The following is a 285,285-nucleotide window of genomic DNA, read 5'->3' as shown; positions in this document are numbered from 1 at the left end:
GCTGGAAGGGTTTGAAGCCGATAGTGCATCACATAGGACCAAGAACCTGTTATCAGGATAAATCAGCAGGACAAAGAAAGATATATCTGGGTCTAAGTAAATGTGACTTCTTTTTATATATCATAATTAATTAAGTGATGAAATTATTATGTTAGTGAGTTGATATACGACCAAGTCTGTTGCAGATGCATTGTTCACTTTCTAAACTGCCAAAAGACAAATGGAAATGGGCATCTACAATTAAATGCAATTTTCACTTATCCCATTAAATTGGTAGTAAATCATTTAATTTATTATTATCATCAGTCTGTGACAAAGTGGTTCAGTTTGTGTTCACCACTTGTTCCCTATTCTTATTTCTGATACATTTACTTTCTGTAGCTGGTCATAATGCTTAAATTTAAACATTAGTTTGCAACTTTGCTCCACTTACTATCCCGGGTTTGTTTGTGTTAGCATTATGTTGCAGATTCCATCTATTTATATGTTTAGGTTAAAGCTACTACTTCTGGACTATTGGTTGAACTAGTTTATTTTGTTTCAAAGTATGTTCATGGTATTTGTTTTCCTTTTTACTCACCATTGTTCGTCCCTTGTAGATCTGCAGCAGGTCAGGAGTATGGAAGGGGCCGGCCCAGTATTTCCTGCTTAAATGGCTGGATGATGTCATTGATTACCTTGCTGGGTTCTACCAATTAGAGGGTTTTCTTTTGAGTATTGCTTTGTTTGTTTTTCTTTAAAGTAACTTTTTGAGTTATCTTATATTACATGGTTTATTTTGCAGACCCTTTCATTGTGTAGATGAGTTTGTAAATTAGATTAATAATTTTATTCTTGTTTCTCTGTTTAGACTTTTTTTTTTTTTTTTTCCTGTTTAATTGTGGTTTGGTCCACTCAAGTGCAGGTGTGTTGCCAATTGGCTATAAAAACAGTGAGTTCTTGGAAGCTCGGGATGGTTGTCAGAGTCAAAAGAAACAAATAAAAGTCATCAGCAGAATATGGAACCAGTGGCTGATGCTGTTTGTTTGGTCACCTTGCTGATTCTTGACCACACTACTTCACAAGTCTATTTCTATTAGGGCATCTTTAAAGCATTAATAAATAACATTAAGAAAAGCACAGAATCTTACTTTAAACATGTTCATGCATAAATAGATTGGACACATATGCACACTATTCACACCCTGACCAACAGGCTTTCATAGTGTGTTCAAGATGAACTAATAATCTTCTATTCCACAGACTGTGCTCCAGAGATTAACCAAATACAATGAAAATAAAGACACTATGATAAATTGCCAGTTGGAAACAATCAATACATCTCAAGCAATGCTCTTTGAAGTAATGGGCTTATTCTGCTAATTTATAATCTACTGTATGTCTCTTCTTAGTTCATGAAATAAACCTTGAGCAGAAATTTGAATTCAGTGGTTAATATTGTAATTCTGATAATACATCCATAATGTATTCCTTCATTAATGTTCCTTACAAAGAAAATTAACACTTGAACAAGAAATGTTTGATGAGTTTCCGCCAACTTGCTAAAATCACAGCATCATGTACTGGCCTGGCATGAAACCTACACCAGATTCAAAGTGTTCTGGTGATTTTGTCTAAACTTTGAACTTTTTCCCAGTCAACATCAGAAAATACAGGCAGTTTCCAGGCAGCAAATATAGCTAAGATCCATAGTTTTCTCAGAACTCTGCAACTTTGCTTTGAGTACATTTCAAAACTTGCAGTATTTTAAACTAAACTTTTACTTTAGCAGAGTCTTTTTTTTTTCTAGGCATGTATCTGCACTTCTACTTAAAGAATGTGAGTATTTTTGACACCTCTTCTATTGCTTTATCAAAATTGGGCTTTTTTGGAAAAAATTAAATGATAGAAATTTAATATAGAAAAGATTTCTAAAAAATAATGACAATTAAATAAAAATATGTAACGTAGCAATTGTGTACATATTCACCCCTTCGAGTCAGTATTTAATAAAGAACCTGGGCAAAAGTTGTTGGTAGTTTCTGCTATCTCAAATACTGAAGCTTGTACTGTAACTCCTTCAGTGTAATCACTGTTGACCTGGTGACATCACACATTCTGATTTGATGGGCAATTTATTTTTTAAGGAAGCTGAGATCCTTCAATGTGTGCAGCAAGATGCTGGAGACCTTCTATCACAGTGTTGTTGCCGGTGCCATCTTCTTTGCTGCTGTGTGTTGGGGAAGCAGCATCAGAGCCGGCGACTCTAATAGACTAGACAAAATCATCAGGAAAGCTGGCTCTGTACTGGGACTATGGCTGGAGTCCCTGGAAACTGTGGTGGAGAGGAGGACACTGAAGAAGGTTCTGTCTATTATGGACAATAAACAGCACCCTCTCCACCACATAGTGGACAGACAGCGGAGCACCTTCTCACATAGGCTGCTCCAGCACCGCTGTTGTAGGGACAGATACAGGAAATCCTTCCTGCCACATGCCATCTCACTGTACAATAAAAGCTAAATCACTGTTCTGCACTAATCAGTCCAATTTCGCACAATGCACTGTGGCACACTTGCTGTACATATATTTACATATACATACTGTTTCTGCATTTTTGAATCCTTGCAAGGACTGCTCTAAGCTGGTTTTTATATTGACAGCATGTCATATTTTATTCTTATTTTATCTTGTCTACAATTGCTACTCAGTGCTGGTTGTTGTGTGTCTTGTCTCTATGCTGCAATAACTGCGAAATAATTTTCCTGCTGGGATGAATAAAGTAATTCTATTCTATTCTATTCTATTCTATTACAGCACCTGTATGGCAGCTGGGTGATACGTTTGATATTATTTTGGCACAAAAACATCAGAAATTCAACTAATTTGAGGTGTTCAGAGGTGTTTGGTACTCTTTACATGTGCTGTGACATAACAGACGAGATTCCTTGCATTGTTGATTTGAGCTTGTGTGGGCATATGTGTCACTGGTACAAAAGGTAATGCAAGGGCATCAACCTGTTCCACTGCCACTGACAGAGCTGGTCTGCAGAATTCAGATCTATCAGCCAGAGCAGTGAGTGGAACCAATACCAGTGTGATTAGTCTTGCTGGGGGGTAAATGAAAACCATTATCAAATTTTTTCTGTCCGCCTCATCCTAATGCAAAACACAAAAGCGAAGTGATTTGAATTTCTACAGCAGCACCAGCGATGCTCATTTGGCACTGGACAGCCTCATTCGAAAGCTGGCTTTTTTGCCTGCTGATTTTGTTTTGGTTCTATGATGTTTCTTGAAATGAGCATCATCAAAAACTGTGACGCTTGCAATGGCCTGGTGCTTTGGTTATACTTTTGCTTAAAAATGTGATTAGCAGTTTTCAGTTCCTAAAACAATTGCCAAGAAATAAAAATGTAACTTCTGTGGGACATTTTCTTTCCTACTAGTCTGGTAAACTATACAACACCACGTTGGACTGCTAATGTCCAACTTGTTAGACTTTAACACATTGTTAACCGAAGTTGCTAAATTTCAAAGGTTCTTTTGATCTCTTCAGAATAGATAAAGTAATAAAATAATCTATTCAATTAAAAATATAGTTACATAATCAAAATTTGTCAATGCCAATTAAATTGCTGGTTGTTTATAGATACTCCCTTTGGCTAAAACAATTCTTTTCTTACAAATACTTGAATTCAAAACAAAAGTATTAAGAGTGTGGAGCATAAGTTCAGAAATAAGGAAATATCCTTCATCAACATTCAGCCATTTCTTTGTTGTTGCACTTGAGCTAAGCTGTGTTTCTGTCCTCCAGTTTGAGGATCAAACTCTGCAGCTCTGCTCCAGTATACTAGGAATAAAGAATCCTGACTTTTAATAAGTGTAATCCTCTTAATAGAAAAAATATTGTCACCAATACTGCCTTGACATTAAACTACTGAACCGAGATGTATAGCCTCACCTGCTGACATTAACTCAGACTAAGCATTTCTAGATTTAGCTTATTTATGAATTCAAAAATTTTCATTTGCTAAATGTCATAATTGTTTTAATCAATGTATTTTGTTATATAGAAATGACATTTTTTAAGTTCTTCAGATTGAGGATTTTACATAGATGTTCTTTGTTTTTTGTAGAATTTGACTTGGTCATGAATGACATGATCACAAAAACAAAACTCATTTAGAAAGACCTTCAGTAAGAAAAATTTTATTTGGAAGTGGTGATTCAGTTTTTAATTTGATCAATCTTATTTTAGAAACAACTGAGAATAAAAAACCAATAACAGCATATTTGGTTGCAGAGACAAAAGGTTCCAATACCTTTAATTGCTGTGCAACGATGTCAGTCATTTTCCCCTCTTTCGTTTCTTTTCTCTTATTTTTACCTCATCCTGCTCCACTGTTTTTCCAATTTCATGGCTGGGCATCCTCCCATGTATAATTCATGAGTGACATGCTTGTTTTACACACCACGTACCAACGGCCATGTTGTGGCGCCCTGAGGGGGTCTCAGCTTTGCCAGCCTGTAATCTGCTTACACAGAGAGCAACTGGCTCGCAGCTCTCCTCACCAATTACACTCAATTCAGGCAATGGGCCTCTCCCTGCCACAAGGTTGGTTTGCGATCATCACGTCCTTCAAAAAAGGTGTACACAGAGAATAGCAACACTGCATCCGTATTTATGTCTGACTGGGAGATAATTGGTTGAGTGCGCTGTGTTGGGGGCACCAAGCAGATAAAAGCACCTCACTGAATTTGACAGTTGCTCTGCTCATTGCAAGGTCACAGTCCACGGGTACATCAGCAAAGCACCTGACAATAGAGCTCACTCACCAAGTTAGAGCCTCAAAGTTTGCCCCATAACAGCAATTTACCTAGGTGTGCTTATTATTCATTGTGCACAAAAACACCATGGACCGCGTGCAGCATACAAACACAGACTGGAGAGCTTGTACATACAATACCTGCCCAAACAGTGCAGTCAAATGCGGTAGTGTGTAGCTGATAATAAGCACTGATTGTTTGTGACGGGGCTGTATAAGGCTGATTTCCCAGCTGAGGAATGGGGGCTTTGTATACATCACAGAGCTGTCAGTCTGAGACAGAAAATGGGCCCACAGCTTCACCGCTTTTCAGCAACAGACAAGCGAGAACCACTTCACCGTTTAGCTTTCAGACAGCAGACAGGAACAGCCAGTGATAATGTTGGTACTTTAAATATTTTACAGATGCGGTGCAAGCCCATTTGCATGAAAATGTGCGCTTTGGTGTTATATTTTTTGTAAGTGGGGAAGAAACATGTTGGTTATTAAAGAGTAAGGGCTGTTACTGACTCCAAACAGGTCTAAAGAGTAATTCTATCTTCAAGCCTTCTTTGTCCTGTTCAGGGATGCAGGGACCCAGTGCATTGGCAGTAAGCAATGCACAGGGTCCCTGATGTAGTCATGAGTCACAGTTGAAAACATGGCATTTGAATTTAGTTTTCATTCAACAAACAAGTTTGTTCCTTATAGGAAATGGAACAAATGACACAAAAAATTTTAATTACAATGTTTTAAAAATTATCCGTCGGTTTGGTTTCGTTTAATGAAAAAATTGGCTAGTCAAAAATTTATATCAAAGCTTAATAGTTGCTGAGCATCTTTTTGAATGTTTTCATTGATATTTTGATGAGTTATCTGATTTGTCTTCAATGATGAGTTTCACGTCTGTGAGGGTGGAAGGCCGGTGTGCCATCATGTCAGATTCAAGTTGGGAACTTTGAGTCAGAAGAAAATTTATTAAGATTCCTTTCACCCTAAATATGCCAAGAGAATTATAATAATAGGCTGAACTGTAGGTTAGGTTTTTTCTTTGTGTATTCATTTATATTTTATTAATCTTATTTTTTTTCTGCAGTAGAAAAAAATTAACCACTACACAAGTAAGGTTAAGATAAGAGTTTAAAAAATGTTCCTTAGCGATTTACAGAGAATAAACGTTTTTAAAAAAACTTAGTTTATAAATCACTGAATGAATTAGCACCGCAATACATTAAATATCTGCTATTGTTGTATCAACAATCCAGACCCTTCAGGTCTTCTGGTTATGGTCTCCTCTGCATCCCCAGAACCAGAACCAAACATGGAGAAGCAGCATCCAGCTTCTATGCACCACAAATCTGGAACAAACTTCCAGAAAACTGTAAAACAGCTGAAACATTGAGTTCCTTTAAGTCAAGATAAAAAAAACACCTGTTTAGAGTTGTTTTTGAACCATAATAAATTAAATATTGATGTAAAGCACCTTGAACAACCCTGCTGCTAAATTTGCTACACAAATAAACTTGACTTGACTTACTTTAAAATATTTGTTTATTACCATAAACAACAAATATTACATATGGTTTTATTTAGAGGCCCAACAAAGTTAATAAATCATATTTGCATATGTTGCATTAGAGCCTGGATTGTATCAGTTTCATCTGGGGTTTCCTGAGTCAGACGGCACATGGTCAATAATTTATCGATCCTACTATGCTTTATTCATAAGTCTCACATTGTAGAGAGATCATTAGGGAGATTTTTGAGAGCTATCAATACTGATCAACGACTCCATGTTGAATGTGTGATGACACCAATAGTCTGTTACCTACATCTACAATGATGACCTGGAAGATTTAGTTCAGTGTTGCCTATTTCATAAAAACATTTTTGATTTGAAAGGGTTGCAAAACAAACTCTGTGAATGGGTTGTTTTCTGCTTTAAAACCCAACTTAAACTGACTGCTGCTGTGACTCAGTGTTATCTCATTATGATTGTTAAATTGATCTGTCAGCATATTATTAATTGCTCAGTAAAACTTATAATGAGTTCATCAACGTAATCAACAACAATCAAAAACAATGAAAGAAAGATTATACTTCCATAATTGTTCTAATTAGAATTTTCTGTGTATATATTCTGAACCGACAGAAGCTCAACATCGGAATTTCAGAGTTTTATGTAAAGGTGTATCTACTATCATAATGTAGTCTGTGTTTTGTTCCTGCTCTCTACCTTCTGAGCAAAAGATGTAAAAAAGGACAATTTCTGTTCAACTGAAAGAATATAAGTTGCTTCCAGGAGAAAAAATATATATATTTTCACTTTCACTCAACTTCAGTATCAGTTGCATCGGAAATACTCCTACAAAAAGCTGAGAGTGAAGGTGAAGGTATGCTATCATTGTCACTTCATTATACTTCAGGGAACTTTGGGTCAAGCTCTTCCAGCTATAAAAAAATCTCTCATAATCTAGAAGTATGTTCGTAAATGTCATCCTGGATGTACAATATAGAGGTAAAACATTGACAACCTTCTTGCCCACTTTTTTTTTTTTTTTGCCATGACTGCTTTTCCAGGAATTAAGATGGATTTTTTTTCTTCAAGGGCTTCTAGTTAAATGCACAATTAAATAAAAACAGAACTTTGGGTGGTTTGATGCTCCAGTGTGTTAATACTCTGCTTTTTGCGTTTAGAACACAAAACGAACTTTATTAATTCTTATGATAAAGCTTATCTTGTGTATCAAATATGTGCTTTCATTGACACATCCCCTTACTGCTCCATGTTAAAAAAGTTAAAAGCATTCTTCATTTGTAGGTTGCTGCACTTGTTCCAAAGAGGTGTCAGCATTGGAGAATTGAAAACCTATTCATTAAATGATATTCCCACCAAGCTGTCACAAATGTTGTTAAATTGATGCTTTCAAAACAGCTATGCTGCCTAATTAAAGGGCTGATAAATGGAATATCTGAGATACAAATTTTCTTATAATCCATTTTAAGATATATTGTAATCTGTGTCAGACAATGTTTATAAAAGCTGAGAAGTTCCAACCCTCCTATGCTGTAAGCCCTTAGTGAATTTTTAAACATAAGAATGGAGGTTTAGATGGCCATAAAATTTAGATACACGATTACTGCTGCCAATCAATTACACATTTTAATCAGATTAATCACATCCTGGTGCTGTGATTAATCACAATTAACCCCTTGTCTAACTTTGTAAACTTGAAATATAAACATGTACACAGTGATCAAGATCCTCCAGCCAAACCCTAACCAATTAAAAAGCATGCAATTATCAGATTTTTTTGTTGTTGCAAAAAGCAGGTAGTGTACTCTGCTAGTACTCAACAGCAACTAAAGAAAACCTACTCCATTACACAAATAGGAAACGTGTTCAGAGGACAACTGACAGATAAAATATATTTTCTTTTTCGTGAGTGAGCCACCCCTTTCTGATGCCGCCCTGAACAACTGCCCATGTAGCCCATCTCAAAAACCAGCACTGCATGCACATTTTAAAAATTGTTTTATTGTCTCAACTCAAACATGTCTGCAAATTCTCAGTTTTCAAGTTTTTTTTCTTCAGAAAGCTTTAAAGGAAGTCATTTTGTTTAAAATGTTAATAGAAATGTCCCTTTCCATTAATTTCATATGGAACTTGACATGGAAACAGTCGCTTGTCCTCATCCTGCCAAACGACCGGCGTATCTCATGCATGTGAAATTTTGATCAAGCTAGTGATATATATAAGTTCTAAATGTTCAACTTTTGTTGCTGTCTGCTGCCACAAAAAACTCAACTTTCACTGTCGGTCGTCGCTCCCCAGGTAACGCGCTGCGGTGAACCATTTAACCCTCATAGGGACAAAGGCTATTAGGTCAAATTAATAGTTTGATTAATCTGCGTTATCTAGTATTTATATGTTATATTTTTCAGATTAATCACATGCGTTAACAGGAAACCAGTATTTAGAAATTTCATGTTTTTATGTACAAATCGACACAAGTTGATTTAACATTAACTGATACCATATAGAAAGATATATTGTTATTAGTGAAAGGGAATTGGCAAAATATACTGATTTAGAACAACTGGTCAGCTGATGTAAGACAACTGGGCACACTCAAACCCTTTACAATACATGTAACTAATAAATAGATATAGGAGTCATCTCGACATTTATACAAAGTGTCTGTTCTTGTGTCAATTCAATTATTTATCCATAACTTTATTCATGGACAAATTTGCTTTTATTTGTTAGCATGTGTGGATAACTTGGATTGCTGCCAACATCTGAAGTGAATTTTATGTAAATTTGCTTTTGGGTTGTCCTTTTCATGTATTAAAACCATAAGTATCTAAGAGTTTTTGCAGTGATGTTAGCCTTGCTATTACCTTGCATTTTGGTAGAACTCTATTCATGTGTTAACAGTCCATGTGTCCCCTGGGCAAAGACAAAAGTAACCCTTTGCCTCCATATGCCACTGAAAAATATCTATGATTTGCATGCAAAATTCAAATTAAAAGTCATTGTTTTTTTCTGGCAGTAACAGCAGGTCTCTGAATCAATGCAATGTGCCGAATACCTGACATTTTACCTCTTTTTTTGTTCTTACATTTCCTTCTGGCCAACACTTGCATCAGTTTGTTGCTCTCTGAGCAAACGTTTCAGCTTATTGAATTACCCTTAACTGAAACAGAGATTTTTTTTTTTTCTACATCAAGAGTATGGCTTTATCTCCATTTAAGATGATGATTTTGCACCTAAACGTTAATCATGACTGTGTTTCAGTCCAGTTCATTAGTCTGGTCTGGCTGTAATACAGGCAGATGTCTGGTGGGCAATAATGATTTATCACAAAGCCACTGAGGTTTGAAGAACACAAGGCACAGGACGGTGCAGCAATACATTTTCTTCCAAATTTAACAGATAAAGTATCTAGAAATACTGAAACATTGCACAAATGATAAACCATTGTTAATCAAACCAAATAAAAGTTGTGCAAAAGATGACTTGTGGCTTGACTGTTACTGTCAAGATGGGTCCTAGAGAGCCAAATTGCTGATGACTGCTGATGTGTGGCAATAGACAGATTTAGTTTCTCTAAAAACCACACACTTAATCAGACTTGACTAGAACAAGGAACAGACGTGAACTGATTTAAAGGGAACAGAGAACAAAGGAAATGCAGGAACGTAAATAGATCTTGAGACAGGTGAGTGGCATAACTAAGATGGGGAAACACAGGTGGGTTCAATGGACTTGATTCCTGGGACAATTAGATGATCTGAGGAACTGGAACCAAACGGAAAAACAGGCCTGACAATATTTAGGAAGGTTAACATCAAAGTTACTTATAAAAACAGACCTGTCAGGAAAAACTAATAATGCAAAAAGTATGTACCATAAATGACACATAAAAAAAAAACACAAACCAATACACCCAGGAACCATTAAGGTTAACCTTTTTTGGAGAAATCTTAAATCATTTAAAATATTCTACTCACATTTTTGTGCACCTTATACTAGAGCTTTGTTATTTTAAATACTTAAACAAAGGATTTATTTGGAATATTACTAATAAATGCACAGCTCTTACTTCTCATTTTAATGTACATTCATTTTACCCTAGGTAATTAACAAAATAAATAATAATTGTAGTTTATTTAGTTAGAAGTAAATCAGAGCTAAAAAGTATTTTAAAAATCATACATTTCACAAAATTAAAGGACGTTGTCTCATGTAAGAACTAAATATGAAAGAGGTCTGCAGATAATTGTTTGCTAAAAAAAAACCCATAATTTTTGTAATTGTTGTAAATGCATGATAGCCTCTTATTTCAAGATTCCTTCTGTTCTTCTTGTTGTGATTAGATATTTTTATGACCCCGACAGAGAAATGGGTCTATTGCCAAAGTATTCCATCACTCTTATTATCAAAAAGCTTCTCATTCTGAGTTAAGTGCTCCTCTGTGTGCTCCTTTTATTCCACAACAATAGCCTCTCTAAATTAAATTAGTATTACAAGACATGGCCAGTAGTAATTCATTACTTCTCCATGTCAGTAATTTTGTTGAATGATCTGGACAACATATGGTGCATGTACTGCTTTAATGGTCTAATAAAATCTTGGGAGGTTTCATTATTTTTCATGGATTTTATGCTTACATTAGAAATCATTTGCTAGATGATACTTCAGGAACATCCTAACTTCAACTTATGCCTCTGTTCCCCGGAGGTCGAACATGAAATGCCGTCATGCCGCCTCAGTTATGCTGGCATTTATATTATAGGACAACTACTTTTTACAGAATCATATTGCTCTCACGAACAAAAATACATTTTCGAACACTGTCACGTTACAACATGATAATTATATTGTACAAATGTGATGCTTATGTTGTTCAAACATGATAATATATTGAATTGCATGAAAGTGATGATTATGTTGTATAAATGAAATAATTGTAACAACATGATCTTTATATTGTGCAAAAGTGATACTTATATTGTATAAATGTGAGAATTGTATCCATCCAGAAGGTGGCAGTAAGGTGGCCAACAAAGCTGAAGTTGGCTTCTGATTGCAGCTTCCGATTCTGGACATGGATAAATGCTTTGGCCACCTAATTTTCACTACCTTGAGCATCATTAATCTGTTCTAATTTAAAAACTAACATACTTAGGCACTTCAAAACTTGCCTCCTTACCATCACCATCTGGATGTATAAAATTATTGCTTTTATACAATATAGTTATCATGTTATAACGTGATAATGCTCAAAAATGTATTTTCCTGCATGACAGCAATACACTTTCATACTACGGTATTTTATTTTTTTTCAATATTTTACATCCCAATACATCTATACAGAAATGACATAATTAGTCACTGCCACTAACTTTAATCAAATTGGTTCTATATAGTGCATTTCATCTTTACATTGCACAAGATGTAAAAGCAAAATAAAGTTGTTGTGACTACATTACATTGTGATGACGACCAAACCTGGCACCAATTTTTAATTTGCTGAAATATTTTCTGAGTTACTTCATCAATCTATTTCAATGTAGGAAAATCACAAACAATCAAAAGAAGCCCTTAATCCTTTATGGATTAAAGGCATCTCAGACAGCCCTTTCTCCACAGTCATGGCTTTAACCTGTTCATCCACAGTGAGCCCTGGCCAGATTGATCAACAGCGGATCCTCTTTCTTTTTTTTTCTTCATTTTTCGTACCCACTTCAGGAGTGGTACAAGTCGGGTCAACCCATGTAGTATTGCAATTTGATTGACAGTAGACTCCATTTGTTTATTGGCCCATGATTTAAATGGCTGTACGAGCGAAGGCCGGACATTGCAATCATAAGCAGAGCCAGGAATACATGTGTCGACTTTTGGAGTGCAATGACCATATGTTGCAGCCCTGCGAAAAGCATGTCTGTCGGAAGAACCGGGGGCGATAGAAGAAGCAACAAAAATTGAAGCTGTGGCCACTGTCCTGTTTGAGCTAGTTTAATGCCAGCTGGTGTGAAATACTGGAATTAAATAAGATTAGTTTGGAGTGATGTGCATATTATACTGTGTTTTTTGTTTTTAATAAATGCCTGTATGGAAATTGGTGTACATCTTTTTACTACATTACCTAAATCAAAAAAGTTGCACAAGTTAAAAAAATAAAAATAGGTAAATGCCAAGACATAGATTAAAAGTCATGGGTTGAACACACATAGGTGTTTTACTGGGTCAAGAAGGAGGGATATTAAACTTGACTAAATCCACACTTGACCAGCCTTCAATGGAAGTGAGACTTAAAACACCTCTGTTTTATTTTGGGTTCAGGTTTTGCGTCCCTGTTTAAAAAAATCATGTTTGGAACTACAGTTATTCTCAGCACAATCACAGTGTGCTGACTATCTACCTTTTCTTTACTCCTACCTACACACTCTCTCACACACATATGTAATTCCTTATAAGAAGAGTTCAAAGTTTTATTCCTGTCTTTGCTAACACTTAAAGAAAGACTGTAAGAAAAAAAGAGGGAAAAAAAGACTTTTATGTATTTCTCTGCGATTTACTAAATGGCCTCATTCTTACTCATCACTGTGTATTGAACATGGACAGAGTCCACAAACTGGGCATGGTAGTTAAATGATGACCCCATTTTGAATCAAATAAAGGCTGAACAATTCTAAGAGATATTGCTTTCATCAGTTTAAGGAGAACCCGTAAGGAGCATGAACAAAAACTTTGTGGCCATTGTTCTTTTGTGGTGCTCAGATTGTTTATTGACGAGGTGAGCATGCCTTTTATCACCGTGAGAGGCTTCTGGAGACAAATACAAACTCATGTCCATCTCTGTGTTCTATGGAGGACCAAACCTGACATCACTAAAAATAAAGGCATCTCAGACATCATAAAAATGTCCCAATAAAAAAAGAAAAAAAATCAATACTTTAAATGCCCCAATTACTTAGAAAAGAGAACTTTACTTCATGGTTTATCATTTTTTTGACCTTCATATTTATTGTTTCAGCTTAGTTCCAACAAATTATATATTTAAGTCTATAATATATATTTTACTGCTTTTAAAAAATATATATCTTTGTCCTTTAACTCATAAATGCTATTTTGTCTTTTCACTTATTTTATTTATAAATGTCTTCGTTTTCCTGCATCCATTTATGTTCCGGTGTTCTGTTTACATTTTTCTGTCCCCTATTCGTACTTTACCCTATTCATTCTCTCTCGTTATGTAAATGAGGAAGGGATGGATCTTATAACACCTCCTTCTACTTATGAGTTGGCTAACTTTACCCTACATAGATCAAATCTACATGCTACTGGTGGCCATAGTCACAACAAAGATGGTGAGCTTTGAAAAGTTTATCAGTGAGCTGAAGCTTAGCAACTTTATTTGAAAACAAAGTTTTATCTCCTGACTTTATTTTTCATATGGATACTCTGGCAGAACTTTCAGGTAGACCTTCACCTTTCTAGAGCAGGGGTCCTGAGTGTGGAAAGTGCTGCTGGCACATCATTGCCAAAGTGAAATATATTGTGTGTTGAAATGTGCTGAAAGTCCAGTCAGGGAGGAAGAAATCATTGCTCCAAACGTAGTATAAAAAGACAAATTAGAGTTTGCAAATGCTCTCAGAGCTCATTTTTTGGAGCAATATCCAACAGCCCAAAGAATGTCAAACTGAAACCGTTGGTCATAATGACCATCATTACATTTCAGGGAGAAGGAGAACAACATTGTGTTATGTGTGTTTAAATTTAGACAGAGAAGAACTTTATTAAGTTCACCTATGTAAACGTATGTCAAGTTGATTATGCTCTTTTTCATAGCAAAGTGAAAAAAAGAGCATTATGAGAAAATATTGAGGCAAGTTTGCAAAAAAAATCAAGCAGGAATGCAATGCATAAGCAATGCATCCTAAAAACTTGATTTAGTCACAGTTCTGTTGGGAGGAATGGCCAAATTTCAAGAAAATCATTGTGAGAAGCTTGTGGAAAGATATTAAATGTATTTCCATAACTCTAAATATTTTAGAGTTATTACAAACTCTAAAGAGCTTTTCTAATTATTCACAACTGTAGCCAATAGTAATAATGTTGGTCATCTGTGTTGCATGACTTTGTGTTTTTTGTGTTTTTGAGATGCAAAACACTTTGAAATGCCTTGTTGCTGAAATGTAATAAAATGTGATTGATTGATTGATCTTAATTTACCTGAAATTTGAAAATTAGAAAAAAATGTCCTTTTGTAAAGTGTATGTAAACTTCTGGTTACAACTTTATGTTAATGTTGCTCTTTGAACTTTCATTCTTCAACAGACCATTGAAGAAAAAACAATTAGACTGTCATGATCATACTATACACAGTAGACTTGATGCAAGCACACAGCAAACAACTGTAATAAAACTGACTACCATTTCTTCCACTGCTGAAAGGCTTATTGCTCTTTCCTTTTTGATGGCAGTTCTAGCACCAAATCAGCGATGACTAAGTCTAACAGTTATTTACTGTAGGATATCTGAAATGTCTGAAGCATCATTCATAATCTCGCATTTTATTAAGAAATCCCTGCTTCTGATTTCCTCATTACTATCAGCAGCTATGGATGGGGGCTGTTAGTTATACACTGAGAGAATGCATTAAAAAGATATCTAACATGCACCCACTCATATAATTACAAATTAGCTAGTATTTGCATAAATAAAGTGCTGCATTGATTATTAAAACATACCACCATCCATGACTGTTCTTTATGCATCTCTCATGAAATGTGTTCAATTCGCATTCAGGCATGTGTTAGGCAAGTTAAAATTAATGCCATTCAACTGCTAAAGTCTAATCCCTAATATCATGATTGAAATTCCTCTGGCTTTTATTCGTCTTATCAGAGCTGCTCCATGTTGAGATAATGTGGGTCTGTGCGACTGACGCTGCCGCACCGTTTGTAGCTTCTGATATTCAACGGTTGACATTCAAATGTGGCCCGTTCTACCTGGCTGCAGCTGCTCTGTTATCTGTTTCAGCTAGGCTGAGTGAAAAAGGTGCATAGGTTGGGCGCTGCAGGCGAAGCCGGATCTTCACAGCATAATGAGAGTTTGCCAGGGTGCCGCTGTGCCTGGTCCCTTCACATAGAAGGAGAAAAACACTTTTATTTCTCACGTCAGAGAACGAAGGGCCCGCCTTGGGCTACTATGTCGCTCTTTGAATGTATGCAGATTGCTCAGTAATTAGAATAAAAGGTTTCTTCCTTTCACTGTTTTTCTTTCACCTTAATTGAAATGAGGTTGCTGTTGTTTAGTTCCCATGGGCTGACCATTATGAACAACGCTGAATCATTTAGCAAGAAAAACAGTAAGTTGGAGGACGAAACAACTAAGAAAATATACAAAGCGTGTGTGTGTGTAGGAGTGTTTTTGAAAGCTTTGATTGTTCTTCCATGCTTGAGTGAACAGGATTTAGGGCAGGGAACTCTCCTGCTTGAACATCCAAGACTTCTCTCTCCTTATCTCTGCTCCCCTCTCTCTTGCTGTCCATGTGTCTCTCTGTAGTTTATGCATTTTTGTTTTTTATTTCCCTGTGTGCCTCAGCTAAGGTGAAAACAGTATCCATGTGATTTCCACAGCCCTGCTGGAGACCAGCACCTCATCACAAGTGGGTCTCGGCTGGTTGGGTAAGCGAATCAAATCTTGCATAGCACAACCAAAGCGATTGCAGCTTGAGACTGGAGACCCTGCCTAACATATAAGTCATTGGGGCATATTCAACTGGATGCTTCTGATTTAATTCAGTTTGGATATGGAAAACATGAGGAAAGGCTTGTAAAATGACAGAAAAGGGTATGAAAATAAAGCAACACAATAATCAATACAATACAACTAAGTAGATTTAAAACGAAAAGACAGAAAAAATAAGTTTTGCAAGTTTTAGGCCAGTTAAATTTAAAGCTCTGTATCACATACAACAGAAAAAAGTTATTTTATGAGTACATTCTAAAACACCTGGTCTCTCTCAAAAGCAGTCAGGCCTCTAGAACATTTTATATTTTAACGCAGTAACACCACAGATTTCAGTTCATTATATTCACATTTGATAGGCCAATACAGAGTAGAGCATGTCAAATAAAATAGAAAAGGATACATGTTCAAAAGATTTGACAAATTACATTTTGAAAAGTTTGGTGTGAATTTCTATGCTCAAAGGCCAGAAGACCAAAGTCCTCAGAGACACTTGATGTAAAATTTGCCAAAGGTCAACACATGAATTAAGTGAGACACTGTAGTCTACAGAGAAGAGTGTGAGTTGCTTGACTTCCTATTTTTGGGACATAATGACTTCTGGATCATAAGTTAGTTCTGTTCTGCTTTAAGAAATTATTGACACAAATGTGCAAAAAAAAGAAAAAAAGATTTAACAGTTCAGGACACAAATCTTAGATTTTATATAACAGCAGTCACACCAGACAACCAGTAACCTCTCTGACTCTTTTCTCATTTTTTTAATCTACAGTCCATCCTCTTTCTACTTTTATAAATATGGAATATTACCCTCTACTCAGGAAATGGAGGGATAGTGAAGAAAAAACAATTAGTGGTTCTGATTGGCTTGTGTGAGGTAATGAAATTGCGTGTTTCATTGTAGCGTGTAATAGAAAGCAGTTTGAAGTTAATTGAGGGGAGATAGGACACTAGACCATTGCCTGCTGCAGCATTGTAGTGGGGTGTTGGGCTTCACAGTGAAAAAATATCTTTAAATAATAGTAAGGAAATAAACCTTTATCAAAAGGAAATTACATTACTTTCCCATTGTAAGCAGAAGTTGAATTGTCTTATATTTAATTACTTAATTCCATTTGTTTTGGGGACAAACTTGCGGCTGTAAGACCTATTTAAGCATTCACAAAATGAAATGTTGTGACATTATATTTGCAGACAATTTCTTGCCATTCATGTATGCTTTTTAGCTTCCCTTAAATACAGAATAAATATAAAATTGTAGCGCTTGGATAGCAACAGTGAAAGAAGTTCTAGGATACAGCAATGTGAATCTTTGCAGATTCAAAACAACTTTGCTGTTCTGTGGCTCTCGTTCAACTGGATTTGAAAAGGAGGTATACTGCCATCTTCTGGTGGAAGAAATTAATTACAAAAAACTTTTCTCTTAAGAGTCCTTAAGAATATTGCATGAAGCAAACAAAAAAATAGGGAATCTTATATTAAATCGGCTGAGTGAGTATGTTTTTGTTTTTGTCTTGTCTTTTGTACACAAGTACAACAATAAATTGATATTACGGCTCTATGGTTTTTAAAAACATTGATTTAAAATGAAAACTCCCATGTTTTTCCTAGACTAAAAACAATGTTTTTTGGTAACAAAAAATTGATGCAGAAAAACTTAGACAAAACCCTAATAAAGTGGGAGAATGTGTGGTTGGTGTGAAGTGTTTTTCTTTCCTTTCTCCTCTGTCTTCCCTGACTGTTGACAGAAGACAATTAAACGCAGCCTGCCATCGGGATTGATCGTGTCACCCTGACAGTCAGAGCAGAACCGCAGCACCTGTATTCATTAGACAACCTGTTTAGTAACCACAGAGCACAAGGAGAAGGCAGCCTCTGTTCGCAAAGGGAAGCACCACAGTGCGAGAAACACCAGCTAAATCGAACAGAAACTTCTCCACAAAGCGTGACAGTAGGACAGAATCAAATGGAAGGAAAGCTCGGCCCATACCTCATGTAAACAAAAAAGACACAGAAAAACAGAGAGGTGACATGCGGTAAAGTAAAAAAAAAAAAAAAGCTAAATTGGCTGCATTCATTGGAAATATGATTGACTGAGACAGGTTATTTGTTGCTTTATTGCTTCTTAAACATCTGTTCACTTTGAAAGCTTGGGGGTGAAATGTTAACAAGTTTGAGCCATCCCTGTGAAATGAATAAATGCTCTGCCAAGTCAACTGAAGATGAATAATGAATATTAAAGAGCCGCTGCGTATTGAAACCTAATTAGTCCTTATATACTTATTTTGCATAACCTTGCAGTAAACCTTGAGTGCCTTGCTTCACGTTCCATACAGTGGTGATTCTGAGAAAATAGGCCCCTAGCAAGCACCTCTTTTCTCCTCCTCCTCCAATTTCACAAACACATTCTTCAGATGTGAAACTTGACATCAGCAGAGCATCAAATCCATCACATAAAATAATGCTTTCAACGTAGATAAATATGTATCTAAATAGATCTGTAATCTGTAAACAGAGGCCTTAGTCCTAGTTGGCACAGGTTTGAGTCTGTGGGATAAAATTATAATGGGGAGTGGATAAAGGTATGGATAGATGTCATATAATCTCCATGAGATGCTCCATCCTCTAATCATCTCTAACTTTGACCTTGGTGCTACATCTGAGGAATTCTTCAAGAACTGAAAACATTTTTTTAATGGCACTGAGTGACCTATTTGTAGACTGAACACTACTTTGAGGATTGATTTCTTCTCTGGCCGAGGTGACCTTAAGAGTAGGTTGGGTTAGTCTGAACTCTGACAAAAAGGGTCAAGGAGATTCTCAAGTTGATACTTTCTAAAGCAGCACTAAAAAACGTTTCGAAGGAATGAACGGATCTGTAATAAAATGCCTTTCAAACAATTTGTCACATTTCAAGTACAAACTTCAAAAATACGCCTTGTGATTTAGTCACTCCTATAGTGCTTCTGATGTCCTGTGCGTCCTTTTTTGGTTGCTTGAGAGGTTCACTCAAGTTTTGCATACTACAATTACTGACAGGTGGAAAACTACCAACTGGGACACTAAGAAAAGATAAACTAAAGAAAAACATGTAAAAATAGTTGTAAAAACATAAAGAGACAGATGTATATCTTAAACCTTACATAGAAGGAAAATCTCAGAGAAGTGGAAAGTTATGCTGCCATCCAACAGTTAATGGATTGTTCACTTATTACTGCTGACCTCTTAACTCAAGGGAGCTCAAAATCTCTATAGCCACCACTACTACCACAGTAATTTTGTACAGGAATAAATTCAAAATAGAGAACTGCAACTCCACCTAAACTTTATGAAATACTATATTTTATAATGTTCATCTTTATTATCTCCCTGAAATCTGTCTCTGAAAATTTGTCTTTTCAGTTCTTGCCCTTTTTTATTTGAAACCCATATTAAAAAACACAGTAGCATAGCAAATAATGCTGAGTTTTGTAAACATCTGACAGATCTAGCATGTTCTTTGTCTCCTCTTAGCTATGGTGTACTATTTGTGAACACTATGGTCTACGTAGATATAAGTAGCAAGCAGAGGTTTATTAACTGTCTGTCCTGGATCAGGGCATCTGCTTTAAGTGATCCTTGGAATATTCCACAGCATATTATTTTGTACGTGCTCCTTGTCCCTTGTTGCTTCATCTCCTGCTTCATGTGGACAAGGTTTATTATTTATTGAGCCTATTTGCAGGGGGTGGGGGGAACAGCAACAAGTACAGCTTTATGGATTTATAGGTATGTGGTTAGTCAGTGTTCTCAAAATGTCATATTTCAACATTCATTATGATTACTTGGTAACACTGATAAGGTTACTATGGGGTGTATCACTGCTGTTTTGTTTCTCTGGCTGAGACTGAAAGGTTCCAAATCAGAGACGCTCTTAGATAACATTGAAATTAATATGTCTGCAGTTAACATTCAACTTCATTACCCTTAAACATAGACCCGACTGGGTTTGATTTGGGGATAGGCTTCAGTAGACAGACAGCTCCCGTTTTGGAGCAGTGACTAAATTGAACCCACCCAGATATTAAATAAATATTATTACTTTTCAGGTAGCTCTGCATTGTTGTCAGGTTATCCAGTTAAATTCAATTAAAGGCTAAATTACAACTAAGTGACAATATATTGATTCCTTTTTGCATTTGCACATAATGGGATTTTATAAAGACCCCATAATTATGAAGGGCTTGGAACAATGACAAGTTCTGAAACAGCATGGAGCAAAAATTATTGCAGACATTTTAGGTCAACAGACGTCATTCAGTGCAGCTCTGCAACATTTATTGTACACCATAAATGCGCAGGATGAATAGTTCTTGGTACTATTAGGTCCTTAACAAAGACAACTCTTCGGGAACACTATTTAGGGTGAAGTTTTTTATTTACACATGCTGCTACGGCCTCAAGCATTTGACAATAAATGGCCAAGATAGAACTTCACACACACACAGTGCATCTTTTTTCATTTCACTTCCTTACAATCCCTGTCAGGCTACTTGACTGACATATGTTATCAACATTTACCTCTGCAAACACAACTTACATCATCAGGTCACAATATATTCTTTGCACACGTTGGTGCAGTTTGCTTCTCAGCATATCCTTTGCAAGGAAATAAAAGATAAAATGACAGCTTTAAGGTTATAGTACGTAGCAGAATGGGAACTTCATTATTTTATAACATGTAGAAATATCAGCTGAGAATATCTACAAAAGAATACCACATCTATATTACTTTTATTAAAATAATTTTAAGGACATTTACACATAAACAACAACTCTCAAATTAATTAATTAATTTCATTTAGTAGGTATGTGTTTAACTGGCATTATTTATCCATGTACAGAAAATATTTGCCATACATTTTAGATCAGGATTTTCCATTGATGGTCTTAGACATTAAGCTGTCTTTACTCCAGAGCACCTGATTCAAATAGATGATCTGCGTTAACTGGGTTGTCTTTGCTCTTCAAAGGTCTACTGATGAGCCACTATTTAAATCACCTGTGCTGGGGCATTGAATCCAAAACCTACAGAGCAGGGTGACTGACTCCTTAGGGGTGAGTTATGTAACTATTTTTTTTTTCCCCAAACAAAAACTTAAGCACAGTGTTAAACTCATTTGTTTGTACTTTTCCATATTCTGTTTTCTTCACCCTCTGGTCATTTGAGTCTGGTCATTTTGTTAACCTTGCCATGACTAATGTTGCACTTTTCACAAGTTAATGAAAGAGGTTCTTCAGTCAGTCTACTAGACTTTTATTGGCACTTGCTTTGGTTCAGAGCTTTTTATGACCTGGATGTCCCAAACCTTGCCTCATCTGTCACCATTTACTGAAACTGTTGGTTGGCTGTCATGACCTTTTTTGATCATTCACATGCCAAACCCAGGCTGTTTGTTTCTCCTCCCACTAAGTTACCTGGTTGTAGAGGATAATATATACCTTTTGACTCCCAGCTCTGTCAGAATTGCAGAGCTTCCAACTTTGTACAAGTGGTTGATTGCTTGTTTGTCTCTACAGGAAGGCTCTGTTACTACTACTCTTTAATCCTTTGACTTATTAGTGACAGCTGAAAAGCTGTTGTTGTCGTCGGATCACCCATGCTTGGCAAGCTCCACACAGACTTGTTGATCACTGTAGCTCTAATCTTTTTGGCTCCTTTGGACTGCATGTACAGGTAAGGATCTTTTTTTTTCTTTTTTTTTTTAAAATAAATAAATACTGTCTTTATAAAGTTAATCTTGGACTACTTTTTTTGTTTATTAGAGCTGAAAATGATTTGTCTTTGGTAAAATTACCAGGGTGGAAGGACACCGCAGGTACTCCATCACCTAGAATTGTAAACATTGGAAATAAATGATATTGTCTGGGAGGACAGAGCAGACAAACCATTAGTGTAATGCATCCTTTTTTTAATTATTTTTGTTAAATCTCTAGATTATGTTGGCCGGTGTTTCGACAGCCAACATGGGAATCTGACTTGTGACTGGACAAGCAGCCAAGCAGGTACTAAAGATGACATGCAATATAGAGGCTGATTAATTTAATTGAAAGCAATGGTTGTTTTCTTTCTTTGAGATCAAATAATGCTCAAAATTATATACTAATCTGAAGACTGTTGGCTCATTTTGAAATGGTGCATAATTACACACTTAAAAAAAAAGTTTGTTCAGTTGCAGTACTGCTATCTAGTGTTTGAGCATTTCTCTAGAAATGAGTTTTACATTTTTATCTCCTTATCCAGGAGATGTTACAATGGAAATACTGGCAAGCCACCCACTGACTATCACTGGCAAGGCTTGCTTGGAGTTCTGGCATCTGGCTTCAGGCGTCTCTAGTGGCACTACATTACGTGCTTTGCTCAAAAGTGGCTTGAGGCAAGTGGAAATCTGGACTTCTCCTCCGCTCCCCAGAGATGCATGGAGACAAGTCTCAGTGCCCCTGAACCTCACCGAACCAGGCACTCAGGTGAAAGGCTCTATATTGGCTGTGCTGAATTGCGTTACAGTTGGAATTATGTTTTGGTAACAGATTAATTTGTCTATTAGGTCATATTTGAAGCTGTCCATCCACTGACTGTAGATCAGACTACATTAAAACAGATTGGCATAAGAAGTGGATCATGTAGTAAGTGCTGCTTACCCTCATAAATGTGAAGCTCTGAGCCATGATTTTTACAGTTTCCTGACCATAATCTTACCCTTGCAGGAAACCAGTGTGACTCAAACACTGACCTGTGGACTGGTGACTCCACACGCTGCCTGTGCTCAGTTGGGCAGCTGTTCTGCTTTCTCTCTCATTGCCCTAAGGGCCAAATATGTGGTCCTCAAAGAGATGAACCCAGGAAACTTTCCCCTTCGGGCATGTGCACTATTCACAGCAACACGGATTGTCACACCTTTGATGGTGCATTGTTCCGCTTCACCTCCCCCTGCACATATGTACTGGCCAAAACGTATTCAGCATCTAAAGCTCTGCCAAAATTTGCAGTTGAGGTAGTCAACATACAAACAGGCAATGTGTCGCAGCCTACCATACAGCAAATCAATGTAAACCTGGGGAATATGAGGGTATCCTTGCTAAAGAGTCAGACTCACTGGGTTGTGGTAAGTTTCCTCAAAGTAATTGTTTAAAGTGAACTGTTGTGGCATTTGGTGGGTGTCTACATGTAGACATTTTATCAATTTCTTTAAATGTGATAAAATGATCACTTGTGTGTTTAACAAGTATGGAGTAGAGTAAGTTGAAGATGTAAGTGTATGGCTGTAACTTATGTAATTCACCAACTTCACACTGAACTTACCCAAATTGAATATACTGTGAACCTTCATTGGAAGGCAGGCTAACGCTGTATCATAACATGCTCAGAATATTGCTGACTCTGCATTTAACTGGTCAGAGCTCTATGAAACTTGGCACAACTTCAGATTTGCAGCAATATCCAAAGCTTAAAACTCCTATGTAAAATGTTGCATGATCTTGTTGATTTACAGATGGCATTTATTTTATTCTTCCCCTCAGGTGAATGGCATCTGGCGAGAGCTTCCACTAAACCTGAACAACAATACAATCCATATTGAGAGCAACGCTGCTGCCATAGTAGTGGGAAGCAGTTCTGGAGTATCTGTTTCCTTTGACAATACTGGGGCTCTTCAGCTCAGAATTCCATTACAATATTCTGATAGGGTTTGTGGCTTGTGTGGCAACTTCAATCAGCTCCCAGGAGACGACTTGCTGAAGCCTGATGGCACAAAAGCTGAAAGCGCCACAGCTTTGGCTGAGAGTTGGCAAACTGGGGGAAATGTCTCCTCCTGTGAAGCCATTCAAGTACTGCAACAGTGTAACCCACAGGATGAGGCTCATTATAGCAGTGAGAATTACTGTGGACTCCTTCGTTCTGGCTCTGGGCCCTTTGCATCCTGTCTGCCAGATGTAGGTGCAGAGAGCTATTTCCATGCTTGTTTACTTGGCTTGTGTTCTGCTCGTGGTGATCAAAAAGTACTATGTGAAGCATTGAAAGCCTATGCAGATGTCTGCCAAGAGGCTGGAATTGCCATACCCACATGGAGGAACTCTACTTTCTGCTGTAGGTCACATTGACCATCTTTAACTTTGTAGCTCGTGGCTGGATCTCATGTTATGTTCTCTTTCAGCGCTCGAGTGTGGTGAGAACAGCCATTATAATTCATGTGCTGATGGCTGTCCAGAGGTGTGCTCCGGTCTAGATCAAATGGGTTTATGTGGTAGCTGTGAGGAAAGATGTGAGTGCGACCCTGGGTTCAAGCTCAGTGGGGATAAGTGTGTCCCAGCAGAGCATTGTGGGTGCTGGTATAATGGAAAACACTATGAGGTAACTGTATATAATTTATTTAGTTTCACAGTACTGCATTTTACTTAAACTTTTGCTTTTTCTTGACAGAGAGGGGGAATGACTGTGGAAGCAGACTGTGTGCAACAGTGCCGATGCATTGGCAATGATGCCATGCAATGCACTCCAATGACGTGTGCAAGTGATGAAGTTTGTAAAGAAAAATATGGCATCAAAGGCTGCTTCCCGTTCAAACCTGCCACTTGTAGTGTGTATGGCGATCCACATTATGTTACCTTTGACAAACTGGCTTACAGCTTTCAAGGAGGCTGTGCTTACACTCTCACTACAACATGTGGCAGGCACAGCACAGTTCAGTTCACTGTAATTGGCTTCAACATCCACCCTGCTGGACAAAATTTTACTAGAGCTAAACTTGAAGCTGTGGTTCTTCAGCTTGATGGACTGGATCTCACCTTGAATCAGAGCGGCCAAGTTAATGTAAGCAGCTATAACAATGCAAGCAAAATGACTCACTAGTTGGGTAACTAGAATTCAAAGACTATTTTTGTCTCTGTCACTTTTATACCTTAAATGCTGTTCTGTTCAGGTCCATGGTGTCTCTGTCAGACTTCCTTATTCAACCAATGGGTCATATGGCTCAGTGTGGATCTATGTGAAGAAGGATTACACCATTCTGGAGACTACCTTTGGCTTGAAATTGTGGATAGATGGACACAGCAGGTTATTCTTGCAAGTGGATGAACGTTACAAATATGAACTCTGTGGTCTGTGTGGCACCTACTCTGGATATCAGGAGGATGACTTCATGATGCCGGGAGGCCAAATTGCCTCTGAATCATTTGAATTTGGTGACAGCTGGAGAACTCATACTAATGAAGAGTAAGTTGATGTAAAATGTTATCTGGAGGGCCAGTTGATGCCAGAAAATATCCGTTGTTAAATTTACCTGGGTATTCTTGTAAGTTACTAAATGATATGTCAGGTTTATAGTCCTTGCTGTCATGAACATGTTGGTGGTCATACACAAAGGGACATTAAGGTGCTCTAAAAGTAAAATAAAGTATAACTTCATGTTCTGAGTTACCCAGTTGTTGGGGTAAAATTTAAATACTGCACTAACATAGTTGAAACTAAGCATACAATTTCACTTTCTGTTGGTGAAAAGTAGATGTTAAATTTAAATATGGGAATTTTGATCTTGTGTAATTTACTGGATACAGATGATCACTTGAAATTGTTTTTTAGATGCATGGCCCATCCAAATGATCCTAGAGAATGCGACAATGATGGGACTGTGGCCAATGAGGAATGTTCCATGGTGTTTCATGGGGCCTTTGAGGCCTGCCATGAGTACGTTCACCCAAGCATCTACTTTAGCAATTGCGTATACGACTATTGTGCCACAAGTGGTGATCAGTCCACTTTTTGCGAATCCCTGAAATCTTATGCCACAGCATGCCAAGTTGAAGGAGTGGAACTCTCAAGCTGGCAAATTGGCACAGCATGTGGTGAATATTTGACCCTTTATCCAAACTTTATTATAAAGCACCTTGATGTAAACTGGCTGAAAGATTAATGCTTGTTCCCACCCTTTCTATCCACTAATTTTCAGATTTCTCAACTGTAGTTCCAACAAATCCAGGCACTACATCTCCAAACATCAATTGTAAGACATAAAATGGTACCTCTCGTCAAACTCTTATTTGGCTTGTCAAATGGCTTATTTAATTTTTTTTATTTTGTAGCCTGTCCCCTTGACTGCAGCTTTGACACAAGTATCTGTGGATGGGAGCAGCTCATTCAAGACAGTTTTGACTGGACAAGACATTCTGGATCTACACCATCAAATTTCACAGGACCAAACCAGGACCACACCACAGGAGGTGGGGTGTTTATTTTTTTTTGCTTTGTTTTTTCTCACCACTCATTTTCAATATCAATGACTAATGTGATGCTTCTAGCTGGTTATTACATGTACCTTGAGGGAGATGATGTAACCCATGGAGATTCTGCTCGACTGTTGAGCCAATCATGCCAGCTTGATGGCCCGATCTGCTTTCACTTCTGGTACTACATGCTTGGTTCAGCCACCAGTATGGTTCTGAATGTCTATCAACTCCAAGGTAATAAGGCTACAAAGGTTTGGGGTATAATCGACAACAAAGGATCTGAGTGGCAATTGGGGAAAGCTGACCTGAAAATATCTGGTCCATTCAAGGTAAGGTTCTTTTTTTTTCCCATATACCTCAAAGATGCTAATTCTCTTGTCTTGGAAAGAACTGTGTTAACTTTCTTTCAGTTAATAATTGAGGGAATTCGAGGCTCCACTGCTCAGTCAGACCTGGCTATAGATGACATTGCTATTACTTCTGGGTCATGCTTGGGTGAATACTGCCTATTAAAAATGCATGCACCAATTATACTAAGTAATGTATATGAATTAGGATTTTCTTTTTTACTCCTTAGATGCCTTCCCCAATGTAACTGGAACTGCACTACCTTTCAGAACTACAAAATCACACCAAAGTATGTGCACAAGAAGTTACTTGCCACTTGAAGATTTAATTGCCATATCTAGCAAATGATAAAATGTAAAACTCAGACTTGAGGTTTTAGGAAGTGGAATAGTTGTCTCTTAATACTCATTCCAAAATTTCTCTGTAGTCTGCAATTTTGACTGTAGCTTCCAGAACGGCTTATGCACTTGGCGACAGATGATCACTGACGCATTTGATTGGGAAAGGAACTATGGCTCCACCCCTACTGAGATGACTGGTCCCTCTAGCGACCACACTGGTGGTAATGGTTGTTCTTTAACTCTGATCTCGAACTCCAGTTCTCAAAGGCTGGTCCTGCAACTTTTGGTTGTCTTTCTGCTTCAGCACACCTGGGTCCACTATTGGCTCATCAGTAGTGCTCTATTGAGCTTGACTGCATATTAGTGAGGCAGTTTAGATATTGAATTGGTGTGTAGGACAATGGATGCAGCTAAATGTTGCAGGACACTGATTGCAGTGTGAGAACACTGCTTTACTCTGAGAAATTGTATGAATGATATGTATAAATTTCCTTTTGACTAGATGGCCACTACATCTATATTGAGTCTACGAACGTGACATATGGTGACGCAGCTCGTCTTATCAGCTCCCAGTGTGCAAACACTGGTCCTCAGTGTCTGCAGTTCTGGTACCATATGTATGGATCAGCAGACAGAATGGGCCTCAATATTTACCTTTTTGAGAACAACATAGCTAAGGCAGTCTGGAAGGAGATGAACAACCATGGCAATATGTGGCACTTGGCCCAGGTTGATCTAAACACAACTGCAGTGTTTCAGGTGATGTATCAAAATGTAGAATATCTAGCTGATTCAAAATTATTGTGGACACTTGCCAATCTAACTTCACCATGTAGATTATCTTTGAGGGACAGAGGGGTTCCAATGATCAATCAGATGTGGCCATAGATGATATTACACTGCACCAAGGAAGATGTTCAGGTAAACTTAGTTTTATTTTTTAAAGCACTCTCTCCTCACAAGAAAAAAAAACTAGCCTTTTCTCATTCTACAGATCTGAGTGGCATAGGTACAGTTCTTCTTGCTAAATCTGAATTTAAAACGACATCCAGCCCAAGTGTCAATTCACCCACCATGATGGCTTCAGAACCCACAATAGGAAATGTTACAGCGCCCCCCCGTGTCACTTCTCTTGGCACAACAGCTCTGGAGGCCCCCATGCTGAATGGCACAGCCGAGGTACCAACACTGAATGATGTGCCTCATACAATTAAACTAATTACCATCAATATGGAGAATACAACTAAAACTCCTGATCAAGCCAAACACCCAGGTAGGATGAAGCGTTGATGATGTGTTGTTTTTTTATTTTATTTAAACTACTACCTGGAAAAATGAACTCTCCAAATTGCTAACTTTTCATTTCAGTATGCCATCTTGACTGTGACTTTGAAAAAGATTTTTGCCAATGGAGTCAGATGCTCCCTGATGTGTTTGACTGGGAAAGGCGTAATGGTTCTACCCCTACACTGATCACTGGTCCCCTCTCAGATCACACCACAGGAGGTATTCAACTAATTTTAGCAAAACTGAGCTACATCCTGAATGTTAGTCATGAACACTTAATCAGAATTGACAAAAGAACTAGATTTAGTTTTATTTGGTCATCAAGAATTACCAAATCTACAACTTTGCTTACCTCCCTATCCAGATGGCCACTATCTCCACATTGACGCGAGCATGGCATCACTAGGGGACACTGCTCGTCTTATTGGCACAGAATGTTCAGACACTGGCCCACAATGTCTAACATTCTGGTATCGTATGTCTGGCTCTGACACAATGGGTCTTCATGTATACCTGCTTCAAGACAAACAGGCTACTAACTTATGGAGAAGAAGAAATGACCAAGGAAATGTGTGGCATCTTGCTCAGGTGGACCTGGTGGGAAATGGGACATTTCAGGTGGGGATTCTTATATTTTCCCAAAGATTAAAGTATAGTGTGTAGTTTTAAGTGACAATGGAACATGCTTCTATTCTGTGGTTTTGACTTAGATCATTTTTGAGGGCCGAAATGGCACCACTGAATCTGGTGTAGCTTTGGATGACATAAAACTTCATCGTGGAGGCTGCCAAGGTAATCTTGTAATGTTTAGCTCTTACAGTTCTGTAAAAGCCCTCAAATTAACTCATTGTTGCAGATTTGGTCAACCCAGCAACTGTGGCACCAGAAACCTGGACTACAACAAATGCCCCTGAGGTTCCAGCACCCTCCAATGAGACTGGATTGCATACTCCAACTACACAAAGCAATGCTACTGCTAGACCACAGGTTCCAGCTACAACCAGCTCAGCACCCTCCAATGAGACAAGGCCACAACCTTCACCCACAGGTGGGCCTCATCCCCCAACTGTGCAAGGCAATGCTACTGCTGGGCCCCATGTTCCAGCTACAACCAATGCAGCACCCACCAATGAGACTGGGCCACATCCCCCAACTGCACAAGGCAATGCTACTACTGGGCCCCAGTTTCCAGCTCCAACCAACCAAGGACCCTCCAATGAGACTGAACCCCAGCCTTCACCCACAGGTGGACCACATCCTACAACTGCACAAGGCAATGCTACTGCTGGGCCCCAGGTTCCAGCTCCAACCAACCAAGCACCCTCCAATGAGACTGAACCCCAGCCTTCACCCACAGGTGGACCACATTCTACAACTGCACAAGGCAATGCTACTGCTTGGCCCCAGGTTCCAGCTCCAACCAACCAAGCACCCTCCAATGAGACTGAACCCCAGCCTTTACCCACAGGTGGGCCACATTCTATAACTGCACAAGGCAATGCCACTGTTTGGCCTAAATTTCCAGCTCCAACCAACCCAGCACCTTCCCCAGAGACCGGTTTACAGCCTCCAAATTCAACTACATCACAAACACCTAAAATTCCACCCACAAGTGAACCACAAGTACCAACATTGAGGCCGGACCTTTCCATTAATCCTACAATGAGACCCCAACAAACTGTTCCACAACCAGAAATGCCACATGTTTCAAGTAAATTACTCGCATCTTTCTACGAACAATAACTAATTGTTTATGTTCAGAGTTGGACTGAAAGTTGTCAAATGTGTCTTTCAGCACCCTCTTGTGCAGAAAACAGTCACTACACTACTTGCATTCCTGCATGCAGCCCTACATGCGAAAACCTGACTGGTCCACTACACTGCAGTTCAGAGATTTCTTGTGCATCAGGATGTGTATGTGATGATGGCTTTGTACAAAAAGGGAGTGTTTGTGTGCCTGTCCAAAAATGTGGATGTATTGACAGGAATGGTGAAACTCACCAGGTGAGTAACTTTAAATGTCACTAAATTGGCTTCCATAACAATATGTATACTGCTCTAAGATTGTATGTCATTTTCTAGTTCAATGAAGTATGGTACACCAGTCACTGCAGGCAGAAATGTGAGTGTGAAGAAGATGCCGGTGAGGGAAAGACTGACTGCAAAGACAAAGATGGGTGTGAAGATGATGCTGTGTGCCTTCAACTTGAAACGGGCAAATATTATTGCAAGTCTACAGGTATGGCACGAAAAGTCCTTAACTCTCAAAATGTTGTCAATGCTACTAACTTTTATTTATTTTATTTTTTGTGATGTTTACAGACTTTGGTGAATGCGTCATCCAGGGAGACCCACAGTACAAAACATTTGATAAACTGAAACATAATTTTAGTGGGACCAACTTGTATGTGCTGGTCAGAACCAAAAATTTGCCAAAGAATCTCCCAGAAATCTATATAGAGAGCACAAATGCATGCGCTGACAGCAGTGAGGAAATGGAGAGAAGTGAAATCAGTGGAGATGTTGATGAGGAGCACAAACGAATATTGCAGGAGCTTAAAGTTAAAGTCTACAATCACACCGTAGAACTTAAGCACAAGAGGAAAGTGTTTGTAAGTATCAAAGCCATAATAACTTGACGAGCTTTACAAATTCCTAGTCTACTACTAGGAGAATAATGCTGTATGGATATTTTTGATATTTCTGTTTTCTCAAATTATTTTTATTTTTTTCCTCCTCTTGCAGGTGGATGGACAAAAAATTAAAGCTTCAGGTTCAGCAGCTCCTGGCCTTGAGATCCAAATGCATTCTTCTCGTATCTACCTAAAGACAGATTTTGGTCTGTCTGTGGGGTTCAATGGACACTGTAAAACTGGTAATGAATTCTTAACTCATTGTATGAGCCACATCTCAATTCTGATTACTGACGTAGACATTTTTTGTTCTTTAGATATCATTCTGCCGTTCCTTTATAAAAGGAGAGTGGAAGGCTTGTGTGGAAACTTTGATGGCCGAAAGACGAATGACAAAGTGAAACCAGATGGAACTATTGCCAAGAATACACAAGAGTTTGGCGAAAGCTGGAGAGTGTATATCTAAGACTACATTTTCATGTTTCATCTCTAACATTGTAAAAACATCCTTGGAGGTAGTGTGGTACTTGCCTTTAAATTTTCAAACTGGCTTTGCTCTGAGTGTTCCAGTTTTCTTTGAATCAATGTTTATCTGCAACTTGATCTCGTGGTCATTTGTAAAAGTTTGTGGTTCGTGCTGTTAAAATACTGTGATTTGAATTAGTCATCGAGTATAAATGCAAGAAACATGAATATGTCAATACAACTAAATGTACAGTAATGTATATTTCAGATGCAGTATGCTTATTTCTGACACTTCAGTTTAATAAACTCAGATGAAACGATCATTTGTCTGTTTACTATCTGCTGTTGGCGATCTCTCTCTTTGGAGACTGAACCTGTAGAACTAGAATGACAGCATTCTAGTTGGCTTCCATAACAATATGTATACTGCTCTAAGATTGTATGTCATTTTGACAGCATTCTAGTTCTACAAGCACAAGTACTTGAATGTGCTTCTCTAAGGTGTCTTGTAAACCTTCAGACTTGGACACAGCGAAATGGCTTTGCTCCTGCTTTACTTTTTTCTTGTCTCTGGAGAGCTATATTCTTGTAATGGTGAGTTGAGGAAAAAAACATTCTATTAGCTTCTGAAACCTCCTGAATCAAGATTTCTTGTTACTCTTAAAATTCAAAAAGGAAGCTTGTCAAATCTTTTAAACAGCTGGTGCAGTAATGGCTTGTCATGACTTTAACAGAAAAATATAGTCTTTCAGAACTTTAGATGGAGGTATAGCAAAGACCAGCACAACACTAGCTTTTTTTTTTTTTAGAAAACAGGAAATTACTCATTAAGGTGTAAAAATACTAGAACATCTAAATGGCATTGAGCACAAAACAATCTTACCTGAGCTGGTTAAGTTAACGACTTTGAAAGCCTGCCTTACAAAATACACAACAGCTCCATAGATACACCACATGAGGATGACCTCACCAGCTACTTTGCTGATGCTCATATTGCTTCAATAAACCACCTATGAGGTGTTGAACACCTCAGAGGTTGTGTAGTAAAGGGTTTGGTAACTTTAGTTGAAATTAGTTTCTGAAATTTTTAACATTTCGCTTTTGTCTTTTCTAGCTCAAACAACAGACGGAAATACCAGTCCTTCAGGTAATTGGTGTAATTGACATTTTCCACCACTTTCTTGGCCTTGTGAAATTTGTCCACAAACTTTACTGCCTATTAAAATTTTACTGGTACAATTCTGTACCTAGATATGGGGGTGGGGTGTTTTAAATCTACTTTGCTGTTCTAAGCATCACAACACATCAGGACTGTTTAGTAATTTATTCTGTTTCAGTTTAATTTGACTAACTTGTGCTTTGTCACTTCTTAGCTGAAACATTAGGAAATGCCAATGCAACAGGTAATTGTTACAGCACAACCACATTTATTATCATTCCTTTACCACTGAAATGTAGGCTTAGGCATTTAAAACCTTTCAACTGGTACCTTGCTTAATACCTGCTTTAAATCACTTTTTTTATATAGCTCACTGAATTTCCAGACCAATCCAGCTCCACCTCTTTACATTTAAGTTAACCTGAGGAATAAATTATCTCTTTGAGAAGTTTTACATGGAACTTAAAGACAGGAGACTTTGATTTCTTTACATTTTTATGGCAAACATTAGAACACACAGAAATTCATTGCTGTGTGTGTAAAACCTGTCAATTTTATTTATGACAGGTTATTGATAAAAAAATATTGCACATGAAATGAATGCAATATTCTAATGAACACCACCAAATACAAAAATAAGGAAGCCCAATTAAGTAATGGGCAAAACGTATAGGCTTAGAAATAGCACATATTCAACTGATGGTTTGGATCACGTAACAATCATTATGCTTTCTTTGCATTATTTCTAGATTAGATGTTTCGTCCAAGTTTTATTTCCTTTAAATTTAATTTGACTAACTTATGCTTTGCTATTCACCAGCTGAAACAATTGTTACAAATGCCAATGCAACAGGTAAAACAACCACTGCCTTCATTCCTACAGTGCATCAGTTTTCAGTGGATTCCAACTAACTAGCTAACTGAGCTATTTGATCTTTGAGTTTTTTATTTTTAAACTCATTTGACTTGTGCTTTGCAATTTCCAGCTGAAACAACTGTTGGATTTGCCAATAGAACAGGTAACCACTGCTTTCATTCCTATAGTGCATCAATTTTCAGTGGATTCCAACTGCTAGCTAAGTTATTTGTCTTGGTTTTCTTTCTTTTAAAATTCATTTGACTTGTACTTTGCAATTTCCAGCTGAAACAACTGTTGGATTTGCCAATACAACAGGTAACCACTGCTTTCAGTCCTACAGTGCATCAATTTTCAGTGGATTCCAACTGCTAGCTAAGCTATTTGTCTTAGTTTTCTTTCTTTTAAAATTCATTTGACCTGTAATTTGCCATTTTCCAGCTGAAACAACTGTTACAAATGTCAATGCAACAGGTAATACAAACACAATCACCGTTTTCACTCCTTTAATTTACTGCTTAGCATCCGCTTTTATTGCTCCCATTATGTTTGTAACCCTTATAAACCTGTTTCATTGTCTGCCAGTCAAATTATTTTCCACTTTAAATTGAGTATTTTAAAGGTAAAAAAGTACAAAGGAATCATGTCGAGTTTCATCTGAAAAAGCTGTGCTTTCTCTAGTTGGTCCAGGCTGCTCAGATCCACCAATACTGTGCTGCGCAGGTCAGAATAATGGCTGTCGTAGGGTGACATGTTACTGTGATCAGGCCTGTGTGACTATCGGGGACTGCTGCTCTGACTTCAACTTGACCTGCATGCACTGTAAGTAAGAGTAAACACAATAAAGTAAGAGAAAATACATAATTCCTTACAATGAAGCCTAAACTCAATAGCAGAGACTGATTAAATTAATTAAACACGTGGTTCAAACTGGAGGAAATGAGTCCTTGTAAACATACAAGACTTCAATAAACAAACATATGATAAGCATGATGGACAGTAATCACAGTGGATTAAAATAGCACACTACATTAAAATACATTTTACAATGCAGTTGCCTATACCATTTAAAATACTGTAGTCTCTTATCTTACTTTTCTTGACAGCAGTAGATATTTTATCCCAACAGGAGATTTCCAGGTAACCTTAAAAGCAGCTCAACACCAATTAACCTTTAAGGTTAAGAAAATTAATATAATTGTCAGGTCTAGCACTAAAAGGTGCCATGACTTCATCATTTGAACTAAATGTGCAGAGACAATCCATGTCTTCTAGATACTATGTGATATTGTGTAAGTGGCTTTATGAAATATCAAACACATTTTCTGTCAATTACAAAAACATACTTTGAATGCATTAACATAAAAGTCACACAGTTATAATGTGACATTTTTCTCTACAGTCTTCAATTCAACCAATAGCAGCACTCCTTCTCCACCCCTGACGGAGACCACTGTGTCACAAGCCTCTGAAACTTCTGCTGACTATAAAACATCAACTTCCACATTTACAGGTAAACCAATGCTTTCATTGGTTAACCATTGGTTAACCTGACAACCTGTATGACAATGCAGCCCAAACTCAAAGGCTGAGGAAACAGATAAAATGTTGCTTCATTTCAAAACCTAAGTGAGAATTGATTTCATCGGAGTAGAGCTGACACAATTAATCATGATGAATCGATTACTTAGATAACCATCAACTAATTGAGGAATGAATTAATCATTAACTGGAGCATACAGATAAAAAAGCAACGTTATTTGCTGAAAGAACAACACGCTCAGGGCAGTAATTAAGTTAAAATTGTAAAAAAAAAAAAAAAATCTGCCTTTAGCATTTAAGATATTAAGAATCTTATTACAAAACCTTTATGATATGTTCTACCCAAAACTCAAGAGGCCTATTTTTAGCTTAAAATCTGAAGAATGTACCATTTTTAGCCTATTAATAGTAAGAATAATTGATTATTAAAACAATCGTTAGTTGCAGCCCTATGCTAGAGATGATGATTTAATTATCAGCAATCAAATTGTTCCAGGTGTCAAAGGATTCATATTTTTATGTAAAGCTGCTTTATTTAATAGAGCTGATATTGTTTTGTTTGAATGGCAGTAAAAATGAAATGCAGAAGAGTAGAGTGAGTTTGGATCAGAAAAGTCTAAGTGCAGAGTTTTGCTCATGCTATTACTTTGTTTCAGATTCCCAGTCTTTGATACTTCACCTAAAAGTCTCTCTGTTAACCCGAGGTAGCATTAACAATTCTGTGATTTCTGAGGCTTTGTCTAGCGTAAGTATAAATTCCCTTTTAATTTGCATCACACATTGTCAGAATCACAAAGTTATTTGCTCATAATTAACAAGTTTCTCCTTTCCCGCAGTATTTATCCCGCGTCCTTCTTCAGCCGACCTGTAAAAATTGCTCTCTGACAATCAAGCACATCGTATTCAACTAAACCCCCAGGATTAGAGCTGTACTGTATATGGAAACAAAGTGACGCAGTCATTGAAGTTGACAGAGTGGGTTGTGCAGCCAACGTTCTGGAGTTACAATTTCTGTCTTTTATTGGTACCAATCATTATTTTAAATTTTTTTTTGGCAGATTCTAAGCTTTTTTTTCCTCTGCAAAAACCAAAATATCATTGTTCTGTAAACCCAGATAAACAATTAAACAAATTCTACAATAAACTGTTGAAGGAAAATGGCATTGATTCACAGTTGAGACAAGATTTGTACGTATATGGCAAAAAAAAAATAGGAGAGAAACTAGTTTGTAGTTTGTAGTTGAACTTTCTCCTGTGTTAGATGCTTGTACACACATGAACAGATGGCTGATGTTGTCAAACACAAAGGCATACAGCATTAACATGTGTAGGTGGATCCCCACAATAATCCACTGATGTGCTATAAAAACTACACCCACACAGATTGTACTTGCCTAGAACACAGTGCAATTCAGAGGTTGCGGACTAAGACAAAACCAGGAACAAATCTCCCCTGGTGCATTGTGACTTATTTACAGATTGCAAAAGGGTGATATCTGAGATTTCTAGTGACTTTAAACAAAAACAAAGAATGAGGAAACAGAAAACAATCCTCATAGTTTCAAAAAATTGTCCCCAAACCTGGTGAGCAACCTTGAAGTGCTAAGAAAAGCTGTACATTCACAGTGATGTCTTCATTCACATTACTGTGCAATAACCTCAGGATTGATTGCCAACAAGTTTGCCTAGGATTGTGTGTAGACAAAAGTGAGCATTTGTCTGACTCATCTTGTAGGAAATGTATAAGTATTAAATTATTTTATTTTGGGTGATACATTAACTTGATGCAGTTTATCACATCACTGATCACCTGCCGGATCAATATCATATAGCACTCATCGTTAGAGCCGTTGAATTGCAGCGTGGGGCTGTCCAAGCCCAGATTTTTATTCTGGAGGCATGCTATGTTTCATAAAAGTGTTCTGAAACTCAAACTGAAATGTAGTTCTGCAGACATGAACGCCTCCGATCATATAAGTAGTCCTGACGTGTTTTCACTTGTATTCTGGTGGATGTCATCTTTTAAGTAAGGAAATACGTCTGTTGACTTCAAAATATACAATTATTCTCATGTCCTGCTGCTCTCTTTTTGCTGCTAAAGAATCTGTCAGTAGGGTGTACTCTGGAGAAAGTTTGTGACTACATTACAGCAAAGAGAATTATTCTCTCTTGGCATTTCCCCTGAGAACAAAAGTTATCTCTGCTGGTTGTGGGCATTTGGCCCAAACCCAAAGGTGTTTAGCTTGTTACTGGCTCCATCAGAGTAGGTCTATGTGGCGGAGATGTTAAGTAGGCATTGTGTTTCTTTCAAATTGTCATCCTATTGACAAAAACTAAAAATAAATAGTAAAATGCCCGGTATGTTAATCAGCTGTGAATTTCTCTGAGCCCCGAAACAACTAAGATTTACTCTGTAAACAAGCTGAATTCAAAGACAGTGTGTCTTTTTTAAAGACTCTGAAATAATTGAAGGCAGAGGGTGGTTTCTTCATGACAGCAAGTATATATTGCAAAAAGAATGAAAATTTCAACTTTGTCAGAAATTGGTGGGGGGTTTTTAAAATCTTTTTCTACGCAAGCGACTTTTTTCAGTTTTCTCATGGTGAATCTAACCATATGTTGTAGATATGCAAGCCAGTGTGTATGACTGGGATACACTGAAATGGAGAGGGCTGCTCCAGGTAATGGTAACTAGAAATAATCTTTTGACATTTTATTAGAAATGTCGTTTGAACTACAAATAAAGAAAAAGTTACTATCAACAAAGAGAAGCTTATTATAAAACTTTGTTTAGTTACATTTTTTTTTTTTACTTAATTTCTCTCATATTATAAATATATATGTGCAATTTTTGTAAATATATCTGTGCATCATCATCCATGCTTTTGAGAATGTGTGAATCATGTTACTGATTCGGATCTATCTTCATGCAATGTAAAAGTGATTTTCAATTTAATGACCAGAATTAGGACACCAAGTTCTGTTGAAGTTAACTGGGAGAACAATATTACCTGCTGCAGGATAACGTCTTATTGGTGTTTTTAGCGTTAGTACAAGAAAGTTACTGACCAATAGTATTGCATTAACAGTCTCTAAAACCCGCCCATTTGAAGGTCAGCAGTGTTATATTTTGACCAGCAGATGGCAGCATATCTTTGATTTAGACAGCATGACTATAAGCAAAGGAAGAATAAACAAACTTAAGTTAATTTGTGACATAATTCGCATTTTTATTGAGACATCCAAAATCATAATTGGTTTAGTTTTGTTGACTTACAAAGATAACCTATATTTAATAAAGCACTGATTTTTAATGTTTCATTTATTGTAAGTAAACAATTGAAAACATTGAAAAGAATTTAACATCTATTACAATTTTTACGTTTGCCTTGTTATGCTGAATTCTCTTCATCTGGCTGATACAATTTAATGATCACAAATTGTTCATGTAGAACTGGATTTAAAGCATTTAATGTTAACAGAGAATGAAAAGTGTTAGCATTTGAAGTATTAGGAAATATTTGTGCCAAAAAAGGAGCTGGTTTTCCAGGGGCGTGAGCCTGTACAAACACATGCTGACCCCTGCTCCTCACTGGAGGAGGACGAGGCAAAAATTTAATTATGAAGGGTGAAGTGAAAACAGGCCCACTCAGCCTTAGGGACCGGCAGGAGCGGATAGTTCAAATTAGAGCAGCATTGTCCGCCCAAGTCAACCTTTGACCCCCCCAGGAGATTTAATTGTACAAATCGCACCAAAGTTTTGTGCATCTGAGAGATCTATACCAATACCTGTGTGTCCAGCTGACTGCTAATCTGAAGTATCCTCCTTTTCTCTTCTTTTGGTAACTTTTGCAACTTTTGTGTGTTCTCTCAAGAAATTCTCCCCACAACAGCCCACCACTCAACTGACGTTAATTCTGCAGAGGGAGACCTGGGTTCGCATTTCACCAAAGCTTTGTAAAGTTGGCTCTGATGGGGTCATTTTGAGGTTGAAACAATCTGTAACTGTGCATAAACTGCAGATCAATTACAATATAATGACAAAGGAATGTCCCTCAATTGTGACTACTGCAGAGTCAATGTAGGCCTGAGATGTCATCATGTTTTGGAATAATCAACTGCACCTTGGTTAAAAATAGCACAAAATACAATAAGATCAATGTTTATTGTCAAAATGATATGAAATAATTTTTAAACCTAATTTGGACTATTTATTTTTTTCTTGATTGAATAATGTGTCTTTATGTTACAGTGCATTGCAAAAGCGTACAGACCCCTGCAGCTCCTTCTCATCTAGTGATATTATACTCACAAACAATGGGTATTATGTCAATGTAGTTTATCTGATACACATACAAAAAGTACTGCATAATTGTGAAGTGTAAGAAAAAAAGCTCTTAATGTTTATTTTTTCATATCTGAAAAGTGTAGCATGCACATACTATATATTGAATCCCTTTTATTCTAATACCCCTACATACAATTAGACATTTGACTTCAAAGGTCAGCGTCTTAGGAAAGAGATTACACCTGTGTGTAATTTAAACTAAATAGAAACTCAGGAAGAAAAAAGAAACATAACTTTTGGCTTACATACAAAATGTCATATGTGGTGGAAACTAAAGTGTGTGCATTACCCTGAACAGAACAGCCCGTGGGGGGAAACTAGTCAGAATGAATGGAGTTCTTGATGGTGGTAAATGCAGGGAAATCTTTGAAGAGGCTGCAAAACACTTGAGATCATTACAGAAGTTTAGATTTCAGCAGGACAAGTCTACACATACTACCAGGGCTACGAATAAGAATAACATTTCTCTCTCTGCACACAATAGACTTGCAGTTGTAATTGTAGGGAATGGTGGTTCTGCAAAGTACTGTATTGAATCAATGGCTGAACATTTATATTCGCCACAGTTTTAAGATCTTTGTGTAAAATAAAATGAAGAGCTATGCATCATTTACGTTCCTCTTTACTGTTATGTGCTGATTTGTTTGGTCTATTATGCAAATTGCCAATAAAATAAATAAAAATTGTAGGTTGTTATGCAGTAAAATGCTAAAGTTTAAGAGGGTTCAACACTTTAGGAATGTACTGTACGTATTCAGAAAAAAAGTTATAAAGCAGGTTAACATTTACACTTTTTACATTTTCTTTAAAACACACATACACACCCCCACACACACGCCTGCATTCATGGAGAGAGTTCGTAATTCCTTGATCCTTGCAGTGTGTGCACATTGTGGGCCCCGGTGTTATTGATCCTGATTGGGTCTCACAGGAGGAGATTCCGGCCCGCCATTGACCCACACTTTTGCATGTTTCCATCCTTCTCTCAGATGATCAGAGGCGCGTAAGTCTCCCCTCATGTCTGCCGACTGGCCGTACTTGCGTGAGTTTTCTGATTGTCAGTTGGCGAAAGGAGGGGTGGCGGGAGGAAAAGGGAAAATGAAGTTACTGAGAGTTTCGCAAAATCACTAGCAGGTCTTGCCTGACGTTTTTCTGGCTTGGTGACTGTCAAAACATTCCCCATATGCACCCATACCCCTCCTCCGCTTTTCCTCAGAAAGCCTGTGGCTCACAGGCTGCTCTCCTCTTCAAAGTAAAACTTCTCAGCCATGTGGCCTGCGTTGAATGTTTGTGTTGACGGGCGCCTAGTTCCTATAAACTCTTCATAGGGATCTTTTTTCTCTTCTTCACTACCTATGAAGCACTTAAAAAGTGTCATGGCGAGGAAGGAGTAAAAGAGCATTACAAAAAGTATATAGAAGTAAGCATTGTCGTAAGTCTCCCTGGAAGTGGAGAATGTTGGATTAGTGTGAGAAAGAGGACTCACGGTGCTGTTGGAAAAAGTTCTGTTCATTTCCACATCGTGGACGGCGAGGCTCGTGTCCTCCAGAATTTGCTTGCATCGGCTAAAGAGAGCAAGAAAGTGGGTCTGGTTTGTGCTCTTCATGTTTAAATTTTAAAAAAAAGAATTAACTAGAAGTCAAATAAAACTGAAAAATGTGCAAGGAAATGAATGTGGACAACTGAAAATGGGCAGCAAATGGCACGGGTGAACAGGAGGGAGGCACACACCACTTTAGGAAAAGCATGCTGTGAGCCACCCACTCTTTAAGTGGCTTGATAAGGTGGCATTTCTCAGATAAAGCTCCCCTTTTTCCTGCCCTGTTGCATGGACAATATGGCTGAAGCGCACAGAAAAATATTTTGTTTGGTAAGACAAAAACTAAAACTAGTCAATTTCCTCTCATCAAATATCCTGACTGTAAATATCTTTGCTTTAATATTTTTAACTGAAATATTTATAATTTTTTACCCCATCATCTTTGTACTTCTTCCTTTCACTTTTAATTTGGGGGTTGGAAGCTGCAGAGACGCTTGGATTGTTGTCAGCTCCGGTCAAGTAGTCTACTCATTTCAAAGAGTGTTGGGGTCAGAGGTTAAGTTGTCTCCAGTGTGTAGCTGCTTGACTGACACTTTGTTCCAAAGCAACCCCTTTGGCTTTTTTTTTTTTTACTCCTACAAGTTCAGAGCAGTTGTAAAAGAAAAATAAAATCTTTCTCAGAGTTATAAAAAATATAGTGAAGTTTAATATCACTTTGATCTCATCTTGGTCAACCAGCAAACTGGTCTTAAACAAATGCAGTCAAAGAAGCTGAAATACAAAAAAAAAAAAAACAAACAAACAAAGAACATAACAAACACACAAATATTTAAACACATTTTAAATAAATGTTTTAGGGCTGTATGATAAATGACACCGACAGCTGCACACCTGATTCCTGAAACTCAGAGGGAAAGCGAGAGAAAAAACAGCGGGGAATGATAAAAATGCTCTTGCGATTTGTTTAACCTTCTGGGGACTCTACCCACTGGGTGAGCAGTGTTTTTCATCTCTGTTTGGCGGTTGGAGCCCAAAGCCGTCTGAGCTCTGTGCAGCCATGTCAGTGACTGATGTCCCAGTGTGTCTGAGGGCTGTCGACCTTATATAATTTACAGCCGCTCTGCTTTAGTCATTACGGGGTGTGAAGGAGCCACCGGGGAGCGGGAATTTGTTCGAAAGGAGTGTTTATGAAAGAGGATATATTTATGATTTAGTGCTGGAGAGTGTGAGTGAGACAGAAAATCACAAGACCAAAGTACCTCCAAGACACATAGAACCTTACAAAATATGACGGGAAATCCAACAGGGGTCCCTCTGAGTCTGGCTGTTTTTTTTTTTTCTTCTTTTATTTAGCTTGTCTTTTCTAATTTAATTAAAATGAAACAAATAATAAAATTTTTAAAATTGCATGTGGCTAACCTGAGGCAAATTCGGGCAAAAATAAAACAACTTCTAGACATTTTACCATGAAAACTATAGGTGTATAATATATCATAAAGCCGTTAAATTATTTTTTGGCAATTTTTATTTGCTGTAATGCCAACACTTATTTTTCATATACATATTTTGTTTAATATTTTACGAGTAGATTTTTTTAATAGACAAAAGAACTGTCAATACTTTAAAAAAAATACAATAAAAAGCTATATTAAATGTTCTATGCACTTGTTATGAAGTATCTTGCATGTTTGAGTAAAATAAATAAGTATTTAGGTGCGCATTTGATAAAAATGTAATGTTTGCAGTTTGAAAATATTAAATACTTGACGAAGAATATAAATAAACTTCTATCGCAAAATATCTTTTCTTGGGGTATTAATTGTGCTATGAATTGGTCAGTTCCAGTCAAGTTATGTTTATCTGTAATTTATGTAAACCCATTAATGACAAATACAAAACATTTCTGAACTGAAGGAAGTAAAACAGACAAACAACACATGAAACATGTTTTTACAAAATATGTATCTACATAATATTATTTGACAAATGTTCTTTAAATAATGTACAAAAAATCTCACATTATGGATAAAATATAATATTTTTGGTTCATCTACATTTCTTAAGCTGTACATTTCCACTATTTTTCACATCATTTCATTCATTTTTAAAAAATAAAAAGACCGGTTTAGTGACTTAACAGAATAGCATGAAAAATGCTTTCAAGTCTTTTTCAGTTCTGATATGCCACACAGCTTGTACAATTTAACTGAGAAATTATAAGTAAAATAAAAGTAAAAATAAAAATGCTGCACTTACCCGCCCTGCACAAACGTTCAAACCTTTCAAGCAAAATTGTACAAAAGTGAGAAGAGCACAAATAAAATTACAGTTTTGTTTCTTTGCTATCACTTTTAAGGATGTAATTGTTTTCTAAGTGAATTTTGAGACACATGTCACATTATTTCTGAAAAAAGAATTCATAAAGGTGATTTATTCAAGCCATACTTATTTAAAATGTGATAATTTAATGTATGGTCTAACTTTTACTTCTTGTGCTTTGTGAAATCCTGGTGATTTATCAGGAACATAAACTTTTTAGTCTGCGACAGACTGGCGACCTGTCCAGGGTGTACCCCGCCTCTCGCCCGGAACGTAGCTGGAGATAGGCACCAGCAACCCTCCCGACCCCATTAGGGACGAGGGTGAACAGAAAATGGATGGATGGATGGATAAACTTTTTAGTTCCTTTGTATTATAACGCTTTTATAATATAACTTTTTTTAATGGATGTTTATTGTCAATTGGACAGCACCATCAAAATTAATTTTACAGAAATTTTAGAAATTAACTATATATTTTTTTATATAGTCCCACAAGCAAATGAAAATATTCCAAATATAAAACTTCTGTATTTTGCACGTTGTTTATTATAAATAGAAATAGTGCTATGCTTTACACAAAACGTCTTACAACAACAACAAAAAACAAAAATCACACAGTTGTAAATTTAAAAAAATCATACAAAAGAAAGGGAATAAGGAACCGTATGTAAGACTTAAGCACAGTGGAGCAGTTGTAGAAAAATTCCTTTAAAAACAAAAAACACAATTGAGCAACATTTAATAAATAAGGAGGGCACCTACAAATTGATGAGATCCTGAAAACAACTAAAACATGCAAAGCGACAACAAAAATGAACAGTCAAGATGAATATTGTACTCACTGGTAAAGTCTTTTAATATATTTTTTGGCAAAAGACTGTATGACTACACTGACTTCTATGCATTGCTTGATAAGTTCCCCTGACTGATAAATGCACTCACCCAAAATTTTATAACACCAAAAAAGAGATAGCTAATCAAGGATATAACTGGAGATCCTCGATCCGTGTTCATTTACAGCACATGAGGTATGAATGTATTGCACTTTCTTTGGGTTGCACTGACACCACTTAGCTTCAGTTCATGCTTTCTTGCTGGATTTCCAAACGCAGCCACATGTTTATGTCAAACTACATATGCATGAGCCTCGTCAATATACAGTAAGACTTTGTCATGAAGACATTCTGAGATCAGTATTACAGCTGAGCACGCTATCACCAAGCTGTCTAACCTTCAACCACAAAAGACCACAGAGGCACCTGGGGCTGGAAAAGTCCACATTATATCTCCGCCTTACTGTACGATCCAAATACGAAGTCTTGAACATTCAGTTCATACACAAAGTTCCACTCCCTATTTTTTTCAGAAAAAAATAGAAAAAAAAATGTCTTGGTCCTTTCAGCCTGGCATGGTGGGCATGAGGTTGTGGGGGTGGGGCATTGCCTACAGTCTTTAATTATTACAGTGAAATTTCTTCATTTCCATCACTACACAACCATCCAAAGTGTCTCTGCTTCTTGCTGAAGTCAAACCAAATAAACCCTGTCACCTCCCACGCTGCTGGTCTTGCTGTCCCTAGGGCTGGAGAAGTTGGCAAAGGCAGTGGGTGGCGTCTCTCTCCGGGTAGGAATGCCAGCGTATCCATATGAGCTTCCTGCATAGGCCATGTCGGGGCTTCATATAATGAAAGGCACCTATTAAGGAGAGAAAACAGAAGAAAAAAGCTTTTCAGCAATGTATTTCCATGTAATCAAAAAGTTTAAATGCATTTTACAGCAGGTGAGAATGACACATTTTCTCTGGTAAAAAGGCCAGAAAACAATCCAGAAGATAGTGGGCTTGACCAGGTTTTAGCCTGGATCTCTGGCACTGCTTTACTGATCAATAACAATTCCAAATCTGACCTCCATAGGGACACATGGTTCTAATCCTCGGCTGCCAGGGGCTGTAATCGCCCCCCTGCTAAAGAGCCCTCTCACCATGCCTTCATACATACATACATACCTGTGCTCACATACAGACGCGTACACATTTCACTAGAACAACCCCTCCACCCCTGCCCGAAACATGTGGTTTTCTCCCAGGTCCCTGACTAAATTAATGACATCAAGATGTTGGCACTGACGGGCCGGTCAACATGTGGTGGTGTACCTCACATCAGGCCTCTAACACACACAATCCCCCCTCCCTCCTGTCAAACATACTTTGGGAATGTGGCTTCTTTTATTTGGGCAGCTATCCTTGTTACACAGAGGTCATTACATGGCTAGGTGAGCTGCTCTGTGGATTTGATGGGCAAGCTCATCACACAGGGTCATGAAAGAACAGTTAGTAAAAACGAGTGTACTGAGACAGCGACTGGGCCACCATAATGATGATAATATAAACTGAAGTAACCCGGCCACTAGCGATCCCCAAACCCCAATGTAATTCCAGTGCAGCACATGGAGATTTGAGACGCTCCCTAATCAGAGGAGTCTTTGCAATTAACTGCGAGTTTGAAAATTCTGGCTAAATCAACAGCCAACAGATGGCATTGCAGAATGATGTGTCCTCACAATAACAACCAGTATGAATGAAATTGTTTCTACAATAAAAACAAAGGTGCACTACCTTGCTCTGTCCGTACTGTCCATACTGGTAGCTAGGATGGTGGTCGACAGCGTAGGCTGGGGAGGTGTAAGAAGGTGGGCAGTAAGACTGTGTACTTGGTAGGGTGGGCATGCTGCTCAGGCTTGGAAGGGCCTCCAAGCGCTGAGAGCCATGACAGCTAGCAGAAATGGCTCCGTTAGGCTCAAGGCCTCCTGTGAGAGGGGAGAGGGCAAAGTCACTCTGGGACTGATGCGGCACTCCACTCGGGTTCAGCAAGCCCATCACCTACAACGAGACACAGAGAGACCCAATCATTAGAACGCATCTCAATTTAACTGAAAGTGACATCGTTGAGGTTTTCTAGTATTCACCATGACATACAAACAAAGCTGTTCATTTTAGTTCAGTTTCCAAGAATGTGTTGATATTTCATATCTTGGTAGTTAGACACACGTTGTTTTTTCTTCACTGTTAGCATTAGCAGCTCTCTTCAGACATATTCTCTTTATTCTTTCCTTTTTTTATGATGTAAAGCACTTTGAACTGCTTTGTTGCTGAAATGTGCTATACAAATAAACTTGATTGACTTGATGAATTGATTCTAACACCAGTTGCATCTTTTTCCTCACCAATGTTCTGTCATGAAGTATATAAAAGAACAGTTGCATACAGTACCTTGCACAAATATTCAAACCCATTGAACTTTTCAACATTTTGTCACATTACAACCCCAAACCTCACTGTATTTCATGTGACACATCAGCACAAAACATTTGCTTTCAGTATAAGTCCAGGTTTTCTACAAAGCACTCAGAAATGTTGTGAGCCATGAAGACCAAGGAACCAAGCAGACAGGTCAGGTGTTAGATTGTTCAGAAGTTAGTTTATAAAACATCACAAGCATTGAATATCAATTTAGGACAAAAAAAAAAAAGAGTATCACGCAACTGCAAAACTAGTCAGACATAGCCATCCACCTAAACTGACAGCTTTCGAAAAGCAGAGTACTAATTAGGGTATGCAGAGCTCCCAGGGCAACTATTTGTTATGCACTCTGTAATTCTTCCTTTCATGAAAAGTAGCAAAGAGGACCACATCATTTAAATAAACCCATAAATCCATAAAAAGTCAAGCTTAAACATTGCTATACATCACTAAGATCTGTTCAAGTTAGATGTCACTAAAATTAAACATTTAGCTAAAAAAAAAGCTGAAGTTTGTAACCACGTTTGCACACCAACCCGATTACATCACCACAACATTTATACATGGTGGTGGCAGCATCATGCTGTGGGAATACTTTCTTTCAACTGAACTGATAAAGCTGGACTTTAGCAGCTCCAGAGAAGTTGAGACATGGGGTAAAGGTTCACTTTCCAGCTGGACAATGGCATTAAATTTACAACCTGAGTTATAATGGAAAGAGTTAGATTAAAACATAAACAAATATTAAAATAGGCTAGTCAGTCCAAACCTAAATCTAACTGATAATCTGTAGCAAGACTTGAGAAGTGCTGTTCATTTTGAATGAGCTTCATCTATTTTGAAAATAATGAAATTATATCGACTGTGGGATTGAATAGAAATGCCTGTGACATGTTGCGATTGTTTTTCTCTGAAATATCTTCAAACCATCTGTCATTTTCCTCACTAAAAGTTGTTGTTGTGACTTGATAAAACGGGACTGAATACTTACCGTATGTTGCTGTATATCTTAAAATTTAAAGAAAATAAAAAAAGATCCACTCTAAATTTGTCCCAAAGCTGCCATAAGAATTTAATAAACTGCCTGAGGTGATATCTTGCAACCTGAACTTACAGAAAGCAATTCTCCTTTGTATGCATACTTAAAAATTGCTTGTATCACATTACGTTTTTGCCTCTTTTTTGAAAATGACCATGTCCTCATAAAGGAGACCAAAGGTTACATGAGAAGCAGAAGTAAGGTGTGTTTTTATGTCAAAGTTACCTTTATGTGGAGTCATGCCTCAGCAGATAGCCTGTGTATGTGCATATAGTATGTGCATATGCCCATGTGGGATGTTGTTTTTTTGTTCCGATGTCAAGTCTGCTGGGGTATCAGTGATCCATTGTGAACAGCTGCATAAGGCTTTGCGTGAGAAGCAAAGTTGTGAAAAAGTCCATGTTGGAGAAAACGCAGCAAAGGCCAAAACTAAAATCCAAGTGGCCTTTGCTGGGCAGATGATAACAAATGATGAGAAAACATGATCTTTCCCATCACACTTCCAGTTGATCGGAAAATGTACATGTCCACAGACAAAGGTTAACTTGTTTGGCTTTAATGCATGTACTTTACAAGTAAAAATAAAATATACCCCATAGAACTAAATTTATCTAATATGAAAGAAATATTAGACATACATTTTTGGCCTGCAGATTAATAATCAATAAATAACAAGGCTTCAAACTCATCATTTTCCAAACTTCGATACTTTTATTTTTGGACTAGGCAATGTCAATTGACATCTAAGATGATTTAAGGTACTAATAGTGTCCTGTTGTGTGCATGCATGTGTCCAGAGTTTGAGCAACTGAAACAGCAGCAGTTCCCCGATGGTCTGTCTGTTTTGAGGTTGTTCCGGGGATTAGGTCCCAGGGGGTGCAAATCCTGGCTGCTTGCTACCTTGGTGAGAAAGGATTGCTAAGGTATGCACCAGATCAGAGCTGCGACGCCAGAGATGGAGAAAGCCATCACTCTGTCTGTTTGCTCAGTTTGCAGAACTAACTGCTCAGATGAGAATATCTCCGATCTAAAGCAAACCTTCTCTAAAGCAGGACTGTGCGATGCTGTGACCATATCTGGAGTTAGTGGAATCCGCTCATGTATACAGAATAATAGGCAGCTATTAGAGACAAATCTGGAGTTCAGATAACACAAGAGATGTAATTTCTCCAAGGATTGGGTATATAAAACCTTAAAGCTGAGGCAATCTCAGAAAAACCAAAGTTGTAAACTTTTTCCAAGTGCAAAGAGGTCCTTGACTATCAATGTCAATGAATGTATTTTTCATTTCCTCTCTCTTATTAAGTTAAAATCTGAAAATTAATTAAATCATCATACGAAATAGAGAAAACTGATTTGCAATATACATTCAAACAGCTGCAATAAATACACAAATTAAAACAAATTAGCCAACAAAGTGATTCATTTGCATAAATTACACACTTTGTTACGAGTAGCTAGATTACTTCATTCTAATCAATTAGGACACTGGAACGCTACTTGATTGCATTCCCAGACTGAGAAAAACCTTAAAGGAAAGTGGTGCAATTTGACAGATGAGATTTCCATTCTATGCAAGCTGCCTGGAAAGGTTAATGCTGAAACCATGCACAGAGACTGAGCACCTTTGGCCTTTTTATTGGAGCTGACGTCACTCTTTGACCCTGTAAGTATTTGAACTCCTACCACAACCACTGACAGGAGAAAGCATCCACCTTGCAGACCAGCTCTGCTTCGATAAAATCATTATCAGAAGTTCAGTTTAAAGTTTATTAAGACTGCCAGTTTACACAAGTTTGCATTTGCATTTAGTTTTGTGTCATTTTAACCCTCGGTTTTCATTAAAAACAGGCAATATTTTACCAGTTTATGCGGTAAGACATTAAAGGGAAAAAAAATATAACTGGAACTTACGCATGAAAGAAGTTAATTATACTTTCAGCTTCAAAAGAGGCTTTCAGAGGCATCAATAACAAAAAGCAACAAACCTGCCTCCCATTTTTTTCCCCATTTTTTTTTATCTGTGCATAACAGGATATGGAGATCCTCTCTCATGGGAATTAGTACCCAACATGCAAAGCACAAGGGCTGGCCACCCTTTGTGCCAGCTAAAAGCTCGTTTTCCGCCTGTTAGTCCATCTCTTGGACTCATAGGGTGCCACTGATAGACACTGATGACTGTGTAATCAACCATAATTGTCTTTTCAGTTTTGATTTGTGTCATCGTCTGACATCCATACATCCTTCCCCATGTCTGCTGCCTTACCGCCTCTCCGGTGATGGACGTTTGCCACATTTTAAATTCATCAAACTATTTGTCGAGATAAACAAAAAAATGAACAGCTACAGAGTTCCTCATCCTGACAAGGATTTATCATTGTAGCGACAGTGACACCTCCTGCATAGGTCATGCAGAGAAGTTTGGGTGCTTTATTATTTTTACCATATGGTACACTTCATGAAGCCTTCCGCTTACTGATATGCTAAATATGAGGTGATGTGTGAGAATTACCAGATTGTGGAGAGCTTGCTCCACAGAAACATATGTACGTGAGCAAACTTATATGTACACATTAGTGGAGGATCCATGGACTATTATATCTTCCAGGTAAAAGCTCTGCAATAACCAAAAAGCCACAAATCCCCACATCACATTATCCTTTCACGTCACACAATTAGGTCTGCTGAGACTGTGTTTTCAAAGCATGCAACTAGGATTTCAGAACCAAAGAGGCATGAGTGACATACATATTCAAGTTGAGCACTGTGTCAAAGTCCTCATGCAAATGGTAAAAATGAATTTAAGGCTTTAAATACAAGAAACATTGTTGTCCACCATCATGAACAATATGCACCAGATTCAGTGTATCCTTTAAAACTTTTACTTTGAATGGTTGTAACGTAATCTTGTATTATCCCTTATTGTTGATAATGGTCACAGGTGTTTAACCACCTCTTAATGCCATAGTCAGCGTCAACCTCCCACTCTATGTTGGATTTCCCCTTTATTGCAAACCATAAAGATTCCCGTAGATCTTGTAACTAAAGAATGATCCAGAAGGGGCTTAAGACTTGACAGAGTTGCGGTTGAGGGCATGTTCACAGACTCCAGCTCAGCATGAGACTCCAGCTGGAACATGGCAGACCAGAGGCCCCTGGAGAGGATCGTGAGAGGAGCTAGGAAGGATATTCTAGTGTCCCAACCCTTTGATCAGGATCTAGGATTCAAAGTCTCTACAGGTACAAAGCATTTAAATGCTGCCATCAGGCAAACCATCAGACAATTTGTGATGCAAATTGTTAAAACGCTCAGCTGGTGTTAAGATTGTCCCATATATTCTAGTACTTACTTTCTTTATGTCTTTAAAAAATATTCAATGATTATTTGTTTTAAGTTCACACCAAAACATCCAAGAGAACTACTATATTGTGTTTTGCCAAATAATGATGTGACAAATTATTATTTTAATTCAATTATATTTGACGTCACTGACCTGTGGAGAGATGGCGTTGCTGATGCTGGGATTAACAGTGTTGCCATGTCCTGTCGGGGGCACAAAGCTGTCCGAGTATCCTGAGAAGTTGTGCCTTCCAGAGGAAAGGCAATATCCTGAGCCTCCGTCTTGGGAAGCTGCGGATGAGCTGAGCGCGCTCTGGTGCACGGAGGTGGGCGGCAGAGGCTGAGGCCGATGGACTGTACTTAGCTGTTCAGAGGCTGATGAGAATAAAACAGGAAGTCATTACGCTGCTGGCATGTTACTTATTCATAGACTTGCAACAGTCTAAGCATTAAGACAAATGTGTGTTTAACTAGGCCCACCTTGGGCTATAGAGGTTGGAGGGTAGGGACTGTCTGACAGCTGATAAGGCTGCAGGCCTGGCATGGCTGACGGAGGGAAACCACCTGGTATGAGGTGATTAAAAGCCATTAGCTGATTAGCTCCTGCTTGTTTCCTCCATCGAGCTCTTCTGTTGCTGAACCACACCTGAAAGAAAAATACAATTGAACATGAAAGAAATTTCTTTGTTAGAAAATCGTCACCAACGTGGTAAGTAGATTTTTTTCTTTTTAAGTTTAGTGCCTTGAAAAAATATTCTCCATGAACTTTCAGTCTTACAACAGTAAGTTACTTTGTTGTGATTAATCTGTATTTTATATGACAGAAACAACAAATAACACAGAGTTGGAAAGTGATAGAAAAAGGATACGTGGTTTTCAAAAAAAATCTTAAATGGTTTTACAGACATTTGCGGTCAGCCCCCTATTAATCTGATAAAATCAAGAGCAACCAGCAGCCTTCAGAAGGCATCTAATAATTATTATTATTACAATCCACCAGTGTGTAATTGGATACAAATTGAGCTGATCTGTAAAGAACTTAGTGGTTTGTTAGAGGACATTATTGAACAAACAACAGCCATGTTGTCTGACTGCAGACCCATTCCTGACTGCAGATGGGTCAGGAATTAAATTGTGGAGACGTTTAAACCAGAGTTAGGTAATAAAATAATATTCTAAGCACTGACCATGACATGAAGCATTGTTTAACCAACCATCTAAAATTGTAGTGACGGGTAAGGAAATCCTTAATCAGAGAAGCAACCAAGACCCCCACAGTAACTCTGTGAGAGCTCCATTTGTCAGATGAAAGGATCTGTTGACAGGGGAACTATATTTGTCACGCAGTCTACAAATCTGGCCTAGGTGGAAGAGGGCCACGAAAAACATCTTCTGTGAAAAGGCCTGGTTTGCCATAATGCATATATGGGACACAACACCAATGTGGAAGAAGGTACTCTAGTCGAATGGTGCAAAAGTTAAACATTTTAGCTCAAAACTATCACACGCATCACCCTTCACACACCATCCCCACCATGAAACATGTTGGTAGCAGCATCAGGCTGTGGGGAGACTTTCTTTAAGTAGAAACAGGGAAGCTAGTGAAAGTTTATTGGATTACGCATGAAGTTAAATGTATAAAAATAATAGAAACCGGTAAGAGGCTGCAAAAAGCTTAAGGCTGCAGTGGAGTTTCATTATCCTGAATATACAGCCAGAGCTACAACAGAACGATTAAGATCAAAGCATAAAATAATTGTTAGACTGAGCCAGTCAAAGTTCAGTCCTAAATTAGATAAGAAACTTAAAATCTGCTGTTACATAGACATTCTTACTCCAGACTTTATGAACTTTAGTTACTTTGCAAAGAAGAGCAGCAAAAACGTGTCTCTAGAAGCCCCAAAATGGTAGAACCAAGCCCCCTTGCAGCAAAAGTATTTACTCAAAAGGTTGAATACACATGCATGCCAAACTTTGCCAATTTTTATTAGTAAAAAAATGTTACATAGAAAATCTATCCATTTCCTTCCAGTTCACAATATTGCACTGCTGTATGTTAGTCTATTATTTTTTAAAAATCACGTTTTTGTAGTTGGGACAGTTAGAACTGTAATTGTACTTTATTCCGGGTCACTGAAAATGTATCTGTGCAAGGACTCTCTGTCCCTTTGCAGGGACCTATGCTGATAGCGATCTTAACATCTGTAGAGCGCAGTGAAACCACATCTTTGTGAGCTACTTAACGTCACAGAGTTCATACATTGCCAGAGGGCTGTTATGGCTATTAAAAGCTATATTGAGAAGCTATCTAAATCGAGAATCTATTTGCAGAATTTTACATACATAGCCTCCTTTTGGCAAAATGTTGACAAAAATAGAAACATGTCTTTGTATATAGGCGGCTGTGAGTGTCTCCATGTGGAGCCACAGGGGAGGTCTGGGGTTGTTTTGGGGATGGAACACATGGCTAATGGTTGTAAAGAATGTGTAGCAACATCCCAAAACAACTTAACACCCACATGTCTCGGAGGGAGTGACGGATCACTGTGCTGTCAAGATTTAGACTTGCATGCATGCTCGTTTTTCTAACCTGAACTCGAGCTTCTGTCAGTTTGGCCCTCTGAGCCAGCTCCTCTCGCGTGTAGATGTCTGGGTAGTGTGTACGTTCAAAGGCCCTCTCCAGTTCCTCCAGCTGCTCTGCTGTGAAGGTCGTCCGACTGCGGCGCTGCTTCCTCTTTAACGGCAGGCCTGGCTCAGAGTCCACGTCTGAAGCCTCATCTGAGTGGCTCGCTGGAATAGAAAAAAAAAATGTTTTCAAGCAATTTATAATATCAACAACATGCACACACAGGCTGGGCCGTTGCAGTTTAATAAAACACTTATTTCCATGCTGCTGGTATTGTGGCCCTTAAAGTTTTTGTGATCCTGAACTGCTCAACTCAAAAGATATATTGTCTAATGAAGAATATCTGTCAGTTTGCAATATATAACCATATATTGCTGATTTAGCAACACAGAGTTATGACTAACCTTATGAATTCGAAACTTTCTTTTTATTCAACAGCAAGAGTTTGTTTTAGAAATTTTAAAAACAATGACAAATTTAAGGCTGATGTAGCATAGCATCAACAAAGCTAGTTAGTTTTTCACTGAGTTTAAAAAACTAATTTATTTTCCTTATTGACTGTCCCTTTATCAGTTGAAATAATCACATTTGGAATTTTTTTTTTCCCTGTTAAATTAATTTAGAGAAGTAGTGTTGCTTAAATGTTAAAATTTTTTGTGTTTGATTTGCTTAAATAACGTATTTGGGAGTATATCTTATTGTGATATAAATAAATGCTGTATTCATATGTAAAATGAAATCATTTCAAGCCTGGTAGACTGGTTAAAAATCATAACTATGAGGAATATACAAAATCTCTTTCTTTCAATTTGTGATACAGATTGCTCACTTGATATAAAATAATTCATCCTTCAGAACTGATGTTTCATAGATTTTGGTTTTCGAGTTTGACTGTGACTATTTCTACTGATGTAAATTTAATAGTTTCACACAGCATACCAGCTGCTCCACAGCACAGAGCCACTCTAGATTGTGTTCTCCTGATTTCTTAAACTCCTCAGTAGTTCCCGGGGGATCAAAAGCAAAAGCCTGCTTGAACATGGATTAAAGAGGACAAGATCCCTCTGGGGCATCAGTCGCCTGGGACACTGTGTCTCTTCTAGTCTTAGCCATGCTGTGCTTTAGGCTGATATTCGGCAGCACAGGAAAGGCAGCCCATTGCAGGTGCTTCTTAATCTGCTCGTTCAGAACAAGAGAAACTGACTGAGCTAACAGGGGGAGGTGCAGAAGAAGAGGAACAGTGAACTTTGGATACAATATCAGAAATTGATATTTCTGAATTTGTGCGGAGGTTCACATTTATTAAAAAAAAACTATAAAGCCCTAAAAAATTTGCATGATTGCCTTTTTGTTGACTATCACCAGCAATCTTATCCTTCATTTTTTACATTCCAATCATTTTCGCCATCAAAAACATGCAACTGCTGAATCTGGATTGCTAGTTGTCACTCAGTGGATCCTGAGCTGAAATCCACTCCTTAATCAACCCCAATGAGAAAATCAGCATGAGGGATCCCTCCACATTTTTGATCCAATAAACTGAAGAAATAAAATGCTCAAAAGCAAAAAGACAGGTGCATGCATAGGGAAGGCTGCAAGGGAAAGGCTGGTCTGTCTCAGACTCTTTCTTATTCCTCTAGATTTATAGGCTTTAATTAAAAAAGTGCCAAGTCAGACATTAAAGAGGGGGCTGGGAAAGGAGGACAGTGATCTCCCCTTGGCTCTGGAGCCTCTGCAAGGAAGGCAGGAAGTCTTTGCACTGGTTGCCAGTGTGTGTCTGACCAGGCATTACACACAGATTTGGCCTCTGGAAATGCTGTTACTCAAAGGCCTGCTGGCAAAAAAAGAAAAACGAAAAAAGAAAGAGCGATCCTGACTCTGAGACAAGCTCATTATTAGATCTAAGCCAGATTGAGGCGCTAAGGTAACACACAGACTCAAGCAAGCTGCTTTATGTAGCCAATTTTTGTCATTTAGAAAACATACTTCCATGCTGTTTAGTGAAGGAAAGCTTGGAAAACTTTGAAGGCAGCAGTTATCCATTTGCTCTCTCTGTTTACTATAGGGTTACCCTCAAAGCCCTATTTATTTTTACCATTTCCTCTTTTTCCCTTCCTGTTTTTATTTGTAACTCTAGAGGCAACACTCCGTCTTTGACTCTTCTGTAGTGGCAAATGACAGTGATGCTTTTGTCATCCTCTGCTTGCTCTTTTGTCTTTTTCTGTCTTCTTCTTCACCCACTTTTTCCCTTTATTTTGGGGGAGTGATGTGGCCAGGCCTTTGTATCCCAGTGGGGAAAAGCCTGTGGCAGGGCTCTATTGGACCGATTACCACGCTCCATCTGTAGGAGCCATCAGGGACGCCCGGGCCCTCATTCAGGGGCCTGTCACCTGCACAGCAGGGGACCTGGGGGGGTTGAAGGGTAAGTTGGGGGCTGGAGTAGGGGAATGAGGAATAGGAGGAGAAAAAAGGGGGCACAAAAGGGTCCAGAGAAGGGCTATTGGGGCTGTGGAGGGGCACAGCAGGGGAGCACCCCTATATTCCCTCCTTCCACGGCCCGAGGGGCACAAAGCTGGGGGATGGGAAGTCAAAGGGGTTGACATGGAGAGGAGAAGGAAAGCTGAAAGCACCTGAAGAAGATGCTGGGGTTGAGGGAGGAGGGTGCACAGCTATGGCGAATGAGGGGGAGGCAGTGATTGTTAAAAAAAAAAAAAATAGGACCTGTCTTTTTCACCTCAGCCATTCACATCACTCGTCTCTTCCTGGATTCACCCGTTGCTATACATCCGCATCTAAGGCACTGTCAAACACTGTTCTAAGTCTGTCTTGGAATGATTTAAGCCAAGGTGATGCTGGAGCAGACTTGTTCCCACACATTCCACACAACAATGACAGGAGATAATACTGGGCATATAAAGGGAAAGTATCGGCGTTGTTACTTAAATTCCTAAACCAAATTCTATGCAACAGATAAAGCAACAAGGGGCCTGTCCCTGTCTGTAGCAAGAGGGAATGTTTAAGTTCCCACACAGCATAAGTACTTTTGGACAGTCAGCTTTCTCTGACACAGCAGCTAATACTTGGAATACAGTAACCCAAAGAATAGGAATATTTCATTTTACATTGATTGGTAATTCATCTCCATACATGGTTTAACTCGTATCTCATTTAGAATGTTATTTGTCGGAATGCTGCAACTTAAACTCTGGATTAACACAAGACTTAATTTTAAGCTGAACTATTTTTATCTTTATATGATGCCACTAATTAATGTAAAAGAAGTAACATTTATTTCCACAGCAACCCAGATAACACATAGTTATTTCTTTTATATCACCTTATTACCCAAGGACAGTTGATACATTTCTGACCATATTTTAGGTATTCATTAATGGCGCATAGCTTTCGTCAGCTCGGTCAGTGCAAAGTTGAAGATTTTGGATAGTCTTTCAAAGGCAGAAAGTTTGAGAGCAACTTCAGGTTCTGGCAATGACCTCTTCATGTCAGGGGAAAGTATTTGCTTTTATCACTCATGCCCTCCTGTTCAGGTCTTGTGGAAAAGGTTGTCTGTTAGTATCAGTGAGGGGTTCTTTTCCATATATGATACTTATATATAAAACTTTACTGAAAATCTAATAGTAGTGGAGAGTGTTAACTATTTCAACAGCAAACTAAAAATCAACTTACTTAGAGAAATTTAGTTGAAATTTAGTTATTTAGAATATATTGATATTTCATTATTTTATATGGATTTTTCACATTTTAAATTTGCACCACATTTTGTCCAATTCTTTTTGATTATATTGCATTTACAATTATTTCTATTTTTCTGATTGTTTTGTTCCTACATTTACATTTGATAGTTCCGAATTTTTCTTATTAGATTTTCATCATGTTTCTTCACTACATGATAATGTTTCCTCAATATAACAAATAACAAATTACATTTGTTCATTTTTTGATATTTTGTTTGTTTATTTAGTTTGACCATTTCTAGTGGGTTACACCTGTCTGTACGAAAAGTAGTACAAATAAAGTTTGAGTGAGTGGTTGATTGACATTTGTGATTAAGTGAATGTGTATCTAATAAATAATAAGATTACTTATTTATTACTTCTAATAAGTAATAAATAAATAAAATAAATAAATATCTTTCTTTTGAAATAAACAAAGTAAGAAAGACAAAGTTTGACTATGACAACTTATAAAAAAGTAAATTCCTCCAAGTGTAGACCTGCTAAGAAATTTAATAAGACATGAACACTAATTAATGTTAATTAACCAACAAAAAAGGAAATATATTTAGAAAGTAGAACTGAGTTTAACAAGTGACTGCAAAATGCTCCTTTGACTGTGAATTAAATCGAAAAGGTTTCTTGACTGAAAAAAAACAGATAAAAATGATGTGACTCTGGTGAACTTCCAGTTTTATTAGCTTCACCAGTAGGAGGAGTGCTTCTAAGATGCAAATAAAAAATCCCCCCCCACAAAAAAAAAAAAAAAACCCAGAAAGGATTCCTGCCGTTAGGATAAAGGCTGACCTTGTTTACTGCTCAGGCTCATCTTGGCAGACATCCACCCTTCTCCCACCCTCTCTTATGCTTTAGGAGACACTAACATAAGTAGACATGCAAAGCTACGTGCAGCAACATCTTTGCTCATGTGTGCAGAGAAATTCCCATCTGTGGTTCAAAAATGTAAATAAAAGAAATGGAAAGTGTGATAAAGCATAAGAAATGAAGAATCACATATGGAGAGAGAAACCAAAACATATGGGGCAGTTTATGGCCTTGTCTTAGTAGGGGCTGGCTGGCCCATCCTCCTGGGGCTTTTAATAGAGAAGGTAATTGAGCTGGTGACATGTGTTCGCAACGCAAAACAAAGGGCATAAGAGACAAATGAACTCGCTATTTGCCCAGGGAAGTAGATCTGGCCCTTTCAGGACAGGGAGTGTGGTGCGAGTGGGCCACTGAATAAAATAGCTGCGTGCCGCGTAGAGCCAAAGCGAGCAGATGCACTGGGTGAGGTGTGGGGGGTGAGGAGGGGGAAAGAATGGTAAACTGACAGCTTATGGACTCAGCTGGGGTTAACAGTTTAAGAGAAAAAATGGGAGTGAGTAGGCTGCTCACTTGACTTGCTAAAGAGCCCCTAGGAACCTGCAGCTGCCTGGGAGAGGGGGTGGGGGGTGTTATAGAAATAAAAGGAGAGTGAGATGATGATGTGATGGACACAAAACAAAATTAAGCGAAAGAGCACAGGAGGTTGGCACTTAACGGACAAAGAAGGAGTTGGCGATATGAAGCTGAAGGATGTATCTCTGTCTAACACCACAGCAGTGACAAGAAGCCACGAATGGCACTGAGTGGCTATTATTTGCGCCCAGTGTGTGATGGTTATTATCCCGTTCCACTGCGGTGCAGTTAGGTGACATTTTCACGGTGGCATTTCCACCCTCCGAGTGGAGACAAAGCGACTTGCGAAGCCCACACTGGGTTGCAAGCTAAAAAGGCTCGTCCATTGCACGTTCCAGTTCAACGGAGACTAACTAGCAAAGACAACAACCAAACCAAGCAGCTTGTTTCAAGAAAATAAGCTTTTGTTTAAAAAAATTCTAGGTGTTTTAAGGTATTTAAAAGGGCAGCACAAGAACATTGCTTTAAATCCTTACACAAGTTTTTGAGCTCAGATCTTTTCTAAACATTATCCTAACCTCCAGTTCCTGGGGCCTGATAGTTGTAACAGTCAAGTGACCCTAAGTTGGCCCCTGACCTTTTCACACAACTACACAGTACTGCAGTGAAAGCAGCCTCGCGCTGGCTCTTCAGACTAACTTCAAGAACATTCAGAGAAAAAAAAAACATACTTTCACTTTAAACCCCATAAACTCAGAGTATCTGTTTTTTTCTTGTTCTTTTTTTTTAAATTATTTTCAAGTGGTGCAAACGCAGAGCTCTAACACACCAAACGTAGGGAAAAAATGCCATCAATCAATCAGAAACAGGGTTCTGCTGGCATGTCAATAATGTGCAATGTTCAAGACGAAAGAGCTCCACAAAACCTGAGCCTAAACAAAGTTAAGTGATTGACAACACTGTCTGGCTTTACTCAATTAACCATCCCATTGTGCCCCTCTTTGCAAAGTCCCCATGCCCCCGACCCTTTTCTCCTCACACCCCTTTATCCTCCCCATCACAGAGTTTTGCTTGGCTAATACTTGAAGGAAATAGAGAGCTCTTTTTTCTGTTGGGGCTTCTCTTCTTGACCTTCTATTGCTTGCTACTTCTCCTTTCAGTCACTTCGCAGTGTCTCTGGGGTTATTTGGGGAGAATGCGAGGAGTACATCAGCACCAAGGGGCCGGCTTGGGGCAGGACCCCAGCCCATTACTTCAAAGTTGGCCCGCATTCATTAATTGTCCTTTGAATTAATATTGGGGGGATCACAATGTGGGCGCTAACAGAGAAAGAGGCTTTAATGAAGCATAGAGTCTGTATTCAGTTGCAGATCAGCCAGTGTGGATTTTTTCTTTCTTTCTGAAGAAAGAGAGTCTTGAGAATCATGCCAACGCAGAAGAAGAAAGTTCTGACTGCTTATATTTAAGAAGGCCATCTCTTCGTCGTCAGTGCTTTCAATATTTGTTCCCTTTCACATTTTGTAACCTGACATAACCTTGAATATAACGTAGCATATAATTATGAAGTGGAAAAAAGTTATGGTTTTTCAGTTTTCAACAAATAAAAATAAAAAAGTAGAGAATGCGTAGAGAATTCAGCTTCTTTACTCTGAAAGTCCTGTTTAAAATTCAATGTAATCATTTGAACTAATCATCATATAGAGTCCACTTGTGTTGTAAAAGAAAAAAACATTACCATGAAGGTCAAGCAACAAACCATAAAATTTCAGGAGGAGCTGTAGAGATCCAAAGCTAGGGTGGGGAAGATTTGTAGACAAGACAACTAACTACAAGTGAAATTTTAATTTTTGGTTACAGAGCGGACATAGTCAGAGTTGAGGAAAACTAGCAAAGCACATGACAAAAAATATACCATCCCCATGGTGACACCCATGGTAGTGGCAGCTTTATGCTGTGGATTGCTCTTCATCAACGGGGCAGGGAAGCTGGTCAGAGATGATAAGAAGACTGATGAAGCTAAACACACAAAAGGCCTTCAGAAAAATCTTCAATAAGCTGATAAAGACTCAAGACCAGAAAAGATGTTTGCCTTCAAGCATGATAACAACACTAAACCTGCAACCCTTAAAGAATATTTTTTTGCCATATACTATGGGTATTTTGCAAAGAAAATTTGCCAAAATAAATGTCTAGATGATAGGAAAATCCCCTAAAACATGTCATAATCGGTTATAATTACAGAAACAAGTGGTTTTACAAATTGATAATGCAAGTGAGCTGAATTTTCTCCGTTTTTGTGCTAATACCCATCTGACTGGATTTCTGAACCGCAGTTTGCTTTTCCCCAGAAGTCCAGCACAATAAACAAGCAATATAAACACTATTAATACAGGAAAATGGACAATAAAGCCCTCATATAAATTTCTGCACTATCCAGCCCTCAGAGGAAAAAGGAAATGTGGCTGTAGCAGACATTCCTCTGGCTGAGTTTGGGCCTTCAGTCACATAAACTAAAAAAAAAAATTCAGCATATACCTTGATGATTACAGCTAAAGGATATTGCCACGGTACTTTAAAGACAACTTTGTGCTTTTTTAAGGCGTTTCATCTGGCGTTTTTTACAGTGTTTAAGCCACAAACCTTTGAAGGTGGTATAGAAGTGGAAATCTTTTGTTTTCATACTTCTTCTCTCCTGGTTTTTGAACTAAAAACTTACACATACAATAGCTCCAAAACTAGACATACGCTACAGTGCGGATATTAACTCTCCAGTCCTTCTCACTTTCAAATAATACCCCTCATCCTAAACCCATGCCAAGATCCCAGGGAGCCTATATAGACCCAGTTTATTTACACAAACAAAGTCCCACTCAGCTCCTGTGACAAAAGCAGCTAAATCTTTCATGTTTTGTCAGCACTTGATTCCTCCTGTCCCTCTGGCTATTTGCCTGCCCCGGCACAATGGAGACAGGAGAATGGCAGCAGATTGTTGGAATGCACCTCAATGAGACCAATTATTACATGTTGACTGCGTTCACCATGGCACATTTGAAAGAACTGGGCTCATTCACTCTGGCTCTGCAGGACTCCCTTTTAAAGAAAAGTTATCCCTTTGACTGTTTGTATTTCTGAGCTTTCTTTTTATTCCCCCTCCTTCTTCTTTCTGTCTTTCACCCTCCCTCCCGTCCGTCCTGTCATAAAAGATCCTGCAAGAGTGGCTGTCTTTCATGACTTTGGTTACTATAATTAGTTAAATGAGGCTAAAGGCTAATGTGCTAACACTAATAAATAGAGGATACCATCAATTAAATCAAGAACACTAGCAGGAGGAGCAGTGATTTTGACACTGATTCATAATTAGAGAATAAAACAAAAATGAATACATTCTTCATTAAACGGATGAACAGAAAATAAGTCCTTAAATTCTGAGAAGGAATATCTGTTCATTCATTATGCAAACATTAAAACCAAAATAATTGTTCACATTACTGCAACAACAATGTTCCTGCAATTTGCTAAACTTTCTGATGCCACAGTGTACTTTATCCCACAAACCTTAGCTCTCCTTTTCCCAGACAAATAAATCTAAATGAGTCAGCTTTGATCTTAGCACTTAATGGAAGGCCAACAATAGTAGTAGAGGAGAAAGGGGCAGAGAGCAACAGGCCTCTCCCCACCACAACAATGGCCTCTGCAAACACCTACTTAATCAATATTTGGCCAGAAGACCCTCTCTGGGTCCCCAATCACCCTTTTCACATTCTAATGAAGTGCTATAAAAGAGAAAATACAACTACTGCTTTCCACAAAGAGACACAACAATAAAATAGGGATGATCTGGATTAAAGAAAGTGCTTGCATTTAGGATGTTACTGAGTAATTTTATTTTTTCTAAAAAAAAAAAATGTTTAAAAAGATTAAATACACAAAAAATACACAACTAAACTTTTTCTCTGACATTAAGCTCAATGCTCATAGACTAAAACTAGACATTCTAACTTTGATTACTCTATTTTCCTTCAGAATAATCAATTGGAGTTTTTACCAAGTCAGTGGATTTGTCCCGCCACGGCTACGGGCTATAGAAGGGGTGGGAAGTGTCTCCCGTACTAAATGTGGGCGCCCAGGGCCAAAAGGAAAAAGGGGCGGACTTCAGTCTGAGATGAAAGTGCAGAGAAATAAAGGGTTTGGATTTAATCTAGTGAGGAGAACAGTTTCCCTGTGCTCGCTTGTTGGAGGCGTCAAGGGTACTGCGCAAAACAAAACACACACACAAAATAAAAATTATAAAATAAAATAAAGAGAATTAAAAAAATTTTTAAAAAAAGTAGGCTACGTAAAAACGATTAAGTCAGTAAATATGTTTGTGGTCTATTCTGCGTATTCCCCCTATATAGATATGGTCAAACTAAATTTTCTTTGATTACTTTAAACAAATCTACAGTAATGTATTTAAAGTGGAAATATGTGCAACGTCGTCTCAAGCCCAGGTTAATTAATAATTAACTATATTGCATGTTTTATGTCTGGGTTTCCTTTTTAACAAACCTGCTGAGTCTCCAACAGGTTATAAATCAACAGGTGTTTGTCTAAAGGCCTGGCTTCTTCAAAAAAAAAAAAAAAAAAAAGCAAACTGTTTGACAGAAGGCTCAAAAGTGGCATTTCTTTGTGCAATCATGGTGCACTGGCTCCCTGAATAATTCATCGCTCATTGCGAGTTCATAATGTCTCCTCTCACCCCCTATTTGTCAGCGTATCTTCTTTCCCCTCTCTCTTTTCTCTCCTCATTATTTAAAAAAAAAAAAAAACTGGCCTTTTTATTTTTTTATTTTTTTTTTTATTTTTTTTTTTGAACGACGCTGCGCTGCTTGCCGGAGTTTGGCTTTTGTGCGCGTCAAACTGAGGTGTGAGACTCAATGGACACTCTGCGCTTTGTTCAATGAAGTTCATCCTTAAGTGTCCGATTAAGTGAAAAAAAAAAACTTTCTCAGGCTTAGAAGCTAAACAAATGTTTGATTTTTTTTTTTTTTTAAAGCTCGTCTGTATAGTTTTTTTTGTTTGTTTTTTTTTTTTTTTTTTTTTTTTTAGGGCAGTGTATGCGTAAACTGCTTCAAACTTTAAACGTTACACTTTTAAATAGAAGTCTAAAAACTCTAAATAAGAAACAATATATTATTATTATTATTATTATTATTATTATTATTATTATTATTGTTGTTGTTGTTGTTGTTGTTGTTGAAACCAGATTTTCACATTCTTCTGTTTTGCTTTCAGTGGTTTGGATGATTACAGTGTAAAACGTCGGACTTACATCTGTCTCCCAGGATGCCATCGATGCTGTGTTTTGTCCGGGGCTCGCTCTCCTCCAGCGTCCTCTTCACCATCTCATCGTCCTCCTCCTCGTCCTCACCAACTCCGCCAAATTTGGAACGCATGACGCGGCTGATGGCGCTCACTGAGAAACAGAGACGAAATGAATACTGCCCAAAATACCCACAATAAATTCAAACAAAATGTCAGCGTTTTGTGTTGTTGCTGTTTTGTTTTTTTTTTGTTTTTTGGGGGGGCGGGGGGGGGTTGTTAGTTAGTTTGTTTGTTTTTTCCTAAATGTATTTTGTGGCTAATAAATTATTAGGTCTATACCTGAGGGGACATTGTTCCTGTCGCAGATTCCATCTTTCAGTAGTTTGTCCCTGATTTCCCAGCTGAACATGCCGGGATTTTCTCTCTTGTACTCCTCGATCTTCTTGTCCACTTCTGGGCAGGCACTTTGCTTTGTGGAGACAACCAGGATAAGTCATGTTAATTAAATAAAGTGTCAGCCTACGGCTTGGAAGAAAACACACAAGTCACAAAATACAAGAAATTTACAGCAACAGTTTATAAATATCCACAGAACTTGACACACCATTAATATGCGTATGATCGTTAAAAATATAAAAGGACAGCAGATCACGTTTACCTTGTTGTGTTCTAAGCAAATTACATAATGCTGATATAAGATTGAAATATAAACTTTTTAGCTTGACCTCTCGGTAGATCTATATTTTTCTTTTGCTTTGAGAGAAAAAAAAAGTTTTAAACAGACTTTGTTGTTACATATTTTGACAACACCAAAGGTAAATCTGTTTTATATAACGCATGTTTGGGGGGGGGGGATATTAAAAAGAGGACATGAGAAAAACGAATTGCTAAACTTCTTTTTTGACCTTCATGAAAAAGCTGCAGCGACTGCGCTTAACTCCTGCTGGTAGTTTCTGAACATCTCAGAAAGTTGAGAAAGCTCAGGAGCATGGAAACTAAATTCTTATATGAACACGTTCTTTCTATTGGATACATAAAAATAAAATAAAAAAATAGCTGTACGATCATCTGCGCCATACCTTTGGTTTGCTGCCTCCGATTGCTCCCGGCCTGATCGAGCCAGTCTCCTGGTACCGGCACAGAATTTTGGAGACGCAACCGTGGGACACCCTCAGCTGCCGGGAGATGACGCACGGCCGGACTCCGTGGTGGGCCATCTCTACGATTTTGTGGCGAATGTGGTTGGGGAGAGGTCTGCCGTTTATGAAGACTCCTCCGAGCTGGTTGACCCGACCCTGTCCTAACGGAGTGGAAACTGGACAGGGAGCGCTTTTATTGAGCCGGGTATACTGTCTGTTTCCAAATAACGCATAATTTATCATCCAACATTTCTGGAGGTAATTTCAAAGTTATCTATGTTAATATTTTAAAACAGGCAAGACTGCATACTTAAAATGTAAAATAAATAAATAAATAAATAAATAAATAAATAAATAAATAAATTGACAATTTCTACTTAGAAAAATTGTTCTTAATTTCTGCCTTACTAAGAAAAGTCTACATGCATCACAGAATTTTGGAAACAGAGACACTCGAAATGAAATTATTTGTAAATTGCGTAATAAATGTGAGTTATATTTTGAAATCTTTGCTTTTTCTCGAAAATGTGCCGCTGTTCATTTTTGAATTTTTTGGTTTACTTTTTTTTTTTAATCTAACATAGTAATTTTATAAGAGTAAATATTTCAACAAAGCGAGTTTAATAAAATTTGCAAAAGTTTTTGCTCCAAGTTTTTTTTTTTTTTTTGTCATGTCCACCCGCAACTGGTGGTGGCTTCTTACCTTCCAAAGAGTATCCTCCACGCGGGTAGTTCTGGTGAGGAGTCGGTCTCATCATTCTCGGTAAACCTCCTGCCAGCGCCGTCATGTTCCCTCCGATCTGGATAAGCTGTCTGCGATGCGCCTTTTTTCTTTTTTTTTTAAATCCAGCAATTACCTTTTGTCAGTTTTGTTTCATTTACCCTTTGCCGTCGTCTGGATTCCTGAGTAACAGGTTGCCACAGTTGGGGAAGAAAAGTGAACCCGGGCCTCAAAGATGTTGCCTAATGTTATCCCAATCGGGAGAGTTTGGAATCGACACTCCGGGTTTCGGACGGTTCCTCGGAGGATAAGAAAGATGCTCTGAGAGGATGGATGATGGTCAAAGATTTTTATCTGTGGACGCTATCCCCTCTGACTCCCAGAGGGAGCTGGGCGCAATGATTGGTTCAGGACCCGGACATTAGGAAGTAGGAGGAGCTCTGTGATTGGACAGAAGAGGCTGAAGTTGTGGTTGAGTTGACCTCATGAGGTCAGCTTGTCACGGGAGTCTTTGCTTTAAAGTTTTCACAAACAGTAAATGTTTCCAATAAAGCAAACACGTTTATATCGGTGAGCTTCCAGCCACTGATGATATATTAAGGTGGAGTATCCCGCATGCCTCCAACCCCATGCCTTGACACTTAACTCAGGTGGTGAGTGAAACATTCAGCTGACAAATGGGACACTCCATTCCAAAGCAGAAACATCATTAGTTCTGAACTCTGATATGCAAACATATGCGCATTAGTCTCTTTCTACACATGTTAAACGGCTACCAATCCTGCAGTAAACATTAGGTGTATGCTTGTTAAGGAACAAGAAAAATATAATCCCACAAGTACTTGAGAGGATAAAAATACATCTACTTTACTCATTTTAATATATATATATATATATAGATTTCCACAAATGTTTTACCAGTATGCTGACACAAAACATGCAACATGATATTTTTGAGTTTTAAACAAAAAAATATAGTTTTCAAAAACATCTCATATATGCTGATTATTAATAGAACTGCATGTATACTTACGTCTAAATATTATGTTTCATTTTCTAAATACATGAAAAAGACATTAAAATGACAAATCTTCCAGAATACTACACATAAAATAGCCAGTAGACCAACTTGTAATACGTTTACACCGAAATGTATAAAACTTTGTAAATTAATTAATTAACTTATTTATGTATTTATTTGTTTATTTACACATTTTTGTGAAAAATAACTGAATACACAAAACCAGATATTATACATCGATATTATTGTAATATACGGTGTGCTGTGATATCTGTATAATTAAAGTCGAGAAATATGACAGATTGTTTTTAGAACGGAAGAATGGAAAAAGTTCTGAACAAAACACATCATTATGCATCAAACTTCTGACGATAGATAGATAGATAGATAGATAGATAGATAGATAGATAGATAGATAGATAGATAGATAGATAGATAGATAGATAGATAGATAGATAGATAGATAGATAGATAGATAGATAGATAGATAGATAGATATCGTCTCTCTCTTTCATCTCTTTCATTTAAATCAACATACAAATGTAAATATACATTTTCAACTAAATAACTATTTAATTGCAGTGGAGTTAATTCACCTGTTATGAATTAACCCTCTGCAAAATTAGATTCATCGGTTGAGGGTTTTAAACCACTGTTCGCAGTGACCTTTTCTCAAATACCTACAATATGAGCATGTTCATAACAACACTGAAAAGCAACATTGAGCTCCGAAAACAACGATAATCATCTGTATTCGTTGTCCAAAGGAAACCACCTGATGAGCGCAAACTAAAGCTTCCACAATGGAGGCGATTGCAGAACGACAAGGTGCGGACACCGCTGAGTTTAAGCGTGGAAAAGAGGATCCGCTCTCCTCCACGAGTTCCACCTCAGTCCACGTCAGAAAAGCACCGCGTGGTCTCTCGCAGCGGTCGCGCTGATTTAACAAAGGGCGCTGCAGCAAAGCCGCGGTTGGCCCACACGGCCGTGGAACACATCCGTGTAAAATGTCGCACTGCTGACACACTGGACCACATGAGGGATCACTTGACTTTTCTGAAGCTCGTAGAGATGTGATAATTGCAATAATTAGGCGTGTTTTATAGACCGACGCATTTAGTTTTTTTTTCGTCCTTTTGTCCCTCAAGGAAAAGCTTTGTCCCATTTTTGCATTTCCTTACTCCGCATCCCATGAATGGTTTGATCATTACATGTCCAGAATAAACAGGCAAAACTTATATACCTCACAATATTCAACAGGACACGTTTGTTACAATCAGAATTTCTCCTTCAAACAGGCCAACAAACACGTCAAGGGAGTGATTTTATGAAGATGTAAATTAAAATAAGTAAACATCACGCTCTTTTTGTGGCAGAGAGGTTTTAAATTGGTATTTTAATCCATATTCTCTCTCATTGCACTTTTAACTCTCAAGACACTGGGCAGTAAAAAAATAATGGCGTGGACACAAAAAAAGACGTGGAAACATTATACCTCTATAAAAGCAAGAATGGGGGCCATAGAGAGTTATCATAGTAAAGTTTGACTATCATGAAAAGGATATCGGATCTACCGTGCCAAATCAATTAGAGGGGGGAGCTGGGTCAGAAATGTGCAGGGCCGGTGGACAAGCTATGTCAGAAAAAAGCCCAAAAAATGCTTCTGAAGAGAAATAGCATGTTGCAGTGTGTACAAGTAACAACTCAAGGATCCAGAGGCCATGTATTTGTATTATGTATTTCTAAATCAGTCAAATCAATAACGCACAGTATTTCTCCATGTCTCCATTAAATGAAATGTTAGCCTATTTTCTCTCACTCATTGGAAAAGTTTGTATCTGTTGGCTATACTCCTAACTTTTTCTCATCAGATTTACAAGACGGGATAACATCAGAAACTAAAAAAAACAAAGCATTTTTGAAAAAGCCAACTTTTATTTGAATGTATTTATTTAATACAGACTTTGAGAGAAATCCTTTATTAACATCAGTGACACAAAGTGTCACTGGCTGTTATTAGTTTTACATTACCACATTTTGGCAGAAGGATAGCTGGTCTTCTCCTGCTCTGTATGTTTCAGCAGACAGAGCGATTTGATCTTTCCTCTTTGCATTGTGCAAAGACAATGTTCTGGGTTGCATCTTATGATCTGTTATCTTAGGTCATCCCAAAGGTTTGGGGTCTGGGAACTGAGATGGTCATGGAAAAATTGATTTTGTGTCATTTGAACCATTACCATGTTGATTTGGCCATATGTTTTGGATCCTGCAGAACCAAATTGCAAGCACTCTAACAAGGTCCTGTTTTATGCTCTCTTCTCTTCAGCTCACCATACAGATTTTATTTTTTAAATTGATCGTTGATTATTGGGTTGACATTGTGTCTGGTGAACAGTTTCTTTGTTGTTATGGCCATGTGTTTCTGATCATTAATGCATCGAATCACTGGATTATGACCAATTAAATTTTTTTAGGGGAGTACGCCAACATTTTATGAAGACGTTGCCTGATATTTCATGATGCTATGAAATAAGAAATGTCTTCCCAAGAGCTCTGTAAAGAGATCCAGCTCACAACATTATCCTCATCTGGTCAAAGCAAAAACATTATAGTTAAGGTCTGAAAATAGTTTAACCAACTCCACATGTTTACATTTGTGAAAGTAGGATAGACAAAGCTTATATCGGGTATTTCTCAAATAACCATTTGGTATATATAGGTAGCATCTCATGGCTAATGTGGAGAGTTGATGATGCCAAGTTGTCACTATTTGTTGATGTCCCCTTACATTAAGCTTTAGAGTTGTTTTTACCTCGCTATCATTCTGCTGACTGGTTGCGAGACAAGTGTGGGTCCTGATCTAGCTGGTGCTAAAATACGTTTACCTCTGAAAGCAGTAACTTTCATTTGTATTATACATTTGTTTCATTGAGAGATAGCTCTCAGTTTGTGAAAATGGCAGCTGGTTGTAAAACATCATGCGCTTAACCTTTATTGGCCACTGCTGTGTAAGGAGGCTCTTAATAGTGCATCATTACTGAAGTTTTTATTCTGAAATAATGAATATCGGTTCAGGATTTGGATAATGGACAATTACTGCAAGCTTTTGTATGTTTTGTCTTTTTTTTCTTTGCTTAGATTATTTTTCTTTATATGTCTGATATGTCAAATCTCATGTGTCATTAAAACTAAAGCATAAACATTGGAAAAAATATCAGATTGTGAAGAGTTCAAGGAATCCAGTTACTGTAATACCTATATTCTTTTCTTGAATGGGACAGAACTGATAATTTTTTGTAAGATTTAAATATTTGTCAATCAAGGAACAAATTGTAGTATGATATGCTAGAATTAGGAACCACACATTTTAAATTTAAAGGTTATGCTAATTTAGCCTAAGATTTTACAGCTTGCAAAATAAAAGGTTTGTGATACATTTATATTTCCAAAAATAAATACATTTTGCTGAAGATCGTATTTACATGACTAAGTAATGATGATCAAAATGGAGTTCAGGAATGACATAAATTAAAAAAGGACAGCTAATTTAATTTTATCCACATACATGTTTTAAAGTATAGCTGCTCAGAAACAGCCTAAATGTACTCCACTTTGTAAGAGAGTATAATGGCAGAAAAATATAAATTAGCTGAAGGATCAAGTCATCAGTGAAGATAATCATCTCAGGTAGGTCACAGGTTTGAAATAGGGAAATCCGTTCTCATACTAATGTTCCACTTACAAGGCACTATCAAAAGAATTGCTGTTTTTTTTTTTCCTTTTCATGTGTTTGATCTTATCAAATATAACTGGCCCCAAAACCTATCAGTGGGAGTTCAGACTGAGTGGCGTTATCATGACAAAGGCTTGAGAAGGCGAACCCAGGTGAGGCAGAAGAACCAAAAGAAGATAATCAGAGCATTTGTTAAAGCAACAGCCAAAGGGCATGCAGGCATAAATTAGCAATCCAGTAAACGCCGACTGAAAACCGTCGAGCTAATAGTTCATGGTCTCATGACGAACATGCAGTCACACCTCCTGTGAGATTCTTATCTAACTGGAATTACTCCATGCCTTTTTCTTCTGTATATTTCAGTCACATTACTGGATGCTGTGATAACAGAGAAGTGGGTTTTCTGCCTCTTCACACAAATAAGCAAACTTGGTGCATTTGTATTTGTTGAGCCAAGACAAATTTAGTGTCTTGTAAGGATTATTGTTTGCCTTCTGATAAAGTGTAAGGCAACGGAACACCGTGCTTTTCAGATACAAGCAGAACTATCAGAAAGATCTACAGAAATCTGGAGAATGCTGTATCAATTTGGACTTAAAAGAGAAATGACAAAATTCGCAGAAAATAATGTAGCATGTGTAAAATAAAAAGTTACATTAACTGCTGGATATCTGTGTCGCAGAGCTCAAAAGAAACTTATATTTTCACCTGTTTCTGTAAAGCTGCTCTCATGAGGTTAGCATTAAGGGCAACAGATTTGACAATAGAGAGCTGACTATGTCAGGTCATGCAAAACCTATTAATGTTTTAATAGAGATTAAAATATTTAAACTAAGTACACAATTGACATTAAACATGTCCTTATGACCGCCATATCTTGTGTCTTACCAATTTTGTTCGAACATCATTAATTCCTTTTCCCTGAAAAAATCAACAGCTCCTAATTTCTGGTCAGTTTTAGATAAAGCATAAAATCCCCCAATCCCTCACACTGGAAACACAGAATTAATTACTTTACATGCACATATAAATTCGGCCACAAGAGGGCACTTTTCTTTCTATCAGTGTTTTTATTGTTTTATTGCAGCTTTTATCATCTTATTTTTTATTTATTTCAAATGTTGTACTAATAACTTTTTTATTCTATCAATCTGAATTTGTAAAGTTGAAAAGTGTAACAAATACTCAGAGCATGCATCCACTAATTCAACATAACATTATTAAAATGTAATCTAATCTAAACCTAGAAAGAAAAAAAATCTAACCTGGAAGTAATTCAGTAAATTACTTGCATGTACGCAGTGTAATTTGGTTAAAATGGAATCTGGTCTGTGCTGGGAATTAATTTCTAGAATTATATTTCAAACTCTCTGCATTGCAAGATGCTCTTTCTCATGGTTGTCAAAAAATTATTTGTTTTTAAAGCTTATGGAAATGGAAGACACCATTTTTTCCATTACATACTCTGTGTATTTAGGAAGGAGGGGGCTTTTGCAATGCTATGCAGAAAAATGCACTCCTGAACTTTATCTCCATTTTGTTGGCATTTTATCCCAACACACCCCCATGAAGTTTTAAATAATGTTCTTAATTATCATGTGTATGTATGGTGTGCATATAAAGTCTGCCTCATAATCTCAAACATCTAAAGAAACTTCATTCCAACCAGTTGCCTTGAGAAATCCCCTAATTAGTAAATCAAGTCCACTTATGCATAATTTAAATTTGGTATAAACACAGTTGTTCTGTGAAGGTCTCAAAGGTTTGTTAGAGAACATCAACAAATAAAGGACATAATGAAGACTAAGGAAAACACCAGTAAGGTCAGGGAAAAAGTTGAGACCATAATAGCTTAGTTAACAGCTTTGACAAACATTATACAGACGGTTTGTTTCAAGCGGGGTTTTAAAGGATTATAATGTTCTGACATGACTTGCACAAGTATTCATATACTTCTGACATGTGAACAGTCTTTGCTGTGAGCTATCCATTGTAGCTCTGGATGTATGCTTAAGGGTTGAGTCCTACTTTAAGGTGAACCTCTGTTCCTGTCTTAATAGGTTTTCTTACAGGACTGCCCTGTATTTAGCAACGACACTGACACACTATAATAATCTCCACCTCATGATGCTGTCATCAATGTGGTTCTCCTTCAACTTCAGGTTTTAGTCTCACATGACCAGCATCTTGAATGATTTTTTTTACAGTACACGACATGCCATTATATAGGTAGATTGTAAAGTGGAGTCTATCAATACTCTCCTTGTCTGTCCTGTCAGTTTAGGTGGACGGGCATGTCTTGGTTTGCATTTACACCATACTCCTTACGTTTCCATTCAATTTAATGATGTAATTTGTTCATTTATGCTTTCTAAGAGGGGCTTCACAAAACAGCTATTTATGTAGACGTCGAATTATACACAAGTGAATTGTATTTGCTATAGTTCTTCAGGCAGTTGGTTTAGCTGGATTTTACTTAGGGTTATCAGGATAATGTAATAAGAAATGGATGTGTTGGCATAAAATGCCAACAAAATGGAGATAAAGTTCAGGAGTGTCACGTATATCATTGTACTTTCTCTTCACAATAATGTGCTACTGTGATTTGGAACATACATTCTTTCAAGTTTGTTGTTGCAACATGAGAAGCGTGAATGCTTTTGACAGACATTGCAGTTGCTGTTGAAGGTGTCACCGCCGTTGCCCTGCTAGGCGCTGTCCGATGACTGTGGTGCTGAAACTCAAAGCGACAATCTGACAGCGCTTCTTGCTGTTAGAGCAGGTGCCCAATTTTAATTACACGGTTTAATGGGGCGCATCGGTCACATGATGCTCGTTGTGACACCAACCAGATGACAACGGATCAGAAAATCAATCTGAACATCTCTTTTGTGTAGCTCTTTATTCTCTCTCTCTTTTTTTTTTTTTTTTTTTTGTCTATTCCGGTAGTTGTTTCACGGTTAGATTTAGCATCCCTGTTCTCTGGTTTTGCTCCAGCGGGAGCTCCACACAAGTCTGTGAACCGGATGGAGCTGAACTGAAACCAGGTCAAACTCACACTTAGAGAAAAACAAGAAAAAGAAAATAAAAATGCACATGGGAGGAAAAAAAAAAACGTTTTTAACTCATTTGATGCCGAGTACATGTTAATTATTAACATAAATAACCGGTGTGGTCAAATGAAGCTGTGCAATATGGGGGAAAATGGCGGACAATGTCCACGGACAAAGCGGCTCTGCTTTTGCTCAGTCTAACGAAGAAGAATACGAGTGCAAAATCTGCTACAACCACTACGACTTGGACCGCCGCATGCCCAAAGAGTTGAGCTGCTCCCACACCTTCTGTCAGCAGTGCCTCGAAACTCTGCACTCACGAGAGGGTCGAGGATGGAGGATCGGCTGTCCCGTGTGTCGCCATCGGACTCCGGTTCGGGAATATCAGGTTCAAAATCTCCCGAACAACAGGGCGCTGTTCGAGGCTCTTCCGCTTAGAGTGCATCAACGTCAGAGCTTATCAAACACGGAAGAACAACAGACAAGTCCGTCCGGATCTTTTGCCACCGAGGAACGCTGTGACACCTGCAAGAACGTAGCCTTTACCACGGGCTGTGTCTGCGCCATCTTCTCCTTCCTCTCCATGGTGGTGCTTTTATTTCTGGGCCTCATTTTCGTGCACAACTTCAGCCATATAGCGTCGCCTGTCGGCCCAGTTTGTCTGTTCGTCGCCAGCGTCCTGGCTCTGCTCTCTATAATATTCACTTGGTTGATGTGCATGCTGAAGTATGGAGCAGAAACAGAAGCGAGCACGCTTAGTTCCCTCACCTCTAATGTAATGTGATCCTCAGAGTTTGAACTGGACTTTTGAAATGGGATATTTAGAGGTGTGAAATTCAAAGCCTTGACGCGCCTCCATAGTGAATTTTGAGAACAATTCGAATTGTCAATAAATGACTGTGTGCTTTATGAAAATGGACTAATTGTGTCGGGAATTGTTGTTGCTCATTTGTTTGATTTTCCTTTATTGTGGTGAGGAGCAAACATAGCTAATTCATACCTTATTTTCAAACCTCCTTTTGCCCTTTAAGTCCTTCTTATTTTCAGTATCTTCAAACAGTCCATTTCATGCCAGCACAGCTTTTTTTGTCAGGGTTTCACTGTCTCAGAGGGCAGAATAGTGCTAAAAAAAAATAAATAAAAGAAAATCACTACATGGAAAAAACAATACGTACTTCATAGAAAGGCCAAACCTAGACTGAAATAACCAATAGTGATCACAGATTCCTTTGAGTCTACTGAGACACGTTTTCTAAGAAAAGTTAAAAACGTCAATCTCTTGTTGCATTCTCAAGTGTAGACGGCAGTTCCTGCCCAAGGCGACGATTATGTCAGAAGAACTGATACTGTCAATGGCAAATAGTATCATTTGGCTCTGGATCAATTTGCTCTTTATCTATCTTTACATACCTATTGCAGTGCAGTTTCATTCTACTTATACTGTAGAGTATTGTATCCACTTACTTTTTTATTGTAGTTATGTATTTCATGAACTTTAGAGATAAAAAAAAAAACTCTTCAAAGTTCCAACACTGGTCAAAGTATTTTATTTGATCGAGTTCTTACTGTACTCTCTTGCTGAAAACTGTGACATTTTGTTCCAGCCATTTAACATAGTTCGTATAAAACGTCATTGTCAAGGCAGCCCAAAACGTTGCACTGTTGGGTGTAATGTCAGGAACTAAACATTCTTCAAAAGAGCGCTCCATTTTGTACCTAAATAAAGTTGTGTAATAAGTCATCAAAGCTGCCAAACAGTGAAAGATCAGCAGAGCACTTGAAATAAGAAAAAATAGTCAAACTAAAAAGGTAAAAAGCAAAGAGGTGAAATGACTGGAACCGTCTTTATTTATTTAGATAAGATTTATATAAAAGCACATCTTATTAAAAAAACGTCTTGCAAAAACGACAATCCACGCTTCTAATAGCTTAAAACACTGATTAATTAGAAAAGTTTAGATTGAGCTGAAATCTGCAAAATAAAAAACGTACATACTAAAAACCTCAAATGATTTCAAAAATCAACATTGAGATCTTATGTGAGAATATCCATAAGTTGCATAACAACCTGTTTGTGTTTTATTAATCAAATTGATGTATTATTTGCTAAGGTGCAGTTATTTCAATCACCTCAAACCTATTTATCTCATAACTACCTCTGTGTGATCACAGTGACTCCCTATGGTGGAGCAGGTCAGCAGGGGACCCCAGATCAATAAACCTGAGGGGACATGAATCATTCAAAGAAAAAGAAATAACTATGAGGTAGGGGGCCTAAATACATAGTTTTGTAATGTGACAAAACATTAGAAGTGCAGATGCCCTCCTGGAGGGTTCTAAATCATCTCATAACTTTTTTAAGGTTATTCATTGGCAGTTAATTATTAATTTAGTGTTTTTTCACATAATTTTACATCTTCTAAAAATGTGGGCAAAAATAACAATGCAAACTGACTGGGCTCAAAGACTTATGATAAAGCTGATGTCTCCATTGTGCTGATTCCGAGTCACACAGTAGGCATTTATATCCACCCAGTGTTGTTCTAAGTGGAGACAGTGGTCTCCGTAGTTAAAATCCATCCCTTTTAGGTCCCTCAAAAGAATTCCTTCTTTTGGTCAGTGAGTAATGCCGCTTAAATGCCACCATGACAAAAGGTTGAGAGAGGAAAGGAAATAAAAGAAAGAAAGGAGGGGTGGCAAACTTCTACTTGGAGCAATATAGGCAACACTGTGTCTGGGGCAAAGGGGCTCATGTCATGGGGACTGTAGGGCTTAAAGTTAAAGATTACTTTGAAATCTGCATCCCCTACCATCAAACTCTCCTGGTATCTCCCCACCCTTCCTCCTCCCTGCAGCCATCACTTCAGCTCCCAAAAATAAAAAGCTGTCTCCACAGAAAAGGGGATGAGTGGAGAGTAGATCCTCTTTGATGACAGAGAAGGATTCTTTTGTTCCCTAATCCCCACAGAACCCCCCTGGCACCCCTTTTTCCCTCTCTCTGTAAGTCCAATTGGACATTAAGTGGCTTCAGTCAGGGGTTCAAAACATATTTGTTTACCTTTTCTACAATACACGACAAGAAGGGGCGGAATGAATCACAAACTTTATACTTTCAATGGTTTAAATCATTTATTAAGCAGAACAATTAAAAAAATAAACGTGTGAAATAGCTCAGGGTGAGTCCCAGGGTACCAACCATTATTTTCTGTGCACAAATGTCAAGAATCGAACAGAGACAGTTGTGGGATACACATCTTCCTGCAACTTGCCTTAAGTGTGTGCAAAGTGTGTCGATGTGTCATTATCAGATTGGACACACATATTTCACAGGGGAGATGAAAGTCTTCCATATACTTGTAACATCTGCCCTCTGTTGGTGTGCGACCCATCAGAACCTCAAAGACATCGCCCGAGGAAAGCGATTATCAACTCTCTGTACGCGCTTTGACTCGTCATGTGATCACATGCTTGTGTATGCGGGGGTGTTCGAGTGTGTGTGCCTATGTGGTGTGTATTTTGCGGATGAGGGGACGTGGGGTAGAATGAGTGTGCAGTTGTTAAAATGTCCCTGAAAAGACATATGGTCTAAAAAGCATGCAAAACCTCCAGAGTCAAGTGACGTGATCTCAATGTTTAAGGTTAAAAGTGTCAAACGAAGCTTATCTTGCAACTTCACCTTAATCTCGTCGCCCTAAATATGTCAAAGAATATGTTCTGTCTGTATTATGTATGGACACGGACATTTTCCTATGCCATATTGAAACAAATGACATGATAAATCGCAGGAAGTATAAAATCTGTCTCCCTCTTGTGTGTGTGAAAAAATGTTTGCATAAAAAAAGGGGACTGGAAAATTAACAAACTGTTAAAATGACTACAAGTGAATTTCTAAATTCTTCCAAACAATTAATTTTCAGAAAAAAAACTTACCTCAAGCTATAGTTTAATGACAAATCATTATTAAAAGCACACCCACTGATTTTGTTGTGTTTTACTTTTTATAAAAGATTGTATGTCTACTAACTGCAACTTATGCATATTTGAAAAAAATATATGCATAATTTGTATATATGTTTTTTCTTCTAAAAAAGTGCTTTAAGTCAGCAACTAATGTACTTAAGATAGGGCTGAACTGGGACCAATAAATGGGCCAGACATTTTTGCCCATGGTGGCCCACCACTATTTTTTTATATAATATATGAAGGCACATTACTAACAAGAGGATATATGTGCGTGTTGTGTTGTTTCAATAATTAAAATAAACTGCAGTCGCCTACAAGGGAGAGCACAGCCATTGTAAATAAAAAACTAAACTGATACTGTTTCACTGCTGAGTTTCAAATTGGGAGAGATGGTCAGCTTCACATGTCCCATCTTGAAGTGAAAGTGGATGTGAAAGAAACACCACTAGACATCTATTTTCAGTGCTTTATGAAATATACTATTTATAGAAATACACAATCATGCCCGTAGTAAGACCATAGATACATGTAGCTCTTTATCAAAGTGACACCTTAAAATATAAAAAACTGTTTTATTTCTTTGGTAACCAAAGATAGATAAATCCTCTATTTTGGTGATAGTGATATTATTATGGTAATAACAAGTAAGTATAGTAGAAATACTACATATAATGTCTGACTTTTTTCTTTATCTTTCTCACTATATAAAATAGCCTCAGTGTTAACATTATATGGACATTTTTTATACACACATATTGATAGAATATCAAAATACGGATTAGCCTACCTGGTGAAAAACAGTTTGGAAATCTAAAGAACCGGGTCTTGTTCACGAACTAATCCAAATGATCCGAATTCTTGAAAAGAACGGAACATGCTTTACGGAACTGCCAAGTAGTGACCGTGAGTAACCTCTGTTACGTTGCCGCTGCCCCAAGCACGCGCCACCTCCAAAACACCAATCATTATCGGAGAAACAGTGTGACGTCAAACTAAAGCTTCCGGGCTGCTAGCGGTACCCCGGTAATTCATAGATTTTGCTTCTTTAACACAATTTTTTTGTCATGCTTGCTGTTGTTATTTATTGTCGAAAAATCCAATGTTTATAGTTTATGCGAATATTTTTTTTTATCGGAGCTTCTTTCCACGAGGATACATATAACGAAGACGGTCCCGGAGCGGCTCGGGCATAGCGGTTGAGAAAAGAGGTGAGAATGTGTTTCACTCCAAGCGCGCTGCAGACGTTGGGGACGATTGTTAGCCCCTGGTTGCTCAAGAGCTCAATGCCTCGCCTCGTTTATGAGATGATAATTGTAGCTCGTGTTTTACATCTTAGATAAATATATGTGAGTAAGCTGGTTTCAGTTCGCCAGCAGCGGGCACTGCAGCCGCTCCGGCGTATATAGCAAGGCAGCTAATGAGTAGCTTACCTCGCGAGGAGACCGAGTGTCCGCTAACTGCTAATCTTAGTGAATTATAGCTAACCTTATGGACATTTTAAGAGACATATGCTGGCTAAAAGTAAAAAAAAAAAAGTGCATTGTAAAATACAGTGCCGCTTGTATGTATGAATGTATGTATAAAAGATAGTACGTTTAAAAGGTAATGACAGTCATAAACAGTGCCTATATTGCATTGCAGATAATAGATGTTAATTAGCAAGTAAAAGAGTGAAAGGCTGTGATCATGTACTAGGAAAGTCAATAAACAAAAATAAAAATGTACGAACTTAAAATATAACCATTCGCTTATAGGCCTTTCGTTTTGATGCGCTCACCCGTACTGTTAAGAGTGCTGCATGAACTGTAAAGGTGCACTTGTCATATTGAACGCCGTATTATATAAAAAAAATCTCAACTATATTGGTGAAATGACATGCAGGTGTGCACCGAAACACTGATATTTGATAGAAAGGTTTCTGTACCCTAGCTGATTGTATCGAGTAGTTGTGTGAGGTGGGCTCTTTTAACAAATTCATTTGCTACAAATTGCTGTAACAACCATCATCTTATCAAACGTCCATGATAGGGCTGGAAAATCTGTAATTGACATTTGCACTACTGTATTATTTAGAAATCCTGTACTCGTTAAAGATCCACTGATAAGGCTTGTCCTGGCTGATGTTGCATCATAAATTATAGTAAACTGTAGCATCTGACCTCCTGATTCAGATTTTTTATTTTTACCTAAGTGCTGTAACAACTGAAAGGGAAGAGGAAGCATCTTCTGCAGTTGTCTTTGTTTTGTTTATTTCTGATAGATGTAAAAGCATTGAATTTGGAAGTGTACTTGCTGGTTATCTCTATACATAGCTGAACTCTCCAGATCACTGTCAGATGAATTGGAACATCTATATTTTTCTGTGTAAACCAGAACATCATTTTTGGAGCATGCCCTAATTTACAGAATGTCCTGTTTTACATCATAAAAAGTAAAACAGCGGAGAAGTGAAATAAATCCGTTGAATTACTAATGAAATGTTTTCTGTCATGCCATAGCCTGAAGCATCAAGAAAAGAATCAAAGAAAGCAGAGTTGGACAAAAGTGTCCTCCCAATTTCACTATACTGTATTGCACATAAGCGCTCCTTATATGCAATATTTTGTAGACTTTTATGCTTAAACATAATATTGTTCTTTGACACCAAAATGCTAAAGCTCAGGAAGAATTGCATGATCATTGTGATGATGGAAAAGTTGGAGAACAATGAGGAAATTTTTGATCACAATTAATATCATCATTGCAAAACTCATTGTTAATAGTGGATTTTTATATTTTCACAATGCACTCATAAGTTACATTTATTTATTTAGATATGTGCAATCTCCCTGTATGTCATTGAATGTGTGCAGCACATTTGTTTTTCATTCAAAAAAACTTTATTCCTATGTTCTTGGGTGTGACTCTGGGTCACATCAAGTAGAATTCCTAAAAGGAACTGTTGTGTCTAAAGCAGAATACCTGGTGAGTCACAGTAACCGTCCTTCTCTGCCTTTATCTGAGAAAGAATGTTCTCTCTTTGTTGATGTAAAGCTAACATGGAAAAGGGTGTGTCTCCTTCCCCACCAACATCCTCAAGGTCAAATATACAACGTGCCACACATGTATTGCCAAGTCGAACCAGCTGTGTCTAAGATTTTACTGCCAGGGCTGCGGATGCACCTTCACCCTCTTTGACTTTCCAAATCACAGTTGAGTTGTGTCAGTTGGCGGTGTAGCTTGAGATGCTGCAAAACAAGTGAAACACGTTTATCTTGAATACCTTTGTTTACTTGTTAAAAGGGGAAAAAAAGAGAAAGATGTACAACACTCTGAAGTTTTATACATTCTTTAAGAAACAGAACCAACTCTGTGGAAAGAAATGATGTTTTATAAATGTAAAACATTATGTAAAAAAGTTTTAAAATGCTAAAGATGAATTAATGGGGCACAGAGTTATACTACAGACATGTGCTTTGTTAAAGCAAAGAGTTTTGCATCTGCAGTATAACTCTGCATTGGCTGTAAGGTCAGCAAGGTGAGCTCACTGCAGAGCGGATCACAGGTGTGTGGTAACCAGTTTGGTTCTATCGTACTAAAGGAATTTCAGCTACAGATGATCATAGCGGCCCACATCTTCAGCCTGAAGTATTTCTTCATAGCACTGTGACGCTAGCGGACCGTCTGTCCTCCTGACCCTGGTTCCTCTCCCTGTAAGCTGCAGCATGAGTCACAGCACCCTCTTCTACCACAATCAGGCCTCCCTAAGCATACACTTCAGATAGCTGAGCTGTGTCCGAGGGGATCCACAGAGTTTTGCTGTGTAGCCAAAGAACTTAGTGCAGTGTATGTTTCAGTGAATTATTCAAGACACTCGGAGAGCCTATTGTAAAGGGAGTCACTGCTAGTTCCAAGTACCGTCTTCTGGATTATTTGCTTTTTGTCTGTTTAACCTACAGAGTTTTTTCCACAGAGTGTGAAAGCAGGAACTGACTCAAAGATCGGAATTGTTTCTATTTCACATTGTAGTTCCATTTTATTGCCTTTTTCATCTGTAAAACAAAGACAATAAATAAATTAAGTTCACCACTTTAAATGACAGAAAGCTGTTTCTTATTTGACCAATTAATTTGTCCATTAAAATAGCTCAAACTTGATTTTGGGAGTTGCAGCTTCATACTTCTGCTGTAAGATGTTTCACTGTAAGCATTGCCAGACATTGGAGTGAAATAAAAAGTGCTGACTGAGCAGCAGCCTAAGAATAGGCAGACTTGGTTTTCATTCAAGCAGGGATTTACTTACCAGGATGCAGTTACTCATATTTACTGCAATCCAATCTATAAAAAATGTGCTAGATTGATTTTTATTTTATAGAACACCTCTAAAATTTCATGTGTACCCTTTGCTTTGCAGGGTGTCTTGCTGCATGAAGTACCCACCAGCTGGACTGGTAGCACTTCAGAATACTTTGTACAGACCAGCTCAGTTTGTCATTGGCCAGAAGGGATCGACTTGTTTCCAGGACCGACTTCATTACAAAAATGAAGTTGAAGGAGGATATAAACCCCCTGCTCCTGCAGGTTTTCCGCTCTGTCGTCTGGGTCTATTCTGTCATAACCTTCCTACCCTGGTACTTCTTTTCCGGGGCCGGAACCAATTTGGAGCGAGCGCGTCGGATTAAGGCCTGCTCTATCAGCGGACACCCAGCGGGACCCTACAGGGCCATCAATAGCCGAGAAAAGCTGATGGCATTGGTGCAGCCAGGAGTGGACACACTGGACAAAATGTTCGAGTTTGCAGCGAGGAGGTTTCCAAACAGGGACTGCCTGGGTACCAGGGAGGTGCTGAGTGAGGAGGATGAACTCCAGCCAAATGGAAAAGTCTTTAAAAAGGTGAGAGACTTACCTGCTGTTTTAAATATGGCTAGTGAGGGAAGTTTTTGTAATGTATGATAATTTGTCAACAGAGAAATTTTCAGAATTTATCTTTCTAAACCTTTCACAACAAAAACAAAACAACAGTTTTTCTTTTTACAGTGAAAAAATCCTCTGGAAGCAGTGAGTATGGGGTTGTAAACGTAAATGTAGGAGCACACGTCATTGGAGTTTGGCACCAATCATAGAATGGCTGCAGTTTCAAAACATCATAAAAGAAGAAATATTAGCTTCAGCTACGAACGAGCGGATTTTTAAAAGACTTTAAAGTCAGTAGAGATCTAAAGTCTTGAGATACTTTGGGTGACATAACAACAAACAGAGGTTTTGGTCTGCAGCACAACCATGATACACGTGCATCTGACAAGCACCTGCAGTTAGTAATGACCCAACAAGACAAAGTCACCATTTGATTTTTATAAGCTGCTAAATACATGCAGTTAGTCACATTGTTGATTTGCTACATTTTACATTGATTACATTTTGATTCAAACTTCTAGACAAAAGTTTGTCCCAAGCTCTATTTAACATTTCAAAACTGTTCCTGCATGTGTTGACATCCAGGCTTCAGGCTTCTGATCTGATACATTTTTACTTTTACCCATTTTATTACATTTACCTGCTTAGATAATATTATATCGTAATGAATGCAATCTAAACCAAGCGAACTCACACATAATCCATACAGTTAATTAATAAAACGTATATATGTTGCATGGAAATGTTTTAGTCTCCATAATTAGAGTTGAATAAAAGCTTTAATAGAAACTGATTGTGGAGTTGCAGTGAAATTGAAATAGGTCCTATTCTTCTTTATTTTGACTTTAATAGCACATTCCACATTCAGTGGATGTTGCTGAATATTGAAAAAAAACGTTTTAAACAAAAAAAATTCAGAGCTTCGCTTAATTTATATTAGTTGTGCTGGAGATGTCATGTTAAGTATGATTAAATGCCAAACCTGGGTGTCAAGAAAATGAAAACGCCAAAAATATACCAATAACAGAAATATATATATTTCTTTATTACAGAAAATTTGTCCTATGTTTAAATTAAATAATAGAATGATTATTGACACATTGTCATAAGTGGCTGCCTAAATGTTAGCTTTTGTATGTTAGAATGTGAGTAAATCAAAAACAGCCAAAGCACAAGTTCCGATGTTGAAGCATCTTAGTTGACAGCTAAATGATAAGAAATGCCCTGCAGATGGCGCTAACTTACAGCATATAAGCGTTGAGGTCTGATTTGGATCAGCATGCATCTGTCTCAAATGCTACTGCTTATATTTAAACACATTATCTTTTTGGAGTTGATTTTCTTTTTGGTTTGTTTCTGGTGTTAAAATAATTAAATAATACATCTTTATACATTTAAACATCAGCTGTCGAAGTGATTGTTTTCATTCATTGTGCAATCTGCTCTAATAATTTCTATAAAGCTTCAAACAGATGGTATGAACGTTCTGCAGGCAGTTCTCAGTTTGTGTGTCCTGTGTAATCCTGGTTGCCGAATGTAATCTTCATGTTTTCTGCAGGTGATTCTGGGGAACTACAACTGGCTCACGTATGAGGAAGCCTACAATGCAGCAAAGTGCTTTGGTAGTGGTCTGGCAGCTCTTAATCAGAAGCCTCACCATAACATCGCTATTTTCTGTGAGACCAGAGCGGAGTGGGTCATAGCAGCGCAGGCCTGCTTCATGTACAATTTCCCACGTAAGTGACTCATAGGCAGACTATGATATCTAGTGAGCAGACAATAAAAATAACCAGACTGAATGTAAATGACTTTCACAGTCGTGACACTGTATGCCACACTCGGGCCCAAAGCCATAGCTCATGGGCTGAATGAGACAGAGGTCACTCACATCATCACAAGCAAGGACTTACTTCAGAGCCGCCTTAAGGTACCTTTTTTTCCTTTGTTAAGTAAATGTCATTAAGCAATGTAAACATATAAATTTGCATAATTTAGTGTTTGATTCTAAATTGAGCTTTTCTTCCCAGGCCATTTTGTGCGATGTGCCGCGGCTCCAGTATATCATCGTTGTGGACATTAAACCCACAAGCTGGTCAGACATGCCCAGAGGCATCACAGTCTACAACATGGAGGGTGTGAAGGAGCTGGGATCCAAGCCCGTTCACAGTGAGTGTCTAGTGCTGATTGAAATGTTTTTAGTTTATCCAGGACATTGAAGCACACAGATGCAGGCTTAATGCAAAGCCAGCTCACTGATATGTAATTAGAATGATGTGCCGGTGCATAAAAGAGTCATCAAATCACTTCTTACCAAACACCGCCCTGATGACAGTGTATGATTATTATAGGATAATAATCATAACGGTGCTCTGGCATCACTTCAGCTATATTTGAGAGAAAAATAATATGTATTTAGATGATTGAGGTAGTTTAAAATTATGAGAACAAATTGGAACAAAATCAAAGAGCTGTCCAAACATGAATCAGCTTAGTTTCAGCGTTTAGGTTTTATTTTGCTGTGTAACTTTTGCCTATGATGTCACAGTGTAGCTAAACATGGGGCAGATTTGATATTCTCATAGATAACCTTGAGTAAAAATGCAATATCACAGTATTTACAAATGTTTTTACAAATTTTGATAATGCCTTCAAAAGTATGTGAAGAACAATATTAGGTTTTGACTCTTTCCAACTGTATTCAACCCTGAGGATACTTTATATTTGTTTTAGGTAATACTGTATGTTGGTTCATGTTTGCTTTCTCTTTTATAAATGCCTATCCCTGTCGTCTTTCAAGCTGTTGCAATCACTAAGGAGAATGCAGTCTTCACTTTAAAAAATTGTATTTAAGTTTTATTGGAAGTGCTATCTGTTCTTGATTATGTATTTGAAAAGAGAGAACTTCTCTTTTTTTACTTGCAGCAGAACTGGGGTGGTGGCTATTTTGAATTGGATACATTTTTACCAACTTGCTTGAAGGTCTTAGAAAATTACTAAGTGTTAAATTGAACTGATTTTCCATCTGCAACAATGTACTTTTATGAATGTACATTTGATAAGATGACATTTGGTTTCTATTCGTTACTTGTATGAGTCATAAATATCATATTATGCTGTAGCATAATTCCAGGAAACCTCAAAACTATTTTATTTCGAAGATATTGCAAATAAAAACAACTGCATAATATTCTTTAGATTGTTTTAATTTGAAAGAATTTTAATTTGCCTTATATTTCCTCTCCAACCATCCCTTTCTGCTCTGCGCTTGTAGTGGACCGTAGACAGCCGGAGTCCTCGGACATCGCTGTCATCATGTACACCAGTGGTTCCACTGGCATCCCCAAGGGTGTGATGATCTCCCATGGCAACCTCATCGCCGGCATCGCAGGCATGGCCGAGCGGATCCCTAACCTCAAGTATGCGGTTCTCAGTTTGACCGCCTTGTCTTTGACACTTCCCCTCTGATTTTTCTAGCAGTTAATTTCTTCAGAATTTCTTTCTCTTCATAACTATGCCTTTCCAAGCATTTTTAGAGATGCTTATTTTTGTGATGCTCTCTTCTCCTGTACATGTGGATAGATGACAATGCTTGTTTTTGTTATCTTGGCAGTGAGACTGACACCTACATTGGCTACCTACCACTGGCCCACGTTTTAGAGCTCAGCGCAGAGCTGGTTTGCATCTCCCACGGATGTCGCATCGGATATTCCTCTCCTCAGACTCTTGCCGATCAGGTCAGTGTGCAAATGGACAAACAGATCATCCAGCCAGTCTGTCTCTTAACACTATAATATGAGAACATGACTGCGCACATCCTAAAACCCCTTAGGATTCTTATAATTTGAAGCGCAGTGAGCTCTGAGGTTGTGATAGGTGACAGACTGCGATCTGTACGATAACAGTTCACCAAAGTTGTTTCATTTTCATAGTCCTCCAAGATCAAGAAGGGCAGTAAAGGGGATACCAGCATGCTAAAGCCGACTCTCATGGCATCTGTGCCCGTAAGACCCGTTAATCTGTCATAAAGATTATCGAAACAGACAAAATACTGTGTGTTCAGTCACATCTGAGCTGTCGTCTGATCTCTTCGCCTGCAGGAGATCATGGATCGAATTTACAAAAATGTCATGACCAAAGTGGACGAGATGAGTAAGTTTCAGAAGACGCTCTTTGTGTTGGCTTATAACTACAAGATTGAGCAGATCTCCAAGGGCTACAGTACGCCTCTCTGTGACAGGTAATCCACATCACACCCACTTGTAGACACACAAAGCTGCTCACTGACTTGACATTTGATTCCCCTTTCACACTCGAGCATTCATTAATCTCTAGATCTTTCTGTCTAATCACAACTTAAAGGAACTTCTTCCTCCACTAATCCTTAGTAAACCAAAACTGTAGCTAGAGATATTAAAACGTATTGGGTTATGAAGTATTTTACAAATTCAAAAATACCACTTTTGGTTTATCACATAAAGTTCTAATAAAATAAATAGAATTTTGTTTTAGTGATGTGACAAAATGTTCATCATCACCTCGCTGACCTCTTTTTTTTCCTCCTGCCCTGTAGAATAGTTTTCAACAGAGTACGGTCTCTGTTGGGAGGAAACACTCGAGTGCTACTCTCTGGTGGAGCTCCACTCTCTGCGGCAACGCAGCGCTTCATGAATGTCTGCATGTGCTGCCCGGTGGGACAAGGCTACGGCCTGACAGAGACATGTGGCGCTGGCACCATCAGTGAGAGTAAGGATGTCGGAAAATAGCGAATGAGGGTTTTCTCAATATACTTATGAATTTTAGATTAAATTGAATTTGTTTTTGTTTTTTGTTTTTTCCAGTGTGGGATTACAGTACAGGACGGGTTGGCGCTCCACTGGTTTGCTCAGAGATCACTCTGAAGGACTGGGAAGAGGGTAAGGAAACTCGTAGCAAAGCAACAAGTCCAGAGGTCATGTTGGAAAAAACGTCAGTGACAAGATTGGTGGTTGTTTAGGTGGCTATCACAGCACTGACAAGCCCAACCCAAGGGGGGAAATTTTGATTGGAGGTCCAAATGTAACAATGGGTTACTACAAAAGTGAAGGCAGGAACCATGAAGACTTCTTCGTGGATGCGAAGGGCCAGAGATGGTTCTGTACGGGAGACATCGGAGAATTCCATCCTGATGGATGCCTGAAGATTATCGGTAAAGACGCAAACTGCTCTGTTTGTTCACACAATGAAAAAAGCTAAGCCTCTCATCATCTCTTTGTGTTTTTTTTTTCTGCAGACCGTAAGAAAGACTTGGTGAAACTCCAGGCAGGCGAATATGTCTCTCTCGGAAAAGTAGAAGCGGTTTTGAAGAACTGCCCACTCATAGACAATATCTGTGCCTACGCTAACAGGTATCATCCTGCACCTGTTTCCTCTTAGGCATTGTCCCCTGCTCTGTCAGAACATTAAAAAAATGTTCTATGATGTTTTTTTGTTGTTTTCAGTGAAGAGTCATATGTGATCAGCTTTGTGGTTCCCAACCACAAACACCTCATGGCATTGGCGGAGCAGGTTCAAATAAAGGGCACGTGGGAAGAGCTCTGCAACAATCCCAAGATGGAGAAGGAGGTTCTCCGCATCATTACTGAGGCGGCCGTCTCAGGTAGTTAGGAAAAGGCTTAAAACTATGGAATTTATTATGGGAAGAAAGAAAAATGTGGGGAAAGCAATTATTTCTGAATTTTATACCGTTTCCTGTCAGCATTGATTTTATGATTGATCATATTTATATTATATTGTGTACAGCACAGTGGGTAATTAAAATGCTCTATAAATAAATTTGTGATGATATTGTGTAATAAAAATCTAAATTTTTCTTACTAATCCACCAGTGTATCTGTAAACACAGAGTTACAGAAACAGATTGAGACCTTTGTAAATATCAGTCTGGAGAACTATGAAATTTCAACTTGGAAAATGTGTAGAACCCATAATTAACAGCTAATGATAACTTTTAAATATGTTTTGATAGCTTTGAACTTCTGGCCATTAATGTATTTGTCAGGCTGATCTGTGATTCTGCTCTCTTCCAATTAGGAAAACTGGAGAAGTTCGAGATTCCCAAAAAAATCCGCCTGAGTTCCGAGCCATGGACACCGGAGACCGGCTTGGTCACCGACGCATTCAAATTGAAACGCAAGGAGCTCAAAACACACTACCAAGAGGACATTGAGAGGATGTATGGTGGGAAATAAAAGAGTAGATACACCCCAAATGACCGCCTCATGAGGATTTACATGGATGACACTCACATAAATACAGACACACGGACTTGTTCGCCTCCTCTTCAGCTTCTCTGTCACCATCTTTGATCAAACGAGGCAGAAAAGTCTGGAGTCAGGTTTGCATTTTTAGGTCGAGAGCAAGAGGCCGATCCCACCAGCCAGACCCGCTGCAACGCACCAACAATTCCACTTTCCACCGATCAAAAACCCATCGAGTTGCCATGGCGACCACATGAAGTCAGACCTTTGCATGACTCAAAGTATAAAGAATGTCATGCTGGACGTTTGTACATCCGTGTCTGTCTCGCTTCTCTTCTCCCCACCACGTGTTCTGGTACATTCCACCTCTACGGCTCGGTTTGCTAACATGCGGCGCAGATATCCGGCAGGGACGTGCGATCCCTCTTAAGACTCTGAGGAACATTCAGGTTGGGATATTTGCAGGGATCATTATTGTCTTCAATATTGTTTTTTGTTTTTTTTTTCTTTTGTGTGTTTTACAATGTTTCTTCTATGTTTGGTTTGTCTGCATTGGAATCCATGTGTGCGGTGAATAACTGTTGCGAAGCCATGAGAGATTTTACATTAGGACATTGGAAAATACGTTTTCTTGTTACTTGTATTATTCAGATGGGTTTACTGTTTTTATATGCTTAAGTTGTATTTTCTACCTGTTCATTCTCATTGTGTGTTTTCATTCCATTCTTAAGGTCATTTTTTCCTTTTTTTTTTTTTTGTCAGGAGTCCCAAAGTTTTCTCATTTGAGTGCATGTTTACTCACTTGTCTCTTTTATCCCTGCTCCCAAATATTGCAGCATCAATGGGGAAAGGTGTCCTTTGAAACAATGCATGGGTTGGGATTTGCTCCAAAATGACCTGCCTCATCTGCCCTGAATTCCTCCAGTCATAATTAATGCACCATATGGATATACTCCAAGGGAACTTAGCTTAGTAGAATGGTTTGAAGTAGATTTAGTCTTTTTTTTTGGGGCTCAGTTGTATGTTAATCTTAGTAACCATAGGTCTTACTGTTACTTCTCTCAGTTTTTAAATAGAATAATGAAATACAAAAATGAATGTGCAATATTTATACTCAATGTTAAAGTATGTAAGAAGGAAGGAAATGCACAGCTGGCAGCTTTTTTTTTTTTTTTTTTTTTTTTGTGGTGTATTCGACACTAAGCTTTATTTAGGGTGAAGGCTTTGTAGAGGATGGTAGAGAGACACTGATAGGGGAGTTTAGATGTAGCCTGTGCTGAAAATATTCATTAAAACTGCATGATGGAAGATGCACGACTGTACCAAAAAAAATAAATAAATCGCACTCCATTCAGGCCACTGAAGAAGAAATGCTTTATGAACACACTCCATGTTAGAGTAAATAGGAAAAGCTCAAACTGAGATTTCTGTATATTTAGACTGGTTTGTGTGTATAATAACTGTATGTGTAATGTACATAAAAGGATTCTGTAACCTGCCATTTATTTGAATCCATGTAATAAATAGCTCCAACAGTAGGCTGTCAGATAGACGGTGATGTTTAATTAATTACATATTACAAGTGACTTTCTTCCTTCAGTATTATGTGTTTATAGACTGAAGATGAGAATGTTTGCTTAGTGCTGTAATGTAAGGACACTTTTTCTGAATGCAATCTCTTGCTTTCTGGTACTTAAAGCCTCCTGCATTGATAAAGGTACAGTCAGGTAGTCTAGCTCCACCTCTTTTAGCTCGAAAAGGTTTAGATCGTAAGAACCTCGCCCGTGTCTTCCCTTTTTTTGTTTTTATATGAACATAAAATGCTCCTTCCTCTGCTCTCTGATGTTTCAGTGAAGAGTCCCTTACTCTGCTGTTTGCTGATTTTTTTTCTTTTTGCCCGGCTAGAGGTGGCTTGTTGCCTTCTGACAAAAAACAAAACAAAAACAAACATGAGGTATCTTCAGGGGTTCTTTAGAATGTGAAGCGTTCCATGCTTATTGTTGATATCGCACACACTCCGTATACCTGCCCTCACCGGCGAGGCGGAGGCAGCAGATGGTGCAGAGACAAAATCTAATGTTTATTTTTCACTTGCTTTGTAAAAAGGCTCAAGAGGGGCTCTGATATCTAAACTGCATTAAATACTACCAATAACTGTACAGTCTGTAAAGCCTCCTGTAAATGTATTTAATGATTTCTGTTATTGACCGGTTTTGAGGGTCTCCGTTTCCTCTTTGTTTTTGTGTGATGAAGCTGAGCTACTGCAAGTGTATCCTTTCTTATTTATTTGTGATTTGGCCTTGGCAATACTGTAATGGAAATAAAGAAGTTTGTATTGTTGATCCTTCTGTTCTTGGCGTGTTGAGTGTCTGAGAGACAAGCAACTTGATTGGAATCACCCTGAAACTATAGTTTCTATGGTAACGAAGGCCAGTGTGCCTGTCTGAGTGAATGTGGTTGGTGAAAGGCAGCGCGGCGCCCCGACGCACACAGAACACACAGTTCCTGGAGTCAAAAATGTAGCGTTTGTAAACATAAGATTTCTTTTTCTGTTTTCAGTGTTTGATGACAGATCTGTGCTCCTACCTCATTTGTTGAAGGAAGAAGATTGTTGTTGTTGCAAGAAAGCAAACTCTCACTTATCTATCCCATAATTACATCATTAAATCGATTAGCAAAGAAACTTACATGTTTCTGTTTCTTCGGACCAGACTAGATAATTAATAAACAAATTACAGATTTGTCTCAAAATTTTTTTTTTACTTATTTGAGTAATTCACTTCACAAAAGTACCCATGTTACAAAGATTCATTACACATAAAGTCATATTTAAAAAGCTTATTTCTATTAATCATGGCCTTAATTATCACAATTATCAAAATCTGATCATTTGGTGTCCCTCCCCTCTTTCTCCATACAATATTCCATGGATTCTCTATGAGGGTTGGGTCTGCCCAGCTTCTGGTCGATTTTGCACAATAACACCAGCTTTTGATATCTCTGGCAATGTGTGCCAAGTCCTGCTGGAAAACTGAAACAACGTCTTCACCAAGGTTGTGAGCAGAGGGAAGCATGACGTGCAATTAAAACATTCCAGTGGATGACTGCACTGACTTTGGACTTGAGAAACCCAGCGGACCAACAGGTAAGACTCCTCTGATGTTGTCATGTTGTCTCTGGATCAGGAATGCAACAGCCGTAGTTCATGTCTTAGCTACGTCTGTGTGATGTGGCTCTTGAAACACTGACTCCAGTAATAAATTTGAATCTCTCTGCCCCCCACACTCTTGAAACAGCCTTTCTTCTTTTCTCTTAAGTTTGTAGTTATTTCCATTGCCTGTGCACTATTTTCTAGTAAAATGTTTTCCTTAGCCTCCACTTTTCATTAACTTGTTTGGATAGCGCACTCTGTGAACAACCAGATTCTCCACCTTTTTTGCTAACCCACAATGTTGGAGTGTCAGTGACACCTACAGCAATAAATAACGTATTTTATTGAGGTAAGCTTCCTGCTATTTTTTATTTTATTTTTCAATTGAGGTGGTATGTTTTGGCTCCATTTTTCATTTGAAATAAAAGGCGGTCTAGAAGACCACACAGTCAGGCAATCCTTCCCACTCTGTTCTGCCATTTCATCCCTCCATCCATTTCCTCTGGGACGAGTGAGTGAGTCATAGGCATAATGCTCCCTTCATTAGTCCACTGATACTGATGCACACATGTACAGAGAAGAAATGGCTCTGCCACAACAACAACAACAACACAGAAAATCAGGAAGGATGTCTTCCAGATTGTTTGAATAAAGATTGTTGTTTCTATTTTTGTATTGTTTCTGTCTTCCTTTTTTTTCCGCTGGCATGCTGTTCCGTCTTTTTTTTCCCTCCTCCTGCTGCTGCTTCGCTTGGCTCCCTCTTCCTGTCTACTTATGACTCAGAAGTGCGGAAAAAAAAATAAATAAATAAAACTTTTATCTTTATGTTCTGCTCACACACACTCCTGGGTTAGCCGGAGACATATTGGCGTTTACCCAGGGATGAGCAGGGCTGACGCTGGACTGCTTCATAACTCTGGAGAGGTGGTGGGTGGTGCCCGGAGAAGAAGTGAGAATAATTGCATTTCAGGCTGAAAAATGGCGGTAATGCAAGGATGGAGCTGAGATGTGGAAAGAAATAAAGAAGATGTTTGAGGAAGTATATATAGTTTGTAACCTTTCAAACATAACGCCTCATTATTTCCCAGTGGATCTGTAAAAAATCTGCTTGCATTCAAGGTTTTTAATTTGTTTTATTTTGTTTTATGCCACATGTGTGCTTTTACATCTCCTTCTGTTTTATCTTTTGTTTTATGTCTTATATTTTGTAAAGCACTTTGTGATTTCTGTCCTAGAACAGGTTCTATATAAACAAAGTTTACTTACTATGTGAACTGTATAGGACTACATTTCCCACTATTTGGACATGCACAACATCAGCATTCATTGTGTTTTGAGGGTGTTTTCTCTAACCCTTCAGGCCACTTATAATGTGTTAGGACTTCAAAGCTGCAGCTGAACAAGACTTCTAGAAATAAATATTTTCTAGGAAGAAACAAGCGCCATCTTTGAGCACAGAGCACTGCAACATCTAAAAAACAAATCAAGAAAATCAGCACAACTGTGTAGCACGGTGGTAGTAATTAAACTAAGACTAAAATCTTTCACAAATGGAGGTCCATACAAGGTCACAAACCCAGATGAATGGTATTATTTTTACAAAAATATGAGGAACGAATAGAGACATATTGAACATGGTAACTTTAAGAAGTTAAAACGTAACTCTAGACATTAGTGAATAATTTATTGCAGGAAGAAAAGTACATAGAGTATGACTCAGACTCAGGATCTACTTCTCAAGAAGAAAGCTTTGATGTAAAAAACAGATAAAATGTAAAATAGAAGCCATGAAAATAACCAAGTGAGCACCTGTGCCCCCTGTATAATGGCGCCCTGGGCAGTGAGCCATGCTGTCACTACTACCAATAAAAAAAAAAAGATGCGAATGACTCTACTTTCACTTTTATAGAAATACGTTTTGCATGTTTTTACTCATATTTTTCACACACAAAATATTGATGCAATATTTTCATGCTGTCACATTCTTTTCATGCAATACGCTCTTGTTCATTAAAACTGGTGGTCGTTGTTTTACCAGCTCATCCTTTGCTTTGATTGTGAAGTCACTTGCAGTTGACAGTTGAAATACTTCCGGTACTATATACCTGGATCATTTTCCACATTGAACTAGCTGGAGAAAACATTTGTATCCTGTTTCTTTCTTCATGTTTATTTCTCCCTCGTTTTTTGATGGTTTATAATGAGGTAATAATACATCGTTAAAATGAGATGTGTAAAACTCAGTTAAAGAGACTTTTATATGTGTTGCTGTTGATACATTGATTATTTTTTTCTATACTTGAGGCATTTCAGAGCTAAAGGAAGAAAGTCACTTCACGCATTTTGAATTACCTACAGTGACTTTGATGCTCTTTTTCGGTTGACAGTGTTTTTGACTTTCAGCTCTCCTGCTGATTCTGTTTTTTTGGTGTCTGTGTCGGTAATGTGTCAGTACGACCTTTGGCTGCACCATGCCAGGCACTGGGCTCTGCTTCACTCAGCATGGATTTATCATGATGCAAAGGCCAAATTAGAGATGGTAAAAAGTGTGAGGGCTGGTAATGAGCTGAGAGTTCTGGGGAGGGTAGGCTGGGAGGCTGAGGGTGGCAAGGCACAGAGAGATAGGCAACTGATATGTCGGGGCGATGACTCACCGATGCTGGGTATTTATAGCATCAGTCAGGAGGAGAGGAGGGAGGAAGGGAAGGGAAGGAAGGGAGGGTAGGAACAGGGATGGAGAAGCGAGGGGTCACTATGTTTTTTGGAGGCAGCTTCACAACAAAGAGCAGTTTAAAGAGAAACCAAAGAGATAAAAATGACAGAAAAGAAAGAGGTGGGAGAGGCAAAACAGAATAGAAGACGAAGGTGTGTGTGTGTGTGTGGGGGGGGGGGGGGGGGGGGGTAAGGGAAAGGAGTGGCGTAAGGGTTGGTGACCGCGACTGATGGAGAGATGAGAGGATTAACTGTGATGAAAAAGTGGGTAGGAGGGGGGGGGGGGGGGGGGGACAAAAATAGAAAGCCTTTTCAAAATTCACACATTAACTCAAACCATGTTTTGGCTCAGTGCGGTGACAACATCCTGTCAATGTGCTGCAGCAAGAACAGGATGTTGCCTTTAGCTGAATAACAATAATAATAATAATAATAAAACTGTTTCTGGTATATTAGCATCCACACATATTGACTCATTCACGTTTAAAAGAAAGAGAAAAAAAAGCCCACACCTCTGTGCAGCCTCTTATTGAGCACATATATACACAGTCTGCATAGGAGGACAGGAAAAGGTGGCACTCTTTAATGAGCCTAAAACTCATTGCTGTTGCCTAGACACTGCGCACTTCCAGAAATGTTCAGCCAATTAGTGAGGCAAAAACAGACATCTTCCAAATATTTATGCTGTAAACAGGTGCTTTATTAGTGTGCGCGAGGTTATTAAATCAGACTAAACTTTCCTGTATTCCTCGGTCTTAGCAACAGAGGGTTTCAGTTTCTGGTTCTTTAAGATTTCTTTATGTTTCTTTCTCGGCTCTCTTCATTGACTTCATCAATAAACACATTCTGCCCTGGTTTCCAGTGACGTCAGCCAGTGCGTCAAGCTGCATCCTTTTACCAGAGAGACTGATCAAATCAGTTCACATGTGCTCACACACACATGCATGAGAACAAAGCATGACTTAAACGGACGTGGGACGACTCAAAGGATTCACAGCCATCGTCAAGGAGGGAAATAATATAAAACAAAAAAGCAAATAAAAAAAACCAAAGCTCTTGAAACGCTTGGTGAATGGACTAGACTTTTATCATCAGTATCTTATCTGGCTCGTCTGCTGCATTTCATCCACTTATCCCTGGTTGCACAAATATGAACAAATATGAATTAGCTGAGCAAACACACACCCATACACGCCCCCACATGCACACACACACACACACACACTCACACAACAAACAAACATGTATTCCCATAAAAATAACTCAGTTATGCAAGATGCAAAACCAATGGTGAGTCTGGGGTTAGGAACTAATGCTTTATTAGCCTAATGGCTTTCAAACTCATTCTGGCATGTCCTCCTACAGATGGAGGGAAATTTAATTACAATATTTATTTAGAGCCGTTTATCAAACAAATAGACTAAAAAGGATTTTCATTCATTAAAAGGAGCTTGTGTTTGATCAATTCATTACTTTTGCCATTTTTTCTCTATTTTTTTCCATGGACCTGTTGCAGTGATAATAACCGAGTTGTGACTGATCATTTGCTGAGCTTTTACTCCATATTTTGCATTTATTCATAGTTTCTCCTACGATTACGAGTTCAGAGTTTTGCATTACCAGAAATTGCCTCTGTAAATTGTCATTCAACTCAAATGACAATGACTAACCAAAGTGACAGGAGTAAAAAAGCCAACTAGTTATGCAATAGTTTTATCATAAAAAAGATTTAAGAAGTAACGGGGAATGAAGATGATGGGCTTTAGCTTTGTGCTGAAACAACAGGGCTAAGATTGAAAAAGAAAGAGGAAACAAAGCATAAAAAGGGAGGTGTTCCATGACTCACTAAAAATTCCCTGGCAGCTTCAGTGCAAAGCTGCAAAATGATAGTCTGCTTTAGGGTTACCGATGTGAGCACCCATTTTGTTGGGATTTTATGTGGATCACTATCACCAACTAGTCATAGTTGGTGATAGTTGCGTAGTCCAGTTGGTTTCCTCTACAGTAGAGGAAGCCAAAATCTTTTCAAAGATGATTTTCAAAATCTTTTACAAATAGTCTGAAATGTGCCCGAGTAGCATTTATATGTACTCAGGCAGCCCATGTAAAAATTTTGAATAACCACATTCAAAGCGGCTACAGCTGCAAGTTTGTTGGTTTACCAGCTTTGCACAGCAGGAAACTGAAAGGTTTCAGCAGGAAGATGAAAAGCAGGAAACTGCTGAAACCTTCTTTGCAGAGCAGCTCCCGCTCAGTCAAATTCAATGGAGTGCATCTCTCACAATCAAGTCTTTCCGCATATTTTCAATTGGATTTGGTTGTAGACTTTGACTGGACCATTTTAAAACATGAACATGCTTTGATCTAAAGACACTCAATTGTAAATCTGGCTGTAATTTTGGGTTGTACTTCAGTTCGGTCTCAAATTATTTGCTGCTAACAGTTTTATTTTTTTCCCCAATATTGGTCATCTTCTCATCAACTCTTACCAGCCTTCCTTTCCCTTCTAATCAGATTACAGTCTTCCATATGTTTATGGTGTCTACTACACGGCTTATGGTAAACCTTTCCTTCAGTAGCAGTTGTTTTTTACCCTCCAACGTTACAATGGGACTCTTGGCTGCTTCTTTGATTAATGCCCTCCTTGGGCAGCATGTCAGTTTATGTGGACATTTTTACTTTGTAGATACAATATTTAAGAGGTATGAATACTTTGGCTAGAAAAAAGCTTCTCTAGTTGGTAAATAAGAGTGAGGTAATAGCAAAAACTGTAGTTCATTCGCAGTTTTAAAGATTTTACATGTAAAGGATTTGACAGCTAATGGCAGGAAACTGCATTTTGGAAAAATGCGACTATTTTTTCAAACTTTTCTTGACAGAAGAAGTTTAATTTTTGCAGTGCAATCCAATTAAAACAAAGATTTTAGGGACAAGTTTTATTCAAAATCGCAGGATATATCTCGCCAAAAATAACTCGGTGAAAAGCCTACAAGATGTGTTGGGCGAATAGGTATTGTGGGCAAAACAGAAGAACGCAACCGTCTACCCCCACAACCATTTTACATACACACATATAGTGTGTGTATGTAAACACACACTACACACATCCTGTATAGAGTGTATGCCAAAAAGCTGGAGCGTGACTTGGCACAAAGAAAAAGAGGATTGCAGTAATAACTGCAGGGTAAAAATTCCTGCGCACCATTTATGTTTTCAAATCACTTTTAGTTGAGATCAAGTTGCCAAGAAACTAGACAGGATTCCTGGTACTACAAAACACTGGCCAGGAAATGTCTGGCACAGTAATCCTGTGAAATCAGTCACAGTTCTTCAGTGACGCTGATTGAACAAACAAGATTTAACTCGTTAGTTTTTAGAGCTCCTGGATCTATGAAGGGAAATAATTTTTGTCAAACAGAGAAGCAGGATAAATTTACTTTTGAATATCAGTAAAAGAAAAATAATGATTTGATTATCTTAAACAAAAGACAAGCTGATTACTCTTAATAAAAAGTAATGGAAGCTCAGTAGTAGCAGACTAATCTAATTATTAGACTTTGAATCCATTAGGCAGAACTTCAGCAGCATTATTGCATGGACGATGTCAAGTTTTGTAGTTCCTTCAGTCTACTCCTTTGTGCTAATGGCTCAGCCAACACATTGTGGCTCTAATCACTTCCGTCTTTACACCTGAACCACTTTCTTCGTGAAGACAAGGACCATGCATTTGCTGCTGTAATTGGCACATTCAAAGGGAGGGGCTGGGTGGTAAAGAAAAAAAAAAAAAGCAATGAACACAAGCCTTAGGGGAAAGGGACTGGATTTATAAAAAGTGAAGACTCTAATGAAGGAGACAAGGACACCAACCTGGGGGAAGGAGATGAAGCTGGAGGTAGCTGATAAGCTTTGAGGCAGCGTCACCATGGAGACATTGGCTGCAAGGAAGCCTTGACAACGGGTGTGCCAAGCTTCATGCTCTCGTGGGTCGAAGAAGAGGTGAGATTGTTGGTGGGTGGCCTTTCTTCCCCCCCTCCCTGTCGCATGGTGATTTATTCTTTTTAGCCTTTTGTATTTACATGACTTTATGAAATGTTATTGTATTTGCAGCCACATAAGTCAAGATGAAATGCTGGGACGAAATGCTGCAGTGTTTTCAACTCCTCAACTTCTGTATGACTCACTGGTCCTTGAGATGATTTTGAAGCTTCAAAGCCACACAGAGGAACAAATAGCACAGTTTCATGAGTGTGTTTGGATTGGATAAGCATCTGGTTTGACGCATGTCTTTTGTGTTTATCCTCTTCCCCCCTAGAAAAGATTGGCATGTAAGCAAATAGAGCGGCATACTTGATATGCTGCAGATACACAGTGATCTGAGATATTATTTGATTTACTGATGAATGGTTTAAGCATAGCAAGGATTATTGAAATGTGATGTCAGAAGAGAGAAAATTAAATATTTTAAAATTGATATAAGCAATATAATTTAGCAAATAAAATGAAGAAAATACCTTTTAATTTTTTCTATAAAATGTAATTGAAAATTTGTTGTAGGCTGATCACACATTTTAAAGGAAGGGGGTATCGTGCCCCACTTTTTTAAATTTATACCTGAGATTGCATTTTTATATAATATGTCTTCTTTGTAAAGCTTTTTATAAATGGAGTGGCGGTTGCAGCATGTATTTGTTGCTCTTTGATTAATTTAGTTACAGCAAAAAGAAAAGAGCATGAAAGAGAGAGCCTCAAAGTGAGGTGATGAAAGTCACAAAATCATTAAGACAGTGAGTGAACACCTTATTTAATTAGCCTAATTTTCCTTCTACTTTGCTGCAATGTTCATTGATAAAGAGGGAGAAAGAGCTACAGACAAAAAGGATTCATTAGTACCAATTACCGAAAATCTTTTTTTAGTGAGGGAAGTGGTCTGCAACGATGCCCACAGACAGCTCATCTCAGGCCCCAGAGAGGCATCAAAGATTCATTTAGTGGATGTTGCACCACCAGGAGCCCACAGAGATACGATTTCAGAAAAATCTTATCTGTTACTCAGAATCCTTGACGATCCTAGGAGGGTTAAATAACAAGCATAGCATAGGAAATAAACATACAGATCTGAATGATTCCTATAGAGCCTCAGCAGATGTTTAACAGCTTGCCACCTCTCACGACTGATCCAAATCCAAGACGATGGCAGAAGTATATCTAAAGAAAAAAAACACATCTACCAAAAAGAAAAAATGTTGTACTACTACATGGGAAATTATGTTCAGTTGGACAAAAACTATATAAATAAAAAAATCTCTGTTGTGTGTATTTATACTGTGTAAACTGTTGGCTGTAAATGGACAACAACCCAGCAACTGACAGGCTTCAGCAAATGGAATATTCCACTCCATTATTGTTGTCACTGCTACCAATGTGTGGGAAACATCCATCACAGTCACTCCAAGACATTTTCATTAGACTCCGTCATGATCTGTAAATGAGCTGTAAGCTATTTGCATTTTACTGTGTGTGGGAAGGACAGACCTTCTTGTTCAGTAATACTGATGGGAGACAACGACCATAATCACTTTCTTAATGAAACCAAGAGAACGTCATGATAATGATCAGTTTGAAGTGACTGTAATTGTGGAGTGCTCCTCAGCATGAAGGCGATTTTTGAATAGAGTTGTATAAAAGCCAAGGGATTAATAAAATGGAATTATCCTATAAAGCTTAAATGAAATACCACACCTCTAATTGTCTGTCTTTCTCTACCAATTAACTCGACTACCCTCTCACACACACATTCACAGCTGAGTTGAACAACGGTACAGAGCATCAGGAAAATGGATTATTGTGCTTGTGAATGTCAGGAAGCTTTCTATAGCTCTTCAGCCCAAGGGGGCAGACAGGTAAAGGCACGTTCAATTAAAAAAAAAAGAAAGCTCCTCCACGTCACCCTGGTCAAAATGTCACGCTTTGTAATTGCTCCCGAGATGGAAGTAGAAATATTAAACGAGCACTTTTCGTTTTGACTTCTCTAGGTATGAAGAGAAACAGGGAAAGGATGGTGAAACTAGGCAGAGGCATGGCTGAAATGGAGGAGCACTTATGTGTATATACAATGTATATACAGTGTTAGAGGATAGTAATATTGGGAATCAATTTGGAGGCTCTAATGGAGATTTGAGAACTGGAGTGACTTCAAGCTATTCTTCTGGGCTTCTGGAGGCAATAATAGTGTGCTCTATTTGGATTTTCCAAATTCCTAGTTAGAAATACATCCCTAATATCCCGTGATTTGGGGTTCGCAACTTGGATGGTTGGAAGTCCTTTGCCCAGTAAGTGAAAGATTAGGGAATCCATCACAGCTAAGTTAAGAATTGTCTGGTTAAACGTCCAAAAAGAGTATAATTTGATCATTCTTGGTGCAAACTATCAAGACAATAACTAATTTTTCTCCATTTTGTGATTACCAGGCGCATTGTGCCATTTTATAAGTGTTGGTGGTTCATATGAATGCTGTGTATATCAAACATAGCTTAAATTTTTTTTTACGCTTTTTCTATGTCTCAGCTCCTGGTTTTGTAAACGTATTGCATTAGAAATAGTCATCAGTAGCACAGTTGTTAGCAATCCCGCTGGCTTCCTAGTCATGTGTGACGTCATTCACAGATCGAAGCTCCGACTTCCGAGGAAACTTGAACACAACATAAGAAGTCAAACATTGGGCAAAACCAGCTACGTTTACAAAAATAATTATTTTCTGAATCTATTTAATGACTAAGAATTGAAACACAGTGTGTTTGCTTTAGTAGCATTAAACCAAACTTCATTTATTCTTTTCATTTTAAAAAAATCAATTTGTACCAACCAGTGTTGTGGACTATACGGCTACACAAGGTTAGGATGATGAAGCAACGTTTTGGTGATCATCACAGCTGTTCCATGGAAGATATTGAAAGAAGAAGGTGTTGATTACAGATTTTGATCTCTCCATAAACTGTGTCACCGCCCATCCCTGACCTCTAATTGGCAGCCGGCGCGCTGTGGGCCCTTTATCTCGTCGACCTGCGGAATGCTGGGGTTTTGGCCCCCAGCCGACAGGAGGGTGTTTATCACCATCAGCGCAGGGAGGAGGGGATGAAGGGCTGCCGAACTGCGACAGCAGCTCCGCGGCGCGTTGAGCCCTGTGAGTCATCGCTGGAGAAGTTAACTCTTGAAATGCCATGATGCACGCCAGCGACAGAGAAGACTAAATTAAATTTAATCATAATCGCAAAAATGGGGGGGGGGGGGGGGGGGGTGTACAAAAAATCATAATGGAAGAGTATCAAAATAAAAAAAGCATCAATGAATACACATTACAGTGGCACCTGTAAGATTAAAGACTATGATTAAAGTAAAAATTTAATTACCCTATAGTCCATTTTTTGACGGTGAGTGAAACCTGTATTTGATTGTCATTTCAATTTCCACGAAGTTGGAATATTAACACAAACATCGAGAAGAAGCAGAAGTCCTCCTGATCATTAAATATCTCTCCAGCGTAGCATCTATAGAAAGGTGCAACGCAGCAAACAACACACGGGGTCTATTTTAGTACAGCAGACTCGTTAGTCTGCCATATCATATACCTGAATCATTTATAAGGACTTTTTAGGATCAGCTTTTGCGTGTGTTGTTTGATGACGCGTTGGTCAGGTGGTGCCTCATATAACAGGAGGAGCTGTCCAAGTGCTGAAAACAGAAGCGAATCAGCACCGTTCCTGAGGAGATGCCATACACCCTCACTGCTGTCTGAGCTTTATTACCAAAGGTAATAAAATCCTTTTCATGTTTTAACCGTTATTAGTTTATATAAATATGCTTCCCGAACGTATTATTCATGATAGTTTCGTTTTTGGGTGTTTTCAAGTGAGACTTATCGATTTACTGGAACGCTTCGTCTTAGTATTGAAAACACGTTGTTGTTTATAGGCTATGAAATACGATACGTTTTATATTAGGGTTTTATAGGGCGCTAACAGGTGTAAACGTAATGTTGAGGTTGCCCGTAACAACGCAGGGAGTGACTCATCCAGTGATGTACATGTAACGCACTCAGCATCACATCAGCGTAACTCCCTGATTTGATCAACCTTGGATCAAAACACACTGGCTTACGCACTTTCGCCATAGAATGCGCTGAATTATCTCTTAAAACACATCCACCCCCAAGGATCTGGTTCCTAATCCTGTTCTGGTTTCATTTTACAGGTAATACATTTGCCTATAATGCTGCATTTCCACCACAAGTTGCCAGCGGGGGGAGCCGTGGTCCTGCTCGCCTTCCTTCTCCAAGGATGCGCCGTGCAAGCTGCGTCTCTTCCCCGTCACTACAGGCTCCGGGGCGGGGAGAGCGAGGGGCAACCGGCTGCATTTTCGCCCAGCTCCGACTTGATCAAAGCCCTGGAGTACATCGAAAACCTGAAGCAGCGAAACGGCGGCCGACCCGAGCCCGCGGATTACGATGAGGTGGAAAAATTCAAGATTTTGCTTCAACTCGCCTCGCAACAGGATGAGGTTCCCGGGGACCGCCAGTCGAACCCCGGCATCCAGGGCCCGGACATAACCGCTGGACAGCTGATGAAGGCGATGCTCAAGACTCTCCAGGATCAGGCCGGTAAAGATCCCAGGAGCGACCGCCGAACGCACAGGCACCGCACCAAAGACACTGAAGCACCTGAAAGTGCACCAGCAGACTATGGCAATTTCCCCAGACCCCACAAGAAGTATCCACTGATGTTTGAAGATGAAGAGAACACAGACGCAGCCAAGCGCGCAACAGAAGATCTGGACGAGCAGTATACCCCTCAGAGCTTGGCCAATCTGAGATCCATCTTCGATGAACTGGAGAGAATGGCCGCAGTCCCCAGCCAAAAGAGAGGTGTGTTCGGGGACGACGACGAAGAAGGGCAGGATGGGCTTACTCGGGAAATGGCTGGAGGAGAGGAGTGGGTCCCCGTAGAGGAGAGGGAGGAGACCGAGGAGATGGTGAACAGGAGCCACGAAGAGATGGACAGGGCGCTCAATGAACAGGAGGAAGCAGAGCGCGAGGAGATGCAACGCCGTGCCAACCAAAACCAAGAGGATGCTGACGATGACACTAAACTCGTAGATTACTACCTGTTGAAGGTCCTGGAGATGAGTGATCAGACGCAGAAGAGGGATCAGACCGGAGATCAGAGGAAGAGGCTGATCCGCCCCTCCATCGTGGATTCCCGGACAGTGAAAGAGCTGCTGGAGCTTTCCCTCAAACTCCACGTTCCCCCTCAAGACCTCATCGACATGCTGCTCACGGAGGAGCTCAGGAAGCTCCACCGCGACCCCCAAACCTTAACTCGCTACACGGCCGGCCAGACCCCCAAAATAAGGTACTTCAGCCGCAGGCTGCCGCTGAAAAGCAAGCCTGCTCCCGAAGACATGGACAGAGAGGACTTTCTGGACATCATCGGGGTGGAGACCATCAGCAACGAATACCCCGTTGTGCAGAGACCCATAAAAACTCCCTCCTCCACAGACAGAATCTCAGCAGCGACGAGCGCTGGCGCAGTCCCGGTTAAAATCCCGTCACCCTCCGGACGCCGAGAGAACCTGTTCCTGTCGGAACTCAACAAGATGCCCCTGAAGCGTCAGGTCGACGTCAACGATGAAGACGACGACGACGGCGACGTAGAGGACGAGGTGACCACCTATCTTGCGGCCAAAATCCTTACAGAGTACCCCAACACCATCACCAAGCGGGACACCCAGGCGCAGCTGAAGGGACAGTTCCCCTACGAGCTGTACGAGCGCGCCATGAAGGACTACATGGAGCAAGCAGACACTGAGGCACGGCCAGTGGCCAAGAGGGAAACCGAGGAGCAAACGGAGAAGGCGAACCCCAAAGAGGTACAGGGAAAGGAGGAGGTGGCGGCCAAGACCTCTGCTCCGCAAACAGCAAAGGAAGAGGAAGAGGTGGAGCGCCGTGAGATAAAAGCGGCCGGGATGTAATCTGATCCCCTCCCCGCCCCCCCTGCAAGATGCATTATTATGAATATGTAGTATTTCTACTGTCTCAGAAATAACGTTTGGTGGACGTGATCTAGTTTACACATTTCTATTATATGAACTATAGCTGGTATTAATAATCACTAATGACAATTATATATATAAATATAGTAACTTTAGAAGTAAAATATGATTTTATCAATGACTGTCCCTACTTGCTGCAAGAACATCCTAGAAATATTCTAATACACCACAGGAAATTAAAGGTGCAACCAGTGAGGTGGAGACCTCACCTGGAAGTTGTGAGCTCTCAGTAAGCCTGATGATCAACTGCAATCAAATCAGATAAAAAAGGTTTGTGATGTTAAGTTTACATTTACTGGTGTTTGCAACAGCCCTATAGTTTAACCAACAGAGTAAAAGGTAAAAAAAGGATTATTTTCATCTATGTAGAACTATTTATTAACATATGTGAATATAAATGTAAATTATTAGGTACAAATCTGAATGGGCCTTTAAAAAAAAGTCAAGCTTTACTTGAGAATAATTATTGTTTGTCAGGGCTGAGGGCGAGTGTTGTGACTCTTGACATATTCAGGGTTAGTGGATTTCATGTTATGGAGTAATTATTTCTAAGTCTAAATATCAGACCGTCGCCTGCCTTCTAACCCTTTCATACTGCAAAGCTCTGTGTTGTTGGCCTAACAGTGGTTGTGCTACGTATGCTCATTTTTAAACCATTTTGTACATGTTCAACTACGTGTGATCAATCACAGATGAATAAAGCATCAGATGTATTATTTTTCTTCTTGCTGAGTTCTGTTGCCTTATTGAGAAACAGACACAAATCACAGTCTAAACAGTTTTGAAAGACTCATAAGACTTAAAAACTTTTTGTATCAAAATATACATTTTAATCAAAAATGTGCATTGTAAAAACTCACACTAACAGGTGCTCAATATATCAGCCAAAAATCTCAAACGTTGTAAGGTTTATAGATGACAAAATGTAAAAAATATTTCATAATTCGGCATAATGAAAATTTTTGAGTGAAACATCTGAGTAGTACACTTGAAAAAACATTTTAATAGAGTGAAAGTCAAAATAGCACACTAGAAAAAAAACACTTTTTTAAGAGTGAAAATGTCAATATATTAAAGGTATGATTTTAATATGAACAAATCACAATTCTAATTCTAGAAAAAAAAGAACTAAAGCCTTAGCGTCTATTGGAATATAATTCAAATTCAGTATAAATGAGTTCAAAAAACAATCCTGCGCATTCCAAAGTTTAAAAGAAAAAAGATTAAATTAAGCTAATTTTTAGAAACTTCATGACCCATTTACAGTACATCCAGGTTGTGGAGTCCTCCACGAAGTTCACAGCCTCCTTTCCCAACAGTTAAAACGCAGGTTTGCTCATATACTCCTCCATGGTCTGAGAAAAAGGCACATCAGAGGTAAGAAAAGAATATCAACTTAAAAAAAAAAAAAAGAAGAAAAAAAAAAAGAAACATGCCAAATTATACACTTAATTCTTAATATTCACAGGCACACACCTACGCATCACCTGCAATTCAGTGCCAACACACAGCAGGTCAACTAACACAAGCACAGCATCTAACCTGTCTGTCCATATTCAAGGTCATCCAAACAGCTCCACCTCATACCACTCACTGTGGTCATCCTGAAGCGATAATGGTCAAAATGAATAAAGGGAGGCTAAACTGAACATCATCCAACTCTAGATTAAAAATGTTAGTCAGCCCTAGTCAGAAGCACAGGACAACACACCCAGTTGTACCACACAACCACGAGCACAGAGGAAGGGGTGGGAGCAGAAAGCACCAGGCAAACACTAAAGTTCACTCCAAATTCCAGCAGAATCTGCTTCTCACTCGCAGTGACGCTGGCTGAGGAAGAGGCAGATATGCACGCTGGAAAAGGAGGGGCAGGACAAACAGCAGCACAAGCACAAATCTATAAAACAGGAGGGGCCACTAACATTGAAACGTCTTTAAGCTATGAGGAAAACAAAGACACAATAGGGACTGAGCTGCACCTATTCCTTGAACTCACTACCGGAAACTAACCGCACTACATTCACTCAGTAAACTTGCACTCTCATTTCAGAGCATAAAGTAGCATTTAAAAGAAGTGTTGTTGTAGAGAGAAATCTTCAAACACCCAGTTTTGTAGATTTGGATTACCCCACAACCACAACTTTAGAAAAAAATCAAATAAATAAAGACACACACACAAGCACACAATAGATGTCTTAATCTAAAAATATGTCACTATTGCTTTTAAAATCACAGAGGCAGGCAACAAAAGTTACATGCTCACACATCATTTGAATAAAAAATGTCATGCGTGTGTGCGCATTCATGAGTGCTCATGCATCTTACCTCTTGTAACATGTCTGAGGATTCAATGGCTCGATTCACAATCTGTTTAGAGGTTTCCTGGATCTCTCCTCCCATTAAAAACTCATCCAGGATAAAATAAGCTTTCTCAAAGTTGAAGATTATGTCCAACTCACACACCTGAGAGAGGATATGATGCCAGTTATTGAGGTTATCAGATATGCATAGAACACATTATTTATTACTTTTCATACTATATCACAGTAAAACATAAAAAAGTAAGCGCAGTGTCTGCCACATTATCTATTGACAGTTCCATTAAAGATGTTTAAACAGCTTTTAGATAAACTCATCTTTTATTGAAACTTACTTTCATGTAGAATTCTGAAAATTCCAATATTTAACTTAAATACATTTAAAGATTAGATGGGGGGGAATCTACATTATCAAACAATTGTTTTTAATAGCACAATTATTGGCTCCCCTTTTTTTAACTTAAAATAATTGAAGTGAAATAATGTTCTAATGTTTTTATAGGTTGGTCAGACTGTGTAGAAAATTGTAGTTAGTAATCCATTACTTTTTAGTTTTCAAATGTATAAACGTGATGTGATACACATTTAGCCACTTGTCACTACTTTGTCATGGACCGTGCAGTGAGGGGGATGGTAACAAATCTGGAGGTGAGCTGAAAGGCAAGAAAGAACCCAGAACACCCAGATTGTTCTCTCAGCTTGATTAAACTTTATGAAATGATCTATTGGCAAAAGTGGTTGTCCAAAGTAGTGACGACAGGGATGCCAATAATTGTGGCTGGAACTGTATAAGCAGCTTAAAGAAAACTTAAAAGAAATATATAGGGACATACGTTGCCAAAGTATTTGTCCAGCAGCTCTACATAGCGGTGAATAATCTCCAGGGCTAAAAGCTCATTCTCCTCATGCTCCACGCCCAAACAGAAATACAAGCTTGCATACCTACGAAGAGAACAAAGGCATTTGTTAGGTGGTGATGGACAAACACATATTACACAACAAAGCTTCACTATCAGAGAGAAACACTAATGATCCGCCCACTAAAACCCCTCCACTAATTTGTGCTGCTTGAGCAGACATGCGAAAGAGAGTGGCTCACCTCTTATAAACAATCTTCATGTCTTTCCACTGAATGAAGTTGCAGGTGCGCGGTTGCCTTGCTAAGACCATGGTTGTCATCTCCCTTATAATCTTCTTCTTCTCACGCTCTGATATAGCCGTGTACCACTTCTGCAGACGCAGACGCCCTTGCCGACTGAAGAGCAGCAGGAAACGCATCTAACAACCCAGACAGAGTCAGCAGGGAAAGAAAATGTTATATCTGAACCACCAAAAGTGAAACCTAATAAAGCCACCATAAGTTATTCATTCACTGTAATCAGTAGACAAGAGGAATGCTTTGACATGTTTAATTTATTTTTAAAAACTCCCAAAATTACACATAATAGCCGTACCAATTTTCTTTATGCAGTGGACACATTTCAGGTGACCTGCACTGTATTAACAGGAGAGTTTCCTCAGCATAAATGAGAACATTTGACAAACTTGCTCTTAAATCTTCTAAAAAGCCATTAAAACAATGAAAAATAAATGTACACTTAAAAAAAGAAATCTTTAGTTTTAACTATGCTTTATTCCAAATAGAAGGTCAATTAGTTAAACCCTCAAATTATACTTCACCTCACGCCTTGAATATGTATAAAAACATGAGACATGTATGTGACTGTGTATATGCATATGTAATTTTATTTTTTCTTTGCTAAATTATTTTCTTTTTCCTCCCAACTTTTTGACTAAGCTCTGGATTTACCCGTCCTAATAAATTTGTATATTTGACTAAATAACATCTAGCAACTGTGAGACCATCTTGTTACATAGAGAAATTTGCTTAACTTTGTTTTTTTTTACTTGCAAGCCATGCTTTAACATCTGAAACGGCACATATTTATACATTTGGTAAATGTATGTTTTCAATACAGAACTCTAAACCTATTTGTGTTTTAATAAAGCCTCTGAACAGGCCCCAGACAGAAGCAAACCAAGTCAAGCTCCTGCACTGGGTCCCAAGTATGTATTGAGGCTTTTCTGGCTCTAAATTGAAACATGTTTTCTGAACACGACTCCCAGACAAAATGAGTCGTCAGACAAATAACCTTGGCAATTTATTAATAGCAACTTACATAAGGGATGTTGCAACTAGGCGTCATAACTGATGACTTTGACTGTAATGATTTCTTGAGAAAAATATTTAGAGTCAACACATAATTTTAACAAATTTGTCGTTTTCAGTTTCATGAATGTTTCAGTAAAAGTGACAGTTGTGTACAGAAGCCCGCTGGCTGCAGTCAGCGGGGGTTAGAGCTGAGTTTTCTGTGGGCTCCTTGTAACGCCAGCTGTCAATTCACATCACCGTCTGAGTAATAATTTTAATGATGAATAATTTAATGATTTAAGAATAAAGAAACCATGAAACTATGACAAAATGTCAGCCTGATTTATGAATATAAAGTTTTCATTTGCACTTTGTTTTTCTGTCATGCAATAAAAGTTTAGAGAGAAAAAAATTTAAATGAGCTGATAGATTAATTTAATAAATCATTAGTGGAAGCTTTAATATAATAAATAATATGAAGTCAATATTTTGAGAGTCAATCAAAACACAGAGATTAATTGAATTGTTTACTTCATGGTAAACAAAGAAATTTAGGGTTGGTAATCCACAATATGCAAACAAATAACCAAGCTTGGAGAATTCAGAACAGATATTACTGATGCCCTTGTGGCTTGAATGGAGATGGGGTCCAAATCAGTCATAGAGCACCTAAAAAAAAAAAAAAACGTAACCTTTTCCTGAATACCCTTTCCACCCCACAAAGCTACACATGCAGACAATAGAAAAAAAAGAACAATGAATTCAAAAAGAGGACATACAAGTATTTCCAGTATTTGAAACTCGTCAGGAAATGAAATTAATAGAACAGAAGGATTATTAGCAGCATTTTTTTTCTTAATGTACAACCACACAGCTTAACATTAAGCAGAAAAACTACAAGTTTCGTGAATGTCCCTGTTCACAGCAGGCAAATCAATATGTAAAGCATTAAACTGCCATTAAGGGCAGGACACCTACAGGAAAGTGACGAAACCTGTTTTAAGGAATCCACCGGTATAGGAGCAAACCAACACCTTACTTTTTACCGTTTTCAAAATTGGACTGAAACTCGTACATTTGCCTCAATATAAGCAAATAGCGTACATTTTTTTGGAAGCCTGACAAAACAAACCCGCTGCGGTGTTCAAGGAAGTGACTAGGCAGCGCTCCAGTGTTAGCCACCTGTTGTCAGGTGAGACAGGTGAATAGCCCAGTTGGCTGAGGCCACTTTACAGCTACAGCCATGCGCACAAACTAGCTTTTAAAGTACTTACCATTTTTGACGCTGGGCCAAGAGATACGTACACTATCAAAAGACAAGAAAATATGCACTTTAACCCTCACAAAGGGTCAGACGGCCAGGCTGAAAACATATCTACTCTCCGCGAAGTGCAGCCAGTGAGAAAACTCCTGTTTAACTCCGCCCTGCTGGCCTCCGGAGGAACGGCGCGTCATCACAACTTACAAGCATCTGGATTGGTCACTGTAAGCCCAGTGTTACACGGATCAGCGCACCCAGGAGCGCGCTGCGTGAAATGTAAATGAATGAACTGGTAAAAGTTTAACAAATGACTGTCAGCTGGTCCGTTTCGATGTTATTGCAACTAATGATCGGTAGGGAACAGCATATTGCTCTTGCATCTGTTCCACGTGATACCAATCTGTGCCAGTGGTTGAGAAAGAAACAGGGTAACTGGTTGGTCCATTGCTCTGGGAATTGTTGTCCACTTCACATCATGTCTATTTACCGAAACGCCATCTGGTTTTTGAATGGGATCCAACAATATACGAGGTTAGTAGCTGCAATATCACTGTGATGCTGATCTGAGATCTGGATATAAAAAAAGATGCTTTTTCACTAAAGGACTGGGTGTTGGTTCAAACTATAACGTTTTGGGTATTTAGATGTGTTTTGTGTCATAGCTTGTTCTGTATTTGTAGTTGTTGCCTGACACAGTCAAATCAAAGGTCTGATCACTGTGTGGCACAAATCACAACACAAACTGGTCTTTATGTTCAATCACAATAGATCTATTGACAGCTGGTGTGTCTTGAGGATGACACATCTCTATTGGAGCTAAAACAGTGTAGGTTGTCAATCTTGGAGAAGGTTGTTTATGAACAAATGCAGCCATATCTTGATTCCCACTTTCAAAAGTTACAATCTGGCTTTAAACTCCAACCACAGAAATACAGAAAGAGTATTTAAAAGTTTTTAAATTAGTTGTTATTAGCTGTAGGGTTTATTAATGCTGATGTTATAGTGATTTTAGATCTGACTTCTGTTTTTGAAACACTTTATTTTACCATTCTTCTATCCTGTCTGAAGTTGAGTTTGGATATTAATGGCACTGAGCTTTAGTAGGTTTCCTGTATGTTGCAAATTTCTTCTGTTTTTTCTTTTTTCTGTCACACGTACATATTTCAGATCATTAAATACATTTTAGATCAAGACCAAGAAATTGCCACGTAAATACAAAATGTAGCTTATAAAAAATGAATGATTTCATTAATCTGGGACAGAAAAAGCTATCGGGCTGCACAGTGGCGCAGTTGGTAGCACTGTTGCCTTGCAGCAAGAAGGTCCTGGGTTCGATTCCCGGCCGGGGTCTTTCTGCATGGAGTTTGCATGTTCTCCCTGTGCATGCGTGGGTACTCCGGCTTCCTCCCACAGTCCAAAAACATGACTGTCAGGTCAATTGGTTTCTCTAAATTCTCCCTAGGTGTGAGTGTGTGTGTGCATGGTTGTTTGTCCTGTATGTCTCTGTGTTGCCCTGCGACAGACTGGCGACCTGTCCAGGGTGTACCCCGCCTCTCGCCTGGAACGTAGCTGGAGATGGGCACCAGCAACCCTCCCGACCCCATTAGGGACAAGGGTGAACAGAAAATGGATGGATGGAATGGAGAAAAAGCTATCAAAAGCAATCTGGCTATGTGAAAATGAAACAGTACCCCATGTTTAACAGTAAATAATTCATCCAGGGTCATGAACTTAAAAAAGTATAATAATATACCTCTTTTGAGTTTCTTTTTTATTTAAGACTGAATTATTTTAATATTTTCTTTGCTTATTTCATGTAGATTTATATACTCCTGCTGGATTTCTTTATAATTTGTCAGTAAAACAATTCTGTGCAGCCGAGCTTCTTTTCAGTTGTGCTGAGTGCTCTACCGCTGAATACATGATTGAATCTTTCACCTTTATCTTATTGTAATCAATATTCCTCTCACACAATAGCTGATTAGTATGTTTATTATTATTATTTTTTTTTCAGGAAGGGATACGCAGCCGCTTCTAAAGACTTTGAGACGAAGGATCTTGAAGTTTCTGTAGTGGGGCGATCTTTCTTGATCACTGGAGCCAACAGTGGTATTGGCAAAGCAACAGCCATGGCTATAGCCAAGAAAGGTATCAGCTAAAGAGTTGCACTCTGTGTCACAATATAATAATAATAATAGTCATAGAGTTTATTTATAATAATCTTTATATTTTTAGATGTCAAAGGGCAGAGACAAAAACAAAACAAGCAACTACAATGGGTAAAAGTAATTAAATAAATTAATAACTAAAAGAGATTAAAACCAATATCTAAGAAAGTGAACCAAAGATTTGCTAAAAAGAGATGTCTTGATGCCTTTTTAAAACAGTCAGTGGACTGTGGTGCCCTCAGACTGTCAGGGCGTGTCATAGATGTGGAGTGGCAGCAGAGAAGGCAGCAGAGTTCTACGAGTTCAGTTCTCAGTTTCGAAACTGAGAACTGAAATGGTTCTCAGTTTGGTTTTGGGTATGTGGAGAAGGTTTGAGTGGTGGGAGGGAGTTGTGTTTTGTAGCTTAAGCAGTTCTTTGATCAAGGTGGGGGCATTTCCACAGATGTATTGGTGTGTGAGAAGGGAAATCTTGAATTCAGTCCTGGTAGAAATGGGAAACCAGTGGAGAAAGTGGAATATGGAAGTCATATGGTCATGTTTGTGCACTCTCATCAGGATCTTAGCTGTAAAATTGTATTTTGTTGTATATTGTTGCCCAGGAGGAACAGTCCACCTGGTGTGCAGGAACAAAGACAAAGCAGAAGAAGCCAAGTCAGAGATTGTTTCTGAGTCTGGGAACGCGGTGAGTGACTAAAATCTGAACATCTCTTACATCAACTTGCCAACATTAAAGATGAATTCTACATCTAGGCGGGAAAAAACTCACTCTGGTTGTTGTAGGAGGTGTACGTCCATGTAGTTGACATGTCCCAGACATGCAAAGTGTGGGAGTTTGCTGAGGCCTTCAAGAAAGAGCATCCATCGCTGAATGTCTTGGTAGGGATCAATAATCATCCTTATTCTTGACCACATACAGAACAATGGCAAATATTTTCTTGTTTTTCAATTTAAAAATGTTGCTTTGTGTATTTGATGTTATTGTTTTTAAATAATGTGGTAGATAAACAATGCAGGCTGTATGATTCACAAGAGAGAGCTGAACGCAGAGGGCCTGGAGATGAACTTTGCCACCAACACCATGGGTGAGAGCTGATTCTAACAGTCAGAGTGTGTCTTCCTACAGCACTTCAGTGTTCCAACTAACTTTATTCTCATTACTTTAGGGGTGTATATTCTCACTCAGTCTCTCATACCACTATTGCAGAAGAGCCGGGACCCACGAGTGGTACGACTTCATGCATAAATATTCACAAACAGAGGCTTCATTTGGATCATGTGGACTGCATAATGCCACTTTTGTCTGTGCTTTAGTGGCTGTTGTCTAACCACACTGCTGTTGCTGTTCACTCTCTCGGCGGTTAGATCACTGTGTCCTCAGGGGGCATGCTGGTCCAGAATCTCAGAGTTGATGATTTGCAATCAGAGAAGGACCATTTTGATGGCGTCATGGTCTATGCACAAAACAAGGTAAGACAAGGAAATCATTTATATATAAGAAAGAGGGTATTCATAGCTGTTGAACTTTTTCACATTTTGTTACATTACAGTTAATGGCCTCTATTTTATTGGGATTTTATGTGATAAGCGAACATTGAGTATCACAAAATTGTGACTTTAAGAAGGAGTGGAAAAAGATTACTTTTGTTGTTTGGGCTGTGTCCATGAATATATTCCTGGACTTGGGGCTTTTCAAACACATTAAAATGTTCTGTGATCTGTACAAGTGCACTGTTGCTGTGAAAGTATGTTTCAGGTTGTTGTTTCGAGTCCTCAGGCTCAAGTCCTGCTTTCATCCATCGTCTTTTCAACTCTGACTAGCTCCCCTGTACCTGGTGACTTCATGCATCAGGATGATGCATGAAGTCCAATGCTCTCTTGGCTTTCTGCTACACATTTCACATGTCAGTCAAAAGATGTAATTTAGATTTTTTTTTCTGACCAGGGCAGCTTCCTCCAAATGATTATTTTATCCCTTACAGATCCATGGCATGGCAAACTGTGACTTTGTAAGACTTTATCAAATAAATAGGAAAAAAAGGTTTCTTTTTTTTCACTTTTCCATTAGAACCTCTTGGCTGCTTAAGTGAGTTAAGTCCTCCTTGCCTACACTGTAAGTTTAGGTGGATAGCTATTAATTTGTAGATTTGCAGTTTAGCTGAACTCCTTTGATTTGCCAATGATTTTTATTATGGACATGTCTGGTGTGTTCTTAAGGCGTCATGGTGGAAGCTTTTGTCGACTAATGTTCCTCTTGAGAGAAAAACACTAAAAGTTATACTGAGAATATGTTAGGCACATGTGGACCATGTAAGTGACAGTAGTTGGTTGCAGATTTTATTTAAGGGTATCAAAAGAAATAGGGGCTAGATATTGATGCACAACACACTTTTTAGATTACTATTTGTAAGAATAAGTAAAATAAATGATGCATTTTCTTTCCACCTCACAATTACGCAGAATTTTGTGTTTTATCACATAAAAATCCAACAAATACTGAAGTCTGCTAGAAAAATGTGAACAACCTTTAGATGTTTAATACTTTTTCATGGCGGTTGTATTTTGCTAAGCAGAAAGCTATAAAGTCTAAGGTTATACTAGAGAAATTTGAAGGAACGTGACAATGTGCTGTTTCTTTTTAGAGACAGCAGGTGGTGCTAACAGAACACTGGGCCAAAGCCAACCCTGTCATTCACTTTTCCGTCATGCATCCGGGCTGGGTTGACACACCAGGTACAGTCTCAATAGGGTGAACAAATATCTGAAAAGGAGCTGTTTTTGATGGATCATACACATTTAACAAAGTGTATGATCCATCAAGTGACGTCGTCAAAAGCAGGATATGTGTAGAAATGTTTTTTTCTTCTTTTGTTTCCAGCTGTTTCTACAGCAATGCCTCAGTTTCATCAGATGATGGGGGACAGGCTGCGCAGTGTGGACCAAGGAGCTGACACGGTTGTGTGGTTAGCTCTGTCCAGAGCTGCTGCTAGAAAAAGCAGTGGCCAGTTTTTCCAAGGTGAGATCAACAAAGTAAGGTAGCCTTTGTCAAGTTAGAAAAATGGTCAGTTTTTACTTCAACCCTCTTTGATGAGCTCAGATGTCATTCACTATCGAGTCCTCTGACTGGCTGTTTTTGTTTCAGATCGTAAGTCCGTTCCCACGCACCTGCCCCTGGCTTGGACTCATAGTTCTGCTGAAGAGATTCACAGTTTCATAACTCAGCTGGAGACTCTGGCCAGAGCTGTTCAGTCACAACATGATCTTAAAGGACATACGGACACTTCCGTACCTCAGTTTGTCTGACTTATGTTATGAAATGTGTTGGTGACTCAGAAAGTAAAATTGTCACTGATTGAAAGAACATTACATTTATGTTTCAAATGTTGCAGTGTTGTTGTTTTCCCATGACTTGAAATAATTTCCTAATACAGTTTCTGTTGACAAAATATAGGATAGCAGCCTACCAACTAGCAACTTGTTTTAGGAAACTGAAGACACCCCTCAGGGTACTGGTTGAACTTTTTGATAAAAAATTCAAGTTTAATCCGAGCCTTTTACACAATGATCCATTCAAATAGTCTATACGTTACATCAAGCATGACTCTGCTTGACTTTATGACAATGTTAATATTTTCTGAACTGAGAAAATCTACAAGAGCAAAATACAACAAAATCATGTTAATACTTTCACATTCAATTCTCAATTTCCCTAAGAACCAGACAAAAACCTAAAAGTTATCTGCCAGTTTCCCCTTGAAAAACTTCCCTTTGTACACATGTGCTGTTGGTGCCCCCGGCTCGATGCTGATAATAGGAAGCATATTTTATATAGTTTGAGCGGGACTGCGCTTCATTTCTCTCTTCAAAATTTAGAACATTTACTGCCTTTTGATTGGTTGGGACGGTGGCAGGAGAAAGAGCGGCGTAGCGCTGGGTTCCATTCATCCAGAAACTGTTTATATTGGAAACTTTTCAGGTAAATATGTTTAGTTTTGTAGCAACAGAATTGCTGTTTAAATATAGATACTACAAGTGGTGATAACTGGGACCTATTTCATATATTTCAAGGTGGAATAAAAACACTTAAGAGACTGGGTGTTACAGCATTAGAGGCTACTTCTTCTATGTCAATAAGATAACTGATCAGAAAACGGTTAATTTAAAGAGGAAAATCAAAGACACTGAATACTACAGCCATCAGATGAAGGTAAAAAGGAGTAGGCTGCTTAATTTTACTCAAATTAATATGGCAACTGCTTACTGAATTAAATATTTCCACACCTCAGTTGCTCATTTTAAAGTCACTTCTGTTAACAAATGCATAAACGGAAAAGATAATTATAAAATATGTCCATAATACCAAAATTATTTCTAAGTTCAAGAGTAAAACAGCATTTTAAGTCTGAATAGAGCCTAATATAGAAGATGAGCAAAGCAATTCCATAACAAAGAATCCTAATTTTTATTTTGTACCAATCCACTTCTGCTGTTTTAATAATTTTATTAGCTTTATACAGTACTGAAACACAAAAAAATAATAATAATGTGGTGCATTCACATTTTCCCAAGGGATTCTTTGCAAGTTATGAACTCTACCAGGGTAAAACAGTGAAAATCTTGAAGCTGGATCCATCCATGTAAAAACTCACTGGGAATAGGAAGACCGAGCCCGATTTCAAAAGTCATCTAGAACATCTGATGGATTTTCTTTTTTTGTCTATTCCAAGTTTTTACGTCCCATGTTCAAGGGCTTATTGTGTTTTTTTTGTTTTGTTTTTGTTTTTTTGCACGAGTTGATGAATCAGGGTTCCAGTCGATGTCTGTAAAAGAAACTTACAGTCCATACGCAACAACAGTCCACAGAAAACATTCCAATCTTTACTCCCCAGCATTCATCTCCTACGCCACGTAGGTGTACACTTTGCGATCCTCTGGCGTCCGTGCCAAGTATTCTCTTTCTATCAGTCCTTCGATGCGCTTTTTGATTACCACAGGACTGGGAAGAAACCGTGCTCGGAGCTGCTGGGTCACCTGAAGACGCAAAGAGGCAAAAATGTTTGGCTTAAGATTAAAGACTGCTCATTAAAATTGTGTTTTTAATGACATTGTGGAGATACTGAATAGCAAAAGTCATTGATAAAATAGAAGCAGGAGTTTTATTAGATTAGCCAGGCTACTCTCTGACTGTTTTGAGCTACAGTAAGACGAGGACTCCTCTCTCTTTGTCCTCATAATGTACTGATGAAGGTCAAATAATGAGTGCTCTACCTTCAAACAACCCTACTTCACAAGAATTATTATATAGCATTACAAATGGAACAATACTGGTGGCTTTCAAGTCAAAAGGGGGAAAAAAATCTGTGTGGCCCTCACCTCTGCTACCAGAACATTGTGCTGCATCTTCTTCCTCGACTTCATGATGCGGACGATGGCTGCCTCGATCTCATGCTTCCTGTCATCATCGACTTTCTGTCGTGTCTCCTTTCTTTCAGGATCCGATTCTCCTTGTTTAGCAGCAACTAGTAAGGTAGGTGCAAGGTAGATAGAAGATTAACAGAAGAAAGTGGGAAAAAAAAAGGTAACTCAAAAAGAAATGAAGAATGCCAACCCCATTTATAATTTGTTGAATAGATCTTGTGTAAAAAATCAATTAACTTTTGGAGTATTTATGTTACTAAAAAAACTGAAGATGTTTATATTCCGAACTAAAAGGGTAAGGAAGGCTATAAAAGTAGATTACAGGGGGAAACAAAATGGCATAAATAAGGTAATTGTGCAAATTGTCTGAGTAAAGAACCAGTTTACAAAACAAAGGAAAAAAAACTGATGAAAGGTTTAGCCATGCAGCCATTTAACCCACCTGTCTGGATTTTGACTCTGTGCAGCTTGGAGGTAAACTGATCATTGACTGTAAACACATGGCCATTTTCGATCTCTTTTGACTTTGGCTCTTTTGTTAGAACTCTTTGTGTAGGTTTTCCACAGGCTAAAGACTGCAACGCCCGCACCAGCTCTCTCTCTGGGATGTCTGTCTCCTGCTGGATGTCCTACAGAGGAGGACAAAGGTGACGATTAATAATTAAGAAAAAGCGTGTGGACTGAAGCTTTGCCCTATTCAGCAACACGTACATTTCTACAAGATTGTAAACACTCATTCATATCAAAATTGTTAATATTTAACAGATCCAAACATAGAAATAGGCTTTTGTATATGTAGCAGGAAGTTAATCAATCATTAAAGTTCAAGACTTGAAAGCAGGGAGAGAGGCAGATTTTGGAAACCTTTACAAAGGCAAATTGTGAAGGATAACCAGGTGAGTTACTGTATTACCAGATTACTGCAACTCTTTTGAAATGTTCATATACAAGCAGTGATCAGGACACAAAAGTAGACACAGAAAGAAAAAACAGTGATTCAGTGAAACGGCACTAAAAATATTTTCATGCTCACACTAGTAAATGCTGGCCTCTGTTGGATAAAATTGAAGAGCAACTATTGTTCACATTCATAATAAGGTCAAACTTTCTTTGACAGAAAATGAAAGAAAACAATGGACTGTAATTTATTGTGTAAAGCACAAAGATAAGCCAGGCAGCACATCTTGACCCCGACTCGTGCCTGTAAAATGAAGATCTTCTCTATCTGAGAAGGGGGTCATAATGTTATGACCACCTGTTTTAATTAGCGTCTAAAAACAGGAAAGAGGGAGCACAGCACTCTCACCTCAAAAGTGCACTTTTCCCTGTTGTTGAAGAGCATGAGGATGGTCATCTGGAAGGTGGAGACCTGCAAGATGTGCTTTCGGGTGTTAGAACCTGTCACCTGTGCTCCACCGACACCAACCTCCGAACCATCCTCCTGCAGAGGAAATGGGAAAAGATGACAATTGAAATAAAAACATGAATTTAAATCCAGTATCCATGACTCTACCCTTAAAATTGTTTAGCATTTAAATAGCTGGACCAAAGCTGGTACCTTTTTGATAGTTCCATAAAAGGTTGCATTTAGGTCTGCTCCACCCATGTGATGTTGTAGTGTGAGCTGCCTTCCACTGTGCTTAGCAAGGTAAAACCTGTTAGATACAAACAGGCAACATTCTCATTAGATGCTATGCAAACGAACATTTAGCAGTAATATCTTTCTCACCTTGCTGAATATCTTACCTTCTGAAGACTTCATATGCATCTCTAGGAGCAGGAGGGATGGTGCACTTGGGTGTTGCAGACTGTGTAGGCCAGTAACCCGTGGTAAGGACCCTCACTGTTAGGTCTACACCACTTAAAGAAGCCTGAAATTGATGCATAAAACTTCTCAAATCCGTAACAATGATCTTTAGATGTATTTATTTTATCTAGGATTCATGTTTTAATTTTTTTATGTAATAAAATGAGAACCACATAGCCTGGTGACCCTGCAAGAATTGCCCATATTGGTTTTGAATAAAAATACATACTTTAAATGTGGGCATTGTGTTTTTAATATCTTACCGATATGCTCTGAATGTATTGCCTGAACTCATCCATAGTAGTGTTTGAGATACTCATGTCTCTGAACATTCCTTCCAGTTTAGAGGTGAACTGACAGCCACATTCTGTCTGCAAGGGAGAGACGGGGAGAACATTGAGCTACAACAGCAAACAAACATGTAGAGTAAATAGAATAAAAAAAGTGGAGGTGGATTTGATATAGAGCATCAACATGATCCTAAAAGATAAAGATACAAATGCACATTAGCATATTAGAAATGATCAAAAAGTTCATTTTGATAAATCAGTTCAAAAAGGTTTAAAACATACGCAGTAATCATAAAACAGAGCAATACGTTTTAAGAGTCCTTTGTTTTAATTCCAATGATTATGGCTTAGAGCTAATAAAAAAGAACATTCTGTTTCTCTGGTTATCAAAATATTCCCAGCCATTAAAAATATGGATTTTTTAACACAGAAATGTCATGTTGAATAACTGATGGATAATATTGGCTTATTAAATAAAAAAACATAAAGATGGCTAACTAAACTCAATGCTAACTCAATCACAAATATGACAAATGTTTATTACCAGCTGACGTTTAGGAAAACCTTCCTCTTGAGTGTGTTTGTCATTTTTAATATACGAGCATCATTAATGAGAATTTCTTTGAGTTGTTGGCCATAGTTATCAAAATTACAAAACAAAAACAATGAAATAGCTGAAATGTATCACCTAGAGTTTATATTTCTGAATGGAATTATTAAAATAAATCAGGTTTACTGAATAGGACCTGTACACCTCACAAATCATTCACCTTCAGCTTAGAGATCATGTTCTTCTCGGAATCATCCGAGACACTCTTGTTGCTGAGAAGTCGACGGCCCAGATGCTGCTTGTAGTATCTTTCGAAAACGTCCTTCTCCTGCATAAACCTGAACAACACCATGGCCTTGTCGAGAATAGACTCCACCTCCTGTTCTGTCAGCTGATTAAAATATAGATCAAACAAAATGTAAATACTGGCATACCTCAGAAAAAAACCCCAGTGTTTTTATTATAAAGTCACATACCCCTTTTACTCCCTTCTTGAGCTTATCGTCTATGAACAGTGACAGGTACTCTGGTGAACGTGAGTTGAGGTTAAGAAAATACTCAAAGTCTCCAGCGATAGTTTGCTTAAAGAGTCTGTCATTATTGAAAGACTCGAGGAGGAAATGATCAAATCGTGTTTTCAAGTCTAGCAGACCCTGTGGAGAAAGCGATAAACACAAAATGACATCTCTAATACAGCATGTACCTCTTATAATGTTGAGGTGAAGTCTTTAAATTCTAAGTAGTTTTGTGACAGAGTTCTGTCAGTGTACCTGAATGTAATCAACAGGGTTCTTGCCCTCTCCCTCTTCTGACACCAGAGCTTTGCCCTGTTCCCTCAGGTATGAGCTCATACACTCGCACATTGTTTTCAGGCCATTTGGTACTCGACTGAATAGCTTGTACATGCAAGCCAGATCTGAGAGTGAAACATGAAGCAAAAAATATAAATAATAATAATAAGACAAAGGATATCGAGAATTCAATCAAAACAAAACCTGTTATTAAACATATTTACCTTCCGTTTTTCCATTCTTGAGCATATGCACCAAGCCAGAATTCTCCATCTCCACAATAGTTTTCATATGTTTTGAAATAAGCTCCCTTTCCACTACCTTAACGATTGGCTCTTCAGTTGACTTGTCTAAGCAGTGCATAACTCGCTCAATCTCTTCATTGATCCTAGCCTCGACCTTCTTTATGTAGACGCTGGCACTGTTTTCTGCCAGGAACTTTTGGCTCTCCATCTGAAAAGATTAAAAATTAATGGGGCTGTTTTACTGCAGATACGGCAAACGAGTGCACAAAGGCATCAAGAGCAATCTCACCTGGAAGAATTCAGCTGACATGTCTAAGAAGGGGCATTCGAAGTCCTCCTCGTATACAGATCTACCGTCCAGGCCGAGAATCATCAGCATCTGGCAGGCGTTTCTGATGGCACCCCTGCAGTTGATGGCGGAAAGGAAACAAACAAAAACCTTGAGTTACATCAGACTTTCTGACTCATTCAAGATATCTGGCTATGTGTCCGGTGAAGGAGCACAGGAGCTTACCTGTCTACAACTTCCCCCTTTCTTTCCCGCGCAATCATGTCCAGCAACGTCTGTCGTAGGTGGTCCCGAATGCAGCCGTAGCGTACCACCTGGTCCCTGAATATGATTAGGCCGAGGTTGTATACATTCTCCACGTTGTTTTGCTGAACATAAACCCTATCCTAAAAGAGAGTTAGAAAAAAAGAGACACAATGACTTTGCTCAATTTTAGCTTGTATTATAGCACATATTTCCCACTGTATTCTTTTAAAAATAAATTATTGGAGTGCAGTGAAAGCTAGCGTTGTCATCTCAGAATATGACAATTGATAAAAGAAAACAGAGTCCTTGTCAGTCAGTAGCTCATAGATTCCAGTGTATCAGGCTCTATTCATCTACTGCCTTTTTTTCTTCTAACTTTGAGGCAGGTTTAATAAGGTCCAAACAGACCACATGACCTTTAATGTTTAGTCCCAAAACATTCAGCTCATTTATTTTGCTTCTGGGAAGTCTGATTATTTTATTATGCAAGCTTCAGAGTTGTTTTCTTCCCCTTAATCTAATATGTGAGGGATCTCAGAGAATGGGTAGGATTTTGTAGTGATGTATTTTTTTAATGCTCTTATATATTAGTTAACACTTTGTGTGTGTATGCGAGATGCAAGAAAGTTCTGGTGTTTTAGTCAGCTGCAGCACTTACTTTTTCATAATCTTTGCACAAAAACAAACAAAACAAATGCAAAGAAAATTTCGTTAATAATTCTATGTGGATATGACCTAAAATACAAACATACTGCTGCGCTTACATGAATGTGTAACATTTTCTGTAGTTCAGGGTTTATTTTATCAGCTGTATATATGAATGTTCCAAATCTTCAATAGCTTAAAGGAGCAATTAATTATTATTATTTCCTTGAATTTACCTTTGAGAGACTGTTAAGTAAATAGTGCTATGATCTCTAATCTTGAAACCTATTATGTTTCAGAATTGGCTAGACTCCAGTTACAGTTTGCCATATTGTGATGTGTAATGAAGAGACCAGAGGAACTCTCTGTCAGTACAACTGAAATGAGTCATTATAATTTTCCTGTTTAAATTTCTGAAGAGCGGATGTCTTTTTGGTTTTGAAGAAACTGAAAACTGCAGCAGGGAAAAATGTTGGAGGAACTTTATTAAGCATTAAGCATACCTAATGCATTGTGTTCTTCGTTGTCATCTAGTTGAAAATTTACTTTACTTCCTTGACTGCCAACTTTAAGTGTTAATCACTTGTTAAAATGAAACAACAGCATGATACAAACTGTCACATGCAGCTTCACTGCAACTGCCAACAATGTTTTAGCCAGTACAATTAGGTCAACATTAGACTCAAAATGGATTCCTTAACAGTATTTCTGATAAATGCTTTGTTTAGTCTAGAGAATAACAGAACATTATTCACTCTTCTATAACTTTTTTCTTCTGGACAAAGAATATTTTTCCAGTAGATTTTCCCTTCAAAGAAACCAAAGGAAGTTAACAGTTTAAACTATCAATTTGAATTGACCTGCACAATGTATCAAATCGCAATCATCGTAATATCCACGTGAACAACATTGCAAACACAAGAGACTGCTTCAATACAATATTTGGTAGAAAACTATATTTCATGTGTCATGCATCTACTGTCTGCACATTGATTTTTTATTAGAATCGATTATAAATGTCTATATCCGATGTATATTTTTTAGTATATGAGACAGTTATACCACCATGAGGACAGTGTTTATAGGTGAAGTGGAAAAAATGGGACTAATCATAATCAACTGGTTTTTGAAATTTTTACCAAGGTTTAAGTGATGCTTGTGACGTTCATGAGAATCTGCTTTTAATCAGATTCTTGGCACTATAGAAATTCCACATGATCTTAGGTCATAAACTGCAGATTACAATCATATCACTAATATTTAAGCTCCATTTCGATTTCATGTGAAAATTAGGCTATTTTGCAATCTGAGAAGGAAAATCATGTATACATAATATTTAAGTTCAAGTTTTAGTAAGACATACATTTGGTGATTTAGTAAATACAACAAAGACAAACAAGTAGTTTCAATCTCTCTTTTGACATCAACAGAGAAATAAATGCAAAAGTGAGTTGATTTTACAAAACAGACCAAAGACCCATGGTCTAAATCAGGGGTCCCCAAAGCCGGTCCTCAAGGGCCGGCATCCTGCCTGTTTTAGTTCTCTGTGGTAGCAACAACCTTTTCAGCATGTCAGTGTTCTTCTTAGTCCTCTAACGAGCCATCATTTGATCCAGGTGCGTTAAACCAGGGAGAGAACCAAAACATGGAGGATGCCGGCCCTAGACTTTGGGGACCCCTTGCTAAATAAAGAAAGCAAACATTTACTCAGATTAATGAACTTCTAATATGGGAAAAATGTCTTATCTGCCAATGGAACAAGTACATTGCCATCAATAATAAGGAATTATTTACTTAAAACAAGTCTCTATATCTTATTGAAAAGTTACTTAAGTGGGTTTTGTCTTATTTCAAGTATATTAATATATTTGCCCAAGAAACTTGATCAAAAATACATGGTAAGATTTTGTGTTTTTACATTGCAACAACCTTATGATCCATGGGCTTAGTTGTCAGGCTACAGACAATAAATACCAAACTTTATGATTTTAATGAGTGTTTTTTTTTTCACTGATAATCTCTTACATCAGGGGTGTCAAACTCCAGTCCTCAAGGGCCGCTGTCCTGCAGTTTTTAGATGTGCCACAGGTACAAAACACTGGAATGAAATGGCTTAATTACCTCCTTCTTGTGTAGATCAGTTCTCCAGAGCCTTAATGACCTAATTATTCTATTCAGGTGTGGTGCAGCAGAGGCACATCTAAAAGTTGCAGGGCAGCTGCCCTCGAGGCCTGGAGTTTGACACCTGTGTCTTACATAAAAGTTTTTTAAGGATACCAAAGACTGATCACAACGACTCTGGTCTTAAACAATCCTCTAAATAAGTTGATTAAGGTGTACCGTTTCTTTGAAGATGATGTAATCTTTTATAGACTTGATTTATGTTTATCTTAAGGCAGGTTTGGAATTATGAGCACAAAATTATCTTTGATATCAAGTTAAACAACAGTCGGCCCACTGCCAGTCAAAAACCAGAAAAGCGTGAAGCAAAACGACCCCAGCAGAGCACTGTGATCTCCATACTGACTGGGCTATTGTTTTAGCCTACACTTGTGCTAATCTCAAGGGATCAATCACTCGAGCACAACCACACACACACACACATTTTGTTCTCGCTGTTGGCAAAGGTAATGTAAATAGTTCTGCCAGTTTTCCGATTAAACGAACATGCAAACAAAGCTTCATTGTTTTAGTCCACAAATAATTTAAGAACAGAGTTCCTACCATGTACATAAGGATGTCTCTGATCATAACCATGGCAGTTTGATGGTCATTCCAAGCCTGGTTCAGTGTTTGCAGAAAGTTATTGTTTAAGGAGTTTAGAACATCTTCCCGTACCTAAAAATAACACAAACAACCAAATCAAGTCACGTCAAGCCAATTTATCTACAGTGGGACCAGTACAGATTACATTTTTATGATGACTTTGTTGAAGAGAAAAGTAGTATCTTACTTTGTTGATGAGGTGCTCTGTGACCACTTCCCTTAGGCCTGTATAGAGCTTCTCTCCATGCTTGTGGAGCACCATGGTGTAGGCATTCCTGTAAAGCTCCTCAAAGCTCAGCCCGCTGTTGTTCTTCCTCTGAATCTCCTGAATGGCATTTTTCAGAAGGTCCCAGATGTTATTTACGTATTTCTCATCCATCGTCATCTGTGGGACACAAAAAAAAGAAAAGTTGTGGTTTGGAAACAAGTATCTCGGGATCTTGTTCACGAATGGGGGAAGAAGGGAGCGGGAGATCGACAGGCGGATTGGCGCAGCGTCTGCCGTCAAGCGGGCGCTGTACCGGTCTGTCGTGGTGAAGAGAGAGCTGAACCAAAAAGTGAAGCTCTCGATTTACCGGTTGATCTACGTTCCCACCCTCATCTATGGTCATGAGCTTTGGGTCATGACCGAAAGAACGAGATCGCGGATACAAGCGGCTGAAATGGGTTTTCTCCGTAGGGTGGCTGGGCTCTCCCTTAGAGATAGGGTGAGAAGCTCAGTAATCCGGGAGGGACTCAGAGTAGAGCCGCTGCTCCTTCACATCGAGAGGAGCCAGTTGAGGTGGCTCGGGCATCTGGTCAGGATGCCTCCTGGACGCCTCCCTGGTGAGGTGTTCCGGGCACATCCCACCGGGAGGAGGCCCCGGGGAAGACCCAGGACAAGCTGGAGGGACTATGTCTCTCGGCTGGCCTGGGAACGCCTCGGGATTCCCCTGGAAGAGCTAGGAGAAGTGGCCGGGGAGAGGGAAGTCTGGGCCTCCCTTCTGAAGCTGCTACCCCCGCGACCCGACCCCGGATAAGCGGAAGAAGATGGATGGATGGATGAATGGATGGTTTGGAAACATCAACTGATCTATATCGGTAAATCGTACGAGCTTAGCAATATGAGAGTTTATTCTTTCAATACAATTTCAAAAGATTAAACAATTTTCAAATATGTTGAGTATGAGTACACTTCAACTGTAACTGTTGTCTCCTGTTTTTCGTCTCCTTTTTTCATCTATTTAAAGGTGCATTTCTGTGCAAAGCAAGAAATCCTTTCATGTTAGAAGCATATCAACTATTGTTGCAGTACTTTCCCCATTTCAGCTTGGAAAGCTTGGACCAATGATTACAGGTTTATGCCAGCAACAAATGAGTCAACAGCAGAAAAATGTATTTGTGCAAAAAATAAATGAATAAATTCTAAGAAAATAGTGCCACATGCAAGGTTGATCACTATTTAATCACTGTTATTGACTAAATAAATTGGTAAGGCCGTGTACATTTGAACAAAACCAACACAACTATTGGGTTAAAGCAATATAAACAATATGGGACATACAGGAGATCCGGGCAGTGGAGTGCACAAAAAAAATTTGAAACAAGTATTTCCATGAGTAACGCTGACGTCATCTCTCATAGCATAGTTTTAACTCAGTGATGCTGTTTTGTCCCTAATGTCATTAAATGAGTCATCTTGGAGTGAACAAAAGACTTAAACTGATTTTTGCAAGGGACACATTGGTCACTTCATGAAGAAAGAGTCACAACATTTCTACTTAAAATCAAAGGCTTAATGACTGTTGTGGTTCAGCTTGTCATGCACAAATCTTTGTGGGGGCCCCAATATAAAAAGTATAAGTATGCCCCATTGATTTAAACTTAGCTATAACACCTTATTCTTCACGTTACACTACAAAACAAAGCCCTATAATGTAGATCAAAACTGATATCTTATGCTGAGTTGTTTTGTTTCGTAATGACAAAAATTCATACAAACAAACTGATTTGGTACATAGAGACTAGCTTAATTAACCCGCCTGGTGCAGCAGTAGAACAGACCCCACTATTGCTTCAGTGTCAGAAGCAATAGTCCTCAACACCATCCTGGGTTCGACTCCTGACCTCAGGAGCTTGTCTTCCCCCTTTTTCCTTTTGCCCATTCCCTGTCTGATTATTGTCAAGGCCACTGGCACTACAAAAAAATCTTTACAACACTTAAACAACAACAACAACAACAAAAAGGATACAGGAAATAACTTACACCTTGATTTTTAAGGAATAATAAAATAAAGTTTCTGCAAACTGTTTTTCTCCTTGTTTGTAGGGAGACTACTTAAAAGAGTTCTGTTCTATCTAAAAGAGTACTATTATATCCTCAAAAATGAAGCATAACTTTTGGTTGAAATTAGGTCACATACAATAAACAAACACGTATTCTAATCACTGAAAAGGGTGGATCACTCAGAGATTACCTGTTGAACATGTTGAAATATCGAGAAACAATTTATGTGATTTTAGATCCCAACTTTTTATTTATTTTAAAGGTTTCAATGGAAACTGGAGGACATAAATGACCCCAGAAATACAACCTTTCAAACGAAATCCCGGTGTCAATTTTTAGGCTCCTTACAGGGACCATGCATCATTGAAAATTTGTTTTAATTCTCGTTCAGATTAAATCGTTTATTTTGACATACACTCGTTTTTATCTCCGCAGTCCTAATTTTTATCTCCACCTCAGAACTTAGGTTAGACATGCATATTCATGTTACATTCTCAATAAAGAGCCACTAGGTTTCAAATGAATTCACTCACATGAGCAAAATCCTTATGCACACAGTCCTAGCAGCGTGAGCGGTTATTATAACGTAATGATACTGGTTGACAGACTGACAGAAACTTGGCAAACGTCATGCCAGCTAACAGGCCTGCTACTAACGAGCTTATATTTGAAGTTTCCTCACACATGCTAGCATTAGCTCGTGACAAATAAACGGTAATATTTTCAAACCGATAACGAAAATAATCGGCCTGAACCAAAAATAATTAAAAGCCTCTGTGCCTCAGACGATTTGTTCAGGCAGTTGTAGTTTCCCCCTGACAATGACGTCTATTTTTTCGTTTGAGATGCTAGTTAGCTGACAGCTACAAACACAGGGATCTTTCATTTCCAACGCCCTAGTTTTAAAATCAGTGTCTGTCTAATAATACTCACAGGAAAGGCTCGTATCCTCATCTTGGTGTCCTTCTTGGTGCCGCCTTTGAGGTTGGACATGATTACTTAGAGCGACTTTCGTTACTAAGTTGACTTAAAGACTACATGAAAGGCAGCTGCTAGTCTGCTTTCTGCACCCGGACAGAAAAAAAGGACGCTTAATGGCCTCCCTTATGGAAATGCGGCCAGTATCTGCGTTCGTTACACTGTTGTCAGTCGCTTTCCTCAGAATGTTTCGGCTAATGTTTTAGCTTGTATGCAGTGATGGCGGCCGAAGTGAATAGTCTTCTCCACTGCGCAATCCGAAAATCTCGCGAGAGTTGTAGAGTCACAACAACGACAGGTGCGTGCCACAGGTTGACTTTAATAGTTTGAACGACTCCCGTGCCCGCTTGGTTTTTGAGGTTTATTGTTGTAAGTATTAAACGTTTTCCTGGTTTACAGTAAAAACTCAATTTATTCAGAAGTAGCATGACCAGAAAAATGCTCCATTTTGTCGTTGGAACATAATGTTTTATGCTGCTGGATGTAAACCATTATTTTTATTTGGCTATAAGCTACAAGTAGCTAATTAACATCAAGATTTTTTTTAGTCTTTATAAAATGATTCACATCTATCAAAATGAATCAGACTAAATTAACCGAGTACATGTTATCTGTCATTATTTAAATGATAGATAATACTTTCAGACCAACAGTTATCCAAAACTCTTGGAAACAATAAAAATATAATCACATTTTTTAGCCTATCTGCCATTGTTTTTCAGTTCTTCTGCTGCACTCTAGTGTCCAGTAGTTCCAGCCTCATGTCTGTGTTTTTATCTACTAACAAGCAGAACATCACTTTTTCACAGATCTGCTTGGCTGAAATCTTCTGCTCACTGCCAGCTGATACTGCTGCCTTTCATTCTACCCATATGTGGAGGTGACCCTGTGAGAGACCAATGAATAATAAAATTAAAACATGCTGTATATCTAAAGCTTTTAGTAACGTGATGTTAGCAAATGTGTTTGCTAACCTTTCAATGTTAGCAAACATATTTGTATAAAAAGACAATTTAAACTCTAGTTTTTAGGTAAATTACACAACTAGCCAAATAGGGATCTTTTGTCATGACAAAAAGACGTCTGTATATGAAATTTAGTGGTACAGTTTATGCCACAGTGATATCTTCACCATTTTGAACTTATGTTGTGACTATAAACAGAACTCTTGCTCACCCATTCGAGTGCCAAAAGAATCATAATATCAAGTTGCTTGCTTATTTGTGTTGTGTTGAACAGCACCTAACACACTACAGGTTCCTCCCATTCCACGGAGTAGTGTGTAAAATGTTTGTCGGCCGATAGCAGCCCTCTCTGCAAATCATAGATAAACTCCACATGCTGCTGTTGACATTCAGACAGCCTACAGAACAGATAAGCATTGTGGCTGAAGAAATGAAAACCCAGCTAAGTTTGCTTAACATAGTCAGAAATCAAATGCAAGAGATTTTTTTTCAGCACAAAGAGCAATACTCAATACATAAAAAATGTGTTTGTAAAAAAATAGTGTATTTATTTTTCATCCCATGTCATATCTTAGATCTCCAGCAGGTGGTGTGTGCTGTACTGAGAGGTCAATACAATTATATCTAATGCAGTCAAGCTTCTCTGCAAGTGCAAGCACATGACACGTTTTCCATCAGCAGGGTAAGCCCAAAAGATAAAAGTATAAAGTTGCACATCTGAAAGCAGAGACACATTGATTTTTCCTCTTTTTTTCAGGTGATTAGAGAGGCAGAATTTAAGACGTTGCTTCTGATTTCAGCTTCTTTCCTTGCTGCTACCTGCTTTGCAAACACGACACCAACAGGTCAGGACAAATGCATCAGTCTTCAGAATCCTGCGCTCATCATTTTAGCCGATATGCTGTTGACCTGGTGCCAGCACTGCAAAACAGGACAAGTAATTTAATTTGCCATCACCGCCAACCCTGAAGAGAGGAATGTAGGCTAGCAGAATCCCAATTGGGAGGTATGTAAGAAAATTTGCTAGCAACTGAGAAAGAGGTTAGGTGGATCTGCATGTTGTGTCACATCCAGGTGTCTCACCTTTAAAGATGTAGATTTGCCCTTTAGGTTTACGAGAATAAATTGGAAAATAAAATCCATTCCTAAAGTATTGTTACCCCTTGAACCTTTTCTTAATTTTTTTAACTACAACCTGCATCGTGCCATATATAATTTTATGGAATAGACCAAAACAAGGTTGTGCATTAGTGAGAAAGCTGCATAGGTTGTCATATGTTTAATAGAAGTCAAAATCTGAAAGGAGGACATACATTTGTATTCCGCCGTTTATCAATGGTTCTTTCCAAATTTTTTGCTGAGTATGTGGTGCTTAGTCTTTGTTATTGAGCTCTGACAAACTTCTGAAACCTCTGCCAACACACTGTTTTCATAGTAATTTTAAATTACACGCAGGTATCCTTGCTTTGCTTATTAGGTGAGTTGTAAAGCCAATTAGCTTTCTTGTTTTCAGAGTATCAGAGTAAACGAGCAAAAATTAATTTAAAAAATCATTTTCTTTCCATTTTAAAATCGCGCACTACTCTGTATTGTTCTACAACGTCAAAGGAAATTGAAAACACATTAAAGTTTTTTTGGATTTGACAATTGATGAAAAATGTTTAGTTGAATCACTATTTCTGCAAGACACTGTAACATCCATCCACCCATTTTTAATACACGCAGGCTATAAAAAAGCTGCTGGTGCCTTTCTCCAGAAGTCATTGGGGGTCATAAAACAATACCGGTAAAGTTTGAAAAATAATGCACAAAGCTCTTACCCTTCTGCAAAAATTTTCTTCTGCGTGTGCTAAAACACTTACACATATCGTATTATAAGCATGCACAATTAAGTGTGACTGGGCCTTGAAAGAACCAGTTCCCTGTATAAGAGCTGCCAAAAAAACAATAGACATTGCTACTTTTTTTTTTTTTTTTTTTACTAATGACACGTATGTTCATCAGTCTCAGGAAGTGTGTGACCACATATTTTAACTGTTTGTTTCAAAAGGCTTTGTGGCAATTTGAAAATAACTTATCTAAAAAAGAGGCTTTAACATTGTGCAACTGTGTCACCATTTTGCCACACAGACGCTAAGTGAAGATGTGGAACGAGGAGGTCTGATAAACCATCTGACCTCTAAATAAACACAAATGTTTTGGTATTTTGCAACACATTAGCAACATTCCCAGTCCTAGCCATCATCACCCGTAGTGAGCAAATGGAACAATGTCCTCTTCCAGCCATGTGAGGTGAAATGACTTGATTTTAATTGGAGTTATGACTTGTTACCATACTGAGTTCATATCTTAAATTATCCTAATGGGTCACAGTTTAGTATTGGTCATAAAATCTAAATATAATTCTCAAGAGACTAAGTTGTTCAACAGCACTGCGGTTAGTGCTGCACTTGGCCTGAAAGTACAGCGCATACAGACGAGAGGTTCTGCTATTGTGCTATTTTTGTAGTTTTTTGGTAAATAGTTCAATAATTTAGTTTAAGCTGTGTGAATTGATCTTGTAGCAAGCCAGTGTTTCAAAGAGAAGGGGTTTATTTTACCAACTGTTTGCACAGTCTGTAATGATACAGCTCATAACCAGAGTTCCATTTAACAACCTCCACAGCGACACTATAATCATAGGCTACATTTGTTTATCTTTTCCTCTTTTTTTTCCATCACTCCACTCTTGCCATTCTTTGCATTCATGCCTATCTTTCTCTCTCCTCTCCCTCTCTCTGCCTCCCTACTGCCCTCTTCCTCTTGTGTTTATCTTAATTTCAGCTAGACCAATCCCGTGCTGTGCAGGACCCGCTACTGGAGAAAGTGTTTGTTGACTTTATGGCACAGACTTGCACAGCTCTGTAGGGGAGCAGACTGTTATTTATGGCTCAAGGCCTCATGTGATTGGCTGAGGAGGGATATAATTATGTGGGGAAATTTTAAGAATCACAATGGCTTCCACGTTGAAATGACTGGTTGCTAGGTTACTAAGTGAGGAAGATGTTTTTAAGTGATTTTCAAATACTGTTTTAGTTACTTACTATCAGCCCATTTCAACAAAACGTCTTAGTGTCGAATAACCTCATTAGCAGTTTATGGCATTGTGAGATTGTTCTTCATGCGTTCTCATTTTATTTTAAAGTGTGACTTTAAGCACTAAAAATGACCGATGCTAAGAAGCTAGCAGAGACATTTTTTTAGAAACTAATTTGGTCCCATAGAGTCGAACAGTGCTGTCAGGTCACAGCAGGAAGGTTCTTGATTCAACTGAGGAATTTTGTACCCATTCCTTGGCTCATGGTGTAGGATTTCTTTCCAAAATATACAGTATTTTTCATTATGTGTATCAGCCAGTCAGGTGTAAATCTTAAAGATGAATTAATGGAAAAGCACAACATAATCATGAAAAACAAAATCTAAATTCCAATCTGAACAGTGATGCAAGTAGATGACTTGTGTGTAGAAGTATGCATATCTTCCTGTCTAACAACAGTCTCTGGATTTTGCATTTGCTTCTGCTTCCGTATTATGCATGTTGGTTGTACAGGGACCTCTGACAGACTAATGGGATTCATTTGAAACACTCTTCTGCTTTGGGTGTTTTATACAAATGAAGCAAAATTACAAACATGCATTTTTCAGCCTGCTACGCATTGTGAGGTACTTCACCACACCAGTGTGGCTAATCCTGTTTTGTATTCCATACCATGACTCATGTGATCACTGTCTTCAATAATACATGTGTGGCCATATCACGAGAAAAAAAAAACTCCACAATCTGAGGGGAATTGAGGCTCAAAGAGTAATCCTCATCTAATCCTTTTATTTTGAATACATAGAATGCCACAGTTAATGGAGTGATGTGTCTATTATTTTCATAACTGCACTGACTAGCAGTAATGCCTTGCCCTTTTTGTACTACCATGTGTTGTCAGACATACATCAACAAACAGATTGTGCTCATCTGTTGTTTGTTTCTAAAGGAAATGCTTGGTGTGTCAGAGTCATTAACTATGATTCCTCCTTTCCTACGCATTGGCAGTGCAGACGTTTATAATAAGTAGATAATTGAAACATTTTAAGCGCAAATAAAAGTACTAGGTTTTGCATCAGTGGGTTATATGAGGTGGAGTTACAGCTCTACTCTCACCCTCTCTACATCTCTTTGTCACATGAACTTCAGCCAGATGACCTCTATGCCTGCAGCGTCTAGTTACAGAGAAGGTTGGTGTTATTAAAGATTATATGACAGTGTCAGGGCCTGGCTAAGTGGAGGGTGGAAGCATAGACTCTTAGATAGGTTGCCTCTTCTCACCTAATTACCGGTGTGATTTTATTACAGGTTGCTCTGATTCTGGCTTGGGACCCATTTGCAAATCTGCCTACATATCTGGTGACAGTTGGGGAAAGATAAGGCACTCGTAAATTAAGGTGAAATAAACTTGTTGAATTTTACTTGGTTTCAATTTGCTTCAGTTTATAACTTTTAGATAAAGGCAGTTGTAGAAATTGCACATTCTCAAACAATTGTATCTCTTCACATTAAGATAAGAATGTAGTGGTACCTCTTGTGGACCAAAGTTTCCAAAGAGATTTTAAAAGGGAAGGGTCTCTCTCTCTCTCTCTCTCTGTCTGTGTTTGATGGCAGCTTGCAATGCTGGGGAGGCTAAATTAGGCCCAATTTTACTGACTTCCAACCCTGAAGTCACAGCAGCCTTTCAGAGAGTGGGCGAGACTGCTGCTGCCAGGGGCTCTGCGGTAAGTTAAAGGAATATATGTTTAAAACTAAGAAAGGTTTTGTAATTTACAGTTGATTTGTCATTGTGTATATAGTTCAAACTACAAACATTAAATACATAGTACTGTTATCAAAGGAGCAAATCTTTTTATATATTTTACCATGTTGACCTTTTAGGTTTAAAAATGTTATTTTTTAATTGGAAGCTGATCTAATTAAATGTTCATATTTCAAAAGTCAAAAAGTGTTTTTGTAGTTTTTTGCTTCATGAAAACTTTAATTATTAGTTACAATTTGCACATTGTTATTGTAAAATAAAATTATTTTATCAAGCAATATCTTTTTCTTTCAAATTAAAGTATTATGTACCGTCTTACAATTTATTTATTTATTTTAAAATATATTGTAGCAAAAGAAAAATAAATCGGACAGTACTTTTCCTGTTTTAGGTTAGTTAGCATTACCAAAAGTATTTATATTTACTGAAGGAATAATAGGAGCTAAGTCTTTATATATTTTAGAGATTTTTTTTTCATTTTAGAACTATATCTGTAGAATTGATTAATTACTTTTTTAATATTATTTGTGTCAAACATTTTTTGTATCCCTCCACAAGCTTTTCAGCACAGTTTTCTGGAGTTTTGGCCCATTCCTTCACTCAGAACTGGTGTAACTGAGTCAGCTTTACTGTATTGTTCCCTAGCTCCTTTTGTGCTATCTACTAATATTCCATGAGACTAAGCTCTGGGCTTTGAGATGACTATTCAAAAAAATGTACTTTGTCATCTTTAAGCCACTTCGCAACTAACTAATTCAGTGCTGTGCTTTGTCTCATTGTCTGTTTGGAAGATCAATTTGTGCCCAAGCTGTAACTTCCTGGCTAATGTTTTAAAATGTAGCTTCAATCTTTCCACATAATGCTTTTTTATGATGCCATATATTTTGTGCAGGGCACAAGTCCTTCCTGTACTATCACACCCTCTCAAAATGATGCAAACACCCCTAAAATTAATAGATGATGTCCTCAGGCCTGCCAGCTTTCACCTTTTCCTCCAAATAATCTCCTGATAGCCATTATTACCAAACACTTAAATTTTTGTATTAGCAGACCACTGAAAATGTCTCCAATGGTTTTAATACTTAGAATGATTGAAAAATGATCTTGGAAGGCTACTAGGAATTGTATAAATGGTTATACTAGACTTGTTGAAAGTCCAAAATTCCACTCCCGTTCAATTCCAGTTCTGTTTGTTTTAAGACAGCAGATTCAATTTACTTTTTATTTGTTTGACATTTAGAATAGATATTAGGCAGTACTTTTGTGTATCATTTTTGCAAAGAAGCAGCCCAGTTTATTTAAAGACGGCTTAATGTAAAAGTAATTATTTTTCTTTTGTTCCTTATCTAGAAGAGTATTTTGCTGATGAACTGCTAGCTTCCCACCTCCTACTCTCTCACTTATTTTTCCCACTTTGCTGTGCTGTCCTGTGTGATTGACCGTGTCTCTTTCTCTGCGCTGGCAGTTGGAGACAGGTGCTGAGTGCTGCTGAGTGTTGCTGCGTGTGTGGGCCCCAGAGGCCTGGTTCAACATTCCAGTGAAGGTTTGATAGACGTAGTCCTTCTGGGAGGAAAAGGAGTGGAGGAAATGCAGCACTGGTCTACGCAGACGAAGAACCGAAGGGGTAAGTGAAGCCCAGTAGAGTGCGTGTGTGTATGTGGATGTTTGTGTGTGTGACTCAGCGACACCCTACAAGCCCTCCGTGTCCTAATGTATCATTTAGCTTTACAGCTTATCTCTCAAGCTGCAAACTGACCTAATGTCACATACTCTTCCTCTTTTAATGTGCTCTTAGAAACATTTCTAAGCATGCATAGACAGACTTCTTTTTATTAGTCACAGACCTCAAAATAAATGAGTGTAGCTGTAAAAATGTACTCTTAAATTATTAAAAATATTAACTTTTTTGTTGACACGGTGATGAAGTTGTTTGTGAAATCCACTGGTATAAGTTAATGCAGCATAAATGTGTGGAAGAATAGGACATAACTCATAACCTGGTGACTATAGAAGTCGCATGATTGTACTTTGCACACTTTAATCGAAAGCTGTACTTGCTTGTAGCAGGTGCTTCTGTTAGATCTTCAGAGTACGCATGTTAAATGCGAAGAGTGCATGCACAGTTGTGCAAATGGAGGGAAAGAGGAAGTTATAAAAAAAAAGGGGATCCTGAGAGAGGCGGGCAAAAATAACAAGGTGACCATATTTGGCATGAGTTCATAATGCAAGCAGAAGATGCAAATGAGATAAAGGAGCTGTTGTCATGGAGACTTGATGTTCCGCAGTGATGGCTTGCAGTAAACCTGACCACATTTGCGGTATGGCCGTTGCCAAGCAGACGGTACTATTATGAGAATGTGAGAGAGTTAGAGTGAGAGAAGTAGAGGAAGGAAGGAATGAAGATGTCAGTTCGTCCCACAATGCACTGCACCAGCATGACCTGCATTGAAGCGACTTGGTCTGTCCCAGTGGCACGTCAGCGATAGACAGACACGCAGGTAAAACTTCTGTCTATAAATCTATCTCAAGGATTTATATCTGTATACTGACTCGGTGTGCAACTATTTCTAAGAGTATTTATTGTTTTGTGTTTGTTGTTGTGCTATAGTTACTTTCTACAAGACTTACAATACGAATCTAACGTCAACTAATTTAGCTATTTCTCAAATTCTTTCCACCACTGTAAGTAGAATTTGTGTGTAAGGAGCGTATAATGGTTATATATTTTATCTGCTGACTGCATTCAAACAGAAAATGAGATAAAGTTCCAATGAAATCCTACGCAAAGGTGTTTCCATTTAGTTTTATTTTATCTCCAAGATAAGCTCAAAGCTCAAACAGTATCTGCTCTTAAATACTTTGGTGTTAGATGGGGACAAAGCAGACTGCTATTTCCTTAGTTGGTATTTCAGATCTGACAGTTTGAACTGCACCTGCATTTTGACACCACTGTGTCAAAATGGAAAAAAAAAAAACTTTAGAGAAAACCACAAAGTATGCAACAGGCACATGCTACCGCAATTCTACAAGAAGAAGCGCATTTGTTTAACTTTTAACCTGTTATAAACAAAGAGAGAGCACTTTTGCTTTGGTCTCTGGGAAATATATTTTGCTGTCATTTTGCAGCCTGTAAACGGGACCGTTTTAAATTCAACCCTAAGCTGTTTTCATTTGATTCTAAATCATTGTGCTCTTCCAGTTGTTGTGATGGTCTGTAATGTGATTGTAATGTGTACTTGGAGACCTTATGATGGATGAGCCTTCAGAGTTTGGCTCACAGAAGCTCTGGGATGTCTCCTCGGGCCAGTGAGAGTTCACATCTGCCAACCAAAGTCATTTACAGAGGACTGACAAATAGCTCAGCCGTGAGATGATATGAAAGCACATAAGATGGAAAGTTGTGTTCATTATGGATGAGGTAAAATATGAGAGGACATGTGGAGGTAAAACTTGATGTGAGGACTTTTTTATTTGACCGAGACAAATGAGTCACACATGAAAACCTGTTGCTGCCAAGATTAAATTATGACTTAAATGGACCATCAAAATTTGTAAAGCTTCTTTATGAAATTTGCTCAAGAATCCTCTCTTAGTTTTACTTTTTGATAACTATAAGCCTGAAATGATATTTTTAAAAGATACAAATCCTAAATCAAATATTTGGACTCAGCAAAGCAGAGACAATTTCACCTTGGAGCTGACGTTGGTGGAGTTAATTTTCGCGATTTGCTAAATCTAACAACAATTTTGTGTTTAGGGGCTGAGTAGTTGGCTATTTCACTTTTCTTACTGGCGGAATTCCCCTTTTAGTTTACCACTTACTCACTTCTTCCTGTTTTCGGTTGGTTATCATCGCTTGTGTGTGAACAGTTTTCTCAGACTCATTGTGTTTATTCATGCTGCTCTCACTGAACTCCACAGAGAGGAGCAGTTACAACACCCTTCTGTCTATAAGACAAGACATATGGAAAAAAAGATTAAACCATTTGGTTAATGTCATTTGGAGAAATATGTAGAAATTAGCAAAGTTAAGACATTTTTTGTAGATTTGACTCAAACTTTTGCAGAACGAAACCTGAAAATGTTGCGCGTCCGACTAAATGTGCAAATGTTTCGTGAATGCAAAATGTGTTTCAGTTGTCAGATCTATGTTTAGATCGGTAGGGAAATAAAACTGTGTATAAAGCAGACATAGAGGCTGGATGGCTTTTTAAGACAAAGCTTTTGTCCATGTTTGGATTTAAGCTATTGTGATATGAGCTACCAATGGCAGTATGATGCATAGTTCATAAATATATGAATAAGATAGCTAGGTGGATGAGTGAAAGAAAGATGCAGAGGGCAGAACAGAGAGAGGCAGTAGCACACTGTCAGCTGCAGCAGAAAAGGGGAAATTCCACGTCAGTGTTTGAGTTTCACAGGGACTTCAGATCTTTAGAGCTAATGCTAGTATGTGTAAGAAAATCAGTCACTGTTTCAAATTATGGGTCAAGAAAAACTTGCCTTCCTTCCAAAGCTAATGTTCCGATAATTTAAAACAGCATTCCAACTGGATGGCTCCATAATAGGAAGTAGTTCTTTCCAGAGGCACATAAAATTCACTCGCTTGTTATATTTTGCATAACAAAGTGTTTTGTGCTTTCTCACTGCATCAACATAATTCACTATTGGGTATAGTGAACTATAAGACATTGACCCCTGCTGCTGACTTAACTACAAATTAGCACCAAGGATTTAAGAGACGATGTGTAAATTCGCAATGACTTATCACCATGTGTGGAGAGATGCAACATTGGATCTAGTTTGCTCAGACTAGTTAAAGAAGGACAAACTCAAACATTTGAGTTTCTTTACAAGACATACTAGGAAATACCGGGGCTGTCCAGTTGTATGTTACTCACATCTAAATTAATATACATATAACATTATACCATTTTCTAGGAAAAAAGAGTGAGAATTACCATAGAGTTTGGGTGTACAAAATGTAATGTCTTCAAAGGAAATGCCTTCACCTTTCAGTCAGAACTGAGGAAGCACTTCAAACAAAAGGTGCTTGTTCAGAACCTATTAAAAGGTTATCCTCTCAAGACCGGATGTCCACAGACATCTTTTTGTTAAATTACTTTTAAAGGCTAGCTAATACTCGTCTTTACATAACATATGAAGTGTTTTTTTTATCTGACAGACCCGCTGCGAATCAGTCTAAATAAATATGTTGGCTTGTCTATATATTCAACTCCCTGAAAACCGTTAAAGCACATTTGGATATCAGTAGACATCTTTGAGTAAACACGCTTTCACCTTTCAACAATGTTTCCATGTTGAGATGGAAGACAACATAATCTTTTCCACATTGATTGAAAATCCTTTCTGAAGGTTATAAACAGTTAATATCCAGCTTGTGTCTGATAACTCTATTGGCTTCTTGATTTTTGGGTAGTAGTTGTTCCCTGAGGCCTTGAGGCCTAAAGGCACAAACTACCAGTTTAAGACCACATTTCCTATCTCCAAACTGTCACAGCTACTTGACAGCGAAGGCTGATTTGTGGACCTCAAAACCAGATGTTTGATACATTGGACCTTGAGGAGTGCATTCATTCAGCTTTTAGATGTGTCTGTCCTTTAACTTTCCAGAATTAAGCAATTAGATTGTTAGAAGGACTCCGTAGAACACAATGTCATTGAAGAGATTAAAAGCTGGAATTAGTTCAGCCCTTTGATTCAGGTGGGTTGTACCAGAGACATCGAAAAGTTGCTGGACACCCATCCTCAAAGACCAGAGATTGGGGTCCATGGTTTAAATCTTTAGAGATTGATAATGTTCAGGGGAAATGGAGGTAACAGGTGGTGCAACACCAGAGATCATTTTGTGTGAAATATGTAGGAAGAATATATTTCACACAAAATGTGAAATATTTCACATTTTTCAGAAAATTCTGAAATATCCCCTAAAATATTTCGGAGTTCTACGGAGTCCATGACCAAACCAGGTCCTCAAATACCCTTACCTGTTTAAAGGCTCTTAAAACGGTGTTTCCATAAAAGCATTTTGATGTTATTGACGTTGGAGTTACTTTAAGACAGAACAAGTCTGTTTTGGTCTTGGACCATCAATGGTTTGATTAGTTGGTTTAAATCTGAACCTTCATATCTTGGAATGTTTTCACCGTCTAAAAAGGTCTGAAAAGAAACACAAAACAATAAAAGTTGTTTTCATCTCAGCAATATCAGCTGAGATACGAAGCTGTTAGCTCCAGCTTTCTGCCCAAACTGTTCTAAATTTTTACTAAATGAAGATACTATGAGAAATATATACTGAAAGTAAGATGTTAACTGCGTAATATCTGCTTTTTCTGGAACATCACTTTCTCAAATGCTGAAATATCCCCTAAAATATTTCGGCTGCATGTTTTCTCAGCTAGCTCATTTTTAGGACCAACATAGAATTTCCTTTCTTTGTTAAAGAAAATATTTAGTAAAGCAGTTTTAGTATTTCAAACAAAACTATATAAAAGTTATTTTCCTCTGATCACAATCAAGGAAAATGAGATTTCACAAGAGTATGAATGAAAAGAGTATCAGTAACAAAGCTCTGCTCGCAGCTTAAAATCTGGAAGGATCCCTTTTGATGCCAGGGCCTCTATCTCCTAAGCTACCGGATATTGCAGCATCATAGCTGAATTCAATTTTTAGAGGCTCCCCCCGACACAACAGCTCTTCCCCGAATGCAAAGGTTGATGCACAGAAGCCTTGTGTCAACAGCCAGGAGACTTTTTAGCTATATATGTTTTCCCACTTTTACTTTGTTCTTTATTAAGTTTCTGAAATGCAACAAACTTCCTCTACTTACTTTTTCTCCTCGATGTTACCTTAAATATACCACTAGTAGCATATCTAGAATATTACTACAGTGCAAGTTGGGTATGACTGGTGTACCGTGTGATGCTGTCGCAATGTGAGACTGAGCTGAGGGTTGCATGCCACAGCAGAAAAGCAGCTCGAAGGAGAAAGAGGGGAGCGGGACAGAAGCCAGACCTATTCTGTCACACACTCCCTGTAAATCTTTCCATACTTGTTTCCTCCACACCCCTTATTCTTTTCATTCCACCCAGCTTCCATTTTCTACCCAACTTTCACATACTTTACTGATAGTCTAACCTCATGGTCGTGATGTATTGCTTTTGGATACCCCCATCTCATTGTCCGCGATCTTTTTTTTTTTTTTTAATGTTTATCATATTTCTTTATTTAAATTATTCTCTCATTCTTTTTTTCTTGCCCGTTTCCTCTCTCCTTCCCCAGTTTCACTGGAAAGGCAAGGGCAATGCTGCTGTAAGTGAGCCAGTACTTCCTGGTGTTGTTTTAAGGAGGGTGGGGGCGTGGCTGGCTTTGAGCGTAGATTAGACAGAGGGAGAGGGATCTGCAGGATCTGTATGCTCAGTGCAGTTAGAACTCCCTCCTCCTTCTCCCTTCTTTTCCTCCTCCTCCTCCACAGCTGTTGCTACTGCCGCCCAGCGAGCAGCACTTCCCTGCAGCAGACAGACGATCCAGAGGCTGGGGGATCAGTAAAGACACAACCCAACCCGTCTCAGCACAGCTCGGCACAGCCCAGCTCAGACGCTCGAAGAGAGCCTGGGGAGGGGATACACTGCAACACATTCACACACACAAGCACGCACACGCCGGCGCGCGCGTGCAATCAGACACACACTCCTCCTCTCTCGCTCTCGTTTTCTCTCTCTCCTTCTCTCACTCTGGTGCTCGATTCTGCACTGCTCCTTCACTCATTCGCTGCTGATTCACTCACTCCCTCGCTTGCCTCTCCTCTGCCAGTCGCTCTGCCTTGCTGCGTTCTGCCTGCCTTTCCCCTGCCCGCCTGCCTGCCTGAGAATGGTCCAGCCGGTGCCTAAGGGTCTGCTGTCGCGGCCTGTCTGAATGCGCGCATAAACACACAGAGCCAGTCGACACACGGAAGCTCACGCACACAGAACTGGAGAGCAATGTGAGAGGTAAGAGCTGGGTTCACCACCCTCCACGCTGTCTTGTTGGTTTATCGAGATCTTTCCTCGTGTGCGAGCTTCAGGCTCCACTTTGCAAAGTAAGTCTCCATGCAGTGGAGCGCATAGGTAGAGAGATAGAGATTCATTGCCGTTACAGTCTTCTGCTGCGAGTGGACTTCCATTTGTTGTAGCTTGTTTTATAGAAATGAGCACACACTCACTGAAAGACACATTCTTGGCTCAAATCAAACAGTCACACAACAACTTCTTCCTGAGGGTAGCGCTGCTTTGCGAGAAAATATGCTGGTGTATGTGTGTGTGTGAGAGACTTTGGAGGGCCGTGGTTTTTCCAGGAAGCAGTGGAGAGGATCAATAGATCGCCCACTCAGCTTCCATTCCCTCCATCTGACTCAACGTTGGACATGTTGGAATCCTGCAGGGCATGGTAAACATTGAGAATGGTAACGATCTCCAAAGCATTGCCCCCCGCCATCCCTTTCTTGCTGCGTCAGCCCAAAGGTGGAAAGCATGCCTTCATATCTTTGTGTGTCTTTAACATGCATGCTGTGTGAGCCAAACTCCCGCCCCAGCATATGTAAATTACGTGTGACATGGGAGGCTACTGCTACCTTTTTTGGTGAGAGCTATATTTCAGTACAGTAGAATGTTGCCAAGCATTTTTGGTCGCGAGAGAAGAGTGTGTTAGAGGGTGACTGTCTGTTGGCGTGTGTGTGTGTGTTGGCGGGTTGGTCTGTCTGAGTGTTTTCATGCGTCTGACAGCAGGCAAGTAACGAATAGGGAGGAAGAAAGTTTAAGAGGCAACGAGGGACAAATAGGAAGTCCAAGTACATGGAGATAATTTAGTTGATGTTTCAACGGGAGAGAATGTAAGTGAATTTACACATTTTTAATTCTTTGAAGTATTGTTTGAGGTTCTTGTGTTGTGCTTTTCTTTCTTTAAAATGCTGGGTTTGTTTTAGCTCATCTTGTCAGTTTAAAAGCAGCAAAAGTGCTAATATTTGTGGGGAAATGGTTTGTTTCATATCAGTTACAGTTATTTTAGGTATTTGATCCATTCGCTTTGCATGTCCTCTTTCAGATTCCAAGAACACTCTGACCAATAGAAAATCATTAATTCTCGTATGTTAAAAAAAATAAGTAATGCAGGAGATGTTTACAGTTTACACAGAATTGAACTCTGGCCTCCATTCCTTTTCTCCCTTCTCGTTGTCTGATCTTCTCACTATCTCTGCCCTCCTCCTGTTTGCCCTGCTGGGTTTCTTCTTGGTGGTGTGTCTGTGGTTGGGGAAAGGGAGAGGAATGTTGTTGTTGTGACTGAGCTGGATTCATGGTTGCTAAAATAGTAGCAGTGCAATTTGAATTTGTGTAGACATGCGGACTAAAGTGTAATATACTTTAAAGAGGAGACTGTGGAAAAGCCCTTCCTGCAGGTAGACTTCTCCGAGTTGTTGCCTTGCTGTGATGTCAGAGCAACATGCTGCTGTTGTCAGTGTAAATATGCATATAAACTCTGGTGCAGACTGTTGTCCAATGATGTATGTCACCTATGATTTAATCTGCCCTACAGACAAGATTATGTGCATGGGTGAGTCTGCGCCGACAGGTTAAACCTGTATTACATGAGAAATCCTAGACATGTTCCTATGATGTTATGACAACATTTTAACCCCATCTGAGTGACACTTTCCCACAGCTTTTGTTGGGTAAGTCACTCTCCACTTTGCACAATCCTGGCTAAGCTAATAATAATAATTGACTGGAACAGCTGTCAGAGGCGGGACACAGCTCTGTATTACTCCTATAATTATGTCTTTAATCTTACATGATACTAATCTAATTCTTTGCTTATCAACAGTTAATAATTTTGGGAGAGATAGACAGATCAAATATTTGAGAGCTTCCTTTCACCCTCATTTACATCGCAAGTGTTTTTCAGGGAAGTCAGTACTTAGCACTGTAATGTTGCTTAAACTGTGTTTGCTTCAGACTGTTACAAATATCTTCTAACATAGGTCAATAAATGCATATTTAAAACATGCAATTAGCCCATCTCAAAATTATCCCTCTCAGTAAAAGTATAGCAAATCTGCCCATTAAAGAAAATTGACTTTCTGGTTAAGTTTGAGTGTATTTCAAGTACACTGAACTCAGATGAACTTGATGTGCTTGGCACGCTGTTATTTCCAGACATGTATGGATGCATGTATGCAAATAAATACAGCAGCAATCAGAAAGCTGCTGTCTAAAAGATTATGTAGCTCAACTTGGTTTTAGTGTTATTCTGATCTTTATATGATGGTACTTAATTCAGGTATATTCAACAGCAAAGAAAAGTCCCTTGAGATGACATTGGTGTGAATTTCTCTTCTGTAAATACTCCAAATTGACTAAATTGAATTAAATTAACTCAGAAGTGGAGCACTCCTTGAAGAAGCTACTACTCTTCATCTCTCACTGATTTTTACTGCGTAAACTTATGAGACTTAATATATCTAATTGTGTCAGTTATCAGTCCTGCAGCACATGTCAGCAGTCATTATTTCGTACTTGTGAAAGAAGAACAAAGAATATACCAGATGTACAGTAATGAGAAATAAACCTACTTTAACATTTTTAAAATGTACTTCTATTTATTGTGTACATTTATATTTATTTCATTTATCACCACAAATACTAACAAAAATGTAAGTCTTCCAAAATAGCATACTTTAAGCATACCAATACTCTAACATACACAAAATTTAGAGATTAGTTTGATTACTAATACACAAGATTAATATACCCAAGACTCTGAGAAATGAATATATTTAGGACCATGATTTTTACTGCGGGCAGTGCATCAGCATAAATCAAAATAAAATGTTATATGTCTGTTTGTACTCGTAAAAATATATTTTAAATAGAGGAATGCTATGTTTTTTTTTTTCTTTTTTGACTTGTGAAGAATACAATTATCTTACAAAATACATCAGAATGAGTCAAACTACACACTTGATAAACTTTGATAACCAAGAATATATTTACAGTTGTGACTTTATCTGGAAGCTCACCCCTGTTGTCTCCTTTCTAAAAGTGCCCCTCAAAGATTTCCATTTTTAAGTGCTACAAAACCATCTTCCTTTATCCTCTCCCTGCTCCATATAAACAGTTAAATAACCCTCAAACACAGCACTTTGAGCAGAGCATGACTGACCGGGATAGAGACAGGATTCATTCTCACAGTGGCAGTTTTTCAACATCTTCTACTTTGTTTTTTAGGCAAGGCAGATAGGCAATTATGATAACAGTGTTTAAAAATATAACCTTTTTTATAGTGTTGCAAAATATTGCCACTCTGTCATGGGGATGGCAAACCACAGCACAGACAACATAAAAACTGTCTTGGCAAGCTGTTGGTCCATTACCATTTAGGTTTAGAGCGATATATAGCCTCCATTAAAATCTACCGACCCATCTAGCACACGTCTGCAGAATCTCTTAGAGACAGTTGTTGATATCTGTTTTTGTAGGTCACAGTTATTCATACACATTGTTTATATTTCCAGGAACTACAGTACAGACCAAACGTTTGGACACACCTTTTAATTCAACGAGTTTCCTTTATTTTCATGACTATTAACATTGTAGATTCACACTGAAGGCATCAAAACTATGAATAACACATGTGGAAATATGCACTAAACAAAAAAGTGTAAAACAACTGAAAATACCCCTTATATTCTAGTTTCTTCAAAGTAGCAACCTTTTGCTGTGATTACTGCTTTGTACACACTCTACATTTTCTTGATGAGCTTCAAGAGGTAGTCACCTGAAAGGGTTTTCACTTCATAGGTGAGCCCTGTCAGGTTAATAAGTGGGATTTCTTGCCTTATAAATAGTCATGAAAATAAAGAAAACCCATTGAATTAGAAAGGTGTGTCCAAACTTTTGGTCTGTACTGTACATAAACGGAATTTACTTTTGCTCATTTCTAGGCACACGCCTGTACGAGGTTCTAATGGTAACCTCGAGTTTAATGGTGTCACACTATTTGCACAAAAATATTAAAGTTGCTCAACAACTATTCACCAACAATTTGCTTTTATCTAAAACAGAAAAAGAGCAATTATTTCTAATGCTGCTAAAAGAATTCTTATTACAGCTTTTAAAAAATGTCTACAGCCTGTGTTCACTATTTAGATTTTAATACACGGATTTGTAAACCCTCCTCTAAATGTAGTGGTAGTTTTAAAATTCTTTAAACAGGAACTGTTATCCCTGTTTGCTTTGCTTTTTAAATTTAAATTATTAGAACAGTATGGTAGAAAATTCTAGCTTTTTTAAAATCTTAATTATACTTTTTAACGTTAATGTATCTTGATACTAGTACCAGCTCATGCCTACTCAGTGTAGTGTGTATTAATGTTGTTAATCTTAATAAATGCCCTAAATATTGAAGCAAAAAAATAAAGAATCCACTCATTAGCTCAGCTACTTATTGTGCCATGAGGCCATACATGGTTCCAATCACCCATGTACACAAAGATACAGTGTTGTACACACCACATCTGAAGAATACTCTCTGTTAGGACAGACTGAGGTTTGTGTTTTGTTGCTAAGGTTTGCATTTCTGTATGTTGTCAGTGTGTCTATGTGTGTGTGAGACTAGTTTTGTCTATGTATGCTAAACAAGAGATTTCATTGTCCCCAGCGGTTTGCGCTAAGAGAATCAATAGGCATTGTTTGTTTGGCATTCCTAGCCGGGGCTGCACTTTCAGAGTCAAATTATATATAATTGAAGGACAAAAACTTAGTAGACATAATAGTTAAGAAGACCTAATAACTTGATAGTGATGACGATAACACAAGGAGCATGAGAATGAATGTCAATATCGAAATAAAAACAACAGGATGTCCTGTGGTTTTACTCACAACAGCATTGCCGTACATATGAACCATGTATTATTAATTAAAAAAATAAAAATAGATATGAATAATCTGCTTGGTTTCATTTCAGGAAAAGTGTTTTTTTTCTCGATAGTCATGACTGGTTTGCATTGGGCTCCCAGGAACAAATGTTCGACTATAAATGAGCTGATATATGCACCAAAGTGTATGTGTGAATATAAAGGTCAGCGAGGATGCTTTTTTTCCGAGCACATGGTGCAGTGTGAGCACAAAGGCCAGCGGTGTTGCATTTCCCACTGCGTTGTGTTCTGTGATGACCTGCATCAGCAAACTGTCACCCTGACTCCACCTCTGTCAGAATGCTGAAACTACTCCATTTTACTGAAGAGCAGCAAACCGGAAGACGCCAATGCCTATCTTCTTTGCTGTCGAGGTAAAAAAAAATAAAAAATCAGACTGGATTTAAAGCTTTAGTTTGTTAGTAAATTAAATCAAGCACATAGTGCACATGATCACTAACATACATTCATTTATTCTATATTATTTAATGTCTGAACGAAGAATAAAGTGGCGGCTCTTTGCCCTCTTGTCTGTTATTTTCCATTAACAAGATTATTGAAAATTTCATTTAACTTAAAGAGGAAATTTGAACCATTTCTATGAAACTTACATTTTTCATGACCTAAGCTGTCAAACTAAGTTAATGTGCTGCTACATTTAAAATGTGAGCCCTTATTAATTTTGGGGGAAGTTTAATCTGGCAACCGCACCCTCTTTTTTTCTTTAAAATAACAGCAACACTTCAACATCCCCTTCATACTTTTGCAATACTTTAAGAGCTTTATCTTCTTAATCAGTTGAGACACGTCTCTGTTGCAAAACAGTCTTTTGTGCTGGAGAAAACCTCAGTGAATAATCACCAATCAAATCTCAAGCAGGCTTTTTGCTCAGTTTGTGCTTTCTGTGAAAGCTGAGTGCTGTTGTTGTTGAGCCGATATGTTGTGCAGCCCATTATGAAGAGAAAGCAAAAGATGTGCAGACTTGTTTCTGATACTGCGTATGCCGTTAAGGCATTTGCTGGTGTCACATGACATTAGCTGCTGCTGATGTGCTGATATCGAAGATATACTTCTTCTTTTCGCCGCCATGCAATATTTGAACCACGTGTTCGAAAGGCCGATGGGAAAGCACGCGGACTTTCTTGTTTGCTGTCTCGCGCCATCATGTTCCACCTTTGTGACTGACCTTGCACCAGCCTGCAAGACCTTGGAGCCTAAGGGAGGGCTGCTGAGGATGCTGGAGGAGAGTTTAGACCCGACAGTCACATTAATATATGGATGGAGCTTTGGCTCCTGTATGAATTCATCCTGAAACATAATGTGAATTTGATGGTTCAAGCCAATAACTTTTTTTTTTTTAAAATATGGAATCACAGGAGACAGTTAAAGTGGAATTATATAGAAGACAGGAAAGGCCACTGAGATGAAGAAATCAATAGGGCAAGAATGCCTACGTCTGGACATGATGGATCATAAGGAGAGCTCATTATCCTGCTAGCACATTACCTTATACTGCATTGTCACAGATATCCACTTGCCTGACTCAAACAGAAACCATGGAAACTGATTAAGACAGATTTCAGGGGGCAGCCGTTTTTCAAGCGTCGAGTCATTACACTCTCTCGTTTTCTTAAAGACGGCCGCTCATGCCTTTCACTTGAGAAATCTTTATATAGAATCCTCCATTCCAGCTCATTAATGGTGTCCAGCTGTGGCTATTGTTCAGAAAAAAGCTGCAGTGTGTTTTATGGAGTGTTTGCACAACGCAGTGCAACAGCATTAGTCTCATCAACACTATATGATGTTAAGCAGGTCCTGTAGACATGGCTGATCTTTAACAGAGGTGAGGATGATATGATGAAAAACTAGGAGAGTTCATGGGAACTGAAATTCACGCAAACAAAATGATGGTATGCTGTGTGTTATATGTGTGATACCAGGCACCAGTTATTCTCTGAAAAACAAATAGTTGATAAAATATTAAAATAATTCATTTAAAGAATTGTTAAAATTACTAGAATCTCCTGTCTTCTGCCCTGTATGGTAGCTGTGTTGTTTATGGGATGAACTTGTTTATGCACCTGGACAATTGAAGAAGTTGCAGTATTTGTTTACAATTATGGTTCCGCTCCAAAGGTCATTTCTAGCAGTAATACTTCCTCAAGGTCATCCAAAGTAAAAAGGTATAATTTCTCTTCTGCTTCTCTCGGTCTGATAACATATTTTCTCTGTTGCTGGATCATCATGGCTCGGGCTGAGCCTCTGCACCGCTCTGATATAGCATGTTGTGATGTAGTTAACTTAGCAGGGGTCAGTTGTGTTAGTGAAGGTGCATATACTTTTCTGGGAAATGCGATTTCTCTGTGCAGAGGGCGTGGTGACTCAGGCTGCTGGTGTGATAAGAGCAATATGGGCCCCTGGGAGCCCAATCATGTAAATGGCGAGCAAATTGGTGCACTAAAAAAATAAGCACTGCCTGGAAAAGAGAACCATAGTTGAGAAAATAAGCCTTCATCTTTTTTCAACTTTTAAAAAGTATCCTGCTGTAATAAGCATAATATGGAGACCAATGCAGGGACGTGATGTTGGCCCTGTAAGAATAATGTGTTGTGTGGCAGCGTGACTGATCACCTGTTTATGAGAGAACCAGCAGTTTTATAAATAATAAACAAAATGATAATTTTCGATCTGCGTCTGTGTTTTTCTCCAGCAGCAGTCAGGTCAGCCTCCTGTCTGCTCCTCCCCCTCTTGCTCTCACCTGGCCCTTAGCCCAGAATGTTGCTGCAACTCCGCTCGTTCTCATTGGTCCCCACTCTCACAAGACTTTACAAGAAAGGAAATGACTAAACTCTTCTCCCTCATGCCCTGCCTCGACTTCCCTCCCTGCTTTCACTCTTCCCTTTCTTTTTCTTTCCTATACCGCTGTAATGACTGACCGACCTTTGCTTGATGAGACTGTAGGCTACACTGGATCCGATCTGACCTGATTTTACCGTGTCGATCAGAAGAGGCGGAAGTTGTGAATAGCTGCTTTTTGCCATTTTGTTTTTTGTTGTTGTTGTTCTGTGTGCATTTTTAGTGCACAGGCTATGGTGAATGTTGTTTTTGTTTTTAGCTGACATTGCTGCATTTCTGACATTTTTATGTTTTAGTAGTGTTGCGTAGTGTTGCAGCAGCATGATTTTAAAAGGTGCAGCCGATTAGAAACTCCTCTGAAAGCTACAAGAGAGATGAAACATTTATATTTATTTAACATACATTATTAGACTAATCTGTCTGTCTCTTTTCCCCTCTCTCCTCAGAGGAAGTGCCTTCCCTGATGTCTGCTGCAGCTTTGACCTGCTTCTACAGCTGAAGCTCCATCCCCCCTCTCCCCTCGCTCGCTCGCTTGCTGCCACAGTTTTAAGAGTAAAGGGACGACCACACCCCCGTTGCTCCACCATCAGCACCCACTCCAATATCAGCCCTACTCACCAGACGACCCTCGCTGCTCACCACCAGCTGATCAGCCTTACCACAGCACCACCAGGCCCCACAAACAGCATTTCACCCACCTTGCCTTTCACCATCGCCTTCAGCCCCTTAAGGCCTCTGTTCAGTCCTCAGTGTCCTTAACCTTCCTGAAGCAGACTATACAGACTGTCACCTTTGTTGCCTGCTTCACTGCATCCAACCAGAGGGCTCTCTCTTGGATGTTGCATAAGAGAGTAAGCAATAAACACAAACAGTGAGGAGGAACAAGTTGGTAGGCTAAGACGTCTCTTGGATATCGGACCTTTTGCCAGATGCTGTTTGCATCGGGAAAATGACTCATTAACGTCCACAGCAAACACTGTCCTGCAGCATTTCACCAAGGCGTACTTTTCTGAATGTTTCATTTCAGCTTATCACAAGCAGCAACCATACCAAGGAAGACATTTAAAACAAAGCAGGACAATTGTGGATTAAAACACTAGAAGTACTTTATCCGCACTTGAACGTATCTTTGCTAGGAACACCTTTTGCCTGTGTTTTGCCATGGCCATGAACATAGCACACATCCGTGACACAAAGTGGCTCACACTGGAAGTATGCCGAGAATTTCAGAGGGGCACGTGCTCGCGCTCTGACCAGGAGTGCAAGTTTGCCCATCCGGCGAAGAGCTGCCAGGTGGACAACGGACGGGTGATTGCTTGCTTCGACTCCCTCAAGGTAAGAAAAACATAAGCCATGTCTCAGCCAGTGAGACAGATTACAGATTAGTGGCTGAAAAGCTGTTGAGGAACTATGTAGAGCTAAAAACTGGAAATAGCATGAGTAGCATCAGGTCACTTCCTGTCCTCTTTTTTTTGCCCTACCCCTTTCTGGTCATGTGAGCCAACTGTAATAAAGAGGACAAGGAAGGTAAATCTTTTTGAGGAATTAAACTGTTTTTTTTAAAGCAATAATGGTAATAGAACTTTCCAGAACAAGCTACAATGTTTTTGACATCTGTAGATGGGCTATCTGATTACACTACATCAACACAGTGGCTTGAATTTGTATAAATGTAACATCCCACTGGAAATAAAAACATTGCCACAATTTTGCTAAAAGGAAAATAAACCCTAACAGGCTGCCATGTAATTCTGTATGGCTGCCCTTAGTATTTCACATCTCGGTATCTAAAAGGACTGAAGCGATAGCAACATTCAAACCACTTCCTGTGTAAAGAACGAAGGGCGGCCACAGGGGGTTGGTGCGAGTATCTCATTCTGCATGTTCATGTTTTTGAGCACAGTTGGAGGCAGTTTTGGAAAACTGTATGCATTCATTTCCCAAGTGGTAGCAAAATGAAAGTAAACACTTTTTTTTCCTTAGTCCTTCTGTCACAAGCAGTCTATCAGACGGAGCTGAAGATCTCAATTGAGAGATTATTTTAAACCCAAAGCCTAGAGAACAAGATAATGGTTTATATGTTTGTGCTTTACTCAACTTTTTTTTTGATTATCTCTAAAGAGACTTTAGATCAAGTTAGGATTAATATGAGACTGAGTTGTTTAGAACTGTTTATATCAAGATTTTGATAGTCAGAAGGCAGAAGCAGAATTGTGCTCAAATTTATTCACAATTCGCCTCTCAGTATGATTGGTTTAATTCTTTTTCAGTGAATCTTTTGAAAATGTGTAGTGCTGGTAATCTGTCACACCACTGTTAACTGCCTGCATCAATTTGCAACCTTCCTCATGGGTCAAGTAAAGAAAAGCATGATTCTACAAAAGAAAGTGCTTATTTCCGTCTCCTACATGGCTGTTGTGTTACCAGAAACACACAGTGTAGGTAAAACTGTAGCAGCACCAATCAATCAGCCAATTTTCTCTTATGAGTAGTTCTGAGCCAATCTTAAAATGAATCAAAACATAGAACTTTTGCCATTTTTAGTCTATAAACACATCAATCAATCACATCTATGTTAACAAACTTTTTATTCATAGTTGGTCATTAAATTATTGATACCGGTATACCACGGTTTAAAACAATGTTTTAATTCAACCAGCATGTTTATTCTGACTGGAAGTAAGAGTGCTAGAGCAAGAGTGCAGACTTGAAGCTGAAATTCCTTCATTTTCTTTTGGATTGAAAACAAAACAATCACCTTTTAGGTAACTTAGAACATTTTTCTAAAATGTGATATAGTTCTTGAGGTGTAAAAAGGTCGAACCTCATAGAAAATTGGAACCCAGTCCTGAGTAGGAAAAAGCCTGTTCAATGCATCGCTAAGTAAAAGGTTGTTACTGGCAAAAGAGATCAATAGATGTTAACTAGGACAAAGACAATCTGAAATTAATCTAGTGAAATATAATTCGTACAAAAACCTGACAGTTAATTTCTGAATATTTTGAGGTCACATTTTAAGGTCACATATTCTCGTCTATTTTGAAGTACAGATCATAATTGGAAATAAGCAGCTATTATGTACCTGATTGAACATTCCAGAATGGACTAATGTATTTGTTTAAACTAGTTTTCAGTGGGACTTGTCTTGCTCTTTTTTTTAACCATTTGTCCCATTTTTTTCCTGAAAAAACCAGAGCAGGTCTATAAAAAAAACACTGTAGAAAAAAGCTGATTGAGCAAAAAGGATTTTAAAAAAACAATCCATAAAAGAACAATAACAAATATGAAATGAAGCCTGTTGATTATTCAAACTTCTAAAACAAAAATATACAGTCACATCTGCATTGCACCGCATCGGGTTTTCTGTCACACGGACCCACGAACACTTTCACTGACAGAGTGAGTTGTCCTACTTTAATTTACTGTTGAAATAGGACAAACTCTCCAATGAGCGCTGTTACAACAGGCCATATTGCTCTCCTTTACTTGTCTCGCACTCACATCAGTGCATCCTCTTGGACGTGTGCACAAGCTCCTGGCCCATGAGAGCGGATCGACCTTCTTCTTGAGAAGTATATAATTAGAACAGGTCTCACATGATCACCAGTGCATTGCTGAGCAGGTCACACCCAAACCGAGTCATTTCCCCAACATCCACTCTCTATCTCTTTTTAGCCTGCACATGCACGCAGGCAGGCACAGAGATAACGCACACGTTCGGCACACGCCGTCGTTCCCTTACACAGGCATAAGAAAAAGTTGTCATTTTTCATGGCAACATGCTTGTGGCGTCCATGTCATTGCATGTGGATCATGTAGCGTCCTCCGTCAAACATACCACAGCATTTGAACATGCAGATATACATGCGTGTGTCTGTGTGTGTGTTCTTCTGGCCTTACACTTGGCCTTAACCCCAGAGCACAGCCCTCTCTCTGCTTGTCTCTCTGGTTGGTGCGGCACGGACAGCTCAGCTATGTTGAAACTGGGTAAATATTTAGAGAGGGATAATGGCAGCCTGGACTCCTGGATTTTAATTTGGCTTTGTAACTTTGTTAGTTGATGATTAACCGACTGATCAGATTGGGTGGGCAGAATATGCTGATTTGGGATCTGTGTAAACAACATGCTCATAGTTAAAACAGGAAGAAGCCATATGCCTTATCCTGTATAGATAGAGAGCTTCAAGTAGATGCTTTATGTTATTGCTGTGAAGGAAGCCTAGTTTTTTTTTTGTAATCAAATCTGCAGAATCATGGAAGTGAATGGATGCCTCATCAATTTAATTAAGTTAAAATTAAATTGAGTATGCCATTAGTCATCTCGATCTCAGCTATAATTGAACTTGTTGTTGCTTGTTTTCATACTTGACGGGCTTCTTCTTGATATCCCCACTCAGTTTGATTTTTTTTTTTCCTCATGTCGTCACACCCATCTAGAGCACGGCTCACATTATCCCTCGCAAACATCTGGTTACCTCAACAGCCTCAAACACATACATATTTGCACACAAAAACCTGTGTGGCAAGTGTTTAGCAGTGTGGAGTGACAATAAGTCTGATATTAGCTCATTAGCATTAGCAGCTCGTTTTGTTTGTACGTCCTTTTTGCAGTCACAAAAAGGAGAGGTTATAATCCACCATGGACAACGGTTTGAATACGCTTTGATGCATGATAGACTTTGTTCCCTGTCTAACTGACACGCCCACGGTGGTCACTTCTTAGTTTTGAGAAAGAGAGCATGCATATGCTATGTTTGTGTTGCAGCTGCAGTCTGTGCACTTCTGCATTGTTCTAAGTCAAAATTCTATTTTAATCATTTCATCTGCAGTCCAAGCAAAAAGCAACTGGATGGATTATACATTTTTCTTCCTGGGGCATTTTCTGCTAAGAAAATTCTGGCGCTCACACTGACTTTTAAAACGTTTCATTAAATAAATTTGGAATTAACATAAAAGAACCATCTGAAAGACGTGTACCCGTGAATTTGAGTGAATTTGCCTGTTGCTGTTGGGCACCTGAGTAAAAGAAATAATAAAGATGTAGGTAACATGTTTTATTTTTTTTAAATAGATTTTAAAAATCCATTCTTTTGTTTGTTTTTTGTGAAAAAGCCAAGCTAATGCAAACTACAGCAACACAGTTAAGATGTTTAAAAAGTCCTAAGTAAGTATGCAATTTATTGAATTAAAATGGTGAAAATGTAAGCAATGCACTTTGTTGCTATCCTGCTATCCTCATTTATAAATGGTGGCAAGATAAAGTTAGGTTTACATCGAATCTTGTCATATTCGATACGACATCATAGCAGCAAAGTTGTACGAATCAGTAAAATGGAAAGATAAGTCAAAGCCGATTGATACAGCAAGAAAAAGTAATGATAAAGGAAACCGCTCATAACACAAAGAAAAAAACATTGTATGTATTTAGATTTTCACCAGATTTGCTGTGACGCCTTCTTAAACATTAGAAAGTCTATTTGTAGTCAAATGAATGCCACACATCTTCATTCTTACACAGCCTTTCAGACAGGAGCGTCATAGTAGCGACTGTTTAATGCATCGACAAGGTTACCACGGTTGATGTGATGTTTTCCAGACACATGTTGGGGAAATATGATCTGTTACTGGTTCTAACAAATCTCGCTACAGTCCCCCTCTCTCCCTATAAAATCAACGCTATGTGTGCACTGTGTGTGAAAAGCAGAGGGTTATGAGTTTGAGGGGGTATTGTGTGTTTGACACTGCTGTCAGACACTGTTTACTGCGTTGACAGCCAAACTGTACACGACCATGTGCAGGGTGCAGTTTTTATGCCGGAACAGCTGTGTTCCTTATTGATTTCATAGTTGGTTCGGATGGTAAAAGGGTTCAAATATTGAATAGACTCAATTTTTTTTGTATTTCCTGAGGGAAACATTTAGAATAAAAACTACCTGGGAGACGTGTTCTCAGGAGGAAGCCTTTGTCATACAATCAGCAAGTTGTATTGAGTTGAATGGTGTTAAACTTTAGTCTGAAGGCTGATGTAAGCCTGCAACTCAGACTGTGCTTTCTGGATGCATTAGCTGTTAACACAGGGAATCTTCAGCTTAATTAATGGAACAACTGAGAGTGCATTCACAATTAATGATTTTGCTTTTTCATTTAATTTGATTTAAGCCATCCAGAAGATCCGGCTTTTACATGAAGGAAATGGCTCTTATTGCTGTGCTTTTTGTCTCACTCCCTTCCTTCCTCTCCTACTGAAGAAAATTATCAAGTTAGATAAAAGTGTCATAATTTTTTTAGTAAGTTAGCTCTTATAAGTCTTCTTGTTCTCATATTTACTGAAATACACTAACATCTTCTCAGTTTCAAGCGGGGTTGAATTTCTGTTTGCTGCCTCCACACACACACACACAGACTAAACCACACAGTTCTATTCTTTGCGGTGCTGGTTTTATGGCGTGTGTACATCCTTGTCACATCAGCATGGCTTTGCATCTTGTCTGTGAGCTTATGTGACGGAAGATCAGCGACAACAGTCTTTTCTTTTCAGTGTCAGCCGTCGCTGTCTCTCTGTCACACTGGGCCCATTATAACGCCACTGATACAATAATCACTTTACTACAAACCCTGCTTCTGGCTCTTTAGCTCAACGAGAAGACACACCAGACAATCTCAGAAAGCCCTCCGGACCGTTGAGGTTTATCTTTGACGATTAGAGAATAATAACCAGATCAGTGCATAAATGTCAGCATAAAATAATATAGGGGATAAAATATGTCCCTGATTTTATACATTTATAACACTTTTAGGTTTGTTTTGCACCAGCATATTTATTTCTAGAAATCTCTCTTCAAAAGGCAGATATCCATGAGAATCTTTTTTGATGAGTTGTCGTTCTCTTTGTTTAAGCTTGAGAAATTTGTCTTCTTTTGAACCCCGTAAGCCGTCCACATTTGCTCCATGATAGAGTGTCGAAAGTCACGCCTGCTTAGCCTGTTTGATCAACCCTAACTCCTTTTTTGCCACATTTACACATAAAACCAAAGCCGGCTGAAGGTTTTACGAGGTTTTATGAGGTCCTGCTGAATTTTGTTTGAGAGTCCACTTCTGGCCACCGCAGCACAACCAAGCTCCCGTTTATATTGTCTCTGCATATATTTCTTTCCTTTTTTATCTTTTATATTACTGTATTTCTGGACTCTGGATTTAAACCCTCTCGAGTGAGGAAGGCAAAGTCTAGTTTATTGTTACGTTCTTATACAACCATAGTAAGTATTTTATAGCATGCTATAACATACTAATTTGTTGATGGTTTTAAATGTTTTACCACCTCAGACACAAGCAGCAGTAACAGTTACCATATATGCATAATTTCCAAGCTATGAAGGTGGTTTTCTTTGTATGTATACAACTAGTGCATTCGTCATTTTGTCCTCTGTGTATTCAAACATTCTTGGGAACCCCGTCCTGCAGGGGGCACAAAGCAGTTTGAAAGTTTGCTTATACCTCTGGCTAGCACTCCATAAATATTTACACACTAGTCTTTTCATCAATCTGTCTCTTTTGAGCCATGCTTAAACATTGCTTAGATATTAGGCAGTGCCATCTTTTTTATGCCTTTTCCACAAAATTATGCTTGGGGTTGTATGTACACGTGCATTTGTAGTTTAAAACATGGTTACATTCATCAATTAAGCTTCCTGAGAACAATTGTTTTCATATTTTGCATTGAACGTTGGATTTAAATTATAATTAAATTTTCTAGTGACGCTTTGTGGCACACAGTAAGGTATGCTTTTTATGTAACTCTAAATTTAATAGTTGAGAACCATTGCTCTTTGTGGTCTATAATCCTGAAACACAAATTGCTATGAATGTATTAAGCCTTTAAAGCTTAAAGTAGTTTTTTTGTAATAAAACAAAGCAAAAAATAATTCAACTTCAAACATTTTGTGGTATTTTTATTTAAAACATTACATTTTCACTAATTTTCCACCAACCAAAAGAAAGCTGACATTAAAAAAAATCTGATTTAACGTACAAGCCATTAGCGTTTGTTAGAGCTGAATTTACAAGCATCGACTGTGTAATTGTGAGCACTAAATGTACTATTTTACTTGAAATGAGATGAGATAAGATTTCAACAACAAAAAAAAAATAAATAAATGAAAACTTCAAGCCAGGATGAGAAAAAATCCACATTTTATGCTTTTTCCTTGAGTGGATTTAAACGTGCACTTTAACAGTATCACATCTTCAACTGACCCAGCAAATTACTTGCCAATATCTATTTAATCAACATTTACTTAACTGTAAAGACACTTAATTATATGCATTAATTGGTCATCTGTTCATCATCGGCTTTTAACCAGGAATGTTTTCTCAGATGCAGGGAAGTGAAGGTCAGACACTAAAATTTATCTATAAACTAAATGTGCAGAGTTTGTCGGTAAAGCGAAAATTGCTAAATTACTAAGCATGCATTTATTAACCTTGTAATTTCTGGGGGGTTTTTATGTGCTTCTTTTTTAGAGCTGACTACAACTTTCTCCCGCTTTCTGAACAGTTCTTTCGTTACATCTTACCCAACATGTGAACAGATATCCTACTAGTCAGCTCTGCTATTTTCTTCCCATTAGACAAGCGAGACATGAGCTCGGGGGCACAGCTATTCACGTTAGCCGCAACTCTCTTAACACCTTTGTGGCGAGCCTCTCCCTCTTACCAGCTGTTAGGGCCATCAGTCACAATTTTCTCCACGCCCTCTCTGTTGTGAAACATAGATATTAAAAACAACAAAGATACACCAGTCAACATAATGATAGCTCAGCTGATAATGTCTGAGAAGTCTATTGTCCAACAACATCGGCAAAACTTAAACCGGGCCATTTATTATCCAGAGCGTCATCTTAATGTACAATCTTCATAAAATGACTAATTTTTATGATGTAGAGCAAGAACTTTGATAAGTGAAACATGACTGAATCAATCCTCAGGCTTTTTATTGTTGCCAGTCAACATGTCCATTTTGAGTTGAAACAGTACTCAAAATGGACATTTAACAATTAGATTTAACATCTAATATGTGATTTGTTTTGTGTGACCCTCATTAAATCCAGCCGTGTTTATTTCTCACTGAAGATGTCAGTTTCTATAACACAGAATGGATATTAAAGGTTAATTCATTTTAGTCATTCAGCTGATGTTACCTAACCCTTCCTCCAGACTCTGACTATTTAATTATTTGAATCTGAAAAGCTCCCGACTCTCTGTTCCAGGAGTCATTAAAACATTAATCCTTCAGTTGTTGCCTGTATCCTGTGAATCTGATTGTTTTCCCTGTTGATAATAGAGATTTTAATACCACAATGTTTCCTTCCACCAAACTTTCAAGTAAAAATGTCTGGATACAGCACTCTGGACACGGCCAACTTCCTTAGCGGTGACCTTCTGTATCTTACTGACCTTCTGGGTTCAATGTCTGCTGGACAACCATCAAGTCAGTATTTTCCCTATGATTGTGTAGGACATAACATACAAAAACCTTTACAATACATGAGCTTCACATTTTGAACCTCATTTCTAAATAAGTGATATTCTCAGTGATATTTATTAACATGAATATGTACTTAAATAAAGCCACTATATATATATCTTTAGTGGAATTCAGTTTATTTTGTTTTGCCATCTTTTCTTTACATTTACATAATGTAGAGTCCGGTCTACAGAGTTTAGTTTCTGTGAAAAAATCACGGTGAATCATTGCAAAATCATCATAAATTTCAAAGGAATTTTATTATGAAGGAATATGACACTAAAGCACGGGAAAGAATTTGGAGGCATCCTCCTTGTTTCGCTGCCAAACCCAACGGAGATAAGCGCACACAGAAACAGGATTAGACCAGTTGACAGTGGGATTAGAGTTGTGGATAGGATTAAAGTCTGTGAGATGAGATTAGCATAATGCATACCAGATTAAATCTGTTATTGCTGCAAACTAAATTAGTCATGAGTCTTGGTGTCACGGAGGTACGAGGAGAAAGGAGCCTTTTGTTGACAATGGCGGAGGGGGGAAGAGGGGCCACCCTGGAAGCAAGAAGAGGAAGAGTTTTAAGCTGGAATGCTGTCATATGCTGCTCCCATTTTGCTTTAGTCCATTCAGATACAAGTCTGTCCTGAAGAAGAATATAGCTCTGTCATTTCAGCGACAACAGAGTCATCGTTGACTCTTGGCCACTGCCAGAACTGTATAGGATTTCTGCACAGTGACTCTTCCATTTAACTCCCACTGGGAAGCGGAGCTCAGAGACGATTAAATGGACCTTCCTGGACTCGCTTCTCATACTCGCATATTAAGCATTGGAGTTTTTTGGGGGGTTTTATGAAACGCTGCTTGCTCAGATCAATACCTGCGTTATTGCACTGGATTTGCACATGGTGAAAAGTAAGAAACTAACCTTGTTAGCATTCAGAGGAGGAAAAGTGGCACAGAAATCAACAGTGTGTAGAGAGGAGGACGTGTAAAAGGAGTCACATGAAAGTGTTTTGGTGTAGAAAGAGGTAACACATGGGGAGGAGAAGGGGGAGCATATCAGCAGAAAAACAGAGAGGTCTAAGTTTGGACCCAGGGCTCCAGTGTACATGACATCTGACCTGGAGCATTTCTGAGAACCAACACACTTTCAAGTGCGAATAACTCATTGCTCTGCATATCTATGTGGTTACTGCTGTAACACATTTGCATTTGTCCTCGATTTGCAGTTTGCATCACATAATAATTCACCTAGGTTTTTTTTTTTTTTTCTTTTACTATGTATACTAAACACTTTAAAATGTGTTTGGTTAACCTTACTGCAGTATGTGTGGTCCTTTTTCAGATAAGTACACCATCCTTTTAACTCTGGTGTTGTATAAGTGATAGCGACAATGCGCCACCGTGGACATATTTGAACTATTATCATAGATTAACACGCCCTCGCATCTCCATAATGCCACAAGCCCCAGCACATGCAGTGACATCAACTCCCTGACCACAGAACGCCAACATGGATCAGTGTGTGTGCGTCGCAACCCAACAGGGAAGTAATCACAAGGGTACAGATGTGTGCTCGCTGTCCAATAAAGAATTACAGAGTTTTGCACAGAAATTTAAAATGTTCTAAACTTTATTTAATTTGATAAGAAAGATGACTTTTTAGAAATGTTCTGCTCATTCAACCAGTTCTAGGTTACATGGGGATCTGCACAAACAGCATGCAGATTGATTTGATATATTTATATTCATACGTGCACGGGAGACAAAGAGACCAACCGCTGGGCCGGTTCCTTTGAGTCTCCGCCACTCTCCGGCAGGACAAAACTTCTTTCAACGTGTGTGTGTGAAGAGTAGGGCTTTCATCTTTGTGTATGTTTGGACAGAAGACGGTGGAACGCAGGCCGCAGAACAGTGTAGCTTTACATCCCAGCAGCAGCCGAATACCATCATAACACAACATTGATGCAGCGAAGATGAGATACATGAGGTAGATTCACTTAATGACCTTGGCAGCTGTTTGTGTAAAGGTTTTTGAACGATTTATTTTGAAGTAGATGGTTTTGAAAGTATAAAAGCTTACATAAATAAGTCAAAAACCATTTCACTTTCTGCATAAATATAAAATATTAATGGATTAGACAAAGCTGGAATTAAGACAAAAAAATTGGTAGCTGAAATATTAGATAATATTTCCATCATTCAGTGTCTAATTTGTTTTCTTCATCGAATGGAAAAGTAAATTTATTTCCAAAATTGCAATAAATTTTACATTAGACCATTCCTGCTGTTTAGAGACTTTCTTAAGTTTCTAAACTTAGCAAAGTTTAGAAACTCTAAACTGAGTTTAATCTCTAAACAGTCTTTGGAAACCTTTTTACATCGTCTAAAAAGGTTTATAACCCTTTCATCGGCTCCAAATCTTTGAGAGTTTAGAGCCTCTAAACTGCAGGAAAAACAATTGGGAAAGCAATAAACTGACCGAATATTTCTCGCTCCCATCTGCTGCTGCACACTACCAGTCAACTGGCTGAAAGAAAATTGGTAGTTGCAGAGGTAAAGGAAATATGAGCTCTCTGTATTTGCAATACTCTTAAAAAAAGAACAATAAAAAGGGATAATATACTACATGTTTACTTGAGTTTGCATCAAAGTAGCAATACATGAATACTGTTATAACTACAATATCTCAGAGAGTTAGCAATAAAACAGTTTTCTATTTTAACCGAGAGCAATAAGATTATGTTAAACAGTTTTGGTTTAATGTTTTGTGTAAACATGACCATACTGTTAAACTTGTACCACAAGATGGTCATAGCAACCCACAACTAGTTTAGATTTGCCTCAAAACTAACCAGTAATTCTTGACATTAGACATTTTGCTGGATTAATTTGCTGTGTACAATGTGGGTGAAGAACATGGATTTCAACAGTGTAAATCTGAAAATAGGGATTTCACAATAATGACCATAACCTGTTGATACTCCGAACACTCAGAGGCTTATACCAGGGAAATGGAAATCTGAAAAATGCCTTCCATATATAGGAGCTCCATTCAGATTATTCATCATCATTTAAACACTAATTATAGATTTCAAGTCAGCACTTAAGGTTTATTGCATTTATCTTATATGGCATTTTATTCGAGCATGTATATTTTATAAATTTCGCTGCATGCTTCATCTCCTCCTAAAAAGAATGGGATTCAGCCACACCCTGCATTCTTTACACATTGCTTCACTGTTTGTTTAATTCCCACATACTTACAAAACCAGGGTGTGTGTCTGTGGGTGAGAGACAGCGAGTTAGAAGGGAGCACGATCAGGGCGGGACGTGTTTTTACAACTTATCATCAAACAGTCAGCCCAGTAGCCGGTGGGATTATTGTTCCCAGTTTGGCCTGTGTGGATATCGGCTGGTCTGATCTCAACAGGAGAAGCTCAGACTTCCACAGATAACACAAAAACATGACCTGGAGTGAACCCGAAGAAGAAAGAGGTCTTCCATGATCTTAGGAAAATGTTAGCTACTCGTGCATGTTTGCTTTATTTTTTTTTGACTAACAGATGAATATTTATATTTTCTCTGCTCACAACCTGAATTCACTCCTGGGAATCAGCTCACAATGCTTGTGAATCATTCGGAAAGCACGTCATTGTAAGCATAAACATTGAGTATGGATCATATTATTCACTCTTTACATCCCCATTATTGCCACCAATTTCCTCAAAGCACCCCCAGGCTTTAAGTCTGGCTGCGCTACACATTTCAAACATTTCATTTGCATGATTACATTTAAATTGCATCAGCATCACAAGATAATATTCTCTTTTCGGTTTTGCATCTCATAGTGGATTCAGTCGGTGCATAGAAATATTGAAGATGACACCTCTATCATTTGTTTTCATTGAGAGTGACCTTTTTAATTACTGGCGTGGACATGGAACAAATTGGGCTGGTGTACAGACACACAGATGCATTTGAACTAATTATGGCTGCAAGGCGAGTAGTGATTTCTTCTCTGACTGTCTCTGTCTGCCAGTGATCAGGCAGGCTGCTCCGTTGCTGTGGACACCATCTGTAGCTACTCCTCAAGGCCGCTGATGTCACCATAACACACACAAACACGGCAGCGTCTTCCTTTCGTCTCAGTCCGCATCACTTTCCTGCGCTTGACAGTCCCCTCTTTTTTAATCACTCGTTCTTCTGCAACTTCTAAGATTTCCCTGACGCAGCCTCACGCCAGCTCACAGGGTTGCCGTGACTCCCGCTTTCTCTCATTCTCGTCACAGTCAGACTGGCATTTCCTATTCTGGGCCCAGACTTACTTATTCAAAATGGCTACCCGTTCTGGTAGCAGGCATTTTCTTTGAACATCTCGACTAGATCAGGTCTGGTTACTTAGGTTTTTTTTGTTGTTTTACTCATTCACATACGCTGCTCTAGTTGCCAACCCTGGCAGTCAGCAGTCGAGGTCATGTGGGGTGAGAGCAACATGATCTTTTATGTCTTTCCAGCCCCCACCGCATCAACCCCCTCCACACACACCACACTGAAATCACACCCACACTTTCCACCCATCTCTGCCTATCATTTTTATGCTTTGGACTACCTGCTTTCAACTCTTTTTTTTTCCCTCCTTTTTCATGCTCATGCACAGATCTTCTGCCACAGACCTGCACATCTCAGCATGTAGCTTGTTATAAAATTACATTTACTCGAGCACCGAAAGGACTGTTATGGAATAATAAAAATATTTCATATTACTCTTAAAAAAAAAAGCTGGGTATTTCAAATTAAATTAGGCGTTTTCTTGTTTCATGAAAATACAAGAGCATATCACTGGTCTTTGTTCAATATATAAATACAAATAAATGCATGCTCATGTTTAGATTCATACAATGCCTTGTCAAATTATTAATGCAACTTAAACAATTGAATATTTTGTCATGTTAAAACCACAAACTTCAATATTTTTATTGGTATGATAGACCTAATGAAAGTGGATTAGTTAGTGGAAACTAATCCACTAACTAGTGGATTAGTTTCTATCCACTAATGAAAGTGGATAGAAATTGACTTTCAAAAAACAGTTATGCATTGCATATGAAGCAATGCATAACTATATATATATATATGTGTGTGTGTGTGTGTGTGTATTTCATATGTAGCCAGTGCACCCACTGACTTCTGAAGCTACATAATTATAATGTCTCAGTGTGAATACAGTTGTCCTGAAGTTTTATTAATGAAAACTAGTGAACAAAATGAAGATTGAAGAAAACAGTAGGCAGATAAATAGTTGTGCTTAAGGGGTTTAAAGCAGGGTTATGTTACAAAACAATATCCTAAGATTCGGATGTCTTTCATAAACAATGTTCATTCCAGGATCAGAAAATTAGAAAAGTATGCCATAGCTGGAAAACCACCAAGATAAGGTTGCCTAAGCAAACTGTCTGAGCAGGTGGGCGTTATTCAGAGAGGCAGTGAAGCGGAGAAACTCCTGAGATCCACCACTCAGAATCTGTTGACAGGACAAGAATTGGTCATGCACTCTACAAATCAACCCTTCATGGAAGAGTGGTGAGACGAGAGCCACTGTTGAAAGAAAACTATAAGGTGTTCTGTTCGTCCATGTATGGACACCACAAACACGTAAAACACTGTGTAAAGGTAAACACCGCACGAGGGTGAAACGTGGTGGTGGCATTATCATGCCGTGGCGATGCTTTTCTCAAACAGGGACAGCAAAGGTGGTCAGATTTTATAGGGAAGGTGAATTAAGGTAAATTCAGGGCAACCCTGAAAAAAAATCTGTTGAAGACTGAAAAACACTTGAGACCTGGACCTTCCAGCAGAATACCAGTCCTTAGGGTATAACCACAGCTACAGTAGATCAAAGCATATTCATGTGTTAACAAGTCCAGGGTTAATTGTGAAAAAGATTTCAAAACTGGTTTTCGCAAGTGCTCCCCAATCCAATCCAACAAAGCTGAAACTGTTTTGCAAGAAAAAATTTGAATACATTTCTCTCTGTAGGTGTGGAGGCAAACACAAAAAGACTTGCAGCTATGTATGTAGAAAAAGGTGGTTCTTCAAAGTACTGACACAGGAGGGTAAACAAACCATGCTACAATATTTTTACTTGTGAATATTTTAAAGTATTTCCTTTTCACAGTTCTGCATTACTCTGTGTTTATCTACCACACACAGAACATTTGTCTATAGTACATCAAAGTATGTGGCTGTGACATGACAACATTTTAAATAGTTTGAACAGTGCGGATACTTTTGCACAAAAACTTTATGTCCGTATTTATCAGTACTTTTTTTCATTTTCTTACATTTCTTTCATTTTCTTTCGTTCTTGCAACATGGGAAGTTACCTATGAGTTAAATTGTTGGCTGTACATTTCCCTACAGCTAGTTTTAGTTCTACAGGCACATTTTTTATTTAGTGCAGGAGGAGGGCAGGCTGTCTAAATATTAAAGCATCAAGCACATTTTTTTCTTTTTATGTGGTCTGCTTTCTACATTAGTCTGACATTTTTGGCACTTATTTAGAGCTCCAGAATGTAAACAGTTTTTGAACCAGATTTTGCGCTAGAATGGTACGTGACAGGTGCCATCATTTTCCACTTCCTCGAAGATTTTATCAGGAAACAGCCCACATCAAGCTGTAATTTATAATCCAAATAGTGCAGACGATCACAGGGACTGTATATAGAGGTCCATAAATCCAAGTCCATGAATTCTTAATTGGTGTCAGCCTGCCATTAGCTGCACATGCCGCAATATCCTTAAAAGGAAATCCAGGAAGAGCCAGAGACGGCAGCTTTAAGCAAACAGAAAAAAGTAAAACACCTTAAAAACACCTTAACCGTTTTACGGCCACCCTGTTTTGCTTCAACAGTGATTCTTGTTTATCCTCCCGCCTCCACACCTGTCTGGTGCTCCAGTGTCAGTGAAAGTAAAAGAAGACTGAAGAGTGGGATATAGTCACATCAACGTGTAGAGATAAATCCCAGCTCTGTCAGCAAGAGATAGGTGCCACTGTTAGATAAGCCCTGCCACTGGCCTGAAAGTAAACACACGCCTTTAATACATTTTGGACTTGGTTGTGAGTGTGTGTTTTCGTGCATATCGGACACTGGTCATACGAGCATTACTTCCAAAAGAATGAGCTCTTGAGTGCACAAAAACATAAATATGTATGCATCCTTGGGACTTCTGGTTGGGCAATTCTAGAAACTGAAAGTATAGAATGATATTTGCTACAGAAAGCAGAATGTGATCCCTGTCCTAAATAATTAGCCAGAAGCTTTGATGCGTTGACCTCTGCATGACTCCTGGGATAATATAGACGGGTCATATGAGCACATGAGTATTTTTGGTGTCACTTAGACATGTTGTGTGCCTAAACTAGATGTCTGGAGAAAAACAGCACTGTATATCAGTCATGACCCCTTGAGGCTGTTGCACACATGCTCACATGTCCCAGCTGAGACCGACAGAAATAGCAAGCTGTTAGCAATTAGTGACAGACTGAGCCCAACTTGAATGCAACCGTCTGTCACTGACCAGATGTAATTTGTTTGAAATTGTGTAATGTCTTTTTCTTTTCTTTTTTTTTTTACTAATGATAAATGCAGCAGAACTAGAAATATATTGGTTTCGTCATGTTTGCATAAAATATGGGGTGTTGTGGGTTCAGAAAGATCTGCTGATAGTTACAGCAGATACATGTTTATTATATTTATTATTATCATTTTGGATAAAACGTCTGCTGTGCTTAAATACATCCAAATACAGCTGTGACTCATTAGCAAATTTATTTTTTCCCCATATTTTTATTTCGTATCTTTGTCACTTCCTTAGGAACTTTGCACTTGTTGTCGATGCAGTTCATTCGACCATACCTGCATCACTCATGAGTAATACTGAATGTTGACACTTCTGTTTTTGTTTTTTTCGTCTCAGGGCCGTTGTTCCAGGGAGAACTGCAAGTACCTGCATCCTCCTCCCCATCTAAAGACCCAGCTGGAGATCAATGGCAGGAACAATCTGATTCAGCAGAAGAATATGGCCATGCTGGCCCAGCAGATGCAGCTTGCCAATGCTATGATGCCCGGCACCCAGCTACCCCCTATGGTAAGAGGATAACATGAGTATGAAATACAAAAAAGCGACTACACAATAATGCTGTAGTGGAAGTAAAAGAAAATGCAATTGTCATTATTTTTTACAAATGAAATTCCAAAAAGATGGCATTTGTATTCAGCAACACTGCGACACAACATTGTTGGCTTCTGAAGCCAAAAACAGAAGCCAATGAAGATAACACTGAATTTTATTTAGGGGTATCAGTTTTAAGGATGCTAAAAACAACAAATGAATGTTGAACTTTTCATATTTAATGGGTTTTTTAAAAACATTTTTACAAAATGCTAAAACCATGGATCATTTACTTCCATTTATTGTTGGCTAGTTTGTCTTGGTCTTTCACATCAAATCTCAAACATTGTCAATTAAACAATGACGTGGGAAGCTGAAGTTTGTGTTTTTAAGGTATAAACCTCTTTCATAAGGCATTCCACGTAACTTCATCTCTCTTCAGCTTTTTTTGTCACGAGTTTATATGTTTTCTCAGACAGAAGGCTTGTGAATGCAAACATTTTATCCATTCTCACAATCAGAGTTTTTTATATTTTGTTTTGTTCCTGTTCCAGCCCATGTTTTCAGTGACACCAGGCCTGGCAACCAACGCCAGCGCAGCAGCAGCTGCTGCCGCTGCAGCCTTTAATCCCTACCTGAGCCCTGTGTCTCCGAGCCTGATGCCTCCGGAGATCCTGCCCAGCACCCCCGTGCTTATGGCCTCCAGCCCCACCGTCAGCCAAGTTCCCAATGCTGCTGCTGCTGCAGCCCAGAAACTGCTGAGAACAGACAGGCTTGAGGTAACAGACAAAACAATAGGTGCAACCTATTTATTTCTCAGCATTTTTGTTTTCAAGGGAAAATGCTTTTTTTCAAAGGCAATCTACTGAATCCCAGTTAGACGTTAACTTTAATCATGTCTTACTAACTCAGACTTTATGTAATGGGTAAATGTGAACATCACAGGTTTAATAGAAGATAAAAACACAAAAAATCTGACTTTTTCTACACGAAGGCCCAAGTGACAGGAGAAGTTGTCCTTCATGTCTCTGCTGCTGCTGTCTTCAGGTTTTTCATAACAGAAATCACTGGAAGGAATTCTGATTTGTGTGGAAATTGCTTTTGATTGTGCAGAAAGCACCAACAGTTTCTAGGCTACCAGTAACTGCATAACATCAGCAAAGAACTGACTACAAATAAAAAACACAGAAAATACTCTATAATCTGTTATTACGACGGTTTAAAAATCTTCACTATTGCACTTGCAGATTTAACAAATGTATACCTCTCAATCTTGTTCATATATTAGTCAGAAGAAGAAGCATGCACAGCGACATTTCAATTTAATTCAGGTTAGGTGCTAAAAGAAGGTTTTAGCTCTTATTTTAAAGAAAGTGCTGCCCTCTACTGTATCAAAGGTAAACTTATGAAGCTTCTGGAGATTAAACTGTGAATATGGTATTTGTTCATACTGGAAAAATGTTTACCTTTAGTAACAAACTGCATTAAACCACAAAGCATGCTGCTTATACAAGGTCTCCTCCCCACTTGTTTAACTTTTTTAAAGACAACATTTACTTAAAACCTCCTTTGTATGCCTAAAATCTTACTTAACCTCTGCTTTAAGCAAGTGTAACCATCAGTAATATAACAAAGCAAAACAACATTAAAAATTGGTAGATTTTAAATGTAATAAACTTGCCCAAAAATGCAGTTTTAAGACCAAAAACCTTTAAAAATATAATACAACAAATGTAAGTAATTTTCTTTAGCTGAACACTACTACATACCACTAAGTGTTCCAACTACTAAATGGGTTCACAATAATATTTAACATTTTTATTAACAAATAAAATTATTTATTTACACATTTAACCAAATAGAAATATTTTAAATAAATATTTTATACCATGTACGGTATAATTCTCAAACTGATTATTAGAATCCATTATTAAGGAGAAAAAGGTGTGTCTATCCTGCGCAATACACAATTTAAAAGTACTATTTATTACAGATTTTTTTATAGCTACAAATCAATATCAAAGCAACAGTAAATACATGTAATAATTTACATCATTATAACTTTAATAATCAATATGCTAGATACTTTTAGTTGCAGTAGGTGTTGTTGATTCAAAGAGAAGCATTTAGATCATGTCGTACATATTTGTTTTGATTTTGATGTGGATACTATTTAATTATTCTCCTTCTGACTCATTTAGGTGTGTCGGGAGTACCAGAGGGGAAACTGTGCTCGGGGGGAGGGCGAGTGCCGCTTCGCTCACCCTGCAGACAGCACCATGATCGACACCAATGACAACACCGTCACTGTGTGCATGGACTACATCAAGGGTCGGTGCACCAGGGAAAAGTGCAAGTACTTTCACCCCCCGGCCCACCTGCAGGCCAAAATTAAGGCCACCCAGCATCAGGTGAACCAGGCCACGGCTGCCGCGGCCATGGTGAGCGTTCTCTTTTAGTAAGGCTGCACTCATTCAAATCCAGACAAGACAGTGAGAGAAGTTTTATATTTCCAACAAGTCTAGCTGTGTTACGATACAGTACCTGCAAAGTTAATCACCTTCATGTTTGAACGTGTCTCGCCTTCCTAATTGGTTGTTGTGTAACATTTTCAGTTCTGCTTTTGCCAGGTCAAATATTAAAAGGTCTGCATGTTGGTGTGGGTAAAATCTGCTCTGTGCTGGATGACATGAAGAAGGATAAGACAACAGTGTACTGTCCTGTCAAGCGTTTTTTTTTTTCTTCCTCATTTGTCAAACCGTTTGTTTCGTTCCTTGTTCATCTCATCTCAGACCATGAGCAGAGAGTCCAGTTCCTTTTCTGTCTGTCTCTCTCTGCCTGGCCTTCTTTATGACTCCATTGTTTCTGTTGTTCCTACCTACAACTTCTCTTCCTCTTGATATTATTTGAAACGACTCATTGTGCCTTCTGTCTTTTCCTGCTGTAACGGTTCGGTGAATAGTAGCGCAGCCACACGTCCTGTTTATCTCTACATGATTTTAGTGGTACAGCAATACAGAGAACATGGGGGTGAATCAGTATAATGTCAACTTGATCATGACGTGCACAGTGAAACGGAGAAATGTGAATTACACCTCTGTACATTTTGCTGTTTATTTGCTGAGGCTCTTTTCAAATGATGGTTGAATAATTTTCTGTTTTCATTTATTCCTGTGTGAAAATAACCACTGTAGTCCGGTAGTTATCATCTCTCTGATGATGATTTAACTGTTGAGTAGTAGAACTAATGTCCACACTGTGCATGCCTTAGCCCTGTTATCCCCTTTGTATATTGCATTCCAATGATTTGTTTTTTTATTTTTGTTTTTTCTCACCTATACCCAAACTGCACTGCTGCCCCCATGATGCACCTCTGCTTGCTGGTTTATGTTAATGCGCTTGAACCCCATTGGCCCATTGCCATCATGTGCTCGCTGCCTGCTAATTAAGACTCAGTCGGCTGTCAAATCACTGAAGCGACCCCTCGACGCAACCTTTGACCTGGTACTATGACCTTTCACCTTTTAGCTTGGCATGCATGTGGCTTTGTTGTGCAGCAGTGTTCTAACCAAAGATACTTAGCTTTTTGTTGTTTTTTTTTTTTGTTTTACAATGTTCGTCTCAGTGCAATGTGTGTTCTTCTTCTTGTTACTCTATAACTGCTGCTTGTGATACAATGACTGTGGCCCATTAGAGCTCAAACGGTTTGTGTCAAATTTGCAAAAACACAAATTCACTGTTGCAGATTGTGATAAAGAGTCACAGTCATTTCATCGCCTGCAGCCCATCTAACAAAAGTTAGCGAGGGCGAGGGAAGTAGAGCTTCTATTAAAGTGGCATGGCTTCAGTCTTGTGTCTAAATGTTAGTGTCAATCAAATGTGTGCATGTCTGTGTTGCTAGTGCATGGGTAATGGATCTGGGTGGGGGTTAGGCTAACCAAACAGGAGTGATCCCATATTAACAGGTTAGTTGTAACAAATGATAGTTCACTCAAATCTTGATCTTGACACTAAACATCAGAAGTCAAGAATGGCCTAATGCCAAGACGTGTAGAGTGTTACGCCTTGCAATTATTTATTTTTTTCTTGGCTTTAAACCATTTTTGATAGATTTTTTTTTTCTGAGAGTGAACCATCACTTAAACATGGCTTACACAGTTTATCATGGAGCTAGCAGTGCAGCTTCCCTTTCTCTGTGCTTACTACCTGTTCCACCTCGTTAGCAGCCTCATTGTTTTAATGGTTAATGCTTGCTTTATCAGTCAGCCTTATGTGTGTAAAGATAATAATAAATCCTTTTTTATTAATATATAAATGCCTGTCAGCTCATAACTCCAGTAGGCATCATGCTCCTGCTTGTGTAGTATTTGTGTCAGACTGCTGCTTGCTTGCTACTGATGATATGATATTGTAATTGTTGTACACACAAAGACGTTGTGGCTCTGTTTCTCTGATGTTCTCTAACGTTTTTTTCTTGTTTTCTTCCCTGTCTTTGCCTCTTTCTAACATACCTTCTCTAAATTCCACACACCTCTCTTTCTGTCTATCTCTGCCTCTTTTTTTTATTTTCCTTTTCACTGTCCTCCCTCCATGTGGATGGGCAGGGCATCACCCCTAGTGTCATGGCTCCCCTCCCAAAGCGGGCGGCTCTGGAGAAGGCCAACGGGGCCACAGCCATGTTTAACACTGGCATGCTTCAGTACCAACAAGCCCTGGCCAGCATGCAGTTTCAGCAGCAAGCTGCTTTCCTCCCATCAGGTATGGCTCCCGAAGCAATCAGCCAGTGGATGGTGGATCAGTCTAACCTGGCTTCTTTGCTTGGCTGGGGTTTGGCAGGGTGATAGATTGCAACACAGCTCAGTTTGGTCATAAACAGTTCAGCTATTTCATCAGACAGGAGGAATTTACAGAACTGAGTAAACAACAACTTCCACTTTGAACCAACATAGATTCATGCATTGTAAAAGTTTTTGTAGCACTTGAATTTTTTTCACATTTTGTCACCTTAGAACGATATACCTCAGCAATATGTACGGTATATATATATATATATATATATTTGCGTATGGGGTGTAATGATTAATTAAGTGGGACAAAAAACTAATGCAAGGCTTTCAGCACATTATATAAATAAAAATTTGATTAAGGTTTGATGAAATCTTCAAATTTGGTGGTAAAATAGAAATCTAAAGGTTGCAGGACAGTGGCTGTCAAGCACTGGAGTTGGAGAACCTTTCCCTAAACGCACCATCTCTGTCACGAAAGATGGCTGTAACATGCTGAGGGGAATACAAATGCAAGCTAAGCCTTGCAATATATATATTGTTGTAATGTGACAGAATGTCTTAAAGATCAATAGAAATTTAAATTTGTGCAAGTCACTGCATGTGTCTTGTATTGTAGTTCAAGAGGAAGGGCCTAAACACATGTTCTATGTTTTGTATGGCACTTCATGGCCCCTATGAATTAAGATGGGATTTTAATCTCTTTCTTCTGACTAATTACTTTAATTAAACTGTGAATATCTATCTGTAGAATTTAGTGTAACAATTTTAACTAAATACAAAATTAACTACCATAAAAGATATCAAACTGTGTAATAGTCCATGGGATGGGGTCAAACCATGATTCTGGGACTTTGCTTTGGGCTCAATGCTGGAATGTGTATTTGATGTTCAATGATTATAATGATTCTCCTCCTGTTATGCTTAGCAAATTACAAACTCTTACACTACCCTGCAGACAAAAGTCTCAGTCACCTCTGCACCTTCTCCAGTCACTGATGTCTGTGTTTGAGAAATATTAACTTTTTCTCCCACGTTATCTCTCCCTTCCCTCTAACGAATCTTGTGATGGGCTGTTTTGATTTCTCTTCCCTACCCAATCCACTTCCTGTTGCACTGCATGATGGGCAGGCTCAATATTGTGCATGACACCTGCAGCCAGCATTGGTAGGTTCCAGCTTTTCCTTCTTCAGTTGTTTTTTTTTCCTTTTCTGTAACCTGGTGTCTTTGAGTCACTGGTCATCAAAATCAAATTGTCCAATAAAAATTATTTGTTAGAATTAGAGCTCAATGTTGATTTTGGTGACCCGAGAGTCGCTGTTTTAGCTGAGTAAAGACGCGAGTTCAGACCTGAAACATAAGTCCACAGAATGAAAAACGAATGGTGTGAAACAGAATTTTGTTTATCAGCTGAATTCAGTAGTGGTTAAACTGACCTATGCTTTGTTACACAGTTCCCCTGTGTGCTCATAAACTGCTTGAACAGTCGACTTCCTGCTTGTTAAGAACCTTTTTTGGCCGTTCTAACTTGATTGACCCACTTTTTATACCTAAAGAATACTAAGGGAGTTCAATTATAACTGGCCCCTTCATCTCCTCTGCTGTAGTTACTATATTATTAAGCATCATGCAACAATAAATTTTAAGTGAACTTTTAAAGTTATGTGGGCCAAGAAAATCAAGCACAATTGAAACACTTCAATTGTAACAATATACTCAAATATGCATTCAAGTCTTGGCAGAGAGAAGTCAGGGGAACTAGTTAAATCGAATCCCACTTGGGCCCAGCCCTACTACCCTTTACCCCCGCTCACATTTTCCTTCTTTTTATTTGCCTGGTTTGTATGTGGCTCCTCTGCTCCTCTGTGTATTTATGCTTACATGATTTTCCCTCCAAAAAAAAAAAGTTCCCATGATGCACGGTGGTACTCCAGCCACTGTGTCTGCAGCCACCACATCTGCCACAAGCGTTCCCTTCGCAACTGCCTCCACCAATCAGGTTTGCACCTCTACCACTATCTATCTATCTATCTATCTATCTATCTATCTATCTATCTATCTATCTATCTATCTATCTATCTATCTATCTATCTATCTGTGCACATTGATAGAGTTGGAATGCTTGTGTCTTTTAATCGGTGGGTTGGGTAGAAAGCAGTACTCCCTCTTGTTGGCCTACACTTGTCCAACATGCCATATTTAATGTCTTAACACATTATGACAAAGCGTTTCTTTTGGCTATATTAGTTAACTATAAGCATAATATTTTTTTTTTCCTTAAAGTATCTGATGTGTATTTACTCTGTGTCCTCATTGTAACCTTGATTTTTGTCCTTTCCACCTTTGAGGACTCTTCCTTATCAAAGTTGACTACCAACGAATACATGCAATTGGTATGTATGAGGTAGTTCTCTTTTTTTTCATCTGTTTAATTTTTGTTTTTCTACATTTTTGAGAGCCTTTTTGCACAGCTTGTGCAACAGTCACTGTCTGTGCCCCTCTGGTGCTTGGCTTACTTTTGTTTTTTGTTATTTTTTTTGCAGCCGCTTCCAGCACATAAAGCAAAGCTGTACCATTATCTTTGTGTTTAAACGCTGGACTATCTATCCCTTTTTTTTTTTTTAGTTAAAAAGCAGTATTGCAAAGTTGCAACATTCTGATTGAAGTTTTGCTAAAGGTGATTTATACTGAATAAAAGTTTTTGGCAAAAGAATTAAGAATCAGTCGACATGCCATGCATTATTACATGTTTTCCGCATCTGATTGAGGTGTGGAGGTCAACAACATGGAGGACTTAGATTTGCATGGGGAAAGCCACCTAACTGAGAGCTTCCCATCCAACCCTCCCTCATCTCACACTTCCTTTAAGTCACCCTCTTACCCTCCTGCTAGTGTGTCTTGATTGAACTATTTGTCCTTGGTATGACAAACTTGCATCAATTGTGCCCCCGAATGTAGCAATAAGCTTGTCCTGTCTTCTTAACTTTGTCTCCTTTCAGCAGCGAGCTCATCTTATAGAGAGAGGATGTGGTTACATTGCACTGATCTGTTTGTTTACAGGCCAATGCTCACTTTGTGTGTTTTCGATTTGACATGCTTCATATGATCTCTGTTTTCTGTCACCAGATTCCAATAATATCTGCAGATCATCTGAGTAGTCACAAGTACTTGACTCAAATGTAGTTCCTCTTAAGAACAGTGAGTTTCTATTTCAGTGCTTCTATTCTGTCTGTTCATTAAAGGGCTTTAGGCTTTGTTGTGTGACTCGCTTTAGCTCTGGTTTCAACTCCATGGCTGTAGAGTATTGGTTAATATAGTGTTTTACAGTAGCATTCATACTCTTTAGGATGTTCCACTTTAGTTATTGATGTTCCACCATTACAACCTCAAACTCCAGTGCATTTTATTTGGATTTTATGTGAATAGACTATCACAAAAGTCATGTTTGTGAACTGGAATTATGATGATTTACTCTGATAACTTTAAACAAAATCATGTGCACAAATTGCCTTCACACTACATCTAATCACTAAATAGAGTCCACAGGTATCAGTATAAATGGTGAGGGAGGAAGTTGTGGAGTTTCAAAACTTTGAACTACACTGTTCAGTCTACATTCAAAAAAAGAAGAGTACGGCCTAAACTAACGAGAACATTCAGTAGGATAGAAGTCAATGCTAACTGTGTGAGAGTCTTCATGGAAAAGTGGCAAGAAGAAAGACATCCTGGATGAAGCCAAGTTGGAGACACGGTGTAATAAAGGATTTAGTCAAATGCATTTTTTTAATCAAAATTAAACTTTTTGATCTAAACTACTTACAGCTTTAATTAGAACAAAATGAGATTCTGTCAAATGCTGACTAGGTGGAGCTGATTACCAATACTTGTCACCTTTTTTTGTTATTTGTAAGATAAACATTGAAAACCATGACTTGTTTTCCTTCCACTTTGCAATTAAGCAACACTGTGGGGCTTTTTGTTTTTAGCACATACAATTTCAGTAAAATACACTGACGTTTTTGGTTGTAGGGTGACAAAATACTAAAAAGTTCAAGTGACATAAAAACCTTTGCAGGACATTTTATTTACTCTATTCCCTAAACGTTCTTAAGTGACATCCATCCTCTCTTACAGATCAAATGAATGTGTGCTGGCACCGTCCAAGCCAAAAGAGTTAAGCCTTTATGTACATAACCTTCAGAATGTCAAGCAATGGGACAAGGAGGGTCAGCCATCTCTTAGCCTGTCCACAATGAGGGACTCGTCACATGCGTCAAGGGTACAACACACGATCTGTGCCATCTTCCCACATATCAATATCCAGAAGAATTCGCCGTCAGAATCGACGTCCAGCCGAGAAGAAGAGGATGAGTTGATGGAAACAATCGCGTAACACCTCTGTGTCTAACTGAATCATACCACTCAGTTTGCTCTACTTGTTATCATAACTGCATGCACAGAAGATTAAGGGCGTTGTTGCCACGTGACAACATCTAGTGCTGGTACGTTAACAGACCAAGAGTTTTCCTTCCTCTTTATTGTTTCTTTTTTCAGCTTTATTTTTAATCAATAGCCATATTTTATAGTTTACAAGTGGAATGCAAATATGCACCTTGAATTTAATTGAAATCTGAAAGGCACAATGATATTATCAATTTTTATTTTTTTTCTTCTCTCTGCCAAATGCATTGGGCATGTACAGTATTGTGTTTTACGGCTACTAGTGAAACTAGATGTTGAAATGAGGGTCTTGGACATATGAATGTTCTGGGTAAACCAACATACCTGTGTACCTTGAAAGCACAGCCAGGCTAGCTTTTTCTCACCTTGTCATGTGCCATCAAGGCCATACAGCTAAAACCAGAGTGTTATCTCAGCAGTGTTATTTGTTTACCGAAGGTAAAACTTTTGTATGGCTCTTTTTGTATTGTTTTCTTTTAGAATCTCCATTCTGAGTGTTTTTTATTATTATTATTATTATTATTATTTTAATCTTCTTTTTTTTTAGATTTCATTAGGTTTGAAAGTGGGGTTTAATTTTTTGTTTTGTTTTTTATCAAAAATGGAGAGTGTTTTTCTAAAAATCCGTCATGCCTCCTTTAATGAACCAGTTTTATTTGTCAGGATAATTTGTTAATCAAGTCCGTCGACTCTAAAGCCGGGGGAAGTAGAGAGAGTAGCTTTAATTAGTGTTCTGTTACTTTATTCCCTTCCTTTTTAAACAGAAGCAGCTCTAAAAACGTGTCTCCAAGAAGCACTTTTGAGCCACTTTTAAAAACAACAGGCCCAAAGGTCTTGTAGGTCATTACAAGCCATTCGTGCACTTCAGTTTCTTGGTTCACTCTGTTTCAGCTTCTCGTTTTTACTGTAGAGTGCTACTTGCATTTCAAGTAAAATATGAAGCTTTTGTTGATCTCACTATGAAACCAAAGCACAGATTTGCTCTTAAGTCTTACTCACATCTAGGTCGAGGATTAAACAGATAAGGAAATATGTTAATTATCTTTCCTCCATGTGCGTGTCGTACGATTATTTCCCTCTTAGGTCTTCACAGAAGCGTGTGCTGTGTTTTTACCAATGTTATGTACCTAACAAAGCCTTAGATCACAATTTATGGGTCTGCACCCAATCAAATGTCCTTTCAATCACCATGCAGGTAAAAAAAAAAAACACCATCGAGTTTTATACTTCACACAAGCCGCTTTTTATCCTTTTTTGTTGTTGTTGTTTGTCTCTCTTTCTGAAACAATTACTCTCCTAAATTTCATTGAATTTATGTGTTATGTACTACTTAAGAATTTGAATCTATTTGAGGCATGTAGTTTTAGACTTTTTCTTTTTTTTTGCCTTACTATATTATTACTTGACAACATTCATATAGCCGTTGTAGATGTTAAGATAGTATGACATTCATAACTTTTTCAAACCATATAGAGGATAATGTGTTTAAATACTCACTTCATTCATATAGCTGGATGTCTTTCTCATTTGTTGTTGTATTTGTCAGTTAATTTTATTGATGAGAAACGTTTTGATACAAGGAATGAGATGATTGTCGGACAAGTTCCGATTTTCCTTGTAACATGTCAATGTCATGTTAGAAAATACTATATTGTATTGAGAAAAAAAAAGTGGATTGTCCATGTTTGAGAGAGGAAAAAATTATTTTCTACTGTATCCATTTCAAAGAGATATGTAGTTTTGTTTGAATATTAAGTTTGCCCTGAATGTCAGGCCAAAACGAGCAGTGAGATTGATGTTGATGTTTGTTGAGATTTGGAGTGAGGAAAGCCGAGACTTTGGCCCCCCCGCTGGGGAAGAGTCAGACATGCTGCAGATAATGAGTTCTAACCTAAGGGACGAAGGTTAACTTTTTGCACTTCTGTATATAGTAAAATGAACAGAGAAAAAAAAAAAAAAAACATGTATCATAATGAGATATTATTTTGAATAAAAAGAAAAATGATCTATAATTATAAGGAATTTTGTTAGATTAATTTAAAATTCTTAAATCAGAAGACCAGCTAAAATTCGCTTGCAAAGAAGGGCACTAGTTTCTTGGCCAATGCATTCAGAGAAAGCTATGCGCTTATTTTATAGGTGGCTCGTAATGCCAGGGAATGTTGCAGGGGAGTGGATTTCCCCGTGTCATGCTAACTCTATGCCTCTGATATGATGACATATCCATTAAGGTCCATATACTCATTTACCGGACAAGCAGTGTCCCATGGTACAGTAGATAACTGAATCTATAAAAAGTAAAGAATATCTTCTATTATAGTTTGATTTGATTGCATGTAAACAAAAGAAGCTGTGTAGATATATAAGGACAGACGGCACTTTGAGATCCACAAAACCTAAAAAAAAATAATAATTAGTTCTTTTGTTTCTGAAATCATACATACCGTAGATAACATCTACAGTGTGGAGAGATAATACTTTTAAAAACAAGTCATCCTACTCAAGTATTTCCAAGCAAACAAGTTATTTAAAAAAAAATAACATATTAGCACTTGTCCACCTCAGATATGTTCAGATAGAGAATTACAGTCCCCACTAACTCACAAGCAGTTGTTCTTGCTTTTCTTAGCTGTGCACTCAGCAGGCGAAGGCTCATCATACCAAATGCATATTTGGCAAATTCCTCTTTTCAATGAATGTAAAAGTCAGTGTCAATATGTTTCTAACTTGAGGCTGCTTTGTATAGTCGCTACACAACCAAAGCACCATTTTCTCAAAAAAAAATAATACAAGACTTTTCAAGTCTTCTGGCTGCAACCAATGTCTTTCTTCTTCCCTGCTGGGTGTACATGTTCGCTTTTGACTGCTTTTTACTTGTAAGCGCAGACACCAGTTGTGTATTTGCTAACAGCTGTCACATGATGATGTACTATTCTGTCTCCAGATTTGTTTATGCTCATTTTATTGTTGCCATATTTGACTCTTGCTGTATGGATGAAAACAACAACAAAAAAATCTGAATAAAACTATTTGATTTGCTCATGCAACTTTGTCTCTTTGTGTTTTTGATCTTGGAGGTTAATTTAGGTCATGCTACATAGAGGTGGAGGCTTTAAGATTCAGGGTGAAAAAAATATGTATATATATTTGAAATTTGTAGGTCACTTTTGTGGTAGTACTGTACATTGTGCTAAGAAAAACTCAAATTAGCATTTTTTTCCCTCATAGTCTGATTATTAAATTAGATTAAACCTTTCTTGTTTTACGTCAGTTAGGATTATCAAAGCTATTTGGATTTGATAATTCACAGAATAATAAAGAGTGAATTTAACATGCATATTATTTAATAACTTATTTTAAATCACGCTTACACAAGTATTACTGTATATTACCACACAGTAACCATTTAAGAAAGCCAACGTGATGGTGTCATGGCTTTGCAAGCTTCTGATTGTAACATTGGTTAAACGGAGGCTGACCTGATGACCTCAGTCATAAGTCACTCAAAATAAAGTAAAATTGGATGGGTACAATTTCCAGATGCATGAAGGACTTGCCTTCATCTGTTGAAAAATTATAGGCAAATAAGTAGGGACGTATCGGCATCATGGAGACGTCAAGCCATGACGTTGTTCAGGAAAGAGAAGGGTAATGTGTCTCAAAGATAAAAATGTTTTTGGTGTAAAGTTAGCGTGAAAGTGTTGCGCTAATTTTAGTAATTCTAACTGGCTGAGAGCAGAAAAGTTTAGAGAAAAATTATTTTCTAGATATATCAGCTGGATTTGAAGACATTTAATGATAAATAATTTTAAATGATACCAATAAGTATTGTTTCTGGACTGAAAAGCACTGTGTCAATTCTGGAGTAGATTGTGTCCATATTATAGGTGTTATTTTGATTTCATAGTCTTTGTTTTGTTTGCTTTCGGATTTATTAGTCCCAATATTTTCACGCAGAATCCTAGTCTTGCATTGTCTCGTTCTTATGTTGTTCCTTTTCATTTTCCTGTACATTTTGACATTTTAAAACCTAGTGAAAGATTTTTCTGAACTGGTTTAGATAAAATAGGATAAAAAGGAAGTAGAAGAGTGTTAAGCTTGGTGTTTTGACACTGGTTAAGATTACTTTTTACTTACAGCCCTCATGACCTTAACAGCATTAAAAGAGCTTCATTTACAGCTTTCAATTTGTTATTTTGGCAAAGTTTTCATTTTCATCTTCCTGTAGAAAACTACAGAAAACTCAACAAACATGTTGTGGTGCTTTGATGAGAATAACATTTTGGCCTAAATGTGTGGCAGAAAACTGGCACTGTGCATCACCTTCACACATTTGCGCAGCACATTTTAATTTTCACCTACATGTTTCTTCTAACTAGTGAACTAGACTCGCCAACTTGAATCTGATAAAGAACATATAAAGGGAGCTGATAATTAGGGTGATGGCAGGGTGACCTTTCAACCCAATAACGATTTTTTCATCGATAATTGAGTAAAGTTTGGCATGCCACTTTTTGATTAAAGTAGAAATAAAACCAGACTGGTGTTTTCGTTGTTTAGTTATCTTGTAGAGGTGGCTGCCTCTTCTCGTCTCAGAAACTAAAATTTTTAGAATACAAAAACATTTTCTACCGGCGGCGTGAATGAAGAATTTTGAGCTGAGTCCTCGTAACGCGGAACCAGACATTGGAAATTGATTATTGACAAAATGGCAGGCCTCATTAGTTCACACGGCCAAATGCGCGCAGCTACAGCTGAGGGGCTTCCGTGGTGGGCTCTGCCCAGCCCAGTCTGTCATCAGACCCGCTGCTGCGACTGAGGGAGCGGAGGAAGGGAGGGGGATGCCCGGGTGACGGCTCCTTTAAGAAAACAGAACTGAGCCTCGGCTTTTTTTTCTTTTTTTTTTTGACGCGCTGAGGATGTGGGCAGGAAACGCCATGCAAGAACAGAGACGCGATCACGCTTTTTCCCCGCACCGTTGCACAACAGAGCGCGATCAAAATGCGCTTTAATTCCCCACGCTGATGTCCAGGGGCGGTCGCTCTCCTCGGATCTGCTCCCCAGCGGCCCTCACCGCGCTGCCGCAGCCTCGGAGGATTCGCCGGCGTGCGATTTTGACGGCCACCCGAGCGACTAGGGGAGCAGCCTTCGCAGCCTTCGCAGCCTGCTCGATTTGAAAACATCGGGATAGACAGAGGGAGCGAGAGGAGCCTTCGTCTAGGAAAAGGGAGGTGTATTGCTTTTCCTCTTCTCTGCCCCCACCGCCGCCGACACCCCTCCTTTAACCATGAGGGAGTACAAAGTGGTCGTTTTGGGCTCGGGCGGAGTCGGTAAATCGGCGCTGACGGTCCAATTCGTGACAGGCTCCTTCATCGAGAAGTACGACCCCACAATAGAGGATTTCTACAGGAAGGAGATCGAGGTGGACTCGTCCCCGTCGGTGCTGGAGATCCTGGACACGGCCGGGACCGAGCAGTTCGCCTCCATGCGGGATCTGTACATCAAGAACGGCCAGGGCTTCATCCTGGTCTACAGCCTGGTGAACCAGCAGAGCTTCCAGGACATCAAGCCCATGAGGGACCAGATCATCCGGGTGAAGAGGTACGAGAGGGTGCCCATGATCCTGGTGGGGAACAAGGTGGACCTGGAGGGGGAGCGGGAGGTGTCTTCCGGGGAAGGCAAGGCGCTGGCCCAGGACTGGAGCTGCCCCTTCATGGAGACCTCAGCCAAAAATAAAATCTCGGTGGACGAGCTGTTCGCAGAAATAGTGAGACAGATGAACTATTCCAGCGTTCCCAGCGGAGGCGACCGGTGCTGCTCGTGTGTCCTGCTCTGAAGGAGCCAGAGGGACGTGCAGAAACCTGGGGCTGAGTTCAGAGCTTCAAGAAGTTGACCTGCAGGCTTTCTTCTTTCTTTTTTTCTAAAAGTTTCCTCACTCCTCACACTGTTGTCTTATTGTTGCACAAGAACAAAAATCGACAACAGTCTATTATGTATCATAGTCTGGAAAGTGTTTACATGACAAAGTACTTGAATGTTTTGGGAATTTTTTTTGTTTTTCTTTTCTAGCTTTGTATTTGACACTTCTCTGGAAAATGTGCCTCGGTGGGAATGTCTAATTGTGAAACCTAAGAGTCATGTGTTTTCCTGCCTGTTTTTTTTTTTTATTCTCTCCTTTTTTTTTCAACGCTGTACTGTTATTTCGTCCTGGCCCGGGTTCTTCTGTCTTGGAGATTAGCGGTGTTGGTGATGATGGGTTTGCTTATGCCAGATCTCCCTCGTAGAGAAGCAGAGATTGCTCGCCTTTTATTGCATTTTTTTGTTTGTTTCATTTTATTTTGCTTAAGAGAGCTCGGAAAGCATTTAAAAATTACCACTCAAGCCTTGCACAGCTCGCTCCAACACGAACTGTCAAGTTAAACACAAGAGGCGCAGACCCACCGCCCACTCAGATACCACATCTGAAGTCGAGTCAAGCCAATACATTCTTGTTTTTTTTCCCTCCTCCTTTAGCTCATCCGCAGGTTTGGTAATTTGTTAATTTCTTATCTGAAACTTGCACCCAGCTGACTGTGTTCCTCCTCGGTGTGCACAAACAAGGATCTTGGTGCATTGCTGTCGCTGCATGGGGAAACACTGCGACCCCATGTCAAGTGCCTTCCCTGCTTTAAAAAAACAAAACAAAAAAAAAACTCCTGTGACTGTGCCAACTGATGAGCCCTTACTTCCTCTGCAGTGCGTCCTAATGGCAATCAGAACTTTTTTTTTTCTTTTTAAAACAGGTTTCCAACCTGCGCTCTGGTTTTCATATGGTGTCAAAGTGAAATAATAATAATAATAATAATAATGAAAAAAAGCTATTTTGCAGCCTGGATGCTGAGCTTGTAAGCAGACATCAAATTCAGGCTGTTTCCAGAGGTACTAGTCCATAAAGAACAAGCGGGATAACCTGCTGGGATCTCGGTTCAGTGAATGGCAAGCCATGTTTGTATCTATGATGTAGATTTTTTTTTTCTTAACTAAAAAGTGACATTTTTGACTTACTGTAATTGTATTTCTGCTTTTTGGACGATATTTTCTGGCCATCCACCTGTCGGTTTGAGAGACTTGGAATACAGAACACATTTTACGTAACCGTGTGTGGTGTGTGCGTGTCTCGCCTCATTTAACTGTGTGGGTGCTGTGAAGCATCGTTCCTCGAGGGGCTGCGGTTCTCCAACTTTCGGATGTGTCTCGGCTCCAGCACACCTGAATGGCACGGCTGAGTTACCTCCTCACGCAGGTAATGGGTCCCGCTAATGATCTAATTATGTGGTGCAGGTCAGTTGAGGCAGAGACTCATCTGAATGTTGCAGGACTCCTGCCCTCGAGGACTGCAGTATGAACTACTGACACTCCTGTCATCCTGTGTTGCAGGTCTTCGGTCACACACTCCATCTGCATACGATGCTCTGTATCAATTCAGCTCCTTTAGCAGATTTGTGCTGTGATTTCTGGTGTTTATATAATATTACTTTTCTAAATACTTTTTAAAAAAACAAAACAAAGCAAATTCCCCATATGAGGTGAATGAGGCAAACTTTTGAACCCTTCAAACATTTTGTGCTCCATATTTAAAAATAAAAAAATCAAACAAAGCAGGTCACAGTAGTTATTACCTTTAACAATAAGTCAGTTTATATGTCAAAATGTAGATGAATTTGATCTGTATTTTTCAATTCATCCTAAAAAGGGGAGAACATCCTGCTATCCTCTATATAGACAATGATGAAAAAAAAAAACAGCAGGTTTTCTAGCACAGCAGTTTGAATTATTACTTCTGCTTCGACTGAAACTTCTTCGGTTGGTTTTTCCTGATATATGAAGTATTTTAAAGTATTGAACTTGAATATGTCCATTATAGTTTCTAGTTTTTACTTAGCCTTTATTCTGGAAATGCAATTTACACTTTCTGTTTAGAGATGATGCAGTCACACAGCACAAAACTGGAAACTGGCAGATCTTCTCTTGATCAGCACTGATGTAAAAATCTGTTTATTTGTTATTACAATTAGTCGTACCGTTTGCAGCTTATAAAATCATCAACCAATTGAAGCATTTATTATTTTATTAGAACTAGGTGAGGAACATAATGCTCTGATCTCATCTTATTGTTCCTTTATTTGCTGTTGGATTTCAAACTACTATGCTGATCAAAGCAGCTGCGGCACATTTTTAACATTTTAATTGTAGTAATTCAAAGAAAAATCAACATCGGCCAGGTTAAACCCAATCGATGCAGGATGCTGTTTGGCCACTTATTTATTGCAGAATATAGTTTAAAACTTGCACACTGGTATGGCAATATTTACTTGAAGCATTTTTTTTTTTTTTACAGATTGTTCATATTAACTTCTTGACACAAATGTTTGAAATAATACTTTTAAAGAACCGTCTATATTTTGTCCCAGTTCAGTCTGTTGTGCAGGCTTTAAGAAAGCGAAAATTAAGATTCATGGTCACAGCTGAACTATTTATTCACTTTATTTGCATTGAGTAGATGAACAGGCTTTCAGCCACTGGTTAGATTCAGGTCAGGATCACATCCAGCATGTTTAAAAAACATCTTTGTCCACTTGTTTGGTTAGTGCCTTTGATTCCCTGTCAGAGCTGCTTCCCCTTCTCCCCACCATATGTTTTCTTGGCTGGGAAGCGGGGAACAGAGAGGGCTTTTTATGCCCTGAGCCAAGTTCAGCCAGCCGTTCATGCTGCTGAGCGGCGCTCCAACCAGTCGTCCCTCAGCTAGGGCAGTTAGTTGCTGCTAAAAGTGTCCCTCCAGCTGCAGGGCTGCCCATGCTTTGTGGAAACACATTTCATGGCCGTGATTCTACAAAGTCTAGAGACATCCTGTTGGGGACTGTCTGTACCAGGATTGTTCATCTATAAACTGAAAATTCAGTCCATGTTGCAGAACAGTTGAAGTTTAATCAAGATTGAATGTAGAGTGACTGTACAGGAAATGTAATTTTTGAGTTTTGCTGCATATATTTAATAGCATTTAGATCTTGACTTTTGACTGAACCATTCTAAAAGACGAGTGTGCTTCAGCTTGTACCATTTAACCGTAGCCTTGGCTGTATATTTGTGTTTGTCCCCGTAGACGCTGAGCCTCTTCTTGGGTCTGAAGTTTTCTGTGGCCTCTAACAGGATATTTCAGGGATTGGCTAACATTTAGCTCCATCCATTGTCCTGCTAAACCTCGCCAGTGTCATTATTCCTGCTAAAGAAAGCATCTTACAGTAGCTCATCATGCTACCACCTCCACTGTCACAATGGGAATTGTGCATTCAGAATGACCATTTGACCAGTGCGCTTTCCTCCTTGTATCTTCAGAGACCACTACTTGACTTGTGTCAAACTTTAAACTTTTTTTCCAACAATGTCTTTCTTCTTGCCACTCTTCCACAAACGATCCTGTTGTCCTGTCAACAGATACTTGCATCTGAAGTGGGGATTCTCACTATGTTACCAATTAGGTGACATCTTAACGCAGTCTGTGGATCTTGATAATATTTAGGGAGGGACATGTTAAAAATATCAGGTTTATATAGATTTTCCTTCATTCAAAAAACTTGTTTAAGTTAAAGAGGTAATGGAAAATATTTAATTGTTTTCTTTCACCCTTTTAAATCAGTCGCATTCCTCCTGTGAAACTCTGACAGAAACTTAATACTAAAGAAAGAATTTTCTACTGGCTATAGACTACCTCACGTTAACCACCAGCAGTGATAAAAAAAAATTATTCTTAGGCATTACCAGTGAAAGTGGTGGAGTTAGCTTCCCATTTTAGTTATAAAAATGATCTAAAGAAGTTCTGCATGTGTTTTATACATCGTGGTGGCATTACGTAGTAACTATCTTGAGTTGTCAATTTGCTATTTTTCTTATTATTACTGTTTAGATTTATGCAGTCTCACAAAAAACATGGGTTACTGCCTGACACAATGTATTTCTCAACAGTAAAAACAACTTGTGACACTTGCCTTAGTTGGAAACAGGCTTGCTAAATTGCACAACAAGCACAAGTCCTAGTTTTCTTACTCATGGAAGAAAAACTCTTGCATCAGGTTTGAATCTTTATCTTTTTAAAACATACATAATTTGAAAGGCATTCGTCTACAATAGGAGCTGGAGATATGCCTGAAATCTAACACAATTTTTTGCTTACAGTAGAATATGACGTAAAACATTAGGGCTAAAAGCACATTTCCATTCAGTTTATTCTCTACAGCTTTTACGTTTTTAACATATAGAGTCGTCCTGCCTGCAATCTGTGCTGTATCAGTGTTTCACTGCCTGCAAACCCATCAGCCACAGCTTGCTAATATGTTTTGCTTTGAAGCACACAGAGGAAAGGAAGGGTGGATGTTAGGGCACTTCCTGTGTAAATGCACCTCAGATCTTCAAAATGTTGAAACAGATAAACGGTTCCTCTTTATCATGCACTGTCACAGCCTGTCCTCCCTTGGATGAACGCGACACAGGATGTGATCTCACTGTTGTTCTGACAATGTGTCCTGTAGTCGTCTTCAGTTTAAGAACAAATATTTGACTGAGACGGAAGCAAAATGGAAGGACATGGAGATATGAAAAGATTTCACACATTTGGGTGAAGTGCCCACAGAGAGTCCATGTGATCAGAATTGAGCAGAGACGACAACAGGATCATGTGGTGGTAATTTACAGTAAGTCTGGTTAACCATGAGCCATTTGCACAGAGAGATGATGAAACTCAGTGAGATGATGTAAACCGTCTCTAAACCACTTCCAAAAATTACTGCCAAACCACAAAATCACATGGACTCGTATCAGCAGGAGAGAACAAAGTCTTCCTTCATTTCATCTCCTCACCATAGGATTTCTCTGATTTGTTATTAATAATACTGACAAACACAGAAAATATTAGGATTTGTCCATAAATGAAAAAAGTTTAACACGTTGCTATATGTTGAAAATGTGTTGCAATAAATACAATTAAAACACAAACTGTTCATTTTACTGTCCATAGATGTCAGCAGCAGACAGAAGTAGAAATATGTATTTAGCAAAAATAATAGACAGCGAAAAAATATATCTCTCCTGCTTGAAATGCAACAATCTTCCTACATTTATCAAGGAACTCTGAACAACTCAAACAAAAATAGTTTCTTCTTGTAGCCATTTCATCCATCCATCTATCTATGTTTGTGCAACTTTCCAAGACAGTTTGTGAAATATGTTTTCTTTGTGTGCAACTTGCTTTATTGGTTTGCAACGTTTTGGCAGGAAAATAACTTAACTTGTCAAAAATCTAGACCACTATTATATAAAACTAGTGGCCTAGTTGTAGAAACTGGGCCACTAGTATATAAAACTAGTGGCCTATTTTATATAAACTAGGAAGTGACCCAGTTTATAAAAACTAGACCACTTCCTTGTATGCATTGTATATATAGTGAGGAGAACTGGTGTGGCAGACATACATACAAGAACAGCTCAAGATGAAGATTTCTGTGGCCGCATTAACTTTCTTTTTCTTGTCTTTGCATGCGGCTGAAACCACAGCTCAGCCAGGAGAGGTCAGTGACAGAGATGATGGCATTGTTCAGTCACCTGGAGGCCAAGACTGTTGCGTAGCCGAAAGCCAGAAAAACTGCTGTCAACTTTTTGTCAGCTTAAGAGAACTAGAAACCAAACTTAGAGACACGCAGTGAGAGATGGAGGTCCTGAAGTCACAAGTTCAAGGTAAGAACTGCAAATTTGGAGTTTCAACTTTTGTAAATTTTATCACAATGGAGATTAAATAAACTTTATAATGAACACTTATTTTCATATTTCTTCTTAAGGCAACAAGGTAGCATTTGGCGCATCCATAAGTACAGGTGGCAATATAGGACCTTTTAATACCGGCACCATACTGGTCTACAAAAAGGTCTACTTCAACACAGGATCATTCAACCGGGGAACAGGTAAACTTATCATAGCAATACGTTTTACTGTGCTTATAAATTAAATTAATGTGTACAAATACTGTTGAGTGTTGACATAAAGTTTTGAACTTGAAGAGGTTAACATATTATTGTGTGTCACGTAGAATAGTATGATTATGTTAAGGAGGACCTAAATGTAGATCAGGCTTAAGATACAACGTTTACAGAAGGCAAAATACATTTGAGTAGAAGAAAACCTTGTAAGAAAAAATAAATCTTTAAAAGCTGGAAAAAGAGCAAAAAAAGTGTACCAGATAAAAGATCAACAATTACTATGCTACTTTAAAAGAGGAAACAAAGAAATCTGAAAATTCTATAGAGAAAAACAATTTCTGACAGAGACCTCTGTTATTTCTTCAATTTTTTAAAAAACTGCAAAGAGAAAAAAAAAAAGTGTACCAGACAAAAGATCAACAATTTCTATGCTACATTAAAGCTGATCACATTTACAACACAAGGTTTTTTAAAATCAAATTTAAAGTAATAATTTTGAGACATTTTTTACTTTGAACTTTTAGAATAATATATGATATTATGTCATCATTAAGTCACAAAATGTAAATTTGTCTTTCACTGCATATATGTTGACATAAATGACATACACCTCCAATTGAAAAATGCATTAACGAGGTCTCTCTAGATGGGTAATGGTTTGATAAAAGAGTAAAAAAAGAAAGCTTTTCAGTTTCAATTAGATCATTTCATGATTTCCACTTAAATACTTACAGTTTTTTTTTTATGGAGTTTTTAAGTCCAAAGATCACAAAAGATCACCATAAACATCATTTTGATTGTCCACAGGCATTTTTACAGCTCCTGTCAAAGGAGCCTATTACTTCAGCTTCTCTGGACATAATTTATCATCTAAACCAATGAGCCTACAACTGATGAAGAATGGACAGCAGATGGTCACTGTCGTCAACCATGTTGCTGGAAACCGTTATGAGACAGCAACCAATGGGATGACTCTGCAGCTTGAAGTTGGAGACCAAGTTTACATGAGACTGTATGAAAACACCTGGATTTTTGACAATTCAAATGATCATAGTACCTTTATTGGTCATTTATTATTTCCTTTGTAAGGGTTGTGAACAATTAACATCTTTTATTAAAACTAAAAGGACAAAAGTGAATTACAGTTTGTTTTCAGTAATGCTTAGTAAAAATACTTCTTGTTAGAGGCATATTTTTGAACAAAATTAGAATCGGTTTATGTTGTGTCTTAAATGTGAGACACTATGATTTATGCATTTTCAGCAAATTCAAAATCATATTTGACCTATTAAATTATTGGTAATATTTTTTTCATTTAAAAAAATCTGATTTAAAGAATGTTTTTTTTTAAAATCCTTTTGTTGTAAGCTCCTCTTGTGCTTTTATTCCATTTTTTATTATGAGCAGGTGAAAATCGTGTTTTCTGTTTTCAAGAAATAAAAAAAAAATCAATAAAGCCTTAACCTGCAAAATGATTCAACAGGTTGTCAAAATATGTCAATCATATTTCTATACACTTCCACTTGACTTTTTTTCTATATCTCTCCTGTACTGATAAATTTCTCCCATGTGAATCCTAAGTTTCTCCAGTGTAAGTTAATGCGTGAGACATTAGCTCGACCAACAATCAACAAGTAGCTCAAAGGTACATCTCATGAACCATCATCTGACAATTATATAGTGTATGTATCCAGAGCACAACACAATGTTGCATTTTGGACAATGGAAGGACAAGGATGTGGATGTGGACTTATGACAAAATGATCATTTTTACCAGTGGCGGCTGGCCAGTAGGGGGCGCTTGGGCGCCGCCCCCTTTAAATTGTTTAGATAATAAATGATTTCTATTCTGAACTGCAAAATACTTAGAAATGTATTTATTCATACTGTGTGTCCAATAGACATGTTAGAATTTATTAAAATAGTAAATACATAATTCTAATTGCTCACATTGTGCACACTTCGTATGTGCAGGGCGCCGTCCTAATGAGAGTGTATGTAGGCGCATCAACTTTTGGCAAGCAGGTGATCTGAGGCTGACTTTTAATTGGTTGTTTAAGGTTTTCCACAGGGCGCAGCGCTCTGCGTCCCGGACACACCCATTTTGTTGTGTCATTACTGGTAGAGCGTCAGTACTGGCTAATTTTTTTTAAAACATTGTGTGATTGGACAATCCCCGATTCGACTCATTAGCGCAGCTGCAGTTCGTTAGGTCGATTCACGGTTACGTTTGCATTAAGCAATGCATTTTACTGCTTTCCGTGTTTGCTATTTCAAAGTTCTGGCACGGAGGCAATGTGGACAACAACTGGGGTAAGAGACTTAAAACATCTTTCAGAAAAATGCAAACGGCACGAAAACAGCCGCAGCCACCAAGACAATGCAATGAAGCTAAGTTTTTGGGGGAAACTTAGCATAGCTGAAAGGTGCTTTTCAACTCTGAAAAGAATCAAGACTTTTCTGAGAAACTCAATGACTCAGGACAGGCTGAATGCATTGGCCATGTTGTCAATGGAGAAAAGACTAGTCACAGAGATGACTGACTTTAACAAGAATGTAATTGAGAAATTTGCAGGGCAGAAGGAAAGGAGGGCAAAATTCATGTTCAAATAGTGCTATTTTTTAAGATTTGTTTTGTTTGTTTTTCATTTGTTTGTTTGTGTGCGCCCCCCTCAGTTTTTTTAGCACCAGCCGCTACTGATTTTTACTCCAAATGATCAAAGAAATCAATAGCAGTATCGTATGATGATAGTTCAAATGACTTGTGCAGCTAAGAGTCAACAAGGGCTTGTAGAGATGAGACAAATTTTGATTCTTAATTTTTTTAATTCTTTCTTTTTTCTTAATTCTTTTTTTTCTTGATAAACTGTAGTACATGACCCTAAAATTGACAACTGAAGCAATTTCAATTTCTTACTCGTGTCCAGCTTAAACAAGCTGAATATTATTTTTCTTTTTCGTCCAGTGTTTGTTAACATTATCATTCAAAAAATGTAATATATATCAAGCAATTTGTAATACATTCTGTGAAATAAGTTAAGACCTATAAACTCTGAAATTACAAAGTGATAAAACTGATTCCTTTTATGATAAAGGGGGGAAAAACAGATACTGAAGTAGAGATTAAAACGAGTATTATTGGGGTTTCCCAAACGGGAGACAAACCAATTCTGTCATCTTATGGTTGTGAGAAATTACCAAGAGTAAAATCAGGTGTGTTATTTATTCTCCTTATTATTTCCCTTTTTTTCTTTACTTGTGTTATTCACTTAATAAATCAATCAAATTTTATTTTTATAGCATAATATACTAATAATAATTCAAATAAAACATTCATATTGGTAAAACTGACAGAGGTGTTTTGTGTTTCAGAATCATTTGTCACCCATGCTGTGCAAATATGTTTTATTGAGTTTTTCATGTTTTGAAGACTTTTTTAACAGCTTTTGAGGCAATTGAGAAAATGATGTTTTCACATCCTTGTTTAAAACTGAATAAAAGTTTAGAGGAGCGTCACCACAAATGGATTTTCAAAGAATGAAACAGGTTTTTGCAATGAAAACAATTTGTGTTTTATTAGATTTTAATTGGTCAAATATGAATATGACTGTAAAAAAATTTTTATTACATACATCAGATCACCTCACATTTAAGACATAGCACACACAGCATCTATTTTTATCCTGATATCTGTCCCCATCAGTAAGTGTTACCACTAAATATTATCAGTGAAATAAAATTTATGTCATGTGTATGTTAGCTTTATTCTTTTGCAGGAACTTTACAGAGGGAATAATAAATAACCAATAAAGGTACTATGATCATTTGAATTGTCAAAAATCCAGGTGTTTTCATACAGTCTCATGTAAACTTGGTCTCCAACTTCAAGCTGCAGAGTCATCCCATTGGTTGCTGTCTCATGACGGTTTCCAGCAACATGGTTGACGACAGTGACCATCTGCTGTCCATTCTTCATCAGTTGCAGGCCCATTGCTTTAGATGATAAATTATGTCCAGAGAAGCTGAAGTAATAGGCTCCTTTGACAGGAGCCGTAAAAATACCTGTGGACAATAAAAGTAATGTTTATGGTGATCTTTGGTGATCTTTTGAACACATATGCAGTAAGACGTTTGAGCAACCTCAAAAAAACTACTTTTAAGTTAACTTCATAATGTAATGATGATGTAATATTGGATACTATTTTAAAAGATTTAGCTAAAAATGCCTTTAAATGACTTGCTGGAATTCGTTCTTTGTTCATTTGTTTTATAATCTTTTTGTATTGTAAATGCAATCATAATCCTTAAGGATTATGAAAGTACATGTAATTTACCACATACCACACACAGATTCTATTTTGTTAGTGTGCTATACTAACATTTCAGTATGCATTGCTAAAATTGTTAATAATTTTAGTATAGCATACTTTCTTAACCTCTTCATACTAGTTTTTCCCTGACCTTTTGTTTTCTAATTTCTTTTTTTCCCTACTACTTTTTTCCCCCCTAAATCTCAAATGTATTTTATAGTTTTTATTTTAGGTCCTCCCTAACATGATCACACTAATTTACATGAAAAGCAATAATTTATTTTACCTCTGTAAGTACAGCAAAATACTCTCAGTATTTGTAAACACTAATTTAAACAATAAGCGTAATCAAATATATCACTGTGATAGGATTACCTGTTCCCCGGTTGAATGATCCTGTGTTGAAGTAGACCTTTTTGTAGATCACAGTGGTGTGGGTATTAAAAGGTCCAATATTTTCACTATTTTCACCTGCACTTATAGATGCACCAAATGCTACCTTGTTGCCTTAGGAAACATGAAAATAAGTGTTCATTATAATGTTTATTTAATGTCTATCTAGTAAAAATTCTGAAAGAGGAAACTCCAAATCTGCTGCTCTTACCTTGAACTTGTGACTTCAGGACCTCCATCTCTGTCTGAGTGTCTCTAAGTTTGGTTTCTAGCTCTCTTAAAATGACATAAAGTTGCTCATTGGTTTTCTGGCCTTCGGCTGCGCCACAGTCTTGGCCACCAGGTTTCTGAATGATGCCGTCATCTGTGTCACCGACCTCTCCTGTTGGCTGAGCTGTGGTCTCAGACACACATGCATAGAAGAAAAAGCAAGTTAATACAACCACAGAAATCTTCATCTTGAACTGTTCCTGCTTGTAGTTGGCTCTGCTGTATATTCTCCTGACTATATATACAGTTCAAACAAGGATCTTAGTTAAACTTTTCTAACTCTTGAGAACTTCACAGAATTTCTGTTTTTATTGATTTACTGTGGTGTAAAAAAATTGCTTGACCCCTTCCTGATTTTTTCTTCTTTTTTTTGCCATGCTTGCCACACTTCAGTGTTTCAGCTGTCCAAAAGCACTTTAAATATTAGACAAAGACAACACAAGCAATATGGAGATAATTTTCTACGGAAAAATTGCATTTTGGATTATTTTATAGTAAAGAACAGTTTGAGAGGTATATTTTGTGTGTACAAAACACACACAAAACATATGGAAAATTTGTGAAATACGTTTTACTTTATGCTTTACCTTTATTGGATTTGCAATGTTCTGGCAGGAAATTAACTCCATCTTACTTGTGCTGTCTTTGGCTAATATTAAATTGGTTTGGTTTTCTGAAACACTGAAGTGTAACAAACATACAAACATACAAAAACAAAATCAGGAAGGGAGCAAACAATTTTTAACACCACTGCAAATCATTAAATACAAAACTTTTCTGAAGTTTCCAAGAAGTTTAACTAACAAACCTTTGATCTGGTAATTATAAAAACCTGGTAACTAATTTGTTCTGTACATGAGACAAACTATGCAGGAGAGACGGGCATGACAGTCTACCGGTGAATTTCTCCGTTAGTGGGCTGGTGGCCTGTGGAGAAGCTGTCGTTTGCTGCAAAATAAAGACTCCTTTGTTTTGCAGCACCATGGTACCTCACACTACTACACCATATCAAATATACAGAAACCCATTTTGAGCACTCTGATGAATAAAAAACCCATGAGACTTACCTTATGAGATAGTGTCTCTTAAGTATCTCTTAAGTCATAACAGATACAAGTTTTTTAGTTTTTTTTTTTTTATCAGTGGCAGAAACAAAACAAGTGCATTTTTATTCGCATTAAGGAACAGTGTTGTAATGAACGTTTTTATAATCATTTCTTAAAAAGTCAAAGACACCTTCCTTTTTTCTTTAACGTACATTATATTACATCACAACTCATCTTGGACATAAGTTGTTCTTACCACTAAGCATTCAATCACATCATTTTAACAATCAAATAATCATAAACCCTACATACCTTTTAAGGCAATACTACTACTCCTTATACTATACTACAAAGGTGCTGCACTAGTTATGGTTGCTGACTCATTATGACTTCCAATAAAAACAGTTGTAAACACTTATCATTTTCACTCCATTTATTAGTTGTAGGGACAATTATTTCCACTATCTAAGCTGCAAATGAGTTTGCTGTTTAGTAATCCACACAGAAACCTTCTTGTGGATTACAAAGGTTTCTGACCCCTTTGACTTGGGAACTGCTTAGACAGCAACTTCAACCAAATTTCTTTTGCTGAAACAGTCAAACTCATGAATGTTCTGATGGGAAAAGATAGACTATGAAAATTTGGAGACGTGTCAGAGGGAAAAAGAAACATAGCCTTCAATATTTCATGCTTTTGATTTGTGGATGCTCTGAAGCAAAACAGTTGACAGCCATATAAGATAATGTGTGTAATACAATATAATAGATATTTCCATTTTGTGAGAAACTCAGACTGACAGTCTACACTGAAGGGTTTTTTTTCCTTGCATTTCTGCCTGCAGACAAGTGTGGATGAATCACTCTGGTCTTGGAGGGAGCAGTGAAGAAAAGACCTCACATTTCAGGGACCAGAATAGAACGAACGCTCTGCCTCCGCACTGATCGCTGAGTAGGAGGACACAGACAGACACTGAGGTGTTCTCAGCTCCCCCTACATTCATTAACACCTCATCTACATTTTCAGTCTCTGGACTTGTACACCTAGACCTGTCAATGACTGATGGCTACAGCTGAAAAGGTTTTCATCTCAGAGCTTATATGAATAAACCAACAGTTATCATTTGTGGAGAAGGTATAAGAGCCTTGAAGACTTTAGCCTTTTCTTTTCATTTTGGACTTTAGCTCTCTTCTTTGTCCACAAGAGGGCAGACTTGTGCAGCTAAGAGTCAACAAGGGTTTGTAGAGATGAGAAAAATTTTGATTCTTGACCTATTTTGTTCATAAACTGTAATACATGACCCTAAAATTGAAAACTGAAGCAATTTCAATTTCTTACTCGTGTCCAGTTTAAACAAACTGAATATTATTTTTATTTTCCGTCCTGTGTTTGTTAACATTATCATTCAAAAAATGAAATATATATCAAGCAATTTGTAATACATTCTGTGAAATATGTCAAGACCTATAAACTCTGAACTTGCAAAGTGATAAAACTGATTCCTTTTATGATAAAAGGGGAAAAAAAACCTGTAGATAAATGAGTATTATTAGGGTTTCCCAATCGGAAGACAAACCAATTCTGTCATCTTATGGATGTGAGAAATTACCCAGAGTAAAACCAGTTGAGTTGCACACCTTAATTAATCGAACACACAAAGTTTTTTAACTTGACAATTACAAAACACACCACTAGCTACACCTTAAAACTAACACAGTCAATCCTACATCAGCATTACCAGGAATAAGATGGATAGAGTTTCTGGTTTAGCTACACATTTTTGGTAAACTGCATGATTGCTGACACTTTCATGTGCAGGACTCATAAAGAAATGATTGTTTGCTCTGTAAGTTTAAAAACCAATGTATCCACAACTACTTGAACGGGTGGTTCATTTATTTATTTATTTTTCACTTTTGCCAGAAGAGGCTGTCTTTTATCCATGACGGTAAGAATAAACAGACATTAGACTCTCCAGAACGGAGACGCTTAATAATAACGCCAAATAAGCAGCAAAAAAAAAAAAAAAAAAATGCCACATAATATAATCCTACAATAAACGTTAAAAGAACTAGCTGTGTACATAGTTGAGAAGATTCAACAGTGACCCATGTAAAGATGGTGTTAACATCTGCAAGCCAAAGCCTTGTTGCAGTAGTAGAGTGTGAAGAGGAAATAAAGTCTCAAATTATGGGAACAACATACTGACCTGGATTCTATCGTTGCTTCTTGAGCTGAAAACAAAACACCACCTAATATCACGGGAAGAAACTTGTGATAAAAATGGGTTATGTAGAGATGAAGTTGAAAAGTTGGCCTGTCCCGTTATTCCTGTCTGTGATCACAACAGATAAATGGAAAAAGTGTTAAAATGTTGTCACCTTGTGACATTAATTCTGTGAAGTGCAGAGAGTATAACCCATAACCCTAATCCTAGCCCTAAAAGATTTTATCATGGAGAGCACCGATCAGAGATGCAGCCAAGAGGCCCATGGTGACTCTGGGGAGACTCTGCAGAGATCCACAGCTCAGGTGAGGGAGTCTGTCCACAGGAAAACTATTGGTTGTGCACTGCACAAATGTAGTCTTCATAGAAACTTGGCAAGAGGAAAGCTTTTCCACCAAAATGCAAAGTGCTATGTATGGTGGAGAACTAAAACTGCACATCACCATTCCCTGTCCCAAATATGGTGGTGGCAGCATCATGCTCTGAGGGTGCTTCTCTTCAGAAGGGATAGGGAAGATGGTCAGAGTTGATGGGAAGGGGAATGAGCCAAATACAGGAAAATCTTGGAAGAAAACCTGCTGGACTCTGAAAGAGACTTGAGACTGTGGCAGAGGTTCACCTTCCAGCAGGACAATGACCCAAAACATAAAGCCAGGGCTACACTGCAATGGTTTAAAATAAAACATATTCATGGGTTTGAAAGTTCAGACCTGAACTCAATCAAAAATCTGTGGAAAGATCTTAAATCTGCTCTTCACAAATACTCTCCATTTAATCTGACTGAGCTTCAGCTGTTTGGCAAAGAAGAATGTTGTGAGGATTTGGTTTTTCTGTGTGTTTATTTAGGTTTGTGTGTTCAGTTCAGTGTCTTTGTCATCCCTTTCTACCTCCTGATATCCCCCAGCTGTGTCTCGTTTCCCCTGATTATCCTCTGTGTATTTGAATCCATCTGTGTCTCTTGTCGGGTTTTCGTCGTTACTGTTGTGAAACATCGTTGTTTCTATTTCTATATGTTTCTGTTTCTATTTTCCAGTTGCTACCAGTTCTGAGCTCGTAGCCTTCTGCTCACCTGTGCTGTCTGGATTTTGTGCATTATTTGTCATTAAATTATCATTTCCTGTATTACCTGGGTCCACTGCGTCCACAATCCACATTCCACAACTGCAAATCATGACAAATGGACAAAAGATTCAGTAGATATGCAAACATGGTAGAGATGCACTCTAAGAGACATACAGCTGGAATTGCAGCAAACTGTTGGTTTCACAAAGTATTCACTCCAGGGGTCTAAATAGTTTGCACACTGCACTTTTCAGTGTTTTATTTGTAAAAAAAAAAATAAAAAAAACAGTCATGTATAATATTTTTTCCACTTCGTAAGTGTTTACCATTTTGTGTTGGTCTTTCACATTAAATTCAAATTACCTATGTTTATGTGTGTGGTTGTAATGTGACAAAATATGGAAAAGTTCAAGAGGAAGACATATTTTTGTATCTAATTTAAGAAGAGTGATATTTGAATTAAAACAATATTTTGTGTAAATCTAAGAGAAGAACTAGTGTACAGAGATAAGTTGAGAAGGTTCAAAAATAACAGGATGTTGTTACGGAACAGATGGAAGCCAGAGTCTTGTTGCATTAGAAGAATGTGAAGATGAAATAAAGTCTCAAGTTATGGAAATAACCCGCCTAACTGATTGCCATAACTGATATTTGAGCACCATGTAGACATATCCCTACCTGAACTTTAAGAGATGAAATATGCTGCAGCAGGTTTGCTAGACCAAGATTATTGACAGGACAGCAGGTCTTGTCCAGAGCAGCTGAAGAAATAGACATACTGTATGTGTTTTTGTGTTTTCTTTTAGATTTTAATTGGTCAAATATGAATATGATTGTAAAAAAATGTTTTATTACATACATCAGATCACCTCACATTTAAGACATAGCACACACAGCATCTATTTTTATCCTGATATCTGTCCCCATCAATAAGGGCTATCACTAAATATTATCACTGAAATAAAATCTATTTCATGTGTATGTTAGCTTTATTCTTTTGCAGGAACTTTACAGAGGGAATAATAAATGGCCAATAAAGGTACTATGATCATTTGAATTGTCAATAATCCAGGTGTTTTCACGCAGTCTCATGTAAACCTGGTTTCCAACTTCTAACTGCAGAGTCATCCCATTGGTTGCTGTCTCATTATGATTTCCAGCAGCATGGTTGTAAACAGAGACTATCTGCTCTCCATTCTTCATTACCATGCCCTGTCCCAAATATGGTGGTGGCAGCATCATGCTCTGAGGGTGCTTCTCTTCAGAAGGGATAGGGAAGATGGTCAGAGTTGATGGGAAGGGGAATGGGCCAAATAAAGAAAAATCTTGGAAGAAAACCTGCTGGACTCTGAAAGAGACTTGAGACTGTGGCAGAGGTTCACCTTCCAGCAGGACAATGACCCAAAACATAAAGCCAGGGCTACACTGCAATGGTTTAAAACAAAACATATTCATGGGTTTGAAAGTTCAGACCTCAACCCAATCAAAAAACTGTGGAAAGATCTTAAATCTACTCTTCACAAATACTCTCCATTTAATCTGACTGAGCTTCAGCTGTTTGGCAAAGAAGAATGTTGTGAGGATTTGGTTTTTCTGTGTGTTTATTTAGGTTTGTGTGTTCAGTTCAGTGTCTTTGTCATCCCTTTCTACCTCTTGATTTCCCCCAGCTGTGTCTCGTTTCCCCTGATTATCCTCTGTGTATTTGAATCCATCTGTGTCTCTTGTCGGGTTTTCGTCGTTACTGTTGTGAAACATCGTTGTTTCTATTTCTATATGTTTCTGTTTCTATTTTCCAGTTGCTACCAGTTCTGAGCTCGTAGCCTTCTGCTCACCTGTGCTGTCTGGATTTTGTGCATTATTTGTCATTAAATTATCATTTCCTGTATTACCTGGGTCCACTGCGTCCACAATCCACATTCCACAACTGCAAATCATGACAAATGGACAAAAGATTCAGTAGATATGCAAACATGGTAGAGATGCACTCTAAGAGACATACAGCTGGAATTGCAGCAAACCGTTGGTTTCACAAAGTATTCACTCCAGGGGTCTAAATAGTTTTGCACACTGCACTTTTCAGTGTTTTATTTGTAAAATAATAATTAAAAAAAAATTTCCAGTCCTGTATAATATTCTTTCCACTTCGTTAGTGTTTACCATTTTGTTTTGGTCTTTCACATTAAATTCCAATTACCTATGTTTATGTGTGTGGTTGTAATGTGACACAATATGGAAAAGTTCAAGAGGAAGACATATGTTTGTAATCCACTGTATCTAATTTAAAAAGAGAGATATTTGAATTAAAACAATATTTTGTGTAAATCTAAGAGAAGAACTAGTGTACAGAGATAAGTTGAGAAGGTTCAAAAATAACAGGATGTTGTTACGGAACAGATGGAAGCCAGAGTCTTGTTGCATTAGAAGAATGTGAAGATGAAATAAAGTCTCAAGTTATGGAAATAACCCGCCTAACTGATTGCCATAACTGACATTTGAGCACCATGTAGACATATCCCTACCTGAACTTTAAGAGATGAAATATGCTGCAGCAGGTTTGCTAGACCAAGATTATTGACAGGACAGCAGGTCTTGTCCAGAGCAGCTGAAGAAATAGACATACTGTATGTGTTTTTGTGTTTTCTTTTAGATTTTAATTGGTCAAATATGAATATGATTGTAAAAAAATGTTTTATTACATACATCAGATCACCTCACATTTAAGACATAGCACACACAGCATCTATTTTTATCCTGATATCTGTCCCCATCAATAAGGGCTATCACTAAATATTATCACTGAAATAAAATCTATTTCATGTGTATGTTAGCTTTATTCTTTTGCAGGAACTTTACAGAGGGAATAATAAATGACCAATAAAGGTACTTTGACTATTGTCATTGTCATAAATCCATGTGCCTTCCATCAGTCTCACGTAAACCTGGTCTCCAACTACAAGCTGCAGAGTCATCCCATTGGTTGCTGTCTCATGACGATCTATAGCATCAACATGGTTGAAGCCAGTGATTATCCGCTCTCCATTCTTCATCAGTTGCAGGCCCATTTGTTTAGTTGATTATGTCCAGAGAAGCTGAAGTAATAGGCTCCTTTGACAGGAGCCGTAAAAATACCTGTGGACAATAAACGTAATGTTTATGGTGATCTTTGGTGATCTTTTGAACACATATGCAGTAAGACGTTTGAGCAACCTCAAAAACAAAAAATTTAATTTAACTTCATAATGTAATGATGATGTAATATTGGATACTATTTTAAAAGATTTAGCTAAAAATGCCTTTAAATGACTTGCTGGAATTCGTTCTTTGTTCATTTGTACATTTGTTTTATTATCTTTTTGTATTGTGAATGCAATCGTAATCCTTAATCTGTTTAAGGATTATGAAAGTACATGTTATTTACCACATACCACACACAGATTCTATTTTGTCAGTGTGCTATACTAACATTTTAGTATGCATTGCTAAAATTGTTAATAATTTTAGTATAGCATACTTTCTTAACCTCTTCACAGATTTTCCCTGACCATTTGTTTTCCTTTTTTTTCCACCCCCCACTTAAATGTATTTTATAGTTTTTTATTTTAGGTCCTCCCTAACATGATCACACTAATTTACATGAAAAGCAATAATTTATTTTACCTCTGTAAGTCCAGCAAAATTCTTCAAACTCTCAGTATTTGTAAACACTAATTTAAACAATAAGCGTAATCAAATATATCACTGTGATAGGTTTACCTGTTGTTGGGTTGTATGACCCTGTGTTGAAGAAGGCCTTTTTGTAGATCAGTATGGTGTGGGTATTATAAGGTCCAATATTTCCACCTGCACTTATAGATGCACCAAATGCTACCTTGTTGACTTAGGAAACATGAAAATAAGTGTTCATTATAATGTTTATTTAATGTCTATCTAGTAAAATTTCTGAAAGAGGAAACTCCAAATCTGCTGCTCTTACCTTGAACTTGTGACTTCAGGACCTCGATCTCTGTCTGAGTGTCGCTAAGTTTGGCTTCAACCGCTCTTAAAATGACATAAAGTTGCTCAGTGGTTTTCTGGGCTTCAGCTGCGCCACAGTCTGTGTCACCAGATGACTGAATGGTGCCACCATCTTTATCTCCTGTCGGCTGAGCTGAGATTTCAGCCACACATGCATAGAAGAAAAAGAAAGTTAAGGCAGCCACAGAAATCTTCATCTTGAACTGCTCCTGCTTGCAGGTGTTTCTGCTGCATGTATTTATACAATTCAAACAAGGGAGTGACCCATGTCTTTTTTTTTTTTTTTTTTTTTTTTTTACATTCTTAACAAAATCTTTATTCACAACAAGAAACAATCTAAAAAACAAAAAAACCCACCAATATGTAGACCAACACAGAGAAACAGTCATGTCTCCTAATGACTACAATAACTTCTACATAAAATATCAAATAAAAAAAATTGTGCAAGGAAGGTTCAAGCAGATGGAGTTCCTGTTTAAAAATAAACTATAATGGCTTAGATTTGCCATTGCCTTAGAAAATGTAAAAATAATATTAATATTATACTCAAGTGTTTTACTCTCAGATACATACCCATATTAAACAATTTGAAGAGAGAGTCTTTGTTCATGGACTTTATGGTTAGGAATGTATGAAGAGATTCCCATAAGATGTTTAAAGATTGACAAAAATAGATGCTTGTTGTTTTAGGTTCATATAGCAATCATCACAATCAGTTTTAAATCTGTGTCTTATAAACTCATTTGAATAAAAGATATAATGTAGTGGTGTGAAATTAATTTCTTTATATTTTGGAGGGAGAGAAAATCCCAGATATTTTTTCATTTTATTTGATTTTTCTTTTCATAAATCTCCATAAATTTCCTTCCTGACCAAACCAGATTGTTTTAGCTAAATCTTTAAAAAGTTATTGCTACAATTTTTGTGTAGTAAATCTAATCCATTAGATTTACTGTAATTTAGCTCTTGATTTAGTTTTATAAATGTTATTTTCAAGATGAACAAATGCACTTGCTGTCCTTTTTTGTTATCTTGTTACTGTCACGTTTTGCACAATTTAGATTATATTTCTTAACTAAATGTATTCATATTCATACAAATTGCCATTATCATCCAGTAAATGCGTGACAGTCAGGAAGGTGAGAGCAAACCAAACCTCATGATTACTTTCGAGAATAGACTGGAGACATATAATTTTAAAAACCTCATTATTTTATAATCTATTGCTTTTATTAACAGTTTTTTTTTCTGTCCTGATATAGAGATGTTAATTTCTAGAGATAAAGTTAAACTTTATTGAGTTCCTCAAAAACTGTTGGAGGTATTGATAAGAATGCGGTAAACAAGCTTTGACAAGTTCCCCACTGAGGAGAGAGTGGAGTAAAACCACTGGATTTAAAAACATGGACTGCATTCATTCTGTATAGACAAAAGATTATAATAATAAATATTTCTCACAGACTACTACACAATCCACGGCATTGAAAAGTGTTGCTATTTTCGTCTGTAGTCCATCCATCCATTAATTTTCTAACACCCTTGTCCCTAATGGGGTCAGGAGGGCTACTGCTGCCAATCTCCAGCGAACGTTTCGGGCGAAAGGCAGGGAACACCCTGGACAGGTTGCCGGTCTGTCGTCTGCAGTAATTGGGTCAAGCGCCAGCGCAGTCTTGTGATGTCATGAGGGTAAGTCAAAATGTAAATGCAGTGTTGGAGGAAGAAGCTATGGAGTGATGAAGAAGAAGACGGTGGTTCTGATGAAGGACTGCAACCCCATTTTTTGAGCCATGCAGTTCAGAAAGCAATAATGAATTCAACTTTTCTGGGGAGGAAGGGTCGGACAATGAAGTGTTGGAGCTGGATAATCATCACCTCCAAATGAATGAATGGAGGTGTGGTTGCTATAGCATAAACAGATCTATGTTCAAATAAGGACAGGTCTGAGCCTAAAACTATTTTTATCTATGAGATGTTTTACAGAACTTAAATAAACAAGATATTGTTTAAGTCACAGGGTTACACTTCCAAAGTCAAAAAAATCTTAGAGATATTTCTGTTTCAGAGAAAGTCAGCTATCAAGTGTAATTATACTCAACATTGAAGGATATTTTATTTATTTTTTTCTTGCATTTCTGCCTGCAGACAAGTGTGGATGAATCACTCTGGTCTTGGAGGGAGTAGTGAAGAAAAGACCTCACATTTCAGGAAGCAGAATAGAATAAACGCTCTGCCTCCGCACTGATCGCTGAGTAGGAGGACACAGACAGTATCTGAGGTTCTCTCAAATTCCCCTAAATTCATCAATGCTTCATCTCCATTTCCACAGCCTGAACTTCAAAATGTAGACCTGTGAATGACTGACAGTTGCAGCAAGGCTTTATCACTGAGTACCTAAACTTTAATATTTATAATTGTTTGTGAGGATGTATTTGTATTTGAGCGTTTCATTTATGATTGTTTGGTTTAGAATAATTCAGATTTACGTTGCTCGATATTCAGATATTGAAACTTTGTTTATTTTGTTTGGGAAGCTTGCTTTTCCTCCTCTGCCCACACGAGGGCAGGCATGTGCATCCGAGGCTCAGTAAAGATTAAAGTTCTCGTCTGCATATCTGTTCCAGGAGCTTTTTCCTGGAGCCAGTATCACCCCGCTGCCTTTCCACTGCATTTACAGGAGCAAAACAAAATAACCGGGGTACAATGGCCCAATTTGGGAAGTAGTGTGTTTCCATTATCAGGAACTTTTGGATGGAGATTTAATGAGGGAGAGGTATAATTTCAACATTTGAATTCAGTCATTCACAAGAAGAAACGGTAGGATAAATGAAGGTTTAAGAGGGGGGAAAAAAGATTTCTGGTATCAGAAATGCCCCTTTTGCTTGTTAACTGTCTCAGATTTTGGCTTTATCTGTTTATGTATTTCCTCATGTTTTCTCACTAATGAAAAACATCATTTAAATGCATTTCGTTTAAACCGAGCATTTACTAAAATTGAGGAAAAACTCACCAGGCAACAATAGAGGGTAAAAAAATATTTTGGGCAATGTTTTTTTTGGTGTTTTTTTTCTTCAAAGCAGAAATGGAGGTACTCTGAATAGCCTGTTGTGCTGTTATTTTTGAAAATCTGGTTTTAAGGTCTACCACAACACATTTAAAACGTTTTTTAAGAATTCATGCAGAAAATGAGAGGAGAGGCTCACACACAGGTCCTGTAAGTGTAAATTATACAATGACAGTTAAAAAGCAGCATTTTTTTTTATTTATTGAAATATTGTAATTCTCATACCGTTACCATCATAGTTTAAGAAATGATTCCTTTGATGGTTTATCTGACTACATTTGAGAATAAAAGAATCAGACAAATCTGTACATTACCAGAAAACACAAAATGTTAATCCATTTGTTCTGTTATTATGTTTTTGCTAGAAAGTGAAGCTCTTTGCATCCATTATTGTGTGCGTTTGATTTCCAGCCAGCTTGACTTTCTTCCTGCAGAAGTCACCCTGTGTGGGTGAATCCCTCTAGTCTTAGAGGGAAGGGGGAGAGAAAAGACCTCTCATATCCAGGCACTGAAATAGACCAGAAGCTCTGATTCAGTCTCTCACACAGCACAATGAGTGGGAGGGAACAGTGGATACAGCGGTGCTCGCTGCTCCCACACATTTTCCAGCATCTTATTTTTCTTAGCACGTGTGTTCAAATGCTCAGACCTGAACGACATGTACCAGTTTCACTGGCTTGTGTATATGTGTGCAATTCTGGAAAGCTTTAGATTTATTTCTTTGATTATAATTTGTAATATAATGCTTATAACATTTTGTGTCTTTTATATGTAGCTGTGGAACCGATTGTTTTCCAATAAATGGCATATTCTCTGTCTGCCCACAAGAGGGCAGCCAGATACAACAAATAAATAGTTGGTATCCTGTTCTACAGTGTTGGGAAAAAAAAGATAATTCACCTTTTTTAACTGGAGTATTAATGTGAAATAACATGTTATTTTCTTTACCGAGTTCTAAAGGTATGTCTTACCTTTGTTTTTGTTTTGTTTTTTTGCTTTGGTCTGCTTTTTCGGTAAATAACGACTCTGGAATCTACTGTGATTTTTTTGTACAAGAAATAATAGAAAAAAATTGAATCTATAAAATATTTTGCTATGTCCAAATTACATAAGACACATAAATCAAAGGCAGTGCTCTTTCTTTTCTCATGACTGGAGTTTTACTGGAGAGTATGCATGAATTGTTTAATCTTTTATATTATTTAAATTTATCATTTCTGCACCTATGAATGCATTGCATTGAATAATGGATCATAAAGAATGTGGACAAAGGTAGAGTAGAAATGACAAGACAGAAGGTCAGGCAAAGGAACCCCACTGGGCCCTGAGTTGGAAACACAAAGACCCAGACACTGACTTTCTGTGCTGGCTGGCAGTGACTAGAGAGGCCTGGCTGCTATGAGGCAAACCTGGGTAGCAGAACAGATTTTAGGTTGTGGAAGAGAAACTGAATGGCAGATTCTGCATGTGGGAGTCAATAAAGACTGGCGGAGAGATTACTTTGGAGCTACCAGCCCAGGACTGAACACTGAGGCTGGAAGAATGTCAGCAGACTAGACTTGGCTAAGCACAAAGACAGAAAACTGTTACAAAATCACCCACTGTATCAGAGAAGACCTTTAAAATATCTGATGAAATCCAACTGAACTATTGCTTTTGGCCATTTAAATATGCTACAGTGACATTTGCCTGCCCATTTTGATACAAAATACAAGCACCCTAACTATGCACAGTCTCAGTCAATGAAGTGGATATTGTTGAAAAGTTCGTTCACTAAGTGAAATATTTTGTATAGACGAATTACACACAGACTGATGTTTTCAAGTCTATATTTTTGTTATTTATGATTATATTTTCCCACTTGTAGCTGGTGAAAACGCAGCATTTAGAGCAGATGAGTGGAGTCAGCGCCTCTAAGTTTGAAGCCATGATACTCAGCTAGAATAAGGTTGGGGGTAAGTCTCTGTCTCAAGCAGATCAGTTCAAGAATCTCGGTGCCTTGATTCATGAGTGAGAGCAGGATAAAACAAAAGAAATAGATTCTTGACACAAATGGCTAAAATAAGTTTTCTCTGTAATGTTGCTTAATTCAGCTTTAGATTTAGGGTTAGGAGCTCCATCACCACATATGAGTTCATATCTCGTCTCATCTTAAAGATGAGACGAGGTCCGGTTGGGAGGTTTGGATATTGGCGCAGGTTCATTGCTGCTTCACTTTCTCTGCAGGTCCGGTTGGGAGGAGCCCCCAGCACAAGAACAAACAAGAAGAACTATAAATCTCTTCTGCCCTGGGAACTCCTTGGGAAAGGCTGTCGCTTGGGAGAGGGATATCTATGTTTCCCTCATGGACCTGTTGCCCTCACATCCTGATCTTGGATAAGCAGACAAAAGCAGACACATAAAAGTTTAAATCGATCAATCACTCTTCTTGAATGGTCTTAAATCCTCTAAAAAAAAAGTTCTTAAATGTGTGTATTCACAGCCGACCTGAATACCTTTAACTGAGTTTCTGTCATCACTTAATGAATCACTCAGGGGAGAGCGTGTGGTTGTATCAAGTTTTGACCTATTATAACACCTGTATTATAAAGATATATCTAACAAGTAAACATAAATCTCCGTGTTGCTTTGATCACCTTCCATTGCAAATGTGCAACGTTGTCAAGCTGGACCTGGAATAAGATCAAACAAAAGTCTTTGTCTTATAAATGGTCATCTAAAAATAAAGTCGGCGTTACAGGTATGGCATGCAGAGCCGTCCCTGGCCTCCTCTCTGTTATATCCTTTCATAATGTTTGTGGGTCAAGTTTATTTGTGTGCTTATGGTGTGTGTGTGTGCGTGTTTGGCTTGCTTTGCTCGGAGAACATGTGAATGATGTGGTGATGCGTGCAAAATGTGTCAGGATAATACTCTAAATCGCTTCATTAGTCCTTGTGTATTATAGGAACACTGCAACATAACAAAGCCTGTGCTGTCTTACATGGCCGGCACAGGTTTGTACTCGCACACAGACGTATGAAGGGCAACATATATAGAAAGGGATTTGCTATCTAAAGCAGGGGTCCCCATCAGTCTATCCGAAAAATGTATCTCAAGGCAGCGTGTGGTGAGACCTCAATGTAGAGGCTGAGAGAGAGGGGCCAGGAGAGGATCGCTGCCCTAGTTCCATCCTGGAGAGGCAGGGGGCAGGAGCCAGGTCGCACACCTCAAACCCCACCAGCTGGTTTTCAGAAAGTGTTGGAGCGCACGCACACCTCAGGGGCAGCTGAAGCAGGAGCAGAGTGTTGACGACCATCCTCGGGACCAAACCAGTTTGCTTCCAGGAACTACTCTTCCTCATGACTGCACGGTCTACAGGTAGGGTTCCCTGTTGGAGAACTATGAACAGATGCTTCATGCCCCTTGTGAACAGTATGATTTTACACTAACTCCCCAAATTATCATAATATGATTGAGGAGTTTCAAGGTGTACTGAACAAGATTTGATTAAATCCCATCAACATGAGTTTTCTTCCTGTGATTAGAATAACTCAAAGCCTGTTTGAATATTCTCTCTGTTTGTTTGTGTTATTTATGAGTCACTGGTTGTTGAAATTAAACTTTGATTCTGCTCAGCATCCTGTTAAATGCCTAATGCTTTCATCGCTTCTTGACAAGATTCTATCTAGCTCAGTGAAATCCCCTAGTTCTCCCGGATAATAAATCTGCTGTTTAATGCATGCATTTAATGCTTTCCCCTAACTTCAACAGGTTTCCATAGCATTAAAGAAATGAAAGTGAGTATAAGCCCTTTAGAACTTATGTTTTAAAAGAGCTGATTATTAAAGCAAATAGGAAATTTTCATAATCCGCTACACTATTTGGTAAAATATGCTGATTCCAAACAGTTGCATTGCTTTGAAAAAGCTTAGATTTTGGATTTTTTGTGTAAAATCTTCAAGCTGAATAAAAGGATAAGCCATAAATCTTGATCGTAACCTCAAAAAGGCTGAAACATCACCCAATATAAGATATTTAATCCTTTTTCTACAAAGAAATACAAACCAATCAGATGTAGAATAATGACTACCCATCTCATAACGTGTTGGTTGAACTGTGCTGTGGTGTCTGGGACCAATATGTTAGCAGCAGGTGCTCCAGGTTATAAAGGTGAGGCCTTATGTCTATCATTTGTTTGTCCGATGCCCCTCAAAGATTCTTTACTATCTAGGTTGGAAGTCAAGTCAAGACCTCAAACCCATTGTTCTCCAAAAATCGCTGAACTATTTCTGCTTCTAGCAACGTTATCCGACTAAAAGAGGTTGGATAACTGTGCACTTAACAGCACACACCTTACTGACAGAATTAAAAACCAAGATCGTTGGGATTGGAAACTTTGAGATTCTAAACATTTTTCAGATATAGCAGCCTTTTATTGTTGTCACTGGGCAGGTTAGGTCAGACCAAGCCAGGGAATCGCTGTGTCCTGAGTATTATACCGTGCCATGACTATCATCACTTCAAACGTCAAGTTGGGCACTGAGTAGGTAAGACATGGGAAAATACAGATACATCTGTCCAACAATCCTGCACAGGCACAGAAAACCTCTAAGGATTGGTTAACCAAACATGCTTGTTTTGATCACTGGGAGAAAATCAAAAATTAACACAGACTTACTGTGTTTTTCATTAGTTATCAAGTTACAATGAGTGAGTGCAACAAGTGGTTTAAACCTACACTGCTACAATGTCATAAAAATATTTGACATTTTCAACTTTTTTGTATAGGAAAGGCCAAAGGAACTGTGTTTCACTCACAACAACATATTGTCCTGTTATTCCTTAATCACAACCAAACCAAAATGCAGAACAAACGTGGAAAAATGAATAGATTTAGAGGCAGAAATTACATTAAGTGAAAAAGCCTGATTTAAGCATTTTGACGTGCAGAGAGCTACTCTCGAGAATTCAGTTATTTTAGCATATTGTTAAGGCACAAGGACAAAAACGATCATCTTAGAGATGCAGTTGGTACTTAAAAGAAATGTGAGTTTGACAGAATCTCATGTTGACATTTTTTATAGTGGAATAAATTAGAAATCCCGCTGCATGTCTCCAGAAATTCTCCACTTGTGCAGAGTATTTTCAAAGCTTTAAGAAACTATTCATCTCCCCGGTGTTACTTAATGTCCCACCAAGAAGCCACTTGCAAGCAGGAGATGCACGTGACTTACACATGGCAGGATACATCTGTAGGGATCGACACTGAGAAGATGTCGACTTTTGTCAGTGTCATCACAGTGGAATCTGAGAGACAGACGCCGTTGACAGAAGCGACGGTTGTGACGCTGCGGTTGACAGATGGTTGCTCTTGCCTTTTCTGTCAAACGCTCATAAAGCATTCTGCCAGCATATCTGACTCTGAGTCAACATTCTGCACCAGCGCTTCATGGAGCGAGATCCATAGAGCTCCATAAATCTGGTAATTATGCCTTAACACAGTTACTTTTGGGACAGATGAAACCACCGAGGCTCCCTCCTTTGTGCTCTGTATGCGAAATGCATCCCAATGATTCGCATTCATGGCTTGATGTGAAGTTTTAATAAAAGAGATGATGGACTTGTGCTGTGGGGATGAGTAGATGGGGAAAAAAGAATGCAATGTGAAAAAAAAAATATGAGAAAAAGTTGAACAGACAAAAGAATATTGAAAATGATCTTGTGTAGATGTGACGCAAGGATGACTTTGTGGAGTTCTTGGAAGGATTTTTCCTTTTTATACAATTCCGGCGTGACTAGAAATCTCTAATTCTGCTCTGGGAAGCGTTTATGTGGCATTGACCAAAGAAAATCACTGCAATCATAAACAAAATCGTTACCAGGACGAACCACAGGCGGTGCGACGCGGACAGATGCTGTACCTGTTGGAAATCCTCAGTTAATTTCTGCGCAGAAATCCATCAGTCTCTTTTTGTGCAGCATCATGACAGCTCATTTCAACTTCTGCACACTCACCTCATGGCTGTTTCTAGCATTGCTCCAGGAGGTTCTCTGAGAAACGCGCATCGCCTTGAGGTAGCAGTGTTTACTGAGGCTTCAGGATTCAAGCCAGAATGTATGAGCTTTCGACTGGCACACTTTCAAACTGGATCAGCAGAAGAAAATAGAAACCTTGGAGGTGCTCGTGACATTAGAAGTACGTTTGCAGCTTTGTCTATGCCACAGTTACGCCTCCAGAGCGCTGAGGAATTACACCATCAGGCCAAAGCAGGCATTGCTGAAGGCAAAAATAGCTATCTGAAGATGAAGCAGCAGCAAGGTAAAGCTGATGCAACTTCTCTCCATTTATTCTCAGAGGGTTGTAGGATTTTAAAGGAGGCGTACGCATTGCAATTTTACACATCACATTGAGTTTACACATCCCTGGGACGCAAACAGTTGTGAGAGCAGTTTGCTCAGAGCCCTGGAGGGAGTTCTCCACAGTCTGCAAACTTCCCCTTGATGCCTTTGGAGTTCTTTGTGCTCTGGCTTTGAGACCTAATATCTTCATGATGATTTTGACTACATGAAATGTTTGTGCAAATAACCTACAGCAAACTGGAAGAAACAGAACCATCAAGTTTGATTTGGGTTCGAACTGTCAGAGTCAGTGTGACGGAGTTCTCCTCGAAGAGAACTAAGACCATGACGTTTCTGACACTTTTGTTTTGGCTCTTTCTGAGGTAAGGATGTAATACAGAATCACTACCAGGAATGATTATGTGTGTTCATAAACATGTATTCATCTGATTATTTGTTTCAAAGGGGCGTGAACATTATAATTTCATTTCTGAGGCGCAAACGTGACTATTACCTCACACATACGGAGACAAGAGTCAAACTAGGATAGAGCAGTGGTTCACAACCCTGGTCCTCTAGAACAGTGGTTCTCAAACTTTTTTCAGTGATGTACCCCCTTAAGAATATATTTTTAGTCAAGTACCCCCTGACACGGGCAAAACATTTTTGGAATTAAAAAGAGGTACAGTGCTGTAAAATCACTGTCTGATTTATTAAAGCCAAACAACTTATATCAGTGAACCTGACAAATACATCCATATTGCAAACATTGCATGGTTAAACAAAAAAGAAAAACAGAAGACGGTGACCACCAGGAAGGTATAAAACCAGTCAAACCGTTTTATTTTAAAGGATATTGAAACTAAGTACTGAATATAAATTTCAGTGCATGAACACACATTTATATTTTATCAAACTTTTTACAAAATAATTTTTCCCAAGACTTATTATGAGGAACCTACTGATTTTTTAAAGATATTTTGAAAAGCTTCACGTACCCCCTGCAGTACCTCCACGTAACCCCAGGGGTACGCGTACCCCCATTTGAGAACCACTGCTCTAGAACATGAGACAGAGAGAAACAGTGGCATGGAGCAAACATAATGAATGAGCAGTGAGTAATGAGTCTGTAAGCTAGATATAAAGAGGAAAGAGTGAAGGAACTAAGCAGGGAAACTGACTGCAGCTGGGAACGAAGCGAGGGAGGCTTGATGCGGTAAATGACTGGCAGCAGAAATAAATGGCAAAGTGACTTACGGCAAAAACAAAGATGAAACTAGAAGGGAGAGAACATAAACAACAACAGAGATACATCCAACACTTAAAAAGAGAAACTAAACTAGAAGAAGGAATAAATCATACTGGAGGAAATAATGAAAATAAGAAAATAAACAACTTAATATGGACTATATGACTATATGCTCAAATATTATGTTATCAATCAAATCAATTCCGTTTTTATCTGTTTACTGGCAAATTATATCAATCAGCCCTTATAAGTTTCTTGAGAATTATTGTGGAAATTCACGCAAAATCAACAAATCCCCTCACTTTTTTATACTAATGGGATTTTATTGAAGTTATTTATCAAAAATTATCAGAAACTTTCTTACTCGCACTAAACAGCTGCCTCAGCCTTAACTGATGTCAGATTATAGTCCATGATCTATACAGCGAGTAATAAAAAGTCACACTTACCGACACTTAATATACCGTAAATAAATTACCGTATATTTACGGTAATTTGGCAATACCATAAATATTGCCAAATTAGTACCACAAACATTAGGTTTTTATTGCAAAAAAATCACAGGAAGTATCACAAAATCCTGGAGGGACTGAAAAGATGCTCAATTCATTGAGATTATAACAGTTCGTGAAAAAGTTTTATCAATACATGCTGGCACAACAGGCCCTTTACGAGCATTCATGATCTTGGCCCAAAACAAAAATGTGTTTGACACCCCTGATCTATAACTAAAACATGTTGCTGCGACAACGACATAACTGACACAGCACACATCCACAGTGTTCATTTTACATTTATCTCAGATTATGAGACTTTGGTTTACTTCAGAAAGCGGGGAATGTCTTGGATCCAATAAAGCATGGAATTTATTTTTAAAAACCTGCAAATGTAATTCAGCACAACGTATAGTTTTTACAAGTGTCGACTCCATCTGACACCATCACAGTGATCTAAATAAAGCTGCGTCAGCCTCGAGGTGTGTGGATGTTCAATGAACCAGGAAATCTGGCATTGTCACATTATTGCTACATGGGGGAAAGTAAGGTGCCGCTGTGCTCGGTGGTTTTTGTACTTTACTGCACTATACCACTCTAACTTTAATTAATTTTTTAGAAGGTTGCATTTTGAAGGTCAAAGAGTGGACCTGCATATTTGTTTTATGATTGAAGCTGCATTGTGTTGGTTGGGGGGCGTTAAATGTGCAGCATACAGAATCATGCAAGAGGTAATTAAGCAGCTTAATCTACCTTGACACCATGTCTAAGGTGGATATCTTAAAGCAACAGAGTGCGAGCACACACGCACACACACACATACACACATCTTTCCCATTCACATGTAGCTCTCTCTCTCTCTCTTTCTCTCTGTGTGTGGCGCCATAGTGTAAAACGCTGCAGCTCTTCCAGGCGAACAGTCAGAGGCAGTTGCCTATAACACACATTCACACAGACCCGTCCTCATTCAGCGACCGGCTCACTTTCTCACCACACGCTGCTCCTCGCCTCCTCACAGCATCTGCCTCCTTCTGGAGCGAGGTACCATGCATCCTCCTCTCCGTGCCTCCTCCGTTGCGCTTGTCCTTTGCATTTCCAGGGTCCCTCCACCACGCAGGGCTCTCATGCTGCAAAACCAGGGAGCATGAAAAACGCAGCTCTGTGACTTCCTGCAGGAATTTGGAGGCAGGTCAACGCTTCTTTTCGTTGTTGTTGCTTGTGAGGGAAATGCTGCATGTGTTTGGATACATGTCTGCACTGGACTCCTGCACACTGTGAACACAGACTGATCCCTCTCAAAAGTTGTGAGCGAGTCGGAAGACATCCAGACATCCGTGCATCTTTCTATTTGACCGCCGGCAACTCGCTGTGTAAGAACACCAGCATCAGTTAGGATTTGTTTTCGCGCCTGCCGCTGTTTACCAGGAGACATTTTTGCATGCACGGTTTTAAATCGGCAAACCTCCGCCGCTCTCTGAAAGCATGGGTTTATTCTTAAGATGTGTGTCGGGGTGTGAGTATCCATAATTACCTCGCATGCTCGTCAACAGTGTCAGTACGTCCTGTCTGGTGGTGCAGTGTTACTCTCTTCACTTGAAGAGCTGGACTAAAGGTTTAGCTGCAGCTTAAGGGTAAAAAGAGACTGACACATTTCTGCATCTCAGACGAGCACAAAGGAAGTAGTTGAAGAAGAAACTAAATTTGGTTTGAAAAGTTGTAAAAATGGTAAAAAAAAAAAAAAAAAAAAAAAAGATGTGCGGAATGTGGCAGCACAAAGACAAAAAACTGGTCAATTTCAACTTCTTTTACATTTGAAAAAAAACCATTATGGCAGAAGAAGGCAAATAGACGAAACATTGTTTTTTAAAAGTTCCTCCTATAACTATAAGTTCATGTTCTAACTGACCGCCTTCTAATCACCCCGTCCTTCTCTTTTCATCTTCATCCTTTCTTCAATTTCCAGGTGCAGAGAGACTGGCCCCGGGAATCCCCGTTGCAGCTTCTCCACACTCTGACGCTGACGTTTAGCGTCCGTGTCAAGACTGCATCCCTGACATGTCCAGCTGTGAGAAGCTGCATGAGACGGCGATTCTTCCCTTAAAACAAACTGAACAACCTCATCGTTGCCTCTTGCCGTTTCCATATGAGATTCGGCAGAATTAGGCAGGACTGGCCCGGACCACTCACTTTCAACTTCACATAGTCTGAATTCCGGGCTTCCGCAGACAGACTAGAAGACTCTCAAGGACGTTAAGGACACGAATAGGGTCTCATTCGTCTTGGAGCAGCTTGTGGCTTTTTGCCAGCAGCCATGCAGGTGTCCTTTGCGTGTACGGACCACGGGCTGAAGGCCCCTCGCAACGGCGAGCACAGCAAGCAGAACGCCACCAGCCCCAACACGACCAGCCATGCCCGAGCCCGCTTCCGCACCGTGGCCCTGATCGCCCGCAGCCTGGGCTCCTTCACCCACCGCTACCACCACAACCTGAAGGAGTCCACTGCCAAGTTGACCGGCATGAAATACCGGTATGTAAAATGGTGACGGCGGAGACGTTGTTGTTTGCGTGAAGAACAACAACAAAAAAAAAAAACTTACACAGAAGCAGCAGGTGGTGAAAAGAAAAGCGCACAATGAGGAGGTAATGGTAAGAAGGGAAGAAAAACGAAGATGAGTTGAGCGACAGGTGATGAGTGGGATGATTGATTGGGACATTTTTCCAAGCTGCATATTTATCTTTTCAGACTGAAGCGTGTAAATTAAAAAGGTTTGGTCTTTGAGGAGAAACTCGAGAGCGTTCCAGTACAGCCACAAAGTTTAGTACATTAATTTTTGGTATTTTATGAGCGTTACCGGGAAGCGGAAGACAAATGTCACATTATTTTTCTGAATGTGTTAAAACAAATCTGAAAGATTTCCCTTGCATCTCTTGGGATTATTCAGATGGGATGGTGACTGAACAGCAACTTTCAAGTCTTGTCACAGATCCTTGGTTGGATTTAAACTGCTGACTGGAGCATTTTAACACATAAATAAGCTGTCATTTCTTCAACTGTAGCTCTGGCTGCACGTTTAGCATCCTTGTCATGCAAAAGCAGCCTGTAACAAATTTTCTCTCCGGATTGCCATGTTTTTATCTCCATGCCGGTTGACAGCTTCCCTGTCCCCGCTTATGAAAAGCATTCCCGCAGCATGATCTTACCACCACCATGCTTTCTGTGGAAGTAGTGTTGTTTGATGTCTATGTCTTAATAGCTAAATTAGGTGAACTCTTGATTTTATTTTACAGATGTAAGAGTCGGAGTACAAATGCATGCCATTATGTGAATATTTTGAGAAATAGTAGGAAGACATCTTTTCCTCCCACTCCATGGAGAATTTACTGACAAACATTGACCCAAATACAGAAGTTACGATAAAAAAGCAAAAAAAAAAAAAACCCAAAACAAATCATTCGCTTAAAATCGAAAAGCAAACAGACTTTTAAAACAACAACACAGTATGCCAGAGAGGAACATAGTTTGGAAGCACAAACTATGTGCTTCCAAACTATGGAAGCACATAGTTTGTGCTTCCATGTCGACGTTGGGTTTGCTCTTTCAGGTCTTAGTTTAATACTCTGACTGTGCTTCATGCAGCTCCATTAATGACTTGCCACCATCGCACAGCACATTCTGGAAAGTGTGACAGTAAAGCTGCGTGGTGCGGGTGGCGGAGCTCACCGTGTGTGCGTTTGTGTGGGAGTTGCAACAAAGCTGGGCCAAGTAAACAATGCTCTCTTATCTCCACAAGTGGGCTCTTAACCCAGACCGTGGGAGCAAAGCGGGAGTTTTCACCTCACCAGAGAGAGTGACATCACCGTTTACTGAGGCCAGATCGAGAGAGAGGAGAAAGGATGAAGGTAGAAACTAGGAATGGAACAGAATGAAAGAGTTCACACGAAAGATGCAGATTTGATGCACAGTGGCTAAACTGTGATAAGTGCCTGTCACACGTTCTTATCTCATCTCCATGACAACCATAAAATGGCCAATTTCTTGGGTTCTCGACAAAAGTCTGTTGATTTTTGTCGTTCTAAGCGGTTCAGCATCTGTTTTTGAATTGGATCTTACCTGACAGGGAATCTCGTTCTTTTTTTCTCCCCTAGAAGTGAAGCCAAGTTCAGTACCGAACCTGTGTTGTACAAATTCTTTGAAGTTCTCTCGTGGTTTTAACAAATCTCACAGAGATTTCTTTCTCCCGAAAACGAGAGTTGTGGGCGTATACCCTTCCTGGCACATTAGGTTCAAGCACATCAGTGCATGGATGTGCGTTTGATGCGTGTGGCATTGAGCTTTCACACTGGGAACATCTGAAGGCGTAGCAAGTCGAAGCAGAAAAGTGGAGTGCACAGCAAGCAGGCCTAAACTAATAATACCACCACCCCCGGCATTCTCGCTGTCATGGTGATCCAAATATAGGATCCTTCTAATTGCAGTGTTCCCTCGTTGCTACTTTTCAAGATTTTTTATGTTTTTAACTTTGTCTCCAATAAAGAAAACATAAAAGCATGTTTACAGCCTAACATATATAATTAGCACAGGTACAGTACCCTGTCATGCTGCTGCCATAAACCTAAATTCTGGCTGCATCTAGGTCTTGGTTTATGGGGTGCATGCTCTACCAATGCAACATTTTTGTATCATTATGTTATTAAAGGGTAGACTCATTGCTAGCCTGCCAGTTGGTGTCTTCACCACAACACAATCTGACACCCATTCCCAGTACAAGTTTTTTGTGATCTCTAACATTTTCTCTTCTCCATCCACCTTCCCATAAGCTCTGACCAGCTTCTCTGACTTGCTCAGCAAAAACTTCCTCACAGCTTGATGCTGCCATCACCATGTTTTCCCGTCCCTCTTCCATAGGTAGCAGACTGATTGAGTGCGTGACAAATAGTCACCTGAGCTCCTCCAGAATTACCTTGAGCCTCTTTGTAGCTTTTCTGAGTAATGATGTCCATTAGTTTAGGAGGAACCCATGTCTTGGTAGATTTGGAGATGTTTTGTGGACTTTCCATTTTCATAAGGGGAATTCAATACTGGTATATGAAATTATAACATCTTGGAATATTGTTTTATAAATTAGCTTTAAACTTGTCCAGAACATTCTCCTGACTTAACTGCTGTATTCGCTGATCGTTTTTTAATGCTCTCTAATAAACTTCTGAGACTTTCACAGAAAGCCGCACAGAGATTAAACTACCCACAGTTCAACTCTGTTAAATAATTAGGTGACTTCTGAATTTTTCTATCAAATTGTATGAGCACAAAGATTCTGAATTCATAGCATGCTAGTTTTCAGATTTATTTCTAAAAAGAATCAGAACCATGGCTCATTTTTTCTTTTCCTTTTAGGTATTTCTTTATGTTAGTCAGTTGCATAAGATCATAACAAAGTACGTTCAAATTTGTGATTGTGATACAGAGAACTAGAAAGTTTTAAGAGCTGTTAGTACCTTTGCAAGGCACTGGGGGAAAAAATGTTTTGTTAATAGTAGAGAGGCCCTGGTTGCCTCAATTAAGCCTTTTGACAGTGTTGCGAGCCTGAGGATGAAGCTGCTTGGATGGTTTAAAGTTGCACAGCAGAATGACGCAGAAATCCTTTCTGTTGAGGCTTATCGGCAACCAGCAGAGAGTGAGTTTGCACGTATACATCTGTGTAAGCAGAGTTTTTTTTTTTTCTCTGCGCTAGTCAGAAAATGGGTTTGGTGCTGTACATTCAAAGCTTTTGGCAATAAAAGCCCACAAGTAAGTCGAATGAAACTTTAAAACTGAACTCTAGTGATTGCTGTCCTGCTTGTTAGACAGAATCAGCCTGAGAGCGAAAATCACTCTTGCATTCACGGAATGCGTCTCGTGCGCTTATCGTTTTAATTAGTTTCAATATTTTCCTCCTCGGAGTCCCCTCTATTTAATAAAGCAATGAACTACCACAGGCCTTGCAGGGAAATTATTAGTGAAACTGGATTCTGCTAAACAGTCTAATTTCTCCCTAGTCCCAAGTTTTTAAGTGGGATCTCATCAGAGTGGAACTGAAAATAACCAGCGATTTGCATTTTTCTGCTATTGTACAGACAGTTTTGTAGGGGAGGTTTGTCAAGGACATTTCCAGCACATTCTACCATAGATTATTTTTACATTTTAAGCAGCGAGTCAGCAAGAAATCTGCTGTGTTCTTTGGATGGCAGCTCATTTATTTAAATCATGTGAACCCCTGGGATTGCACAGCATGCATATTGTACCAGCATTTCTGACCACAAAAAAAACCTCCCAGACATTCTTCTCTTCTTTGCTGGCCGCTTTTGCGTATTCTCCTTGTGTTTTCGTTATGAAGCAAAGCTGGAGAGATTATTGGTGTGTATACATGCGCGCAAATGTGCACGACTTCATGCATGTGTGCCCTCATGTAACCAATCGTGATGCTTTCAGGGCCAGATTGTTTTTAGCGGTGTTTCCCCCTTCGTCTCCGTCAACCCTTAATACAATAAATGAATTTTATTTTTCAGCACCATTAACTTCTGTGCTTCTCTCAGCTGTTATGTGAATTACTAATAATATGAGCAAGGCTGTTGCGCAACAGGAGCCCTCCAGCATGGAGTTGCCTCTCTGCCTAAAGACCAAAGAGGCCCCCAAGGATAAGCAGTGAGCAGTCCTCCTACTTAAAACTCCAGGAAGTTGCATGAGCCAACCACATTTTAATTAAAGGTCATAAGCAAAATTGCTTTCTGCAGGCATAATGTTTGTTCTAAGCTCATGCAGAAGGCTTTCTCTTTTTTCCACCTTTTTCTTCTTAATCGGGCTCCAAACAGACTGTAAACACAGAGATAATTGGGGGGCGATAAAACAGAAAGAAAGCCTTTCTGCATGCGTGTAATCCTCGCTGAATGCCGTATCTGTAAAAAAAGGACCACAATGCACGCCGGCTGACTTGAACAGATTGACTGTTCTGATAGAGTGAGACTCTGGAATAAATCGAAGCCTTTGTCTAAGTTCTTAGCAGAAAAAAAGGAAAAAGGTCACAGAAAGACAAGGTGGGTCTGATTAAAAAAAAAAAATGCATAAATTTTTCCTAGTCTATCCTGGCTTTCAAAATTATTCTGACAAAGCTACTTCAGACAAGGTAATAAGAAAAAAAAAGGTTCATTTAAGCAGGTGATTCCAATTATGTGTTTCCTCCTGGCAAAGTCACAGAAAGCTCCACAAGTCAGTTGACCTTGTTTGGTGCATTTCGTTACCATGTGGAGATTTTTCTTACCTTCTCATCATCCTCAATTTCTCCAAACTATCAAGATTAAATTTGGGACCTCATTCAGTCTTCTTCAGTCAATTTCTGTGATAAATGAGACTTTTTTTTGTTGCTCTCAGTTTTAAGGCGCATGTTTTGTCAAGTAATTCATACTTAACTAGCTGGAATGGTTCTTATCTTTCCCATTTTGAAGAGTAGCTTGAAGAAATAGGTGCTTTGTTGTTGTTTTATTTTCAGTATGAAACTATGCCACTGCAATAGAATTAGATTTTTTAAAGGTCCATTACATCAAATCCAGATCACTTTAAGGACAGTTCTAAACTGTGAAATAATGAGCAAAGAGAAACGTATAAAAATAACACACAAAATATAACATTTTATGAAAAGCATAAAAGCAACATTAAACAATGAAAATACAGTAGATAAAACAATTAAAATACTCTAATGCTGGGTCAAAGGTCAATGAAAGTCTGAGCTTCCTTCACGTGTTCAATACATCCAGGATTAGTTGGTCTGGTGGAGGGTGGAGCAGGATTATTCAAAGATTTAAAAACCAAAGAATATTTAAATCAACTCGTAAACAGGCAGCCAATGCAGCGATGCTAAAATAGAAGTGATTAGAAGTATTTTTCTTGCTTTAGTTAAAAGATGAGCAGCTGTGTTTTTTCAAGAATAATAAACCATAGACAACCATAGGGATCCTAAATCTTCGAGGATGCCATGCCAAGATCGACTCTTGCATGTTTATTTTTTCCCTTTTAGTTTTCCCCTTTACAATTTTTGTCTGTCCGCAGACATAAGAAGTCCAGAACACTCAAAGGATAAACATTAAAGAGTTATTTAGGGTGAGACTCACCTCAACTTCTATCAGTTCACAATTATTTCATAGAAACTGTTGGGGTCGCCATTAAATGAATAAAGAGTTTCGACCTTCATCTTTCAGTCATTTTGTGAATATAATTGATGACTGGATTGTTTCTTGTCCCTTTGTTATGCCAAATGACCAAAATCAAAGAAATGAAATGAAAATTCAATATGCAATGTTTCTTTGGGATTAAATTACAGAAAAGACCAGAAGTCTGTTTAAAATAGCAGTGTGCAAACATACATCTGCTTGTGTAAGACCATCCCTGCTGCATTAAATTTGAGACGACAATGTTGACTTTGACCCTGTGGAGAAACTAAACAAAAACCCATGTCCAAGCTCTTCATTACAAACACTCTCAGACTCACACACAAACCCAGTATACAGACATTTTCATTGTGCAGCGCGCTGTGGGGAACTTGCTGTCATTTCCTATCTCTTATTCTGTGTGAGAGAGAATTCTTTATCTTTAGAGGGTGTCTGCAGGGTCTTGAGTCTTGGACCTAGAATTGTGCAACCTTTTCAAATGACTTTGTTTCTGTATTCCTCCCTTCATCATTCATTCTGCTTTATTTCCCTCAGCTACGTCTTTCATGCTTCTCATTAAAACCATATATGCTTAGGATTATCATAAAAATCAAGACATTTCCCTTAATGTGCTTTATTTAGTATGCACACAAACCATCCAACCACGCTTCCTTTCGATTTTATTACACTCACAGCATATCTCGCCTATCTCTCTACACTGAACTCTTTTGATAACAACATTATGGTTGCCACCAAGAGAGCCGTGGGAACTGAGGAGGTAGGTGTTGTCTAATCCCTTCGCCTAACAAGGTTGGTTTGTGTGGGTTTGCTTAGTCTACGTTAATCCCCTGCGAGGAAGAAGTTTCATCCATTTATTCAAGACCTCGGCAGGAATGTTTGCCAACAATATTGGTTTAAAATCCAATTAGAAGAAATCATCCAGTGCAACTTGTGAGCAATAAAAGTACTTTCTAGGAAACAAAACACATTCTTCCACACCAAGAGGCCCTTCCTCCGATGGCTTAGCCTCAATATTAAGCATAATGTATCAGATCCACTAAGAATAGAAGTGCATCCAGCGCAGCAGCTCGCAGGATGCTCATAAGTGGTGACACGTTTGTGTGAGTGGGCGTCATCAAATGACTCATTTGTCATTTTACTTTAAGGCGTCTTTCTGGCACCATCCAAGCGTGAGAGGCCAAGCAACCTTGAGTGGCTTGCAAAACTGTTGATGTGTGTGATTGTGCAAACAAAATCTCAGGTTCTTGGTGTGTTTACGTTCCAAGATCATGCCTGAGGCACGGCAGCACTTCTTTTTCTCCCATCTCCAACATGCAGAAGCTTTTCTTTATGTACTTCTCCTTCCTGTGCTGAAAATGATTTTTCGTTACTGATTTTATCTTCCAATGCCTTCAGCCATTAGCTTTTTTAACTGTGTGCCAGTATTGTAAGAACTATTGAACTTTCTGGTTGACAAACAAATGTGGATGCTGCTGCTTCCTGTTTCCCCAGAAAACACACTGGAACACAATAATATTAACATTTGAAACGCTTGTCTGGTTTTGAAACTGACCACAAAGATGGCTTATTTAGCTTATAGGAATAGTTTGGGATTTTCGAAGTGAGATTTATTTGAAAAGAGCACTGGTAATATCTACCATTTACCATTTAAAGTATCTCCTATATCAAAACTGTCCTAGTATTTAATCTAGGTTGTGATTCAATATCTAAATTTAAAATCTGCTGACTGATATTTTTCTTACTTATACACTCAACATTGCTTTAGTCTTTGTGGTATAAGATGAAAAAAATTTACCTGGCTTTGTTACAGTTGGACAACATAAGAGTGATTTTAAAAAGGCTGCTGCTGCTAACTCTTGCTTTATCAGAGTGTGGATGTTAGCTTATAAAAAAACAAACCAAGATTTTCTGATAATTAACTAGTCACTAGTGAGGGCATTACTCTCTTTGAAACAAAGACTGTGAAAATGACAACTCAATGAAATATTACTTTTAAGATTTTAGACAAATGAAGCCAAGAATTGTGACAATTTTTCAACCTTTACTAACAACTTTTATCAACGATTATTAGATTAAATCTTGAACTATTCCTTTAACCAACAAAGTCTAAACACAAAGCTGCTATACAGCACAGCTTTCCAGACAAAGTCAGCCTTGTTAAAAAAAAAGAAAAAAAACTACTACGTCTTTTCTTTTATTTGTGGGAAGGAGTGCTTCCAGTAATTCTGCAAACATAAAAACGGAATCAATGCAGACCCAAGACGAATGTGTAAACAGTCTGCATCTGTCTCTACAATTAAACAGATGCGTTACCATGGGCCATTTGCATTAAATGCTGCAATGAACATTCCTCGACAAAAGTCAGCCTGATCCTTAGCGAACTCCAACCATACCCATGCAGACTGGATGAAACACATCAGTCCCACCCTTCCCCCTACTCTTTCATGGATTAGAGCTCTCTCTCATTCTATAATACATCAGAGAGGATGAGGCTACAATTTCCAGACTTCTCTGCCGATTTACAGACAAGAGCACATCCGCACTGTGAGATCTGTCTCGTAGTGCCCTAATTACACATTTGGTGTTTGCATGTAAATCCTCTCATTTTTATAGTTTTGCCTCTCCTACCTTTCAGAGCTCATTCGAACTTAGCTTTCTGCATCTTAACTTTGAGCAGCTAATTGAACTGGCTGAGGGCAGTGTGTGTAAGACGGCAGAGGCTTTGAATCACTCCCCCTTCAATTCGACAGGCACAGTTTTCGGGCACAAGAAAATGACTGCTGTCGGTGTTTTACAGCCTTTGCTGTAATGAGTTAGTGCCTGCAAAGCAGAGCAGACGACAGAGTGCCGACGCTATAATTGGAAGCTTTATTCACTTAATTTTGTTTTTTTCAAAACCAAATGTCTTGCCGATGATAGCTCTGAGTGTGGTCGTCTGCCCTTGGAATGTAATAGTTTCCACAGATGGATGACAGAGGCTGCCCCTGTAGCGTTGTGGAGCCCCCTGTTGCAGTTTCCTTCGTCTAGAGTCCCCATCCATCACACTGCGGGAAGACACCTGTGGTGGCCACAGGGAGAACAATTGGCTCCTGCAGTCGTTTTCTGTGTTTCGCAATTAAAAGCTTGCACCACATTAGCTCCTCTCTCAGTGGACTTAATGGGCCACAGATTTTAAAACCAGAAATTAAACGTGAAACTGAATAAAAGGCAGCACGGAAAGGAGTCTGGTGCCTCAGCTGGCAATGGGATGTAATGGGACGAGTCAGCTGCAGCTAAATTAACTGTAATCAGGCAGGCAGATGTTTGATGTTTGTTCATGGGTTTACAGATGCGAAGGAAGAACGAAGCCGGGGAAGAAAAGAAACTGACATGATGCAACATGAATGCTCAGGAATGAACGTCTGCACCTTATTGGTAAACACAATAACAGCAAAGAGCCTCAGGACCGGTGTGCTTCCTGTTGTGGGAAGATGTCAGATACTCAGAGGATAAGACGCAATCATGTGAGGAAGGTCGGAGCAGAAGAAAAGGGCAACATCTGTCAAAAAGCGGCACACCGAAAACCTTGCTGCCATAAAGCAAGTGGTATCACTGTCTCCGGCTGCGCACAGTTCCTTCAGAAAGTATTCCTACCTCTTTTCACAACCACAAGTGGAAGCTGAAGTAAATGTTAGGTGCTTTTCCATTATTTTCAGCAAAAAACTGAAAGCTCTGCTTTTCATTTGTATTCAACCATCATGAGTGAACACTTTACAGAACCACCTTGCTGCTGCAAATACTTCTAAATTCTTTTGAGGCATAGCTGTACCTGCTTTGCATGTCTAGAGAGTGAAATTTCATCTAGTCCCTGTTTACAAAATAGATCAATCTTGGTCAGATTGGGAAGAACGAATATGCGAATATCAGTTTTTAATTCCTTCCACTTAATCACAATTCTATGTAGGTCTTGACTTTGACTAGGCCAATCTCCCACAATCGGAAGCTTTGATCTGAACCGTTCCATTATTCCCGTGGCTGCATGTTTTGGGTTGCCATGCTGTTTGAAGGTGAACATTCGCTCTTGTCTAAAGATGTTTTTATGTTGTGAATGGTTCCATGTTGTAGACAGCCTATTGGGAAAGGTTGAGGTTTACCTTCATGTGTGGTTGAAACAAAGAAAAGGAGGTCTTGATACATATGTCACACTTTTCCCATTTTTTTAGTAATATTTATAATGTTGCTTTGTGTTGGTCTAACACATTAAAACTTTTACTAAGGGACTACCTGAGAAAATATCAAAGTGTGGGTGTTTCTCTTTATCTCAAAGAGGCATTCTTTTCTGCGTCTTTCAAACAAAGTGTTAAAAAAAATCATAGTATATTAAGGGGCAGCCTAGTAATTACAGTCACAATTTAATGATGGCATATAGAGATTATAGCTTGTAGTTTTGTCTAAATGAACGTCTGATTTATTTCACAGGAACCTGGGGAAATCTGGTTTACGTGTCTCCTGTCTGGGTCTTGGTGAGTACATTTCATTAAAATTAGCAAATATCTAATGACTTCAAAAACAACCAGGTGTTACCCAGTTTTAATTATGTGTCTGAGTGATTGATTAGGAGGCCAGCAGGTCGGAATCAGACCGCCTTTAAATCAATCATATTATCTCACCCCATTCTAAACCTCATTCATTTTTAATTTTTATGGAAAGCCATGAGAGACAAAAGAGCCATTTAGAGAACATTAACTGTTTCCTTGTTAATATTTAATCAACGGAGGGGTTTTCAGTAAACAAAGTTCTCTATCACACATATCCGATCCAGACCTTCAGGAAAAGTCTCTCTTTCGTCCTCATTCATTCAGTAGAACGCTTGTGGGATATTGTGTTTCACTGCTGTGGGCGTGTGCGTGCATGTGTTTGTGTCACTGTTCTTCAAGGGGTTGTAGCCTTCAAGTAAAAATATTTTTACAAGGCACAGAAATGATAGAATGTTGCCCTGGCTCACCAACCAAAGAGGAAACATTTTAAATGAAACAGTTAATCATTCCTATCGACTTTTTTTTCTTAAAGATTTATCCCAGCACACTGAGCAACAGCTGAATATTGAGAAAAGACCTCCAGCAGCAAAAAGAAAACAGATTGCTTTCTATCATGCTGCAGAGCCCTTGAGCAAAACATTTTATTTTACCAGCCTTCTGAAAAAGACCATTAAGAAAAGCAGTTGAGCATAAGGTTCTAAAAATATATCTATTTAAAACATACATGTAAATTTTTTTATTTGACATTTTATCTGTTTTTAAATTGTTTTTATTGTTTTATACTTGTGCATATGTATTAATTGTTTTTATCTTGTAACCAGGTTGCTATGTATTGCAAATTTTTTGCTCAGGTCCCTCTTGAAAATGAGATCTAGATCTCAACAGGGTTTACCTGATTAAATAAAGGAATATGAATATGAAATCTGTTCAGTTCATTTTAAGCAACTCTTAGAAGCGGTAATTTTCCTGAGCATTTGCTCAGTTGGTGGTCTAAGTTGGCGCCAAATTAGATTAGTGAAAAAAAACTACAAACAGAGGAGATAATTAGAATAATATGAAGAACATTTCTTGGTGTGGGTCTCCTGCTGGCCTTTTAATTTTGCATGATTTGCAATAAGCAGAGTCAGTCGAAGAAGGTGTGACTTTGCATGAGAGAAAGTTATGCGTCTGTTGGTCTATCGGTCTATCAGTCTGTCTGTCTCTGCTGCATCTTTTGCAAGGATGACAACAACATCAGACATAAAAGCAAAATGAAAAACATAAAAAAGGTTCAAATACAACTAATAAGTGTGTAAATAAATAAATCCAGCATTAAATATTAGAGTGTCTCAATCAAACAGTTTTTTGTAGTCGTTTTGGCTCATTTCTGACACCGACACAATTCCTTGTGCATTTTTAAAAACAATTAGTACAAACTGCAAAACCTGGTGAAAAGGCTACAAAAGTGAGTCACTACCTCAGAATGGTTCATTTCTCAAAAGTCAGTATTTATGTCGATGAAAGTATCATTAGGGTAATCAAAATGAAAGTCCTGACTCCATGATAGTCAAAGTTCTTTGTTTTGTTTCCGTGATTACAGTTGATTCTGGAAGTGTTTTCCAATCCAATACAATCTACAGTTACATTTTTTCTCAGTTAGACTTAGACTTAGAGTCTAACAGTTGCGATGTTCATAAGCAAAGTTCAAAGTATTTGCCATATTTATTTTAGATGTTTGTGTGCAATGAATAAATGTGAATTGATCAAGCAATAAAATCAGGACCTTCAGTATTATAGGAAATGACTACTCAGCTTTCATAAGTTTAGTTCATTTTCATTGACACAACGAGAGCAAATGATAATGTTCTAAGAGAATAGTATTGATACAAGTGATGTATCCAAAAGGAACGAGAAACTGCTACTATGATGTGTACAAATCCCCTGAGGCCCAGTCTTTACAGTAAGATGAATGTTAAATGAAATTTCCACTATTACCATTTGAAAACCCTGTTTCAGCTGGTCAGTCTTGTAAATTAAGCAGATTGTGTTTTTGCCATTGCCAGCTGGGAGAACTCAGACTGCGCCTACACCAATCTGCTGCATTGCTGCACAGTTGGTTAATGATTTAACACCAAATTTTCCATTATTTTTTATTAGTGAGACATGGTTATGGGCTTTGTCTCATGTGTTCAGGCAGCAAAACATTGAAAAGAGAAGATGAATTCGCCAAAAGCCCTCATTTTGTTACATTAATGTGCAAATACCCTGGAAACAGTTTTTCATTTTGGTCATATGGCTCTCCGCCCAGGGAGTCCTTTTATTGGGGACGATATGAGAAAAAGAAAAACACCAATTGCACATTGTACAAATTGTTGCTGCCTTTTTGCAAGTGACAGATTAATGACACTGATGAAGGCATCTGGTTTACAGCTACCAACTCAATGCTAATTAAATTGTTTGTTTTTTGGGGGGGGGAGGGGTTATACTGTTTTGGACTCTTGGTTGCACTTAATTTTTATGTTGAATCCTTGGACTGTGTAGTTTAACACTAAGCAAAGACTTTTAAAAAAACTATTTGAGATTCATAAAACAGTTTTTTATCCTATATTCCTTTGCAAAAACAAAAAAGAAGCCTTTTGGAATGGTTAGACTGGGAGGGGCAAAAATTTTTTACTTATTATTATTAATTAGCTATTTTTGGATGCGGTTTGAATATATGCACATATTTATTTTATTTAATCAGACTTCATTTTTTTATATTGATGTTTCCTTCTGCTCCTAAAGGTATTTGTGTCTGTTGGACGCTGATGGAACTGACAAGCAAATACGTACTTATAATGTGTCAAGTCATTCTGCACATCATATTGCTGCTGCTGAATCCCTGTAATGTTTTTATGCGAGATGAAATAAATAAACAAATATTCCTTTCAATGTCCAAAAACACATGTTTCTCTTTAATAAACGTTTAGCTGACATTTGGCAGTAATGGCTTTAGGACAGTAGGCATTTTGTCATGAGACTGTGCCAAAAATGTTAAAATTATAAACAACTGATCATAAATAGAGAGTCCTGCATATGTGTTTTGTTTTAGATTTGACTTTTGGTATTTCCTTCAACAGGAACATGGGTAACATTTGGAGGTCAGATCTCTGATGAGGTAAGGCTTCATGTCACTTCCATTACCGCTGCAGCTCAAGAGCAAATGCCGGTTTTCATTCTTTTAAACCCAACTGGGTCAAGTAAATGGTGTGCGGTTCACAACCTGTGGTAGCAATTTGTTGCAGCTGCATATAAAACAGTGTGGGTGTGTGTAGACCGCTGTTATTGTCTTGCTATCAGTTCAATAATATCACAGCGAACGGTGAGGTGTCCAGCAAGGCCAACTGGGCATGCTTCATTTTTCACTGTCAGAAGAAAACTTTTAATGGTCTGACCCGACCTTGCAGTAAAAGGGATAAAAAGGCTACTGAATTGAGGACAACTCATCACTGATGGATGACCATTGGGAGGAAGTAATTAATTGCAAATACAAAAATTGGGGAAAGCATATTAAAATCAGTTTTCCTGTCTGATCCTGTTCTTTCCTACTGGTAAAATGAAGGCACAAGAATTAGGTCAGAACTGTCTGAGGAAGCATCCTGTGTTGTAAACAACTTTAACCCACAAACAGCCAGTGGTGGTTTGTGTCTCAGAAGTGAACAGATTTGCACTTCCTCTGTTTCTTTTGGGAATTCCCTTCCCTTTTTGAGATGAAATGTGAGTCACTATTTTGCTTGAGTTCAGGTCACCATTGTGAGTGTCATTAAAAAAAAACCCAATGCCTGTCACCTGTCTCTCAGGTAGCAGAGCAGCTGATGACCATTGCCTATGAGAGTGGGGTCAACCTGTTCGATACGGCCGAAGTCTACTCTGGGGGAAAGTGAGTTTTGTCTCCCGTTTGCAATCTTCCCAACACTTTCCTTGTTTTTTCTGTTGTTATTCTTCACAAGGCGTTGATTAAAAAAGTAATCCTAATTTATTTAATTAATTATAACAATTTTGATTAAATTTTTTTATTCATTCGGGTGCTCAGAACTCCATTTTGTTTGATTTTCGCTAAATCTAATCATTCTTATTTGCTTTTCTGCTTACGTTTTTTTCAGCTATTTTTTTCTTTAAGGCAATTAGATAAATCAGATATTGTTCACATATATCTATGTTCTCTCTTTCTTTTCTCCTATGTCCATTATTTCCATGTGTGAGGATTAATCTGGGAGCAGCTATAGCTTATTCATCACCACCACCTCGATTTTATGTCCCCAGCTCAATCTTACCTCCTATCTAGACATCATCTTGTTGAATGATGAGGGACAAGTAGCCGATAAAAATTAATTTCAAGGTTGCTGCTGGAATTCATGCATATTGTCCAAGAGTCATTTATCTGTTCTCTTGTTCTACCTGTGATTTTTAATCGGGTTGTAGATGAGCAACCGATAACTTTCATGTTCATGCAGGGGCGATGTGTGCAATCTAATCTAATCTTATCAGTCCTTGGTTGTGTTGCTTTTGGTTTTGTATCTTATCATGTTTTTAATTCCATCTTTTCCCACAGAGCAGAGATTATCTTGGGAAATATCATCAAGAAGAAGTGCTGGAGGTAAAGTAGTGACACCAGGCAAACGGCAACAACTCTAACCATATGAAAATGTCTCTTATTTTCTCTTCAGAATAAAATATCCCGGTTTAGTGCAATACTGTGCAAAGCTGCTGAAACATTGACATTATAAAGCATGTCCACTTTGTCAGGATGCTTAGGGAGAAAAATTAGTCTCTCGTTAAAATGCAATGATCTTAATGGCCTACATTAATAAAAGTTGTACTTACCAGTCCCTGATGAACATGCAAAAAAATCCCTCAACACCATTAAAACCGCACAGAAACAGCTTAAGAAAGAGTAAGGCCGAAGCAATGAGACGTCCTCTAGACTCCCCACATCCCAGGCACATTTACCATCACCAGGATGTGCCTGAACAAGCGCAACACGTCTGCAAACCCACACAACCCAAAGGATTTGCTGTTCATCTATTAAGTCACACAGGCTTTGGACATCAAGGCAATGGACACATTTCAGTCAAGTTTTACAACACACAGTGTTAACGCTACAAAGAGGCATAGTTTAAGACTAATTAAAATTTATATCTGAACAAGTTTTGGTTTAAAAAAAACTGACCGTGTTGTTGTCCAAGCTTAACCAGTGAGTGTATGGGAGTATAAACTGATGACAACAGTGGCTGTCAGAGGACTTGATGAGACCTCACTGCTTACAAATGGAGGTCAAAGACTCTGACACCATCTGTGCTGCAATTCACCACCGTCTCCTCTCCCTACCCGCTATTGTTGACTTTGTGGATGGTTCATCACAACCTAATTTCTCTTGGTGTAAAAATAAAACAATCTTAAATTTATTAATACTAGACTCATGATCTAGTGTAGTTAAAATGGATAACATTTATAAAAAGGAAATGTAATAATTATTTAAATTTTCTATGGCACAACTTTTTATTTTGAGGTGGGAATAATAGTTCCCCCAATCTTTGGAAGCTTGGTCGTCCCTGATTACATATCAGTCATAAAATCAGACCCCTCCTCCTCACAGAACCAGATTATATTTTGAGGTAGAATATCTGGAAAAATGTGTATATGTATAAGATATATAATCTCTTAAAAAATGGTCAACATCACTTAATCTATTTCTGCTTTTGCTTTCAAGTATCTAAATGGTGTGGTGAAATAATGGAAGGTGCATATTTCATGATAATAGTATGTCACCTAAAATTTATTATATGTAGGTAATAAGCACTTAATCAAGAGTCTCATTTCCACAGCATTTGCATGTTAAATTTAGCAGGCTCTGCATAGCAATGTGTTCACTAATTACTAAAAACTTGAGGTTTTGTAGCATTACACACTTGTACATGGTTTACCAATATTATAGCCTGTATTTCACCCAGACTCTGAATGTGTATAAATTATTGATCAATTCAAGCATGGAAGGTATGTGGGAGTTTGATTGTTAGCATTCAGAGACTTCCCAATGCGTCGCCTCGAAATTGATGTGAAAGAGGCGCACAGTCTGCCACTTCTCTCAGCAGGGTGTAAGATCACTGAACAACACTCCTGTCATTCATAAATTTGATTGCTTCACTTGCTTGGGTGTACACACAGTAGCATAATACCAGACTCACCTTAACGCTAAAACAAAATCATCTCTTTAATATTTTAAACAGCCTTTTTCCCCTTTGATGTGTCTGCTTCCTTTAGGAGATCCAGCCTTGTGATCACCACAAAGCTCTACTGGGGAGGAAAGTAAGTGCATTTCTGTGGGCATGCAAATTGTTTTTACATATATCTATATGTGTATGTCAATTTTCCAGCTCAGATGCTCAGACTATATGACTAATGGCCGGCTAGACGTGAAACTTTTGCCTCCAGCTCTAGGCCTCATGGCATTGAATCAGACATTCAGGGGAAATCCACAGGTGCACACACAGGGCATTACGCTGGAAAAAACGACAGCAAGCCCCCATCTTGCTTCTGTTTCCATGTTGTATTTAACATCTATATCCCTCAGGGCACACGTCATATTTGCTCCTGCTGTCATGCTGAAATATTGTGAGTTCAGTCCACATTAGTCACATTCCCCCTCCCTCCAATAAGCCTTCAGGTTTTCACCAAGGCAATCGGGTATCCACCAGTGCTTTCACATTCTTCTTTTGGTTTTCTTTAAATATAGTTTAAGTCACTACAGAGGGTAAAAAGATTGTGAAATTTTTATATAAAATCACTCTCTCAGGCAAGTGTCAATGTATTTAAAATCTCTTTCCATCCTAGATGCATTCAGAGAACAACTATTTAACTCACTAGAGTCTTGGCGAGCATCTCTGCTTCACATTATATTTGCATATGTGATGCATGCCTCCCACATGCTTGCACAAATGTAAGATTACTTGACAATATGATGTAAAGAAAGAAATTTCAAAGTTTGCACTTTAACCAAGCTAGAAGCAAGAGGCCAATGCAGAAATGTTGAAATAATTGAAATTGAGCAAAGTGTAAGATCAGTTTAGCACCATTTTGTAACAAATGTGATCTTGAGGCACTTATTAAGACAAACATGCCAATTTCAGTTCAGTAAAAGCTCCATCAATGGCTCTATCTTGGGTAGAAACACAGCATGAGCCAGGAGTACTTTCTACTAGCAAGAAAAACATAGATAATAGGAGCAATAGCTCTTTCAGCAATGCTATCAGGGAATAGCATTGCTGTCCCCTGATAGGGAATGGCATGCCTTCTACAAGTACAGTCATGATTAACACATCAGTATAAATGAGTAAACAAAAGTTAAATGACTGACAATCTTTTGCAACAAATATTTCCATACAAACTACTCTTGCAATACTGCCTCAAGAAATACAGAGCTATATGTCAGATAAGATTTAGCAGCCACACAGTCAGGTATCCCCCGTGGGAGTGTGTGAGAAATACAGCCAAAGGTAAAGTGGAAATCAGACCTGTCACAAAGCGAGACACAAGAGGGAAGTTAGACGTGATAACTTATTTGTTCTGAGTTTCTTCACTTTCCTCAAATAACTAACTTTTCTGTATCACACAGAATGTAAAACTTACAAGGCTGAAAGGTCACATTGAAGGGGATTATTCTGTCCAAAAGAAGTCACTGTTTCCAGAATTTCTGTTTTTCAAAATTAAACACCTTCCTATGCCTTTGGATCTGCTGAATGTAGGTAAAAGAAAAAGCATCTGACATGATTTGTTTGTTGGTTGATTGGGGGTTATAATACTAAACAGCAGAGGCATGGAGTAGATGATGAAAAAAATGTATGAAATATATTTAATAAAAACAGTGAATGAAAACTTACAAAATCCACAAAGAACCTGGGCAGAACGCAAACCATAAATCCAAGGAACCACCAACTTGACAATATTAGGAAATAGCGAGGAGTGACTGAGAATGAGGTGCTTAAGTCTTGGGAGGTTGAATGCTGAACAAAAGACCTGGGCTGATGAGCTAACATGTTGTAGATGTGAGGGGAGAGCGCAGAAGGCAGGCTGAGGAAAGAGAGGAGAAGAGGAAGTGACACAAGGGGTTGAGGTGCCAGTGTGCCTACACTGAGGACTAGGAAAAGAATCTAACAAAATAATTAGACATGAAAAACATAATAAAACTAGAGCAACTAAGGACTAGTCAAAGAAACAAACATAACTGCAACCATTAAGAAGGAACTGAAGTAAAAACTAAAAACAAGGTAGAACTAACACAAATAATAAAACCCAAAACAAATTCAAACAACCCGAGATCCTGACAGCATCCTCCCTGGCTTAAGTGAATTTTATTTTTATTATTTTGTTTTCAGATATGTCTTCAGCAAGTAAAAGATTTAGCAGATGGTGGTAAAACAATTGTTTAACAGACATCAACAGAAATAACGTTAAAAATAGATAGATGCCGTAGAATTAAAAGATATCAGTATATCTACATTGCTTACAGCAAAATTTAAAAGCGACTTGCTTTCTCTCATCAATGGCAGCTCCTCCAGGATGGCTTTGAGCCTCCTAGTGGTTCCTTTAATTATTGCTCTCTTTCCAGTTTAGGTTGTTGGCCATGTCTGGGTAGGTTTCTTCTTTTAGGTGATCGGTAGTGCTTCAGATGTTGAAGATTTTAGTGGCTGGAAGGGGACATATAATGAAGAATCTTGTCTGGCATGATTAATTGTCTGCTTATGTTTTTCTAGCTGAGGTGTTCATGTCTGTTTCTCAGCTTGTAATTTTTTCATCTTGTTTCAGAGCTGAGACAGAGAGAGGCCTCAACCGAAAACACATCATTGAAGGTAATCTGCCAAAATCCTCCTCTCTGTTTTGTCCTTTACGTTGCACCATCCCTCCCACTCCTAGGTCACTCTTGCAGAACCTCCTTCTTTTATCTTGCTTTTTCCTCCCTCCTTGTTCCCGTCTGTGTCTCTTCTCATGTCTTCAGTGTTGACGCAGCAGAATTTGGAAGCAGAATTGGCCAGCGGTGCATCAGACTTTGTCGGATGTTTTGTCTCGCATTACTCTAACAGGTTTCTTTCTTATACATTCACATTCGGAGTGCTGGAGCCAACAGCAGTGCCCGCTCTTCTATTCTCCTCTGACAGGCTCTTTTTCCAAATTGTTACTTTACTCAAGTTTATGGCGCAAAACTTCCTCAGCCCCCACTTCTGAAACAACTGGCCTCTCCAAAGCGCAATGCACCTCTTACAGTGACTCAGCCCTCTCCCACATTATTAGCATTCACTGCAGCCACTGCAGCGATTCCCACCAAACAAAAGGCGAATGCACCCAGGAAAGGCGGAATGAGAGGGGACAAGGTTTCAGAAGCAGAAGGTTGAGGAGAGCAAGAGATTCAAGGGAAGCAAAGTGAAGGTATCATCATCAATTACTTAAGCCCAGTTTTATTGTACGGTAAATGACAGATTTGTGAGAGTAACTGGTGTGACACGTGTCATCACAGACTAATGTACCGGCTGAGAGCAGCATTTGTTGATACTCTCTTCTGCAGAAAAAAAGAAAAGCCCTTCAAGGTCACTTGTTCAGGTGCTGTAGTTCACTAATCCAAAACAATAGGTTCTCCTGGTTTGACCTTGAGGTGAACAAACCTCTAACAGGCTGAAAATGTGTTGAACATTTTTATAAATTCCCTGACAGCTTGAGCAGTGACTAAACAACTTTTATTGAGCTTCCATTTTAAATGCATCATTTGCTGCAGTTGCCGGCAGAGTTGCTTTGTTGTTCACCGTGTTTTCTCTGCTTCCAAAAATAGATTCCCTTCACGGCCCTTTAAACTCCAGCTAATCCAGCTGACAGCACCGCGCGATGACGGTGCAAACCCAGATTAAAATCCATGTTAAAAAGTGGTTCTCAGATTGTGTGGGAGCAGATGACAGGGAAAGGTATAAGGAGTTCTATCAGCACTGGGACGTGGTGTATCTCTCAGCTGGGATTAGTGGGTGATGAAGAAGCCTAAGGCACTAATCTGCCACACACACACTCTCTTACTTTTCCATGTCTCTATTACGCTGCCGTCCTCCTTTGTTGCAGTCTCCTGTGTACGCTTTTCATTTCTCATCTGGTTTTAAGTTGAGCAGGCGCTGATAGTGACCTTTCTTGTGTTTCCATGTCTTCTTTGAGCTTGATATGTTTGGGTCACCCCCCCCTCCCCACACACACACACATCTAACATTGTTTATGTAAGAGGAGTGAGGATTTTACAGGTACAAGTTTTTTTTTTTCATTTCTTCTTGTCAGAATGCGAGCTCAGTTTCAGAGGGATTATCTTTAAGACTTGTGGTGTGTTTAAAGAATGCTTACTTTCAATCAAAGATTGCTTTTGAATGCTTAAATAGGATTTTAATTTTTTTTTTTTTTATGCGTCAACCTGTTCTGGGTCTTTTACTGCTAGTTTAGAAAATTCACCATAATAAAGCAAAAATGTTACTGTCTTAACTTTCAATCACATATTTAACATATTTGGAAAACAATTAGCCACTATTAACTTCTTAGATGATATCTTGAAATTCTGCTTTAATACTTTCACAAAATGATGTTTTCTCAGGATACCATTCATTTTGTAACATGTACCAATCCCTCTGTGAAATATATATTTTATTTTCCTTGTTTCTCTCGCTTTGTCATCAACAATCCGGCCCCGTTTTGTTGCGTTTGGCAAGCAGAACAAACTTTTTAGGTATCCAAGAATTAAATTTGCTTGCAAATGAACTGGGATCAAAAGATATGGCAGAGCTGAAATATTTTAAATTAGCTGGCATTTTCTGACATCAAGTTTCCTGGGATAATGAGGACTCGATGTTAATGTTTTTTCACCAAGCTAGTGCTTTTTGAAATGTCTCTTTGTTGTTGTTACTTTAATGAGGACATTATCATGGATTGAGCTTGCATAAAGCTGCAGAAAGCTCACAATTTTGGTACAATTGTACAAGAAACGCTTGGAAAATTGGATTGGGTCCTGCTTCGATTGACGAACATGAATATGCAAAAAGCGAGCTGCTGCTGAATGCTTTGTACTTCACTTTGCTCTGTCCAACCCATAAATCATTCTAACATGTTTAATCATTTTTCTCACCTCAGGTTTAAAGGGTTCCCTCCAGAGGATGCAGCTCGAATATGTGGATGTGGTCTTTGCCAACCGGACGGACAGCAACACTCCTATGGAGGGTAAGTGATTTTTGATCAGACCTCTGGAGGCTGTTGGAGGGTTGGGAGCATAGCATGAGGCATTCTGTTATATGAGAAGGTGAGAAATACTATTGAGGCCACTGCCTTCGCTGAACTGATGGCTTATATCTGTTTAGTCAAGTAGAAGTGAATTCCTCTGACCCGCTCTGACATAAGTTAATATGATAATCTTGCCTCATTTCTCGTCCTCTTGTCCTCTATTTTCGTCTCTCAGTCTCCCTCTATTTCTCTTGCGTCTCTGTGGGACTGCTATCTTCCACAGGGTCCCTGAGCTACTCCCGCTCCCAGCCCTCCCTGCTCGTCAGAAGCAGGATTATCTGCCTCCTTCGGGAGCGGCTGGTATATTTTTGGGTTGGTCTCTCTTTCTACCAGCCCCGCTGTGCACTTGTACTTGATTTCTACTTTTCAAAGCTCCAGTGATGTCTTTCCTTTGCATCCACCATATGTTATTATTAATTTCTTATAGACGTTTCCAGAGTTTTCCTCAATTACTTCTCTTCTGAAGAGATTCTTTTTTGTCTCTTCACACAAAACCTTCTCCAGAGGTGGTATCTGCCTAAAGGCATGGTGTCTTTTTGATCTCCTAAAAATATGTTGCTCCTCATTTCCTTCCCCTTTGTCGCCTCCCTTGACAACCAGCTGACTGTGGGAGGCCAGTCTGTCATACTCATTGTTCCAGAGGCCTGGCTGTCATTATTAGCTGTGATAACTGGCAGGTAAACCCCACAGCCTCCCCCGTCAAATCAGATTTGGCCCTTCAAATAGTTTCACTCCTTTGATGTAATAAAATTTCATTGTCAATCTGACTGATTTATTGATCAATTATCATATTTTAGTGAACATAACTTGAGCTCTCTAACTCCTGACTACTGTTTCAGAAAGTTCTTAATAGTAATAAAAAGCATTTACTTTATTTCAACCAAAGTGTTTATGCTTTTACTTTTGATTTTATTAGCTTTTTTTAATATTTATTTTTAAATCAAGTAATTTAAAAAAACAATCAGCGATGGTTAAAAATAAGGTATTGTGAAATATTCATGTTGTTCCTTATGTTCAGATGTATGCCTGTTGGGAATTGGGACACTTTTAAGTTTGTTATGCTCTTTACAAGAAATAAGATTTGCCACAGTTTCTGATTACTGTTGTATAATTACAGTAATAAAGAAATAGAACATCTAAAATAAAGTCCTGCAAACATTCACATAAATTATTGAATAGAAAATCATTTTGACTTGATTTTGGCTTGTAGCCACTGTAAGATTAATGCCATGCATCAGTTCTGTAATGTGCCCCAAATACTTTCCACTGGTTGTTGTTTCCTCTTGGGACCTCTGCAGCATGGTGAACTTGTTATTCACATCTTGTTTTACACGCAGGAATCAATATAAACTAACTTAACAACATCAATTATTGAAGGAGGCATGGTAGCATTTTAAAGGGACATCCAGTGGTAACTAACAGGTGCTTATGCATGCATGCATGTGTTTGTTTGTTTTGCTTTGTTTTTTTTACCCTAACTACATACGACCTTGTGTGAGACAACTTGTGTCCCCTTGGGGACGAAAAGTGATGTCATGGCAGCAGAGTCTGTCTTTATTATCATCACTGCGTCCCTTATCCCATGGCCTTATTCTTCTTTGACTCTTACCAGTCCTCTGATATTCCTGACTGTTTTTTTCTTTCTTTACTTAACACCATTTCTCACAAGACTCTTGTTTATTTTCTTCTACTTTTTGTTGCGCCTGTCAGTTGGAAAGTTGGCACTGCAAAGATGGTTTCCCCCAATGTGAAATTTCATCTGACATGTCAAAAATTGTGTCATTTATAAGAATTGTCAAACAGCACACACACTGAGATTTCTGCCTACTGGAGCAGAACGCATGTCAATTATTGTACTATCAGGCTACACCAAGGCCTGATAACCAAACAGCTCAAGGCTCTGAATTGTATTGCAAACCAGTCATCCTGCATCTGATTTTAAATAAAGAACATCACAAAAGCTGCTGAAAGGCATACAAGTTTCATTAATAAAATCATTTTATGACGATCCCAGCATCTTGACACCCTTCTCAGTAGAATAGCTTCAACACCTGCCTTCGTTGTCATCAAATCCTTCCCTCCCAGAGCCGTAAACCTTGAATGCGTTTTTCCAAGGCGTTGAAAATCTCCCCTGATGTGATATATTGATGAGCAGCACGCTCTCTGTGTGCATGCAGGAAGAATATAAATAAAGCTTTAAAAGGCAGAAACGTCTCCAGAACAAATCTGACAAAAACACACTGACATCCACGGAGACACCTGTCCAGACATGTACAGTTATTAGTGTGTGTTGAGGGTTTTCTCACACTTATTGCTTCACGGTTCAGAGGGGGCACTGTCATACCTGCTGGCTGGAGCTCACCAAATGTTCCAGACTTTGTGGCTCACTGCTGCTGGGAAAGAGCTCAAGGACATGCAGAAACGGGCTAAAAGCCAAGCAACTTTCTATTACCAATGCATACCAATAAAGGAGATTTGGATGAGCAAGCAGAAGGAGTTTATTGCCTTAAAGAAGAGTTTTTTTTTCTGTCATGTTGCAAGCGTTTCTTTATTAATCCAAATAACCTTTATTTTTCCATTTTTTTACTCAGCTTAGGAAAACTCTGGCAAGATGTGCTGGAAATCTCAACTAAACTTTAAATCTTAAAAACAAACATGTTAACATTGTATGTCTTTGCTCTCTGAAGTCGGATTTTCGTGTTCCAAAAAACTAAGAGCACCTAATTTTTAAGAGTAAAAACCTTCACTGGTATGATGGATTTCCTTCTCGATAAATTTAACACATGGTATTGTCAGCTGACACATTAGCTGACAATACCATTACCCACATAATTTAAAGACCATATTTGTGATGTTATTCACAGCTCTACAAGAGCAAAGTTAAAAGTGGCCACATTAAGCTGTGACTTTACTCCTCTGGCTCTGATATACCTGCAAACCGTCAGTCCATTGCAGACCACACAGTAACACATTACCAACAGAATTGAGGTGCAGTTTAGTTCCAGTTTTCGGTTGATATTGGTATGTGAGGAGCAAGACAAGGATAATAAGTAACAGGTCCCCTTTCAGATAGAATCTTTATAAACCACATTTGCCAGTTTCTTGCTTCACGTTCTTTTCTTTCTGTCCTCGCATCCCTCAACATCCTGTCTTCCATCCCTCCACTTTGGAGCAGATCCTCTACCCTCCCACCTGCTTCTCCCACACACATAGACTTGCTCTCTGTCTCTCACTGAGGCACAATTTGGTTTAAAGAAAGTTCCGGTAATTAAATAAAATCATTAGTTGTCTTTTTTCACTCTTCTGTGGATTTAAATCTCTTCCTAATTCTCACCCTATCAACTTCACACTCTTGCAGCAGCATTTTCATTGTGCAAATGGAATAGAGGTTTCATTAACTGGCATGCAAATGCAATATTAGGCAAACTGAATTTAGTAATAAATAATTTGTGTATAGTGAGACATTCATGTGATCTACCACCAGAGGATTTCCTGATTTAAGAGCTATTTTGGAAGTTCTTTACAAATGGATTGGTGAATAAAGCTCTTTTCCTTAGCATGTAAATAACCAAACAGAGCATTTTTGCTGCTTTTCGTGTCATAATCACAGACACACACACACACCTGAAGGCTACAGCTGACTTCTCTCCCAGTTTCACCTCGCTTATAGATTTGCACAGCACAAGAAGCGTTTTGTCAAGGCAGCTTTTTCACTTACAGCCCCACAGCATTTGCACACATGTGCGCAAATGATCTAATGTGACCCCAGCAAGTCACATGTGTGTACAAACAAGTTTTAATTAAAGTAAACCCTGGAGCTGCCAGCTTCAGCAAAAAAACAAACTGTGTCTTATTAAAGGTCTTCCAACTTTCAGTGGTTGCACCAACTAATATTCAAATGTCAACAATGCACTTATTTAGTGTTCCATATTTGTGTTTTTATAGAAATTGTGAGAGCTATGACTCATGTGATCAACCAAGGGATGTCCATGTACTGGGGAACATCTCGTTGGTCTGCCATGGAGATCATGGTAAGTCATTGCAAAAGATATTACATGACATGGGAGGTTAGATGAATTAATCGATATTAATTCATTTTTATCAGTCCATGTAGTTACTATTATATCGTCATCTACCTCTGCCTCATTCTGTCTTATTCAGAACTAAAGAAATGTGTTAAATAATGTAATTTGTTCCGCATAGTTTTCTATTGAATGTGATTTCCAACTCATAAAAAAACATTTAAAAATTTATATATGTTTCACATTGCTTAAAATTTGACTTTGTTTTAAAAATTTAGTAAGTAATAATGAAACTAATAAAATCAGAAGGCTAACATGCTAAAAGATGATAATATATGCAGCTCTGGGAATAGATAAAAGTCGTGAAACATAAAGGTCAGTGTTGCATGTTTTCTTTACCTCTTCGATTTCTATTTTCCATTTAATTAGGAAGCCTATTCTGTGGCCAGACAGTTTAATCTTATTCCACCGGTGTGCGAGCAGGCTGAGTATCATTTCTTCCAGCGGGAGAAGGTGGAAACTCAGCTTCCTGAGCTCTACCATAAAATAGGTAAGTGTAGCAAGTTTCCATTTATTTTCAGTGAGTCTTGTCCTGGATAGTCAACATCAGATGTTTATGTTCTTCTATAGGTGTGGGTGTGGTCTCTTGGTCTCCTCTGGCATGTGGGATTATCACTGGAAAGTATGATAATGGCATCCCAGAATCCTCAAGAGCTGCAATGAAGGTAGAAATGTGATTTTCATGTGTCAGTCCTCAAAGAATTATACTGCATTGCAGTATAAAGTACATAAAGTACAAAAGTGTTAATAATTTTTAGCCACTTCACAATTGTCCTTGTTGCACAAACTTTGAAACATTTCAGTGGGATTCTATGTGAACACATATTTTTAAATAACTGGGAAGTAAAACAATATGTGCTCATAAAATGTATTGGAAATAAAATTCTAAAGCTAATACAACATTCTCCAATCTATCATCCAAAAATGGAGAGCACTACACAAATGCAATGCTATACAGTTATGGTTGTCCGCCTACATTGACAGGGCAAGGAAAGCTTTAATCAGAGAAGTAATGAAGAGGTCAATAGCTCTCAATGAGCTGGAGAGTTTCACATTTTGAAAGGAAAAATATTTTTCTAACATAACTATGGTGTCAAAAGGTTGTTGTTCTTTCATATAAATCTAGTGTTAGATCGACAAAAAGAAATTAGTCCTTGAAAGAAATTAGGCAATGTAGGGGAGTCAGCAGACATGCAAAAGAAACTGCTTGTGTCAGACAAGACCTAAATTGAACCTGCTAAATGGTGCTGAATGATGCCTCAATTAGCTATTACATTAGCAGGCCTTGTTGTACCTATTAATACAACAAAATGACATGCATTCTCTTCCAGAAGGTCTGATACCTCATTGTGTATGCTGTTTGACAATTCTTACAAATGACACAATTTGATGGTATGTTAGATGAAATTCCACCTTGGGGGAAACCAACTATGCAGCCCCAGCTTTGTAACTGACAGCTGCAAAAATAAAAAGAAGGAATGAAACAGGAGTCACAGTCTTGCGGGACAGGGAAATTAATCACTGTTGACGGGGAGATTAATGGAGCTAAATCCTAGAAGAAAAGCTGTTAGCCTTGAAAGATCTGAAACTAGGATCATTTATTTTACAGCAAATAAACAACACTGCCGGACCTACAATTTATTGGTTTAAATCAAGAAAGATTAATGGGTTAGTATGGCCCAGTTAAAACCTGTAGAAGTCTGAAGAATGACTTGTTCACCAGTGCTCTCTGTTCAATTTGATTGAGCTTGAATTATTCTGCAAAGAACTGGCAAAAATATAGGCATCCAAATGGGCAAAATTGGTAGTCAATTAGAGCTGTTATTTTAACAGTGGTTCTAAAAAAAAAGCTAAATATGAATGCATGCCTCATGTTTTAAAACCACAAATTATAGTTTTCCTCCAATTCACAATAATGCACTACTTTGTGTAGAGGCCCGTGAAATTCTAATAATACTCATTATCGTTTGTGGTTGTAAAGTAACAAAAGAGGTTCAATCACTTTTGCAACAATATGTAGTTTAAGTTGTTTTTTATGTTTAAGGTTTAATGCTGTTTATGCATCTTTATTTTTCTAGCCATATCAGTGGTTGAGGGAGAAGATAACGAGTGAGGATGGAAGAAAACAGCAATCCAAACTAAAAGAACTGACTCATATTGGAGAAAAACTAGGATGCACCTTGCCACAGTTAGCCATAGGTAAATATCAAAGTTATTTTCATTGTGTCCACTGTTAAATATATTTTCATTAGAATTACCATGACCCTGTTAGACCAATATTCTGCTATCCTGATCTTAAGCCTGGTGCTTGAGGAATGAGGGCGTCAGCTCAGTGCTCCTGGGGGCCTCCAATCCCACCCAGCTAACAGAAAACCTGGGAGCCATTCAGGTACACATTCAAGCCCTTTCCAACATTTGCTTCTTTGTGCTGGTGCCCAGCATTGTCAGTGTTTGATGATGCACTGTTGTTTTTCTTCTGCACATTTTAGGTAATTCCAAAGATTACAGCAGGTATTGCTTCAGAAATGGACCATATTCTGGGCAACCGTCCACACAGTAAAAGGGACTACCACCACTAGGATGGACACTTTCTACTAAAGCGCTCATAAGGCTTTTCAAAGCTCACTTTTCACAGCCATGGCACCATAAGTGCGTGCCCACGACTGCGTGTATCTGTGGAGGACTGTGTGATTATACTTGGCTCTTTCAACTCATAACTGTGAAGTGGGCTACATGACGACAAAGCGCGCATGCAAAACCAGCCAGTTATCAGACTGAACACGATTTGTAGGATCCATCAAGACAATTCCCTGCATTGAAAAGAAAAAACCTCACCAACAGCGAACTTTGCAGAAGGTGCTGACCCACATAGTGCTGGAAAAAGAATAGAATTAATTGTTTAAATATTCTGTTAAAATGGCTGTCAGTGCATGTAGAGAAAACCTCTGAGGAACTAATTACCTCTAAGCATCCAATTAAGCATAGCAGAGCACTATGATAATAGATTATTTGCATCAAAATGGACCTAATGCTAGAGTAATCTATTTTACTGTATAATGTATGTATTGTAAAAAGAATTACAAATGGTGATTATAATGAGCCATATTTCAGCAGAATGGATGAACATTCCCCAATGCAGCTGGAGCTTGCTTGTCCATGTGATTCCTGCAGAACTGGAAGATCTAAATGTCAGCTAAACATTGTCTTTGCTATTGCCATAAAAAAAGTTTAATTAGTTTAAATGAAATATATATGTCTCAAAACATATGTAATGACTGTTACATAAGTATGTATTTCTTTAATGAGCAGTTATGTTGTTCTGTTCTCTTTTTCACTTATGCAACAGCACCGCAGAGTGTATTTTCCTACTGTGCCCTTTCAACCTATTTTAGTTTGTACGCTGGCAGTTTCTGTCAGTGGGAATTGTTTCTGATTCATTTCATTTCAGTCGGTACTGTGGATAGAAAAGTGTCTCATTGAAGTCGGGGTGATGATCCTCCTGCAGGGGAGCTTGTGGATAACAAATAAAGCCATGTGGCTAATGGAGAGACATAGTGGTGAAAAAATTAAAAAGAACACCATATGGACCCTTGCAGTAATTGCACCTGGAACAAACAGAGTTTTTTCCCAGTTTCTCCCAGATGGTTGTTTTATGTAATGGGATCATCTTTGCTATGTTCTGTTTGTCCAGATATGTATTATGGTGTTGTTCATCAAATTTGTACATGAAAATTAAAGAAACGCTTAGAATCGTATGCCTCCTATTTTGACTCAGAAAATTAAAAATGTCAAACTGACGGTAAAATGCAGAAACAAAAGACTCTTTAAGCATCTTCATATTACGAACGTTGTCATATACAAATAGTGTAATTTATTATTGTATGTGTTTGAGTTATAAATAGTGGTAATACTTTATGGGGGAGATGGCATTCTCCCCAGGGCTGTAGAAGGAATGAACCTATATTGCAGAAAATAGGTTTGAAGTTGGAGGAAACTAAACGTTTGACCCAACTCATAGAGTATAAAAGGCAATTTTACCAAAACTTGAGATGTTGAAAAATGTGTAACTCATTCTGGAAATCGAAACAATATTGGTTTTCCTAACAATAAGAAATATTTGCAGCAGATGTAGCAATGGTACAAGTAATAATTATTGCATAATTTAATCCAGACTCCTGGTAGATATTGTGGAATTCCTTGCTGCTTTTATTTTATTTTATTTTGCTTTATTTTATTTTTGCTTGGCTTTGTCAGAACGATTCCGTGAAGGCGGGTTTTCCGGTTAAAGTATCCAATAGAATTTCTGCAATAGCCACAACGAGCTCCGATTGGCTAGAAGAAAGATATCCGTCTTTTCCCTGAAACCCGCGGTTTCCAAAAATAACACTCGGGGGAGTACAGACTTGTAGCAGGCCTACTATTGTCAGTAACAATAACTAGGCCTGTTTTTTTTTTTTTTTACTAAGAGTAGCCGTCTGGGAGGTCGTGACGCTTTACCAATACTCCGCTAACCTCGTCTAAGAATGCGGCTTTTCAGGTGAAGCGAGTAACCAAAGCAAAAGCCGAGCTCAGTGGGTCTGTATGTAGTAGCATTAGCATAGGAGTTAGCAGCCAGAAATCTCAGCGCAGACTCCGTTACCTTGTCAACTAACACCAACTGAAACTGCCTCCTAACAACGAGGAAACACAAGCCGCCATACTCGAGTTGCTGTGGGTGTAAAGGCCACTTCACCAGCTGCTCGGGTGCCCATTAAAACCTCCTCAGTTTGTTGACTTGAACCTCAGATGATGAAAAACAATGTCGACTGATATTAGATCATACATAAGCTTGGGAAACAAAGGACATACCATTTGTGTGTTACCCGACATCTCCTGCGACCAGCTGAAGGATGATTTAGACCTGAATAAGTCCTTCCCAGGTACTCAGACACCGAGCAACAGCAAAGGTTTTGTTGCTTTGCGACGTCGCGATTATCCTGATTTCATTACAGGTAAGATTTATTTCTACATCTGTCAGCTTGACAAGTCTGGATGTTTGAAATCCACTTAAGCCAAAAGCTGAAGCACAGCTAATTAGCCCTCTTATTGGAAAGTGGATAATTGTGTGTTACAGGTGAGCCTTTGGATGTTTGCACTGCAATGGCAACAAAAAAACATTGTTTACTTCCTGGCTCCCAAGTTTCTGTTGACTCCTTTCCAAATTCCTCCACTGAATCTGAGGAAAGTTTCATCAATCTGGTTATTTCTGGAGACTTTGCTCTGTCAGAACATCCATCTGCCATCAACCCTAACAAAATTGTTCTTGTCGTCTCTCACAAAACAACTGAGGTACTGTACATGCATTCAAACATTTACTGAGTAGCTCTTCATATCTGGAAACTAACAACTTAATTAGGTCCTTTTTACATTTTTTTTCTTTACAGATTTTATCAGCGAATGACCAGGCGCCCAAACTGTTTGAATGTTCCACTGAGAATCTGGTTGGAAAGAAGTTGTCTTCTGTCTTAAAGAAAACGTCTCAAGTTTTGGAAGAATCACTGGAAGAAGATTATCAGCTTGCAGATGGAACTGTTGCTATTGTGTCTGGAAAAGTGGTATGAAGTCCATGAAACTGAAATTGTTTTCTGAGTTTTATAGCTCATCATGTAGTTAACTGGGCTGCATAATATGGCAAAAACACAATGTTAGAATAATGTTTTGTCTTTACAATGTCCCCATGAGATTTAGCATCTCCATCACTTAAACTTGAATCACACACATGAATCAACTGGCAAAATATATTATTGGCAAGCTGAGTTTGAATGCAAGCTCCTTGAGAAACTGCCAATATTGCATCCAGGTAGTCCTTTGTCGTGGTAATATGGAACACATGAATATAGTCTGACAAATGTGATTCAATGTATTGTACCAATATAGTGCCCCATTAACTACAATTGTCTACTCTCCTGGTGAAATATATGTGTACCTTTTTAAACGTTTGTGATTTTGTTTTCAAGGTGGATGCTGTGACATTATCTGGAGAGGTACCAGTATCAGTGTGTACTCACAGGCGGTCAGGAAATGAAGACCACTGGCTTATTATGATGGAATGTGTGGAGAGGATATCCTCCTTTGTGTCCTTTTCCCAAGATGTGAGTAAACCAATATTTATCCTGGAAAAATTACCTTCATATGATGCATACTTCTGCTGCACAGAAAGATACAGAACTTTATTTTTGTATTTTTGTCTGTCATGAAATCAGACTAAGCCTGCCAGTTTTTAATTCAGTCAGATGTTGTGAATCAACATATCAGAATCTCACAAAGTCATGACATCATCATTTGGGCTTTCCCAGATTGTTTGAATGTGTATCCAAACCTCTGCATTAAACGAAAGTAGATATTATAATTCTGGCATTTAATACATAGAAATCATATTTGGTAAACATACCTGACCTCAGCATAAAAAATATCTTTGATTTAATGTCAGACAGTGCAGAAAAAGGGATTATGTGTCTTTTCATGGTCTGTATAAATATCTGATGTCTGCTGCATATTTGATGTAATTTTAAGGGCTCTATCCTAAGCTGTGACTTGGCGTTTGCTTGTCTCCATGGATATCATAACCCCGAGGAGCTGAAAGGAGTGTCTGTAAAGGAGTTAATCCCATCTTTACAAATCCCCGTCTACAGTCATGCGTTGCCGAAAGTAAGCGTACGATGCAATTTACCTCATGACATCTCCCTTTTTTTGAAATTTTTTGAAAAATTCCAGAACCTAGTTGGTGTCCATCAGATTTTTTTTAGCTTTAGCATCTCATTATTCTAATTATGACTGCATTTTCTTCCTTTCTTTCAGATGCTGAGGGTTCAGAAGGTGTGTGGGAGAAGCACAGGAGGTGCATCTGTCCCGCTCTATGTGAAACTTCAGGGGGCAGCGCTGTGTGGGAAACCCCAATACCACCACAACGATGGCGGCACCTTGTCAAGACACGGCTCCCATCTCATTTCTCCTGTGAACAACATGAGACTTTCAGATCATAGGGACTTCGAAGAAGCTCTAACTAAAGAGGAATCTTCAGGTTGGTTATTTGTAATGTGTTTATAAATATTGCAGCATTAATCACCAGATTTTTTTCATCATGATAGAAATGAAATAGAAAAATTAAAGAAATGGATGTTAAATCACACATCAAGTCAAAAAGTTTTAATGAGCTGAAACAATTCAGTACACTCCTAGAGGGAAAAAAATAGTAGTTGCAAGATGCATTTATTTTATTTTTTCATTGTAATGATAGTTACAAATCCTCAGTGAGTGTTTAGGACCTTTGCCACTCTGTACATTTGTAGCTTTGGTTGTTTTTGGTTGATGGACCCTGCCGTGGGTAATCTTATGTGCTTGCTTTGACAACCAGCAATCTAATGTACTATAATCTATTAGTCTACTGAAGGGAAATGTGTTTTTATGACTACAATAGATAATTCCTACCAGCACAAGTATGCTCAGAGGTAATTTGGTTTGATTAGATGTGTTCTGTTATATTCCATAAGAGTCAAATGGCCCAAATGGGTAAATGAATCAAAATAAATGGAAATTGGCTGTCATAAAAAGTTTCCACAAAAATTACAATTAAACTAAGTTATAAATGACAGTTTGATTATTTATATCCATAACTTATGAATACTAAAGTGTTACAAAATGTCTTAAGTCAGTGATATCCAATTTTTTATTTTCTATGCCATCCAGAAGCACCAATTTAAAAAGATTGTGAGCTACCAATAGTTTTATATATTTATTCTTATTAAAACCACATAAACTGTCTTGTTTATTTTATTCTTATATGCACATAAATAGGTCTTTATTTTAGTGAGACAAACTATATGTGATTCTTTAAACCACCAACCTGATAAAACCTGATTTTAGTCTTTTGGATCTTTGACAGAAGACAGATTTGACCACACTGTCTCCTCTCCCACACCAACGCCAGGATACTCTGCAACTGTCTGGGCATTCGCTCCTTTGAGCGGCCTTCTGCTCCTGTGGCCAGATGGCTCAATCTTCAGCATTCACAACCATCTGGCCCTCAGATTGTTTGGGTACAGCAAGGACGAGCTTCTAGGAAAGGTTAGTCAGATTTACCAGTCCAGCTCAGCTGCTCAGACCAGTTCTAATTTGTGTCCCTTTTTGTCAACAGAGTGCCGCTTTTCTGATGCCCGGTTTCTATGAATGGATGACTGGCCCAGACAAAAAGGCTGACACTGTTTCTGGCACTCACATAGAGCTGGATAAAAGTTCAGCCATGTCCAAAATATCAGAAAATTATGGTGAGCCTTTCTGTTTTTCTGAACATTTCTGGATTGATCTCTGCCTTTTCCGCAAGGATTATTTCTACATGCAGTATATTTTGCACTGGGGATCATTATGTGATTCAGGTGTTTTTTCATTTCAGATCCTTCATCCTTGGTGGCTGGAGACATGGGAATGGTGCAGCAGGCTATCCTGAAAAGAAGTTCCACAGGAAGAGGCAGGATCTTTACTGGAACCAGCTCCAGGCTGGAGAATCAAGGCAGTGCCATGTCGACATTCTCTCTTCCTGCAGTTACCTCCACACATTTGGTCATGTAAGTTATCATATACTATATACCTATTTCCTCATGAATGTTGTTTTATGTTAGGGTTTTTTTCTCAATTGCATAACTTATTGGTTGTGGGTATTTTACAGTCACGTACATATTTATTATAATTGTGTGATACTGACAAGTTGTTTAAAGAAGTTAGATTCACTACTTTTAATATTTTTGTCAGGCTTCTCCTAAATACTGGAAGGGTGAACGATGCAGAAGCAAGCATGCATTTAACAGCGCTTAAATGCATGTATATTTAATGTGCTTTGCAGGGAATCTGGACACATAGCCCCTCTATTGTCTAACCTGATATCTACCATCTCTGGCCAGTAATCACATTTAAACACTGTTTACATCTCTCTCCTTAATACATGTTTTGTCTAAACTGGAGACTGAATTATAGATGTAAGAAAATGTATAACACAATTATGCAGCGTGGTCTAAATATATACTTGTAATTCACAAAGCCATAGTTTTGTAGTATCTATTGGACAAATAACGTCACTGCTATTTTTTCAACGGTAGTCTGTTTTTGAGTCTAAATGAATGTCATGTCTGTCAGTATTTCTGTGACATGATTGCAAGTTGTAAGTTCTTCATGTTACTCTGCTAGTATTACAATCACACTTTGATTTTTATCATTTATGCTTTATTGAGGTAATCTAATAGTACCTTAAGATTGACCACATTTTTGTTTAAATATGTAAGATCTTCCACAAACATGGCAGCAAAAAAATTTACCAACTGCATTTATATAGGTTTCCAAAACAATAGAGGAAGTAAATCTTTTTATAAATCATAACTTTGCAGATTGTTGTAAAATTATACTTTCAAAGGGATTTCTATCTATTTTAGACAGACTATCTACTAACATCAAGTGGTATCAACATGAATGAACAGAGTATATTGACAAACTCAGATTACAGCTACAAAATGTAATTCATTTTGTTTGGATTTTATGTAACATACGATCATAAAGAAGTTCATAAATGTAAAGTGGAAGAAAAGCTATTAATTGCTTTAAATTTTCAGTTTGTTACAAATACAATTCTGAAAAAATTGTGTTTATTTCTATTAAGACTTCATTTGTGAAACTATATCCACATAAAGTCTCAATAACAGATTCAAGTTTTGCTTTTGAATTTTTCTCCACACTTCTAAATCTAGACTTAAATGTTTGCCTACATTGCTTAGCAGTTACATCCTGACAAAATATGGGAAAGCTCAAGAATGATCAATATTTGTAAGGCACTGTATTAAAATTTTTTTGTTAGATTTGAACTTAAGTATTCTTTTTCTTTATCAACTTAATAAACGGAGTGAATAAAATGTGTTTCCAGGGCCAATGATACAGCAGAGCTGATTGAGGAAGCAACCCGGGCGGCTCCCGGCAGTAAGCCGCTGGATAGTGCAGATACCACCCAAGCTCTCCTTAAGACATTCGCCTGGGTGGAAACTCCAGATGAAGACACCTGCTGCTTGATTTCCACTGAGTCGTCCAACCAGAACAGAGATAAGCAGCTGCTCAGTGTGATTCAACAAAATATTGCACCTGCGATCAAGATTACACCAGGTGCTATTTGAGTTCACCTTTGCTTTCTTTAAATTAGTTTGTATTTTTTAACTTGACCATGTTTTGTCAGCCTTTGTCAAAGTTCAGGAAAACAAATGAAAACATGATATTGTGAAATATTTTCCAGATACACCGATAGAGGATGAGAGAGCAGGCGGCAGCTGTAATGAGGCGAGAAAAGATCAACGCTCATGTGCAGCGGTCCTCCAAGAGTCGAGCTTTGAGATCATTTCATTGGACAGCAGGTCATTAGAATTTGGCAATGATGCATTTACAAAGACCTAAAGATGCGCTCTTTGCATAAGAGAACAGAAGAAAATAAAATACAACTTTGCTTTTGAATTTAATTTCTCAGATCATCATCTGGTTTCTCTGACAAGTTTGCTGGCCGTCTTAGTCATGATGCTGCCCCGGTGAATGAGTCTAATTCAGCTCATCTGTTGGACTCAGCCAGCTGCTTTGTGAACATCGACTGCAACGGAGATGCTGTGACCTGCGCTCTAGCAGAGCTGGATCTGAGCGATGACGTGGAAGTTCTCAGCATCCGAGACTATGTCGGCGATTACCTTCGCTCTGTGGCACCCTGTGATACAGCCGAGCTTCTACGGACGCCCTCTCCAGGTGTGGCAGAATCGGACCAGAAAGTGGAGACCACTGGTGCTGCGGTGAAGGCCGAGCTTGGTTTGAGCGAAGAGCAGGATCAGTGGGGAGCGCTCTCTTTGATTCATAAAGGAAAGAGCCAAGAGTGTGCAGTACAAACAAATAGTTTGACCGACATGCCTGCCACATCAACACCAAAAAAACAGACAGTGAATGGACAAGTCGTGACCTCAAATACACAGGTACTAGAGGGACAATTTGTAGGAAGTGGATACCATAGAGACGGCACAAGAGTAGGTTGGTAATGAAGTTTCACTCCATGTCAGTTTTCCTTATTATAATTGTTAACATGACAGCAGAACTAACGTTTACTGTCCCTCTCCTTTCCACTAGATGTGCAGTGTGACGTTTGCAGGACTAACCTCTCTGATGGAAGCTTCATGTTCTGCGTGTGGATAAAAAGATCAAACCAGCAGGGGGCACTGTTGCAAACTGAGGCTTCACTTCACAACCATTCAGGAGCTAGCCCAGAAAAGGTGAGTTCCAGCTGAGAGTTTTATTTTAGTTACTAAGATACTTAATTGTCTAATGTATATCTACATCAAATGGAAATTTTACCTTGCCCGAAAAAAAACCCCAAAGTAAATCTAAAATGCATAAAACACAAAATAAACATAGAATGTATGTCCACGCACATACAGAGCAATTCAAACATTAAAGCAAGACTTAGAAATAAATAATTTTCGATAAAAGTGCTGAAACTGAACAATTAATTCAGTATTTCCTTGTTTAAAAAATATACATTCAACAGATTTCCTATAGAAACTTTTCATACTTGTGGAACTTTAAGTCTTCTGTCAGAAAACAGTGAGTAACAAGGAAAAGAGGAGTCATTGTAGATCTTGGTAGCTTTCTTATACATGGTTTATTTTATTGTGTTCTGTCCATCAGAGGTCTGGCGAGGCCAGCCAAGGAGAACCGCTGCGCTCCACTCTGGATCTGGAGCATTCTCGAGCTTGTGACGGGCAGTTTGAAGAAGAATACCAGCCAATCAAATCTGTGGGGAAGGGAGCATTTGGGTTTGTCTGGAAGGCAATAAGACGCTGCGATGGACAAGAAGTATGAAACTTTTGTTTTACGTAGAACTGTGGTAAATACGACTTAATCCTACGTAATCGTAAATCTATATGTAGATTTTTTTTTCCAATATGAAAAATTTGCAGGTAATTGTGAAGTTTATTAGCAAAGCAAGAATAATGAGCGACTGCTGGGTAGATGACCCCATGTTGGGAAGAGTGAGCCAGGAGATTGCCATATTAACTAGAGTTCAACACCATAACATTGTCAAGGTAACATTTATGTCAGAACACTCAAATAAATCAGGTTCCTTTATACATAAGGAAAAACCTCACTGATCCCTCTTATGTGTATGTGTTTGTACTTGTGTGTGTCTGCCTACAGGTAGCAGAGGTGTTTGAGAATGGAAGCTATTTCCAGATGGTGATGGAGAAACATGGAGATGGTTTGGATCTGTTTGAATTCATAGACATGCAACCAAGACTGGATGAGCCCCTGGCCAGCTACATCTTTAGACAGGTATAAGAATGACCAGCAGTGGTGATGGTTGAAAGTGAAATGAAGTGTTTTATTAATCCAAACTACTTTTTTCTTTTTTTCCCCTCAGATTGTGGCAGCTGTTTTCTACTTGAGGGCAAAGAACATCATTCACAGAGACATAAAAGATGAAAACATCATAATTGATAAGTGCTTTCACATCCGATTGATAGATTTTGGCTCTGCGGCCATTCTGTCTCCTGGGAAGCTGTTCTATAATTTTTGTGGAACGTTGGAGTACTGCTCCCCAGAGGTGCTTCAGGGAAATGCGTGAGTGTTTCACCCTTGTGAATAATAAATCATGTGTGCTTCTTAAATATGTTCGAGTTTTTCCAAAAGTTTAAAATATTTGAATACCTTTGCAAGGAGAAGTAGTATGACATGAAAATTTGTAAAACTTATTCACATTTAACACATTGCAGCCACAAACATAGGTTTATTCAATGCAATGTAGCAGAAATATGAAGACAAAAGATAAGGATGTGGTGTGTGTGTGTGTATACACACACTCTCTTTAAATATATATAATATATATATACACTTTTTTTATTATTTATTTTTTGAAAAGCAATTTACAACTCTTGCTACATGTTTTGTGTTAGATTTATGTCTGGATTGCGACTGGACCATTTTAACACAGTCTGGTTATTTTTGCTATTTAAGCAAAAATAAATAATAGTAGATTTAACAGTAGATTTTTTTCTATTGTTAAATAAGACAATCAATGTATATCAAAAAATAATTATATTACCTAATGTATCTGCTGTACAGACGGAGCTTATTTGGTCATTTTTAGATGGCATTTTTTTTATAGTAGTGACAAATTTATAGACGATAGGAAGGATTCATTTAAAAAGATATTTGTCACTATTATGATTGTTGCAATAAATGCCACAACATTTCATCACATTTTCAGTCCATATTGCCCAACCCAAATTTAAACTCCAGATATTGTTTTTCTTCCACCTCACAATTATTTACTGCATTTTACTGGTCTCTCACATAAATCTCAGTGAAATGCATTACACTCTGTGACAAAAAGTGAAAAATGCAAACTTTTTAAAGGTAAGAGCATTTTTTGAAGGCACCATAAGTATTTTTATTGTAGTTTTGCTATCAGCCTGTGTTGCATATAGTTTCTACAATATTTGTAAGTGGCAGCCCAAGAGCAAAGCAGTGATTAAAAAAATAAGATCCAGAAAAGCTATTTTAATGGTATTCCACTTGGTACAAAGAACCTTTTAAAATTGCAACAGGTTTTATTTTACTCCTCACTTAACCCTCAGCACCACTGAAAAGTTTAGCTGTGTAGCACTTTGTGTAATATAAGAGCTAACATACTGTTTTATCAGAAAAATAATAATTAAATCACATTAGGATCTGTCAAGTACCACAAAAATTATATAATGTACAGCACAGTGTGTATTAAATGGTATACAAAGGTGCTTCCTGCTTAAGAAATGTTTGTTTAAATATTAAATACAACTTCTGGCTAAACTACAACTCTTAAAAACTATTTCTTTGCATAATTAAAATTGATTAGATAAGTTCATGAATTAATTACTGAACTACATTAGAGGTATTTGGTTAAAGGGTGTGTTCTCCTGATCATCTCTCTTTAAACAGTTTCTAGAGAAACATTTTTGCATTTTCCATGTAAAATGTAGGTCAGCATGCGGTTAAATAAAACCCTTCATGACCCATTAAACTTTATAATGTTTATGAAAATTATGCAATGTTTAGAAAACGCCCCTTGTTCAGCTAAAAGCCCCGAAGCTAAACACTGTTAATCTGATGATTGTGCTCCTCTCCCAGCTATGAGGGACCAGAGCTGGAGATGTGGTCTCTGGGGGTTTTGCTCTACACTCTGCTGTTCAGTGAGAACCCGTTCTGTAATGTGGGTGAAATCCTCGATGCCAAACTTCAGCCTCCATTCCCCCTGTCTTCAGGTATATTGATGTTCTGTGCCACAGTTTATTAGCTCTGTCTTTTTACGATTCAGTTATGCAAATTTTCTGTTTGCTGCCCCAGAGCTGCACGGTGTTTTGCAAGGCCTGCTGCACTCTAATCCTGCAAAGAGGATGACTTTAGACCAGCTCCTGTTGCAGTCGTGGATCAGCCTGCAAATTTCCCTTGCCGAATACAGCTGGACTGAGGTGGTTCCTGCATCTCAGAGCTTCTGTAAGCATTCTTCTGCATCAAGCGTAGACTTACAATGATCTGCCGTCCTTTAATGTACAGTCATTCTCTTCTTCTACCAGGTTCACCACAGAATCAGGAGCCAAGTCCCACTGCATACGCGGGACAGAGCTTGTTCCCAGATTATGGCGATGAGACTCTGTCGGAGGAAGATGAGGATGAGAATCAGTCAATGGCGGCCCTGGAAACTGAGCTCCAAAAATACCTTTTTGAAGATTGAAGACTAAATTTGAAGCAGCAGAAATCTTACCAGTCTGTCTGACATTTTGTAACATGAAGATCTTAGTTACAAAACAAGAAAAGATAAGCTTTTGGAAGTGAAATCTGGTTTGTACAGTAGACCAAATGAAAAAATTTTTTAGAGGTTTTTTTAGTAAACAAATTTTTTTAATCATTGGCTCATCGCAATTTTCCTCCAGTGATATTTTATGATCCATTATGGGGAAGAAGATATAAACAAAAAAAGTCAAACCTCCTTTGACTTATCATTTGATTTCATAGTCCAAAATTGATTTAGATATATATTTTTTTGCTGTAGCATTGTGTGGATAGATTTGCAGTTCTCTATTTTTTCATTAATTTATTTTTTGAATTGCAACGTTTTAATCAGAATTTTAATCTTGATGTTTAGATATTTTAATTGCATGTAAAACATATAAACACTTTTTATATTTATTGCTGAGCATCAATAAATGTTTTTTCATAAAACACATTTCTTCTAATTTTTGAGAAATTGCCTAAGGTGTGCCTTAGACTCCTTATAATTCTTAAGAAATCCATCATGTTTATTTCAATAACTAACAGAATTTTGTAAAAATACCAAACAATATTAAATGTAATTGAAGTCGTAAAGAGAATCAGAACTGACTAAGAAGGGTAGGACACTGAACAATCATAAACAGCTGTTTCATAATCAGAAACTGAGTTTTATATGGGTGTAGTGATGAAATATAATTTGCAAACCTGTAAATTCTACGCTATATTACCATAGGTTTTTTTCTCACCCATGCAAAACGCTGCATTTACTGTAGTTATTTAATTTACTACCATGGTCATGAATATCAAACACCTAGGCATGCAGACTACTTCTACAAAGAAATTACCGTATGTCACTTTCAATAGTCATCAATTGTCTATACCCCTTTATCCTTACAGGGTTGCAAGAGTCTGGTACCTTTCTCCAGCAGTCAGGGGACAATAGACAGGGTGCACCATGGACAGGTTGACAGTCCTTCATAGATTTATACCTCCCGTTGCCTGCAAAAGACACAAAACATCCTCAATTCATCCTATTATGCCCATCATCCATTTGTCCCCTGAAAAACCCTCCATCACAACAAGCACTGCAAGATTGATGATTATTTTTTCCCCCAAATCCAGTAAAAAACTGAACTTTGAACTTAAAACACACACCAAACACAACACCTTTTTAAGAGGATTTGGTCTTCATCATCCACGGATTCCCTATTAATTCTGTATTGTAATTTTAGATGAACCCCGGTTCTTGAGCGCAAGTTGTGCACCAAGGAATCGAATAACTCACCGGAACGTTGCCTTGGCACTAGATTTTCAGTCGGACAACTGAGAACAACGTACCACCATGGGGACCCGTGTTGTTGTACTGCAGGTTAGTTGAAATGCCTTTTGACATTATGTACTTTATTATAATTTAATCTGAATATAGTTGGATTTTGGAGTGTGTGATTTATTGATCCAATTAGCTCAGAAGTATTGTTAAAAAGCCCTTAAAGTTCGACATGCAGCTTATGAAACTGGTACAACCTTCGAACGTTTTATTTTTCCTCCACAGGTTCTTCGACAAAAACTAAACTATGTTCCCAATTCCACTTCCATCCCAGTCCAGTTTAAGACGTGTAAAGCATCTAATCTCCCTTCGAGCCTCAGCTGCAGACTGCTTTGCTCCGTTTCAAATCTGACCCCTTCTCTATTACAACACAACAAGAGAAACTCTGCTGAGCTGTCTCTGAGGTCTTTGCTCGACATGGGATTCACAGAGTACCAGGCAGAACAATTGTATGACAGTGTGTCCAGGATGAAAGGAGGGAATGCTGCCAAACACGTCTTATCAACGCTGTCAGTGCTGTTTGTCCTGGGGCTTAACCCCACCACTGTGCATAAACTGCTGGACAAATGTCCAGAGCTCTACACGGTTAAAGACGTTCAGCTTCAGCAGCGGATAACCCAGCTACGGCATCTGGGTTTGGTTGAAGGTGAGATTATTTTTCAAAGCAAAGTACTTTTGCAAAGCACTGTATAGTACTTTGCAAAGTATTCATGAACTTTCCACATTTTGTCACGTTTATTTGATAACCCAACACATCATGGTGCATGATTGTGAAGGGTTCAAGGATATTTGGATTATTATTTTTTAAATAAAAGTCAGAAAAATCTAGTATTCATGCGATCTGCTCTTGATGAAAGAAAGCCATGGTTCTATCCGCAGTTTGCTTCATACCCTGTATGAATCACAACAAACCCGTTGAAGAATGTTCTCAGGTCAGATGAGGCTAAATTTAAGCACTTTATTCTACATGCAAAATTATATTTGTGGTGGAGGACTAAGACTAGATTTTAACGCTAACACCATGCCCAGCACATGATGATGGATGGGTTTATTCAGCAGTGCTATGAATGCTGGTAAAAACGTTTTAGAAAATGGATACAGCTAAATATAGGTAAAAATTCAAATGTGTAACTGTAAAATAAATACATACTACTTGCACTATGTTGTGATGGTATATCACATCAAATTTTAAAAAAATAATAATTGAAGTTTGTGATTATAATATGGTACAAATGTGAAGAAATTCAAAAGATTTATATATATTTACAAGGTTTGGTACTTATATCAAACCGAAATGTCTCTTCATCTCCCCTGTAGGGAGTCTTCAGAGAACCGTGTCCCACTACCCAAAGATCCTAACCGTGCCGATGAAGTCTGTCAAATCTGTGGTGCAGTTCCTCAGAGAGAAGTGTCTGTTTACCACCCAGCAAGTGGCAGAAATCCTCAGAGATAGTCCTGCAGTGGTGTTGGAGGACCTGGACCAGCTAGAGTACAAGTTTCAGGTCAGTAAGTAAAGAAGTGAAACAAATGGGGTTAATATTGTAAAGATCTCTAAGAAGAACTTACTTAAGCAGCCCACTTCATTTTAAGACCACACCCACCTACTACCAACCCTAACCCCAATTCCTTTTACAGATTGTCCAAGTTTGATTATTAGTGTATTTATCAGCCCACTTTCATACACAATAGACAAAATTGTTGGTAACTCGTTAATGGTCTCTGTTATTGAGCACAAAGGCCATGGTCGCTGAAAAAAATTGAAACTAACAAAAATAATACATGAAAATGTCCATTTTAGGTGTGGTAAACACCATGTCACCAAACGGCACAGATGCTACTTGTCATCCTTTAAATATTCAGACTGACCGATTAGAGGACATAGCTTAGTTTAACATGTAATAAGAAATAATTTTCAATTTCTTATTACAAGTACAATCATTTTTGTCTAGGCCTGTTTTATTTGTTTATTTTTTTTCATTATTCTGTTAAACTACAATTCAAAAATAGTATCTGATTTTCGTTGGTTAACACCATACCATAGTACCATGTCTGTGCATAACAATAAAGAGGTTCTCTTTATTGTTATGCAATAAAGAGGTTCTCTTTATTGTACATAATAAAGAGATGGTACTGTGTGTTTTCCAGACACATGGTGCCATTTTGTAGCATAATCAAGTAAATATGTTACCTTTAGTTGTTAAAAAATATTGTATGTATCAAAGATAACCATAAGAATTTGATATCACAATTTGAGCCCTTGAAATTGGCCTCTGTGTCTTTAAGAAGCTCCTGCTCTTTCTGTTATGCCATTTAAAATAGGAGTCCTGAAATGAGACATGGCTTGTGTGATAAGATCAGCAGATGCACAGTTTCACCAGGTGTTTGCTAATTGCTACAGCTGCTTGTCCGGAGGAGCTTAGTGGGGAAGCGCAGGGAGTGGAGGCAACAGGAGGGGCTTTGTGGAAATAGGCAGCGCTTTGTGAAGGCAAACATTTAGGCACGAGTGAATGGATGCCACAAGAGATTAAAGGTTTTCGTAAACATGCAAGAAAGAATCAAAGCAACACTCAAGCTCAAATGTCAATTTTACAACCTGTCCCCCCCCCTGTTAACTTTCAGTAAAATGCTTTTGTTCGTTTCAAATAATTTCAGTGGTCATTGAAGGTTTTTTGGCCAATACCAGAGGGGTACCAAAAATTTTGACCAGGTCTGTATGTTGCACTTTGTCTTAACCCACATCTTTGATGTCACTGTTTGTGTGACACTGACATGCAGCAGTGTAGCTCCCCCTGATGGCTACAATGTTGTTTTTGGATTGCTGTGAAGTGACTTCTCTACATGGCAATATTGCTTGGTTAATAACAGCCTTTTACTATATAATGAAATAAGCAAGCTACTAATAAGAGTTGTACCGCACTCAACAAATTACTTTATATTACTACTATATACAGTACAGACCAAACGTTTGGACACACCTTCTAATTCAATGGGTTTTCTTTATTTTCATGACTATTTATAAGGCATTAAATCCCACTTATTAACCTGACAGGGCACCTATGAAGTGAAAACCATTTCAGGTGACTACCTCTTGAAGCTCATCAAGAAAATGCAGAGTGTGTACAAAGCAGTAATCACAGCAAAAGGTTGCTACTTTGAAGAAACTAGAATATAAGGGGTATTTTCATTTGTTTTACACTTTTTTGTTTAGTGCATATTTCCATATGTATTATTCATAGTTTTGATGCCTTCAGTGTGAATCTACAATGTCAATAGTCATGAAAATAAAGGAAACTCGTTGAATTAAAAGGTGTGTCCAAACTTTTGGTCTGTACTGTATATATATATATATATATATATATATATATATATATATATATATATATATATTCTGTTTATATACACTGCTCAAAAAAATAAAGGGAACACTTAAACAGGTGTTTAACACTTAAAGTGTTCCCTTTATTTTTTTGAGCAGTATATTTTATGCATTCTCTGATTATTATTGTTTTATTTGTTTCTTGTTCTTCCTAACTGCATACATCAAATACTCTCTCCACAGTACGTTTACTTCAGAATGGGTGTCAAACAGGCCGAGATGGTGAAGTGCAGGCTGTTTCGTTTCAGTCTAGACAACGTGCGCTGTCGGCACACTTTCCTGGAGCGGCGAGGCTTGTATCAAACCCCAGACAAGAAAGGACAGACTACTATAATTAACCCCAAACTGGACGGAATCCTTAATGTGGACGAGGGGACGTTCACCGCAGATGTTGCCCAGGCATCACCTGAGGAGTATGATGTGTTTCAGAAACTCTTGGCAAGAGAGTGGAAGGAGGAAGAGTTCGAGCATGGCAGCATTGAATCTTATAGTGAGGATGATGAGAAGGAGGAGGAGGAAGAGGAGGATAATGAAGAGGAGGAGGAAACCAGAGGAAAAAGTGGATACAATAAGAAGAAGAAAAAATAATGAATAAAAGGGAAGCGTGAGAAGAAAGCATATCACAAAGAATAAATGGCAGTAATCACTAAATTTATGCATCTAATTTAATAAATGAAATCCTTTTATTTTTATTGCTTCTTCTGTCTCTTCATACCTGTTTACTAGTATCAAAGAGTATTATAACCAAACATGGCCCTGTTGTGTCTGTTGTTTCTCAGTCTGCTGATGAGGAATTAATTTTTGTATTTGTTTAGGTGGCGTCATTAGGCTGAAGTGTGATGACGTTAGGGTGACCTTAACTCACACAGCATCAGATGTGGATGGTGCAATTTGGTTTTTTGATTTTTAATTCAACTAAATTTGATCTTTGCTATTCTGCAATGAAATATTGTAATAAAAAAAAAAAGATCCAAATCAGATTAATAGCTTAAAGATGAGAAGAAGAAAAAAAAAACAGTATAAGCAATGCTAAAAGCCTAAAAAGCTCCACCCTGTTACTATGTCACCAACAAGTGGCCGCAGCTTTTTGCTTCTCTTATCACTGAGTCAACAAAGAATCTATAGAGATAGAAGCAGCGTGTGAGAGACGTTGTACAATGGACTATCATTGATTTGTGCAGCACAAGCAGCATTTTCTCTTAGAAATAAGGTAAGATACCTTCATTCAATCAATAAAATATCATGGTTTGTTTTTGCCAAGACTGAATTTTATCCAGTTCAGTTTGTGTCAGATCTATCTGTACTGTGGTGGTATTTATACTGTTTGAACCTTTAAAATGTATTTATCATAAGCATTGCCCTATTAAATCGATTACTTAAGCAGGTTGAAATCAACTTAATCATGTCATTCTTTAATATGTAAGAACCATTTTTTTTTATTTGTTTTTTTTTCTATTTTTAAAAGTAGAGTCTCTAATAATCAACCTTTATTGGTATGTTGGCAAGAAGTATGGATTGCTCATTTCCATATTAATCTGTGCTAACATGGTGAAGTATTTAAAGTTATGTGACCTATTTCCACCATTAAGCTTCCACTGCTGCAAAATTGAATTAACATCATTCAATGAACAGATTATGAGTGAGCTACAAGAATTTTATGGATCCCACCTGGTGAGATTCAACTGCAATATCACAAGATAGTTACATTTTCTGAAGTATGGGTGTAAACAACACACATTTTAACCTAAAATAGAGTAAGTGTTCAGGTTTTATCAGCTGTGTATTGTTTCCATTTTATATGTTAGTTTTTATAAAAGAAAATTTACCAGATCAGTATGCATCAGTCAGAACTTCATGCTCATAAAGCAGCTGCACAATTGTGAGTTGCTTGTATTACAGAGATGATGCAGAATATCTCAGTTGTTGTACTAGTGATTGCAGAAATATGTCTGATACTAAAATGTACATTAGCTTGTACATTAGTTGGGTTTCCAAATATATATTTGGACAGATTGTAACTATCCCTTTGCTCCCATACAACACTCTTAAATATACATCCAATACTTAAAAACATCAAATTTAAAAAATAAAACAAGACTAACATTAACTCCCCAATCATATAATATGATATAGCCAAATTTATGATGTTAGTCATTTATAGTATTTTAGTTTGAAATCCGATGCTCGTCTTTTTTGCTGGTTTACGTAGACCAGGAGTGTCAAACTCATTTTGATTTTTTGCCATATTCACATCATGAGTGTTCTCAAAGGCCGTGTTATGGCAGAATGCATTGATAAAACAACCCATTAACAAATTGTTAAAACGTGAATGAATATCTTTCTCTGCATTCAATGAGTTAAAGTTAAATAATATTGAACATCTTTTCACATTGATGTAATTTGGGAGAATGCAGATAAAAACTGCACACTGCAAAAATACAGTTGTAGATATGACAAGATAGTTAAATTCTCTGAAGTATGGGTGTAAACAACATTATCTTGAATTTTCTATTTATATTTTCCTCTAAACTCTAGTGGGCAACATAAAAGGTTATGGTAGTCCAGACTTTGCTCCCAACCTGGGCCTTGAGTGTATATGTGACATAGACCTGCCTGAATGTCTACAAACCATTTAGGCCGATTTTCATCTTTAAAACATACCTGTTGAAACTGGAATTCACCACTGTATCAGAATATATGGCAACAAATCCATAGGTTCGTTGTCTGGATGGAAGGAAGGACTTTAGTAACTCTCAGCTCCTAATCTGCCCAGGTAAATTTAGATATGTTGCTAAGGAGGTTAAAAAAAAAAAAAAATCAGAAGCTATAAATAGTGCAACCAGTTATCCAGGTAACATCAATTGGTTAAAAGCAGTGATAAAATTAGCAAGTTCAACCACTGAAAACATGCATGTAGCAATTCTCCATTTAGGAATAATGGACAGGATCTACTGCCTAAAATGTAAAAGTATTACAAACTCATAAAAGTGATGTAACAACATTTTTTAGAATTTATTTTGTAGAATTATTTTTCAGAGAGATTTATTTTGCAAATCAGCTTGTTTTACAAATCACACAAAAACAGTAATTGCTCAAATGAAAAAATTAAACATTCATTTGCCAGCATGGGTCGTTCTAACTGGCATGCTACATAAAGATTTACATATATTCATTTGTAAATCATGTTGATTTTCTTTTTTCTAATAGCTTAATTTAACCACTATATATTTTATGATTAAAAATGTTGCTTGTGCAATGGACCTGGTTTGTTACATGCTCATATTTTAAAGAGGGTGCTCTCTGTTTACAGTAGTTTATGGTATTTTTTTTTCTTTTGCAGGACATTGCCGGACGAAGTACAGAGCCACATAAATCATTCATCAGTGCTTCCTCTTCGACGCAAAATCACAATGACATCATCTCGTCCGCTCATTTCTAACCTCACAATGGACTGGATTGAAAGCATGGAGCGCTGGCATCTTCATCTGTTTTGCATCCCCACTGCCGTCATCTCTTTTGCCACATTTATAGCCAACCCTGTTCTGCTGGTCTGCATTTTCCTGTCCCGTGCTTTGCGTAGGGAGACCCGCTACCTGTTGGTGGCCAACACCCTGATCGCAGACATGCTCTTCCTCATCCTCAACCTGGTCACATTGATTGGTAATGCTGTGAGAGCAGAGATACCCTGGTTTGTTTGTGAGCTATTCACAACTCTCCTTGTCACGGCCTACAGCTGTGCCATCATCACCGTGACACTCATGGTGGTCGACACCTTTGCCGCCGTCCGCTGGCCTCTCCAGTACCATAACCTTCTCTCGCCTGCCCAGACCAACTGCATACTAGGGGTGGTTTGGTTGCTGTGCGCCATTTATCCGTTCACCTTAATGATGATGATGAAGGAAGAGCTTTCTAACGACAATGTAACCGTGTGTTTGGCTCTCATCTCCCTCGGTTTCTTTAAAGTCAAGAACATAGGGGGGATCGACATGTACTTTCTTGTAGCAGCACTGATCTGCACTTTTTTAATTTTTTACTGCTACATCCGGCTTTACATGGTGACAAGGATGCAGGGAATTTGGCACAGCCGCTTCTCTAGGGCTCGGGTCACAGTGCTGGTCCATGGGGTTCTGCTGCTGCTCTACTTTGCCCCTGGCTTTGTTTTTGCCCTAGAGATCTACATCTTTCAGAAGAAAAACGTAAGTCAGGATCTTCGCGTGTGGATCAGTACCGTCAATGCTAATTTTCTCATGCTGCTTCCCAGAGCATTTGCTCCTTACCTGTATGGGCTAAGGTACCGAGAGATTTCTGAAAGTCTCACACTTCTGCTACACCGTCACAGAAGAAACAGAGAAAACACATTATCATAAAGACTCTTAGGATCTGCCCACATTTAAGACCTATTACCACTAGGTTTGTATTGGGGGCTATCTATTTTGTTTGATATATTCATTGACTGTACATACATAATGCCATCAGGGCTAGATTTTTGTAATTGGTTGCATAAAGGTCTGTATTTTACTAAAAAAAATAAGTCTAACTTTTGTTTGTAAATATCAAAAGACACTTTTTGCAACATTAAAGGTGCAGTATGTAACTTTTATATATAAAAGTGTTTTTCACATATCTTTTCAACCTCACTGTGTCCTGCCAGGATAACATGAGACAGATAATCTGTGAAAAAAATAAAAAAAATTATATTTTGCCTCCTCCCTGTGGTCCTACTGCCATATGAAGAAATACACTGCTCCCATTCAGAAACAACCAATCAGAGCAATGAGGAGAGTAGATGGCAGAAGTATGGTGATATGACGTTGACTGTACCAGGGGACAGAGGAGCTTGATTTTTTCACAGAGGATCTCCCTCTTATTATACTGTCAGAACATTGTAATAATTGTAAAAACTTTTTATATATATTTATATGTAAAAACTTATTTCTCAAATATAGAGTCACGAGTTGCAGTGCACCTACTGCAGCTTTCAATGCTAACAGGATCAGATAAACTAAATCTGAAAAATTTTACTTGTGTTCTGAAAATCAGGGTTGGGATCTTGATTGCTGCCCTGATTTCCTTATCCGTAAAAGTCCTGCACTGTACACACTTTTGTTTGAAATTGTTTTTCATTAGGATTAATATGTTTTCAGTCCGTGCTGAAATGTTAAATCCAAATGGAAATTTTGTCAATCTCAGGAAATGTGTGGATGTGAAATGATCAAATGTTTTCACTGTCGAAAAAGCAGCTGACTTCTTATTTCTCAATTTTTTAGATTACGGTTCATGAATCAATAATATAGTTAAACACACAAAAACCAACTAGATATTTTTTAAACACATAATGCCATGACTAATGTACCCTTTCTTTTTAGTTATAAGAAAAAACATTCAAAATAGTTGTCAGTTTGACATTTTCCTTAGTTACTGACTTCCAGAAACAGCAAGCAGTGAAAAGCTGTTATCTTGCTAGTTTTTAACTGCTCAAATTCAATTCAAAGATACTTTCTAAATCCCAGCAGAAATTAAATACAATAATAATAATAATTGTTATTATTATTATTATTATTATTAGTATTATTATTATTATGTTGCATTCTTACTGCTATTAGAACTCTTACTCCATCTTACTTTGGATTAACTTGAAGTCCTATTTACTAAATGTGCCATTTTCTTACAATCTCACCAGTACATTATTTTGTTATGAGGTTTTTCCTGGTTAAGTCTTCAAACTATGGCTGGTGAATTCTCTTTTATGGTGACCATGTTGCAAGTGTTGCACATCTGGATAGCTTGCAGTTTATTTTGTGTGACGAGAGTATTTCTAATCACATCGTGCATAGTTAATTTGCCTTATTTTGTATAATTTCAAATGAAAGTGTTCTTCTCGGGACTGCACTGTGAAACAGTTGTTAGCACTGTTGCTTTGCAGCAAGAACATCCTGGGTTTGATTACTAGTTGCAATATTTCTCCCTGAACATGCATGGTTTCTCTCAAGGTATTTCAGCTTTCTCCCGCAGATCAAAGGCATACATGTAATTTTAGCTGACCACTCCAAAACTGAGGCCTGAGTGTGTGAGTATATGGAAGTTTAATATGTATTTCCGTTGACCTGTGATGCAAATGTCAAGGCTATATGCTGCCCCTTGTCCTCTCACCATTTATTTGGAGACCTAAATAACTCTGCAAAGATAAAGACAGGACAGAGAACAAACAGAAAGGTGTTTAATTTTCAATGCTCTCTTCAGCGGCACTACATTTAAATGTCTTGTGATCTGTAACCTTTTATCGTCAGTTAATTCTTTATTTTGTCATACTGTTGAAAGCGTTATAAATGATTATGACTCTTCTGTCAAATTTTTCTGACACTCTTAAAGTAAAGGACAATCCATTTTATTTAAGAAATCTCTTAATTAACAATTGAAAAGTCAATGTGTTATATGCTGGCTGATATATAATTTCCAACGAGGATGCAACATCGCTGCAGCCTGTAGTTATTTGTTATATGGTGTATTTTGTTATTTAAAGAACTCAGTTTGATTAATAAGTATTTCCTATTTTGTGCCTGAGAGGTCTGAAATTGCTATAAATGTTACACAAGCTGCTGCTAAGCTTGTTAAATTTGTATGTTTATGTTTGGAGATTTAACAATTTTGCTATGTAAAATGTACTGCCTGATGTTGTATAAAAAGTCTTGTGGAACATGTTGATGGACTACAGTTTATGACCATACTAAAAAAAGCACTTCGCAATGTTTGCTTTCAAAGCCTTGTTTGTCTAAAACAGGGTGTGTAAATAGATCACTGACATAATTTATGGACCATGAAGGGAAATGAATGGCGGTAATGAGTCAGACACCGTTTGATGGAGGACCTATAGTCTATTTGTGTGCTACAGCAGCTCAACAGCAGAGGGACACATTTGTCTGTCTAACAAGTACAGCAGAAGCGCCTGAGTACCTAAACTTCATAGCACATTTGGCATGTCGTGAAATTTGCCGGTATTTACAGTTCTGTAATAACAACTTTCTATTTATTGAACAGTAAAGTTTCATTTGTATTTGCCTCATTTGCAAAACAGTTGTGTCCACGAAAAAAAAACAACTTAGGTCTTCTCCTATTAGGTGGCTTGGTTTTGGTCAACTTGACCGCCAGGTGTTTTAGTACACCGCATAAACCACAATGCTTTGTCCTCCACTAATTTCCCCCGTGTCTTGATTTTGGTAACTAATCTGGTAATACTGGCTTTAAGCATATTTTCAAAAAGTAGCAATATTGTGGAATTTGACCATCACCTGTGGTTTATGTTAAGCTTAACGATTAGGCTTTTCCATATGCATTGTTGTTTACTTCGTTGGAAGTGTAAGGTGATCCAGTTTAAACCTCTTGAAAAGTATTTTGCAACATTGGCAGGAAGTTATGACGTCCTTTGTTCCAGCTATGTTCCTTCTTCCTTCTCACCTGCAGGGGAAGCGTGGGGGAAGGGTAGTGACCATCATTTTGTTTTGATCGGTCGATAGATATAAAATTAGACGACGTAAAGTATGATAACCATTTTTATGCACTGTTATTTGTCCATATGTAAACATTGAAATCTTTTTGTAAGCAATTTAACTCTGCAAAACACTAAACATCACACACAGGTTTTTATAACAATGGTTTAAAAGGCAACGCTATCGGTTATTTTCGTATTTTTTGATCCTGCAGCCACTTCTTGTTGTGGATTTTTCTTCCGATGAAACTTGCGTTTGTTTGCAAACAAAGGGAAGCCACGTGGAGAACTGGAGCCTCTTGGGGAGTGTAGTTTTCTTGCCGGACAAGTCTACATCTCTGGAAGGAAAAGAGACTCGGTTTCCCAGGATGCATCAGTAAAATCTGCGTAGGCCCAGTGGAACGTATTTTTTTCCCCTTGACAAGTAGATGTATATAAAGGGTTCTGTTTACAACAGGGTCAGGTAGTTTAGAGTCTTTGTTTTTGCCTTCGGAGCACGTCAAAATGTCCTGACTGTGTTGCAGCCAAGTTATTTTTTCACAACAGTGCGATGGAAGATATGTTAAGTTAGTGGCGAGCGTTTTTAAGATAGAGTTTTATTTTTTTTTCCTAATACTTTCCCCCCCCCCCCCCTTTGTTTTTCCTTTACTTGTGACAGAAAACAGAGGCCGCATCTGGACATTTTCACGGTAACGCTTTTGTCTTGTAAAACTGTTATTATTTGCAGACATTTGTTGGGCTTGTTTCTCGCTCTGTTGTAATTATTTATTTGTTTTTTCTAGAATCTAACCAACTTTATCAGTTTGCCAAACCAGTAACGGTCGGGCGCGAGCCAGCTCTGCTTTGTTTAACTGATCTCACCACGCAGCTGCACGCTCTTTAATTAATGAACAGTAATAACATATTACAACATTTTAATTTAAAAAAAGGGGATATATCCAGCTTAATATGAAAATAAAAACACAAATAGATACGTAAGTTCAGATGGTTTTATTATTAGATCTCTGTTTGCTTTAGCCCAGTGTTTCTATATATATGCCATGTTTTCTTTGTTTCCTAAGCAGTATAGCTCATTCACACAGGAAATGTCAGACGCCTCCTGGCTAAACTTGTATTGTAATCTGCCTGGCTGCAGTGACCCGCTGCAGCGCTGCTGGCAAATAAGACACGTGAATGGGTTGAGTCCAAGTTAAAAATAACAAGGGATAAATGACCTCAGTAGGCCTGTGTTGTTGTTAGGTTTTGAAGCAGGCAGTATAGCCCAAGTCATAATTTTTTTTCTCTAAAGCTAAAGAATGTTTTTTTTCCAGAGGAGAAGAAAACACTTTGTCTTGGTTAAGAAATTTGGTTGGTCTATGCATTTGTACTTTTTTGTATTATAAAAAGTGACAATAGCAAAAGATAAAAGTTTTTTTTTTTTTTTTTAAATGATGCAAAAAAGTTACTCAAGATTATCTGTTGGCAGTCCGGACTCACTTACTCAAGCGCTCATGACATTTTCTCTTATAGCATCCCTCATTACCAGTTTCTTTCAAAACAAACCTGAATGGCATGTAGGTTGGCCTCTCCAACCGTTTCTTTCCCGCCTCTTCCTCTTTGTCATCCTCAGTCTCATGCAAGCAATTGTGCTCCAGGGCACAACTGTTTGCAGAGGTGATGAGCACGCTAGAGGAAGTAGGGTGTATTTATTTGTCACCTGTATTTACCCAATTGAAAACATCTATCTTTTTCCACAAGATTGATTATTTTCTTTTCGCTTATGCACAGTTAACTTAGATTTTAATTAAATTCAACTTATTTATATAGTGCCACTTTACTTTGAATGTCATTTCATGGCACTTTATAAGACAAGCTTTAGTTTTATGTTGTACCTACTGATCCAATTAGGGTAATATTTCTGCTTCTCTTGCCCCTTCCTTATTCTCCACTCTTTGTCCAAATGGACAACCACATGATGAATAATGCTGTGGTATCTTTCATTTCATCTTTTTAGATTACCCAAAAATTTAAGGCGCATTTCAGTTAACGGTAGCAGCCATGGTGTTGGTTCTGGGCAGGAGAATAAACAGCAGTATCTCAGACACCAAAGAATCACCACTTGTCAAACGCAAGGTACTGAGTCTTCTGATTTTAAGTATATTTTATGTTAGCCACAATTTTTTAAACATATTTATGACTGTAATTTTTTCCTTAAGGTTTTACCAGTTGAATGCAAAGTAGGCGATGTCTTTGACTTCTGCTCTGGTGCGTCACATTCAGAGGGAATCCTTCAGGTGTTCAATGAGTTCCGCGACTGCCGCCTTTTCACTGATGTGGTTATCAGCGTGGAGGGCCGCGAGTTTCCCTGCCACCGCGCTGTTCTCTGTGCCTGCTCTTCCTACTTCAAAGCCATGTTCTGCAATGATCACCGTGAGAGCAGGGAGATGCTGGTTGAAATCAACGGGATTGTGGCCGAGGCGATGGAGACCTTCCTCAACTATGTTTACACTGGCCGTGCCAAGATCACCACCGAGAATGTCCAGTTTCTCTTTGAAACCGCCAACCTCTTCCAGATCGCCACACTGCGGGATGCTTGTGCAAAGTTCCTAGAGGACCAGCTTGACCCATGCAACTGTATTGGCATTCAGCGCTTTGCAGATACTCACTCTCTCAAGCAGCTTGCTAGTCGCTGCAAAAGTTACGCCCTGGCAAACTTCTCAGAGGTGTCACACCACGAAGAGTTCCTTGACCTACGGGTTGAAGAGCTGAAAGACTATATTGGCAAAGAAGATTTGTCCGTCAGTAAGGAGGAGATAGTGTTTGAGGCAGTGATGAAATGGGTGTACCACAACGTGGACCAAAGGCGAAGCATGCTAAAGAGTTTGCTGCAGCACGTTCGGTTGCCCCTGCTTCATCCCAATTACTTCGTCCAGACAGTGGAGGGAGACGAGCTCATCCAGAACGCTCCAGAGTGCTACCAGCTCCTCCATGAGGCCAGGCGCTACCACGTGCTAGGAAACGAAATGATGTCACCCAGAACTCGTCCACGCAGGTAAAGAAAATGTTAGCATTCTTTGGTATGAGGAAGGTTTCAGGCAACTTAAATATGAAAGTCTGTGGAAGTAGTGTGACTTCAAATGACTAATTTCCTCAGAAAGATATCTTTTTTTACATACGTCTGCCATTCCTGTTTTTGTTTTCTTTTGATGGCAAGTTGCTAATGTACTCTGTGCTCCTGGCTGCTGTGGTTGTGGTGTTGTTGTTGTACATGCTTGTGAGCGAGACACAGACAGGGAGTGTTATTGTGCTGAAGAGACAAGTTTGGCGCTCACTTGGCTTTGTTTTGTAGCACTGTCTTGAAATGTAAATGATAGAGGGGAGCCAGGCATGTTCAAACATAGACAGATTTTAAAAAAAGAAAAAAGATATGATGCAAGAAATAGCAATCAATTGAAAATGTCGAGCCTTGTGATCATGCCACAGGTGAAGCTCACATCACATGTTTTTTCTTTCCTGTGTTCCTGTTTGTTTACCTTTCACCAATTTACTGGATTTTCATTTATTTTTGGTGGTTTGTTCTTTTGTTGCTGTAGGGGTGTCCAGTTGAACTCATTAACAAAGGACAAAGGCTTGAGCTGACTGATACTTTCTAAACATGATACTAAAATGAGCATATGGTGGGCTGTCCCCTAGCAAACGGCAAGGCAGCTGTGTTTGAAATTTGAAACGCTGCAATGGTTAAAATGGGACCAGTTCCAGTTGTCAGTTATTAAGGCTGTGCAACATGTATTTCAGGTGCATTGTCATCATACAGGTTGAGCTGTTCAAATCAGCAAACCAGTTGAGCAGTTCATCCCTTCCTTTATTGTGTTCTCCATTTGCCTAGAGGGCCAAAATGGTGGTCAAAACAGATCCTCTATATTCTGGCTTGGTTTGTACACCAGCGCCTCTGCTTTCTTCAGAGGTGCCAGGAATATAATTGATCTGTTGTACACACACTCCAACAGATGTAGCTTAACCGCTTGTGTGCAACAAAGTCTTTTAGTGGGGTGCGTGTGTGTGTGTGTGTGTGTGTGTCTGTCTGTATGTAGACAGCTAAGCACACAGCTGAAGCCCCTCAACACCTGCCAGTGTTGGGTCTGCTTTCTCTCACATGCTAAGGAAAAGCTGTACCTTTGTGTATTCATCAGTCTAAGAACAAACCTTTGTGATCATGGAGATTCTGCTCAAGTCTTCTTTCTAACCAAGTCTTATGCTGCTGTATGTCTTAAATGATCTGAACTTTATCTTGAAGTTAATTATAAATCGTGCCTTTGACAAATGTGGATTTGTATGCAAAGTTCCTTCATAAGGTGACAGACGAGACCATATTTAGACTACCGTAGTTTGTCTGTTGTTTTTTTAAACTGACTGGAAAATGTTAATTTGGGGGGGGGGGGGGGGGGGGGGTTATTTGTTGTTGCTATGATATCTCACATTTTTATTTCTGACATCTACTCACTCTTCTCCGCACAGGTCGACTGGTTACTCAGAGGTGATTGTAGTGGTTGGAGGTTGTGAGCGAGTGGGGGGCTTCAACCTGCCCTACAATGATTGCTATGATCCAGTCACAGGGGAATGGAAATCCCTGGCAAAGCTGCCTGAGTTCACCAAGTCAGAGTATGCTGTCTGCACCTTGCGTAATGACATCTTGGTGTCTGGTAAGATCATGTTGTATTTGTTACATTCTTTGTATTAGCGAAAACTTTTGGAGTCTTAAAATCAAGCAAACTAAATTAGTCAAACCAAAATGGAAGATCAACAGTTCTGATGTCAGTCTGGTGGGTTGGTCAATAGGATCTCTGTATTTACTTACCTAACCTTAACCTTTTACCTATGCCATTGATCTGGAAGCACATGTTGCAGAAGGAAACTCCTTAATGAAAGCAGCTATTATTGAAAATCATTTTTATTTAAGCAGTTGTGACAGTGACATGCCCGACTTCGCTGTATAAATAGATGCCTTGTAGCAGACATTAGCGTACCATTGTATCTTTTTTTTCTTTCGTGCTTTGTTGAGGATGATTAACTACCAATAAATATTTGCAATGTAGAAAATACTTTTCCATATTTATGTGCTAGGGCAGTTAATACTCCTTCTTTCAAGTATCTTCCTGAAAAACTAGTCAAAGTCAAGTTCATCTTAATTATTTAGAAGGACAATGTTATTCCAAAAAAAATAAAAATAAATCATTAGAACACCTTTAAAGTTAGTGCTCATCTTTCTTACCGTCCAGTATTTTTAATATTGGCAAGAAAGCCTATGATCAATTTTCCCCTCTGTCATGTTTTTAAAGCCTTGGCATCTTTTATTGAAAACATCTGGCTGAACTCTCAGAGTTCAGTACTAGGAGACGCCTTTATTTGTCAGCTAACTCTTATTATTTAGTTAATCTCTATTGTAACAGCTTTCATAGAGCTGCATGTATAACACATTCTAGAAACACTTATTGGTTTCTAAAGATTTTACAGTGAAGAGCTTTGGAAAAAATCTGAACCTTATATATTGCATCTGTCATGGCCTCCTGGAAACTGCTTCATTTTTTAAATGAACTGTGGCCAAAAGAGCACAAAGTCTCCTCTAAGAGAAAAAAAAATAAGACCTAGATTATGCAAGACATTTCTATGACCTAATTTATTTTAGCAAATGAATACAGATTGTTGTTAAGCTTAAGGGACTTAAGTTCTGCTTCCAGGTTGCAGCACGTAGAGTAGCTGCATATTGTTTAAGGGTTGATTCACATTTTTCCTTTGGTAAAATTATTTGAAAGAAAATTCTATTACGGAAAGTGTGGAGAGCCCATAGGTACTGGTTGTGTTTAGACATGTTTAAAGAAACTATTAACATTAATGCAGATAAACAGCTGAGTAGCGTAAGAAAAAAGAGGAAAAACAAGTCAAAAGAGAGGGAAAAAAAATGAAGTGTCTCCCTCAGCAAAGAGTCTGCTTTGTTCTGCTCATGTGCCAAGTCCTCACATGAGTTATAAATCTGCTCTCGTGCGCTGCTTAAAAACATATATTACTCCTCCCCCACAGTTTTATGCCTAACATATACAATACATATGCGTTACTTGTTTATAGTCTTATGGTCTTCACTGCCCTATTTTTTTTCCCCATTGTTAAGCATTTGATCTTTTTTATGACTGATTGTCCTCTATACTTTTAACAGCACTGGTGTGCTTTCCTCCTGTCTGTGTCTGTCCCTTTTCACACAGGAAACTGGTACAAACACAGGCCTTCCAGCCTGTACCCAAGCACAGCTGTAGCCTGTAAACTGCTTGGCTCAGCTGCACATACAAAAAGTATTGTTTCACTGTCCACTGACAGGAAGCGTGCCAATGTATGGATAAAATTTCATTAAACTGTTTTCTGTCATATAGATGAGCATTATATGCTGGACCAAAGCTAAATGAACCTCATACATTGTGGCAGCCGAAACAAAGCTGGAATAAAAGCAAATTATGACATTTATTTCACACATACTTTATTGGAACATTCAGGTTTTGACTCGTTATTTAAAACATTATCTTTCTAAATCCCTTTTTCTCTTTTAAGAAACTCTTCTTCCATTGACATGTTCTGTCTTACAAATTTTTAATTGAGGCCTCAAGGGCAACAGACTGTCTGGCTCTTTAAGTATCTGGCGGATTATTAAGTAGGCACCTGTTGGGTCTAACTTGCTTTGCAGATCTTTATCTGTCTTTTTGCTTAATTTGAAATGACTGATTATTGTTTCTTCATTATCAAAGAAACAGTATAGGGTGTAGATATGCAGTCAGAAATTTTGACAGTTGGATAGGCCTGAAGATAATTGAATGCATTGGGAATATCTAATGTATAATATCTAATAGTGCATCTCTTTGATGAGTGGTGAGAGGTTTATTGTGAGATTTCAGGCACATGTTGTCACTTGTTGAATGCGTGCCTGTGACACAATAACATACTTATCATTGTTCTTTTTTATCTCAAACAAAACCAACTTTTTTTTCCTGTACAAGCCTATGAAATAACTCCAATTCTAAATTTACCCTTTGTGATCTCACTCAATAGATTTGAAATGTGTTTTGCTGCTCTAGCAGTCAGTTAACAAAATTAGGTGAAGATATGCATGTATCTTGCATTTGTGCTGGAGGCATAGATTTAAAATAACACATGGCAGTTGGTAAACTTTGTACATGTGTCTGGCTAACAGATTCTCTTTGTTTCTGCCCTTTTTTTCCACATAAAGTTGTCGAGATTGTACTAATAATGTTGTATTGCATTTGCAGGAGGACGCATTAACAGCAGGGATGTGTGGCTGTACAACTCCCAGCTCAACCTTTGGATCAAAGTGGCTTCTCTTGTCAAGGGCCGCTGGAGACACAAGATGGGTGTCCTACTGGGCAAGGTATTAAAAAAAATGTAAATCCTCATGTTTTAAATGGGGTTTTTAACTTTTTTATACATCCCAGCTTTATATTTTAACTGCTGCTTGAGCCACAGCAATGCCAGGCTTGTCGCCGGCTGAAGTTGCATAGTTGCGTAATTCTCACTGCCGGGGATGTTTTGCACGAGATCCAACAAACTTAAATACTTCAGTCTGGCTTTTGGGTAAAAGAGTTTCTAAATAGATCATGATGCAAAGCATCTGCTGTGGGTGTCTGGGGTTTGTTTTCACCATATAGAAGATGGCGTTTTTTGCATGCAAACTATCTGGGTGGCAGCAGGATTTGGTACATGACCCTTAATAGTAGAGTAAATACTGTAGGTGTTACGGCGAAACTATAATCCTTGTTTATGAAAACGCTGTTGAAGAATTCTTCAACAGAGTTGAAGAATCTTCAACAGGGGAGGGCAAAGTACTCATCATTGCTTACTCACAAAATGAATGATTCGGTCTGGTGTAGGTGTTATTGAGAAATTCTGAAGAACTTGGTAAGGTAAAGAGTATGAGGATGTTCAGGCACATAATTGAACTGCTTTCGTTTCTTCTTCTTATAATAGTAAACTAATTACTTAGTGGTTGACATGCTGGTCTTTTTCAGACCTTGCATACAAAGTGATGACTCACTAATGTTAGATGTTCATACTATTTTTTTTTTCAATCCCACTTACACTAAATATTTTTGATTAGAATCTCGTTATCTCGTTTATGCCAGTTGGCAGATTTGAAAACATGGATTGGAGTAAATAAGGTGCGGTTTCATTCTGGACAGGTGGACATTCTTCTCTGAGGGCAATGTGAGTTCAGCGGATGAGTGCCAGCACTTCATGCTTCCAAGTTAAGAACAAGTTGAATCCACTAGTCTGTATCAGGCTTCATCCATCTCAGCACTAGCCATAGATAGCGAGCAAAGCAGCTGACAAATACCTCAATACACATAAAATCAAAACGTTAGACTACATTTCAGACCATATAAGATATGTGATACAATGTTTATGTAGGAAAATAAATTCATCCTACAGGAGCGGAATCTGTACAGACTAGACGGTGGTATCCAAAAATAGCACAAATGACTTATGGCTTAAATATCTCATGAAATGTAATGCATTTTTTTGTTAATATGTAAAAAGAAGTACTAAATAATTGTAATCATCATGTAATAAGTAAATTAGCATAGCTTAACAAGCACATAATGTACAGTCTTAATTTAAAACTACATATCTTTTACTGACAAACATGTACATGTTTAAGCACAAACATGCTGAGCATGGATAATAGCAGGTATTCCTGGAAAGCTTCAGCCTCAAACTGAACTCTGATTGATTTAAAGAATCATGGCTCAAGGAGATTTGACCTATGACCTCAAAACTGCACCCAAAATTCCTAATTGTTTTATCACAGCAAACACATTTGATTTGTGCTCCCACAACAATGTGCTAATTAGCTCGGTGGTTATAATGTGGCTATAAAAAGGCAGTACTCAACACTTGAAAAGGTTTTTGAGGTGTATATTTGAATCTCTATTTGTTTAAATACTATTTAGCTACACATTAAGATTGCAAAAATACTGTTTAAAACAGTTGTAGGACTATTATGTATACATATAAATGTATATATACTGTATATATGAAAATATTGTATAAGAAGATCATTGATTACATGGATTTACGGTATGATAGAAAAAAACACTCATTGGTCTTTAATCCAAGTAGGTTTATATCTATATTTCTTTTATATTTCTCAATTTGCGTATATCTTTTTATTGCGCAATCTGTTAAAACTTGATAATTAAGGTGACTACATCCATTTCAGAGTTTTCTTTCCCCTTTGTCACAACTGTGGCATTTAATGCTTGATGGTTCCTCATTTTTTTTCTCGTGAATGTTTTTTGTCATGATCTTACTAAAGATTCTTTAAGGTTATTTCTATCTTTCAGTATCTCTTTCGATTGTTTCTCCCTGACATACTTCAGAAGAGTTACTCCCTTCCCCCCTCAGCTTGTCCCTAATTATTTCCTCATTCAGTCTGTAATTTCCTCTTTTGATGGACAACTCTGTTGCAAGCCCACATGCTGTAAACAACCCACTATAATCATCACATACACATGTTCATCCTTTATTATGTTAAAACATTCCACTAGCAGTCCCCGTCCTGCCACTTTGCATCGTAGAAAATCAGATATGCTTTTGCATGACTGAAAATGCTTGCTGTATGCACGCATACCTCACAGTCATTCTTATCTACTCTTGGTTTAAACTTCTAATGATGATTCTCCTGTTAGACTGGTCCTGCATGAACAACGCATTTTCAGAAATGGGTCATAATTGTTTTTTTCCTCTCCGGTAATAGATAGATCGTGGATTTTTTTTTGGTCTATAATTATCAGCTCACTCTCACCTACTTCCCTACCATTATTGTTATCTTTTTTTTAGGAAGTGGTTGATTGTTCAGCTGTCATTAAGCAGTTGGTTTAGTGTTTTTTGTTGTTTTAGTATCTATATATGTTTCGTGGCGTTAAAATCACGTATGTTATAACCATAGTTGTTATGGTTTTTTAAATATACTGCCACTGTTGTCATTTAGCAGGACAATTTCTGGATATATTTACTGAACTATTAAGGGGTCAGTGTATTAAAAATAGTATGGTTTTTTAAATATACTGCCACTGTTGTCATTTAGCAGGACAATTTCTGGATATATTTACTGAACTATTAAGGGGTCAGTGTATTAAAAATAGTAAATCTGATAAAGCTAAATGTACATGTTTCATTTCTTATAAGACCACACACAAAAGTCCTATATCACTCTGAAGCTTTCAGTTTAAATATACAGTATGCTCATTAGATGTGAGTGGGTAAAAATTGTTTGACTTCAGCAAAAACTTGGGTGAAAAAAAGAACAGTGTCTAATTATAGTGGATTTATCTCTAGGTGCCATAAGTTCCTGTCTTAATGTGTGTTTTTTTTATTTATAGTAACGATCAGCCAGTGTTTTGTTACAAAATATCAAGAGTGTTATACAATCTGAACTTGGCCTAAGTGATTATGGTCTTATTTTGGACTTCAAAGTACTGAAGCAACTTCACAATAAAGATGTACATGTTACTGTGTTGTGCATTTTTGATTGTTACAGAAAACCAAAAGAATCGTTTGAAAGCAACACACGTTGAAACCGAAAACCAATGAATGACAGTTTTTCAGTTGGAAAAAGCAGTAGTTACATGTCCCACCTCTACCCAGCAGACAAACACACACATCTGTGGACCCCAATATGTTCCGTCTTTTGAATTAGCTTTCTTCTCTTTAATTTTATGCATTTGGGTTCCCTTTTATTTTTATTTCCGGGAGTCAGCAACTGCCTGGAGGGTTCCTGTTGAGAAATTCTACTCTGATGATGCATAGTTTAACCTCCTCTGCACTGGTGTAATCTTTTTCAAGAATGTTTTTCTTTCAAATGTGAAAAACACAAAATCCTTCAATCATTTGATATGTAAAAAAAAAAAAAAAAGGCAATTTGGTTAACTGCTAGGTGGCATGTATCTGCTAATTTGACAAAAATAGTCAGGATATTGTGGTACAGACATAAAAACAAGGAGGAGCATACCTCTTTGTCTACCGACAGAACGTTGTTCGTCTTCCGGACCTGACTAACTGGTTTCTTAAGTGTTCAGGTGAGCACCTATTATTTATGCTCACAAACTTTAAATAAAAACATTTTTTATAATATTGTGGAGCAATTTAGTTGGATAACTCTGTTTCAAAATGCTGCCATGAAGGAAACCTTTGTTGCGCGTGACAGATATTCCTGTGTTTCACTGATTTCCTACGTTTCTGTCCTCAGGTCTACGCTGTGGGTGGCTATGATGGGCAGAGCCGCCTGAGCAGTGTGGAGTGCTACGACTCCTTCTCCAACCGCTGGACAGAAGTGGCTCCAATGAAAGAGGCAGTCAGTTCTCCAGCTGTGGCCAGCTGCAGCGGCAAGCTCTATGTTATTGGAGGAGGCCCGGATGATGAAACTTGTTCAGACAAGGTGAGAAACAGATGTGTGTTCTCCCTCCCACACAGTAAACACATGTTGTATCGGAGGTGTGTTTTAACTACAGTGGGATTCTCTCAGTTATAAAGTTTTCTTTGTTAATGCATGGAAGCAGTAATTTAGTGCTAAAGATTAAGTTCTGTTTGAAAAAAGTAAGAAAAAATGGCAGTTTGTCTACTTTTTCGTTGGTTAGTTCTGTAAAAGGATGAAAGACAAGCTGTATTTTTTTTCTTTTTAGTAATTTATGCAAGTCAAACGGTCTCTGCAGGTCTGATCTGGTTCAGAGTCCTGATTGCATCAAGATCTACATTGCCCATTAAAATGTAACAATAGATCATTTCCCAACAGATTTTATAGGCTGCAGAACTAAACTAATGCCATTATTTCTTGGTGGATGAAAAACTTCTGTTTGAATTAATACATTGGATGTTCACTGGTCAGTTATGTCAAGGGTTGTGCTTGTAATTGAACAACAAATCCATATCGTCAATAACATGACAGGGTTGCACTTCTACACAGCACTGAAAATGAAAGAAACTGAATGTCAATTAAAAGCTATGATGACAATAATTAAATGGATTTTCCAGGTACACGTTGAGCCACAATAACTGTAAGAAATTTAAAGAAGATTTAGCTCTCCTATTGAATGCTAAACCAGAAACACACCATAAATCCAGGCATGACAGTTTGCTGGAAAAGTGTGATTATGTCTTCTGATGATTGGCATCGTAGTAAAAACCCGAGTGCCTTTCTTGAGAATCCTGAATTCCACAGAGGTAGTCATTTTACTCAAAGGAGTTGCAGGATGTTTGCTCACATTAGAAGCACACACAGTATGGCAAGGTGGTAATCTGGTTGTCTGATAAGTGATTAGATAAAGATGGGTGCCTGTCTGTCTGCATGGCTCACTGTCTTCTACCTTACTACAGAGGAATCTGAAATGTAAGCAGACTTTACTTCAATGAACCAACTCAAAAGAATCTCAGAGTGACAAGAGTCCTCATTTGCCACAGTGATAAGGATTTCATATCAGAAATAGACAGAGACCAAAGATGGTGTGGAGTCTATGTTAAATATATAGTTCCTTGCGAAAGCATTTATCTCTATGACCACAACCCTCTAGAGTTTTAGAAAAATATGCCAAGCTTTTGTCTTGCCTAAATTAAGATGATTTTTTGTGACTCAACAAAAAGACTGGGCAAAAATCGGAAAACATATCTGTAAAGTTCTTTAAACTTTGTACTCTTCTCCCCTGTGTTCTAACTAAATACATTGATGTTTGAAGCTTATCTCAGTTCACAAGACTCCTCAAATCCATGTCACATACTCCGTTGTACCTTATTTCGGGTTCCAATTTATTTACATTTTATACTTGAATTTTGTATCTTTTTCTTACTAATCATGCAACTGTACCTTACAGGTTCAGTGCTTTGATCCAAATACAAATACATGGTTACTACGGGCCAGCATCCCCATCGCTAAGCGCTGCATCACAGCTGTGTCCCTCAACAACCTGATCTATGTCTGCGGTGGCCTTACCAAGAACCTTTATTGCTACGACCCAACACAAGACTACTGGATGCTTGTGTGCCACACCTTTACCAAACAGGTGACTGATTTAGATTCAGATCGTTTTAAAGTCTGAGCAAGTGAGATATAAAGTACATAGTCTTAAGCAGCATTTTGAAACCTTTGTTTTGGTCTCTTTACAGGAAAGTTGTGGCATGTCAGTGGTTAACGGGAAGATCTATATCCTTGGTGGCCAAGGGGAAAATGGTGAAGCTACAGATACAATCGTATGCTATGACCCAGCGACAGGCCTCATGTCAGGAGATCATGGCATGCCACGACCCATCTGCTACCATGGATGTGTAACCATCCACCGCTATTGTGACAAAACCAAGCCATGACTCTAAACACAGAAACACAGACAAGCGACATGTGAGGACACACCACTATAGCCAAACTTTTTATGTACTTCACATAGACACATATTACATTTAAACAAAAGACATCTGAATTAGTTCAAATTAAAGGAGCAGGGAGCTAATTTATTCTTTCCCATCATTTTGTCTTTTTTGGGGCAATCTGCACATATTTTAGATTAGGCAATCTAAAATGTACCCCACTGACCTGGTTCCTAATATTTCCATACAGCAGAGCATATGGAAATACTAATTAGAAGTATAAGTATTTTTAAAAAAAAAATTATATACAGTACAGACCAAAAGTTTGGACACACTTTCTCATTGAATTCAATGAGAAGGTGTGTCTAAACGTTTGGTCTGTACTGTATATATATATTTAAACTGTATTTTTTTATTCACTGATTTGTAATTGTGCTGAAATGTGGGCAACAGTCAGCCAGCTGACTATGGTACCACATTATCAGTTCTTTTATCCATTTACAGCCCTAACCCGTTGAAAAGAGGCTGAAGTAACACATTAATCAGTTGTCAGTGATAGCTCTGCTCTGTTGTTTCAGTTTTTTCCTCGCAAGTTCCCTCTTCACAAGCTTGTTTCCCCTCACCTGTTCCACATTGTTTCATCACCTCAGTTTGTTTTCTACATTACTATTTGTGTTCTCCATTGCAATTAACTGATTTCTCATGTTTTTTAAATATATATATATATATATATATATATATATATATATATATTTCTTTAATTTATATGTCTTTTTATTTTTTTTTATAAAAGCATGTCATATTATTTACATCATTGGTGTGTCAGATGAGTATTACTGTCAGCTTTTTGGTGTTTGGGACATGTGGGTGGTTTTGTTAGTTAGAAACCTTTGTAGATCAAACTCAAGGATCGCTCTGAATAACTGATGTGTGTGCATGACAAGTATGGATGTGTGACTTTTATGACTCAGCCTGGATGTGTTGGAATCCAGCAGGTTTGACATCAAGTTGTAGCATAAGCACGGCACAACTGCTAACTCTTAATTGAGGCTGGCGCCTCTCACTTAAACATTAACATACAAAGATGTAACTCTGGGTAACCAAGGGTGCGTTTGTCTGTATGTGTGTTTGCTGGTCGGTGAAGGTGTGCAGCAATGGTATACCTCACATATGGGGTTAAGAGTACATGCTAAAGATTTACGACTTTGTGGCTCACAATCTGTAAAGTTTATTTTGTTTTTTGTTTTACAAGTTGGTATTGATAGACCAGAGAATTGCTGTGAATATAACTTTAAAGGTTTCTCTTTGTATGGAAAACATTGTTGTTGTTGTTGTTTTTTGTGTTTTTCTGTAACTAAGATCCCCAGCTGTGCACTTTGACAAAACCTTTTTCAATGTAGGCAGATTTAGAAACAAAATTACCTTTACTTTCATGTAAAGTGCACAAAACAGTAAATCATCTTTAATGGCTTTGAGTTCTTCCAAAACTGACAAACTGAACACATTTGGAGAGTTTCTTGCCATTTTTAGGACAACAGGAACAATCTATGCATGTATTACCACTTAGAAATGCACAAGTTACTCTGTGGACAGTGAGCGTTACATATATTTTTATCTCTGAAAATCAACAACACTGTTGGGGTTATTTCCTTTTATTCATCAAGCATGCTATGAGACAGCTTAATTTGGTGTTAGGCCTTGAAATTACGAACCTCTTGATTCTCTTCTCCACACATAATTTTTTTTTGTTTGTTTGTTTTTATAATGTGCTAACTCAGAAGGCCAGCTGGACGGGTTAAAGGATGGGTTAATGTAAGAAAAAGGCTTAAAATAGTGAGAATGAGAAACAAATGTGCTTTCTGCTGAGATTTTTAAAATACCTTTAAATTGAGACACAAACATTGTCCTGATATTTTGATTTATTGGTTTTGCAATGAACTTTCATTTATCGCCTGCTTGTGATGAGCCTATATACTGTTATTTTGTTTAATCGGATTTCTTTTTTTTCTTCTTCTTCTTTTTGCGGTGAGATGTGTATTTGTGTGTTGATCAGATAACATCATTCCAACAGGTTAAATGGTATATTGCAAATGCTGACTGGAATAGTTGAGCACAAACATATATATAGTTTACCCTTCATTATAAATACAGATATCAACCAAAGTTAATCTGATTTTTGTCCCAGTTTATATGTGTTGAAAAATAATTGATTGTACCTGCATGTAAGATGGACGATTGAACATGTTAAATGCTGTGCCGTATGCCTTAAAACAAATCATGACAGGGCTATTTAATCTGGCCTTTTTGATATTGTTTATTGTATGTATGATGTAAGAAAGAGAACATTTTGGATATTGGTAACCTGCAACATGTTGCACTGGTTGTAAGAGGAACATCAATAAACTCTTTATAAATGCTTTGCAATGGTTTATGAATGTCCACATTAAGAGTAAAAATATACGTCTGCATATTGATCTGTCTGTCCCAATAAGAATAAATTAAACACACAGAGCCTGACATAAATTTACCTACACTCATCACTGACATAAATGATGTAATAATGATACAACGTAAAATCTTGGAAACAAGAATTTGTTGTACAAGTTTAAATGCATTGCAAATTTTCATAACTTAAAAGTTATACATACGGTTCTAAATATTTACAAACATTACTACTACTGTTTAAAACTTGCTTGATGACATCCAGAGAAACATCTCTGATAAAATTCCGTGTTTTCATTTCCCCACTCTTTCTATCAGAAATAGTAGAACTCATTTGATTTGATTTGCTACCATACAATCCATTTTTAAGCTTAGTGCCAAAATGTTTGTTGGGTTTGAGGTCAGGGCCTTTCCTGAAGCTTCATGCTTGGTCCATTCAAAAACCAATGCTTGTTGGAATAACATTTTGTGTCCAGATCTAAACCATCATTCAGTTTTAGGTAATCCGTCTA

The 285,285-nt window shown here is 38.2% G+C and overlaps 17 protein-coding genes, 1 long non-coding RNA gene and 1 pseudogene across 56 annotated transcripts in view; 14 read left to right on the top strand and 5 right to left on the bottom strand.

Moving 5' to 3' along the window:
* The window catches only part of LOC114146992 (uncharacterized), a 9,001-nt gene extending 2,825 nt beyond the window's left edge, over positions 1-6,176 (bottom strand). The window contains exon 1 of the long non-coding RNA XR_003595999.1: positions 5,976-6,176. This is a non-coding gene — a long non-coding RNA (uncharacterized LOC114146992). The remainder of the gene's footprint in view (positions 1-5,975) is intronic.
* Positions 6,177-21,051: 14,875 nt separating this feature from the next.
* LOC114145838 (zonadhesin) lies at positions 21,052-31,710 on the top strand. Of its 7 annotated transcripts, none has more exons than XM_028019480.1 (31): positions 21,052-21,147; positions 21,610-21,766; positions 21,856-21,908; positions 22,027-22,095; positions 22,334-22,557; positions 22,638-22,716; positions 22,798-23,195; positions 23,611-24,175; positions 24,243-24,439; positions 24,509-24,898; positions 25,008-25,300; positions 25,667-25,929; positions 26,034-26,087; positions 26,167-26,304; positions 26,383-26,639; positions 26,721-26,805; positions 26,888-26,947; positions 27,086-27,220; positions 27,502-27,758; positions 27,836-27,920; positions 27,994-28,008; positions 28,099-28,272; positions 28,368-28,505; positions 28,651-28,904; positions 28,997-29,078; positions 29,143-29,997; positions 30,082-30,290; positions 30,369-30,525; positions 30,609-30,898; positions 31,032-31,161; positions 31,237-31,710. In XM_028019480.1, exons 2-31 carry the CDS (start codon positions 21,690-21,692, stop codon positions 31,383-31,385), a joined length of 6,132 nt encoding a protein of 2,043 aa, XP_027875281.1. In that variant the 5' UTR covers positions 21,052-21,147; positions 21,610-21,689; the 3' UTR covers positions 31,386-31,710. The 7 variants fall into 7 exon arrangements, with proteins under 7 accessions (XP_027875281.1, XP_027875283.1, XP_027875280.1 ...); XM_028019482.1 differs by having other exon boundaries at positions 27,994-28,272; positions 29,143-29,361; positions 29,560-29,997; XM_028019479.1 differs by having other exon boundaries at positions 27,994-28,272; positions 29,143-29,384; positions 29,472-29,997.
* A 132-nt stretch (positions 31,711-31,842) lies between these two features.
* On the top strand, positions 31,843-36,102 carry LOC114145786 (uncharacterized). 5 transcript variants are annotated; one of them, XM_028019366.1, is made up of 11 exons: positions 31,843-31,978; positions 32,499-32,531; positions 32,758-32,787; positions 33,364-33,396; positions 33,530-33,562; positions 33,685-33,717; positions 33,841-33,873; positions 34,081-34,221; positions 34,802-34,912; positions 35,598-35,686; positions 35,778-36,102. In XM_028019366.1, the coding sequence occupies exons 1-11, from the start codon at positions 31,921-31,923 to the stop codon at positions 35,850-35,852; spliced, it is 669 nt and encodes a 222-aa protein (XP_027875167.1). In that variant the 5' UTR covers positions 31,843-31,920; the 3' UTR covers positions 35,853-36,102. The 5 variants fall into 5 exon arrangements, with proteins under 5 accessions (XP_027875167.1, XP_027875168.1, XP_027875169.1 ...); XM_028019367.1 differs by lacking the exon at positions 33,364-33,396; XM_028019368.1 differs by lacking the exon at positions 33,530-33,562.
* Positions 36,103-43,678: 7,576 nt separating this feature from the next.
* pax3a (paired box 3a) lies at positions 43,679-67,178 on the bottom strand. The gene is made up of 9 exons (XM_028020424.1): positions 65,731-67,178; positions 64,968-65,203; positions 64,228-64,357; positions 63,896-64,039; positions 53,417-53,616; positions 51,307-51,472; positions 50,981-51,201; positions 45,764-46,027; positions 43,679-44,844 (listed from the first exon to the last, which is right to left on the bottom strand). The coding sequence occupies exons 1-9, from the start codon at positions 65,813-65,815 to the stop codon at positions 44,827-44,829; spliced, it is 1,464 nt and encodes a 487-aa protein (XP_027876225.1). The 5' UTR covers positions 65,816-67,178; the 3' UTR covers positions 43,679-44,826.
* An 80-nt stretch (positions 67,179-67,258) lies between these two features.
* On the top strand, positions 67,259-74,474 carry LOC114146418 (RING finger protein 224-like). Its single transcript, XM_028020425.1, has one exon. The coding sequence runs from the start codon at positions 73,707-73,709 to the stop codon at positions 74,337-74,339; it is 633 nt and encodes a 210-aa protein (XP_027876226.1). The 5' UTR covers positions 67,259-73,706; the 3' UTR covers positions 74,340-74,474.
* A 4,019-nt stretch (positions 74,475-78,493) lies between these two features.
* On the top strand, positions 78,494-90,988 carry acsl3b (acyl-CoA synthetase long chain family member 3b). Its single transcript, XM_028020423.1, has 15 exons — positions 78,494-78,726; positions 81,911-82,389; positions 83,969-84,146; positions 84,228-84,337; positions 84,438-84,576; positions 85,682-85,826; positions 86,021-86,144; positions 86,340-86,411; positions 86,508-86,647; positions 86,981-87,153; positions 87,249-87,323; positions 87,404-87,595; positions 87,680-87,794; positions 87,888-88,045; positions 88,480-90,988. The coding sequence occupies exons 2-15, from the start codon at positions 82,039-82,041 to the stop codon at positions 88,635-88,637; spliced, it is 2,130 nt and encodes a 709-aa protein (XP_027876224.1). The 5' UTR covers positions 78,494-78,726; positions 81,911-82,038; the 3' UTR covers positions 88,638-90,988.
* Positions 90,989-102,205: 11,217 nt separating this feature from the next.
* On the top strand, positions 102,206-105,329 carry scg2b (secretogranin II b). The gene is made up of 2 exons (XM_028020003.1): positions 102,206-102,316; positions 102,757-105,329. The coding sequence occupies exon 2, from the start codon at positions 102,775-102,777 to the stop codon at positions 104,530-104,532; it is 1,758 nt and encodes a 585-aa protein (XP_027875804.1). The 5' UTR covers positions 102,206-102,316; positions 102,757-102,774; the 3' UTR covers positions 104,533-105,329.
* Positions 105,330-105,420: 91 nt separating this feature from the next.
* LOC114146175 (AP-1 complex subunit sigma-3-like) lies at positions 105,421-110,529 on the bottom strand. Of its 3 annotated transcripts, XM_028020025.1 has the most exons (7): positions 110,358-110,529; positions 109,701-109,752; positions 108,031-108,209; positions 107,765-107,873; positions 106,939-107,076; positions 106,156-106,217; positions 105,421-105,968 (listed from the first exon to the last, which is right to left on the bottom strand). In XM_028020025.1, exons 2-6 carry the CDS (start codon positions 109,743-109,745, stop codon positions 106,176-106,178), a joined length of 513 nt encoding a protein of 170 aa, XP_027875826.1. In that variant the 5' UTR covers positions 109,746-109,752; positions 110,358-110,529; the 3' UTR covers positions 105,421-105,968; positions 106,156-106,175. The 3 variants fall into 3 exon arrangements, with proteins under 3 accessions (XP_027875826.1, XP_027875827.1, XP_027875828.1); XM_028020026.1 differs by lacking the exon at positions 106,156-106,217 and having other exon boundaries at positions 110,358-110,526; XM_028020027.1 differs by lacking the exon at positions 109,701-109,752 and having other exon boundaries at positions 110,358-110,523.
* Positions 110,530-110,636: 107 nt separating this feature from the next.
* On the top strand, positions 110,637-115,959 carry LOC114146172 (dehydrogenase/reductase SDR family member 12-like). Of its 2 annotated transcripts, none has more exons than XM_028020021.1 (10): positions 110,637-110,875; positions 112,359-112,492; positions 113,112-113,194; positions 113,293-113,388; positions 113,513-113,594; positions 113,676-113,737; positions 113,875-113,979; positions 115,152-115,242; positions 115,388-115,525; positions 115,652-115,959. In XM_028020021.1, the coding sequence occupies exons 1-10, from the start codon at positions 110,652-110,654 to the stop codon at positions 115,810-115,812; spliced, it is 1,176 nt and encodes a 391-aa protein (XP_027875822.1). In that variant the 5' UTR covers positions 110,637-110,651; the 3' UTR covers positions 115,813-115,959. The 2 variants fall into 2 exon arrangements, with proteins under 2 accessions (XP_027875822.1, XP_027875823.1); XM_028020022.1 differs by having other exon boundaries at positions 110,689-110,875; positions 115,388-115,570; positions 115,652-115,765.
* Positions 115,960-117,232: 1,273 nt separating this feature from the next.
* LOC114146168 (cullin-3-like) lies at positions 117,233-129,059 on the bottom strand. Its single transcript, XM_028020002.1, has 16 exons — positions 128,756-129,059; positions 125,744-125,941; positions 125,515-125,628; positions 122,125-122,285; positions 121,900-122,014; positions 121,590-121,818; positions 121,345-121,490; positions 121,051-121,227; positions 120,795-120,965; positions 119,998-120,105; positions 119,674-119,798; positions 119,486-119,582; positions 119,234-119,368; positions 118,370-118,556; positions 117,883-118,028; positions 117,233-117,540 (listed from the first exon to the last, which is right to left on the bottom strand). Exons 1-16 carry the CDS (start codon positions 128,813-128,815, stop codon positions 117,409-117,411), a joined length of 2,301 nt encoding a protein of 766 aa, XP_027875803.1. The 5' UTR covers positions 128,816-129,059; the 3' UTR covers positions 117,233-117,408.
* Positions 129,060-133,933: 4,874 nt separating this feature from the next.
* mbnl1 (muscleblind-like splicing regulator 1) lies at positions 133,934-180,409 on the top strand. Of its 16 annotated transcripts, XM_028020005.1 has the most exons (15): positions 133,934-134,031; positions 134,150-134,238; positions 134,456-134,565; positions 136,069-136,227; positions 150,873-151,761; positions 167,927-168,097; positions 168,676-168,900; positions 170,323-170,562; positions 171,572-171,625; positions 172,726-172,879; positions 174,037-174,072; positions 174,813-174,904; positions 175,254-175,298; positions 176,032-176,103; positions 177,040-180,409. In XM_028020005.1, the coding sequence occupies exons 5-14, from the start codon at positions 151,588-151,590 to the stop codon at positions 176,086-176,088; spliced, it is 1,248 nt and encodes a 415-aa protein (XP_027875806.1). In that variant the 5' UTR covers positions 133,934-134,031; positions 134,150-134,238; positions 134,456-134,565; positions 136,069-136,227; positions 150,873-151,587; the 3' UTR covers positions 176,089-176,103; positions 177,040-180,409. The 16 variants fall into 16 exon arrangements, with proteins under 16 accessions (XP_027875806.1, XP_027875808.1, XP_027875805.1 ...); XM_028020007.1 differs by lacking the exons at positions 133,934-134,031; positions 134,150-134,238; positions 134,456-134,565; positions 136,069-136,227 and adding an exon at positions 136,968-137,101; XM_028020004.1 differs by lacking the exons at positions 133,934-134,031; positions 134,150-134,238; positions 134,456-134,565; positions 136,069-136,227 and adding an exon at positions 142,104-142,612.
* A 1,557-nt stretch (positions 180,410-181,966) lies between these two features.
* On the top strand, positions 181,967-184,500 carry LOC114146174 (ras-related protein Rap-2b-like). Its single transcript, XM_028020024.1, has one exon. The coding sequence runs from the start codon at positions 182,654-182,656 to the stop codon at positions 183,200-183,202; it is 549 nt and encodes a 182-aa protein (XP_027875825.1). The 5' UTR covers positions 181,967-182,653; the 3' UTR covers positions 183,203-184,500.
* A 130-nt stretch (positions 184,501-184,630) lies between these two features.
* LOC114146173 (cerebellin-4-like) lies at positions 184,631-190,714 on the top strand (annotated as a pseudogene).
* A 2,042-nt stretch (positions 190,715-192,756) lies between these two features.
* LOC114146789 (complement C1q-like protein 2) lies at positions 192,757-214,923 on the bottom strand. Of its 6 annotated transcripts, XM_028021151.1 has the most exons (5): positions 214,803-214,923; positions 202,648-202,821; positions 202,515-202,550; positions 194,054-194,149; positions 192,757-193,430 (listed from the first exon to the last, which is right to left on the bottom strand). In XM_028021151.1, exons 1-5 carry the CDS (start codon positions 214,861-214,863, stop codon positions 193,150-193,152), a joined length of 648 nt encoding a protein of 215 aa, XP_027876952.1. In that variant the 5' UTR covers positions 214,864-214,923; the 3' UTR covers positions 192,757-193,149. The 6 variants fall into 6 exon arrangements, with proteins under 6 accessions (XP_027876952.1, XP_027876949.1, XP_027876948.1 ...); XM_028021148.1 differs by lacking the exons at positions 194,054-194,149; positions 214,803-214,923 and adding an exon at positions 201,753-201,803 and having other exon boundaries at positions 192,757-193,379; positions 202,428-202,550; positions 202,648-202,943; XM_028021147.1 differs by lacking the exon at positions 214,803-214,923 and having other exon boundaries at positions 202,648-202,941.
* Positions 208,874-245,670, top strand: kcnab1b (potassium voltage-gated channel subfamily A regulatory beta subunit 1b). Of its 5 annotated transcripts, none has more exons than XM_028021144.1 (15): positions 208,874-209,107; positions 215,775-216,337; positions 226,468-226,511; positions 229,625-229,662; positions 230,345-230,424; positions 231,097-231,141; positions 232,806-232,850; positions 235,347-235,390; positions 237,687-237,773; positions 241,779-241,864; positions 242,285-242,405; positions 242,486-242,580; positions 243,994-244,114; positions 244,216-244,304; positions 244,405-245,670. In XM_028021144.1, exons 2-15 carry the CDS (start codon positions 216,123-216,125, stop codon positions 244,492-244,494), a joined length of 1,200 nt encoding a protein of 399 aa, XP_027876945.1. In that variant the 5' UTR covers positions 208,874-209,107; positions 215,775-216,122; the 3' UTR covers positions 244,495-245,670. The 5 variants fall into 5 exon arrangements, 4 of the variants coding, with proteins under 4 accessions (XP_027876945.1, XP_027876946.1, XP_027876942.1 ...); XM_028021145.1 differs by lacking the exon at positions 208,874-209,107 and adding an exon at positions 214,741-214,852; XR_003595965.1 differs by lacking the exon at positions 208,874-209,107 and adding an exon at positions 214,937-215,181 and having other exon boundaries at positions 244,188-244,304.
* A 626-nt stretch (positions 245,671-246,296) lies between these two features.
* On the top strand, positions 246,297-257,188 carry pask (PAS domain containing serine/threonine kinase). Of its 2 annotated transcripts, none has more exons than XM_028021612.1 (20): positions 246,297-246,906; positions 247,029-247,243; positions 247,339-247,509; positions 247,912-248,046; positions 248,468-248,602; positions 248,753-248,975; positions 249,882-250,018; positions 250,089-250,218; positions 250,344-250,515; positions 251,859-252,091; positions 252,219-252,336; positions 252,447-252,988; positions 253,085-253,227; positions 253,643-253,810; positions 253,915-254,040; positions 254,153-254,287; positions 254,376-254,575; positions 256,121-256,254; positions 256,337-256,486; positions 256,567-257,188. In XM_028021612.1, the coding sequence occupies exons 1-20, from the start codon at positions 246,714-246,716 to the stop codon at positions 256,722-256,724; spliced, it is 3,618 nt and encodes a 1,205-aa protein (XP_027877413.1). In that variant the 5' UTR covers positions 246,297-246,713; the 3' UTR covers positions 256,725-257,188. The 2 variants fall into 2 exon arrangements, with proteins under 2 accessions (XP_027877413.1, XP_027877412.1); XM_028021611.1 differs by having other exon boundaries at positions 249,837-250,018.
* A 796-nt stretch (positions 257,189-257,984) lies between these two features.
* On the top strand, positions 257,985-262,157 carry mterf4 (mitochondrial transcription termination factor 4). Its single transcript, XM_028021613.1, has 4 exons — positions 257,985-258,131; positions 258,315-258,735; positions 259,407-259,591; positions 261,649-262,157. The coding sequence occupies exons 1-4, from the start codon at positions 258,105-258,107 to the stop codon at positions 262,051-262,053; spliced, it is 1,038 nt and encodes a 345-aa protein (XP_027877414.1). The 5' UTR covers positions 257,985-258,104; the 3' UTR covers positions 262,054-262,157.
* Positions 262,158-262,598: 441 nt separating this feature from the next.
* Positions 262,599-268,207, top strand: LOC114147075 (probable G-protein coupled receptor 148). Its single transcript, XM_028021614.1, has 2 exons — positions 262,599-262,675; positions 264,806-268,207. Exon 2 carries the CDS (start codon positions 264,876-264,878, stop codon positions 265,830-265,832), a length of 957 nt encoding a protein of 318 aa, XP_027877415.1. The 5' UTR covers positions 262,599-262,675; positions 264,806-264,875; the 3' UTR covers positions 265,833-268,207.
* A 1,159-nt stretch (positions 268,208-269,366) lies between these two features.
* klhl24a (kelch-like family member 24a) lies at positions 269,367-284,750 on the top strand. The gene is made up of 8 exons (XM_028020825.1): positions 269,367-269,637; positions 270,942-271,060; positions 271,144-271,979; positions 273,443-273,627; positions 276,235-276,353; positions 280,230-280,418; positions 281,845-282,033; positions 282,137-284,750. Exons 2-8 carry the CDS (start codon positions 270,986-270,988, stop codon positions 282,332-282,334), a joined length of 1,791 nt encoding a protein of 596 aa, XP_027876626.1. The 5' UTR covers positions 269,367-269,637; positions 270,942-270,985; the 3' UTR covers positions 282,335-284,750.
* The last annotated feature ends 535 nt before the right edge of the window (positions 284,751-285,285 follow it).

This window comes from Xiphophorus couchianus, chromosome 6 (assembly GCF_001444195.1).
Source record: "Xiphophorus couchianus chromosome 6, X_couchianus-1.0, whole genome shotgun sequence".
NCBI lineage: Eukaryota > Metazoa > Chordata > Actinopteri > Cyprinodontiformes > Poeciliidae > Xiphophorus > Xiphophorus couchianus.
The sequence above is the reverse complement of the archived record's forward strand: the minus strand, read 5'-3'. Positions and strand labels throughout refer to the sequence as shown.

What these genes read in the sequence shown, in the direction of transcription:
- LOC114146789 (XM_028021150.1), bottom strand. Translation starts at nt 194,529, where the DNA reads ATGAAGATTTCTGTGGTTGTATTAACTTGCTTTTTCTTCTATGCATGT. An exon ending in CCTGAAGTCACAAGTTCAAG is followed by an intron (nt 194,186 to 194,282) that starts GTAAGAGCAGCA and finishes ATGTTTCCTAAG; the next exon opens with GCAACAAGGTAGCATTTGGT. An exon ending in ATCATTCAACCGGGGAACAG is followed by an intron (nt 193,431 to 194,053) that starts GTAATCCTATCA and finishes TATTGTCCACAG; the next exon opens with GTATTTTTACGGCTCCTGTC.
- LOC114147075 (XM_028021614.1), top strand. Translation starts at nt 264,876, where the DNA reads ATGACATCATCTCGTCCGCTCATTTCTAACCTCACAATGGACTGGATT.
- LOC114146175 (XM_028020025.1), bottom strand. Translation starts at nt 109,745, where the DNA reads ATGACTGATTTGGACCCCATCTCCATTCAAGCCACAAGGGCATCA. An exon ending in ATGAAGATTGTTTATAAGAG is followed by an intron (nt 107,874 to 108,030) that starts GTGAGCCACTCT and finishes TTCTCTTCGTAG; the next exon opens with GTATGCAAGCTTGTATTTCT. An exon ending in CCTCAGACATGTTACAAGAG is followed by an intron (nt 106,218 to 106,938) that starts GTAAGATGCATG and finishes TTATCGCTTCAG; the next exon opens with GATGACCACAGTGAGTGGTA.
- LOC114146168 (XM_028020002.1), bottom strand. Translation starts at nt 128,815, where the DNA reads ATGTCCAACCTCAAAGGCGGCACCAAGAAGGACACCAAGATGAGGATA. An exon ending in TGAGGATACGAGCCTTTCCT is followed by an intron (nt 125,942 to 128,755) that starts GTGAGTATTATT and finishes TGTGTCCCACAG; the next exon opens with ATGACGATGGATGAGAAATA. An exon ending in GCATATGAAGTCTTCAGAAG is followed by an intron (nt 119,583 to 119,673) that starts GTAAGATATTCA and finishes TGTATCTAACAG; the next exon opens with GTTTTACCTTGCTAAGCACA.
- pask (XM_028021611.1), top strand. Translation starts at nt 246,714, where the DNA reads ATGTCGACTGATATTAGATCATACATAAGCTTGGGAAACAAAGGACAT. An exon ending in CTATTGTGTCTGGAAAAGTG is followed by an intron (nt 247,510 to 247,911) that starts GTATGAAGTCCA and finishes TTTGTTTTCAAG; the next exon opens with GTGGATGCTGTGACATTATC. An exon ending in AACACCATAACATTGTCAAG is followed by an intron (nt 254,041 to 254,152) that starts GTAACATTTATG and finishes GTCTGCCTACAG; the next exon opens with GTAGCAGAGGTGTTTGAGAA.
- LOC114145786 (XM_028019366.1), top strand. Translation starts at nt 31,921, where the DNA reads ATGGCTTTGCTCCTGCTTTACTTTTTTCTTGTCTCTGGAGAGCTATAT. An exon ending in TACAAATGCCAATGCAACAG is followed by an intron (nt 33,397 to 33,529) that starts GTAAAACAACCA and finishes TGCAATTTCCAG; the next exon opens with CTGAAACAACTGTTGGATTT. An exon ending in TACAAATGTCAATGCAACAG is followed by an intron (nt 33,874 to 34,080) that starts GTAATACAAACA and finishes TGCTTTCTCTAG; the next exon opens with TTGGTCCAGGCTGCTCAGAT.
- LOC114146174 (XM_028020024.1), top strand. Translation starts at nt 182,654, where the DNA reads ATGAGGGAGTACAAAGTGGTCGTTTTGGGCTCGGGCGGAGTCGGTAAA.
- klhl24a (XM_028020825.1), top strand. Translation starts at nt 270,986, where the DNA reads ATGGTGTTGGTTCTGGGCAGGAGAATAAACAGCAGTATCTCAGACACC. An exon ending in CCCAGAACTCGTCCACGCAG is followed by an intron (nt 271,980 to 273,442) that starts GTAAAGAAAATG and finishes TTCTCCGCACAG; the next exon opens with GTCGACTGGTTACTCAGAGG. An exon ending in TAATGACATCTTGGTGTCTG is followed by an intron (nt 273,628 to 276,234) that starts GTAAGATCATGT and finishes TTGCATTTGCAG; the next exon opens with GAGGACGCATTAACAGCAGG.
- LOC114146418 (XM_028020425.1), top strand. Translation starts at nt 73,707, where the DNA reads ATGGCGGACAATGTCCACGGACAAAGCGGCTCTGCTTTTGCTCAGTCT.
- acsl3b (XM_028020423.1), top strand. Translation starts at nt 82,039, where the DNA reads ATGAAGTTGAAGGAGGATATAAACCCCCTGCTCCTGCAGGTTTTCCGC. An exon ending in CTTCATGTACAATTTCCCAC is followed by an intron (nt 84,147 to 84,227) that starts GTAAGTGACTCA and finishes TGACTTTCACAG; the next exon opens with TCGTGACACTGTATGCCACA. An exon ending in TGGATGCCTGAAGATTATCG is followed by an intron (nt 87,596 to 87,679) that starts GTAAAGACGCAA and finishes TTTTTTCTGCAG; the next exon opens with ACCGTAAGAAAGACTTGGTG.
- mterf4 (XM_028021613.1), top strand. Translation starts at nt 258,105, where the DNA reads ATGGGGACCCGTGTTGTTGTACTGCAG. An exon ending in CCCGTGTTGTTGTACTGCAG is followed by an intron (nt 258,132 to 258,314) that starts GTTAGTTGAAAT and finishes TTTCCTCCACAG; the next exon opens with GTTCTTCGACAAAAACTAAA. An exon ending in AGCTAGAGTACAAGTTTCAG is followed by an intron (nt 259,592 to 261,648) that starts GTCAGTAAGTAA and finishes CTCTCTCCACAG; the next exon opens with TACGTTTACTTCAGAATGGG.
- mbnl1 (XM_028020005.1), top strand. Translation starts at nt 151,588, where the DNA reads ATGGCCATGAACATAGCACACATCCGTGACACAAAGTGGCTCACACTG. An exon ending in TCGACGCAACCTTTGACCTG is followed by an intron (nt 171,626 to 172,725) that starts GTACTATGACCT and finishes GTGGATGGGCAG; the next exon opens with GGCATCACCCCTAGTGTCAT. An exon ending in CAACTGCCTCCACCAATCAG is followed by an intron (nt 174,905 to 175,253) that starts GTTTGCACCTCT and finishes TCCACCTTTGAG; the next exon opens with GACTCTTCCTTATCAAAGTT.
- kcnab1b (XM_028021144.1), top strand. Translation starts at nt 216,123, where the DNA reads ATGCAGGTGTCCTTTGCGTGTACGGACCACGGGCTGAAGGCCCCTCGC. An exon ending in GAAGTCTACTCTGGGGGAAA is followed by an intron (nt 230,425 to 231,096) that starts GTGAGTTTTGTC and finishes CTTTTCCCACAG; the next exon opens with AGCAGAGATTATCTTGGGAA. An exon ending in ATCAAGAAGAAGTGCTGGAG is followed by an intron (nt 231,142 to 232,805) that starts GTAAAGTAGTGA and finishes TGCTTCCTTTAG; the next exon opens with GAGATCCAGCCTTGTGATCA.
- LOC114145838 (XM_028019476.1), top strand. Translation starts at nt 21,690, where the DNA reads ATGCTTGGCAAGCTCCACACAGACTTGTTGATCACTGTAGCTCTAATC. An exon ending in ATAATGGAAAACACTATGAG is followed by an intron (nt 24,440 to 24,508) that starts GTAACTGTATAT and finishes TTTTCTTGACAG; the next exon opens with AGAGGGGGAATGACTGTGGA. An exon ending in ATATTATTGCAAGTCTACAG is followed by an intron (nt 30,526 to 30,608) that starts GTATGGCACGAA and finishes TGATGTTTACAG; the next exon opens with ACTTTGGTGAATGCGTCATC.
- pax3a (XM_028020424.1), bottom strand. Translation starts at nt 65,815, where the DNA reads ATGACGGCGCTGGCAGGAGGTTTACCGAGAATGATGAGACCGACTCCT. An exon ending in TGGAGGATACTCTTTGGAAG is followed by an intron (nt 65,204 to 65,730) that starts GTAAGAAGCCAC and finishes CTCCCTGTCCAG; the next exon opens with TTTCCACTCCGTTAGGACAG. An exon ending in GCAACGCCATCTCTCCACAG is followed by an intron (nt 46,028 to 50,980) that starts GTCAGTGACGTC and finishes GTCTCGTTGTAG; the next exon opens with GTGATGGGCTTGCTGAACCC.
- LOC114146172 (XM_028020021.1), top strand. Translation starts at nt 110,652, where the DNA reads ATGACTGTCAGCTGGTCCGTTTCGATGTTATTGCAACTAATGATCGGT. An exon ending in TTTCTGAGTCTGGGAACGCG is followed by an intron (nt 113,195 to 113,292) that starts GTGAGTGACTAA and finishes TGGTTGTTGTAG; the next exon opens with GAGGTGTACGTCCATGTAGT. An exon ending in AGAGCCGGGACCCACGAGTG is followed by an intron (nt 113,738 to 113,874) that starts GTACGACTTCAT and finishes CTCGGCGGTTAG; the next exon opens with ATCACTGTGTCCTCAGGGGG.
- scg2b (XM_028020003.1), top strand. Translation starts at nt 102,775, where the DNA reads ATGCTGCATTTCCACCACAAGTTGCCAGCGGGGGGAGCCGTGGTCCTG.